We start from the raw sequence: 215,009 nt of genomic DNA, 5'->3' as shown, positions 1-215,009 counted from the left end.
AGATGTGTTTCACACTAGCTAAGATGAACAAGTGCTCATAGCTCCTAAGGTATGCATTTAGAGCCCATGTTTACTGGACATTTTTTTCTTTCTTTTGGTCCATACTACCACCTCTGAAAGTTGCCTATCCTACAATCTTAACAGCAACAGTACCAGTACATGTATTCCACTGTCAGACGTAGCAGAATGGTTTTTGCTTATGATTTTTTATTTGTTTGTTTCCAGTACTGGCACCGTGACCTCAAACTGATACATTTATCTTTCTCTGTCATCCTAGAAAGTTTCTAACATCATCATGGAATCATCATGTATATACATACATTTTCAGGCACTGGCACCTATAATTTTGATGCTCTGTAGCATCATTAGATGATGTTTCTGGACACAAGCTCCTGTTCAGGATATCATGTACTCACTCTCCTCTACAAGTCTTAGAGGTTTGTACTAGGAATTTCAGAACACCCATTATAATGGGAAATAGTTCAAAACCCAAGTATAAATTCTAACTAAAGATCCTAATCAGCCACAGCAAACTACACATGCTACTACATAGTTAACAAGTGCATATGCACAAGTCAATTAAGTACACTGAAATTTGCTGCTACCCCCATATGCTAAAAGTCTACAATAATAATCCGAGTGTACACTTCGTCCATTCAGGTGGTATTTTACACAAAGCATCATCTACAAAACACACAAAAAACTCATCACATCATATTGGTTTAGAGGTGCAAGTGTACCACTACTACCACTGAACAAATATTGATAATGAACTGAACTAGTATGCACAGATGTACTGGGTACTGTCTGCTGTAGTGGTGTCTCATCAGGTGTTTCTGAATCAAAGTCCCTGTCACTAGCCTCAACATCCAGATTGTGAAACCTTTCAGAACTGTCACTGAAATTATTGTCACTTTCTAAAACCTGCTGCTCTATCTCCAAATATTTGATAACTTCTTTTCACCACTGCAAAAAAAAAAAAAAAAAAAAACCCTCGCTAATACTGTGGTAAACACAGATGAAAAGGTGTGCTTTTTTGTGGTTGTTTCACTGGACACACACTGTCGATGTGCACTCTAGTGGAAAATGTTATAAATAACACAGAATATGCTGTGTTGCCTGAATAGAGCTGCCATCTAGTGGACGAAGCTCAACTAATACCACAGTTTCAATGGCATGCAGATAACATCATTCCCACTAGCTACTAACCACAGAACGCGGCAGCCAGATGTATCCATCCAACCCATTGTGAATTAGCATAGCAGGGACGGATATATCTGCCATGCCTACTTAAAGGGTTAAGCACATTTAAGATATTTGTATGATTGTCATAGTCACATGAGGATAGGCGAGTAGACACATGTAAATCATTTGTCACTTCTCTCTCCTTTATTTAAAAAAGTGTATGGTTATGTGTTAAACTATTATGAAAGACTGACAGCAACTGGAATAAGTTGTGAAGCTCGTAAATATGCAGCTATAATTTCACAAGCAGTAAGTTATAAATTCCTGAAGTGTACTTAGCAGTCTACATGAATGGAAGCATATTTACAGCATGTGTAACTCTTATTATTGCTCCTGTTTTGTAAGCTGAATTATTACTGTGTAATTCCAGATGTTTAAGATTGTATTTAATATAAATGAATCACAGTAATTATTGTATTTTTAAAGGAGGTCACTTTATTTATATGCAACTACAAAGAAATTAACAGTTACTGAGATATGAAATGTCTGAAGCAATGTAGTGAAGCAATGTAGTCATTCTTGGGAGTGGTATGTTCAGGATTGATTATTTGGATACATGAGTGAGGAAAAGTAACAGTAGTAGTCTTCAGACACTATTATGAATTAGGTGCCAATATATAATTTGTGTTTCTGTTAATGGAGCCATAATAAAGAGATGTTTATTGTGTATTCTACCAGCAGCCTCTTAATGTAACTTGTTATCTCTCTCAACTGAATAGCTACATTTTACCAAAAATATCATTTTTGTCACTATTCTCTTTAGGTGTTTTAAAATGATGTTCTGTTGTGTGAAGGACTTGATCATATATATTTGATAGACTTTCTTTAGGTGGCCATACATTTGGTGGTGATCTTGAAGCTGATAAATGAGTGACATTTTCTTCAGCAGGTACTCGTGTTTCAGTATCTTGTTGCACCAATAGCAAAATTTGGTATGAAATAGTAGACTGCTTTTATGTGGCCCTAATGCTGTAGAAATTTGAGTAGCTTCCTGATTTGAGTTCCTAAAATGAAAAACAGGCTTTTAAGGATATGTTTGCTATACCAGTTTCTGCAGACAGAACATTACTGGAAGTCTGTTGCAGGTGACCTTGAGTAGAGATAGAATTTTTACAGTTATAAACATACACAACATGTTTCTACATGTTATTTCAGATACAAAATACCAATTTATTGAGTTTGATTTTGGTACAACTGATAGAGTATCTAATTTTGGAGGTATAGGGGCTCTATAAAATATGGTATTTTATTTTTTTAAATTATGCAAATACCCTCATTAAGAATTCATAAAGGTACTGAAGCTATAAACACTCTATGAAATCTTCTATAATTGTTTACAACATATGATACTTTTCCCCTAAGTACTAATGTGCTGAAACCATACAGATAGTGTGGTTTAAATAACATGGAAGAAAAGTAAAACTACCGTCACAATGATTCTGTAGTAAAATCAATTTTTTCACTGCATAACTATTTAGTGTCCACACTAGATCAAACTTACCCTCCATATGAGTCTGTTGAGTCCCAAAATGGAAGCTGGATTTGTCAGTATTGGTACAATGATGGATTAATCAAATATGGTGCCTCTGGAGAGTTTTTGTTTCGGTGATATGGCATTAAAGTTGAAACAAGTGTGAGGTAAATTTACAAAGTATTTTGTAAATGCCCTAGCAGTATAATTTTTCACACTGAAGTATTTAAAGAAATTAATTAAATGAAACACTAATAGTATTTATGTCTGTTTCATTTAGATTAGAAGGTGTGCTCTGTAGAATATTCTGACCAGTTAAAGAATCAAAAAGTTTATTTTACCATAGGCTTGGTACATATACTTAATCTGCACAAGAGCTTGAGCTTTAAATTTCAGTATTTTTTGTCTGTGACATTAGTTTTCAGGCTATTAACCTTCTTCTCTACTGACTCACGAAGTGCAGTCAGTTCATTTTCTGGCAATATTTCAAGTAATCACTTGTCATGACATTCAGTTGTTAACATGTACCCTCACATTCAGTAATCATTAGTACTTGTTGGTGATTGTGACAAGTTTGTAGAATTCTCTGCTACCCATGTTCATTGTTTCCATGTGCAGGTGCAGCATGCACAAGTGTAGAGAAGGAAATTTGTTCATGTCTCAAATAAATAAGAACATGTTAAATATTTGCACAGTTTTAACCTTATACAGAATTGTACATAGGTGCACAAATGACTTGCGTGTTTATACTTGTCAAGTACACTGTGACAGGTGTAGCCGTCCTAAGGTAATACTGCAAAAGAATTGTATCACAGCCTTTTTAGACATAAGAAGCATTGTGAAGGAAATTATTGTGAATAATTATGATTTCAACCTCCGGTGATATTTCTCACATAGGCCTGTGACAAATGAATTTATGTGTGAAAATCATTTCCTAATGTAGCACACAGACTAATTCCTGAAAAAAAGATTTGGCTAAGAGCATACCTGTCAGTTAATTAATTCTGAAGATAATACTCAAATGTGACTTGAGGTACAAAAGCCCATTGGTGCTTGTGAGGATTATATTGATATTCTTTGTTACGGTCATTTATAAATTCGTTTATGAAAACTGATCTAAATATCTATCAAATTGGTAGCAATAATTTGATCATATTAAATAATTTTGTTGTTCAAGAGATGTAATGAAAAGAGGCTGAAGTACAGATATGAATGAAAATAAATAAGACTAATATAAAATGGTAAATAACAGAGGAAAATTTACTAGTGTAGGTTGGTGCTGAAACTGTGAGGTTTTGAGGGGAAATAACAAAACAGCTGAAATCTTTGTACATACAAGTATAGTTAACCTCATGGAGCACACAGACAGACTATAAATCAGTATGCCTCATCATTTTTGTCGGTTCTATGTTTGAGGCATCAAGATGACTAAAAGTTTAATGTTACTAGAGGTGAACAGAATAGTCACTGATTGAAGGCAGTTCTAGACTTGAATGTATGGAAGTTGGAACACAGTTGTTAAAAATAGTAACAAGTGGTATCAGGTTTGTGTTTAGTGTATGGTATTGAATGTGAGTTAGACCCATGAAGGTACATTGTGTATGTGGAAGCTGCTAAATCCCACAATTTCTTTAACTTTGTTCAACCATCACCTCCCCCCCCCCCCCCCCCCCCCACACACCCCCTTCTATCTCTTTCCCCCCCACTTTCAACCCCAGCCTTAGAACTGAAGTGAATTTTTTTAATGTAGAGGAAAACCGCCTGTAGTGAGGCACAAAAATGCAAAATGATAACAGGAAATTTAGCAAAACACTAACGCAGTGTCAGTTGTGTTGTCAGGAAAGATTGTTTCTTTTCTTTTGTATTTCAGTAATTATTTTTTTCTGTTCTACCCTGAGAAGGTGAAGCATATCTTCTTATATATTGTGTGAATACATTTTTCGGGATGATCCTAGCATTTGTCTTAAATGTTATTGATAACTTTCAGCTGCTTTGCTGTTGTCTCAAAGTGTTGAGATCCTGAGCTGTGTGTATCCATTTAAAGTTTGAAAGCAATGTCCGTAGCAAAAATATGTCCTGAATTGTGGCTACTACTGAAGCCATTCTTGAGTTTTCTTAGTCTATTTTAATATCCTTCATTATATTTGGAAAAAAAGCAGTATTAGTAATGCCAAAGAGTAATGAATTATATTTATCAAGTTCCTGGAACTATTTTTGTGGCTATGAATAGCAGAAAAGGAATGAAGATACATGGTCTCTGTGTATGTGTGTGTGTGTGTGTGTGTGTGTGAGAGAGAGAGAGAGAGAGAGAGAGAGAGAGAGAGAGAGAGAGAGAGGGAGGATGTCAGTTGCTGAACTTGTCAAAGGTTTAGCTACATTATTTAATGTAGTTCGGAGTATTCTTTTTCGGGCAGTGTTAAATAACTAACACACAGTAGTAACGCCAGTTTCCAGTTGTTTTAATATAATTAAGTTTATGTCATCGGACTGATGTAAAATGCAATGCTTTTATTTCAGTACAGGTGGCAAATTTCTAATGACTTTCTATTGAATATGCTGTAATAAAAGTTATGAAACTGTCTTCAATTCTTGTATGTATGTTCAGAATACATTTAAAATTAATTTTATTACAGAATTATTATGTGATATCAGAAAATGTTTTCTAGTGGATGTTGTTAAATGTTGAAAATGTGTCAAAAATAAAAATTAAATTACTCCTGAATCAAACAGAGTAACTTCAGTCTTAGTTCTTCCCCTTTGCTATTTCTACAGTGTTCTCAGTCAGCTAATAAACTTTTTTGAGTTATGTAAACTGAAGCATGGATTTCTTTGTGTAGAATTTAAGGACTTCACGCATGGATGTACACAGCGGGGAAACAGCTGCCCCTGTTGTGTCCCGACTGCCCCTTGTTTTTCCTTCCTAAAGAAAATTATCTTCAAATATAAAATTAACATCCTGCCCCCACCACAGAGACAGCTGTATCTGTTTGATGAAAGATGGAGCATGTAATGGATACTGACTAGTAGCAAGTGCAATCAGAACCATGTGTTGTTAAAATGCAAAGAAAGAAATTTATCAACACACAAAACAGACTGTACAGAAGAGTTAGATAACAGTATAAAATCTGATGTCAGAAGTGTAAATTAGATCGATAAATTGCAGTTTCTCAGACTACACAGAATCATTGCCTGTAGCAGGGAAATTAGATCTAATGTTAAGTGTGATAAAATCTATTAAAATCAGAAATCTGTTAAATAATTCATTTTTAATTATGCATTTGGGACATAAACTTAAAAATGGGGCAAAACTTTAAATTGGTTAAATACCACTTCTTCTTTCTTCAAGAGAGAGTGTGGAAACATACTTCAAACAAAGATAGAAAGCTGACTATAATAACAGGCCCATATCATGTACAATTATGTAAATAAAGAGCATTCTGTTAGTAAAAGGGTGAATGGCCTTTCAGATCATGATGCACAAATTTTAACACTAGAAGGCTTTTGTACTCAAACAAACATCACGTACAGTTACAAACTATGTAGGGAAGTTAATCCAACAGCAACAGAGAGTTTTTTTAAACTTTGACAAGGAACAAAAGTGACAAGATGTTTATAGTGCTGATAACATAGATGACAAATATAATGCTTTCCTTTACACATTTCTCATGCTCTTTGAGAGTTGCCTTCGATTAGAACATTCTAAACGGGGTACTAGCAGTAAAAGGCAGCCTGGTTGGCTGACAAGTGGGATAAGGATATCGTGCAGAACAAAGTAGGAATTATATCAAAATATCAGAAGTAGTCATAATCAAGCTATAGTAGCCCATACAAACAGTATTGTAAGGTGCTTAAAATGTTATTAGGAAGGGAAAGAATATGTGGTACACAAACAGAAAAGCTAATTCACAGGATAAAATTAAAACCATATGGTCAATTGTGAAGGAAGTGTCTGGTCAGCAGCACAAGGTCGACGATATGAAGTCAGTTCATAGTAAAAATATTTCTGTTACTGATAAATCGGATATATGTGCAGTATTTAACACTCAATTTCTGAGCATTGCTGGTGAATTAAATAAAAATTTAGTTTCCACAGGGGATCCTATAACACTCTTAGCAAATGCCTGAAATACTCCTCTGTGATACAGACAAGGGGCAGATTGAGTCAATAATTAAATCACTGAAGACTAAGGACTCTGGATGTGATGGAGTGCCTAGCAGAATATTAAAGTACTGTTCATAAACATTTTATTTTTATCTATTATTACTTTTATGTTGTAATCTCAAGTACTGACGCATTCCATGACCTTGGAGATTTGTTCCTCAATTTGGTCCTACAGATCACGGCGTGTAAATAAAATAAGTAAAATAAAACCAACAGAAATTCCTACAATATTTTTGAGGGTTTATTTGTCATTCGTTTTTAGCAGTTATGAAACAGGCAGCTGAATTCAAACTTGCCCATTCTTATCTTGAAAATGATGCATATAAAGGTTGTTACAAAAATGCAATTTCATCTGAAAATTTATAGAAAGTGCACAGTGTAACATTGTATGATTGGTTATTAACAGTACTAGGTTTAGAAGTATAAAACTGGAACTACCCCATAGATGGCACTAGCCATCAGTGTAGGACCCATTAGACCATGTCTGCAGCACCATCTGCTTCCTCTAGCAGCTGACAGCGAATGTCAACACACAGTAATCTAAGTTCCATACACTGGTATCTGTTTCAAACCTGTAAACATGTCGGGTTTTGTGCCTATGAACTACGATTTGTGGACAGTGTTGGTTTTCTGTTATCATTTGAAAAAAACTGCTGCAGAATTGCATTGAATGCTTGTCAAAGTTTTTGGTGAACATGCTCTTGGGGAAATGCAGTGTTTCGAATGGTTCAAAAAATTCAAAAGTGGTGACTCTGACATGAGAAATGACGAGTGCGAGAAACCACCAAAAGAGTTCAAAGACAGTGAATTGGATGAAGATGATGCTCAAGCTCAACAGGACTTGCAAAACAATTGAATGTGATGCAGAAAGCCATTTCTCTTCAGTTGAAACCTACAGGAAAGGTGCAGAAAGTGGGAAAATGGATTCCACATGAACAGAATGAAACACAGCAAGCAATTTGAAAGACCACTTGTGAAATGCTGCTCACCAGATGCAAAAGAAAGTCATTTCTCCAACAAATAATGACAGATGATGAAAAATGAATATATTTTCAGAACCCTAAGCATTGTAAATCATAGGTGAATCCAGGCAAATCATCGACATCCACTGCAAGACCAAATCGCTTTGGAAAGAAGACAATGCAACAAGTTTGGTGGGATGAAGAGGGTGTCATCTATTAAGAGCTGCTAAAACCTGGTGGAACCGTTAACACTTATTGGTAACAACAGATGATCAATTTAAATCAAGGATTACATGAAAAATGACTGGGATATGGAAAAAGCAACACAAAGTCATATTGCTCCATGATAACACCCCATCACATACAGCAAAATGGGTCAGGGAAATGATTGAGGCGTTCATTTGGGAAATACTAGGACATGCAGCTTATTCTCCAGACTTGGCTCCATTCAATTATCATCTATTTGTATCACTGGGACACGCTCTCGCTGAACAATCCTTCGATTCATATGGAAATATACGAAAATGGCTTGCTGACTAATTCACTTCAAAAGAGGAATTGTTATTGTCTTGTGGCAATCATAGCCTGCCAGAGAGGTGAGAGAAATGGATAAATAGCAATGGAGATTATTTTGAATAAAATATTGTTTATCAGTTTCAAACAACAGACTTGTAATTATTGCAACCAAATTTCAGTTTCATACTTCTACACATGATATATACAATCACTTAAAGAGTAGGCATATCAGTAGAAAAAAATACAGTACATGAAGAATTAACTGTGAGAAAGTTTTTTGCAAAATTCATACAGCATTTCTTAAATGCTGACAAAAATAAAGTGTGTAAATTTATTTCAAAGTAATGTTTGAACCATTCTAAAAAGAATGCAACAGATGATGTGCACAAATTTTTTGAGCCTTGAGTCCACCACTTCATGTCATAAACAAAATGACAGTCAAAGCATTGAATGTAAACTTGTGACTTTGCCCAACATCAAGAGAAATTGATTACAGTGGCTAGAAAGGTTATGGCCACTATTTTTTGTATGCAATTTCTTATTCAGTGCCCCACATAGGACAAAACAATAACTGCTGAAAAAAATATGAGACGAGAAGACTGGATTGCAAAAGAAAATTACATGTAAACAGGACAATGCATCTGTCCACAGAGATGATTTGGCAGTGGCACAACTGAGGAATTTGGAATACATGTTAGTTAATATCCATCATATTCACTAGATTGGCACCCTGTGACTTCTTTATATAAGAAATGTGTTATGGTAAGTGTTTTAAATTGAATAAACAGGTTGTGGCAGCTGTAAATGGGTGTTTTGCAGCCCTTTCAAAAGTCTTGCTTTTGTATAATATGAGGTTGTCATGGAGCTCTGCTTTAAAATATACCACAGAAAATAATTTTTATACACTGTTGAATAATATCCCCCTGTAAATCTTGCAATTTGGCATTCTTAATACTTTGACACTGTCAAACATATTACAGAATCATAAAGTGATTAACCATCTCAATATGTATGTTTTTTGTGGGACAGATTTAGTCATTCCGTATTGTGTGCTCCATTTATTTTCTTTCTGGTATACAATTTAAAAAACTACCGTTTATTTCATAACACATGTATTAAGTTAAATAATTAATAAACTAAAGCATAGAAGAAAAACCATATAAATAACTACAATTTTAAGTTAACTAATGACAATTTTCATATGACGGAAAATACATACTTATTTCAACACATCCTATATGCTTACTCATTGACAGACCACTACGATGCATGGCTCAACCATGCAGAAGACTTAGCTCTACAAGAAAAAGGTACTGTAGCTATAGTGTTGCTTAAATGGTTGAGTATGACAAGGAATGTGAAGAGAATGTGTGGGTCAACTTTAGAAAATAACTGGTTGGGCTTCCAGTAATTCCTTCACAGTAGATATGAATCAAACTACAGATCTGCTAATAAGCCTGTAATACTGCTCAATTATTGTGAGACAGCAAACTGGTGGAGCTTGGGATACGTGATCGTTTGTTGTATGCCTGTGTGAGCTGTTGTTTGTCTAGTTTTATCTGTACGTCTATGAAGCATATATGTAGAGGACTGAACAATAGTTTTAGTTTCTGACCTGAAAGATTGTTCTTGAAGCTTTGTAGAATCTTCTCACAAGATGTGATGTCTTTGAATTCTTGTAAATGTATTGGGAATGGCAGCATTCACAATGAACTAGTAATAAAATATTATGTAGAACAGTCTTGATCGAATAAAAACACTTTGATTCATATGTGGTGACTGGTTTCGACCTGATGATCATCATCTTCGGACCTTACTCCAGTGATGATGTCTGGAGATGCTGGCACAGAGAAGCTACTGTGGGCATCACCCACTCCCATCAGTCAGTGGAATTGTCTCCACATCTCATCACTGAAGTATGATAGTGTTTTTATGTGGTCAATACTGTACTTTATTATATTTTTTACTTGATTGAGCGTCTACCAGTTACAATGTTTCAACATTCTTGTTACATTCTGTCTCCAGTCATCATACAAGCCTATCATTTTAACCGTCTTTCTTGTATAAGCTTGATACCCTCCTTTTGCCCAACCTTCTAAGGGTTTCTTAAATTTGAGCAGTAGTAATAAAATATTATATAGAACAGTCTTGATCAACACTTTTATTTGTATGTGATGACAGTACACTACTAGAACAAGTGAAACATCCCTAAGAACAAGGCCATTTCATTGATAAGTGATGTAAGAGATAGTTCATCATTGCTGGAATATATGAGAACACATTCAGGTCACAGTAAAGGGAGTGCAGACAGTCACATAAATACACAGTGTTAACTCCCTCTGTGGTGCCAATGCAGGCATGTTTTTCATATGCAAATGATCATAAAGATGTGAAATGGCACCCTGCGATAGATTGTCCTAAGAGTCTTGTGTCTTTTGTTGCACTTTGACAATGATTAGGAAGGCTCTGGAGAAAGATTAAGTTCCCGTACATATTCAACTGCGAGAGATCTGGTGATATTGTTGGTGAGGGCAGTTGTTTTACATCATGAAGGACACGTTGCATCATGGCAGCCGTATGTGGGCATACACTGCCCTGCTGAAAAAGCACAGCACCTTCCTGTCAAAGAAATGGTTGTGGCACAGGGATAACAGTCTGTGCAGTGCATTGTAGTGTAGTGGGCACCTGTTACTTTACACTTCAGAAATGTTGTACATAACCGTAAGTTGTAACTGATGGCTCTCTATACTATGAAGCCCCCCTGAACTCAGTTACTGCCTGCATAGTCGAAACAGGGTGTCCACACAGGCCTCCTCAGTGCCATCTGATAGCCTATGACCATGACAGATGAAGCACTACACAACTACTCCCAAAGTGTTGATTACCACAAGTCACACATCTTAACAGTGGTATAGCTATTAAATGATGATAATATTCCAGGATTTACCTTTGTAAAGGAACATTTGAAGATGGAGTTCAACAGTTTTGGCTTTGTTTTGCTATTTGATAGCTTGGTTCTTGTCTCAACCAGAACTGTATGGGCACCAATTTTTGTACCAATAGTCCTGTATCATTGATATATGACCAAAATTCCTGGGGGTTTTGAGATAGATTTTGTACTAATTTTCTGCTATGTATTTACACATGCCCTGCTATAGCTGAGCTCATTTTAATTAATATATTTCTGTCTGCTGCATTTATGGTTATGCATGGCTAAGTTTAATGCCATATGGCTTGAAGCTTTGCTTTTTGACCTTCACTATTTTTAGCTTCTAAGCATTTTATGTAATTACAGTGGGTAGAAGATGGCATTAGTGTAATGAAAACAAGATCCTTTATAAATTTATCTTCTCCCCCCAAAAAGTGTGCCTCTTGTGGTCTCGTGCTAGCATTCTCACTTCCTGAGCATGCGGTACCCGGGTTCTTTTTCTGGCGATGTCAGGGATTTTCACCTGCCCCGATATGACTGGATGTTGTTGCGTCGTCTTCATAGTCTTCATTCATTCACATTACGGTCAGAGGAAGGCAATGGCAAACCACTTCCATTAGGACCTTGCCTAGTATGGCGATGCAGGTCTCCCACATCGTTCAGCTAAGCTCTGTCAAGAAGCATGGGACTTCATTTCCATCCATCCCTCCCACCCCTCACCCCCCACCCCCACCCCCCCAAAAAACGGGTTTGAGTGTCCCTTCAGTCCTCTCTCAATTTATCATGTGTAGTGATACTGATAAAAACAGTTTTTTTCCCTTATTGAGGGGATAAAGAAAAAGACACTCTACATTGGGAGCACCTTGAATGAGATCTAGAGTCTACATTAAAAGTACAGTTTTCACAAAATATGGTATACCCCCTGCAGGTCTGGGCGTTAGCATAGGACCGAGGTATTCCTGCCTGTATTAAGAGGCAGCTAAAAGAAGTCTCACACGTTTCGGCCTTTATGGGATGGTCCCCAGTACGGTTTGAACTCCATTCTTCAAACTTTTCCCAAAGAGGGAGCCAATTGGGTAAGGGCGCCTTACATGGTGCATCGTGTCCATCGTGCGCTGAGACTTATTGCATCATTCATCAATGTGGATCTGTGCTTCTGCTCATTCTCCAACTATGAGGTGAGGTTACCCTCCTGGGTGAGTATTTTTCCGTCAACTGTGCAGTATTGTTTTTTACACCGATGATGATAATGGACTTGTTTGCTTGGTTGCACCTGATACCCAGCATAGTGGGTCAGTCTGTTGTGGTGAGGCCGCCATGTACCCTGTTGGTTGTAGCCCCCTGCCCACACAATGATCGAGTTGCCGATGCCTGCGCTGTTAACTCCCCACGTATGCCGAGGAGTTGATGTCCGTCACCCTGTGGCATCGGGACTCCCGGCAATGGCCATCCTGCCAGGTGGCCTTTGCTGCAGCTGGGTCTTGCTTGTTGGGAGGGCCCCTGCTGGAGTGGGTGTCATCAGGGCGGATGACATGCGATGAAGCATAGTACATCTTGCAACGACGACTCGTCAGTTGCAACTCACTCTCTGACGTTTGGATGAATGGGCACAGAAGAGTGGTTTTAAGTTTTAAAATGATAAGTCGGTGTGTGTTCTTTTTAACCGTTCTCGTTCCAGTTTTGACTTGCCTGTGTTGAGGATGAGGGACACTGTTCTGAATTTTAAAGACACGGTGAAGTTTCTGGGCTTCACTTTTGATTCTAAGCTTACGTGACTGCCACACATTAAGGAACTGAAAAAACGGTCTCTTAAGGCGCTGTCTATTTTAAAATGTCTTAGTCACCTCACATGGGGAGCAGACAGGACTTGTCTGCTCCGGTTTTACAGAGTCTTCGTGCGGTCCCGGCTTGATTGTGGATGCACGGTGTATGGGTCTGCAAGACCCACTTATTTGAAGCTGTTGGATGTGGTGCACCATGAGGGGATTCGGCTGGCCACTGGGGCATTCAGAACGAGCCCCATACCGAGCCTGGTGTGCAGATGCAGGTGAACCGCCACTTCACCTGCGGCGGCGTCTACTAATGGTGCGCCAGGCCTATCAAACATTATCCACACCATACACGCCTGCATACCACACTGTTGCTCAGCCTCCACTAGAAAGGCTTTTTCGCAACCGGCAACGAGCAACAAGGCCCTATGGGATTCGTGCAGAGGATTGCATTTTAGAGGTGGGTGTGGCCGGTTTTAATGTTTCATGTCGAGGTTGGAGCAGATACCCACTTTGGCTCCTCCAGAGGCCCAGACTGATTTTAGATTTGGCAAATTTTAAGAAAGACAGTACATCAGATTTTACTTTCAAATCTTTATTTTGGATAGGCATCATGATTTTACAGTAGTATACACTGATGGATCCCAACAGGGGGATTTTCTTGGCTGCTCAGTAGTATTCCCCGAACGTGTCATCAGGATTCGCCTTCCCCAGGAATACACTGTTTTTTCCGCAGAACTTCACACGATCCTGAAGGCATTGGAGCAGATACGGTGTACTCAGGGCAAAAACTTTCTAATTTGCTCTGACTCAATGAGCGCATTACAGTCACTGCAGAACCTGTACCCAGCGTAGAAGTTGGAACAGCTGATTTACAACCAACTGTACATCCTCCAATGACAGGGCAAGCAAGTGTCCTTTTGCTGGGTGCCAGGGCATGTGGGCATACGGGGAAATGAACAAGCTGATAGAGCTGCCAAGGACGCCTGCAGATTACCAGAGGTGATGCAATGTTCTGTTCCTTTGCAAGGTGTTGTTTCTGTGCTGCGCCGGAAGTATATGCTATTGTGGGAGGAGGAATGGCTGGCGGTGAGGGACAATAAGCTGCGGTTGGTGCAACCCACCATCCAGCCATGGTGTTCCTCGTGGCGGTCACCTAGGCATGACGAAGTGACCCTTACACGTCTTCGCATAGGGCACTGTCCTCATATGCATGCCTTCTTACTACGGCGAGAGGAACCACTGCTGTGTGATGCCTGTGACGTACGAATCACTGTACGCCACATTTTAGTTGAGTGTGATTTATATTGTTCTGTCAGGGCGGAAGTTAATATTAGTGGGGATCTGCCCTTGATTCTAGCCGATGACGAGGCGAGTGTCAAGAAAGTTTTAAGGTACTGTGATGTTTCTGGGCTTCAGCCTAAAATTTTTTGGTTGGAATTTTTAGTGTGTTGCCGAGTGGCTTACCACTCCTTTTTATACTTGTAATATTCCAGTTCCAAACATGTGCTACGTGTTTCATTTTAACTCTTTCACCTACGTTCTCTTGCAGTTATCCTCTTTATGTGCTGCATTCCAGTTTCAACTGTTGACATGCAAACTGCCTATGTAGCATTTCACCTTTAATTTTAGTCCTATTTTAGCACTTGCTGCATTTTAGTGACACTCGTCCATTGTTGTTTCTGTTCGGGCACTAAAGACTACACTGTTGAGCGCCCATATCCACAATATCCATCCATTCATAGTACATCATCTCTTGCTGGGTCAAACACCAGCAGTCTCTAAGCATTCACAGGCTCAATTCAATCCACAGAAGTATGACCCCAAATCATTCCCCTCCCTGGCCACACCATGGGAGGAACACCAGGCCAAGAATGGCAGTGACACTTACTCACCTCGTTACCTTGTACATTCAAGAGCTTATGGGGAATCTTTCATGACGTTGAAGCCCGAGTTTTTTGTTGAGCATTTAGAGGACATGTTTGGGGAGGTGGTGGGCTTGTCCAAAATTAGATCTGGGTCAGTGTTGATCAAAGCTGCATCCTCTGCCCAGTCACGTACGTTACTCGCTTGAGACAAGCTGGGGTATGTCTCTGTAACCATCATGCCCCATAAGAGCTTAAATATGTTCCATGGTATCATATTTCACAGGGACCCTCTTTTGCAGTCTGCCGATGAGTTGCGCCCCAGTTTAGAGCGGCGAGATGTACATTTTGTTCGGCGTGTCCATTGGGGTCCAAGGGATAATCAGCTTGTCACCGGTGCTTTCATCTTCACCTTCAAGGGTGATACATTACCTGAGAAACTCAAGGTGATGGTCATCTGCTGTGATGTAAAGCCCTATATCCCTCCCCCAATGTCATGCTTTAAATGATGGAAGTTTGGCCATGTGTCTTCCTGCAGTACTTCCACCATCAAATGTCGAGATTGTGGATGCCCTTAACATTCCAATACTCAATGTGCCTCACTTCCCAGATGTGTCAACTGCAGAGAGCACCATACACCTTGCTCTCCTGACTGCAGGATTCTCCAGAAAGAAAGGAAAATCATGGAGTACGAGACCCTGGACCAACTGACCTACACTGAGGCTAAGAGGAAATTTGAACACCTACATCATGTATGTATGACATCATCTTACACCGCCACTACAACAGTTCTAGCCTGATCAGCTCCGCTAACCTCAGTCACCTCTCAGAGCCAGAAGACTACACCTCCCCCCTTGGTGGTGGGGGGCATTTCCCTACCTGTTGCTCCTGCATCACCACCTTTGGGAGCAACACCTCCCCCCCCCCTCCCCCTCCCCCCCCCCCCCCCCCCCCCCGATCATCGAGGATATCAGTCCCTACTTCTGAGCTGGAAAAGTGTAAGTCTTCTTTGGCTCCTCTTGCTATAGCTGAAGAGCCCAATAGCAACTGGTTGTAGGGATTCACGCTCATCCTCAGTCCTGGAGACTGAATCAGTGAAGTCCTCCCAGCCAGGGAAACCCAAGGAGCAGCGAAATAAATCCAAAAAGATGGTCCCCAAGACCAAGGGAATTGCGGTGGCACCCACACCACCGCTACCTACAAGTTCTGCATCTGCAGATGTGGTGGAGATTCTGGCGTCCACTGAGGACCTAAATCTCGCCGGACCCTCAGACACAATGGATATAGACTGCTCAGGCAATATGTCGGTGGCAGCAAGTGATCCTGAGGCCTAAACTGTCTCATTGAATGTTCCATGCCTTCTCAGTCCCACGATGATGTCATCCTCCAGTTGAATTGTGGTGGCTTTTTCCACTGCCTAAGCTTGGCAAATGTTAAGCTTTACACCTGCTTCCTTCATTGCCCTCCAGGAAACCTGGGTCCAGGCAATGCGGACCCTGCCCTACGCGGCCATAAGGGATACTACATGAACTGTAGTGACTGTATTTGAGTGTCAGGTGGAGTGTGCGTTTATGTCCTAAACTCAGTCTGTAGTGAACCTGTGCCCCTTCAAACCCCTCTTGAAGGTGTGGCTGTCAGCACACAGGAAATAACTGTCTGCAATGTGTATCTTCTTCCAGATGGTGCAGTATCCCTGCATGTATTAACTGCACTGATTGATCAACTCCCTAAACCTTTCCTAGTTTTGGAAGATTTTAACGCCCACTATCCCTTGTGGGATGGCACCATGCTTACTGGCTGTGTCAGAGATGTCGAAACTTTACTGTCTCAGTTTGACCTCTGCCTCTTACATACTGAGGCCACCACACATTTCAATGTGGCTCATGGTGGTTGCTCAGCCATTGATTTATCAATCTGCAGCCCAGGACTTCTCCTATCTGTCCACTGGAGAGCATATGATGACTTGTGTGGTAGTGACCACTTCCCCATCTTCCTGTCATTCCCCAGCATCAAGTCCATGTACACCTGTCCAGATGGGCTTTAAATAAGGTGTACAGGGAGTCTTTCAACCTCTGCTTACACCGTTGAATCTCCCCCACACAGGAAAATCAATGTGGTGGTTGCGCAGGTGACTACAACAACTGTTTCTGTGGCAGAAAGCATGATCCCTCGCTCTTTAGGGTACCCCAGCGAAAGGCAGTCTCTCGGCGGTCCCTGAAAGTCGCTGAAGCAATTAAGGAGTGTCAGCAAGCTCTACAGAGGCACCCTCCCTGGAGCACCTCATAGCCTTGAAACGGCCCCGTGCCTGCATTCAGCAACTTGTCAAACGATGGAAGCAGGAGTGTTGGGAGAGATACATCTCGACTATTGTGTACCGTATGTCACCATCCCAAGTCTGGGCAAGGATCAAATGTGTTTTCGGGTATCAGAGCCCAACAGATGTCCCTGGTATTAACACAAATGGCGTGTTATCTACTGATGCAATAGCGATTGCCGAGCACTTTTCTGAGCACTATGCTTGATCTTCCACGTCAGAGAATTCCCCCAGCCTTTCGCACTTTCCAATGGCGGCTGGAAGGGAAAGTCCTCTCATTCACTACACGCCACAGTGAATCCTATAACGTCACATTTACAGAGTGAGAGCTCCTCATTGTCCTTGCACATTGCCCTGACACAGCTCCTGGGCCAGATCGGATTAACAGGCAGATGATTAAACATCTCTCACCTGACTACAAGCGATATCTTCTTGTCATCTTCAACCAGATCTGGTGCGATGGCGTCTTCCCATCGCAATGGCGGAAGAGAACCATTATTCCGGTGCTCAAACCCTGTAAAAACCCACTTGATGTGGATAGCTATTGGCTCATCAGGCTCACCAATGTTCTTTGTAAGCTGCTGGAATGTATGGTGTGTCAGCGGTTGGGTTGGGTCGGGTCGGGTAGAGTCCTGCAGTCATGTGGCCTACTGGCTCCATGTCACGTCGGCTTCTGCCAGGGTCGCTCTACCACTGATAATCTTGTGTCCCTCGAGTCTGCCATCCGAACAGCCTTTTCAGGTGCCAACATCTGGTTGCCGTCTTTTTTACTTTACGAAAAGCATACGACATGACCTGTCGACATCATATCTTTGCTACATTATACGAGTAGGGTCTCCAAGGTTCACTCCCGATTTTTATCCAAAATTTCCTGTCATTTCATACTTTCCGTGTCCAAGTTGGTGCCACCCACAGGTCACCCCGTATCCAGGAGAATGGGTTCCCGCAGGGCTCTGTATTGAGTGTCTCTCTCTATTTTTAGTGGCCATTAGTGGTTTAGCAGCAGCTGAAGGGCCGTCCGCCTCACCTTCTCTGTATGCAGATGACTTCTGCATTTCATACCGCTCCACCAGTACTGCAGTACTGGTGTTGCTGAGCAGCGCTAACAGAGAGCCATCCACAAGGTGCAGTCACTGGCTCTAGCCTACGGTTTCCAGTTTTCGGCCAAAAAGTTGTGTGTTATGCACTTCTGTTGGCGTCGTACCGTTCATCCAGAACCAGAACCAGAACTTTACCTTAATGACGATCCACTCACTGTAGTGGAGATTTTCAACCCGATTGACTTGGCTACCTCACCTTTCTTTGTCTGTTTAAGCGGAAGTGCTGGCAGCACCTCAATGCCCTCCACTGCCTGAGCAACACCAACGGGTGCAAATTGCTCTATGCTGCTGCAGCTCTACATAGCCCTTGTTCAATCCTGCCTTGACTATGGGAGTCCGGTTTATGGTTCGGCAGCGCCCTCACCATTGCATTTACTCGATTCAGTGCACCACTGTGGCATTTGCCTAGCAACAGGAGCTGTTGGGACGAGTCTGGTGATCAGCATCCTTGTGGAGGTCGGAGTCTCTCCATTGCAGGTTGGGCGTGCACAAACGCTGGCCAGTTACACTGCACACGTTTCTAGTTCTGTGCATCCGAATCACTGTCCCCTTTTCCCACCCACGGTGGTTCATCTCCCGCATTGGCGGCCCAGGTCAGGGCTTCCAATTGCAGTTCGTGTCCAATCCATTCTTTCTGAGCTGGAGTTCTTGCCTTTATCACCTATACTTGAACTCCATTCATGTACACCTCCATGGTGTACAACTAAGCCAAGGCTTTGCCTGGACCTTTCACATGGCCGTAAGGACTCAGTTAACCCTGCGGCTATCCACTGCCACTTCCTCTCGATTCTTGCCCAGTAATGAAGCCACGAAGTGGCTTACACCGGCGGCCTGGTGGCTGATGGGCATGTCGGCATTGTGTATCTCCATGGAGGACATATTGAACAGAATTCCTTGTCCGATGGCTGCAGTGTTTTCAATACAGAGCTGGTGACTATATCTCGTGCTCTTGAGCACATTGTTTCATGCCCTGGGGAGGCGTTTCTTCTGTGTACTGACTCCTTGAGCAGCCTACAAGCTATTGACTAGTGCTACCCTCCTCAACCATCCTTTGGTAGCGACCATCCAGGAGTCCATATATGCCCTGGAACAGTCTGGTCATTCAGTGGTGTTCGTCTGAATCTCAGGTCATGTCCGAATCCCAGTCAAAAAACTTGCCAAGAGGCTGGCCAAACAGGCTACGCGGAAACCACTTATGGAGATCGGCTTCTCTGCAAATGACCTGCATTCAGTACTATGCCTCAAGGGTTTGTGCCTTTGGAAGATGAAATGGCACAACCTCTCCACACCCAACAAACTGTGTGCAATTATGGAGACTACAAATGTGTGGCAGTCCTCAATGCAGGCCTCTCACAGGGACTCCGTAGTTCTCTGCCAGCTCTGCATTGGCGACACTTGGGTGGTGCATGGCTACCACCTGTGCCGTAATGACCCACCTCAGTGTCAGTGTGCTGCCCGGCTGACAGTGGCCTGTATCTTGGTGAACTGTCCTTCTTTGGCTGCCCTGTGACAGACTCTTCAGTTACCAGACTCGTTGCCATTAATTCTAGCTGAAAACACCTCATCAGCTAACTTAGTAGTATATTTTATAGGTGTTGGTGGGTTTATCAATCTATATAAGTTTTAGTGCATGCCCTTTGTGTTCTCCACTCTAATGTTTTTTTGGTGGATATTTTAATGTGTCACAGAGTGGCTGGCTTTTCCTTTTTATTCTCATGGTCGGCCACTCACGGTCATCTACTGTCTTGTTTTTACCTCTTCTACCAGTTTCTTGCTTCTCTCTGTGGTTTTCTTTTCCTGTTTTGTCCATAGTAGTGTTGGTTGTCCTCCTGTTATTTTTCCTTTCTCCTGTTATTGTGCTGTACGTTCCCTACTTTTCCTCTTTCCTCTTTCTCTTTTGTAATTATTTTACCGGGAACAACTAACCAATGACCTCGAAGTTTGGTCCCCCCCCCCCCCCCCCCACACATACCCTTTTAAACCAACCAACCAACCAAATGTGGTATATGAATTCCATGGTTTTCCATTTGAATGAGAATCCTGCCCATGGAATTTTGAATATATGATGTATTAGCTAGTTACGTTCATGTTCCATGGATCACTTATATTCAGGGTGTACAAGCAGACAAGGAAAAAATATTCCCGGATGTTTCCCGGGTCTCCCAGTTAAAAATACATTTTCTCCCGTGTGAAAATACACTTTTTCCGTGTTAAGTGACAGTATACTTTCCGTCTTAACTGTAAAACTTGTCAGTCCTTTAAATGGATATGGTTTTATACAGCAGTGTAGAATTTCTCGGCACTTTAGAGAGTGAAACTCAGGGGGAAAAAAAACACGTTTTGGAAAGATCTTTGATGTGCAGCAACATGTACGCTGCATATTTTCGTATTACAAAAGTATAAATTCGAATTACACCAACAGAAAAAGATAATGGTTTAAGTTAATATACATAGCGTCGCTACAGGAAAATCAAAGTTTCGCATATTATATTTGTCTGGAAGATTAATAAGCTACAAGAGAAGCTAAGCTTTCACATATAATGTTGGTCTGTTTAGTGCATGTTACACTTTAAGATACATCACACAAATACGCATATAAAATTTTTAATACCGACATAAATCTCTTGCTTTATGGGCTCTAAATTCTTCTAAGTGGCTCGTCATTAAAGAGTTGATTTTTAAACGAGAGCAAACGCTCTGTGATGTAAGACACTCTTGCACATATTTCATCTTGCATAAAAGGAAATTTACTTTGAAAATAACTCTTTTCGAACCACAATTCGAAATATTTTCCTGCGACCTGTTAGAATTAGATTTATTTCAGCAGTTGCCAGAGTGTGCCAGATAAGAGGCGTCACTGCGCTTGCGCAGCTATGGTGACGTAGGAAGCCCGTATGTTAGTACGTGTAAAACATTAAAAGATCTTACTTACATTATGTCATAAAAGATATAACACGGCAGAGGATACTCCAAGAGCGATGGAATTTCGTGAAATATACTAAAATGCATAGTTCGCCTTAAAGCGCACATTCGTATGCCTCAACCTGATATTAAGCTTTTCGGTGTGGTTTTCAGGACGTGCCTCGTGATGACTGAGTGTTGTGTGATGTCCTTAGGTTAGTTAGGTTTAAGTAGTTCTAAGTTCTAGGGGACTGATGACCATAGATATTAAGTCCCATAGTGCTCTGAGCCATATGAACCATTTTTCAGGTCGAAAATTTTCTTGGAGTTCCAGTACTCATGTTTGGTTCTTTATTATGGCATAATGCCATACATGCTAGAAGATGAAAACATGCACTTTACATGCAGCAAACAGTCGAAACTAGCCAATAGTGTGGAATTAAACACTTCATTCAAATAAATTTACTGCCTCAGCAGGGAAACTTAATAAATGCAGAATTTCTCTAGCAAACCGACAAAAATAACTTTATTGCTCTGCAAGTCAATTAATGCTTGACTGTGAGAAAGGTGGAAATAAAATTAAATCTGAAACTGGCAACATATTTTAACCTTCTATAATTATGAGAATGTATTTTAAATCACTTCATAGCTCCCATCCACAGAAATCTGTCTTGTTTTCATTTGATGTGAGAGCAGTAAACGAAGAGGAAACAGAAAAAATCACCAACACACGGGTCACATGGAGCCAAGGCTACCCCCCCCCCCCCCCTTTGCTCCCCCCTCCCCCCACTATAACTCAGACTGCACTGCACATCAGAATATCGAAAAAATTTACAAAAAACAACTTTTCAAAAATAAGTTCATTTTGTAGCACACATCTTCTTGAAGAGTCTGAGACATAGAACATATATCTTCGAGGAGATGCAAGACATGTTATTTGGTCTTAAGTGTGCTGAACTGCAGTGACAAACCTCTTCAAACAACAGTCTTATACCGCTCATCACTGTATTTTGCTCTGTAGAATGAAAAAATAAATAAAAAAAATTGCAATTAAAACTGGATGGGTTTATTTGTAACCGGGAGAACAAGAACTCTTCAGAAAATCTTGACTCCTAATTGCCTATTAGATAATAACTTGCTCTTCTGTGTGACATAAAATTAAATATAGGGTACCTAAAACTAGTAAAGACAAGATACAGGCAAGACAGTACACATTTCATCAATCCTTAGGTCCTACCGATTTTTTTCTCTAATCTTGCTACAGCGTTACAAGGCGTGCTTTCCTTCCTGCGAAAGAACTATTACCTCATCAAAGTTCGTCAAACGTTTTGCTACATGAAAAATGGAAATGTCTTTGTCCAATACTGAAAAAGCTGTTAATAAAAATAGCACCGAAGACTGGCATGGTTTCTCGATCCAATTATGTCTATTTTGTCACTGTGTGCTGGATACAACAAAATAAGATTTTCTAATATTGCAGCAATAGTAGGCTAGCACACACCAAATAAGCGACACTGTTTTGGCAATAATTATCATTTTTATAGTACGACAATATAATTCACGAAGTACAAATACAAAATACCTATTTGGCCTACTACAATAAAAAAAGCTTTATGTTAGGAAATAGTTTCACATTTCATTCATACGCTTCAATTTCTCATGCACAAGACTGAAAAGTAGTAGAACGAAATTTTTGTATAAATTTGGAATCGTCATATTCTCCCAGAATTTGTGAGATGTCCCAGTTTCTTCTCCTTCCTCATTCTAATAAACAATCTTGTCATCACTAATTCTGTAACTATTCCTACCACTGTCAAAACTCATTCTCCAGTTAGGCGTTACTGCATGTTTGTACAATGCATTTTCCGCGCTGCTCCCAGAATGGAACTTAAACTGCTGCTAGCTGGGGACTACAACTGGCCCTGTTTAAGTGTAGCAGTCTGGCCAAAAATTTTCTGTCAGATTTCACTTTCCTGGATACACTGAGAAGATAATACATAATCTTTCTTACCTGTTATTGCTGTTGGTCTTTTATTTACACTCTGGTAGTCTGAATCTATGGATTTTGCTAGTAATTGTAACAGTGCTCGACATTTGCAAACCGAATCAACAACATAAACAAGCAGCAGTTGGCATTCACAGGTTCGGCTTCATTCCGCTCATCTCATATAGCCCCGTCCCATTTTGTCTGCAGGAAAGTTCATTTCTAGATGCCACGAGATTCCCCTGGCAGACACACCACGTACACTATGCACTCATTCAAAAATCAACTTATAATTCATTCAGAAATCAACTTAAATTGTGTTCAAAAAACCGGCAGTGGTGCGTTTCAAAATCATATGAATAATTGATAGACCGACACGCGTTGGATGCTAGGTGCTTTGTGAAACAATGTTTTTTTCCTCAAGAATATGAATTTTCCCCCTCTCCCCAAAATTGCTGCCCGGTTCAGATACCACGGTTTGACGCCCCCTCTCCCACCCCTCCACCCCACGCTAGCTCCAGGCCTGCTGCGCACGCTTGGATCTGGCAGTCTGGGCACGCCAGTAAAATTTGTCCGGGTACCCCATGTGGCTGGTTGCTGCTACTGCTGCTTACACAGCGAGTAGCCACATTTCTGTAGCCAGAAGCAGGAGACGGTATTACTCATACACGACTCAACTGCGCATGTGCATGAGCCCGCTCGTAACTGCTAAAATGAATCTAATGTAAACAGTTGTGATGTCATCCTCATCAGAGGCGATTTGTTGTTATGAAGCATTACATAGTCTTCCTAAAGCCTTTAACACATTTTGCTGTTGGCAGACGCTTGTATGTGCACCGTGTTATTTTATATGGCACATTTCCTTTGCAGTTTAAGTTTTATTTCCATTTTTTTCTCTTGTTCATGTTTTAATGCTGCAGTATTATTTTGAAGTACCAGATACAGTAATATCCTTTGTTAGAGTATCGGTTCTTACCAGTCAAAATTACAAAAATTTAAATGAAAAGTAAAACAACAAAAAACTCCCAGGATTTTCCCCGGTATTCTCCCGGATGAAAAAATTCCCAGGTTTTTCCCAGATCTCCCGGTTGTCCCAGGTCATATACACCCTGTTTATTGTTACTTGTAATAATGTGGAACAAGTCACTATACATTTACATTACATTACACACAGTTATTCTACTGGGTAGATGGAGTTGTCAAAGAGAAACTTTTTCAGTTTGTCTTTTAATTTAACATTTCTGTCTGTCACACATTTTATATCATTGAATAAGTGACCAAAAGTTTTCGTGGTGCCACTGTGTACCCCTTTTTGCGTTAAAAACAATTTTAATGTGGAGTAACACATGCCATTTTTTTCTTCTGGTATTGTAATCATGTACATAAAGGTCTCTTTTGAGCTGCAGTTTGTTTACAACAAACTCCATGAGAGTATAAATGTACTGTGAGGCAGTAGCTAAAATGCTTAACTCCTTAAACAGATGTCTATAAGATGATTGTGAGATAGTATCACATTATTGAATGAAATTATATCATACGCAAAATATGTCAACTTACTGATATGTCTCTTCCTAAGGCTTGCAATGGTTCGAACTGCAAATGTGGCTGAACTAAATAGTTTTAGGGGTCCAAAATCCTTTTTTCCAGTTCAGATTCTCATCATCACAGACACCTAAAATTTATGACACTCTTAATTATTATTTCCGCATGTGTCACACTTATTAGTGTAGTACTTTTAGATGTGCAAAACTGAATATGTTCTCCTTTTTGAAATTGAGACACACCATTTGCAGAAAAGCACTGAGTAATACTTTTAAGAACATTATTTCCCATTTCTTCTGTTTATGTATGTGACAACCACAAAAAGAATTAATTCTGTTTTTTGTATATTAAATGGAAAGTTGTTTAGACCAAAGATTGAGCCTTGTGAAGCTCCATAAGTGTTTTCTCCCCAGTCACAAGAGTCTCTCCTGCTTACATTACTTGAATTGTTCGTTAGTGCAATGTTCTGCATTCTTTTGGTTAGATGTGACATTATCCTTTGATTGAAATTACAATGAAATTCAGACCATTAGCTGCTTACAGGTGTTTACATGGCATATGCTCTATCAGACTGAATCATCGATGACACAGTGGATAGTGCGACTACAGGGACTTATCTCTGGCACACTCTCCACGAGACCCATATTTCCAACTTACTGTCCACGCACAACATTTGTTGCGCCCTTGCTCACTATACTAATTACTCACGGCAGTCAGTCTACTGATTCCTGTAAGAGTTTGAGCAATGTGAATGTATCCACACTGAAGATGATCACTTCTCTGTAAGCCTTATCTATATGAAGATGGTATCTGTTCTTTCAGATATGTCGGACTGTCACTGAGTGCTGTACTGTGGTAGACATAAAATTCGTAGATCTATCTAGACATTTATGTGACACCAGAGAATACACCCATGTTTCACTGGCTTCATTGGATTGCAATTCTTTAGGGAAAACCATCCAGAGCATGTAACATCACTCTCATTGATACTTGAAATCAGATCTGAAAGCTCCACTTAGTGGAAATTTTTATTCAAAGCCATAATTAGGGGACATAGTTTATAGCATTTTTATTGTTTGTTTGCACCCCTTTCTTGCCATTGCTTCAGTCATGAGTGGATTATTCAGATCACTGTCACAGCACTAATAATGATAACTGAAGAAAGATTAGGGAGAAAGAATCCTGTTAAGCTCTTCTTTAGCTATGAGCTATATCCTTTTACCGCTTCTGCATTATGTACACGCTGCTCTTAAAAACAATATTTTTGATGACACTGACATCACACAGTCAAAAAGATATCTATTACACAGTGCTATTAGGTAATGTGTTGCTCACTCTTTCGTTTTTTCAATGTATTTTTCTCTAGCGGCTTGTTTTGTGTTTTTTGCCATTGTTGTACTATCAGACCAGTTTAGACATTACTGTTTCATAAATTGGGTTTCATCTCCTTGAGAATAAGTGGAAGTATTCTGTTGTTGACTGCTAGATGGCTTAGTGTCAATTTTTTTTTTGGCCTGTAAATTGGAGGTTTAAAATTCTAAAAGAACCTATTCTCCACGAGAATCACTCCTTTATTCAATTGATGCATCAGTGTCGAACAGCAAATTGTCCCTGAATACCTCAAATATCTCATTATCTTTCCAGTTTCTTAGCACTGCCTGTTGTGCAAAAACACAAAGGGCTCAAATGGCAGAGAATGTATGTAGCAGGTGTCTCAAGTCCGACTAGATCATATATGTTTACGTGGATCTATATCACATCCAGAGAAGACAAAAACAAGAAATGTTAAAAGAAACCTCATCCTCAGCCCCTGAACTTTCGCACATGTAGATTCCCAATCAACTACCAGTGAAACATCGTATGTTATTTAAAGAACTGTCTGTCTATTTCTGGTAATTCCAGTTCATATTTGAAACCAAAATAATGGGAAAGAGAGGAAGTGAAGTTGATATGGCTACAGTATGTGTAGTCCTCAAATGAGCCATTTCAGAATACATAATGTTTATTTACCACAGAAATCTGCATGTGGTTCATTTCATTTACAAGTACACTGTAAAAAAATGCTTTTAGTAATGTAAATACAGAATATTCTTTGCAGTAATTGTAGTTGCTAACATTTATGTTTCTGAAATTTCGGATTGTTACTTAATTCACAGACTAGTATCAAAACATGAGTATTTAACAATAATAAATGCAACACATAAGAAAACACAAACTATATTTTTATGCTATATGAATTACTTGTTTTCCAGCAGAGTGGTGACACTTTTCAGTAGTAAAAGAAGTTGCAAATGTAAAAAAAATTAATTCTATAACCATTCTTTTAGTTTTGTTCACAAGGAATATATTGCTCTGTATTAGTTAGAATTACATAACTATAAACACTGATAAATGTTAAGTACATCTGGTATTTTTATAAATACATTACTCATTGTCATGTTCAAAATGATAATGTTTCCAATAGAGGATAAAGCAATAATACTGTTAGAAATCTCATTATTTGTGGAAATGACAGCTTTTGTTTTATTGCATGTATACCAAAAAAGACAATGTCTAAACTCCTTTTAATTAAGACGAGCAACACTATAGATATTATGTACAAAAAATCTTTATACTGAAGGTACAGCATAACATATACAATGAAATTTTCAAACTAGCTTCTAACAAAGAATGACCAGAAAAGTACACAATTTATGCAAGTTGACTTCAAGGCTTCCAAGACTTCGACTCTGTTTGTTAATTTACAGATGTAAATAACATACATCACTATAACAAAGGGGTGTATACTCATTTCAAGACAGAGTACTGGATATTATGAACAGATTATACTAACATTTCATAATTAACACATACAAACTTCTTGTATGCTGTATTACAAATTGTATGTAAATAAACTAGATTTTTCATTCTCAAAAATTTTAATATCACATATTACTACAGCCACAAAAAATTACCTGAAAAACAAAAGGCAACAGCAATAAAATAAATCCCTATTTAAAAAAAGGCATCTTTAACAGTGTTCTACACCCAATCAAAAGTTATCTTTCATTCAGAGAAAAATAAACAAATTTGTGTCCATTACATATAAGCTTTATATTGTTTATCACAGTTGCAGCTTTGCAAAAAAAAAAAAAAAAAAAAAAAAAAAAAAAAAAAAAAAAAATCAGATCTAAAATTATAGTTAACACAAATTTTATTCTGAAAAGTAAGTACAAGGGAAAGATACATTCTTCTGGACCACTATCTGCACATGAGAAGTTCATAATTTAGGCCCCGACATGCAATTAAATTGCAAATGACAACAGTTGGATCTACAAAACAAAACTGAATGTCTAATAAGAAATGAATTTCATTTATGGACAGGAATGTCATGACACTTAGTGGAATGGTTGGTACAACTTACAATAAAATTGCACAAAAACTGACAATGTGAAATGGATGACACTGGAAGAACAAACTGTTCCTTCTCCAACTACGACATTAAATTTCTTGTACCCTTTCAGTTTTTCCAATACCTGTAACTTTTTGTATAATTTCATGTCTTTTGTGTTGTACTACTCTTTGTTTTCCTCATCATTTATCATGTTATGTTTTGGTTTGATAAGGACTATTGGCCAATATTCAAAACTCTACATCTAACAAGGCCAGTGCATAATCCATATGTCACTTAATATCCAGGCATTAGTTAGCTTTGTTTCTTAAGGCCCTCTAATATGCAACCTCCAACATTTCTAACATTCAATTTTTAGAATCCAGAATCTGCTCTTTTGTTCATAGTATTCATCTCTCTACATAGCTGCACATAATCTGCAGAAGATTCAAGATTTTACTTAGATAATCCAAACACTGTAATTCACTAATAATAACATACTCACTACTCTTACTCTAGAAATTAAGATAACTATAAGCTGCCTAAAGTCTTTAAAGTACTTCTTCAATTCTTTCACAATAACACAGTGTAAATAAAACGTTATAGTGTCAGCCATTTGTTGTTACACTTACATCCGAAAACAAATGACTGACTCATATTTGTTTAAGTCAGCTGTTTTGCGTAGCTCAAAGTTATTAAAATTACAAATGAACATATGAAGATATAATTGGGAACAATACAATAACTCATAAATACTCCCAGAAATAAATCAGCAGATAAACACATACAGCCCATGGCAACTGCTCATGCTGCAACTATAAACAGTAGCACCAGCACAGGATAATTTTCAAGTAATTATAAATGCAATATGTGAATATGACTATTGTCAAAAGAATAAAATGCTTTGTTCGAATATAATTCAAAATCTAGAGAGCACAAGATAGAACAAAATCTAATTAATCATTCTCTACTCTAAACAGGTTTTGTATAAATAGGAGTGCCCTAAGGCACAGATGGCAGTTATTAAGAAACATGAACCAATGCAGTATTACAGAGACTTACAAACAAACAAACAATGTTAAATAAAATACTCAAATAGCAAATCTCATTATCAGTCAATTCACTCTCTGACCAAAATAATTTTGATTTTAATGTGAAATGTTTCAAATGTCTTTACAGTATGAAACACACGTAGTCTTACCCCTCCCCCCTCCCCCCCCCCCCTCTCTCTCTCTCTCTCTCTCTCTCTCTCTCTCTCTCTCTCTTTCCCCTCTCCCCTCCTCCAACCTCTGTTTCTTCTTCCAAAAATTCATTTCAATTTTCCATTTTCTTTCTCTTGCTCATAGAAACCAAATTGTAATTTCATAGTATTGTTTCGACTGAAGTTACTAATAGAAATGTAACTTAATCTAAAGTTTACAAAAGAAGAATTCTCTTTAGCATATTGCTTCATCCATATTCTGTGTAGGTATTACATAAAAGTAAACCTAACACCATGTACATATAAAGAACACTACAATTACTTAGCAATAACAGCATTATCCAGAACCACTGGAATAGCTTACACTGTCACAGCCTACATCTTATTATGAATGGCAGTTAGCATATAATATTAAGCTATGCTAGACAGGTAACTAACACACATCTGCACTGATACCTGCTTGGCTAAGGAGTATTCTTGTCCCTTACTGTATTGTAAATTAATCAAGAGAGACAACAAGCACTGCAATAACAAATGATAAATACTATACAATGCAGACATTAGCAACGGGAAGGCACTTAGATATCTAGATCAGCAACTAAGCTTTTGAACTGGCATTATTCTTCAGAGAGCAAAGTTGTGCACCTAAACGCATGTGCTTTGCACGACAGACTGCACACACGCTTCCCCCCCCCCCCCCCCCTCCCCCTTCTCCTCCATACACACACACCTTCTGATGAACATAATTCAGTTACACAAGTGAGTATTTTTCTGTTCTTGTTTACATATCCATCCACCCTTCCACAGTAGTGGTCATCTTCACTGATTCCACTGCTGTATTAACAGAGGCAAGATTTACATGTATACTGAACACACACATCAAGACGGATATTTTTTTGCAACAATCTTGTTAATATGGTAAATCATTACCCAAAAAGAAACTATGTATAAGATCATTAAATATTCTGTCATTGTTTATACAGTTTAAACTTAACAAGCAATAGATCTGCAACAACTTCGTTCTGTTTATTATTTCATTATTTTTATTATTACTATTTCTATTATTTTAAGTAAACTGCAAGTACAAATAGAGCTGAATTTTATTGTCCTCTCTCAAAATCAAACATTGGCTATCCATTATTCAAATTAAATACTAAATAAATAATAGTTACATGCTCATTAATTTTCTTTTTGAATGCAGAAATACCACAGTAAATGTTTTAACAGGTGTTTTTATTTGTTGTTTGAAATGATCAATGGTGGGACAATACACCTGACCTTCGATAAAGAAAATGAAAAAGCTTAGATGAGAAATTATAGCCATGTTCCAATCATCAGTTTGAAAATAAAAAGGCATTTGTATGAGTGGAAAACAAATGCAAATAAAATTTTGACAGTCTACAGCATAACAAGTCAATGTTCTAGCACACCTGCATCATTAACCGATGAGTAACTGTCATGTTTTATTCAGTGGTTACACGAAACACTTAACCAAATTTCAATGAGGAGTGCCATTCAAAATGAAACACTGAAGCTCAATTTCATGTGAATGCATTATTGGTATTACATCTCTTCTAATTGGTTTAAAAATCAGCATCATATGATAAAGAAGTCAGAGACTATGGTGTGAATAAAATCATTAAAATTTAGTTAACAGACGAAAATGATGGCAGTAAGAAAATTTATAAATCTAAATTGAAAGTGACTGTATGGAAATAACACAGATTGAATACACATGTGCCTACTTAAGTATCTAATGTGAATAATGGCAGGTAAAACATTTTTTGTCAATATTTTTCTTTATCAATGTTGGCAGCTCTTCTTTTCTGCTAAACTTCTTGTATGCCTTCATTTGGGTTTAGGTGAAGTCATTTCATTATTGTTACTTTCAGTGATCCAACATCGTGTAATCATTATAACTATTACTTTGCTTTGCTATTAAAATTGTCTACATTTATTTTATGTTTTCTTCATGTTTATTTCTTATTCCCTGAGAGCTCTTACAAGACCTTACACATTTCCACTATTTTGCAGTCAGACAGAACCCCTGGGATCTTTTGTTTCAATCAAAGAATCTTTAACATCACAGTTTCCTGATCTTGCTTTCATTTGCTCTCTTGCATATTGGGAGACTCCATCAAATTTAGTTTTTGGGTGCCGCCTTCTTCTCTTCTCTTCTCTTCTCTCCTCTCCACCAATCGTAATTGTAACTTTTCCACTTGATTTTCTTCACTCCACCTCTCCTGCTGTGTAGAGCAGCATATTGATTTTAGAATACCATTAGCACAAACATTATGACAATGATGAAAGCACAGTAAAAGATCTGTACACAACCATTACTGCTGCTCTAACATCACTTTGGTGGGAATTTTGCAGGTAACATAATTGGAATATTTTATATTAGAAAATTGCAACTGCACTGGAATGTTTAATGGCATTGGGTCTGGAAGTAAGCCCATTGCTGACAATAAAAGTATACATCCAACCAGTATACTGCCATCCACTCTACAACAAAACTACCGTGTTACACAAATGTCATCACAATGCTGAAAAATGGTTGCTTCTGATTGTAGTACAGTACATAACCACATTTATTCATTTTTGTCAGGTGTTTCATACTGCAGTACCATTAAATTACTGTAATGACAAGGTCATGGAATGTAATACTAATTGGTAGATGTTAACAAGTGAGGAATAGTCAACAAACTGTGCAAAAGAAAATACAATAAATTTCTTACTAATGAATTTGTGGTTCACAAATTGCAACTTAGCATGGAAAATATTATATCTTTGTACTATAGAAACAGAATGACTTAACAGATAACATAATCCCATTTTTAAAAGAAAATCATTTAATTGGTATATAGAAAAAATAGAAAACTGTACTTTACAAGTATTTTCAGATCACAGTAATTTAGAATGGCTTCTCCGGGACAGGGAACAAGAAAAAAGGAATAAATCTTTCTATGTTAGAATACTCATTCACTATGTTACAAAAATATACATTCATAGCATCATACCTAGCACTCTACATTAAGTGTGGTCTCTTCAAACTGGCATAAGAGACAATGACTAGCAAATGAATCCACAATAGCTCATCCATTTCCTGTATAGCAATGCAGTAACATATAATATCTACTTTTCATTTAATCAGCTGTTTGCATTTCTCAGTCACTCTAAATAATACATTCACAGGAATGAAACTGAAACACCTGAGTAATGAAAGGCCTGCTGGAAGAGATTCATTTTGACATAATATACAACATTCATTCAATTTGCTCTAACTCATTCGCATTTGAGTATTTCTCTACACAAACTACAGTCATAACACCAAATACATGCACATGTAACTGAAAAAATGACCATAAATGTTACCTGTGGGACAACAGACACAGATGAAACACAAGCTCATTGTGAAAATCATAATCACAAATGTGTTTCTTTTTAACAACTTGCATCAAACAGGCTATCACGGCTGTAAGAATCTCTTGGGAATGGAGGTGCTGAATCACGTCTTTTGGGACTTGTTCCTGATACTTCACTTTTACTGTTTCCCTCTTTAGGATATATCTTAATGTTTACATCTTTAAGATCCTTTTTTGCCACTTCCTTTATTGAGCTTAATGTCTTTTGGAACCATGGTGGCCATGTTGTTTTATTCATTTGTGCTTCTGTAATAGCTGTATGTAATTTGTGTAGAAGGTCCTGGAAAGAAATTACATTAATATTAAGAAATAAACATCTATGCTATAGTATGTAAAATGTACTTTTAATTTTTCATTTCTTGCTCTACACTAACACTTTCCTTCTATTTAAGAGAGTACAAACAACAATCACATTTCTCAATTTTATTCACTAGCCTGAAATGGTGATAGGCACAGATACTTGAATATTGTACATTTTTATGAATTTTTAATTTATAAATGGAATGAGAAGGTGCTAAACTACAAATGAAATTAGTATTAATATTAAAATATTTCTCTCATGTAAATAAAATTAAGATATAAATAAGCCTTACTGAAGAATGCAAGACACAACTATATAAAATCTGATCCAAACTATAGTCAAAGAACTCAGCAGCACAGGAGAAAGAGTAAAGTTAAGCAATTAAAAGCAAAGTCATGGAACATTCACAAACTGATGAGCTTTATCTGTGGAATTATATTTTTCACGTTTCTTGCACCAAAGATAGTTTCTTAGGCTGAAAGTAAGAATTGAGGAAAATTTGATAATTTTTTATTTTGTTCATCTCAGTTACATGAATATACAATTAATTGCTGCAATGGTTAACAGTTTTGGGCTGACTTGCCCATTCTCAAACCAAACACCTTGTTATTAACCAGAACTAGTTACACAACATGGTGCTAGAATGTATGAAGTGCTTTATTCAAGGAAGTAAAATTGTGAGTAACAAATATGCTCACTGTTATTACAGCCTATGTGCCTACTGTTTCACCTAAATGACACATTCAAACTTGAATGTGTATTTCAAGCTGATAGAACAGATTGCGGGCACACTAATGAGGACACATTTTAGAAGTTTGGCTGAAGTACTCCTTGAAATACACTGTACCTCAAGCTGACGGAATGTATTGTGAGCACACAAATAAAGATATCTTTCTGAAATTTGGCTGAAGTATGCATGTATGCAAAGTGTAACGGGCTAATTTTTTATTTTAATTTATTAATTACTTATTGCAAATAAACATGACCAAAGCTACATGACAAAACTACATCTTTGTTTCAAAAAACTGTGTGATTACACCATGTACAATATCCTCTGGATTTAGAAATTGTTTGTTTTTTGATTTCAGATAAGATCTGCAGACTGCAGGACTTCTTATCATGAACACACCTCATTCTGGACAGAGGAACTTTACCTTCTTGGATGGGAGGCTTAATGATGACTGAATTTCTTTACAAAAATCAGAAAATGTTGTCCAAAAATCAATAAATAATGTGAAAAAAAAGATTATACTGATTGTTTCATTAATTTTTACGAAAAAAAGTAAAAATTGCTTACTTTAAATGCTGGCGTATGAGAACAGACTCTTATTAAAATCAGACAGTTCAATAAAATGTATGAGATTAAATAAATCACTTAAATAAAACAGTTAACTAGGTAATAATTTGTGAGGTTTCGTTACATTGTCATTTACCTTATGTTCACAACTTAAACAATACAACTGACACTTCCATGAACTAATAAATTTTTTTCCATCAGAAGCACTGTTATACTTCAATGGAAATTCCTAACACCATGTCTTATCATTTACATACCTCACTCGAGTTGAAATGTAGCAAGGTAAGGGAGGAATGATTGGGGGATGACTCCAATTGCTACAATTATAACCCTTAAATACTTTTTTTCGTTTCATTTTGTATGTAATTCATATCATTCAGTCATGTAAAATGAGTCATTTCTTATTCCATATGTTACTCATAAAACATTACAGTTCACCGACACGATATTTCACTGGGAAAGGAACAGTTTACATAAACAGAATTTATTTGAAGAATTATTTAACATATTACATTCCTGCAAAACACACGAAGTTAAGATTGCCAGTGAGTAAATAGCTAATGGTTTGTAATGTGATGTACCTCCATCAAAAGCCCTTCAGTTACTCTTTTTAGTAAGCTTTTCATGATTTCCAAAAATTTACAATTTAAAAAGATATTTGTAATTAGAATTTTTACTTTCCGTAAGATACTTTTGCTATTTTGGCCTTTAAGATTGTGTAAGACATGGTGTAATAATTTTATTGTCTTAAATTGATAGAATTGAAAAACATATTTGGTTAACAGGATAATGTTTAAATTTAAAAATTAAGAAAATTATGAACCTAAGAGCATCGCACGAATATCAGTAAATCGTAGCAGATAAGTACAAGGGGTTCATTAAATATGCCAATTAAGTTTATTATTTTTACAATAATCCATGATAGAGATAAATCAAATTATAACTTCTTTCATTGTAATGTCATGGTAACTACTTTCAATGCTGTTCTTATTTAAAAAAATGTACTAACAAAAGTGTAATAATTAAGCCTACATACATTTATAAATAATTACGATAGCTCATTATTCAGTTAGTCGGCATCCCGTAATTCATGTGTCAACATCTAAGACAGAGTCTGCAGTCTGCCACCAATATGTTAACATCTATGTGTATGCGCAAATATTTGTATAATGTTGTGATTCACTTTGTCTATACAGTGTAGTCACTTTCTTGTATTTGTGTGAATAAAGTCAGAACTCACTTTTGACTGAACGCTATAAAATATTACCACTGTCAAAATAGATCACAACTGACTAAGTGGATATGCTTGACTGTGATTATTATTCAATATGGGACATTGTAACCAAGCTGTTCATCATTATGAGGGACAATAAATGTGATGTATTATGCTATCTGATGTTATGCTGTATACATCATTTCAATAATTGGTAGAAAATTAGACTACAGCCACCAACTCAACAATGCATAGTCAACGACAAGTTGACAAGCCGAGGGCCATCAATAAATAACAGAAGAGTTACATTACAAATGTTGCCTCTAACACTTTGGGGAAAGGAAACCGTGGAAAACAACTAATTAAACATTGAAAAAACAGTGAAAGAACTTGTGAAAATAGCTGTGGAAACAGACAATTTAAGTGAATAGGCCTTAAGACTATGCAAGTATTGAACACTGCACTGAATAGTAACAGAAGAAATGAGCTAAATTTGTTTAAAGTAGATTCATAGAGAGAACAACATATGTTCATACAAGGATGGCATCAAATAGAAATTCAGCTAATGAGGATCAAAGAAGATTGCAGCTGTGCAGGATGTGGTTAGCCAATGGAAGAGCGAGAATATAGCAGCCATTTTCAGGTTGAGATCAGCCCATGAAGGACCAAATTGTTGGGCCAGAATGGAAATTATTGATGGCAGTAGTGACCCTCTGAGATGAAAAATTTAAAGGTAACATTTTTGTATATTATTAAGTGTTTATTAGAGATTGACAAAAGGAGTGATAACAAAGTTCAAGATTGTGTGTCAGATGTAAATGAAAAGAGTATAAAAACATTTACAAGGTAACCTTGTAATGACAGCAGATTTAAAAAGGATGCAGATTCAACTTTTTATAATGAAATGAGTGAGAGTCAGATCATTAATGGAATGTAAAGAGCTTCACCTACTGAATACTGTGATATTCAGGGTGAAAAAAGCTATTCTGAATTAATGGAGGAGTTTAATATTAAACCTGAACTGCATGAAGGAGATCAAGAGGTACCAAAAAAATTTAAAACTAGAGACCTTGAGTCATTCTTAATGACAGTCATGAAACAACAGGAAGAATGTAATTTTGAACTATCCCCACATTCTCTGTTATCAGCTCTGAACTGAAGCTGTCACAGTGCTTGATATCATGCTCCCTCTGATGCCCTCTTCTTTATATTTGTGTCGGGTCATCCTCACAATGGGCAGGTAGGTTGCATGTTCCCCTCAACCTGGAGTGTGTGAGATTCAAGGCCCCCCCCCCCCCCCCCCCACACACACACACGTACAAACTACCACAACTGACTAATCTTTCATTTCTTAAGAAGGAACATATAAGATCCACAAGCTAGGATCAGTATTGGTACTTTAAATGTTGCTATCAGCTAAGTTGGAAATTTTAGCCCCTGAAGCTAAATACTCGCCAGTCGTTCTGTCTTCTTGTAATTTTAACAGTTTAATTGGCCATTTGATAATATTACAAGCAAAGAATTTGAAATAAGTCTATCATACCCATGTAGCTGTTTCACACAGATGTTCATGTTATGCACAATTTTTTGAAGACTATTTTTTTTTTTTTTAGAAAGTTACGTTTCTACAAAGTAGGCATTAAAGATGATGATAATATTTATCTACCAGTTTAGCTGAGTGTGAAGCTTCCTGGCAGTGCTGAGTGTGTCAGTAAAATTAAAATTCTGAGTAAATCACAAACTGAATTCCAGAAGGACCACTCCATACAACATGTTGTCGTTCACCAACTGCATTATAAAATATTTAAATGACAAAATAGAAGTCCCTGCAACCTCTATAGAGTATTTTAAGTGTAAATGGCAACAGGATTTTGATGGTACTAGTGTATCTCATGTTGAAATAAACAGCTCCTTCTGTTTGCATCAGTTACCACAGAACAAATCACTACCACATCCCAAAGCAATTGCTATCAGGTGTACTGCTATTCTTGTCATACGTAACTCCTTTAAATCTATTTCATATTGTTAAGAGAAGGAATAAACTATAAACATGTCTACTGAAGGAAGAGATGACAAAATTTGTACAAAATTTGCTGGAGGTGCTTTGCAGCAACTTGAGTATTATGTAGTATTTGCACCAAACACAGAGGTCTGAATGAGTTGTGGTGAAACTTAGTCCACAACAAGAGTACATACAGTGAGTGAAACATTTAAAATCAAGTGTTAAACATTTTTCAGTGTGCATACTGATACTTGATATGGACACTACATAAACTGCTCTGAAAATTTTTACACCACCTTCATGACTCGCATAATGTGTGGCATTTTTGTCAAAAACCTCCCCTTCAATATTGTTTAGTTCATAGAAACCCACTACATGGAGCCACCTTTGTAACTGATGTAAAAGTAACCTTGCATTCTCAGTGCATTTCTGTAGAGCACACTGTGGGCCCCATCTTGAACAGGACAATGCACCTCATTACAGCGTTCAGTCTTGTCAACATCCCTTCAAGGGCCATGTACGTTGCCACTATATGGCAAGATACAGAAAGTTGCCTGCCAAATTGCTCTACAGCACAGAAATGTCATTTAAACATTCAACTGCTAATGAACATTCAAAATTTGCCTCATAATGATTGTGAGTGGTCAAAGACAACAGCTGAAGGTAGCTACCTGCAAACTATGTGTTGTACGTTACCTAAGGAAAAGGCTGCAAAAATTGTGCACTGCACTTTGGAGAAAGATGGGAGTGCTATGTCGAACCAAACGGTAGATAACCATCTCCAGATGATGAAATTTCTCTCTCAGCAAACCTTACAAACTACAAACAAACTCCCAGTACTGTGATACGTGAAGAAGGTGGGCAAGAAAATGACCAGAATGGAACCTGAATCAGTGGCCTCCAGTTCTCTTCACTTAAGAATGCAGGATTTCTCTGATGCTTGGTGGTCATCTTACAAGACTGTGGAGATGGCAAGGAACCAATGAACAACTCATGTCCCACACATTAGGTCCCACAGCAGAGTAGGCAGGTAAGTCAGTAATGTTTTGGTCTGCTACAATATACAATCATTAGAATGGTACTGAATGTCAACTGGCAGCATATTTAGATTTAATGGAAGTGCAAAGGGATGCACTTTCAAACAGTCTGCCTTTATTACAGTTAGCAAAATAAATTGACAGTGTACATTTTAATAAGAAATGCCAGGAACAGAAAGCCCACTTGCTTCTACAGTATTAACCAAGTATTCAACATGTATTGTAATCGTGGACACATGGTTTATACCACTCTGAGCTATGAAGTCTGCCAATGATGACTAGTTGCAACAAAATGAAATTTTATTTTAACAGCAGTTTTTGGCAGTATGCATACAAAATGTCTTACTGAAGCTGTGAGGTACAAATTAATAAATATTTATGCTGGTTTTCCTTCCCTCATAAAACATACTCTGTCACTCTTTGCTACGACTAAATCTTAGCACACATACATTCACAATTATGTATGCAGGAGATTCAAAACTTTTTTTTTACAATTTCATATAGATATGATGTTCTAAAACTTCAGGAACTTAATATACTTATAACTGCTGAGCTGTTCCAATAATTTTTTTTTTTTTTTTTGTTAATGTCATGTGAGATAATAGTCTGTGAAATTTCTGCATAAAGAATTTCTTGTCAAAACCATATGCATTATTGATAATAAGTTTGTGTAATGTGCATAACAGGACTGCTGGCCAGTATAGGAAGGTACAAGAAAATTTTACTCCAAGATCTGTATTGTCATCAAATGGATTAGTCTCCAAACAACAGGTCTCAACAGATTCAGGAATGATTTACCATGCTTCATGATAGGTGTGAATGGAAATTAATTACTGATAATTCTTTGGCGTAGCTTTTATTTGACAGTGAATGGTTAAGAAGAGAAAAAAAAGGAAGAGAACTAATTCAGTTTGCAGCAGAAAACCACAGATATTCCCATAAATGTAGTAATTGCTGTCTGCCCACTGCAGTCACAGTTTTCAGCAGCGTCTGTGACTCGTTAGGCAAATCTTAGGCATGATCCATCTTTCACTGTTAAAACTAAATTACTAATTTGTTTCCAATTACCTCAATGTCAAAAACATGAGGTCTGACCAAAATGAAATAATACTGTTTGCATTACTAATGAACTATGAGGCTTGCCCAGAAAGTAATGCACTTCATTTTTTGCTCAGCTGAAAACAATGCTACGAATGTAAGACATTGCGTGTGTATTATTTGAAGTCTCCTGAGTGAATGCACCAAGTTTCCATCACTTCTGACAGATAGCATAGCTGCAGGCAAGTTTCAAAATGGTGTCTGGAAATGATGTATGTTACAAGCAAAGTGCTGTCATTGAATTTCTCACTGCAGAGAAAGAAACCATCAGGAATATTCGCAAACACTTGGGCAAAGTTTATGGAGCATCTGCTGTTGACAGAAGTACTGTTAGTCACTGGCATGGAGAGTGAGATCATCAGAAGGCAGTTCGGTGGAGCGCCACGATTTGCATCGGTCGGGGAGACCATCCACGGCTGTCACACCTGAAATGTTGCAGTGAGCTGATGTTTGGGCCATTAAAGGATGTCATTTGTGGAAGACATTTTGAGGATCATGAAGATGTGATCCACACTGTGAAGCAATGGCTCCACCACCAGGACAAGAACTGGTACCGACAGGGCATACACGCCCTTGTTTTGCACTGGAAGAAGGCCATAGAACGGGATGGAGATTACATGGAAAAAAATAGGATGTGAAGGTAAAACACCATTCTTTTGTGTGTGTAATTCTCATTATACTCAATAAAGAATTGTTGAAGAAAAAAGTGTGGTGCATTACTTTCTGGGCAACCTTCATATTTATTACATGACAGCATGATGTTACCTTTGACTACAGTGTTTATTTATTTATTTTTTTTTTTTTTACAGTTGTAATATTGGTTGCTCATTTGTCAAGTGCACTATATTGCCACATCACTGTGCAAATAATTTTTGTAAATACTACATTATACATAGAGAAGAGCCCAAAAAGCTGAAATTGCAATTATGGATAAATAAAATAGTAAACAAAATGCAAGAACAAGGTGTGATTTGAAAATTCAGCATCACTGTGTACCTGAATCCAGTTATTCACCAAGGATCGTGGCATACTGGTGCCCAACTGAAATTGAGTAATCCAGACATTACTCACAACCAACCTTCACAGTTTCACATTCTGCCTGTAGCTCTCTCCTACTTTACAAGCTGTGAGGGTAGATCTTTACTTGTGCTTGGATTGCAAGTGTACTGTCCATGACAGGCAAGGTTTTGGGTTCAACTCTCAGTCTGTTACGGCATTTCAAAACAGTGCAGCTGTTTTTGAGCTAGAACTTATGATGTGAACAGATTAATGAGAATTTATCAACTCAGTGGCACTGCATGAATAGTTTATTGTAGACCTGTTCTTGTGCTCCACTAGAAGAGAAGACTGATGGAGCTCCTGCATGGCCTCATGCGAAACAACAAGTAGAAATGTTATTAACAGTGGAATTGATGAATGAATACAGACAATTGGACTCAAACTAGTCCTACATTAAGTGTGACCACTTTTAACAAGAACATATATTATTAGTAAATAAATTTAAAGTCTCAGTCTCATTTATTTTAAGTCAGTCCTTGTTTCCCTTTTTGCAGCAAAGTGCAAGAGTTTGTAAGTACTAAACTTTTCATCCACTGCCATCAAATTGATTTCAGTTAAACTTGTCACAGCATACAGTTGCAAAAACATTGTGCACTTATATGACATGACAAATATTTCATTACCAATAAGACAAATCTTGTTTCTGTTTTGTTTGACCTTGTATGTCTCAACTCTTTCACTATTTTCACATCTTTGGTTAAATGCAAATGGTCTGTTGGTCAATATCATGTGTTTAAAATGTTGTTACTGGAGTTCCATATCAACATCAATCCAATTTATTTTTCTACACAATTCAATCTGTAATGCAAAAATCTGAACATTTTATTTCTTTATTGTGTTCTAGAAGTACATACTATTCTCAAAATTTGTTGAAAGTAACAGATACTATAATGACTCAAAAGTAGCTGTGTTTTTCATAATCTGTTACTTACCTGATTAAGACACTCTGCTTGTACTCGAGCAAGTTTGGTCTGTGCTAGCTCTAGCTCTAGCTCCCTAATCCTTTCCTGCGCCCTTTGAAGTTGTGGATCAAGAGTAGCAGCTGGCGTTCCTGTGTTTGCTGTCACTTCTTCCTCAGTGCCACAGACCAGTTTCCGACACTGATTGCATAACTTAACTTGTGCCTAGAAGAGCATATTTACTATCACAGAGATTGCCAAAATTTGATCATACAATTTAAAAGAATAAATTTTGCAAAATATTATTTTTAAATGGAAGCTTTAATAAAAATTATTTAGATTTTGACAAAACTGATGGTCTAAAAATGCATTTTCATCTATAATCAGTTTTTTAATATTTTACAATGTTATACATGTGAAAAATTTTCTTTTCAAAAAGATTTTTTGAAACTAAAGTTTTTCTGAGTGTATAGTGATGGGATATTACAGAGTAACCCATGCTACTAAACAGCTTTTGACAGATAAATATGAATAACATTTAAGGCATACCCTTAGTTCCTGTAGTGCCAATTTAGCTGCAATCTTTTCCGCATCCAGTCTCTGGCAAATCTATAATACACCAAAGACATATATTAGGGATTCATTTAATATAAAGATTTGAAATGAAATGTATCTACATGACTACTCTGCAATTCATACTCCAGTGCCCAGCAGAGGGTAAATATACACCCCCAAGAACATGGCTAATATAGTGTAATGATACAGTATATACGAGGAATAATCTAATGGATAATGAACATCATGTTAACTGGTAAATTTGCCCATAATTTACTCATGTACCTGAGTAAATACATCTCACACATGCAAACTACTTTGTGTGTGTGTGTGTGTGTGTGTGTGTGTGTGTGTGTGTGTGTGTGTGTGTGTGTGTGTGTGTGTGTGTGTGTGTGTTTGGAGGGGGAGAGGGAATGGAAGGGAGGAGGGGGAGGGGGGAGAGGGACTGGAAGGGAGGAGAGGGAGAGGAGGGAAGAAGGGAGGGAGATATGGAGGGCAGGGGATACTTTGGAAGAATACATACCTCCTCCACAGGGCAACAGTCTGAAATGCCCTGTAAATGCACAACTGGATTCAGATCACAGCTGTGAGCATATCACTTCGTAGAAGGAACACAATTCATGTAAAATCTCTCCCCTGCAAACCATGCAGTATGATTGATTAGTCTTTAAATTCAAGATGACAAGTAACTCACCAGGACAACCCTGCTGTTAAACTGCCAAGAGCAGTAAGTGCCCAACATTTGTTGATAAGAAACGAGCCTCACCATTAATCTCCATCTATCAATTTGTCTACAGACATAAGATAGGCTAGTCAATACCATTAACAAAGAACTTCTTGAAGTCCACAACAGTCCTACTGGAACACTACATACTGTAGATATTGGTCAAATAATATTTCAATTCTGCCACAGTACTTAAGGATCACTCCATACACAAAAAGTTGCGCTCTTTGTAATTGCCAGGAAATGGGTTGATTGCGAGCAGCTGATTGGCAAGAGAAACCCAGTCATTACCTCTCATGTAATAAACATGTTGCTATAAAAAAAATACTTATGTAGTGTGAAGTGCTTTCCTAAGCGATGCTCTGGAAGATCACTGATTTGTCAAAATCAGTGTTAAAGTGTTTGAAGGCCTCTGGTAAGCAAAACATATTATGAGCCTAGTCTCATTTCAATTGCAGACAGTTACTAACATGCTCATCATGAAATCAGAAACATCTGACTGGGGCACATGTAGGGTACATAAAACCAAATGTACCACCTTTTCACTGCTTAATCAGTTGGTAGGCCATAAGCTCCACAGAATATCTCAGGGCCCTGCATAGTGTCAATATTTGTTCTCTTCCCAGTGCCTCATGTCGTGTTTCTGCTTTTGTATCTGGGCACTTTAAAGCTAAGTTTAGTGCCAATGTGCCAGATACTAGACATGTGTCAAATTTTACTTTATCTCAGATTAAATATGAGATGCAAAGAGTTTCATTTTATTACTTCACTTATTTCTGTTTATTCTTAACATATAGGGTGGGCAAATTAAAACTCACGGAGGCTTTCAGACAGTCGTTCTTCCCGCGAACCATACATGACTGGAACAGGAAAGGGAGGTAATGACAATGGCACGTAAAGTGGCCTCCGCCACACACCATTGGGTGGCTTGCGGAGTATAAATGTTGATGTAGATGTAGATCATTAACAACAGTCAATTCCACATCAACCTCACAAATATTTTCTGAGCCAGTTTTATTTTAACCACTTTAGTGAGCACACAACAAGATGTAACAGGGTGTATACAAGGAAATGGAAAAAAAATTCCCCGATTTTTCCCGGATATCCTGGTTAAAAACACACTCTCTCCCGGGTGAAAATACACGTTTTCTGTGTGAAGTGACAGTATACTATTCCTCGGAACTGTAAAACTCATCAATCCTTTGAATGGTTATGGTTTTATACACTGGTGTAGAATTTCTGAGCCCTTTTGAAAACGAAACTCAGAAAAAAAGACCATTTACACTGTATATTTTTGTATTACGAAAGTATAAATTCGAATTCCACCAAGCACCTCATGTTACTTTCCGAAGCATTGAATTCAAGTTTGTGATGTGAATTTGTAAGCCAGTCATAGCTTGTGTCACATGATTTTGCCAGCCAATACGGCGGGTATTCAGAGCTTAGGACACGTGATGTAGTCAGCCAATAGCATTATCACTGTTAAGTAGTGCGTGCCACAAATAGGAAAAGTTAATTGTGTACATTAATATGCATAGTGTTGCTACAAGAAAAGTAGAGCTTTCACATATAATATTGGTCTCTACGATTAATAAGCTGCAAGAGAACCTAAACTTTCACACATACTGTTGATCTTTTTTTGCGAGATACATCACACAAATGTGACAGGAAAAGTTTTATGTCTGATCTTCTGGGCTCGAAATTTTTTCTATATGGTCGTCCTCAAATACTTGATTTTTAAATGAGAGTCAAATGCTCTGTGAGTTTAAGAAATTAATCGTACTTTCTCGCACTTTGTCCATCTTGCGTAAAAGGAAATTTACTTTGAAAGTGACGCTTTTCAATCAATCATTCGCAATATTTTCCCGGGACCTGTTAGAAAGAGGTTCGTTTCAGCAGTTGCCAGAGAGCACCGATAACAGCCATCACCACGCTTGCGCAGCTACAATGACGCAGTAAGCCCATATTTTCATACGTGTAGAGCATTAAAAGACTTTACGTTGTCATAAAAGAAACAAGGCATCAGAGGAATTCCGTGAACCATACTAAAACGCGTAATTCAGCTTAAAGAGCACATTCGTATGTCCAGATTTGGTTCTAAATTTTCTTGGAGTACCAGTACTGTATTGTCTCATTTTTGTTTTTTTTAATTATTATGGCATAATGCCATATGTGCTCTAAGTTGAAAACATGCTCTTTTAAAATATAGTAAACAGTTGAAACTAGCCAATAATGTGGAATTAAACACTTCGTTTCAAATAAATTGACTGCCTCAGCGGAAATGAGTAATAAAGCCATATTTCTTTAGCAAACTGACAAAAATAACTTCACTGTTCTGCAAGGCGATTAATGCTAGACTGAAATTGCCTCCCAAGGCAGATACCCTGGTTTGCTCTCAGTGAATAGGGTAGCTTGTGAGCCAGTAAAATTTTTCCAAGTAGCATCTTGCTGCTTGCTTATACAGCTAACAGCCACACTTTTGTAGCCAGAAGCTGGAGAAGGTACATGCGCAACTCAACTGCGCATGCGCATGGGTTTGCTAGCAACTGCTCACATGAATCTAATGTAAACAGATTTGACATCATGCTCATTGGAGGCAATTCGTTGTTATGAAGCATTGCATAGTCTTCCTAAAGCCTTTGATACATTTTTCTATTGGTAGACGCTTGTATGGGCACTGTGTTATGTTGTGTACATGGCACATTTCCTTTGCAACTTAAGTTTTATTCCTCTCCCCCCCCCCCCCCCCCCCCCCATTCATGTTTTATTCTGCAGTAGTGGGATGCAGAATATCCTTTGTTAGAGTATTATTTCTTACCACTCAAAATTACAAACAATTAACTGAAAACTGAAACAAAACAGAAACATCCCGGAATTCTAAAAAAAATTCCTGGGTTTTCTTCCGGATGAAAAAATTCCCGGGTTTTTCCCGGATCTCCCATTTGTCCCGGGTCGTATACATCCTGTGTAAAAAGTGCTCAGAGATGCAAAAGATAACAGGGTAGTGGAGACAGAAAAATACACTGTCCAGTCACATTAATCTCAAAAGCCTGAATACCCACCTTCTGCAGAATGAGACATGCAGGAAGAGTGTCAAAGGGGGTTCTGGAAGCTACCATAAGGGATGTGGAGCCATGTCACCTCTAGCACCATGGCCAGCTGCAATAGAATTCTCAGTTGAGGATCCATGTGGCAAACAGCCTGAGTGGGGTGGTACCACAGATTCTTGATTGGGTTTAAATCCGGGGAGTTTAGTGGAGAAAGGGGTACAATAAACTCATCCTAGTGCTCTTCAAACCATGCGCATACACTTTGATTTGTGTGACACATTGCATTGTCCTGCTGGTAGAGGCCACTGTGCTGAGCAAAATCAAACTGCATATAATGGTGGACATGGTCCCCAAGGATGATTCAAACTTGGGTTGATATTGTGCCTTCTAGAATGACGAGATAACTCAGGGAATGTGACAAAAACAGTCCTCTGATCATAACACTTCCCCCCTACCCTGGAGTCTTCCAAAGATTGTTGCAGAGTGTCTTCTTTTAGTCCGATGGAGCACAAAACATGATTGATCTAAAAAGGCCACCTGTCATCACTCAGTGTACGTCCAGTTGAGGTACTGGTGTGCAAAATCCAGCCTTTGGCACCATTGAACAGCAGTCAGCATGGGTGCATGAACCAGGTGCCTGCTGTAGAGATGGCCATACGCAGCAGAGTCCTTGAGGAGATACTGTTGGTAGTCTGCTGGTACATCTGGGCAGTCAGTTGCTTAACAGTTGCACATCTATTCACTGACCCACATCACCATAACCGTTGTTCACGCCTTTCTTCTATGGCCTGTGATACTCTACAGTTGCCTCGATGCCAGTTTTGGATAGTGCCATTTTGCCAGCCACAGTATACTTTAACCATGGCTGCACATGAACAGTTTACAAAATTAGCTGTTTCAGAAATGCTGCCACTCATGGGCCAAAAGACAATTATCTTGCCCATTTGAACATCAGATTAATCACTGTGTTTCCGCAATATGACACGGCAGTACTGTTTTCCATGTCCCCCTGATAAATTTTCCCTATGCTACTAGTACTGCCAGCTGCAGTCTGTGAGAGGTTATTGCATGTTGACATCGAACATAGGCAGCGGTCACATTTTTGTGACTGCAACATGTCGAATGAGAATGTGAAACAATACTTGTAAAAGTTATATAGTTGCCCAAACGAAAATAGGCCAGTTGATAATGAGAATGTAGTGCAAGAAGATGACAAGGAAGATTCAATCCTTACCTCAGTGTTTCAAAAAATTTTGCATGAACTTGGAAGGAAAATAAAGTTCAGGTAATAATGAAATACTAATGGAATTCTAACAGGATCAGGCCAAAGAGTGGACAGGAGAAAGAACTATACAAGCTCATGAATAAAACTTATGAAACCAGAGACAGTCAATCAGATTTTGAAAAGCATGTAATTCTAATTGTTCTGAAGAAAGCAAGAGAATGTGAAACAATACTTGTAAAACTTATATAGTTGCCCAAACGAAAGTAGGCCAGTTGACAATGAGAATGTGAAAATTACTACACAATAAGTCTAGAATCACACATGTCAAAAATACTCATAACAGTATTTTATCGAAGAATGGAAGGGAAAATTGAAACTAGAAAAAATGGCTAATAAAGAACTCAATATAGTGAAAAGATGAAATTTCTGAACACAGGTTATGACATGTGATATTGCTGAAATCTGTTCAAGGCATGATAGAAGAATACAAACACAGAACAAGACCTAGATACGAGTACATAAGGCAGATTGCTGGTGATGTAGTATGCACCTGTTATGCTGAAATGAAGATAATTGCTGGCAAGTGACATGAAGGGAGAACTGTGAGAGATCAACTTTAAGATTGATGACTGAAACATAGGCATGAGTTTCTATCTTTTAAAAGTCAGAATCCTTAATTTCTTTAACTATTCCCTTTCCTGACACCTCAGCACCAAATTTGTGACAAGGGAAACTCCCCATCTTTTCAGTGGTAAAATGGCCCACTGGATAACCCATTAAAGACTCAACATAGATCAAACAGGAAGAGGGTGTAAAGCACTGCAAAAAAGAAGCAAAATACAAACAATAAATGGTCCCAGCTCAAGATGTGCAACATCGAGCACTGTGCAAGAACCACACAATCGCAGTTATGTGATCATGGTTTTGTACTGAAAACTGGGAGATCCGTGTCCAAAATTCCGCTGTGCCCCCCCCCCCCCCCTTTCCTTTTTTTCCCCACAAAATTATTAACTTTCCATCTGGTCACTGACGTGTTTGTTCTCCTTTTGTAGTCTTGGAAATTGCGATACTATGCATTGGTTATAGAATATGACTCATTTGGTAAGAACATATTAACATCGCAATTAAACATTATGCATATTGACAGCAGGTGACATGCCACATAGACCTTGCACAGAAATGAAAACAACATACAATTGTGTGTAAAATATGTTACAACAAAGGAATTAAATAGGCAAAACATCCAAAAGGGAATGCAAGAGTAATAATGGGTGGTATTTTGTACATCTGGAGGTCCCTTCCTTACACCTCACAGTTGCAAACAGATGTTACACCACAACACAGACACAAATTTGAATATGACGAAAAGATACGTCAATGACCAGATGGACAGTTCACCTTCTGTTTTCAAAGTTCAGAAAACCTGCTTCCTGTTTTCATCCTTGATCTGTGTTCAGTTTTTGATATTCTACCCACTAGGTCACCTTACCACTAAATGGGGTGAAGGGAAGTTTCCCTTGTGAGTGCAAAGTTGTTAAAAAAAACATCAGGAATGAAAATTCACCTCCAACAGACTAGTAAGTAATGACGGACATCCAAGAAGGCAACCACTGGCTAGACTATAACTTGGAAATGCACAGCAACTTCTCATTTTTACAGAGTTTATGCATATTATATAACAAATGACAACTGCAAGGTGATTAGTGTATTGCATGTACCTGTAAGTGTGGCACAACACATGGCACTAGAACAGCCCACTTATTTCTAATAATCTTTTTATGCCATGAGTCATTAATAATAACGTCAATGATTTGGGTGAATGTCGCTGTATGGAAAACACTTTTCTTGAGATGTACCTGAACACTTTTGATGACATAATGTGTAATTAAGTTTTTGGAGATTACATGCCCTTTTGATATGTGATTGTGCCTAATATGCAAATTATTGTTTTGTATATGGATTCTGACAATTAGATTTGCCACACTGAGTGGTAGTCATGTTACTACGCACATCCATAATCACTCCAAGTTACTAATTTTTCGAGGGGAAAATGATGGATGGAGCAGTCTTTTTTTTCTTGTGAACACTAAATGAAATGGAATTATTGTATGGCATAGTTTTGTACTACATTCCTCACTGGCAAATCTCACGTGGCATGTCATTCACAAAAAAGCATGGCTATATTTTGTTAAGGGGACTCACATTTAATAGTTTGGTATTTTACTGGCTTTCTCTTGTAGATTATATAGACACATACAGGAAAATTTCGTGTAAATGATAAAGCAAACAATAAAACGAGATCTGCTATTTTTAGCAACATAAAGTGTCTCCACAGATGATAGAGAGATTGACGGGCTTTATGATGAGATAAAAGAAATTATTAGGATTGTTACAGAAGAGAAAATTTAATTTATGGGTAACTGGAATTCAATAGTATAAAAAGGAAGAGAACAAAAAATAGTAGGAGAATATGGAGCGGCTAGAATTTTGTACAGAGCATAATTTAATCATAACTAACATTTGGTTTATGAATTGTGATGAAGGTTGTAATGTGGAAGAGAATGGAGAAACTGGAAGGTTTCAGATTGATTATGTAACAGCAAGATGGAGACTTGGAAACCATATTTTAAACTCTGAGACATTTCCAGGGACCCATGTGGAATCTGACCATGATTTACTGCTTATGCACTGTAGATTTAAACTGAAGAAATTGCAAAATTGTAGGAAATTAAGGAGGTGGCATATGAATATTTTGAAACATCCAGAAGTCATTGAGAGTTTCAAAGGGAGCATTAGGCAATGACTGACTGAAACAGGAAAGGAAGATGGTAGAAGATGAATGGGTAGCTTTGAGAGATGAAATAGCAAACACAGCAGAGGATCAAAGAGATACAAAATGGTTAAGCAGGAATGGCTGAAGAACAAATGCAAGGCTCTAGAAAATTGTATAACTAGGGAACAGTTGAAGGAGTACATAGAGGGTTATACAATGGAAATAGGGGACTGATGACCCTGTCGTTTAGTCCGCTTATGCCCAAAAATACGAACAACAAGGGAAATGAATCTGAGGGCAATATTATAGAAACACAATACAAAGCAGATGATAATGAATGATATGATACTGCAAGAACTTGACAGAGCACTGAAAGACATCAGTCTAAACTAGACACCTGGAGTAGATGAAATTTCCATGGAATTTCTCAGATCTTTGGGAGAGCCAGCTATGACAAAACTATTCCACCTGATGTGCATGATGAAGAAGAAGGTTAAATACCCTCAGACTTCAAGAAGAATGTAATAATTCCTATTCCAAAGATGTCATGGGAAGACAAGTGTTAATTTTACCAAAATTTCAGTTTAGTAAGTCATGGCTGCAAAGTACTGACACCAATTATTTATGCAAGGATGGAAAAACTGGTAGAAGCCTACCTTGGAGAAGATGAGTTTGTGTTCCAGAGAATGTAAGAACATGTGAGGCTATACTGATCCAACGACTTATCTTAGAAGGTAGGTTAAAGAAGGGCAAACCTACATTTATGGAGTTTTTACACAGAGAAACAGCTTTTAATAATGTTGACTGAAATACACTCTTCAAAATTCAGAAGGTAGAAGGGGTAAAATAAAGAGAGCAAAAGGTTATTTACATTTTGTACAGAAACCAGACAACAGCTATAACAGTCAAAGGGCATGAAACAGAAGGGAGTGAGACAAAGTTGTAGACTTGGAAACCATATTTTAAACTCCGAGACATTTATAGGGACCTATGTGGAGTCTGACCATGATTTACTGCTTATGCACTGTAGATTTAAACTGAAGAAACTGCAAAACAGTAGAAAATTAAGGAGGTGGCACATGAATAGCCCTGAAGTTATTCAATTTGTACACTGAGCATCAGTAAAGATACCAAAGAAAAATCTGGAGAAGGAACTTAAGTTCAAGGAGAAATTTTTTTTCTGAAGACACTGATTCTATCACAGACAGTAAAGGACATGGAAGAGCAGGTGAATGGTATGAACAGTGTCTTGAAAGGAGGATATAAAATGAATATCAAAAAAGGAAAACAAGGCTAATGGAATGCAGTCGTATTAAATCAGACAATGCTGGGGGATTTAGATTAGGAAATGAGACACTAAAAGTAGTAGATGAGTTTTGCCATTTGGGCAGCAAAATAACTTATGATGGCTAAAGTAGGTAAGATAAAAAATTCAGACTGGTAATAGCAAGAAAAGCATTCCCGAAAAAGGCGAATTTATTAACATCTATGAAGGGCATTCAATAGCAACACATTTCTTTCTGGAAGCACATTGGCTTTATTCAGGATTCCAATACACCATTTATTTCTCACTCTCTTGGCTACAAAACCCCATTTTTCAATATGATCTCCATTCAATGCAATGGCCTTACACCACCATACTGGGAGGGCTTGTATGCCCATATGGTGCGACTCTACTGGTCAACATTGGAGCCAACATCTTACTGCATCAATAACGTCTCTCCCCATCATCCATGTACTGCTTCCAGCAGAGCACATCTTTCATTGGGCCAAACAGATGGAAGTCAGAAGGTGCAAGGTCTGGGCTATAGGGCTGATGAGGAAGGACAGTCCAATGAAGCTTTGTGAGCTGCTCTCAGGTTTGCAAACTTGTGCGAGGCCTTGTGTTGTCATGGAGAAGAAGTTCATTTTCATTTTTTGTGGTGTCGAACATGGTGAAGTCTTTTCTTCAATTTCCTGAGGGTAGCACAATATACTTCAGAGTTGATCATTGCACCATGAGGGCAGACTCAAACAGAGTAACCCTTTCTGAGTCCCAGAAGACCACCAACATGACTTTACCAGCTGAGGGTGCGGCTTTGAACTTTTTCGTCGTAGGATAGATGGTATTGTGCCGCTCCGTGTATTGGTATTTTGTTTCCAGTTCAAAGTGATGAACCCATGTTTCACTGCCTGTGACGATGTTTGACAAAAAATTTACACTATTAGCCTTGCAATGTGCAAACAATCCTGCACAGATGGTCCTTTGTTGCTCTTTATGGTCTTCTGTTAGGTGATAAGGAACCCGGCGGGCATAGATCTTCAAGTATCACAGTTGGCGAATGAGTGTGTCAACACTACCAACAGAGATGTCCAATTTTGCAATGAGGTGTTTGTTTGTGATCCATGGAACACCTTGAATGAGTGTGTAAACTCATTCCAACACTGCAGGAGTCACAACTGTGTGTGGCTAGTCAGCTCAAGGAATATCGGACAGGTTTGTGCAACCCTGTTGCGATAAAGACACACGAGTTACCCCAGGTCTCACTGTGCTTCTGTTCACTGCCAGATCTCCACAGGCATTCTTAAAGTGCCTATGAATATTTGCGATGCTCTCATTTTCCACTAAATAAATTCAAATAAATCTCTCTGCTAGGAATGCATGTCTGTTACAGGTGCCATTTTGAAGGTGACATATGGAGCCACAACCTATCAAAACTTCATGAAATTGCAGGGGCTGAAGCGGGAATATTCCATGGTGTACCACAGAAAATTCTGCACTGTTCCAACAGAAATGGGCTGAGAAAACAATGTGTCGAACTACTTATTGAATACCCCTCATAATAAAAATTTAAGCGTTAAGAAATCTTTTCTAAAGATATTTGCCTGGAGTGGAGCAGTTCAGCAAAGAAAAGAATAGAAGCTTTTGAAATGTGGTGCTACAGAAGAAAGCTGAAGATTAGATGGGTAGCTGGCATAACTAATTAGGAGGTACTGAACAGAATTTGGGAGAAAAGAAATCTGTGGCACAGCTTGACTAAAAGAAGGGATCAATTGATAGGACACATATTGAGACATTAAGGAATTATTAATTTGGTACTGACTTGTAGAGGGAGACCAAGAGACGAATACAGTAAGTCGATTCAAATGAATGTAGGTTGCAGTAGTTTTTTGTAAATAAAGAGGCTTGCACAGGATAGACCAGCACTGAGAGCTGCAGGAGACCAGGCTGCAGACTGAAGACGATGACAATGACAAAAAATGTTAAATTGATGGCTTTTACGAGATGTCACAGAATTTGGCGTTTTTTCCTGTTCTCTTGTAAAAATGTTATATATCTCTGGGCAGCATTTTACCAATATTGGTAACCGATAGTCATTTAATGTCGAAATTGGATTTTACCTTTTTTTCTCAATGCTGAGAATTGTATACAATCTTAAAATACCAGTTGACTTGCTGCATAAAAACTACGGCTCTTGATGTGACACCCAACAAAAACACCCTACTTCCAACGATCACCATTCTGGTAACAGTTTTTTTGTTGACTTGACATTTCTTGACACTTTTTCAAAAGCTATTGAGGGTAAAAAAAAAAAAAAAAAAGAAAAATTAAGAGAGCTTTAACATGGTGCATTGGTCATAGCACAAATACATGTGTATGAAAAATATCAACTATGGCACTTTAGTTGTGTAAACATGTAACTCATGGCATCTGATCACCTTTCAACCTAAACTAAGCCCCAATCTACATAACAGATCACACTGTACCACACATATCAATTACAAAATAATAAAAATAATACTGAATAAATATTTATTGAAATGAACATTCTCACTGTTCTGTTTATTCTCAAAAACCAGTTTGCATCACGTCATGCGTCCTGGCTCTGATTGGCTGACAAAAGCAAACCGAGCAGGTGCCATGTTGATTTATGTGTTTGTGCTGCATTTGGTGATTTTCATGTTTGTACTTGTGTACTCCAAAAATATGCAATCCCCAGATAGATGTTTTGTTGCGGAAAAATATCAAGAAATCTGATGACACACACTTAAACACTGCCTGCATTCCAAGTTGAAAGTAAATATTGTTTCATTATTACTTCTAATCAAATTATGTGACTAGGGAGTATCATCACAGTCATGTGACTGGATTTGTGATTTCCTGTCAGAAAGATCCCAGTTTGTAATAACTGTTAGAAAGTCACTGAGTAAAACACAAGTAATATCTGGCACCTGCAAGGAAGTGTTCAGTCCCTCTGCTGTTCCTGATCCACATAAATGATTTAGGAGACCATCTGAGCAGCCCTCTTAGTTTGTTTGCAGATGATGCTATCATTTACAATCTTGTGAAGTCATCAGGTGGTCCAAATCAATTGCAAAATGATTTAGACAAGATGCCTGTATGGTGTGGAATGAGTCAATTGATTATAAATAATGAAAAGTGTGAAGTCATTCACACGAATACTAAAAGAAATCTGCAAAATTTCAGTCCCACGATGAATCACACAAATATAAAGGCTATGAATTCAACTAAATACTTAGGGATTACAATTATGAATAAATTGAGCTGGAATGATCACATAAATAATATTGTGGGGAAACTGAACCAAGGACTGTTACTACACTTAGGAGGTACAACAGGTCTACAAAAGAAACTGCCTACACTATGCTTGTCTGTCCTCTTCCAGAATACAGTTGCACAGTGTGGGATCCACATCGGATAGGATTGACAGGGAACATCGTAAAAGTTCAAAGAAGGTGAGCTCATTTTGTATTATCATGAAATAGGGGGAGAGTGCCACTGATATGATACTGAATTGGGGTGGCTATCATTAAAACAAAAGCGTTTTTCACTTCTCATGAAATTTCAATCACAAACATTATTCTCCAAATGCACAAATATTTTGTTGGGCCCACCTACATAAGGAAAAATGATTCATAATAAGAGAAATCAGAGCTCGCACAGTAAGATTAAATGTTCATTCTTATTGTATATTGTTTGAGAGTGGAACAGTACAATTATGAATTGCATACTAATCATGTAGATGTACAAGACATATCCAGAAACTAAGTATGGCTTTGGAAAAAAAAAACAAAAACTCAAAAACACGTTTTCAAACCAAAATTTAGTTTTAAAAGAAGGAGCATTTCGTAAAGAATTTTTCTAGGTAGTTGCCACCACTGTTTTGCCATAGTGGGATACAAAACTTTCTGTGCCACTTCATAGAAGGATGCCACCACTGAAGACAGCCGCTGCTGAACATTGTTTTTTCAGTCTTTTCTACTTGTTGAGTTCCTTCCCAGGTGTGAAACCATCAATGCATTACAATAATGTGAAACACTTACAAAACTAGGGTTGAAATGCTCAGTCAATGCATTGCACTGCTTCATGACAACACATCCCCATTCTGCTGTTGTCACTCAAAACCTTATTCAACAATTCAGTTGGGAACAGTTTAGTCACCCACCACACAGCCCTGATTCCATACCTTCTAACTAGCATTTATTCTTGAACTTTAAGTGTGATTTTGGGGGAAGGTGCTTTGACAGTGATGACGATGCACAAAAAAATGATGTTGAGCAGTGGCTGTCTTCACTGGCGAAATCTTTCTACGAAGAAGGTATAGAAAAGTTGGTTTCCTGCTATGACCTGTGTCTGAACAATGGTGGCAACTATGTGCAAAAATAGTTTAAGAAAAGGTCTCTCTTGTAAAAATTAATTTTGGTTGAAAAAATCTCATAGATGTAGACTATGCTAAAATCAGAGGTATTAGTTCATGACAACTGAAAACAACACGACTGTAAAGAATAAGAAAATTCTGTTATCAGTCATAATGTTGATGAATAAAGATTTTATTTATTTATACTTATGCTTAAGGGAATCTTCAGATAATGGCATACATTTAATGTGCTTTGTATACTGATGCAACAATATGAAGCAGAGAAGAACTGTGTTAATTTGTATGGTAAATCATACAATGAAAATTTTTAATTACAGTGGGTCAAAATCTCTAAGAAAAGGACATAAAGTATAATCAGGTAACTAAAACAAACATTAAAAACAACTGAATCTCCAAATTACAAGTCAATAAAATTTAGAGTGAAGCACATGAGGCACGTGTTTTGCAAATATTATAGTGAGTATCTTCTAAAGTTAATAATGTATACACTACTGAAAAAGAACAAAATGTAACAGTAGTTTCATTCATTATGCTGTGCATTACCTGTTTATATTCCGTAATGATTGTATTATTTCTGCAGCTTTCATTTTCAGCTCTTTGTACTTCACGTTGCAGCATTTCTTTAATCTAGAGAAAAAATGAAAAGTAGAATGAAGAGCAATAAAAGCAGTAAAACAATATAATGATTTCTTTGGTAAATACAACACAATTTCTTCTCTGATGATAAAAACTGGTTTCTAAAAATCTGTATTGAGCTGGCAAGCCAGGTACTTGACATTACAATGAATTCAGCATTTACATTTAGAGTTGTGATAATGATGCATTTCTTGCTACTGTGTCAACTTTATTGTTTGTGTACAGTGACATGATGGCCAAATTGCCACACACCTCATGTTTGATGAAGCAGTTTGTTACAGTATTGTTCTTTTCCAATCCGATGCAGCTATTTCTCTTGATGGAAAATAGCTGGGGAACATGGAATGTAATATGACCATGCACTCTGTCCACTACATCTATAAACTGCTGTCCCATGATTTCATTTATAATACAATAACTGACAATCTGTAACTTCAAAATTGTACTACTACCTAACTCATCATTTTTAGATACGCGTAAATAGTTACTAATAACAAATGACACATTATGACATAATATGATCTATAAAAATGTCATACTTGCTGTTATTTTGAAGATTTGGCTCTGTTATTTTCCCTGTATATATCCACATCTCCACTATCAAAAAATATGTTAGCTCTCTCAATCCCAACACGTTCCGCCAGCTTCCTATATTTGGTTTTGACAGCCCAATTTATCTTCAGCTTTCACATATAGAATGCTTTTACGACTAATTAAATATGAGAAAAGTGAAACAGATACAGGAAACAAATGAGCTGTACACACCTGCAATGTTTCTTCTTCGAGGCTTCTCTTTTCTTCCTCAGAACGTTGCAGGGAAGCCTGCAGAAATTCAAGTCGACTTGCATAACTCTTTTCAGCTTCTTGGGCTTCTGTTGAACACAAAATTTGAAACATAATTAATTAATGAGGCTATAAGACACTAACAAAAGGTCACAGTTGAATTATAATGTACACAGAAGTATGAAACTGCTGGAAGATTAAACTACCCCCCCCCCCCCCCCCCTCTCTCTCTCTCTCTCTCTCTCTCTCTCTCTCTCTCTCTGTCTGTGTGTGTGTGTGTTTGACTCAGCAAGTAACATACCTCATTTTCGACAATAACTCTGTAAAACAGACAATATGGCTTAGCATTTTTTCATGTCAACAAGGCATTGCCAGGACTGAAAAAAGTGATAACTCACAGAAAAAATATCTTATGACCAACATAGAATTGAGCTTTGGTCTCAGGATTTGTAGACTTCTCCTTACCCACTCAGTCACCAAGTCACATATTTAATCTAATTGAATGATACATATCTCATAGCCAAATTTGTAAACCAATTCAATTACAGCAACTATTTCATAGGTTTAAGAGCCCATATAAATACAAAAATAAAACACATACACAAAATAAAATGCAAATAATAGAGAAAACATTTAAGCCAAATCTTTCACTCCAGCAAACACAATGAAAGTCATACATGCAAAATTATGAGGATCACTCTGATAGTTGAGAAAAGAAGCTACTTCCACTCTTTCAACATGTAGCCCTTCAAACCACATATTCAAGAATCAATATCAAGTGTATTTGGAAATGTTGTTCAGGATCTCTTTATAGGTGGAAACATTTACTTTCTATGAATCAATATAATTCCCACATATGGTATATCTCTTCTTTCTCATACAGAAAAGTAACACAGGTCCTGATCTGACTGGTAGGCTTGATGCAAAATTGTATGGTTTCAGAAACCTTTCCATTGTTTTCATTGCCCCAAGAACAAGCAAATTGTGATGATGGAGCAGCATTCAATGTAGACTCATCTTTATCCACCCCTACTAGAAACATGACATTCTTGAAACTTTCACTGTGATCAATGTTTCACAGAATATGGGGGTAAGGCAATTAATTAAATGAGGGATAAGACAAAAGTTTCTAAAATTTGTTAAATTGCTTTATCATGGTATAAGGAAAATACTTTGCAAACACATCAGGAGAAGAAAACAACTATTCAGAGAACTGGGAAACACACTGCAGAGGGACTTTTAGTGTAAGTCTTGGAATATGTAAAATATACTGGTGATGATTTTGGCCATTTACCACTACCTCCATTTTTTGAAATTATTTATGTAAAAAATTCCAAATTGTGTTTACAGCAACTTTTGGGTTATCAATTTACTTATTACTTATTAAGAAAGGAAATGAAAGATCAGTGTACCAGAATAAGGCAAAGGAAATTAAACTACTTAAATAGGTTTTCCATACATAATCTACATAAGGTTATAATTCATCTGCAAACAAACACACATATTAATTCTTATTGTTAGTCATGAAAAACAATGCCAGAAAGAAAAACAAGCAACCTTGTGTAGCTTTACACATTATTTGCCAGTCATGGTTTATTGGAACTGTTACTACCAAAAAATTATTATCTCTTAGAAACAACAAGCCATACTGCCAAAGTTTAAAATCACAGCATCTGTATCCTTTTCACACACAACAGACCATGAACAGAAGAAGTAAGAAAAAATACTGTACAGCTTTGGCTGCAACAACATCAAAACAAATGCCTTAAAATACATATATACTGCAGGAACAATTATGGAGAATAGCAACTAGCTGCAATTAGAAACTCTATATTATGAACAATATGAAATGATGCACTGTCACTTACCTTTTTCAGATATGAATTCCTGTTCATACTTTTTTAGCTTTTTTACTTTCAGACTTGTAGCTAGTTTCATTATATTTTTGGCAACTTCTTCAGAACGACATTTCTTTGGGAGGGAAACTCTGAAATACTTAAGTGTCGTCTCAAAATCAAGCGTGAGTAATTCCTTCTTACAAACCTATTAAGGAAGAATGTAACTAGTAATGACACTTTGAAACTAATTTTAATGTCAGATATAATATTGCATATTTGCTAAATAACAAGATAATACACACTAATGGTGAGATTTATAATTAGCAAATTGAAATCATTTCTGCTTGAGAATTTCTACTCCATAAATTAATTTCTAGGTAGACAAAATATCTGAACAAGTGCCAATAGGAATTATTAATACGCATTAAAGATTCATGTAAATTGCCTGTATGCAGCCACATTTTCACTGTGTTCATTATATTTGTGAGCCTGTTGACACATTCACACCAAAGATATAAACTACAAAATATGCAAATATAACTAGAGTAAACTAAACCAAGATTTTTTTTAAAGTGTCAAAATCTGAATGATACACCAACATCAATTGTTATATTACTTTGAAATTCATTATACACTAATTGCCAGATGCGACTGAACAGTAGTTTATGTTCTACTAATACCAAAACACGTTTTTAAATGTTGATTCAATGCGTATGATCTAACAAATAACTCCCATTATGTATCATAGGATTAATTTCCATCACAAAATATAATAGTAATTTGTGAAAGTATGTTGGATGAATGACTAGTGATTCAATACGGTCACACATTTTTCCTGGTTCTCAGATGATAAAGTTATTCTCTGCTGCATACAGGACAGTAACAAAAAACAAAATTTATGTGCTCTTAATATTAGCAAAATAATGGGCAGAGAGAACCAAAAATGTCAATATATGCAGTAAACATGCAACAAATTTCTGTCAAATATCAATTTGATTCTATTATGATTTTCATTCCTCTTTGCAGTTACAGGTAAAATTTTACATACAAAGAAATTATGAAATGTATATATCGATAACAGGTTATTTTAAATTAGACAAAATTTCATGAAACAGACATAGGCCAAAAAATGTGCCTTGATCTGCAATAGCATTGAATTATACAGTTTTTGAATGTGTCTTAGAATAACAACACTTCAGATATATTTTGTCCAAGACTATAGTCCCGATTTACTAGATACTGAATGAGTGCTATGGATGTGCCTCTGATCAATAAAATTTGAGACATGTTCAACAGCCAACATATTAGGAGAATGTACAAGCCAGTGAAGTAGCAGCAACTCCTGAGCAGAACATTACCTGCAATGTGTTGAAAAGTATTTTGTGGTATGACACTGAATAATGAAGTGTGGGACATGGCAATCACCTCTTTCTCATCTCAGATATACTTCAGCACCAGTTAGCTCTAAACTGAAGTAAGATTCAAAGGATTTAATGGCAGTTGGTATGGTACAATCTATAATGACAACTAGATATTAGTGGGGGCACTACTGGTTGTGTGTCAGTGGCATCATGTACAAGGAATTAATATCACAAAGTCCACAGTGCAGCATACACTGAAATCCACAAGAGGCACATAATAAAAATGCTGTTGCAGTGCTGCATTATTGTGTGTACCAAGAGGAAGTTCAATGGTCCGGTACTGTCAGACAAGTAAAGTACTTGTCCAAACGACGGAGTGAAGTTTGATGTGCTACTGAGAGTAAAATAATATTAAAATTTTGCACTCGTTTATTATTATAAGCAGTTTTTTACTGTAAATGTTCAAAGATGTTGCAGTGTTTGAAGTAAAGAGGAGAATAGCAAACAAAACCACTGGAACTCACAACTTGTGTAGTCAATCATGTCAAATTTTCTCAGTTTTGCACCTCATCATAAATTACAACTATATAGTACCAAGACCCGGATTTGATGAAAAATGCAATGTACCCCAAGGAAGTGTTACAGGATCACTACTTTTTGCAATATATATTGCAATATACATAAATAACATAGCAGAGAATTTCGGAAGTTCCACGAGGCTTTTCACGGATGATGCTATGGTATACATGTAAGTCGCAATGCTAGAAAATTGTAGCAAAATGCAAGAAGACATGCAAAGGATTGAGAATTGGTGTAGTTGACTCTCAAAATAAACAAACGTAATGCGCTGCACACACATAGGCAGAAAGACCAATTATTGTGTGACTGCACAATTGTATATCACTGGGAGCAGCCACATGCATTGAATATCTAAGAGTATGTGCACAGAGTGATTTAAAAAACAAAGATCAGATAAAACTAATTGTAGGTAAGGCAGATGTCATACCTGAGAGTCACTGGAATAATCCTCAGGAAGTGTAGCACGGCAACAAAGGAGGCAGCTTACAAAACACTGGTTCTACAAATAACTGAATATTGCTCAGCAGTCTGGGATCCCTCCCATATAGAACTGACAGAGCAAACAGAGAAGATCCAAAGAAGACCAGCGCATGTCATTACAGGTTCATTTAGTAAGTTTGAAAGCATCACAGAGATGCTCAGCCAACTCAAGTGGCAAATACTGAAAGAGAGGCGTTCTGCATCACAGTGTGGTTTACTGTTAAATGTCTAAGAGTGTACTTTCCTAGAAGATTCAACCTACATATTGCTTCCTCCTATGTATACCTCACAAAAAGACCAAGAACGTTAAATTAGAGAGATTCAATCTCACACACAGTCACACCGCAACTGTTCTTCCCATGGACCATACACAACTGGAACAGATGGGGGAAATGACAGTAGTATACACAAAGTACCCTCTGTTACAAACCGTATGGTGGTTCACAGAGTATAGCTGTAGATATACAAATAACAAAGTTTAGTAAATATAGTGTGGATAAGAATTTAGTTATACAATATAATCAAGGTACATGCATTATGCATAGTATAGAAAACAGAAAAAAATTCAGGGGTGGAATTGTAACAAATGAAGCCATTCCACCTTGCTACGTTTCAGTCACACTAATAATCACATATAATTCACGAGAACACAGAACACTCTGAGGGTTAATGGGCATTAACAAGCATCAGCAATTCTGCTGTGGTCTGTGACAAGTTGTGTGGAGTCATATTACTCACTATCCAAATTATATTTCTGGTATGCAGAGTTGGGGCCTCAAGAGTTTGCTACTACTGTCCATCACAATAACAAAATTTGGCGGAGGCATGGCAACATTTGGCAGTGGTTATACTGAGAACTATTAGACATTGATGTCTTAAATAAAAGTTTACTCTTTTGAATTAAAGGCCATGTCTGATGATCCAGTGTGAATAACATTATAGTGACCTTTATCTATATGAAATTTCAGACTGCCAAACTCATTACTCATTAGGTATCACACTGACCTGGTGTGGTTCTAGTTTACATACTTTTGACAATATAACAAATGTGAAATGTTCACTGTCTCATATCTATTGTATTCTCCTTTGCAGCCATAATACTGTTCCACCCCATAAATAATTTCCTCTCATTACCTGAAGCCTATTCTGTTTAACATTCATACCTTTGTCCACTGACTGCACAAAACTAAATTTGCTGCAGTCGGCTATTTGACTTCACAATAAATATTGAATATTTTGTGATAAAAAATGATTTTAGGAGCACTGTCTAGGTTGCCTGCCCCCTTCTCATGATCACATCACTTCCCTGGTGATTTAAAATATACTTATCTACTAGCTTCAACAGAGGTGTTCACTTGGCTGAATAACTGCTGCACGGTTCTCAGTCATACACTACACACCTCAGCTGCTCTCAAATGGCAAATGGCAAATGGCAACAACAGGACAGAAACCATGCGCTGATGCTTCATTCACTTCCAACCCTCTTTTGAAAAAGATATACATACAGTAAACCACAGCTCTTGCTTGTTTGGATAACACTTGGCACTTTTCCTCATGTCACTAGTAACAAATACCATGAAAACAACACAGCTATCAAATCACAAGCACTACAGTGAAAATAACCTCTGAAAGTTCAACGCATGCTCATGGAACACCACAAATGATGGAATTTTGGCTGCAGCTTTATGTGGTATACTTTGTCTTGCTACTGTGCATTTTCGCTCCACCCGCCTCCTTCGCTGTTCTGGACTGCAGCACATCAGCCATCAAGGTAAATATAGCCTGCTGACTTGAGAATCCATTTTAGTTTTCAAAATACTTGACAGAAGCATGTTTAAGCCAGTGCAGGAAAGTACCATTATGAAAAGATTCATTATTAAGTTCAGCTAACAAAAATTTTATTATTTTACTGCTGATTTGTGTTTAAATGTAAAATATTTACATAGGCCCAGTACTAAATAAGTGTTCAAACATTAAATATAAACAACTGGCAGAAAAAAGCTCAACTGACTGCAGTCTTGAGGACATCTTTGAACAGTTTATTATCTACCTTCAAACAAATATCTCAACATTTTACGCAGTTTTCCTGTCTTGTGTTTTCTACAGTTATCCAAATAGTTGTTATCTAGTTGCTTGAATGACTTGTTTCTTCCTGAAAGTGAATCTAGTAATGTGATTTAACCCTCTCATTGTCAATTAGTTACTTAGTATCATGTTCCATGGATCATTTGTATAATTAATTGTAATTATATGGAAGTAATAATTTTACATTCGTACCATTGTGAGTTAATAATTCATATCCATCACCTTTTACGCATTATAAAATTAGAAGTTCTTCTGCAGAATAGAAGGGGTTGTCAAGGAGAAACTTTTTCAGCTTATTTTCCAATTTGTGTCAGACATTTTACATCATTGGGCAAGTGATCAAAAATTTTGGTGGTGTAATTGCATACAGTTTGTTGTGCTAAAGACAACCTTAATGCAGAGTAATGAATGTCATTTTTTCTCCTGGTATTGTAATTACATACACAATTTTTCTTTTGAACTGCAATGGATGATTTACAATAAAAAAATACTTCATAAGGGAATAAATATACTGATCATTGGTGAGCAGCACATATTATTCTTACAGTACACTTTTGAGCAATGAACATCTTCTTTCCTAAAGTTGAATTACCCCACAATGTTATTCCATATAACATTATTGAATGAAAATATGCTAAATATATATATATTTACCGATTTGTCTCTCAAATTCTTTGATATATCTTCTTCGAAAGTACAAATTCTCAGAACAGTCAAAAACATGTATAACCTTGTTCAAACAAATTTCAGGCTTGCAGCCGGTCATCGTTCAATACTTCGCGTGATATTTCAACTGGGCACTTGCCAGTCATCTTCAGGTGAGCCGTCGCAGACTGGCAAAAACGGCCTCCATTCCGCAATATATAGCATACTGTAACTATTCTGCGCATGCATCAAAAACTTGATAGATGAACCACAGTGCCCGCTGGCAGCGCCCTCGCTGGTGGAGTAGCGGAACTCAGTCGCCCTCTGCATTGCTGTTTTCCACGGCCATCAATGCACTCTGTCGTCTTCGATTTGAGCAAATCGTGGAGATGATGGGATTCCATGCACTGTCCAGCTGGTAGCCGCTCTCACGGTTTAACAGATTTTCCGCCAGCCATGTTTCTACGGATTCTTTAATAATGGAGTCCCAGAAAGACGTTGCTGTGAACAAAATCATTGTTTTCTCATACTCCATTGAATGTCCAGTAGAAATACAACGTTCTGCAATAGCGGACTTGCTTGGCTGCAGAAGGTGGGTGTAACATTGATGTTCAGTCCAGCGTTCTTTCACGGTGCGTGTGTTTTGACCTATGTAAGCCATACCACATTGGCACAGTATCTTGTAAATTCCGGCCTTTCGTAGTAACAGATTGTCCTTAACTGATCCCAAAAGGTCCACAATCTTCGATGGTGGGCAGAAAACCGATTTTACCTGAAATTTTCGGAGGATTCTTTCTTTTTTTTTTTTTTTTTTTTAAATGAAGTGTTGCCAACAACGGATGGAATACCAATTTTCACTGAATACTGTCTTTAGATGGGCGAGTTCTGGAGGTAAGCTATCTAGATCTGAGACAGTATGAGCTATATGAACAAGTGTTTTAAGCAAAACTCATGGTTTGCGATGGGCTATGGCAAGGCCATACATCTTATCTACCTAAGTGACTCTACCTATAGGATGATTGTGCAACGGAAAACTTCAGCACTATTAAATTCCTCCTCCTTACTGCAAGAGACCATCAAGAGTTTAAGACCACATGGTTGTGTACCTCCAAGACTGTATGGCCTTCCAAATGTTCATAAAGAGGGTCTTCCTCTGCGTCCAATATTGAGCAACATTGGAGTTCCTACATATGATTTAGCTAAACATCTCGCTTCCTTACTGAGACCTATTGTAGGCCAGTGCTCACATCACATACGAAACTTAGTTGATTTTATCAATAGACTGGGGGCTCTTTGTCTTAGCAGTGTGGACCTTCTAGCAAGTTTTGATGTTGTCTCACTTCTTACAAAAGTTCCTCTTGCAGATTCTTTGACACTGATTGGTAACGTGTTTCCTGTTGATATCACTGCTTTGTTCAGGCACGCCCTTTTCTCAACTTATTTTATGTTTAATCAAGAATATTATGAACAGACTGATGGTGTTGCCATGAGTAGCCCCGTCTCCTTTGGTGGCCAACCTTTTTATGGAGGATTTTGAAGAGAGAGCACTTGGATCAGCTGCCCTGAAACCAACAGTTTTTTGGCGGTATGTGGACGACACTTTCATAGTGTGGCCTCATGGAGAACATAAATTAATGGAGTTTCTATATCACCTCAACCCCATTCATAGCAACATCTGGTTCACCATGGAAATAAAGAAAGATGGTTGTTTGCCTTCCTTGGATGTCCTGGTTCGAAGGAAGAAACCCACTCATACTGATTTGTACCTGCAAGCATCAAGTTGCCATCACCCATCGCAAACCATGAGTTTGCTTAAAACACTTGTTCATAGAGCTCATACTGTCTCAGATCTAGATAGCTTACCTCAAGAACTCACCAATCTAAAGACAGTATTCAGCGAAAATTGGTATTCCATTCGGCAGATTAACAGGGCACTAACAGTTAAAACTAAGAAGCAGGAAGTGAATAAAGTGGAGAACATGCTGCAACAATCTTTAGCTTTTCTTCCTTTCTTTAAAATAGCAAGAATCCTCCAAAAATTTTGGGTATAGTGGTTTTCTGCCCACCATCGAAGATTGTGGACCTTTTGGGATCAGTTAAGAATAATCTGTTACTACGAAAGGCCGGAATTTACAAGATACTGTGCCAATGTGGTATGGCTTACATAGGTCAAACCACACGCACCGTGAAAGAACGCTGGACTGAACATCAATGTTACACCCACCTTCTGCAGCCAAGCAAGTCCGCTATTGCAGAACGTTATATTTCTACTGGACATTCAATGGAGTATGAGAAAACAATGATTTTGTCCACAGCAACGTATTTCTGGGACTCCATTATTAAAGAATCTGTAGAAACATGGCTGGCGGAAAATCTGTTAAACCGTGAGAGCGGCTACCAGCTGGACAGTGCATGGAATCCCATAATCTCCACGATTTGCTCAAATCGAAAGCGACAGAGTGCGTTGATGGCTGTGGCAAACAGCAACGCAGGGGGCGGCAGAGCTCCGCTATTCCTCCAGCGAGGGCGCTGCCAGCGGGCAGTGTGGTTCATCTATCAAGTTTTCGACGCATGCGCAGAATAGTAACAGTACGCTATATATTGCAGAACGGAGGACATTTTCGCCAGTCTGCGACGGCTCACCTGAAGATGACTGGCAAGTGCCCAGTTGAAATATCACGCGAAGTATTGGACGACGACCGGCTGCAAGCCCGAAAATTGTTTGAACAGTCAATTCGCCAGGAAAATTTTAAAATTCACGTGTATAACATTGTTGACTGTCAACATTAAACTAAATATTCAAAACAGCTGAAAATGCATAGATATATCAAGTACACATGTACCAACAAAATGAAAAAAAAAATTGAAAATCAGTTGTAAATCAGCTGTGAAATTAAGAAATTCCATTTCCTTTTTTATCACATCTTGTATAGTTGGTGGCATTCTGGTTGGTATCCCATTGCTTTCTGAGGCATCTCCAGACACCTGGAATCTCATTAACATGAGTAAAACTGTCCTCGGTGATGAGCCCCACTTTGAACTGAGCCCTGATGATTAGCAAAGACATGTCTGCAGATGCCCAAGATAGCAGTGGGATAGCAAACTGACTGTCACCCGCCATACGGCCTAACAACCTAGAGTTACGGCCTCAGGTGCAATTTCTTTTCATAGCAGGACCCCTTTGGTTGTCATCTGTGGTACCTTTACAGCACAGTGGTACACTGACGATATTCTACACCTGTTTTGTTGCCCTTCATGACAAATTATCCTAGATTTACATTTCAGCAAGCATATCACTGCCCGCACACAGCGAGAGTTTCTACCGCTTGTCTTCATGTTTGCCAATCAATACCTAGGCCAGCAGTGTTGCCAGATCTCTCCCCAATTGAGAAAATTTGGAGCATTATGGGCAGGACCACACCATTTCAACAGAAATTGGCACGATATTCCTCAGGAAGACATCCAATAACACTATTAATCAAGGCCAAGCCAAATAACTGCTTGCATTAGGTCCAGAGGTGGATAAATGTGTTATTGACTTTATTGAACAAAATCTTGCAAGGCTCGCAGAAGAGTTTCTGTGAAGTTTGGGAGGTAGGAGATGAGGTACTGGCAGAATTAAAGCTGTGAGGACGGATCATGAGTCATGATTGGGTAGCTCAGTTGGTAGAGCACTTGCCTGCAAAAGGCAAAGGCCCCGAGTTCGAGTCTCGGTCCGGCACACAATTTTAATCTGCCAGGAAGTTTGATATGTATGATGTTTCTGGACAATGAAAGCAAACACAATGACATGCTTGTCGTAAGTCCTGACTGCAGCTGATGACCACTGGACAGTGGGTGCTAACAAGATCCACATCTGCTGCAGCGCTCCAAGATAGAGCCAATACTGTGGACAAAACATTATTGTTCATTCTGGCCAATCAAATAACATGGTGGTTAGTCCATGCTCTCATGACAAATTTCAGTACAACTGTTATATAAATCCATAACTGTCATAGTAGTATGCCTTGTGTAACCTGAAATGTCTTGGCATGGCTAACCAACTTCCATGAGACTGCTCATTCTGCTCTGTTTGAATTCACTCACAAGATTATGTTGTGTTCTTTGATTCGGAGGATGAGTACTGGCATTAGTTTTCATGAGTCCACTTTGATGACTGATCAGTGAATGAATTCAGTGTAATGCTCAACTTCCTGGCTGCACAACAGAGAGCTGGTAGTGAGATGTAGGCATCTGGAAACTACTTCATCTGCTATGTTTTCAGTTCCCACGAATAATTTTTTTTTCACTTTTTCATTATATATCTAATGTAGTTACACACACAATACGTAATTTGCTCAGGAAAATATGAAATAATCGTTATTTATTTGAAATTTCATTTAAAGTTACGGTTCAACTGTTTATATTTATGTTCCTTATTATAATAATGCAATTACTTTTACTAGAAGTCTGAGTTATTGAAAGTTATGGCTAATTAAAGCTATGATAATGTCATATAATTGGAAAACATTTTGAGCTAATGGGCAGTGTTGAAGATATTGTTAACACTCATTCAAAAGCAGCTGTTCCAAACATTTCATTAAATTATCAGAAACTAATTAACTTATGAAATAATTGACATTAATAGTTCGAATTCTCATAAGTTTGACTGCCTATTTTGATTTAATGCCTACAAGATTCTGAACATTGACAACATTTTCTGAACCAGGCAAAACCTCTCACTAATTAATTCAGTCCATAACAAAGATTTTGAATAATTTAGGTTCATAAAAGATTGATTTTAAGATGGATGTAATACTCTTGAGTAGGGGATTTCAGACTATGAAAGCATAACAACATTCCATATATTTTTATGATTTACTAAGCTGAAACGTGTTTCATAAACCAGATAATAGTAAAGTCTTAAGAGTCAATGTGAAACAGTAAAATCCAACCTCGTCAATTTTCAAAATGTCACATCACATTCTGCCTCCTGTCTTGAAGTAACCACCCCTTCCCTGAAATGGGCAGTCTGTGACTGGTGAAAAATGGGCAACATCTCTAGGTCTACATGTCATAAGACTGTGGCTCGTAATCATGAGGGAGATCTAAGCACAGAAAGTCACATCCAGCTAGCATGATGCTCACATCTCTGTGTCGATTAAAGTGAAAGTCGACAAAAAGCAATGAATAACATCTCTATGTCGCATAATGTCAGAGTCTCAATTGGGAAAGTGAACATGCAACATGTATGTTGGTTGCAGGGAAAGTTTGCAAATGGCTAGCACTCGGATGACAGAACTATGTTGGTTAGAGACCCAGGCTAAATGTGCTTTGACATCATCCATGTGACATCTATGTACCTTATCTGTAACCTTGAGACTTCAAGATACGAGGGCATTTCAAAAAGTAAAGATACAATGGCTCGCAGTCCTTAAATAGAACATTTATTTAGAAAACATCAGTTACATTTTATTAACTGGATTATTTGTTATTTTTTGACATAATCACCCCTGTTATCCAAACATTTGTTAAGTTGGCGCACAAGCTTTTGTATCCCACAGTCATAGAAGGTTGCCGCCTGTTGTTGGAACCAAATTTCAACTTCATCTTTGATCTCTTCATCGCCGTGGAATGATTTTCCACCAAGATGTGACTTCAGGTAATGGAAGACATGAAAGTCGGTGGGCACAAGGTCCAGGCTGTATGGCGGATGGTCCAATACGTCCCATTTGAATTGTTTGAGTAGTGCTTTGGTTGGCTTTTGTGAATTCCAATGGCACCATTGCATTGATTGTTGCTTGGATTCAGGTGTATGGTGATAAACCCACATTTCATCACCTGTCACAATGTGATCAAGGAACTCATCACCTGCTTTAGCATAGCGTGTGAGGAAGTCAAGTGCAAAGCCCATCCTTTTCCTTTTGTATTCTTCTGTTAACAGTTTTGGAACCCAGCGTGCACACAATTTCCTGTACCCTAACTTGACAGTCACGTCATAAAGAGTTGTCATTGACACGTCCGGTGTGATCTGATGCAATTCTTTCAATGTGAGACGTATATTCGCACGAATTGCTACCTCCGTTCTCCGAAGAAGGGCATCAAACATCACAGATGACCGACCTGTTCTTTGTTCGTCATGAACATCGGTACTACCTTCAGAGAAATGACGACACCATTTCGTTACATTTTGTCGATTCATAATGTTCCCATAAACATAAACAATTTCTTTGTGAATATTTGCTGGTCGCTGACCTTTTGCATGAAGAAAATGTATGACAGAGCGCACTTTGCATTTGGCGGGATTCTGAAATGGTGCAGCCATTTTAAACATGACCCACCCAAACTGCGGAACGATCGTAAGGAGAAAGCTAACGGTTCAAGGTTAACACCAGTGCTGCCAACTTGCTCGCCAAAACTCTTCTGTTCCTCTGGCGTACGGTGTATCTTTGCTTTCCAAAATACCCTTGTACATGGAAGTGAGTGCATCAACATGTACGGGGTACTTCACACAGGGGTTGTGGGTGTAGGTGTGTGTCAGCGTTCTGCATTCTTAAATCACTTATTGCTGGTACACTATTCTATAAATAACCTGAGTTTGGATTCATTTGGGGCATTCTTTTTCGGTGTTAACTCTTTCACATACATTAGCAAAACAAAAGTTTACAGCAGCATAAGAAACAGATTAATGCAAGGAATAAGGCAAAGAAAGTACTTAAATTGAAAACATGTTTAAAGAAAAGTAATTGGTTCACACTGGACAAATACCTTAAAACTAATTTATAAATAAATATTACAAATATTGAAAGTACATACATACCATCAGCAGAGCCAATGCAACTTGAAACAGAGTTTCTACTCCTTGTAATAGGAAAACATCTAAAATATGGAAAACAAAATACAGTGGAAACCTAGCTGTAAAAACAGTTAGGAACCACTGAGAGGCAAACATGTGTGACTCTACACCTTTCTCAGTAAAATGCTGCCACAATTTGGGTAACTGCTCCTGAAAACGTTTGAAAACATGTTTTAGTGGAGTTTGAAAGCATGAATCAAGATTTATTGTAAAAACAAGTGTCTGCTACACACAATATCAGAGGTTGACTTACGTATTTACAACTACGGCAAATGAACATCCAATTCGGTAGTTTTCAAAATTAAATGTATAGAATTCTAACTTTCTGAAGAATGCCACAGAGACTAGTTTAAAACCAAAAGCTTTGCAACATTTTCTGTCCATCTGCTAACTACAGATGTGCAAGGATTTTATTGCTCTACTTCACACAAATGAAGATTGTTGTGACTCGTCGATCTTTCAAAGTGCCGCCACGCAGTTATGCGCATCCTCTACATGCGGCGCTGTCTGCCAGCCATGCAGTAGCAGTGCCACCTAAGCAGCCAGCCAGCCAGCCAGCGGCCGCTAGACTCGGAGTCAGTTATGATTTGACTGTTAAAGTGTGCATAAGTCTTACTTTGTTTAGGCGGTCTGTGACTTTCATGTATTGCATCTTCCATGAAATACATTTGTTCAACTTGAAGTTATAACAATCGGTGACAAGGTAGTGAATTTTCCTTTTCATTGTTGACCCGCAAGTTTCCATGGCTACTTTAGAGCAACTCTTGCACAGCTCATAGAACAGCAAACGCTACTCACAACTGTGATTCGTGAATTCATAGCGGCATTCAATGCGAGGTCTCTCTCGTCATTGTCTCTACCTCCTTTTCCTCCTTACAACGAGACGGTGGAAGACTGGTCTGATTATGAAAAACATCTTCGACAGCACTTCTTGGCATTTCATGTCACAGACAACCAAACATGTAAGTCTCTGTTCCTTTCATGGATTTCACCTCAAATGTATTGGTTGATGTCGCATTTGACTCCTTTGAAAGATCTTGTGTCTTTGTCTTTTGCTGAAATACGCTCACTTCTGTCTGTCATTTTCAAAAGCATACACATGTGGTAGCCTCTTGTGTTGCCTTTCATCATTGTCAAAAACAACCAAATCAATCATATCGCGCTTGGGCTGCTGAACTTTACGGCCTCAGTCGAAAGTGTCAAATGTTACTGAAGTTCACAAAGAATCCTAAGCCAATTCCATGGTATGGGATGCTATTATCCGGTCGGCGCCCAACAAAGAAGTTAGGCAACATGCCCTCATCGACTCTAGATGAAGTCCTATCCATCGCTCAGTCTTTTGAAATTTCTCGTGCCGCAGGAGCGCAAATAGAGGCATGGGGTGACTTCGGGGAAGTACAACCTCTGTGCGCTGTTGACAAAGCGTGCGGCATGCCCCCGCCAGCCGACGTGGTCACAGTACGCTCCCAAGCGTAGCCTCGGCCTAACCGTAAACACACCTCTAAGAAACTGTAGCAAACCCCACCGCGACTTCCTTCCTGTCCGTGGTGTTTTACGAAACACTCACAAGAAGATTGTACACAACATTGGGCCGTGTGTCACAGATGCAAAAAGTGTGTCATCTGTTTGCAAGTCCGACCACATACCTGATGTTCATGAACATGACGCTGATTCTGCTTCTGTGTTGCACTTCTTCCCTTTCAGGGCAGTTATTCCTCACTGTCCAAATACTTGGTTGGGATGTTCGCATGCAGGTGGATACTGGTTCTGCTGCCACTATCATTAATTCTCAGACATATCTTCAGTTGGGTTCTCCAATCCTGTCACCTGTCACTAGGTAATTACGGACTTACAATAAACAGAAGATTTCTCTTGGGACAATTTGATGCTGAGGTATCTTACAAATCTGTCATTCGCACTGTTCCCATATTTGTGGTCGACCATAGTAACGCGGAGAATCTTTTTGGCTTCGATGCCTTTCGCGTTTTTGGGTTCTCCATAGATGACTCTGTCAATATCGTCTCTGATGCTATTTCTTATGCTCAATTAGATTCCTTGTCGATGACATTTTTGACCCTTTTTTCTCCTGGGTTAGGCCGTGCAAATGGCTTTGAAGCTCATATCACGCCCAAACCCAGTGCTCGGCCTAAGTTTTTTCGGGCTTGGCCCATTCCTGTGGCCCTTCGTGATAGGGTCAAACGGGAACTAGATCATCTCACTGTTTCAGGGGTCTTGCTTCCTGTCACTTCCCGTGAGTGGTCCTCTCTTGTCATTGTCGTGGCTAAGCCAAATGGTGATATTCATCTCTGTGGCAATTTCAAATCCACTGTAAATGCTCAATGCCTCATCGACACTTATCCTATACCTCGACCTGAAGAATTTTTCACTAAACTTGCTGGAGGCCAGTATTTTTCTAAACTTGACCAGTCAGAAGCTTATCATCAACTTCCTCTCGACGCCGCTTCCCGGAAGTTTCTAGTCCTTAACACGCCTTTCGTCCTCTACCCATACCAACGATTGCCATTTGGGGTTGCCAGCACCCCTGCTCTCTTTCAGTGATTCTTGGAACAATTATTGCTCACTGTCCCTGGGTGTATAAATTACATGGACGACATTGTCGTCACGGGCTCCGCCACTGAAGAAAATCTTCAGAATCTCCACACACTTTTTGATGCCATAAATCAAAATTTTTTCAGTCATCTATCACATACTTGGGGTTTCCAACTCTCTCGGAATGCTATTCGTCTGCTTCAGCAAACTGCCGCTGTGATTGATGCCCCTCCTCGCCCTACATCTGTTATGGAACTGCAGGCCTTCTTGGGGAAAATAGCATACTATCGCAGGTTTTTGCCATCTGCTGCTTCAGTGGCTCAGCCGTTGCATCGCCTGTTGCATAAAAACATGCCTTTACACTGGTCCGCGTCACGCGATGCGGCTTTCCAGAAACTGAAGACTATGCTGAAACCGGCCCCGTGCCTGGCTACTTATTGTCCAGGCCAACATCTTGTTCTTGCCATGGACGCCTCTCAATATGGGGTTGGTGCAGTCCTTGTGCATTGTTTATCTGACGGTTCTGAACAATCCATTACTTATGCCTCCAAAATGCTCAACAAAAGTATTCTCAAATTGAAAAAGAAGCTTTGGCCATTATTTATGTTCTTCATAAGTTTGGTGTTTTGCTCTATGTATCCAAATTTCATCTTGTTACGGATCACAAACAACTTGTTTCCTTGTTTCATCCATCAACGTCACTTCCCAAGGCCGCACACTGCCTCCAGCGTTGGGCTCTTTACTTGTCTCGTTTCAATTATGAGACTCATATCCGGCTGATGGCTCAACATGCAAATGCTGATGCACTGTCTCACCTTCCCATGGGTCCCGATGTGGCATTCAATAGGGACGAACTTTTGTGTTTCCACCTGGATGTTGCCGGGCAGTGGGTTGTGGACAGGTTCCCCATCACCGGGGACCGGCTGGCGGCTGCTACGGGTTCTGACCCTACCTTCTCCCGGGTTTTACGCTGTATTCAGAAGGGTTGGCCAGATCGTCCGTCCGCTAAGACTTCTGATCTGTTGCAGAACTACTACATGTTGCGTTACCGCCTCACGGCTAGGGATGGTGTTATCCTCCTTTCCACCGAAAATGCTTTGCCGCGTGTTGTGGTACCTGCGTCTTTGCGTGCTTCGGTCTTGCGCCTCCTTCACCAAGGGCACTGGGGTGTCTCTCGCACAAAATTTCTGGCACGCCGTCATGTGTACTGGCCCGACATCGACTCTGAAATCGCACACATGGTCGCTGCCTGCAGCCCTTGTGCGTCACAGGCCACCTCCCCGAAGTAATGTTTGTCACTGTGGCCTTTGCCTGATAAGCCCTGGGAGCGTATTCATGCTGACTTTGCGGGACCTTTTTAGGTACTTATTGGCTTCTTGTTATTGACGCCTACTCTAACTTTCCTTTCACTGCCCGTTGCACATTGCCTACCACCGCTGCAACCACCAATGCTCTGGTGCACGGGGCCCCAGCAGATTCGACCCCCACGTCTCCTGTCATCTCGACCCGTTATCATCGGGGACACTGCTGTCCGTACAGGAAGCCTCCTCCTCGAGGCTTTACGGCCAGTCAAATGACACCTATGGACGTTAGCAATCTACAGGCCACCTCCATCAAGACCTGTGCAAAAACTTCAAAGGGGGGAAAAGTGTTGTGACTCACCGATCTTTCAAAGTGCCGCCGCGCAGTTACGTGCATCCTCTACATGCGGTGCTGTCTGATAGCCATGCAGCATCAGTGCCACCTAAGCGGCCAGCCAGCCAGCAACAGCTAGAATCGGACTCAGTTATGATTTGACTTTTAAAGTGTGCACACGTCTTACTTTGTTTACTCGATCTGTGACTTTCATGTATAGCATCCTCCTTTAATTATATTTGTTCAACTTGAAGCTATAACAAAGATGACCATCATTTTGAACAGGTTTTGTGCTGTAGTATCTGCTCACCCCAGGTATGAAAAAAGATTTATCCAAAACCCTTGTTTATTTGCCTTTTGACAAACTCAGTGCTTCTACTATTCAGTGAATTGTTACTTTTAACCCTTAAATAATTAACCTACAAAATGAGTATAACAATGTGAAAGGTCAGATAACTGTCAAACTGATGAAATCCTTAATGTGTAGCAGAGCTACAGCCACAAAACATTTCATAAGGAGAAATAAAGTTTCAGTGTTTTTTGGAGCTTACAAATTCAGCATCCACAGACATTTAACATATACACAAAAAGAACAGGAAAGTGGACTCTAAGACATCCTATTCTTTCGAGAGATTGCATACGCATTCCTGCACTTAAAAAAGCAAGTTGAAAAGTTTAGCAGTCATGGACTTCAAACCTGTATGATTCAGATCTGGAGGCATTGCCCTAAGTAATGCTTATAGTAGAAGGAATGTAACATTGAAATCTTTCCAGGGAAATAAGCAGTACTTCAATGCTATCGCCATTTGATATATAAAAATATCACTTGCCCCTTATATCATGGTTCCTGTTGTCAGTGACAATGTGATGCTGCGAGCAGCTTATTAATAGCCCTGCATGGACATCACCTCTTTATTGTTACCATGCTGGGGCCCAGGCAACACACTACAATTAGTACTCAGTTACATAATCAATTGTAGGGCTCTGTATGATGAATGAGGATGATTTCATTAACAATTTTTGAAGAAGGAACTGTCTTTGGCATTGTGAGTAACATCTAAACATCTAACTGCTGTGGCTCAACTCAGTTACATCACTACTTCAGGAATGCTTCCCACCTCTCTCAGAAGTCAAATTTTATACACTGGAGGGAAAAATTCAAATGAGATAACAAACTCTGGATAATCCAGGATGGAATAATGGCATATTATGAAAAGAATTGATTGCTACTCACCATATAGAGCAGACACTGAGCCGCAGACAGGTGCAACAGATGACTGCTACACATTTGACTATTTGGCCAAAAAGGTCTTCTTCTACAGTACAAAAGACATACACATTTTGTTTTCATTGTATTTTCTACTTCAGAAGAAGATCTTTTGGCCAAAAGCTCAAATGTATGGAAGTCTTTTTATTGTGCCTGTCTGCCACTCAGTGTTCTCTATATGGTTAGTAACAATCTATCCTTTTCATAACAAAATGACATAATCAGTCTTATTATGGTAATGATAATCCTTCTGGGGCTTAGAATGTACAAAGCTGTGTCAACTTTCAAGATTCAAATGGCTCATATTATTGACTCCTTAACTCACTCTAACTTTTTAGAGCATTGTCCAGATCAAATGCCAGTATAGCATCCAATACAACTATTGTTTCACATCTGTGCAAGAAGAACAACAATAAAATCATCTGATACCTTGTAATTTCAAACAGTTTCAGGATGACAATCATTAACATAAAGTTCTTGGTTTGTAACTCAAGCTTTCTTTAGCATTTGTAACCACAGTTTGTTTATTTTTTGTTGTTTGGTCCCACACATCTTTTCGATGTACAAAATAAACGAGGTATAGGACAGTACTGTGTAAACACAGTATGCAGAATATATTAAAGAAAATAAACACACAAAAATGTTTTGCCCTCCCTCATACAATTTGTGAGCACAGTAAAACAGAGAAAGAGATTTTACCAGCTAGTCAAATGTTCAAAGTTTTAATGATGTACATAAATGAAAGCACCTGGTTGTAAAATACTATTACACATCATTTACACTATTAAGTACTTTGATGCTAAAAATAATAAAATAAAACAATTTCATTCACATAAATTTATTAAATGAATACCAACAGATAACAAAAATATGAAGTATTCATTTGTCTAGATGGATACAAACTACTACTACTCCCCATCCCCCTTTTTATTGTTATTACAGTGAAGGTAATGTCATTGACAAGTGCAGATCCACTTCATGTAATCATTCTACTCTCTTGACAATAAAATCTTTTTGATAACCAGTTTGGCTTCATAGATTTCTTTACACTCATGGATGGTCTTATTACAATTAGCATGTGTTCTACATTAGGCAACAAAAATTATTTTCACAAGGTGTTTAAACAGTGACCAATCAGCAATGACCAGCTGTGGCAATGCATCACTCAGGAGCACTAATCACTACAGTTATGTGGGAACACGGGTGCCACCAGCACCACTTAAGCGTGTTATGTTGCTTTCTCTGCTGCTGCCGCTGCTGCTGCTGATGATAATCGTAGCTACTACATTTATTGAAAGTTTCAGGACACATATGGGTCTGTGTTGCCCCTTTGACTACTGAACCCTAGTAGTGGAGGTGTGTATCACAGGATTTAGTGTTGGTAAGACCAAATGATATTTATGGCCTGTAAAGTCTGTTAGAGACTATGTGGGAACATACAAGAAGTATTGTAGAACTTGGGTATGCTAAATTTCAGAACACCAAAGAGCCATCTCCTTTGCAACTGGTTGTAGGTCTTGTTGCAGACTACATTGCTAACTATTTCACATTCTCAATACTTTCTTCTTATTATTATTCTTCTTCTTCACTGTATTCGAGGTGTACATAAACTTTGTCATCCTGTGGTCTTTATTCTGCCAGTTATAAAGGCCATCACGAAGAGCTGAACAAACAAGAAATCTGAATTTTGGTATTTGCCTTGAAGCATATTTCTTTAAAAAAAAACAGAGTCCTAATTTAAGCTTGCATTACTGTATGTAATGGTAATGTAGAACCCTTTATCAGTCCTGAATAACCTTCTTTGCATGCCACATAACAATAATCTAGCCTACTACAAGTTAGTAACAATTCCTGTAATGGTATGCATTCACAAAAAAGGTTTAATATGAAAACAAAACAAGAAAGTTTCTCACACTTCACATACATCTATCACCAGGAAAACTAGTTATGGCTCACACTTCATATGTATCTGGATGTAAAAACATGTCTCACAAAAGATAACATGGAAACAAAATATGTTTCCAAAAATACATTTTTTCCAGTTTACATTTAATTCCCATGTGCTATAATGGTCTGAAAGAATATATTGCAAATCTGATCAGAGAAGTGGTTGAGAACAGAGACAGCGTGAAGTAAGTTATACGGAGTAGACACCAAATTTCTTCAGTTCAGATGGCATATGGCATAACAACTAGAAACAGAAAGAAAACTGTACAAACATTCTAACATTTCTTGAAATTTTTTATAGTTCAAGAGCTGGAACAGAAACATAGTTCATAATAAAAATAATGACATTCTGAAAGTAGTGCCACATGAAGTGTATAAAGGTATTTAAAGACTGGAAACATTTTCCATACTCTATGACTAGTACTCGGAGTAAACTTGCATCAACATATGCTAAAGGACACCATTTGTGCGAGGCTCTGACCAACAGACTTTACGTGTCAGAATTTAAAACTGCAAATATTCCCCGTCAATATAGATTTTGAGCAGGAGATCAGACCATGCAGCTAATGTGATATTATAAATGGTGAATGGACGAAACACAAACAGGTATTTCACCTGATCCACACAATGTATTTAGTCTGTGGATCCAATAAATAAACTTTTGACTAGATACATCAAAGAAAGTAACTAACAGCTCAGCCATCATGCCATGGTCATTTAACCATTTAATGTGGCTAGGCACTTGAGAATGTTCTATTGATTAATACCATTATGCGATTATGTATCCATACACAACTTTAAAACTGATGTACTAATACATGATGCTACTACAACAGATACTAGCATTTTAAAAGTACTGAATACCTCCATCAACCTGTCCAGTTGATACAATCTCAAGTAGAGGACATCAAAGCCATCCTTGTACAAATCTCGTAGGCCATAATTGTACATTAGTTTAATAAGGACACAGAAGGCTTGTTCTTCTGGCATCTGTAATAAAATCATAAGCATATATTCTTAGATAGTAAACACACAATGAAATGGTGAAGTATGCAACACAGTTTTCATGAAAAGCTTCCAAAACATTATCTACAAATATGTTTACACCCAGAGAAACCTTTAAAAACTTCTCTTTAGATCGCTAGTTCAACAGTTTTTACATGCAAAATATGAATTAGGACATCACATCATCTTATGAAAGTAACATGCACTGTAGCATCTAATGAAAAAGCAGTAGATAAAAGAAAAGCCTAAGGTTCTCTTAAAAAGAAAAAAAAAAAAGGAGCAATGCAATTTCAGTAACAGCATTAATACTGTATTTTGAACGAGTAACGGCATCACTGGCATCACTGTTTCTACTTGAATGTATGTGCCTTCATGGCTATGGCGATCTACTGTGGCAGTAGTCTGAATACAAGGCAAATAAAAGAACTCCATCCAAACAGGCCTTGGAAGAGTACCAACCAACTACCATGTTGTCCTCAGGCCAAAATTCAGATACATTGGGGCATGGGGTCAGCACACTGCTCTCCTGGCCAATGTCTGTTCTTGTGATCTGGAGCCACTACTTCTCAATCAAGTAGCTCCTTAATTGGCCTCACAAGGGCTGAGTGCACCCCATCTGCAAACAGCACACAGCAGACCCTGATGGGTCCCCATCCAAGTGCCAGCCACACCCGACACTGCTTAATTTCAGTGATCTGATGGGAACTAGTGTATCCACCATGGCAAAGCAGTTTGCAAAGGGCAAATAATGCAAAAACTTCAAAAACGAATCTGGGGCACTTCTATTACATCAGAAGGTACATTTAACAGCAAAAAAATTGGACCACTGTAGACAAAATGGCACATCATCTGGTAAAAGTAGCATACAAACTGGACCACGATGTGACATCAGGTAGAGGGAATTAATCATCGATTCAGAAAATGTGAGATATTCGAAGTTCACTCTGTATTCGCCCTTGCCCCATGTGCTAAGGACTGCTCACATTACGACACAGATTATGGACCTGACTAAATGTTCAAGTCGCAGTGACAGCACCTGAATACCAACAAATACAAGACACCGTCCCTACAAAGCTTTTAAGAGTGGGCTTAAATGGCTCACTATGATTTGGAGTTAACTTCGAATGATAGACTAATTTTACCAATCAGATATTTTTCTGAAATCATTTATTTTCATTTTTTGCAACTTTAAATGATTACTTCGCACTTTTTGGAATGAAGACTGAAGCCTCAAAATTACCTTCCACAAGCTTATGGACCCATATGGTCAAGGAAACAACAATTATGTCTGTTTCTTGTGACACAAAGCTATATATTTCCACTCTCTCTCTCTCTCTCTCTCTCTCTCTCTCTCTCTCTCTCTCTCTCTCTCTCTGCCCCCCCCCCCTCCCTCCCTCCTCCCTTGTTTGTATGTATTCACTAGAAAGAAAGCAATATTTTGAACAATGTTTACCCAAATTATGAAATAGAATGTGGGGTAACAACACAGCTGGCTTTCCTTCATGTAGCTACAGATCCAAAAGGTATAGTGTTTTATGTCAGCGAAAATATCTTATCACAAAAGCAATTTTTGGAATGCTATTTGTAAAAGATAGAACCGAACATGAAATCATTACCTGTTTACCATAAGAAATGTAAAAATTCCATACAGCTACACCTAATAGTTATAACCCTTACGTGTTTAGAAGCAGGGACTACATTTTCTTGGTAAGTTAATAACAGAATATTATGACCCACAGCAAATGAGTAAGGGTGCAACCAGTACTTCTTTGCCTAGAAACAGCCTGAAAGACAGTATTACCAAACTCGCAAAACAATATTACTGGATCACCTGTTAGAAAATATTAACTGTAAAACACAAAGTCTATTACGGACCTCTAAAAATAATTATGACTACAATTCAAAGCTATACAGAGGAGTCTGAAGTCATATTTGCATTTAAAGTAATGAGGTAAATGCAATTAATGGGTTTTTTGATTGGTATAGTTTTTAAATACAAACAAAACATCATGGCAAAGGGATAAAAACAGTTAAAACTCTATTTTTGTGGCAATGATCTAGTTAACCAAATTGATGCATTGCAGTGGGCTAAAACCATCTCATGTGCCAAACTATTATTCACTTTCCATTCCCATGACTAAAATGCTTGCATAGGATCCAGTGCAATGTTCACACTGTGACACGTTGCTCCACAAACCTGTCTATGGCAAAAGAGTTTTCAGTTTACTTCACGAGGTTTATAATATAATTCAGGTTTCCTTTCTACACTTTTACTGAGGTTGGAGAGTTTCAGGGAAAATACAGAAAGGGCTTCAGTCTAAAAAGGTGCAGGATGAACACAGAAGAGGGTAGACATAGCAACAATCACTACTGTAGCTGTAAATTATGGTATCTATGGCAAAAGGCAATGGAAACCATCATACTGAGCATGGCAGGGGCTACCTTATAACACTACTAGTCATTTCCTGTCATGTTCCACTCACAAATAAAGTGACGGAAAAAACGACTGTCTATAAACCTCCATACAAACCCTATTTCATGGTCCTTATGCAAACTGTATGTTGGCAGCAGTAGAATCAGCCTGCGATTAGCTTACAATGCCGGTTCTCTAAATTTTCGCAATAATGACTCATGAAAAGAGCATTGTCTTCCCCCCAAGGACTCCAATTTCACTTCCTGAGGCATCTCTGTAATACTTGCATGCTGATTGAATCTATCAGCAATAAATCAGCAGCACACTTCTGAATTACTTTGATCTCTTCCTTTAATCTGACCTGGTGGGGATCCCAAACACTCGAACAGTACTCAAGAATGGGTTGTACAAATGTTCTACACTGCCCAGTCACATTAATGTGGCCACAAGTAAAAAGCTGAATAGCCACCTTCAGCAGTGCGGATCGCTACCAGATGTGCAGGAAGACTGTCAATGAGGTTATGGGTGGTATGTACAGGGATGTGGGGGCATGCTAGCTCCAGTGTCATGGCCAGCTGCAATATGTTTCTTCGATGAGGAGTGATTGTGCGAACAGCCATGGAGGAGTTTCCAAGGGTTCTTGATTGGGTTTGAATCTGGGGAGTTTGGTGGCCAGGGGAGTACAGCAAACTCATTTTGGTGTTCTTCAAACCATGCACATACATGCGTACATTGCAAGCTGTGTGACACGTCACAGTTTCCTGCTGGTGGATACCATCGTACCAAGGAAAAACAAATTGCAAGTAGGGGTAGACATGTTCCACAAGGACAGATGTATACTGCCAGTCCACTGCACCTTATAGGGAATACCACGAAAACATTCCCCAGGCAATAAGGCTTCCTTCTCCAACCTAGTCCCTTCCAACAATGTTGCAGGTTGTTTGGTTTAATACATTTCACACTGTACAGGCATAAAACACTGTTCACTTGAAAAGGCCACCCATTGCCACTCAGTGGACATCTAGCTGTGGTATTAGCCTGTAAATTCCAGCCTTCATTGCCGATAAACAGCAGTCAGTGTGGGTGTACAAACCACCCACCTGCTGCGGAGGTCCATACACAGCAACATTTGCCGAATGGTCTTTGAGGAGACACTGTTGATAGCCTGCTCATTCCTCATGGAGGACAGTTGCAAAAGTTGAATGTTTAGTCTACATCTACATAAAGACTCTGCAAAGCCACCAAATGGTACATGGCAGCAGGTACCCTGTACCACTACCAGCCATTTCCTTTCTTGTTCCACTCACAAATAGAGCAAGGGAAAAACATCTATCTAAATGCCTCTGTATGAACTCTAATTACTTGTATCTTATCTTCATGGTTATTACGTGCAATGTATGTTTGTGGCATTAGCATCGTTCGGCAGTCAGCATCAAATTCTGGTTCTTTAAGTTTTCTCAAAAGTGTTTCTCAAAAAGAATGTCGACTTACTTCCAGGGATTCCCATTTGAGTTCCTGCAGAATCACCGTAACACTTACATGTTGTTCGAACTTACCAGTAACAAATCTAGCAGCCCGCCTCTGAAATGCTTCAATGTCTTTCTCCAATCTGACCTGGTACAGATCCCTAAGACCCGAGCAGTACTCAATAATAGGTTGCACCAGTGTCCTATATGCAGTCACCTTTCTTCCTAAAATTCTCCCAATAAACTCAAGTCGGCCATTCGCCTTCCCTACCACAGTTCTCACATGTTCATTCCATGTCATATCGCTTTGCAATGTTACCTCCAGATATTTAAATGACTTGGCTCTGTAAAGCAGGCCATTAGTAACACTGTATCCAAATATTACAACAAACAATACTGTCAGAGAAACATTCCCAACTGACCATTTTACCACAGCTTGAAAATACCGCTCGAGTTGTAAGGTTCTTTTATTTAACACATGACCAGTTTCGGGTTCTTATACACCCATCTTCAGGTGTCATATTGAAAATAGCAAAAGATGGGACATAATTTTTACATGCAGCAATAAACATAAAAACAAAAAAAACAAAAACCATAAAAATTTTAAAAACATTTAAAAAACCACTGGTTGGGCTAGGTGCTGTGAAACCTAAGTCAATGCCAAAGTCACACCAGACAGTACTATGGACAACTGCCTGAGTAAAGAAATATGCAAAGAATACCTGGACACTTACACTTGGTGCTGTGACCCCGAGAACCGCAGTGAACGTGTACAAGACGCAGTGTGCTACCAACGAGTGCAGAGCACAGAGTCGCCGACACGGAGGAGGAAGCAAACTGGTAAACCAGAGTGACAAAAGTACTGCCATCTGTTGACAGGAAGAAGGAATGTGGGGCCACTACCTCCAACAATTAACTTGGTGTCACCGACACCCATTATACGCAACCATTTAACTTCACCGTCACACTCAACTTCAATATTTTTGTCAAATGTAATGAACATTTCCCCCTCTTGTGGTCTCTAATCTATCTTTCGATTTAAGTTCCATGACTTGCTAAATATTTCAGATCTTTTCACTTCAGCTTTCAGCCACCTCTCAGTCTCAAGAATAACTTGACCACGAGCTCTTTCCTCGAGGGAAGTAAATTCGGGAACTTTATTACAAATATTTTGACTGTTTATGGTAGTTGAAGTGTCTTTATTTTGATGCCGTTTGACTTCCCTTGGTGTATATCGACTGGTGAGTGTTCATCAGAGCACCTCAAACTATTGCCTGGCCTGGCCTAAAAAACCCTCATGTGCATTTCACAAGTACTCCAATACCTGAGTAGCTACTTCCCTTGCATAGTGCACCCCTGACTTATAAGGCGAGTCCCCACGTGATAACCCAGGTCTAGAAATCTGAAGCCAAGACCATCACAGAGTTGACGAAGCGTTTGGTTGAGACCCTCCACTTCGTTCCAAACCAAAGGAACCTGATCAACTCTAGGAACAATGATGCAAATTGTGGGCTCTGCTTGTACTCCATGCAGCCAGCAGTCTTAACCACCTCCACCAACTGCCTTTACAAACTGAGGATTGCCTCAGAATGCAAGCAACAGGTGTCAGTGCCAATGTGAGCCAACTGCACCCTGCACACTCGATAGGTGCATGCAAGACCGCATCCACATCCTGGATGAGGCCTCCTGACAGACATACAGACTGCACACTGGGTTTCTTTCCAACTCTGAATGCTATCTACCTAAGGGGCTCCATAACGCGCCTAACACTGGAGTCCCAACAATTTGTAACTCCCTCCCTCCCGTGTGCCTGCTCAGAGCCTGCTGAAGGAGCGGCCACCTCTCCACTCACAGGGTGAATGGGCAAGACCAGGGGCCAGGCAGCCTGTCTCCACAATGGGCCTCCGCCTTGAGCAACGTGAATGCATTGCTACCTGCCATTCACTCTCTTGTGAGGGCGCATCCACCATGTTGGGTGCACTACGAGGTGCGTCAGAAGCAGAGCCTGTGGGCAAAACAAGCAACACCTGAAGTGTCCCATGCGACACGCCACATTCTCCGCCACCGCTATATCCAAGGCAGCAGCCAGAAGGTGACTGACCATAGCCAAAAGAGCATTCAGCTGTTAGCGAACTGTGGCCAGTTCCTCCTGCGTCTGCACACAGCATGTACACATCCTAGCAAGCCTAACTGAAAATGCAAATTATAAAAGCAGATAGAATTCTAGAAATGCTACTTGATACCCTCCTGATTGTCACCAATGGAAGCCAATGTGTAAATGAGCTATGTAGCTGGCTGTTCAGTGAGCAACTACTGCGGCTTATAATCAAGTTGCGTGTGTACGGAGTTTGTCTCAGTTGTATGACTAGATTCACTATTTCTTGTCAGAAAGGTCACAGTCCATAGCAACTGATGGAAAGTCATCAAGTAAAACAGAAGTAATGTGTGGCATTCCCCAAGGAAGAGTGATAAGCCATCTGTTGTTTATGATTTATATAAATGATTTAGGAGACAATTTGAGCAGCCCTCTTAGACTGTTTGCAGATAATGCTATCATTTTCCATCTAGTAAAGTCAGATGATCAAAACCAAATGCAAAATGACTTGGACACTACATCTGTAAGGTGTAAGAAGTGGCAGTTGTCTCTGAATAAGAAAAAATTGTGAAGTCATTCACATGAGTACAAAAAGAAATCCATTAAATTTCAGTTACATGATAAATCACACGAATTTGAAGGTTAACAATTCAACTAAATACCAAGGAATTACAATTACAAACAACACAAATTGGAACAGTCACATAGCTAAAGTTGGTGGGAAGGCAAACCAAAGACTGCATTTTATTGCCAGAACACTATGAAGATGCACCAGGTCTGTTAAAGGGGTTGCTTACACTTTGTTTATCCATTCTCTGCTAGAGTACTACCATGCAGTATGGGAACTTTACCAGATAGGATTGATAGAGGACATCGAACAAGTCCAAAGAAGGGCAGCACAATTTGTATTATCGTGAAGTAGGGGAAAGAATGTTACAAACATGATAAGTGAATTGGGGTGGCAATCATGAAAAATAAAGGCATTTTTTGTTGCGGTGAGGTCTTTTCATGAAATTTCAATCACCAACTTTCTCCTCTGAATGTGAAAACATTTTACTGTCACCAACCAACAGAGGGAGAAATGATCATCATAATAAAATAGGATTAATAACAGCCCGTACAGAGAGATTTATTTTTCCCATGCACTGTTAAGAGAGTGAAATGGTAGAGAAATAGTCTGAAGGTAGTTCAAATAACCCTCTGCGAGACACTTAAGTGTAAGTTACAGAGTAGTATTAGTTACATGTTCCATGGATCATTTGCACAATACATCATAACGAGTGGTGGAGCAACTCATTTTACATTCACATCGCAAATTAATTTGTACATACAGGTACATTATGAACATTTCTAAGTAGTAGTTCTTTTTTAAAGAAGGAAAAAAACTGGTGTGAGTTAGTAATTCCTGCCCACCACCTTTTAGCCATTACAGTAACAGAAATTCTTCTATGGAATATAAGGAGTTTTCAAGGATAAACTTTTTCAGTTCGTTAACAAATTTTTCTTTGCTGTATGTCAGACATTTTTACATCACTGGGTAACTGACCAAAATTTTTTGTTCTAGCACTGTGCACCCCTTTGTGTGCTAAAGACAACCTTAATGTGGAGTAATGTCATTTCTCTTTCTGTATAGTAATTATGTATCTCAAAACTGGACACGATTGTCTCAATGGGAATTCTGTGATCATTCATTAAATACAATATGGCGTTTCAGTCTTCGATCACTATACTTTATTTTCAATTACCAGTTTCGGTAATGACAGCGAACCGAGTGTTCTGTATGGACAAGTTACTCTGTAACTACAATATATGATCTGAAGATGGGCAGCTAGCCCGAAACCGGTAACTGAAAATAAAGTATAGCGATCGAAGACTGAAATGCCATATTTTATTATGTATCTCGTTGTTCATTTTGAACTGTAGTGGATTATTTACAACAAACTATATGAGGGAAAAAATATACTGTGAAGCAGTAGTCTGAATGCTCAACTCCTTAAACAGATGTCTTCAAGTGATCATGGGTGAGTACCACATATTATTCTTACAGCATGTTTTGTGCAATGAAGACAGACTTTCTTAAAGACAAGTTACCCCAGAACATTATTCTATATGACATTATTCAACAAAATATGTAAAATATGTCTCATTACTGATTTGTCTCTCACCAAGATTTGCAATGATTCTAAGCACAAATGCAGCGGAACTAAGTTCTTTTAGGAGTTCCAAAAATGTGTTTTTTTTCCAATTTAAAAAATCAATGTGGGCCCCTAACAATTTTGAAGTTTCCACACTATTTATTATTTCCTCATCATATGTTACACTTACCATTGGTGCAGTACCTCTAGCTGTGCAGAACTGAATACGTTGTGTCTTTTTAAAACTAAGGATGAGACTATTCACAGAAAACCAGTCAATGACACTGTTAAGAAATTTGTTTACCATTTCTTCCGTTTCTGTATGTATGCTTGGATCAATTACAATACCAGTGTCATCTGCAATAAGAACTAACTCTGCTTGCTGTATACTAAACAGAAGATTGTTTACATATATGAGGAAGAGCAGTGGACCTAAGATTGAACCTTGGGAAACTCCATACGTGACCTCATCCCATTCAGAATTATCTCACTGGACTACATTGCTTGAATTACTAAGTGCAACTTTCTGCATTACTTTGGTTAAATATGACATTAGCCATTGGTTGGCTATACCATCAATCCCATTAAATATCAATTTATCTATGAGAATACCATGATTCACAAAGTCAAATGCCTTACACAGGCCACGGAAAATAGCTCAACCAGCAATATTTTATTATTTAATGCTAGTAAAACTTAATGAGTGGACATGTAAATGGTGTTCTTAGTAGCGTTACCCTTCTGAAACAGAGACTGTGATTTGCTAAGGATACTGTTGTTGGTAAGGTGAGATACTATTCTAGAATACATCATGTTGTCAAAAATTTTGGAGAATGATGTCAGCATAAGATATAGATGTAGGTGTACATGTCTTAGATTCAAATTCTGGGACACAGCAAATATCTTTGGATACGCCTGCAACTATTTACAAACAAACTGGTAACAGACAAACCATCCCAACAAGGAAAAGCCATGAGGAAACAAGGAAGAAGATGGCAAGAATCATGGTGAATCATCATGGTAACAATGGAATGTGACAAAGTGCACTGGAAGCAATCGTGAGATGTCAGGACACTAATTGCTAGTAACAACGATAGCAAATAAACAGATACAAACAAACAAACACACCACTGGATGTCACTACTCACGTCCTGGGATAACTGTAACTGAGGTGTCATCAAAGAGGTTTACAAGTTACGTCAGACACAGCATAATGATTTCAACCACATGATGATCTTTGCATTTAATTTAAAACCACATCTAAATCTGCATCAATCAACAAATGAGCTTTGGAAGAACAAACCTCTGGAGGAGCGCAATTAACACGTCAGTAAGCTTACAATCACAGCTAACCTCCAACATACAATTACTGGTTTCACGTGATCCCAGGTGACATCATGCACACAGCAACACAAACAAATTTGCTTCTGTGTACAACTTACAACACACACTCCCCCATCCCCTTTATTTTACACCTTCCTTACTTATCTTCCGTTTTCAATGTGAACAATGTTCACAATCTGAATTATAGCCAGAGCAGAAAGTGAGTATTTTGACCTTTTTTTCCCCCAGCACTTGGAGAAGATGGTTGCATTTTTGGTACACATGGAAGTGCTTGTACACTGTACTGTAGCACACCACTAGACGAGTCAAAATATTTGAAAGGGAACAATGCTGAGTCTGTTGAAGTGAACAGCAGAGATCAGAAACAGAGGTAGTACGAGTCCAGTGTTTAAGGTTGTATATCTTAGAAATCTAGGGGCCACTGTTACATCAGCACTATACTGGCCTCTCTCCTTCTCGCTAGAGTCCCGAGTACGACATGTCTGATAACGGTGGCACTGTGGTCTCTTCCTACTCACTGACTCGTTCTCTTACTAAAGTGTGCAGGAGTGTGCGATCAGTGGCAAGCTTTGAGCAACATCTACACTTCTCTCATTACCATGTTGAAATTTGCACCTTTTGCCAAAAATCTCCAAGTTTACAAAGATTCATTTCACTATAACAAGATAATACAATTGTAATGGCGATGGAATCCTGAAACAGTATTTTAGTAAACAAACAACAAAGAACATGACAGGTGTCAGTAGCTTATTTAAAGGCTCATTGTCTGCATAAAAATAAATTTCTTATTTCACTTATATTGTTGCAAACCCACACTAATTTCCATTTCATCATAAATAACCCATAAAAAATTACAATATTTCCTTGAAAAAATCTGTATTTACTTGGATGTTCCGGCAGATAATAAAATATGCATATTAAAAGCATGCTATTTGTGATTCAGTGGCACTCGTGTTGTGGAGGTCTTAGACCATTCAGTGTGGTTCATGGCTCATGTTTCAAAAAAGTTGTCCATTGGTTGGTTGGTTGGTCGGTCGGTTGGTTGGTTGGATAGTTTAAAAGTGGGAGGGGGGGGGGGGGGGGGGGAAGGTCCCTTGTTCAGAATAAAGCAATGCCACAAGGGTGAGAATAAAACAAGTGCTACTGACAACACAAAATGGAGAGAAAGGAAAAATGACAACAACGATGGTAGAGCAACAAAGGCTTAAAGGGACAAAAGGGGACAAGAAAACCACAGCAATGTAAGAAACAGGTAGAAGAGATTAAAACCACGACGCTACAAGCACTAGGGTGGAGGACACAGAGAGACAAAGGACATGCACTAGAACTTAGATCAAATGATAAAATCCACCCTCATGAATAAAATGTAAAACTAAAGCAGCCAATGTGGTGTTGTCAGACAAAATTAGCAAAAACGAGACCAGTAACCGAAGATTTCATCGCACGGCAGTCAAAGTGGGGCAGTGCACGACAATATGGGCCACTGTCGACAGGGCGCTGCACCCACACTGGAGTGGGTCTTCACGGTGCAGGAGGTAGGCACGGGTCGCCCAAGTGTGGCCAATGCGGAGCCAGCAGAGAACCGCAGAGTCCCTGCGAGGAGGACAGCCACACATTCGTAGTCTCCTTAATGGCACGCAGTTTGTTGTGCATACTGAGACCGTGCCATTCCGTCTCCCAAAGCCAAAAAATCTGACGGCGTAAAAACAAATGCAGGTCAGTTATCGGAATGCCGATTTCCATAAGCATTTTCCGTGTAGCCTGTTTGGCCAGTCTGTCAGCAAGTTCGCTGCCTGGGATTCCGACATGTCCTGGGGTCCACACAAACACCACTGAACGACTGGACTGTTCCGTGGCATAGATGGACTGCCTGATGGTCACTACCAGACGGTGACGAGGGTAGCACTGGTCGATAGCTTGTAGGCTGCTCACAGAGGCAGCGCACGGAAGAAACGACTCCCCAGGGCACGAATGGATGTGCTCAAGAGCACAAGATATAGCCACCAGCTCTGCAATGAAAACACTGCAGCCATCGGACAAGGAATGCTGTTAAATATGCCCTCCAGAGACATACGTGAAGCTGACATGACCATCAGCCATCAAGCTGTCAGTGTAAACCACTTCGTGGCCTCGGTACATGTGAAGAATCGAGAGGAAGTGACAGTGGAGAGCCACGGGGTAAACTGACTCCTTTGGGCCGTGTGAGAGGTCCAGGCAAGGCTGCGGCCTAGGTGTATACTGTGGAAGTGTACGCAAATGGACCTCAAGTATAGGTGGTAAAGGCAAGGACTTCAGTTCAGATAGAAGGGATCGGATGTGAACTGCAATTGTAAGCCCTGACCTGGGCCACCGATGCGGGAGATGGCAATTTGGTTGCACGGGAGAACTATGAATGTGAGAAACGTAACTGGCAAGCAAGTGCGCATGCCTGACCTGCAATGGAGGGACTCCAGCCTCTGGCAGGACGCTGGTCACCGGACTCGTCCTAAAAGCTCCCATCGCTAGTCGAACACCACAGCAGTGCACTGGGTCGATTAAACACAATGCTGAGGGTGCCACCAAGCCAAAAACCAGACTCCTATAGTAAATGCAGGATTCAACAAGGGCTCTGTAAGGCAACAAAAACCAGTCCTAAGAATCGATATGTCTCCAGTACAGTCAGGAGATCAGTAACGTAAATTTCTGGTCTGGATGAATGGTACGACGCCAAAAGAAGGGCATGACACATGACTTTGTGGCCAAAAACTAGAAGCTGTGGGCTACAGCCCATGACAGCACCCTATAGATGGCTCCCTGTAGGTGCTGCTCTGCAACACCAGTACTGGTGGAGCAATACGAAATGCAGAAGTCGACTGCATACAGAGAGGGTGAGACAGACGGCCATACAGCTGCTGCTGGACTGTTAATGGCGACTAAAAATAGAGACACTCAATACAGAGCTGTGTGGGACCCTGTTCTCCTAGATATGGGGGGAACTACAGGAGGCACCAACTTGGACATGGAAAGTATGAAGCGACAGGAAATTCTGGATAAAAATCAGAAGCGGGCCTCGGAACTGCCACTCGTATAATGTGGCAAGGATGATGATGTCACCAGGTGGTGTCATACGCTTTTCGTAAATCCAAAAAGATGGCAACAAGGCGTTGGCGTCTGGAAAAGGCTGTTCGGATGGAAGTCTCGAGGGACATAAGATAATCAGTGGTAGAGCAACCCTGGCGGAAACCACTCTGGTGCGGAGACAGTAAGCCACGTGACTCCAGGACCCAACCCAACTGCCAACACACCATACATTCCAGTAGATTACAAAGAATGTTGGTGAGGCTGATGGGCCGATAGCTATCCACATTAAGCGGATTTTTGCCAGGTTTGAGCACTGGTATGATAGTGTTCTCCTGCCAGTGCGATGGAAAGACACCATCACACTAGATCTGTTTGAAGATCACGTGGAGGTGTCTCTTGCAATTAGACAAGAGATGTTTAATCATCTGACTGTGGATACGATCTGGCCCAGGAGCTGTGTCGGGGTAATGCAGCACTGAGGAGCTCTCACTCTTTAAATGGGGTGTTATAGGATTCACTGTGGTGTGTAGTAAACGAGGAGGCTTTACCTTCATTTGAGAGTGCGAAAGGGTGGGGACTAATTCTCCGAGAGGTGCACGCATAGTGCTCAGCAAAGTGTTCGGCATTCGCATTTGCATCGGTAGATATCACTCCATTTATGTTAACACCGGAAACACCTGTTGTGGTCTGGTACCAAAGAACTTGTTTGATCTTTGCCCAGACTTGGGAAGGTGATGTATGGCACCCAATGGTCAAGACTTATCTCTCCCAACACTCCTGTTTCTGTCTTTTTATAAGCTGGCGAATGCGAGCATGGAGCTATTTAAAGACAATGAGATGCTTATGCTGCTGTACAGCTCACTGGTGCTCCTTAATTACTTCAGCAACTTCTGGCAACCACCAAGGGACTGTGATCCGCCAGAGGCATCCTACAGAATGAGGGATCGTGTTTTCACCGCAGAAATGATCATTGTAGTTACCTGCTCAACCACCACATCGATGTTACCATGTGGAGGAGATTCAACAGTGACAGCAGAGGTGAAAGTTTGAAGCCCATCTAGGTAGGCATCCATGGGCCTGACGCCGGGGCAAGGACAGGAAGATGAGGAAGTGATCACTACCACAAAGGTCATCATGTGCTCTCCAGTGGATAGAGGGTAGAAGTCCACAGGACTGTAAACCGGCCATGTGCCACACTGAAATGTGTGGGGGCACCTGTATTTAAGAGGCAGAGGTCGCATAGAGACAGTCTAGTTTTGACATCTATGCCTCATCCCGTAAGCACAATGCCACCCCACAAGGCCTTATGGGCATTAAAATCTCCCAAAAGTAAGAAAGTTTTAGGGAGTTGATCAATCAGTGCAACCAATGTGTTCAGGGGTACTGCACCATCTGGAGGAAGATATACGTTGCAGACAGTTATTTCCTGTGTCGTCCTTATTCTGACAGCCACAGCTTCAAGGGGGGTTTGAAGGGGCACAGGTTCACTGCATACAGAGTTCAGGACATAGGTACGAACTCCACCAGACACTATAGCTGCAGAGGGCAGGGGTCCACATTGCTGGGAACCAGGTTTCCTGGAGGGCAGTGCAGAAAGCAAGTGTGAAGTTTAAGAGGTGCCGTAGCTCAGTCAGGTGGTGGAAAAGCCACCGCAATTCCACTGGAGGATGACGTTATGGTGAGGCTGGGAAGGCAAGAAACGTTCAAGGAGGCAGGATATGCCTCAGTATCACCTGCTGCCACAGACTATTTGTAGCCATTTCTGTGGAGGATGCGGCATCAGTGAGATCCAGGTCTGCAGGGGACACTAAGATCTCCACTGCATCCTAAGATGCATAATTGGTAGTGAGTGGTAGTGTTGGGACCATGGGAGGGTCCTTTTTCTTAGCAGACTTCTTTGTTTTCTTGCCCTCCCCCTTATCTTTAGGGGCTCTGAGGAAGACCATAAAGCTCTTCATCCAACAACTTTTGGCTCCTTGAGCCACTGGTGAGTGTCCACCATGACATTAGTGGAGACCTTGGGAGAGAGGGCCCCGAGGGACCCGTCACGCATGTGATGAGATGGAGGAGGCTCTTGCTTCTCCGGCAGGGGGGAGGGGACCAAAGTCCCCTGCGTTTGGGGGTGCCTTGATCCCAAAGTAGGTGCTTTGGGAGCAACGGAGGAAGATTTTCCCCCTACCACCAAGGGAGTAGATGTAGTCTGGTGGCCAGAGGGCCCACTGTTCGTGGCACAGAGTGAAGAACCGCTGGCGCTTGGGACGGCGATGGTGATGTACCTGCAGCATACATCGACGTCAACTGAATGGGGTGTAATCTTTCAAATTTATGTTTAGCCTCTTGTTAGTTAACTGGTCCAGGGTCTTGTACTCCACAATTTTCCGCTCCTTTTGGAGTACTGGGCAGTCTGGGGAGTGGTGCTCTCAACAGATGATGCAAGTGGGAGGAAGCGCACATGGAGTATCTGGGTGCTGTGGATGTCTGCAGTCTCGACATGTGGCGCTGGAAGTGCAGCCCGAACTTCTAGCACTTAAGGCACCGCATAGAGGGAGGGTCATATAGTTTAACCTCACAGCAGTAAACCAACACCTTCACCTGTTCAGGCAATGAATCACCCTCAAAGGCCAAGATGAAGGCACCGGTAGCAACCCTGTTGTCCTTGAGTCCCCTGTAAATGCGTTGTATGAAATGAACACCCTCGTCGTCAGATTGCAAGAGGAGATCGCGATGGAAAATGGTCCCCTGGACCATGTTGAGGCTTTTATGGGGAGTGACAGAACAGGAATATCACCCAGCTCTTCACAGGCTAATAACACTCGGGATTGGGCTGGGGATGCTGTCTGAATCAAGACTGCACCGTTTCACATCTTGGACAGCGCTGTCACTTCTCCAAACGTATCCTCAAAGTGTTGAATGAAAAATTGATGCTTTGTAAGTAGAAAGAAGTCCCCATCTATTCTGCTACAGACTAAAAACTGAGGCGAATATGGCTCTCTCCATTCTGTAGCCATATGTTCCTCCCATGGTGAAGCGAGTGATGGAAAAAATTTAGGGTCATACCTGTCGGCATTGTATTTGATCTTGCCCTTCTTAGAGACTACTGGTGCCGTATGGTCACCAGCAAGAGATGTCTTAGTCCGCTTCATTGCAGGTCATCCGCCCTGATGCCACCCATTCCGATCAAGGGCTCAACCCATGGGCGCCACCCAGCCACAGCAAAGACCAACTGGCATAATGGCCATTGCTAGGAGTCCTGATGCCCCAGGAAGACAGGCATCTTCTCCTTGGCAAATTGGGGAGTTCACAGCTCAGGCATCAGCAGTGCAATCCCTGTGTAGTCAGGGGAATACTACCAAATGGGTACATGAAGGCTCCACCGCAACGGATTGGCTACTGTGCTGAATATTGAGCGCAGAGAAATCAAATATTGTCATGGGAGCGGTGGTGGTTGTTGGGATGTTTAAGGGGGACTAAACAGCTAAGGTCATCAGTCCCCCATTCCATAAACAGGCGAGACGAAAATTTACAGAGCAGGTAAAACCCCAAGGGGGGAGGAGACGCCCCTCCCCCCAGTCACTGAAAGAACACCAATGTGGCAGCAAACGCTAGAGACAAGAAGAGTACAGACGAACACCGAACAGAAAGAAACGGAAGAAAAGAAGAGGGCCGGAGACTGGTTGACTGACCATGAGAACAAAAAAATGGAAAGAGTCAACCATCCGAATACACCCTAAAATCTGCAACCAATGAGAGACTCGAGGACATAGAAAGGGAAAGGGGCAGGACCCCCCTAAATGGAACCATAAAAAGGACTACCACGGATAAAATTTAAAACGTTGTCAGCCATGGAGGCATCGTCGCTTAAAACCAAAGGCAACGTGCCCGGGAGATTAAAAGACTGCCGGAGGGTGTGCAGTCGGGGACACTCCAACAAAATGTGGGCGACCGTCAACCGGGACCCGCACTGAGACAGGGGGGGATCCTCCTGACGCAAAAGATGTCCGTGCGTCAGGTAGGTATGGCCAATGCGGAGCCGACACAGGATGACAGACTCCCTGCGAGAAGCCCGCAGGGAGGACCGCCACACATCGGTCGTCTCCTTAACAGCCCGCAGTTTATTCGGCGAAGTCAGGCTACGCCACTCGTCATGCCGCATCCCAAGCAACTTACGGCACAATGCCAGCTGCAGATCATGAGCCGGGAGGCCGATCTCCAAAGTGGGGGCGTCGATCGCCCCTTTGGCCAGCCTGTCGACACGTTCGTTCCCCGGGATGCCAACATGACCTGGCGTCCAAACAAAGACCATCGAACGACCAGAGTGGGTAATGGCAAAAACAGACTCCTGAATAAAGGATAATAGAGGAGAAGAGGTATAGCAGCGGTCGATAGCCTGGAGGCTGCTCAGGGAGTCACTGCAGATGACGATGGACGTACCTGAGCAGGAATGCGTATGCTCAAGAGCGCGCAATATGGCCACCAGCTCTGCAGTAAAAATACTGCAGCCAGCCGGCAAGGAGCACTGTTCAACATGGGCAGCATGAGCAAAAGCGTAGGCAGTACGACCATCCTCCAGGGAACCATCAGTGTAGACAGGCTCACAGCCTGAAAATGAGGCGAGGAGCGCAAGAAAACGGCGACGGAAGGCCACAGGCGGAACCGAGTCCTTGGGTTCCCGAGCCAAGTCCAGGCGGACGGACAGCCGGGGCATACACCAGGGAGGTGTGGGGGCACGGACCCGGAAGGGTGGCAGAAGAGGGAACGACCCCAGTTCCGACAGCAGGGACAGGACGCGGACAGCAATGGAAAGCCCAGACCTAGGTCACCGGTCGGGCAGAGGGAGGACCCTGGCAGGGAAAAGCAGGCGATGATTGGAATGGCCCGGTGAGCAATGCACGTGGACAGCATAGTCGGCGAGCAGTCGGTGGTGGCGAATCCACAGCGGGGGAAACCCGGCCTCCACAGGGCTCGTACGGAAAGCGCCAGTTGCAAGCCGAACCCCACAGTGGTGTATGGGGTCCAACAACGTCAACACTGAGGGTGATGCAGACCCATAGGCCAGGCTCCCATAATCAAGCCTGGACAGCACAAGGGCTCTGTACAATCACAACAGCGTGCAGTGATCTGCACCCCAAGATGCGTGGCTCAGGCAGCGGAGGGCGTTGAGGTGCCGCCAGCACTTTTGCTTCAGCTGAGTAATATGAGGAACCCATGTGAGCCGGGCATCAAAGATGAGTCCTAAAAAGCGGCTAGTGTCCACCACTTCCAGTAGGTGAGCGTCGAGGTAAAGTTCCGGATGAGGGTGGACCGTCTGATGCCTGCAGAAGTGCATAACTTGAGTCTTGGCTGCAGAGAACTGAAATCCGTGACTCAGAGCCCATGAAGCTGCCTTGGGAACGGCTGCTTACAGCCTGCGTTTGGCGACTCCCGTAGTCATTGAGCTAAATGAGATGCAGAAGTCGTCGGCATACAAAGAAGGAGACACCGACGAACCCACGGCTGCAGCCAGACCATTAATGGCCACTAGAAGTGAGGAAACACTCAACACCGAGCCCTGCGGGACCCCATTTTCCTGTATAAGATGAACTAGAGGCGGCACCGACTTGCACCCGGAAAGAGTGGCACAATAAAAAGTTTTGAAGAAAAGCTGGGAGCTGACCACGAAGACCCCACTCACGCAACGTAGCAAGGATGTGATGCCTCCATGTTGTGTCATATGCCTTCCGCAGATCAAAAAATACAGCAACGAGATGCTGATGGCGGGCAAAGGCCGTACGGATAGCAGATTCCAGCCGCACAAAATTGTCCGGAGCAGACTGGCCCTGACGGAAGCCACCCTGGGATGGAGCGAGGAGACCGCGCGACTCAAGGACCCAACACAAACGCTGCCCCACCATACGTTCGAGCAATTTGCACAAAACGTTGGTGAGGGTAATGGGACGATAGCTGTCCACCGCCAGAGGGTCTGCACCGGGCTTCAAGATGGGGACAATAACACCCTATCGCCATTGCGACGGGAACACGCCCTCGCTCCAAATGCGGTTAAAGATGGTGAGGATGTGTCTCTGGCAGTCCCTGGAGAGATGCTTCAGCATCTGTGCGTGGATGCAGTCCGGTCCTGGTGCCGTATCAGGGCAATCGGCGAGGACTGCGAGGAATTCCCTCTCGCTGAAAGGAGCATGGTATTTTTCAGAACGACGTGTGTGGAATGATAACTGCGTCCGCTCGGCGCGCTTCTTTAGAGAGCGAAAGGTGGGAGGGTAAGTTGCAGTCGCAGAGCTCGTAGCAAAGTGCGCGGCAAGGTGGTCAGCAATGGCGGCAGCGTCAGTGCAGACAGCGCCATCCAGGGAGATTCCAGGGACACCCATAGGGGTCTGGTATTCATAAATCCGCCGGATGCGGGACCACACGAGCGACGGGGAGACACGGGAGCCCAAGGATGAAACATACCTCTCCCAGCACTCCTGCTTACGTCGTGCAATAAGACGACGGGCCAAGGCACGGTGCTTCTTAAAGGCGATGAGGATCTCCAGAGACAGGTGCCGCCTATGATGCTGGAGAGCCCACCTACAGTCGCGAATAGCCTCAGCAATCTCCGGCGACCACCAGGGGACAGCCTTCCTCCGAGGGAGTCCAGAAGAGCGGGGGATGGCAGCCTCGGCTGCAGAAATAATTGACGTGGTCAAGACACGGACCACCTCGTCAATGTCACCCTGTGGGGGAGAAGCAATGGTGGCAGCGGAAGTAAAAGCCGGCCAGTCAGCCCTGTTGAGAGCCCAGCGGGGCAGGAGCCCAGAAGAATGACACTGGGGCAGTGACAAATAGATGGGAAAATGGTCACTACCACACAGGTCGGGATGCACTCTCCAGTGGAGGGATGGGGCAAGTCCAGGGCTGCAAAGAGAGAGATCGATGGCCGAGAACAGGCCATGAGCCACACTGAAATGCGTGGGAGCACCGGTGTTCAAGAGGCTAAGGTCGAGCTGAGCCATCACATGCTCCACGGCACGACCACGGTCGTCAGAGACAGTCCCACCCCATAGAGGGTTGTGGGCATTGAAATCGTCCAGAAGCAGTAATGGGGGTGGGAGTTGAGCCAGCAGCGCAGCCAAGACATGTCGGGGGAGCTGCCCATCCGGAGGAACGTAAACAGAGCAAATAGTAATAGCCAGCGAGAGCTCAATCCTGACAGCGACTACCTCTAAAGGCGTCAGAAGCGGTACTGGCGAGCTACAGACAGAGTGGTGAACAAAGAGGCAAACTCCACCTGAAGCTCGTTGACAGGCAGCGCATTTCTTATAGTATCCCCGATAACCGCGAAGGGCAGGGGTCCGCATTGCTGGAAACCACGTTTCCTGAAGAGCAATGCAGAGAACAGGGGCAACACTCAGAAGCATCCGGAGCTCAGGCAGGTGGCGGAAATAACCGCCGCAATTCCACTGGAGAATGGAAGCAGGAAGGGACTGGGAGGGCGTGAAGGCGACTAAGAGGCAGATGGCGCCTCAGAGCCAACGGCCGCCACCGGGCGAGAGTCAGCTGCGTCCATAGGAGAGGCCCCCGAGGGTTCCGTGAGGGCGAGATCGGCAGCAGAGGCGAGGATCTCCACCTCATCCCCAGAGCCAGAACTATGTACAGCAGGCGGTACTGAAACCGCCGCAACGTCCTTCTTCTTGGACATGTTCCGTTCCTTCTTCTCGCGTGTGTCCTTTGGGTTAGAGGGCTGGGAGAGTTTCTCGGAAGGAGCGTCGGAGGCTGACGACGACGCAGAAGCCCTACGACCAGCAGGTGGCGGAACCTTCAGCCACTGGCTGACATCCGACTGCATAGGAGAAGAAAGGGAAGAAGGGAGGGCCCCGAGGGCCCCCTTCCGCGAGAGAGGAACTGGCAGAGGCAACGCCGGCGGAGAAGGAGGGGGAGGGGGAAGGATTGAGCCCCCCGGTTTTTGAGCAGATGTCACTCCCGAAGCATGTGTGGGGGGAGTGACAGGAGAGGGTTTGCCCCCAACTACTAAGGGGGCAACAGAGGAAGGCTTGCCCCCAGACACGACGGGGGCAGACAGAGATGTACGGCCCCGAGGGCCACTGAAGGCAGCACAGATGAGGCGACAACTGCCGCCCACGAGGGCGACGATAACGTGGCTGCAGCATAGGATGTTCGAAGTGGGACAGGATACAACCTTTCGAATTTCAGTTTTGCCTCGCGATAAGTAAGCTGGTCCAGGGTCTTAAATTCCATTATCTTCCGCTCCTTATGAAGAACGGGGCAGTCCAGCGAGCATGGAGAGTGGTGTTCCCCACAGTTGACACAGACAGGCGGAGGCGCACATGGAGAATCGGGATGAGAGGGGCGTCCGCAATCTCGACATGTGGTGCTGGATGGGCAACGGGAGGACATATGCTCAAACTTCCAGCACTGGAAGCACCGCATCGGGGGTAGGACGTATGGTTTGACATCACAACGGTAAACCATTACCTTGACCTTCTCAGGCAATACAGCACCCTCAAAGGCCAAGATAAAGGCACCGGTGGCCACCCTGTTAGTCTTGGGTCCTCTATGTACACAACGGACAAAATGCACACCATGTCGTTCCAAGTCGGCTCTCAGCTCGTCGTCGGATTGTAACAAGAGGTCACAATGGTAAATAATCCCCTGGACCATATTTAAGCTACTGTGGGGAGTGGCGGTAACAGGGACATCTCAAAGCTTATCACACAAGAGCAACGCCCGTGACTGGGCTGGGGAGGACGTCTTGAGGAGGATGGACCCATTCCTCATTTTAGACAACCTCGCCACTTCCTAAAACTTATCCTCCAGGTGTTCCACAAAAAACAGAGGCTTTGTCGTAAGAAAAGAGTCACCATCAGTCCTGCTGCAGACAAGGTATTGTGGTACATAAGGCTCCGGCTTGGCACTAGGTCCTCGTCCCTCCCACGGCGCAGCCAACGAGGGGAACGACTGAGGGTCATATTGTGCAGTATCAAATTCAATTCTGCCTCGCTTAGAGATGCTGGTGGCAGTGCGACCACCAGCTTGGTGAGGTTTATTGCGCTTCATTGCGCCACATCTGCCCAGATGCCACCTACTCCGAACGAGGGCTCTCCCCAAGGGCACCGCCCAGCCAAAGCAACGGGTACCTGGCCGATATCCCATTGCCCGGAGTCCCCGTGCCCCAGACAAGATGGGCACATACTCCTTGGCATGCATGGGGAGGAAACAGCTCTGGCATCTGTAGTGCGATCCCTGCGTGGTCAGGGGGCTACCACCAAGAGGGTACATGACGACCCCACCACAACAGACTGGCTGCCGTGCTGGATTTTAGGTGTTGAAAGGGTCCACAGTTTTCGTGGGCGCTAAGAAGGAGATTGCGCACAAGACAAGGAGGAGGCAGCCCAGAAGACATGGGGTGTAAATCCTGCCACACGACAATAGATAGCATGCAAGATGGTAGTGCACAATGGACCAATAGAAAAACACCACGTAAGGCGTCCTTCCCCATATGGCCCACACTTCTGTAGAATTTTGAAAGTGGCAGGTCAGACCATAGAATCAGACCTGAAATCTTAGGACTGAAAAGTGTGGGACTCCTCTTAGCCGCCTCTTATGACAGGCAGGAGCACCTCAGGCCTATTTAGCCCCCGGACCCGCAGAGGAGAAAAAAGTTGTCTAAATGCATGTGTCTGTAGGGGCTGAAGTGGTTTCTAAAGTTGATGTGGAGGCTATACCACCAAATCTGACTACAGTTAAGAAGTGAATAAAATCCATTGCAGACACCCTTAAAAAGGTGCTGGGTCCATGAGTTAGTGTTGCTATCACTGATAAAAGAGCTTTTTCCCAAACTGATATGTGGGCGGTTGATGCATGTAAAATAACCTACACTACAGTGACTGTACCCACTATTAGTGAAAGGTAACATATAGAGAATGGAGTACTGTTTACCACCCCATTTCCTGGTACAGAGCTTGTTCACCCTAACGCGTCCTTGCAAAATTCTGAGGATTTAATGAAGTCAGCACCTTTTTTTAATAGATCACGGTTCTAATACAGTGGCAGCTCTGAAAAACTTCACTACGCTTACTTGCAACTGTCTTTGTATTGGCACTTTGCTCAAGCACTGAAGCTTCGTATCCGTAACTACTTCATGTAGGAGGGACAATAAAGTTCCGAAAAGCATTAGTAGCACATTGTAAGGGTGTCTGTCTTTCGAAGAGACTCACAAAGTCACTCAAACTAGAAGTCAAAGTCCGATGGAACATTTTGTTAGAAAGAAGCTATTAATAACCTAGAACGAGACAACTATCCAAAATTCCATTTGGTACTTCTCTGGCAGTGTAAACTTCTGGATGGTCACTTGAGTCCTAATGAATTAGGCAGTGATGGGTAGTGATGCCATGGCAATACTTAAACTAAGATGCAGAAATTACATGGGCCAAAAGGCTAATAAGATTAACTGCTCTTGTACCACTTCAACATTTTTGTGTTCTCCATGTCGTGACCTTTAGATGCTCAGTGCTGAAGACAGAGACAGTGTTTTCAAAGAAGTTGGTACTAGGTTTGTAAACATTTCAGGTAAGTGAACAATTATACAAAGGGAGTTCAAAAAGTTTTGCACAGTTGTCCCTAATTTTTTTTTAATTATTTGTAGGAGGAGAATGAATATTTTTGTAAACATACTTGGAACATATAGCTATAAGTTGGTATATAAAAGTATTTTCTTTTACTTACAGGTGAGCCATAACGAACCGTGAAGTAGATGTCAGGTTGTGACAACGGTCAGAGATGGAGTTCCTCTTCAAGACTGGTGATGACTCTGCCACATCGATTCACAGGAAGTTGCTCCATGTTTATGGGGAGGACACAGTGGGTTGCAGCAGCATCCAGTGGTGGTTGCAGAGGTTTAAAGAATGTGATTTCTCTCTACTGGACAATCCACAACGCAGTAGACCATCGACAGCAGTGAGTGATGTGAATAAGGAGACCATTGATCAAATCATCCAAACTGACAGATGTGTGATGACATGACAGCTTGCTGAAATGACTCGTTTGTCATTGGGTAGTGTGGTATCAATGGTACAGTCACTAGGGTACAGAAAAATTTGTGTACATTAGGTGCCTAGATTATTGATAAGAGAAATGAAAACAATGAGGAAAAATGTGTGCGAGGGTCTCATGAAGACCTTTACTGAAGAGTGAAAACAGTGTTTTGACAGCAACATTACCCAGGATGAAACATGGTTGTTTTTGTCTGAATCTGAGAGCAAAACCCAATCCATTTGGTGGCGTCATCCAGGTTCCCCTCGGAAGAAGAAACCATGACTTTCACAAACAGCAGGCCGAAAGGTGATGGCCTCTTTCTTCTGGGATCAGTGTGGTGTCATTTTCATTGACGTTTTGGTACCTGGATCCACAATTAACTGAGCCCATTACTGTTTGTCATTGGACAAGATGTGACATGCCATCAAGACTCACAGACCACAGCTTCAGAGTCAGCTCATCAGACTACACCATGACAATGCCAAACCCCATGCAGCCCTTATGAAGCAGGAGAAAATCAGGAAAATGGGTTAGAAAATTGTTCCTCATCCTCCTTACAGTCCAGATTTGGCTCCAGCTGATTTTTACCATTTTTGTCATCTGAAGGCCCACCTGCACGTTAAAACATTTGATAGTGAGAAATAACTTTATTTCCTGCGTCAAGCGATGGTGTAAAAGTCAATCCCCAGGATTTTATCAAAGTGCATTTGCATCATGGAAAGAACGTTGGGTCAGATAAGTCACAGCTCAATGTATAGCTAAATGTTCCAAGTATATTCACAAAAAAACTCCTCCTGCAAAAAATTAAAAAATTATAGACTACTATGCAAAACTTTTTGAATGCCCTTTGTATATACCTGTTATTCTAAAACACACACACACACACACACACACACACACACACACACACAAACTGCTAACTGGATGACGTACCTGGCTTAGCAGCTACAAATACACAAATCTTCCTTATGAATCGGTTTATATATTAGTGAAAACCCTATCAAAATCCCTACAGTAGTTTCTGAAATCCTCCCTCGCATATGGAAAGAAATTTGCAATGGGGAATTTAATTCATGATAGTTCAGACATATTTATAGATTACATACAAAAAGCTTCCTTGTGAATCAATCTGTATATTACTGAAAACAGTATCAAAATCCCTCAAGTAGCTCCTGCGATTAGCCTTCACATACAGACAGAAAAATGTGGCAGGGCAATTGAATTTATAAAATTTATTCATAACTGTCATGCCCAACCACTGCATGTGTAGTGACAATGCTGCAAGTCCTCAATTATGCTACGAGTCCTCAGTTATACTCATGCTGAGTTTATGCTTATAAACAGGCCGCACAGATGCTGCCAAGTCGAGCCTCCGAGCATGTAGAGACAGTGAGTTTGGAGATGAAGTCATACAGCCCATGGGTGAGTTTAAAATAGTGTTTACATAGCTCATTTCTGATCTTTACAACAACAATGCACCATAATATATCACAGGGGTTAGATGGAACAAATGCTTTCAGCGCAGTTAAACAAGTCTGAATGATGATGAAACAAGTCGCAGACCACCTATCTGTGAAGGACCAGGAATGGCACGTAAAGTGGAGACCTTGGTGCTCTAAGATCGGAATACCACAATCAAGGTGGTAGTGGAAAGACAAAGTCATTCATGAATCATTTTTCAAAATCTTGCACACTCACACCAATTTAAAAAGCTCACCAAACTGAGGCAGCACAGGGAATGTTATACCTTCTTCCAGTCATCTTTCTTGTATGCCTTATCATCATAGAAATGTGCTGGATATATCTCCATGATCTCGAGACAAAGGAACAAAGCAAGGAGTGCAAACATGGAGTCACCACCATTGAAAATAGTAAAGACCCAACCATCATCAGACAAGGTGATGCCGAGTCATTTTTCGGGCTGCCACAGTGCAGTGCTATCAGATTATGATCATGGCTGCAAACCATCGCAGGAGCATACAACCAAAATCTCCTCACGATGCTATAGGAAGCTGTAAAAATGAAATGATTGCACAGCATTGTTGGCTGGGAGGTCCCATTTGGGTTCGGCCGCCAAGTGCATGTCTTATTTCAGTCGGTGCAACACTGGGCAACTTGTGGTCGATGATGAGGATGAAATGATGATGAGCACAACACAACACCCAGTCCCCGAGTGGAGAAAATCGCCAACCTGGCCGGGAATCGAACCCAGACCCAGTGCATGGGATACAAACACATTACCACCCAGCTAAGCAGGCAGACATAGGAAGCTGTTAAGACAAATCATTGGGGGGAAACTGTCCAAGGGAGTGTCTTTACTTCATGAGAATGTCCCAGCCCGTTCTCCACAGGATGCAGTCACACATGCTACCCCTTGGGCTATCAAATTTTATGTCATTGCCCATATTTTCCTGACATGAGACCTGGTCACTTCTACCTCTTCCCATAGATGAAGAAACCATTGCGTGTCAGGCATTTCCAGAATAATGACAAGGTGATTTTCAAGGAAGAACATTTTCTGAACAGCCAAAATGTAAACTTCCACAACTGAGATCTCTGCCAAGTTATACCTTGTTGAGAAAGATGTGCTGCATTGAAGGGCAAATATTTAGCTACTTTCAGATTCATAACTTCAGTTTTTTTGGGTGATAACTAACATTTTACGATTATCACTTCTAATCCCATAATACCTATGGAACACGACATTTACAATGAGTATTGTCTAAAAAATTCACTCTCATAAAGCCGTTTATTACAATATATGTCTCACCAAAACCCTGATTTGACCATCAATTGTGAGTACACCCATAAAGCAACAAGATATACAATTTGGAACATATGACTTCTATAATAATGGCCTTGGTAATAAAAGGTACAATTATTGTTTCTGTAGGGCCTCATTTGTTGGTGTGATTTAAAGGAATATTTGGCATTACCTTCTAATAAGGGCCATGTTAATTAACTGTACTTCTAATTCTGAAAAAATGAATGAGATATATCATCACCTGCTTTTTATCCTGATCCATAGGTTAAGTACCCATTATACACTAAAAAATCTGTAAATCACTCAAAGAAAAACTGGTACCACTAAAAGAACACTTACATGAAGAAGCAAAGTTGCTGCTAAAAAGCTTAAGCCTTGGCAGTATCCAACTTCCGTATCATAAACAGCATACGCTTTAGAGATACGATAGAGGGAGTCCTGCCCCAATCCACCAGCCTCTTTGAAAAAGTCATGTGCTGGAAATGTCCGATTAATGTCTCTCTGTATCACCGTCTCACATGGACTGTCCTGAAAGAAAAAAGAAAAAAATTGTACACATTATGAACACCATATAATGAAGTTAGTTAGAAATCAAGTTTACACTACTGAGCTTTTCTTCTTCTCCTTCATGGAACATTTCCAGTCTTCTAAGCTGAGTTTTTTTATGACAGTGTTTTTAAGCCATTCCACATGCCTTCTGTCTTCAGTGTCCACCTCTCTCAACTAGTTACAACAAGAAAAACTCTATGATTAGAAAAGATCCAGGATTTAACCTTAATTTATGAATCTAATTACTAAGACTCCAAAAAGGAGGATAATGTCCAGGTGGAAAAAACAGTGGTGTGAAGCAGGTTCTGTAACCAATGACAAGCATAAAGGACAGATCAAAGGCCAGAAAATATCTGACGAGTTCATGCAGTTCCTCAATGAAGGCCACAGCGATATGCCCTTACCAATCCAGAACATCACAAATCCCTTACATGTCTTCGCAGAGGGTTGTGAAACAGGATTTAAAGTTTCATCTTTAAATAAGCTGTAAGTGGTTCAACAGTTATGACTGGGAAATAAAATGAGTAGACCCACTTTCTGCACAAAATCACTGGACGTAATTGACCAGGATGATGCATTCCCAACAAATCTTGTGATAACTGATGAGGCAAACTTTCATCTGCATGGATTTCTCAATCAATAAATCTTCTGATATTAGTCAGACACAAAAGTGCAGCTCATTCATGATAACGTTCAGGATACTGCATAGATCATTGCCTGGTGTGCTGTTGAAAGTTATATTTGAGTCACTGGGCCACATTTTTTTTACGTCTACATCTACATGACTACTCTGCAATTCACATTTAAGTGCTAGGCAGAGGGTTCATCGAACCACAATCATACTATCTCTCTACCATCCCACTCCCTAACAGCGCGCGGGAAAAACGAACACCTAAACCTTTCTGTTCGAGCTCTGATTTCTTGTATTTTATTTTGATGATCATTCCTACCTATGTAGGTTGGGCTCAACAAAATATTTTCGCATTCGAAAGAGAAAGTTGGTGACTGAAATTTCGTAAAAAGATCTCGCCGCGACTAAAAACGTCTTTGCTGTAATGACTTCCATCCCAATTCGCGTATCATATCTGCCACACTATCTCCCCTATTACGTGATAATACAAAACGAGTTGCCATTTTTTGCACCCTTTCGATGTCCTCCGTCAATCCCACCTGGTAAGGATCCCACACCGCACAGCAATATTCTAACAGAGGACGAATGAGTGTAGTGTAAGCTGTCTCTTTAGTGGACTTGTTGCATCTTCTAAGTGTCCTACCAATGAAATGCAACCTTTGGCTCGCCTTCCCCGCAATATTATCTATGTGATCTTTCCAGCTGAAGTTGTTCGTAATTTTAACACACAGGTACTTAGTTGAATTGACAGCCTTGAGAACTGTACTATTTATCGAGTAATCGAATTCCAACGGATTTCTTTTGGAACTCATGTGGATCACCTCACACTTTTCGTTATTTAGCGTCAACTGCCACCTGCCACACCATACAGCAATCTTTTCTAAATCGCTTTGCAACTGATACTGGTCTTCGGATGACCTTACTAGACGGTAAATTACAGCATCATCAGCAAACAACCTAAGAGAACTGCTCAGATTGTCACCCAGGTCATTTATATAGAACAGGAACAGCAAAGGTCCCAGGACGCTTCCCTGGGGAACACCTGATATCACTTCAGTTTTACTCGATGATTTGCCATCTATTACTACGAACTGCGACCTTCCCGACAGGAAATCACGAATCCAGTCGCACAACTGAGACGATACCCCATAGGCCCGCAGCTTGATTAGAAGTCGCTTGTGAGGAACGGTGTCAAAAGCTTTCCGGAAATCTAGAAATACGGAATCAACTTGAGATCCCCTGTCAATAGTGGCCATTACTTCATGTGAATAAAGAGCTACCTGCATTGCACAAGAGCGATGTTTTTTGAAACCATGCTGATTACGTATCAATAGATCGTTTCCTTCGAGGTGATTCATAATGTTTGAATACAGTATATGCTCCAAAACCCTACTGCAAACCGACATCAATGATATAGGTCTGTAGTTAGATAGATTACTCCTACTATCCTTCTTAAACACTGGTGCGACCTGTGCAATTTTACAATCTGTAGGTACAGATCTATCGGTGAGCGAGCGGTTGTATATGAGTGCTAAGTAAGGAGCTATTGTATCAGCGTAATCTGAAAGGAACCTAATTGGTATACAATCTGGACCTGAAGACTTGCCCGTATCATGCGATTTGAGTTGCTTCGCAACCCCTAAGGTATCTACTTCTAAGAAACTCATGCTAGCAGCTGTCTGTGTGTCAAGTTCTGGAATATTCCATTTGTCTTCCTTGGTGAAGGAATTTCAGAAAACTGCGTTCAATAACTCCGCTTTAGAGGCACAGTCGTAGATAACAGTACCATCGGCACTGTGCAGCGAAGGTATTGACTGCGTCTTGCCGCTTGTATTTTTTAAAGACAATGACGGCCAGCCAGTGATTGTCAATTTTGTACAGTACACAGTCGTGATTACAATTTCTTCATTTCACAGCTGCAGGAACATTGTCGTCTATACAGTATATGGTTTCAGGAAGACAGGCCTACAGCCATAGGGCAATGATTACACTGAGGCATCACTTTCTGCATCTGTTACTTGTGATTCACTCATATCCCATGTCCAACAAGATGACCTGATCTTTCATTCCCTTACTTTTTTCTGCAAGATCGTCTAATGAACAAAGTTTTTATCCAGCAGCTCAACAATACTGATGAGTTGAAAGAGACACTCTGGGAAGAGCTAGAGGTTATTTCTCAGTAAGTCATTGAGAATATTACAAGGAGAGTCCACGAATGTCTTCAGCAATGTATTGCCAATGATGGAAGCCATTTGTATGACACACTTTTGAAGAAATAAAGTTATGTTTCAATTTGCAATAATGGCGGTGTTAGTAGAACAGACATCCATGAGTTAAATACATATAAATATACATTACATCTCATAATAACGAAATGAAAATGTGCTACTTATGTGAGTCATCCTGTATTTATCTGCTACTCAATGACTTTTCTACTTGGTACTGACCTATTGTTGTAAGTATGATTAATGCAAAATATGATGACTAAGAAATATCACAGCTTCCAGTGATAGTAGTGTGGCAGATGAGTTACAGAGATTGAATAGCTCCATTTTGACTGAAGGTGACAATGTGATAAGATATGGTGTAGAAACTCAACAGCGATGTCAGAAGGAAAGAAATACTTTTTTTCCATTGATAATACATTTTCCCCTGCATCCTCTGAACTCAAGGAGTGCCAGTCTTTCAAAGTATCCAGAACAATGTCTGTGGAGTTTGTAATGGTAGGAGACAAGTACTATCAGATTCGTGACTAAGTTGGGTTGCAAGATGTGTTCACATGATTGAGATGGTAAGTGCATTACCTACAAAAGGCTAATGTCTAGGTCTCAGTGAAAGTCTGTCACAGAGTTTATAGTTGTTGCAGAGTTTGAGCACACCATAAACTGCATGCAAAGTAAGGCCAAAGAACAAGAGCCTTAATAGTGCATAAAAAAGTTATATTACATATTTATGAAATAATGAGCCAGAAAAATACAATGCAATGGGTGAAACAAGAATAACAATTATTGGCCAATAAAATTTTCAGCCCATGTTCAACTTTTCTAATGTACTTAAGATGATAACATACAATGTATGAAGGAGATATGGTGGAAAAGTCTATAATGCTGCAGCACAAATTACAAGAACTACTGAAAATTTTCAAGAAGTTCAGAAATGGTGGGAAATGGACAAAATTACCATGGTTAATGCAATAAATGGCAAGTGTAGAAGCAGTGGTGTGATCATTACTGCTTGAAAAAATTGGTTGTGGCATGAAATATTACTTACAACTTGATGTAACATATTTGTAATGACACACTGTCTAAGCATTTTGATATCTATATTCACCTATATAATCTCTTACAAGCCATTATGTTATGCGACAGTTCAGTGATACCGATTTTCAACAGCATTAAGTCTTTTACATCTCTCAAAAGGTAAAAAATTTCAAATCCACTACAAGACTGAAGTAAGAATGAACAGAAAATTCAAGACAGAAGAGTCTTTGACATAATGTATGTACAGACAGACACTTACAGGAAAAAGGAAAAACAAGTGCAACTTGCAAAAGAGTGCCATAAGGTATCTGTGCAATCCCCAAAACATTTCAGTTCTAACACTGATAACACATTCAAATGGAACAATTCAGTAACTGCTGTTGTTGAGGTCTTCAGTCAGAAGGCTGGTTTGATACCACTCTCCACACTAGTCTATCCCATGAAAGTCTCACCTTCTCTGCCTAAATAGTCCAACTTACATCCATTTGAACCTGCTTACTGTAGTCAAATCTTGGTCTCCCATTATAATTCGCCCCCCCCCCCCCCCCCCCTTGCCAAACTAACAATTCGTAGATGCCTCAGGATCTATCCTCTCAATTGGTTTCTTTATTAATCAAGTTGTGCTATAAATTTCTTTTCTCCTCAGTTTGATTCAGTATCTCTTAACTCGTAATCAGATCTAATCATATAATGTTTGCTAGTCTTCTCTGGCATCACATTTCAGAAACTTCTTTTCTCTTCTTGTGTTAACTGATTATAGTACAAATCTGACACACTTACAAGGTTATACTCCATATAAATACCTCCAGAAAAGACTTAATAATATTTACGTTTTTATTTGATATTACCAAATTTTTCTTCTTCATAAATGTTTTCCTTTTTATTGCCAGTTGACACTTTATGCACTCTCTAGTTTTGCCATCATCAGTTATTTTGCTGCTCGAATAGCAAAACTCATCTACCAATTTTAAAGTCTTGGTTCCCAATGTAATTCCCTCAGCATCACCTGATTTCATTCAACTACATTTCATTACCCTTGCTTTACTTTTGCTGTTATTAATATTATTAACTCTTTTCAAGACACCATCCACTCCATTCAATCGATTTGCCATGTCCTCTGTAGTCTCAGACAGAGGTCTTGTATCCTTACCATATCTTACAATTTTTATTTCTCTCCCCCCCTTCAAACTCCCTCTGCTCAAGTTACAGACTGAATAATATTGGGGACAGCATATAATCTTGTCTCACTCCCTTCTCGCATACTGCTTCCCTTTCATGTCCTTCGACTCTTACAACTGCAACATTGTCAAAAGCTTTCTCTAAATCTACAGATGCTATAAAAATTGTTTGACTTTCTTCAGTCTGTCTTCCAACATAAGTGGTAATGTCAATACTGCCTCATGTCTCCTACTAATCTTCCCCAAGCTCAGCTTCTACCAGTTCTACCATTCTTCTCTAAATAATTTGTGTCTCTGTTTTGTAACCATACTTACTGAACTGGTGGTTCAGTAATATTCACACCTGTCAGCATGTGCCTTCTTTGGAATTGGAATTATTACAGTCTTTTTTAAGTATGCTGATATTTCACCTGTCTAGTGTATATTACATACCACATGGAATAGCTTTGTCGTGGCACATTCTCTCCAGGATCTCAGTAGTTCTGAGGGAAAATTCATCTCAGGTCTTTCAGTGCTCTTTCAAATTCTTCTCGGAGTATCATGTATCTCATCGCAACTTCATCTATTCCCTCTTACTGTTCTATAATGTTGGCTTGAAGTCTATTCCTCTTATACAGCTCCTCTACATATTCCTTCCACCCTTCCTTTATTTTCTTAGTACTGGCTTGCCATCTGAGTTCTTAATATTTATACAGTTGCTTCATTTTTCTCCAAAGGTCTCCCTCATTTTCTTATAGGTGACATCTATCTTTCCTAAAGCCACACATGCTTCTATAGCTTTTTATTTCTCCTCCAGGCATTTTGCACTTTTTTAAAGAGGGGGGGAGACGGGTGATTGCAACTCTGAAACCCATTGAAATATCCAACATATATGATTTTTCTTTCACTACCCCTTGTATTTTCATCAAAGTCGAGAAGCTGCAGCAGTGGAAGATTTACTTGTTCCCTCATGTAGACATCAACTTCTTTTGGTAGAATGGTCATCTGATCTGTCAGGCACTATACTGACATTCAAACATAGGTTGCATGATTTGAAACTATCTCACCTAGTACTTTTCGATGCCTGAGTCACCAGCCACTGCAGGCTGGGATCTTTGAGCTGTTCAAAAATTAGCATCACCCACAGCACAGTTACAGCTTATGGAACATCATCATGAGCATGACATGTAACATCCTACAAGGATTGTGAACAAATATTCAAGGAATGAATGCATACAGAAAGTATTAATTCAAACAAAAATAAAAACAGAATAATATGAATGATCCTCAATTAGGTTTCCATTTACACAAACATGCAATTAGATTGTCAATATTTCATGTCGTATAAATTTGTAACCACTGAAATAAAAATAAAAAGACTGAAAAATACAAGCACAATTCTACTATGTCTCACTTTGACAAACTTAACAGATGTAGGGCATTTATGGCTACCACATGTAAGCACCAACTGAATTGTTTTTGGTTGGATTTCATTAAACTACAATATCATATTAATTATATTACATTAATTTACAAATTGAGAAAATGGAAACACTATATACTACAACTGACAAGAGAATGGTCCAATATGACATGTCAAATACTACACTGAAATTTTTACACAGGAGGAAGACAACGAAAGAAATGCACTGCAAAATTTTAGCTGCTAAGAGGCACTATATATGAGTGTGTGTGTGTGTGTGTGTGTGTGTGTGCGCGCGCGCGAGTATATACCTATCCTTTTTTCCCCCTAAGGTAAGTCTTTCCGCTCCCGGGATTGGAATGACTCCTTACCCTCTCCCTTAAAACCCACATCCTTTCATCTTTCCTTTTCCTTCCCTCCTTCCTGACGAAGCAGCTGCCGGTTGCAAAAGCTCGAAATTCTGTGTGTGTGTTTGTGTGTTTTATTCATTGTGCCTATCTACCGGTGCTTTCCCGCTTTGTAAGTCTTGGTATCTTTGTTTTTAATATAGAAAGAAACTTCCACATGGGAAAAATATCTTAAAAACAAAGATTCCAAGACTTACCAAGCGGGAAAGCGCTGGTAGATACGCACAATGAATAAAGAAACACACAAACACACACACAGAATTTGAGCTTTCGCAACCGGCGGCTGCTTCGTCAGGAAAGAAGGAAGGAAAAGGAAAGATGAAAGGATGTGGGTTTTAAGGGAGAGGGTAAGGAGTCATTCCAATCCCGGGAGCGGAAAGACTTACCTTAGGGGGAAAAAAGGATAGGTATATACTTGCGCGCGCGCGCGCACACACAAACACAGACACACACACACACACACACACACACACACACACACACACACACACACACACACACACACACACACACACACACATATCCATCCATACATACACAGACACAAGCAGACATATTTAAAGGCAAAGAGTATGGGCAGAGATATAAGTCAAGGCGGAAGTGTGGAGGCAAAGATGATGCTGAATGACAGGTGAGGTATGAGTGGCAGCAACTTGAAATTAGCGGAGATTGAGGCCTGGTGGATAACGAGAAGAGAGGATATATTGAAGAGCAAGTTCCCATCTCCAGAGTTCGGATAGGTTGGTGTTGGTGGGAAGTATCCAGATAACTCGGACGGTGTAACACTGTGCCAAGATGTGTTGGCTGTGCACCAAGGCATGTTTAGTCACAGGGTGATCCTCATTACCAACAAACACTGTCTGCCTGTGTCCATTCATGCGAATGGACAGTTTGTTGCTGGTCAGTCCCACATAGAAAGCGTCACAGTGTAGGCAGGTCAGTTGGTAAATCATGTGGGTGCTTTCACACGTGGCTCTGCCTTTGATCGTGGATACCTTCCGGGTTACAGGACTGGAGTAGATGGTGGTGGGAGGGTGCATAGGACAGGTTTTACACCGGGAGCGGTTGCAAGGGTAGGAGCCAGAGGGTAGGGTAGGTGCTTTGGGGATTTCATAGTGATGAACCAAGATGTTACGAAGGTTAGGTGGATGGCTGAAAGACACTCTTGGTGGAGTGGGGAGGATTTCATGAAGGATGGATCTCATTTTGGGACAGGCTTTTAGGAAGTCGTATCCCTGCTGGAGAGCCACATTCAGAGTCTGATCCAGTCCCGGGAAGTATCCTGTCACAAGTGGGGAACTTTTGGGGTACTTCTGTGAGAGGTTCTGGGTTTGAGGGGTTGAGGAAGTGGCTCTGGTTATCTGCTTCTGTACCAGGTCGGGAGGGTAGTTGCGGGATGCGAAAGCTGTTTTCAGGTTGTTGGTGTAATGGTCCAGGGATTCAGGACTGGAGCAGATTCATTTGCCACGAAGGCCTAGGCTGTAGGGAAGGGACCGTTTGATATGGAATGGGTGGCAGCTGTCATAATGGAGGTACTGTTGCTTGTTGGTGGGTTTGATGTGGACGGATGTGTGAAGCTGGCCATTGGACAGATGGAGGTCAACGTCAAGGAAAGTGGCATGGGATTTGGAGTAATATATATATATATCTCAGCTGAAAATTTACAAATTTGTAGCACGCCAGGCAGCGGTAGAAATGTACATCCCTACTGGGGCTGTAGCAAATGCGCATGCGCAACTAGGCACACACACAGCCGAGAGCCAAGGTCGGCAGTACATTTGTAAACAAGAAACACGACACAACCTGACCGTAATTTGTACAGGATATTTCAGGTTACCGTTCGTTGATACAAGACTACATGGTTACTATTCTTTCAAATCAGTCACTCAAGTAACATCTATTACATATTGTCAGTTGCTTTTTGCAGTATTGGTAAGTACTGACACTACATATAAAGCTGAATTAATATTTACTGTGCTTTTGTAAAGCATGGCTGTTAATAGTAATGTGGAATCCAATTAAGATTCTCAATTTAGCAATGATGAAATATGAACATGGTTTCCAGCTGAAATCACCTACTTCTCCTCAGGACAAACATGTGTCACTTGTTACTAGACTTCCTTGACATTCATTTGAATGATACCGACATTTCATTTGAAATTGTGGATACGTTAGAAGAAATAGGAAATAACTGTGATGATTCTATGAACTGTGGTTCAGACAACATCAATTGTGCCAGTAACAGAAGAATACCTTAAAAAAATGTACTGCAATAGCTTTCAGTGACAAAGAAAAGGCAAAGAAATATTGGTTAAAAGGAGGAGGGAAAAAATGCTTGAAGTCACGTAGTGTGCAAAGGTGTTTCCATTTCATAAAATCGGAGTGTGAACTGTGCAAATGGAAGAATGAATAACATGAAGTAAGAAATGTGCACTAAACAGAAACCAAAAACTATCTGAATGAAAAACTGTTTAAAAGACTCAGAACTGCTCATGAGAGGCTATGCACCGTTACCAATGGAGATCTACGAGACTGGGTCCTCAGAGTTGCATCTGAATGAACACTGCTAATTTCGAGGCTGGTTATGCAGGTTCAAAAAATTGTACAGAATAAGAAGTCACAAAATTACCCAGTTTGCATCATATAAATGTGTAGAGCAGCTGCCAGTGATAGACAATGCTTTACAGAAATTCATAGCTGATGTAATGACGAAACTTGCTGTTATCCCTGCAACTGCTGTTTATCATGCTGATCATTCAGATTTTGTAAAAAACTGCTTGCACGCCGCACTTTATCATTTCAGGGCAAAAAAAAAAAAAAAGGTCAGTTCATTGCCCAATCAATGAATACAATGACACATTCATATACGATAATGTCAGTGATAAGTATGAGTGGTTTACTGTTTCTGCAGCTGTCTTCAAGAACCATAAGGCAAAATAGGACCAAAAATAAAAAAAGGACTGTTTAGTTGCAAAAAATCTTGTAATAGACGCATCAATAACTAAAAAACTGGGAAAGAATAATTTTCAACATTTCGTTCGAAACGTATTCCTACCAGTTGCAGAAACTAGTGCATTGCTTTTGTTGGGTTCATGGTCTGGACATAATGACACCTTTGTATTTGCAGAGGATGACGAAAAATCTGTAGATGTTATGTGGATTCCACCTGGAACTACTAGACAGATTCAACCTCTCGATAAAGAATTTTTTTCAACAGTGTAAAGCATTTTTGAGGAAATCATCAGACAACATAATTTCTGACACCTCTCTCGCATTTCAGGTTTATCAACAGAACAGTATTCTTAATCTCCATTCATTTGTGCATTACCAGTTTTCTTTGCCATGCTTTACGAATCTGATCAAGTATGCCTGGTACGCAACACAATATGCAGACAACAACTGGGACCATTTCCGACTCCATCCGAGTTCTGTCTACACGAAACTAGTGGTTACTGAGAAGTGTCTGACTGCATCACTTTTTCCTTTGACCAATGTGCCTGGTCATTCAATACACTTTGCATTTTTGTGACGACTACAGGGAATAAGCAAAGAACTGTCTCACCAATAGTCAAATGTACAACATTCAAACATTATTATAAGGAATGGCCTAAAGGAATTGTTATAAAATATAGTACTGCAAGACACATTTCATTTCAACAAATTCCCAAGTCCTCACTGATGATTTTATTTTCTCTGATAGCCACTTTTATCAGATTACATGTGCCAGAACTGAACTGTTGATATGAAGTTATTCAAAAAATGTTTGTATAGCTTAAGCCAGGTTTTCACTGGAGCGAACAAGCATGAGCACAAGAGAATTCTGTCTGGTGTACCTAGTAGGCCTCTTCAGGTCTTTCAACTGCAGCTACTCACATGTCCCTAACCTTCCCAACTTACCTAATCAGAAAATGGATATCTGCAGTTTAACAGGGAATCCAAACCACATATCTTTCGTGGCCACTCCAACATCAGTGAGACGTGAATGCTTGGTTACAAATCATGATGAAAAAGTTATGGTCTGAACAGGATTTGATCCCTCACTCTCTGGATCATGAAGCATGCAGTTTGCCACTAGACCATTTTTGTTCTGGGGGGGGGGGGGGGGGGGCGGAAGGGGGGAGGGGGGGAATATGATCATTAGACCTTACACGCATAGTGGAAACGATAGCTGTGTGCTCAATGTCGGTAATTAGTGTTCTGTCTATAAATTTCCCCTCAATGCTAATGAGAAGCCAGAGAAAAATCACAGCCGAAATTCAAGGAAAATTTTGGACCGGTGCTAAGTACAGATGGAGATGCAATTCTGTGTAACACGTCACACTTCCATACAAATTGGGACGCTTAAATTCTTCCTTCCTTGTGCCATTTTGCATACTCTGTCAAGAACAGCGCACTCGCTATGCAAAATAATCCTCACTTAATAACAAAGCTTCGCATTGTGGCTCTAACAAGATAGAGTTGTATCTTGTATGCTGAATATTAGCTCCAAAAACTAACAATGCACTGTTCATAGGCAATGTTCGCTACCTCGTGTTCTCTTCCGCTCACTCTAGTATAAATGATTCTACCCATATGCAAATGAATGGTAGTGAATTTTCTGCAAATGCTCCTTCACAGGTGTTTGCTACCATTCTCTCCATTGTAAACCAGGCTTTAGGTGCTTAAAATTGGTGTCTGTGAATTCTGGATGATTCCGATATGCAACACAGTGTGAGTGATTTGCAAAGTCGCACACTAGGTGGGCAGGGCTGTACAAACTGCTGTTATAAGCTGTTCTTCGCATGGTAAAAATGTGTATAGTCAACATTTTTTGCGACATACTTGCAGTGCCTCTTAGCAGCTAAAATTTTGGCAGTGTATTTCTTTTTTTGTCTTCTTCCTGTGTAAAAAATTTCAGGGTATGTTTTGACATGTCTTATTGCACCATGCCCTTGTGAGAGCTAGGGAGGATGTTGGCAAACCAATGTTAGTAACAAAATGAAAAAAGGAACGAAACATGGGATGCTGGAACTACATTAAAGTTAAACCAACTGCTAGGGAGAGAAAGGCTGCATTTTGTCTATAATGTAATAGATCAAATCAAAATTAAATATCAAAGATGACAGTATGAACGAGCTAAAATAATTCAGTCAGCAAAAGAGAAAGAAAATATAAAATACAAGCAATGTTGCTCTATAATCTAGCTTCAGAATTAAAGTTTATGACTTTGAACTTTAACAGTTTCATGTACACTTTTATTAGGCTGTTTATAATCTAAGTACTTCACATTTACTAGCTGTTACAAAAAAATATACAGTAATTTATCATTAATTTAAACAGCTATTATCAAGTTATATCACTGTAAAATAATTATTCAGTGCCTTGAAGTGTGATGATTGTTACCTTTGTAATAAGAATACGGTAAGTATCCATTGTAGCAGTGTCAGTGTCACAGCAAGCTAAGCGTTGCCACACCTCTCCCCTAAGAGCTTCTGGTATTCCAGCACGTACTAAAGCTGCTAACTGACGTGGACGCTGATTTGTACTGCTCCACCGTAGAAGCACTTCTGCCCACGATTCCAGTTCAACCTCTGAACAGTCTTTAGACACTGAACCAGTGCCACTTAGCAATGGCTCATCACCATCTGCAAATTTTACGAAGTACTGCGTTATTTAATTGTAATGAAAATACATTATACACCATTTAAACGACTATATAAAAGTTATTACTGTAATTTTATAGCAACATACATTTCTATTGTAAAGATGAAATAATATCATCTACAACCAAGGACACGTATTTTTCCCTTTTTTCTCAGCTGTCTTTTTTCCAACAGTGAGAGCATTAAACAAGTAAATTTCAAATTTGTTCAAAAATAAATATATGCGTATCATTTACAGCTGTACATGAATATTCAAGAAATGCAACAAAGCAGACACCAACAGAAAAATTATTCTTCTTGATCATGTGTTAAAAGCCACTACAAAGATATAACCAGGGAGAGGAATCTGCAATACCAATAACAGAAAGGCTATTGTATGAGAGCTGAAATTAAAAGATGCCCATATAACAGATACACACACTCACAACACACAGGGCATATGAAAAAGTATAAAAACTAACTTTTACTCCAATAGGAGCACAAAAATATCTTAATAACTTGGAAAACAGGTAGTAGTGGACAGCATGAAAGTTTAGATGAGGAGTAATTCACAACAAAATATGACAGCAGAATACAAGTTCCAGAGTTAAAGAATGATAAATACACAATGAAGTTTCCATCTAGAACATGAAAGTCCAAGAGCAATTCCATATATCAAAATTATCATTTAGTATTTACAAAACTGTTTTTAAGGAACAACAAATGATCCAGGAAAAGGTATTCCAAGGAGAAGATAGGTATAGGCTATAGTATGAGAAAAGTATTGGTTGCGAATAATGGTCAAACTGAAATGGACATGAAGAAATGCATAAAACTGAATTACAAAATGGAGTAAATTGTGAAAACAAAATTGTGGTAAAGTATAAACCAAACACAGTAGTTAGGAGGTAAGCTGCTTCCCCAATTTTGAGTTTCCTATTACCACCCTGATAGTTTTTCTGAGATGAAAGATTCCAAAGAAAACCAGTAACTACAATGATAGGTTTTACCCTAGCAAAAGGAATGCCAGAATGTTTTCTATTTATTACCTCACAACACTAAAGTATTTAGCTGAGTGCATTTTCAGTAAGATTTCTCTCTTCAAAGGCAAAAAAGCAGCTTATAAGCTGGAAACAACTCAGCAAATTTGATACAATGGTAAAAAAAAGCTTTCTTTTCTCATATTGCTTCTGTTTGTCAAGTAATCTAAACAATGCAGGTAAACTGATGTGATGGGGGGAAAATACACAACACCTTATAATCCACTAAAACAACTATACGAACAGACAGGTAGAGAAATCAACATGTTTTCATTAACTCACTAGCATTATAAGACCAGGACAGCAGAACTGTAGAAGGCAAGTAGAGGACACAATTTATATCAAATTATGTGTTAATAGCACTCATTCAAAACATGAAAACTTATGTGGCTGATGGAACACACCATGTGTAGCATACATGGTGCGAAGAATGGAATGCGATGAGATGAGATCGGATGCAAATCAAAGAAATGTACAGGTATTCTGTTCATCAATGAGCTGTATGCTTTTCATAGTGAAAAAATGATTATTTTTCCAGGTTAAAACAACAACTGTTAGAAGAAAAGTGCTAATTAATAACTTAAGAATTTGTTTGCTGTAATTTTCATCACAAATTTAGAAAGGCAAATGTCATCATCAAGATTTGTGTCATACTTTAGCAGGCAGAAGAGGTGGAAAAAGTTACACACATGTTAAACAGTGTTATGAGAACAATACATGTATGAAATGTATTGCAAGGACTCTATTAAAACACACAACAGAAGCAGTGAAGAAGAGAATAAAAATGAAAATGGTCTACATAAACAGCAGCTGAATGCAAAACAAAACTTGAGACTTTTATCACCATGCATGGAAATAGAGAAACAGACTGAAAATAATGTGAAAGACTGACAGAAAAAAACTGACAAAAAAATCTGGGTTAATATAAATGACAACCTTAAAAATCATGCTTTTATATAGCATTCTCAGGAGTTTTCAACTTCTTTTCTCAAGTTATTTGTCTAGTGCAGCTTCCTTCCTTAATAGATTTTGATGAATAATGACACGACTGAGTTAAAACATAATTTGAAATACTACGGAGAAGTATCTTTTCTTTAAGATTGAGTCCATCACTTGTGCACATCTGCTATTGGCAAATGAGATATTATTTAAAAAAAAAAAAAAAACTGTGGATTGACTTGTGTAGATATTAAAGTGTCTGACTGATTTGTAACAAATCCTAGAACTGATATAAAAATGAAATGGTTAAGAAAGTAATGAAATATCTAATATAAACCTGTGTGCATTTAATACCTGACAATTCTTCATTGCTTGGAGTCAAATTATCTAAGTCTGGAATGGCTGGAGAACTCGTTAGATAAGCAAGAGTTAAAGCTGGAATCCTTCGTGTCTCATCAAAATTTCCACTACTCTCAATTTTCATGACTTCATAGAGTGTTTCAGATAAATCATTGCTTGGTATCTGCAAATAAAAACGAATAAGTACTGTAAAATTATGCTTAAAATCTACTAAATGCAGATACGAAATCATAAAGGGGTAAATGTTACACACATACATTGATGTTGGAACACACAATTTCTTTCAGCTTGCTTGTCTTTGTATTCAGTATAAAATAAGTAGCATAGGCTTATAACACAGCACCAAATAAAGCAGTGAGATGGTTTAAGTAGTTGCCCAGACATGATATGGAGTCCTTGGATAAAAAGATTTCAGTAAACTTGCTGCATTTGATAAAATCCCAAGCTTTCGATGATTGCCATCTGATTCACATGTTTTGAAGAAGAGAGAAGATCATTCACTAGTTGTAACCACATGCAAAGATTCATTTAACTGCCATGTGGGCTTTGAGATCAGAACATTTGTATTAGAGCATGTAACACAATTCTGTGGCATGACAGAGTGAGGTATAGTTCAAGGGAGCTACAGCGAGATGCATGTAATATTATCCAATGTCAGGGAACAATGTCCACTGGATGTGATCCAATTGCAGCATGCTCCCTCAACACATCAACACCTGCAACCAAAGTATGGCCTGTTTACTGAAACTGAGCTCCTCAATTGTCCAGTAAGGATATGACTTAAATGTTACCGAGAAGCTATGGACTGATGTGAAGCAGTTCAGGAGATTCAATCAGACGTGATTTCTCACAAACACATTTTTTTAAATTTTGTACTACATGCCTGAGTAGTATAAAATAGTGTCTATTTCACTAAACTGGTGGCATCAAAGCTGTACCAGTTGTGCACTGTATCACACACTGGTGGTGCCTAAATCAAATAATACCTTACAATCCAAACCAGCCCTATTAAGACCTAAGGATATTGACTAAAACAAGAAGAGAGACACAAAAAATCATTCTTAGCATTAATATTATGGAATGAGTCAAGTTTGCATGTTTAAGGTGGAATAAATATAACTGAAATTAAACCTTAGTCCTTATAATCATTATCTCAATGTCCTACTTATAGTAATAGCACGATACAGATATACGCATATAAATAAGCTAGTGCAGAGCAACAATATACCAGTTTCTCATATGTATTATCACATTTGCCATACCTAAAGATTATCTTCCAGTAGAGCAATTGACTATTAATTGAAAATGATTACAATGATGATACACCAGTTACATTGCTCTTTATATGAGTTTTATTGCATAAATTACAATGAGCTCATTTCAGCATATCGCCATCATCAGGTGTTCTGTAAATACATTAATAGGTGAGAGTCTTGACATTGTAAATTGTAACTATGATTACAGAGGTAGTGTACATTTGACTGGTGTTTTTACAATATGAGAAATATCGATGCTGCCATATGCTGTCTTGGCTGGAATTTGTATTTAGACATTGCTGGGACGTTCATTGTAGAGGTGCCATTATATCTGATGTTTAGATATAGATTTGTTCATTTTTGTTCATTATTTTCCCTCTTGGCAGTTTGGGTGACTGTGGATTAACAATATTACATTTCTGCACATTACCTACTTCTAAGTGGTAACTATGTAAACATGTAATATCACTGCTCCACTGACATTCACACTGTCAAGAGGGAAACTAACGCACAAAAACTGGCTAATGTATATCTAAAAATTAGATATAACAGTATGTCTACAATGAACACCCAAACAATGTCTAAGCACAAATTCCTACACAGACAGCATATGGCAACCCTGATATTACTATACAAGGCAGAAAACCACTACATGAAAGGAAGAAACACCAGTTGAATGTATAATACTTTTATTATCATAGTTAAAGTTTACAGTATCAAGACTATCTCCTGTTAATGTATTTACAGAACACTGTACGATGGCACTACGCCAAAATGAACTCGTTGTGATTTATACAATAAAACTCATATAAACAGCATTGTAGTTCATATATCATTACTGTAATCATGTCACTACAAGACAAACTTTGCACTGCAGGTCCCAAGGAACAAAAAATGACTACACATGAGCCGTCACTGCCCCAAAAAGTAGAGGCAAATGTCTACATGAGATTTACTACACTTAAATGTGTATGCGATGTCCTGAAAATAAGTAAATATAACAAAATAATTTTCAATAAAGTGGGAACTCTGAACAATGTTGGCCTTTAAGGAAGCTGTACAATTCTTGGCAAAATAGTTTACAACATTTAGTGGCACTTAGACGTGCAAACTTCTGACAAACAATAGTGAATGTATTAATAGTGAAAAACCATATAGGAAAGACATATCCTCCATCTCCCCTCTTCAGAGAGGTGGTAATGTTGTACAGGAATTGAAATAAATGTTTCAGGCACAAATCAGTGCAAGTTTGTATTCTATGGCATAGGAACGAGCTTCCATAATATGAATAGCCAGGCTATTATGGCATTAGCTCTAATTGATTTTTAGAAATCATGGAAAATTTTAATGTGGGGAGCCTTAGATGATGTTCAACCCAAGAATTTTTCATTTAAAGCTAGTGTCTTTATCACTCCAAAACATCTCACAAATAGAAATCACTTATAACATAAATAAAGTAAATTTTTAGAAAATTGTTTTACATTTTCACACTTGTACTATTATTATGGTATGGTTTGAATAAGTTATATAATTAAGAAATACATTTCTTGGTATCATACTCAGAGTTGATGATTGCACTGTTCATTGAAATTTGATCCAGTGTCACCTAAAATTTGTGCCCATGATTCTCTGTGTTATAATTTTCTTCTAGTTATTTTGTTGACCCAGTTAGTGACAAACAGCATAGCGGACTCAGAAATCCCTTCAGCCAGTCATAGGGAAATATAAAGTGCACTATTAACAGAGTTTGTGCTTGAGTCTACTGATATCCACATCCGCAGTGCTTCACACGAACAACACATTCATATAATCTGAGGACCACAGAAACCACCTCTCAAGACCTAATTTCACCCTGTAGATGAGCATACATGTGGATCTACACCTATATCTACATCTACAGACATGATAGGTGCGTGGTGGAGGCTACCTGTACTACTACTCGTCATTCCCTTTCCTGTTCAACTTGCAAATGAAGCAAGCAAAATACAACTGTCTATATTCCTTCATATGATCTCTAATTTCTCATCCCTTATCTTCATGGTCCTTCTGCGAAATGTATGTTGGCAGCAGTATAATTGCCCTGCAGTCAGCTTCAAATGCCAGTTCTCTAAATTTTGTCAATAGTGTTCCTCAGAAAGATCCTCGCCTCACCTCCAGGGATTCCCATTTGATTTCCCCAAGCATTTTGGTAAGACTTGCATGTTGTTCAAACCCACTGGTAACCAGGCAATATCTGAATTGCTTCAATGTCTTCCTTCAATTCAGCCATTTGCAGATTCCATCACTCAAGTAGTACTCAAGAACAGGTCGAACCAGCATCTTGTATGTGGTTCCACTTAAAAATGAACTGCATTTTCCTAAAATTCGCCTAAGAGACGAAAGTTAATCATTCACCTTCCCTACCACAATCCTCACATGCTTATTCCATTTCATATCGCTCTGCAACACTACGTCCAGATAGTTAGACGACATGACTGCATGAAGCACGACACTACTAATGATGTACCTGAACATTTCTTATTCATCTGCATTAATTTACATTTCTCTACATTTGGAACTAGCTGCTATTCATCACCATCACACCAACTAGAAATTTTGTCCAAGACACCTTTATCCTCCTACTATCACTCGACTTCGACATCTTCCCGCACATCACAGCATCATCAGCACACAACTTCAGATTGTTGCCCATCCTGTTTGTTTGTTTTAAAAGGGGGGGGGGGGGGGAGGGGAGGGGGAAGGGACCAAACTGCAAGGGGCCAAACTGCGGTCCCTTGTTCCTGGTAAAAAAAAAATTACACAAGGGAAAGAAGAATAGAAAGGCGATGTACAGCACAATAACAAAAGAAAACCACAGAGAGAAGCAAGAAACAGGTTGAAGAGGTAAAAACGAGAGAGCAGATGACCGCGGCTAGACGACCATGAGAATAAAAAGGAAAAGCCAGCCACTCTGTGACACATTGAAACATCCACTCTACAAGCATTAGAGTGCAGAACACAAAGGGACAAAGGACATGCACTGAAACTTATACAGAATGATAAAAATAACCCTCGTGTATAAAACACAGAACTAAATTAGCCGATGAGGTGTTTTCAACTAGAATTAATGGCAATGAGTCCAGTAACTGAAGAGTCCATCGCAGGGCAGGCAAAGAAGGACAACTCAGCAAGATATGGGCCATTGTCAGCCAGGTGCCACACTGCCATTGAGGTGGGTCATCATAGCACAGGAGGTAGCCATGTGTCACCCAAGCATGGCCAATGCAGAGCCGGCTGGCCCGCATGAGGACTGCTGCACATTTGTAGTTTCCTTAATGGTACGCAGTTTGTTGTGCGTGCCAAGGTTATGCCATTTCTTCTCCTAAAGCCGCAAAAAACTGAATGCAGGTCAGTTGCAGAAAAGCGATCTCCATAAACAGTTTCCGCGTGGCCTGTTTGGTCAGCCTGTCGCCAAGTTTGTTGCCTGGGATTCCGACATGACCTGAGTTCCAGACAAACACCACTGAACGACTGGACCGTTCCAGGACATAGATGGACTCCTGGATGGTCGCTACCAAAGGATGATGAGGGTAGCACTGGTCAATAGCTTTCAGGCTGCTCAAAGGGTCAGTACACAGAAGAAACAACTCCCCAGAGCATGAACAGAAGTGCTCAAGAGCCCAAGATATAGTCACCACAGCTCGGCCGTAAAAACACTGCACCCATCAGGGAAGGAATGCTGTTCAATATGCCCTCCATGGACATACACAAAGCCAACATGAGCATCAGCCATCGAGCCGTCGGTGTAAATCACTTCATGGCCTCGGTACATGTCAAGAATCGAGAGAAAGTGGCAGCGGAGAGCTGCGGGGTTAACTGAGTCCTTAGGGCCATGTAAAAGGTCCAGGCAAAGTCGCAGCCTTGGTGTACACCATGGAGGTGTATGTGAATGGACCTCAAGTACACATGGTAAAGACATGGACTCCAATTCGGAAAGAAGGGATCGGACACGAGTTGCAATTGGAAACCTTGACCTGGACCACCAATGCGGGAGATGAACCTCTGTGGGTGGACCGTATTTAAGCCCTTATGGAGTGTGATGGTAACAGAAACATCCTACAACTTGTTACAAGCAAGTAAAATCCGTGATTGACCCAAAGAGCATTTTGGTCAAACCCTCCACTTCCCCAAACATGCCCTCCAAATGCTCCACAAAAAATTGAGGCTTCATGTACATGTGAGATTCCCCATCAACTCTCGTACATACAAGGTACTGGGGCGAATAAGCTTCACTGCCATCCTTGGCCTGGTGTTCCTCCCATGGTGTGGCCAGGCAGGGGAACGATTTGGGGTCATATTTCTTAGCACTGAAGGTAGACTTTGCCGCTTAGAGGCTGCTGGCGGCAGACCACCAGCAAGAGATGACGTACTACGCTTCATGGCATGTCAGTAGAAGAGGAGCGGAAGGAAATACAAAAATCGTCAACATATAAGAAAGGGGATCCTGAGGATCCCACTGCTGCTGCAAAGACCATTAATGGCAATTTTAAAAAGTGGAATGCTCAGTACAGAGCCTCCTGGAAACCCATTCTCTTGGATGTGGGGCAAACTCTGTGAAGCACCGACATGAACTCTGGAAATGTGGAGCGATAAAAAGTTCCCAGAGGAAATTAGGAGCAGGCTCCAGAGACCCCACTCATGCAGAGTAGTGAGGATGTGGTGCTGCCAAGTGCTATCATAGGCTTTCGTCAGGTCAAAAAAGATGGCAATAAGGTGTTGATGCCAAGAAAAGGCCGTTTGGATGGCAGACACCGAGTAGACCAAGTTGTCAATGGTAGAGTGATCTTGGCGAATATTGCCCTGGGATGGAGCCAGAAGCCCAGAGACTCAAAGAGTCAACACAACTACTGCCTCACCATCCGTGCAAAGAGCTTGCGCATAACGATAGGACGATAGCTATCTACGTCTAGTGGATTCTTACTAGATTTTAGCACTGAAACGATGATACTTTCTCACCACTGCAATGAGAATTCACCGTCGCTCCAGATATGGTTGAAGACAGCTAGGAGGTGGTGCTGGTAGTCCACTGAGAGATGTTTAATCATTTGGGAATGGATGTGGTCTGGTCTAAGGGACCTGTCACGACAATTGGCAAGGACACAGAGAAATTCCCACTCACTAAAAGAATCATTATATGGATCAGAGTGGCGCAGAGCAAAACATAAGTGTTGTTGTTCCACCTGCTGTTTTAGGAGATGAAAGGCAGGCAGTAATTCTCAGACGCAGAGGTGCGAGCATAATGTTTGGCAAGACACTCTCTCTTTACGTCTGGATCAGCATCTACAACTCCATGTGTGGAAATTCCAGGTATACCTGCATGGGTCTGATATCTGTAAAGGCATCTGAGTTTGGTCCAAAAGTGGGAAGGAGAGGTTCATATTGTAATGGCATAGATGTATCATCCAAAACGTTCCTGCTTATGTCATTTGAAGGCAATGAAGTGCTCCAGGGACAAGTGGCTCTTATGACATTGGAGAGCCCGCCTATGGTCTAATGGCTGCAGTGATTTCCAGCTATCACCAAGGCACTGACTTCCACCAAGGGCAACTTGAGGAACAAGGGATTGCCGATTCAGCAACAGCAACAACAGTAGTAGTGATGGTGTTGATCCCATCATTGATGTTGCCATGCAACAGAGATTCAACAGTGGTAGCGGAGGTGAAAGCATCCCAGTCAGCCTTGTTAAGAGCCAATCTGAGCAAGCGTCTAGGTGAGTGATGCTGAGGGAGGGGCAGAAAGAGTGGAAAGTGATCACTACCACAAAAGTCTTCATGATCTCTCTGATGGATGGATGGGAGAGGGCCAGGACTGCAAATGGATAGCTCAATGGCTGAGTATGTGCTATGTGCCACACTGTGGGCACCTGTACTGAGGAGGCAAAGGTTGAGTTGCCATGAAGGGTGGGGGGTCTGCATTGTGGGAAACCAGGTTTCCTGAAGTGCAGTGCAAAAAGCAGGTGTAATGTTTAAGAGCTGTTGAAACTTAGCCAGGTGGGAGAAAAAGCCACCACAATTCCACTAGATGATGGCACTTTTTGCTGTCTGGGAAGGCATGAAGGGACCAAAGAGGCAGATTACGCCTCAGGGTCAACTGTCACCACCAGCTGAGTGCTCGTATCCAGTACCATTGCTTCTGAGGCGTCGGTGAGCTCTAGGTCCTCAGGGGATGACAGAATCTCCACTTCTTCCATGGACGTGGAACTGTTAGGGAGTGGTGGTATGGGAGCCACTGGAGTCTCCCATTTCTGAACAGGCTTCTTTGTGTGTTTGCCCTCTCAACACTCTTTAGTGACTTGCTGAGAGAGCTTCTCTGAAGTAGCTTCAGGAATAGAGGAAGACCGTGAAGCTCTTCGACCAGCAGCTAGTGGCTCCCTCAGCCACTGGCTGGTGTCCACTTTACCACAGGGGGAGACTGTGTAAGGTAGAGCCCAATGGATCCCTTCCAGGCAAGAGGAGCCAGAGGAGGCTGCTGCTTCTTCAGTTGAGGGGGGGGGGGGGGGGGGGGGCAATTTCCGTGGTATTTGGGGGTGGCAGTGCTCCAAGAGTAGAAGCTTTGGGAGCAAAGAGAAGAAGATGTGGCCCCAGCTCCCAAGAAAGGGGACTAAGATGGGCGTCCCTGAGGGTCTATGAGAGAAAGCTTAGACGAGGAGCGTAAGGGCATCAATGAGGGTGACATCATCATAAGGACAGTACAAGACAACAACATTCGAACAGGATTCAACCTTTCATATTTCAGTTTAACCTCATGGTAAGACAGCTTGTCCAGGATCTTGTACACTATAATCTTTTGCTCCTTTTGGAGTACCGTGCAGTCTGCCGAGCATGGGGAGTGGTGTTCTCCACAGCTGACACAGGTGGGAGGAGGACCACATGGAGTATTCAGATGAATTGGACGACCACAGTTTTGACATGTGGTGCTGGAATTGCGCTGGGAAGACACAGCACTTAAAGCACTGCATAGGGTGAGGGCCGTATGGTTTGGCATCACAGTTGTATACCATCACCATGACTTTTTCAGGTAACGAATCACACTCAAAGGCCAAGATGAGGGCACCAGTGACAACCCTATTATCTTAGGGCCCTTGTAGGCATGCTGGACGAAGTGAACACCCCATCGTTCTAAACTGGTGCAGAGCTCGTCATCGGACTGCAACAGAACGTCACAAAGAAAAGTAATTAACTTGTCACATGTGAGTAACGTCTGGCACTGGGCTAGGGATGCCATTTGAATCAGGACTGACCCATTGCACAATTTGGGCAGTGCTGTCACTTCCCAAACTTATCTGCCATGTGTTCAACAAAACACAGAGGCTCTGTATCCAGAAAGGAGTCCCCATTGGTTCTGCTACACACTAAATAACGATGTGAATATAGCTCTCTTCTTTCCATAGTCCTACGTTCCTCCCATGGCGTAGCTAGGGAGGAGAATGATTTAGGGTCATATTTCGTGGCACTGAATTCAACCTTCCCTTTCTTAGAGACTGCTGAGGCCATTCAGTCTGCAGGAAAAGATGACTTGGTCCACTTCATTGTGGGTCATCTGCCCTGATGCCACCCACTACAATCACGGTATCTCACTAAGGAACAGCAAAAGGACACCTGGTGCAATGGCCATTGCTGGGAGTCCAGATGCCCCACTACAATGGGTGTCCACTCTTTGGAATATGTGTGGATGCTGCAGCTCAGGCATCAGTAGTGCCATCCCTGGGTAGTTAGGGGCTACGACCACGAAGGTACATGACAACCCCTGCACGATGGACTGGCGACCATGCTCGATATTGGGTGCATAGAAATCCAGTATTGTCATGCAGCAAAAGAGGACAGCGGACAATGGATGGAGATTATGCATCACGTAAAATGTCCTCGCAAAAACAGCTGGAATATTGGTGGAGTTGCAGCTCCGTGATAATAATGGGTACAGAAGATGTAAACGCACAAAGGATGTAAGATGCACCACGTAAGGGGGGAATGGTCATGCACACAATAAAACATTGTGGATTAAGCAATTGTTGTGTGGTTTCTTCTCTTAGAAGATACATTAAGGAAAAGTAAACCTATGTTTATAGCATTTGTAGACTTAGAGAAAACTTTTGATAATGTCGACTGGAGTATGTGCTTTGAAATTATAAAGGTAGCAGGGATAAAATGCAGGAAGAGAAAGATTATTCACAACTTGTACAGGAAACAGATAGCAATTATAAGAGTCAAAGGACAGTAAATGAAAGCTGTAGTTGGGATGGGACTGAGACATGGTTGTAGCCTATCCAAAATGTAATTCAATCTGTGTACTGAGCAGGCAGTAAAGGACACCAAAGAAAAATTTCAAGGCAGAGTTAAAGTTCAGTGAGAAGAAATACAAACTTGAAGGTTTGCCAATGACATTATAAATCAATCAGATATAGCAATGGGCTTGGAAGAGCAGTTGAACGGAATAGATAGTATCTTGATATGAGGATGTAAGATGAACATCAACAAAAGCAAAACAAGAGTAATGGAATGGAATCGAATTCAATCAGGTAATGCTGAGTGAATTAGATTAGGAAACAAGACACTTATAGTGGTAGATGAGGTTTGCTATTTGGCAGTAAAATAAATTATGATGGATGAAGCAGAGGGGACATAAAACATAGACTGGCAATGGCAAGAAAAGCGTTTCTAATAAAGAGAAATTGGTTAACGTCGAATATAGATTTAAGTGTTAGGAAGTCATTTCTGAGAGTATTTGTACGGAGTGTAGCCATGTACAGAAGTGAAACATGGATGACCGACAGTTTAGACAAGATGGGAATAGAAGCTTTTGAAATGAGGTGGTACAGAAGATTACTGAAGATTAGGTGGGTCAATCACATTACTAATGAGGAGATACTAAATAGGGTTGAGAAGAAAAGAAATTTCTGACACAACCTGATGAGAAGAAGGGGTTGGCTGATAGGGCACATTCCAAGACATCAAATAATCACCAATTTAGTACTGGCGGGAAGTGTGTGGGGTAAAAATTGTAGAGGGAGACCAAGGGATGAATACAGTAAGCAGATTCAGAAGGATATGAGTTGCAGTAGTTATCAGGAGATGAAGAGGCTTGCCCAAGATAGAGTAGCATCAAGAACTGCGTCAAACATGTCTTTGGACTGAAGACCACAATAACAACATAATTCATACAACAAAGTACTATCCATGTTAATCACTTCAGCACTGGGAACATCAGCAACTGAAGCAGAAATTCAAAAATCTCAGGAACACAAAGCAGTGTAACTCCTACCACCCAAGAAAGGAGAAAGCTCAACATTAAGGTGGAAGAGCTGCCAGTTGGCAGACCACCACAAACTAGGAGACACAATAAGATCCCCCCCCCCCATCCCCCACCCCCACCACACACACACACACACACACACACACACACACACACACACACACACACACAGATAGATAGATAGATAGATAGAGAGAGAGAGAGAGAGAGAGAGAGAGAGCTTGTGCATGTATTTGAGCATATCTACATATCTACAGTTGGTGGAGCTTTTACTAACCAACAAGTTCAGGTGATACAATATCACAGCTGCCTGACCTGAGGTCCAAATATTATCAATCTGATCAACGAATAAACAGATGCACTGACATTCCTGGGCAGTTTGTGGCCTACTAGAAATTCATCATAATGGCCTAAATCAACATTCACAATCATGCTGGATGAACTTTAAAAGTGTTCTGATGAGTTGCACTACATGTTATATGACTAGAGAGATTAATGTCAGATGAAATATACTATCAGTGCCTTCATTAGGCTTCATTACTCCATGTATTTCTTAAATTTAACAAAATGTGAATTGTGGTAACTCGAAAGACTTCACAGTGAACTTCTTGAAATATGAATCTAGCAGTTCAGTGTTGTTCCTAACACAAAGTTAAAATACATTTGCCACCTAAAAAATGTTAAATAAAATTCAGTGCCTGGAATCCATGGTTTATTAACTCCAGAGACAAACCCCACAGAAATTATTTTTCACTATAATAATGTTAACTTACTAGTAACTCTCCAATGAAGCCACAAGAGAAAATATTTAGCTGCCTTTTCTAAGATGGCGCTAATCCACATGGGGCTACAAATGTTCAAAAAAATTAGATTGGCACAAATGTTAGTAACAGTACTTCAGATAGAATCAAACAACAGAAACTCAGGTAGGTATATCAACAATGTAGGAAAAGACAGAGAGCTGCTTAATGTAAAGATAACACACTAAGTTGCTGGAGTTGAGTGCATGAGGTGTGCTTGCTTGTGTGAATGAACAGTGTTTTTACTCTTTTTCCAATGAAGACTGAGGTCAACAGCATATGTCTAAGCATCTTTCAATTATACCTGTCTGCAACTTAGGGTGTTATCTTTATGGTAAGCAGCTATTTATCTTTTCCTACACTGTTAATAAATACTTCTGGAAGAATACACAACAATCCCCTTCAAGAATTTACTACAAACCATCTCCAACATTAGTAGCCAGTAATAGGGCAGGGAAGAATGACAAGCACCTGTGAATGTCACCTAGGGAACTGGTGTTGGAAAATGATCATAATTATTCTAATTGTTATGAGATCATTTCTCCTGTAAAGCATTTGTATATTATTTACAAATTCTGTCCCTTCACGCTCAAAGGAAAGTATGGAGACCAGATCAAGGAAATACCACATAAAACCAATGTTCAGACAGGAAAGTGTTGAAGTTGTAAAATTTCAAAGGCTTTTCTGTTTGGTAATAGTTAAGTTATTCATCAATTTAAAAAAAAATGTTTATGTATCTGTATTATTTATTAACAAGATGAAATTGAAAAACATTTGTGTGCATTCCACACAGAAATCTCAATGTAGACAAGTGTAATGTGCTGTGAATACATAGAAAGATAGATCCCTTATCATTTAGCTACTAAATAGCAGGTCAGCAACTGGAAGCAGTTAATTCCATAAATTATCTGGGAGTACGCATTAGGAGTGATTTAAAATGGAATGATCATATAAAGTTGATCATTGGTAAAGCAGATGCCAGACTGAGATTAATTGGAAGAATCCTAAGGAAATGCAATCTGAAAACAAAGGAAGTAGGTTACAGTACGCTTGTTCGCCCACTGCTTGAATACTGTTCGGCAGTGTGGGATCCGTACCAGATAGGGTTGATAGAAGAGAGAGAGAGAAGATCCAACAAAGAGCAGCACGCTTTGTTACAGGATCATTTAGTAATCGCGAAAGCATTACGGAGATGACAGATAAACTCCAGTGGAAGACTCTGCAGGAGAGACGCTCAGTAGCTCGGTATGGGCTTTTGTTAAAGTTTCGAGAACATAGCTTCACCGAAGAGTCAAGCAGTATATTGCTCCCTCCTACGTATATCTCACGAAGGGACCATGAGGATAAGATCAGAGAGATTAGAGCCCACACAGAAGCATACGACAATCTTTATTTCCACGAACAATACGAGACTGGAATAGAAGGGAAAACCGATAGAGGTACTCAAGGTACCCTCCGCCACACACTGTCAGGTGGCTTGCGGAGTATGGATGTAGATGTAGAAATGATACTAACCAACAGTCATCTTCTTAAATGCTACCCAATTCTGAATTACTGTTATGCTAGACACCTAACATTTTCAGCTGTAATGATTTGTTACAACCACAAGTCTTGGACTGTAACATCTATGTTATCTACACTCAGTGAAATATTACATTAAACTGTTTCCAAATCAAAGTCAACTATTGTAACAGTGAAACAGGACTAATGGGCAAAATAAAAATAAACAATAACAGTACCTCTTTCAAATGAAGATTAAATTGTTGTGTCAATGGCCTCCTACTGTGATACCAAAAACGTTCATTTTTTGAAAATATTCGCACTTGTGTCTCAATTATAAATCTCACTGGTTCTTGGATTCCTTTTATCACAAGATCTACAGCAACTGTCAAATAATCTTGAAGTGTTGGGTTATTCAGCGACTCGAAAGCTGGTTCTGTAGGATCCCAGTGACCATATATAAGATATGAACCAAGCTTATCACCAGAATCTGAGCATGGATGAGCCTCCTGAAACAAAAGGATAAATAAATTAGAATTATCAGTGGCAGATTTGGAATCTTACATCCACAAAACATTTCATGAAGTGAATATGTAAGTAGCCCAATTTACATCATTTCTCATATTGGAACAACATCCTCTCTCGTGGTCATCTCATTACTGTGTTATATCATGAATAGTGTTAAATAACTCCAATATTAATCATTTTGGTGATTTTATTGGTTTACTTCAGTACAGCGATGTGGACCACATTTCATGCAAATGATTAGATGGTTATGCAGTTCCCCTTTACTTATGCATTGCCCTTACAATAAATGAACTCTAAATTTGAATAGATATAAACCTGGCAGATTATAACTGTTTTCTGGACTGGATACCAGCTAAGCTGTCCAGGCACAACTCACAAGTACTTCACATCGGTCACTGATTATTAGTGGAGTCAAATACAATTTGGAAAAAACCTACAATGTTACACTGCCCTGCCACCTCACACAGATTTTGCCAGATTTGATAAGTACTCGTACATCTGTTTCCTTTGCCAGGTTCAGAGTCTGCTATTAAAATAACACAGCAGTAACTACAAACAGTGAACCAATTCGCCCTTTCTCTTCCAAAACTAACAACAGAATCATTCAATCTGACATGCCGAAACATGTCCTGAAATTTTTTATACAGGAAGAATACACTGAAAGAAAGACCCCATAAAAAAGAGCTTAAAATTATTAAATTCACAGCTCACCAGGCAGTTGGAGAACTGTACATGCCTACCCGAGCTATAGAAGACTGTGCGTACTCAACACGGTAGCCACGATTCCTCGGTTGATGGCACGTCTGTAAATAGATAACATACTGTACGATCATAATTTGTAAGCCGAATTTCAGTGTTTGGTGACAGTTTCCCTAAAAAAAATTGTCTGCAGTTACTGTTCATTCACACTGGCAACACATTTAATATCCACAATAATTACCAGTTGCACAAGTTGCAACATGATCGCAGATTAAACAGTAATCCACAAAGTGTAGAATGAATGTCTTATTTCTGCCAATGATCACAAAACTTTTGGTCCTTAGACTACTGGTATCAGTCAGCAATGAGAATCTTCAGATCTGCAGCAAAACATGGGAAATGAAATACAAATAGTGAACAGATTACATCTTAGAACAGACGTTACCTATTGTACTCTTCATTTACTGCATACTGTACAATTTTATAATTGATGAACATGTATAGACTTACAGTAGGATCATCTAACAAGCTTATGGCACAAACATACATTGTGGCTACTGTACTGCAGTTTGTTATGAACAGTAGCAATGAAGACAGTGTGACTCTGCCAGAACTGTGGCCTAGTTTATACCGCATTTTAAATATGTATGACAATGCTAAGCTGGTTCTGTGTATATTCTGTGATGGTGCCAATACAGCTTTATTAAATTAGGTTTTTTTATAAAACAAGTATGCCTCAGAAATGCATGTTTTCACATCCATGAAAGTAGTTCAAAAAATTGCTCTGAGTACTATGTGACTTAACTTCTCAAGGTCATCAGTCGCCTAGAACTTAGAACTAATTAAACCTAACTAACCTAAGGACATCACACACATCCATGCCCGAGGCAGGATTCGAACCTGCGACCGTAGTGGTCGCTCGACTCCAGACTGTAGTGCCTAGAACCGCATGGCCACTCCGGCCGGCATGAAAGTAGTAATTTTTTCATTATAGCATATCTTATTGTTACAAGATGTTATGTGTTCACTAGTTGCATTTGTTTCCCACATTTTGCTGCAAACCTGAAGATGGTCATTGCTGACCAAAACGAGTAGTCTAAGGGCCAAAAGTTTTGTGATCATTGGCAGAAATAAAAGAATTTCATTCTAATTTCTATTTGCTTTTGCACTGGCATAAGTGTTAACAATGGAGATAAAACTGAATCCATATTCACTTTGTTTAACCCTTAATGTTATGCAATGAGTAAACCCAGTTTTGCTTCATAAAAAAAAATATGACCATGAACTGTATAGATGGAAGAAAGACTTAAACAAAGTAATAAATATCTACTAAAATAAAACTGTGAAATAAAAATTATCCAAAGGATTTATCATACAGAGTGACTACAAAGTCCCATTACCCCCATTAATAACAGAGAGAAACCCCTAAACCTGAATAAATAACATGAACAACAGTTCTTTAGAGTAGTTTTCTTGAGATACTAGCCATGTACAGGTGCGCAAGAGGCAATGCACTGTTACTGATAGACATCTACGAGACTAGACCCTCCAAATTGCAGCTGAGCTGAACAATGCTGACTTCAAGCCTTCTTTGACCTGGTTAAGCAGAGTCTAGAAATCATACAGCATAGGAAGTCACAAAACAATGAAGTTTACTTCAAGTAAAAGTGTAGAGGAGATGGCATTAATTCGTAGCTGATACGAAGATGAAGCTCTGTGTTACCCCCACATCACCTGTGTGTAATGCCAATCAGTCAGGTTTCGTGATATAACTGCAAAAAAATCACACTTTATCATTTCAAGGTGAAAAAAGACAGTCTGTTGTGCAATCGAGTATCACTGTGACATATTCATATACAAGAACTACAGTGTTAAGTATGAGTGGATTACTATTGCTGCAGTTTTATACCTGTCTTTATATCAAGACATATTAGAAACAAAAATTAAAAAAGGGGCTCTTTAGTGGAAAACATCTTATAATCAACCTATCAAAATCTGGAAAAATAACAAAGAATAATTTTTAACATTTCATTCGAAACAGTTTCTTGTCATTTCCAAAAATTAATTCATTGCTTTTGTTGGTGCGTGGCCTGGGCATCATTATACCTCTGTCTTTAGGAGAACAATGGAAAGACTGTTGATATACTTCAGATTATACCCAGAACAACCACTGTGGCACTTGATAAAGAAGTTATTCGACTGTGGAAAGTATTTTTTAAGGAATCTGTCACACAATATAATTTCCAATAGCCTTATGTCATTTGATGTTTATCAAAACAACAGAATTCTTAAGTTTCAGTCATTCGTGCGCTATCAGTTTGCACTGGCACATTTTATGAATTTGTTTCAGTATGCTTGGTACAAAGTACAATAAGCAGAACAATGGCCATGACAATTTCTTATTTCCCACAATTATGTCTGTATAAAACTCGTAATTACTGTGAGATGCCTGAAAGCACAAATTTTTCCATCAGGTGTGTCTGGTGTAAGGAAAATGTTTGTTTTCATCATTCAAATGACACTTCCCTTTGTTGTGATAACTATGGTGAATAAACAAGGAACTGCTTCATTCTTATTAAAATATGCATTATTGAGAAATTATGATGATAACTGTCTTGCATGAACTGTTATAAAACGATGTCTGTGCAACCCCACACTTACACACTTTTCAAGGGTCTTAAAAAAAAAAGGTATAAAAATTGTGACAACGTAAAATGTGGGAAATGATGTTTTAAGCTGTAAGTTATGTATAGGATACCGCCTTAACATTTTCACAATTTATGTATGATATATGTACATAATAGGCCTCAAAATACTTGTCAGGAACTTGTTTATTATCTAATTACTGCTGATGTAAGTGGACACAATAACTGTATGGGAAGCAGAAATGTTTGACTCAATTTCATATGACATAATCGACATTTTTGGAAAGCCTGCAGCTGTCATTCATTATTTAAATAACGAAACACTGCACTAGTTACCAGTTGTATAGAAAACACCACCCACCCACCCACCCACCCACCCACCCACACACACACACACACACACACAAAATCACTCACATTGACTGTTTGTGTAACATGTAAGCAAGTACTGTACTTGACAACAAGAATAAATTCTCAAAACATGTTTTGCTCAGGATGAAAAAAAATACGTAATTAGCGATGTGTTTTTTGGTTTAGACATTTGAGCATTGCAAAGTGAGTGAAGATGTCCACTAGCACAAGTGGCCAAACGACAAAACATACTGAATATGGTTCAACAAAGGTGTCACAACAATCATGAAACTGCACATGCTCAGTAGAGCACCAAGTAGAGCTCGGCAGCAGCAAGAGATGAGCACCCTGTTGTCAAGAAATTTAACCACGTAATGTTTGTAAACACTACTTGTCTGCCAACATCACATGCCAGCGTCATTTTACGTCACTTTTTTCTCCATGAGCATTTTTTCATAATTGTGGGAAAATTATAAATATGTTGACGCAAAATTGGTCCAAATTAACATCTCTTGTTCCTCATCTTAGTGTTTATCTGTGTATACATCTTTTAACCATTTTAATATTATTATCTTTTATGTGCTCTAACTTATTACATTATTTTGCTTCCCTTTTGCACTCTGACCGCTTTGTCACTGGCAGTTCAATTTTAATCAATCTCCTGTTTAGCATACCTATTTTCCTGCTTTTCTTTCAAGCCTTTGGTTTATACACTTACCGTTGTTTGATCTCAAAATTCTCTCTCTTTTCGATGAAAGGCTTCAGAACTTAAAACCCCTTCAAAGAGTTTTCAAGTTATTTTCTTATCAATACACTTCCTTCATTTTCACTTCACCAACTCCTTGTAATTAGGCCTCTCCATATTACTAATTGTAAAATTTTAATATGCTTTGTAACAAACGCTCTGTTGAAATCCTGAAGTGTACTTAATTTCCGTAACTTCTCACTAGATGCAATGTCACTTTCAAATTTATTCACGGCCTAAAATCTTTAATATCTCTAGTTCCTATTTTTGCTTATTCTTTGAAACTGGCAGCTATAACTAGCATACTCAGTTTACTGCAAATCAGTGATGGTTGATCGAAATATGTGTTGTCAAGAACTGACATTTCCAAAAGTGAACTCTTTGTTACAATTTATCGAAGACCTTTCAACATAAACCTGTGTGTGTGTGTGTGTGTGTGTGTGTGTGCACTCACCATTTCCAGAAGTTGCAGATCAGAGTGCTTGCGGTAACGGCCTGGGCTGATAAGAACACCAAAGCAGCGTTCTACTTCCAGTTCCTTTCCATGTTCTGATGCTTGCTGTACAGTAAGACATATTTTCTTCTCCATATTAACTCGTAGTTTGAAATGACTTCTATCTCTTGCAACAGGTGAGAAATTTCCCTGAAAGTTCATATTGCATTTTAGCAAATATTTAACATACACTTCAGTATCACTATGTAATCATTATCCAGTAACTGAAAATTATTTTTCGATCTTTTAATTATTTTTTTAATGTACTGCAAGCAGTTAGAAATTAAAGCCGATTCATGCGCTAACAGTTTGTTCACTTAGTGCAATCACAATATATTTATACAGAAAACTTTTAAGGAGAACTTGTCTGAATGTCAAGTGGAAATTTTAACTATTCTCTGTTATTCAACATAGTTTAAGATTTCCATTACTTATAACAATGACAACAAGACACATAGCACTATAAAAAAATTCAGTGACTGATAGCTTTAAATCTGACAGAGGATCCAGGCTGGAGGCAGAGCAAGGGGTGAGAGTGGAAAAACAGATTGGGCGAGTCAGGGGTTGGTACGGGCTGGAGGCACAGCTGAGAGAGCAGCAAGGAGCAAGACATGGCAAAGGGACTGGGGGCAGAGCAGGCAGCAGGGCAAGAGGTCAGAGGGGGTGGTAATGCAAGGAGGCAGAGCGGACAGCAGGACAAGGGTGCGGAGCAGACGGCAGAGCAAGGAGGTAGAAGGTGGCAGAGTGGGAAAAGAGGGTGAGGGAGGGGGTGGTGGATGGTGTTGGTACCAAGTCAAGAGGACATAAAGAGGTGGTAGTAGGCCAAGGGCTCATTAGGGTATGAGTGAAGCTGTGGAATGGGGCAGCCAGTACTGGAGTGGGGAGGGGAGACACCGCAGAGAGGGAGGGTCGGCACCAATGTGGAGTGAGTTGGGGCGGCACTTTGGAGTGGAGGGGCGGCACCAGGGTGGGGAGGGGGGGCACCAGGGTGGGGAGGGGCGGCATTGGGGTGGGGAGGAGTAGCACTGGGGCAGGGAGGGGTGGCACCAGGGCGAGGAGGAGAGGTACCAGGGTAGGAGGGCCGTTCTAAGAACTGGGGAATGGATCAAGGGATGAGTGGCAATCCAGGAGAAAGAGAAGGGGGTACAGGGTGCAGTAGATTGAGAGAGAGTCCCAGAAAGGATAAGGGGCCATGGCGGAGGGGCGGGGGGGAGGGGTGAGAGGAAGGAGATGGCGCCCAAGGTAGAGGGGGGGGGGGGGGCACAAGGAGAAGAGAGAGCCTAGGTTGCAGAGTGTCCAGGGAGGCAGCACGAGGAGGTGGAGGGGAGGGAGCGTGAGGAGGTGGGGGGGCGGGAGCGCGAGGAGGTGGTGGGGGCAGCGCGAGGAGGCGGGGGGGGGGGCAGCGCAAGGAGGCGGGGGGGCCTGCGGGAGGAGGCGGTGGGGGCCTGCGGGAGGAGGCGGCGGGGGCCTGCGGGAGGAGGCGGCGGGGGCCTGCGGGAGGAGGCGGCGGGGGCCTGCGGGAGGAGGCGGCGGGGGCCTGCGGGAGGAGGCGGCGGGGGCCTGCGGGAGGAGGCGGCGGGGGCCTGCGGGAGGTGGGCGGCGGGGGCCTGCGGGAGGTGGGCGGCGGGGGCCTGCGGGAGGTGGGCGGCGGGGGCCTGCGGGAGGTGGGCGGCGGGGGCCTGCGGGAGGTGGGCGGCGGGGGCCTGCGGGAGGTGGGCGGCGGGGGCCTGCGGGAGGAGGCGGTGGGGGCCTGCGGGAGGAGGCGGTGGGGGCCTGCGGGAGGAGGCGGTGGGGGCCTGCGGGAGGTGGGCGGGCCTGCGGGAGGTGGGCGGGCCTGCGGGAGGTGGGCGGGCCTGCGGGAGGTGGGCGGGCCTGCGGGAGGTGGGCGGACCTGCGGGAGGTGGGCGGGCCTGCGGGAGGTGGGGGGAGGGGGGGTGCAGGGGGAGGGGGGGTGCAGCGGGAGGTGGGGGCCAGTATTAGAATCAGAGTTTAACAGCTCTGGAACACTTGTGATCAAATATGGAAGGAGATTAAAGTTAAACATCCCATCAACAGTGCAGTTATTACAGAGACAGACAAAGCCAGATTATGAAAAGAGGGGGAAGGAGGGGGAAGGAAATCAGCCACGTCTTTTTCAAAGAAACTATCCCAGCCTCTGCCTGGAGTGATTTAGGGAAACAATGGAAAATCTAAGTCTGGATGAACAAACAGGGATTTGAACCATCCTCGTCCTGAATGTGAGTCCATTGTGCTAAGCACTGTGCCACATGGTTTGGTCGATAAAATACAGCTGAGGGCATACATAACATTCCTTCAGAATTCCTGAAAATGCTGCAAGATGTTCTAAATTCTCAGGAAAATGGATGTGAGTTGTAGGGAAATATGCGTAATATATAATATGTGCAAGAACCATGAGGGAAAAATAAGATTGGAGACCAAGAACGAAGTGCTCAGATTAAAAATAATATAAGACAAGGATGCAGTCTTATCATCCCTACTGTTCAAGCCATACATCAGAGAAGTAATGGTGTCAATAAAAAAGGTCCAGGGGTGGGATTAAAATTCAAGCTAGGTTATCAACAAGGAACTGTTGAATAGAATGAAAAGTCTACTGAGTACACATTATGGATCAAGAGTAAACCAAAGAAAGACAAAAGTAATGAGGAGTAGCAGAAATGAGATTAGCAATAAGCTAAACATCAAAATTGGGTACCATAAAGGAGGTGAAGTGAAGGAATTTTGCTATCTTGGAAGCAAAATTATGCTTGATGGATGTAACAGACTAGCACAGGCAAAGAGGACATTCATTGGAAAAAAAAGTCTACTAGTATACAACATAGGACTTAATTTGGGGAAATAAATTCTAAGAACTTACATGTGGAGCACAGACATGTACGGAAGTGAATCACGGATTGTGGGAAAAATGTGAAAGGCGAGAATCAGTGTGTTTTACATGTGGTGCTCCACAAGAATGTTGAGAATACAGTGGACTGATAAGATAAGAAATGAGGAGGTCTGTGCAGAATCAGTAATGAGAGGAACAAGCTGAAAACATTGACAAGAACAAGGGGCAGGTTGATCAGACATGTGTTAAGATATCAAGGAACATCTCCCACTGTACTAAAGGGGGGGTCACAAATGATAAAAACTGTAATATCCTGCAAATAATTTGAGGACAGTGGGTGCAGGTGCTATTTTGAGGTGAAGTGGCTGGCATCGGAGAGGAATTTGTGGTGGCCTACATCAAATCAGTCAAAAGATTATTGATAAAAGAACCTGAATAATTTGAAGTAAATGACATCACTTACACACCAAAGACAGTGGTTCAAAGAGAGGCACCCATGAGTAGATATAAAAAGTCACATCAAAGAACTCATTAACTGACACTCACATGACCATCATCTTCTTTGATTGCCATTGTAACTTGAAAAATGAACACTTCATCTGACTGTGCTGGACTGGAAAGACTTGTCACTGAATTCATAAGACTCTTTGGTACACGCTGGAATGCCTTGGAGAAACATCCAGAAACTTGGCCCACCTGAAAAAATCTTTGGTTAGGAATTGCTAGGTAAACCCTAAAAAACACAGGTTATGTAAATTAAATTAAATAGTTTCCAGTCACCAATTATTCCAGTTAACTTACAAGGTAGATATTTTTTCAGAATTATTTGAAACAGCATTTCATCATCTTCATGGGGTTCCACAAAGAGTACACGGTAATAATAAAAGAGCTTATGTGAATGCAGCTGGGTGACACATTCAACAATAGCCTATATTTTGATAGGTGAACAAATTGCACAAATTCAAGGAGACAGCACTGTGCAAGGGAATTTAAGTCCTTATCAGCCAAGGTTAACTGACTATCAACCAGATGGCATAAACAGAGAAAGAATGCACACACCATAAACAACTAGCACCACCACACAACCAAAGATGACCAACCTCAGAAGTTACTGATTGTGAGTATTTATTATCAACAAGTGAGCAAGTAGCCTTAACTCTATGCCTCTGTTTTTTGAGCAGGTCAGAGCAGAATTCCAAGCAGAGTTCAACCAAAAACCCCACCTCTAATTATAATCTCAATTGGTATTTTAATCTCAACCATACCGACAGATGGAAGTGCACACCAGAATCTCTGTTTTGTTATATTCCACAGGATGACAGGTATCAAGACAATGTTCTGGAATAGCAGATTTCCTCAGCTGTAGTAAGTGTGTGTGATGCTTATGCTCTATACACTGGTCCTCCATAGTCCTGACGATCTGACCAATGTATGACATGTCACAACTGCAATGGTAAAAACCAACATTATACAAACCAAGATCGACCTTTACAGACCCTAAAATCACCATCATAGATGGTGGAAAAAAACTTAAAAGAAGATTTCTACAGAATATGACCAATCCTGTTGGAGATGCTACCTGCACAAGGTAAAAAGGCATCAACTTAGGCGCCACCTCGTTACTTTCATCACTACTTGATTTGTCATTTGTTGTCAGCATACCACATGTGTGATCAGTCTCTGACTAGAACCATTCTGACAGAGAGTAACTCTGATTTGGGTTAACTAAGCTGAAAAACTGTCACCGTGTGAGATGATAGGGGCTCTATGAACCAAGGTATAAAGTAATCCTTCATGCTGAGCCAGATGGCAACAATTATCAGCCTGAAGATATAGATCAGTGAGAGCTGGCTCCCAATAAATGGCATGTCCCAGTATACCATCTATCTGAAACTCCTGAATAACACATAATGGAACAGAAGGCAGCCATTCTTTTCCATTTCTAGAGTCGAGTGATTATTTGGATGGACTAAATTCAGATTTGCTAAAAAGCTGTACAAATTATCATTGCCATGAGTCACCCGGGTGCATTCTCGTAAGTTGTTTGAAAATTTCATATGCAAGAAGAAACTTGAATTTTACAGTACAGGCGATACTTTGATGTGCTAAACAAAAACATCTATCACAACCCTACAAGTAAAATGAATATGATAAGTACTAGATTGGTCATACAAAAGCTGCTGATTTCTCAAGTCCCCAATGCCTGTCAGGTTTATTTTGAAGAAATTATCAGTAAATTTTATGATGTAGTATCATAAGGATGTCAGTAACCTTCTATAGATGTTGAGATGGTACGAATCTTGCAGATGGTTACATTAATACCATGCATGATGTTCCACATATACAGGGTGTTTCAAAATGAATATACGGGTTTTAAGGCTTTGTAACACATTTTACATTGACCTGGCAGTTATAAATAATATGCCAAATGAAAGAGAAACACAAACACTTTTTCTTACAAATATTCAGTGTGAACACTCGTCACACATCGAGTGGATAGGCGAGTTGTTCCAAAACCTTGATCAATGTGTCAGGAGTAACTGTTGCAATGATACTGTTTCTAAAGTCAGATGGATCAGATGTTATCGGAGGCAAATACACATGATCACATGGTGGTCATGCACAAAATTCTGTGTGAACTGGCCCCTTGTGCCCAATCCACCAGTCAGACACGTCGTCGTTTAACCAGTCATGAACTGAGTTATGCCACTGAGCCAGCGCACCATCTTGCTCCCAAATAAAGACGTGTTAGTTAGCTTCTTCCCATTGAGGCATGGGCCATAGCTGCAGCACATCAAGATAAGAAACATCAGTTACAGTTGATTCACCAAACAGAAAGGCCCATAAATTTTCCGTGGGGATATTTCTTGGGGCTAAGCATGAAAGACACACTCGTTCAACACGTTTTTCAGTCACTCTTTGTCATTCCATACTCTTCCCATTGCATGCAGGTATACAAACAAAACTGTTTGACTTGCTCTTTCATTTGGTGTATTATTTACAACTGTAAGTTGAGCGTAATATATGCTACAACGTCTTAAAACCGGTATGTTCATTTTGAAACACCATGTATAGTTCTAGAGCGAACTGGAGTGTAGGCGGGAGAAGATTATGCATAATCTGGAAGACATTCGATGAAAATATATGATTGGAGGTGAAACATGGAAATACCATAATATCTTAGATAAATAAATAAATTCAAAACACTTTGAAAGACAAATGTGAAAGTGCAGAAACAAAGAAAAAGGTGAAAATTGTTTAGTGTGTGAAGAAAGTAATGCCAGCTGTTTAGTTTTGGAGCTCACATGCTACAATAATGATTGACTGTTTACAAGACAACGAGTAGCTCTTATTACACAACCATTTCCATTGTGAACAGAAGCAGATGATAGGTTCACAAAAAGTGATCTTATATCACAAGATAATGGATCACACATAAGGCATGACAAGTGTAAACGTGCACAAGCAAAAAATTTTAAATAAGACTTCACCCACCTGAACTGAAAGATTCAGCTCCATGTGCCTTTTTCAGTTTTCTAATATAAAAAAGCATCTTGAAGCGAATAAATTCTTTTTGAATGAAGTTTTTAACTGTGCGGGGAATTAGTGTTATGTAGAATTGGAAGCAGATTTCTTTTGTAAAGAAACAAAAAGAATTTGAATCTTATTGGATCAAATATGCTGTACCGAATGGAAAATAAGTTTAGAAACACTTTTTTGTTGTGTTAACAGTGTATTTTATCCCCATAGCAAAATGTTGCTCGAGTGTGTTATACAGTTATTTGGTTAGTAAACATGGGGTGGCATAGTGATCACAGGTTTCTTAGACTCATGCAAGCTTAGCACGGAAGAGTTGAAACACCAGAAGTGGAAGAAATTTTTGGTGAACAATGGTACTTTAATCACAGAAAACTATTTGCAAAAGATAAAAAAAAATGGTACCCACTGAGGAATCTAGGAAAATCCTACAGTACCAACACATTGCTTCCACAAGCATAATGAATATAAAATAAGATTAATTGCAATAAGTTGGCACTCTCTCCATGTTCCACCCATGAACAGAAATGGAATGACAATATAGAGGTCAGCAGAAAATGTTTCTCACATGAAAAAAATTTCTGCACACAGGTGTGGAAAATGAGAACAATGAAATTGTGCCTTCATATAGTTCACAAAAGACTCTGCAAAATTAGCATACTTCATGTATTACTTTCATTGTATCATTTATCTATTATAAATACTTCAAGTTTTTTACAAACTTACATTGGATACAGGTTTCGTAATGCTATGTCTACAAGTACACTATGTAACCAAATGACTCCTTGAAATGCAAATTATGTGTTCTGTGTGCTGTCAGGCAGTGCATTCCAGGGTACATAAAACCAGGTGCAATATGCTAACATAAAAGAGCATTTTTCTGTCAGAAATAATGGAGGAGCTCATCAAACAGTCCGTAATGGTAGGGACTCGCAAGTTTGGTCATTCCTCTAGAAAGAGTCTGAAGGAGTTCCTTGTGCCCGTGTCCACTGTTGGCCATATCATAAAGGGGAAAGATCAGAGAATCACTACAGTCAATCATTGCTCTGACAACCCTAAGTAAGTAACTGATACTGATCAGTAAACATATAACTTTCCACATGAATCAATACAGGTCATTCCAGTCAATTACTGCAGAAGACTTTCATCATGCCAAGATGACAATGACCTGCTGAAAGGTGACATGACTTACTCCAAACAAGTAGTGCAGAAGACATTGATAAGAAATAATGTGCAACATTGCCTAAAATAATGCAAATAATGTTGTCATAGGTCTCTGGATTGATGAAAGTCGCATTGCATGGACATGGTACTCAGGTGTGTGTGTGTGTGTGTGTGTGTGTGTGTGTGTGTGTGTGAACATGATAAAGATAATGTGCATAAATCAAAAACCACTGCATTGTGTTTCAAAGAAATTGTGATGATTTGTTAAACTGCTCTATGCAGTGACCCACACCAAAGCCTAGCAAACACTTTTGTGATGAACTGGTGTAGATTCTATGGGTATTAAATCACTAAAAAATTCAGCAACACATGCTAAATCTATGGGAAGAACAAAAACAAATTCTACTTCCAGAAAATCAGAACTATAAGGAATGTGTTCCATGAAGCTTGAACACTTGTAATAGAAGCAAAAAGAGCTACCATCATTTAGTTAGAAGACTGGCATCTGCAGCAAACAGCAGTAGAAGTCTCGAGGAGATATTTGGCCACATAGTGCACTTTTGCTATGACAGATTTTCTGTTTATAAATGTGTTTTCAAAGCTGATTTATACAATATAAAAATAAATAAGGTGAACTCAGAATATGTGGTTTATAATAGATTCTTACAGCTTCTGGAATATCACATCTAAATACATGGCACTGAAATATGGCTGATTCGTGGGATTCTCCATGAGACCATGTAAATGCAAAACATGGCGCCTCCTTAGTTCCTACTGTTCCTCTGCTGTAGTACAAGATCCGGTGGATTTCATACTGTGCCATCACAGCATTTGTAGCTGCATCATACAACCTGAAGATAGAAAAGAAACAAATCATCATGTTCTATTGTAGAAAAGAAGTCTAGTTTGCCTCATTTTGCAATTTTGTAGATTCTTTGACTTGTATAAGGGGTAAGGTGACAACAGCTGGGTAATATCCTCAACAGCTGCCCATGTGTCAGTTATGTCATCCAGACTAATGTAAGATTAAAGAAAGGAGTGTAACATTCAAAACAATAGCTCACTCTAGCCTAGTGGCACTTGTTATGGGTATTATGGAAAAGATGACCACAAAAATATGTGGTTTATAATAGATTCTTACAGCTTCTGGAATATCACATCTAAATACATGGCACTGAAATATGGCTGATTCGTGGGATTCTCCATGAGACCATGTCTTAGAGCTCATCTTTGAACCTCAACATAGATAGAAGTCGTGTGTGAAGTTTTAACAGGTATCTATTAGTGATCAGTTCTGTATCTTTTAATGCGTTATCATTTATCTTCAGTTCCTTAAAACAGGTAATTTAGCCAGTAAACTAAGATAGGTATAAAACAAGTGCTTTATGTGTGACTGTGCTGCACAATCACATCACTCGTGTAACAAACACACATCCAAAACTATTCTGCCCTATGACATTATTACAACCACAAGCTCGTCTCTAGAATGAGCAGAATTTTCAGCATCTGTATCAGCTAAATAAACTGGAAGTGCCTCAATTAAATGTTCATTTTATGACATGTCAATGCAACAAAATCTTCTTGTGTTACCAGTTACATGGTGTCTTGTGACATTTCAGGAGGCATATTATTTCTCCCTATATTCTAGCAGGTTGTATAATCAACCACAGTAAAATCTTCTCCAACCATTTTAATCTACAAGGTGATTGTGATATTTTGGAAGGAACATTTTCTCCTACCATTTTGTGGAAATGGCACAAAAAGATGAATGGACAATCTGTGGATGGACATGTCTAAGCATCTGACAAGATTTTATAGCAATGTTATACAGTTTATGCAAGGAATGACTGTGGTAACACAAATATTGAATACTGTTAATATCTATGGAATTTGGAGAGTGAAGCAAATAATTAGACAATGTGCTGCCTCCTCTCTACTACTGCCATTGCATTTCCTTCCATGAATGGCAGCAGAATGTTAGCTCTTTGGCATTAAAATCTTTATATCAAAGCACTATTTTCATGGATGTAGGAACCATTCTGGCTCATAGCCCAAACACAATAGGCCTTACTAAACTTCAGTGGTAACCATTATTCAAGTTACTCCTTTGTTTACTTGGACTGCATACTGTTGTACTCCAGCATGCCAGTGAGTCCTCATGCACCATTTCCCTTCGGCACACATTACAAATGAGGCTCTCCAGTTCCCCAATGGTTAATTACAAAGATCCCACGAGTTCACTCATATTAAATATTCAACACAGAGGGCCTGTAATTCTGTTACAGATTAGTCTCTTCACAAGTTATTTTATTTCAAAGTATATGTAATGATCTGAGAAATATCAATGAAATAAACTTCTTTTGCACACTTCTTGTGTACATCCTATGGCACCTTCATCACATAAAATGATGAATGTCATACCTTTTTTTTTTTTTTTTTACCATGTGGTAATCTAATCACTGTATCTGTTGGAGGAACCTGTTATGATACACCTGTCCTAAAGGTGACACAAAAATACTATGTGAAAGTATATCTTTTGGCAGTACCAAAGCAATGAATAAAATATTCAGGAGTGTTGTCAGGAAAAGCTTTCCATTACTGAGGGTCATCTGAAGACAAAATGACAATGAACTTTAGTGAGCTACTGTTAACAGCAGAAGCCTGCAAAGGGGGGGGGGGGGGGGGGGCGGATGTGTACGATTTCAGAAACATCACTTACAGATGACAGCAATCAGGGGAAATTGCCCATTTTATTTCAGCTGAAAATTGGAGTAACAATGAAACTATGTGGCAGCCTGGCAGTTAATCTCAACAGCAATAAAAAGTGGTGTGAACTATCACATCAACTGAAAGAAGAAACTTTTAATCTAGATGGGTTGGTTGAGTACAGGACACTGAGTATTGAATTTATTAACAGCCAAAAAAAAAAAAAAAAAAAAAAAAATTATTTTTGGACAGGTGAGCTAGAAATTTATAAAATATTTTCTTTCAATATGTTGAAACAACATACTATAACAAAACTACAGGCTTTAAGACTGCATTGCAAATAAGTGTAGCTTGCTGACCAGTAGCATAAAAACAGAAATTAGCCACTCACTCAAGACAATAACAAAACCTTAGACACACACAAAACAAGATACTTCCCAATAATGAACAGTATGATAAGAAAATGATTTTTCTGATATATGAAGCTAGTTAATTATAAGCATAAAATATGGGAAGAAGACAGTTACGCTGATCACTGTTAAAATCTATGCCCAGTCAATATTTTAAAACCTGCACTACAGTCATCCAATCACCTCCTAAAATAGAGGGCAAGTACACAGCTAATTTTAGGATTGCCCTGTTGTCACCAAACAAAATACAATGAACTAAAACATGAATCAGTAAGTGTGGTATGTCACAAGTATCACTACTGATGGGTCTTATCACTAGAGAGATGAACTATGAGTCAAAGTGGAGTAGCCTATATGAAATCTGGTGAGATTAGCTTCATCGTGTCTATCTGGCTGCAGAGAGATGTACCACGCCTGCATTTTTGATTTCATGGAATGCAGGTTATTAACATTCCATTCCAACGACATAGTTTCCCACTGATGTAAGACACTGAATGTGTAGGGGTATGATACACAGAATTATACACCTTTTAAAAAATGCCACCAAATCTGTATTACCTGACAGTTAATTTTCTCCAACTCCCACAAGGTTTCATACCTGCCTGAGTATCACAACATCACCCATCTTAGCAATAAGAATGAGGCAGTGTGAATCCTTTGGACTAATATGGCTACTGGGTAGAGCTGCTGACTAACAAGGAATCCACAATGATTGAACAGGTTTGTCACCGATGATGAGAACTGATTTTCCTGTATTACCTAAGCAAAAATATTGCTCAACTAGAGCAATAATTGTTTAGTTTCATAACAGGAACTGTGGATGTACATGTAACTTACATAACTCTACATTTTGTGCATTAAATTTACACCACACAACCACACAAAACATGAACAGCAAATTTTGTATGACCTCAGAAAAACATTTCTTCTATAAAACACATGCACATTAGGAAACTGTAATTTGAATTGTAGCTACAAGATGTCCTGTTGTATATAAATTAGGTAATAGGAAGACATGCTATGTACTTTCCAAAGTTGTGTGATCCCACTGCTACAATGATCTGCCTCATTTAATTTTATTTGTTACTGTAATTCGATTTTTATTTCTTTTAAACATCGCCGTGAAGCTACTTATGTGCTTATTACCAAGCACTTTATGTAGACTGAGATTCTTTATTCTTTTATGTGAAAAGATTGAGTTATGGTTTTTGTTATTTGCTTTTAAGTTGAAACACTATAAGAAATATGTTAGTAATCAATTATATTACCTTGACTGGAGTATTATACAACCATCATTTTAGTACCATTTAGTGTGAATGACAAATTTTTAAATCCTATGAACAAGCTTCTGTGATTTTTTAATTAACAATTTGTAATTATGACTGAATCCTTTTCCTTTATCTCTTACAATGCTTCAATTGTGCTACCATTACTTTTCTATGCATACAACTATACAAAATATTATTCTACCATGTATCTCATTAGTGTCACCTTATAGCCATTTCCCTTTTCTATTTCACTCAATTCCATGTGGGCAGTTGTCAATTCATATTGTTAGATGAAAGTTCAGATATTTGATACGCTGGTAGTAGAGACTGCACTTTACTTTGGGTTTGCAACATTTTCTTTTTTTTATTCCTTTTGATCTTTATTGCAGTATCTGAAAATATCTGTGCCAAATCATGCAATAAATAATACTCTCTTTAGTGATTTGAACAGAAAAAAATGACTGAAAAACAATCTGAACACACATTCATTGACAGAATTTATTTCCTTTATTAAAAGATTAGTCAGTGGGGTATAAATAGCCAGACACAATGGGGCATCTATATCTGGACTAATGATCTTGGCAAATGTGGAAAGCTAGAATGTTTGCAATGTTGGAAAATAAAAGGTATAAAATATCAGTGGCAGCAACCTATCACTGATAAGATCATTAGAGATGGTCCACACGCAATTACTGGGCAAGAATGGGGATTCAGCTTCCCCCCCTCCCTGCAAAGAAATTATTCTGACATTCATCCTAACTGGTCCATGAAATCTATAGAAAATCTAAATCTGAACAGCAAGATGAAGATTAGGACCCCAATAATCCCAAGTCTGAGTCCAGTATCTCAACCACTGCACCACATTGTTTAGTGAGAGTGCTTCAAGGAAAACAGATTAAGGAAACATTTTCTGGGAAGACTTTAGTGATTTGACAAGGGATTAGAGGTCATGCTGGGCATCTGGGATGGGATAACTACAGCGAGGATTTTAGGTGGATGCATCTGATAGATAATCTTTGTTGTCTGCAATGACAGTGGCAGAGCCTCTACAACCAGTAAACATGACCAGATCATTCTGTTAGGAGTTAGTAGATGGCAGTATGTTCTGCAGCTACAAGGTTGGTCTCAATGGGAGGAGGAATCCAGGGTATAAGGATGAGGCTAAGTTGGAAGTTAAGAATACCTAGAACATTATCAGGGGACGGACAGGTGAGAGTGTAGTTAAATAATGGTCACACAGAGAAACAAGTGAAGTAAGGCAGGATTCACAGTCAGCTTCGGAATGGTTCTGGTCTGCTGGGTGGGTCACCAAAAATAGTTTCTACTTACGACTCCTCACAAATGACAGGGTGGCTGAAGTTAAGGTATTTAGAGGCAACTGAAACTGCTGTAGGACTGTAGTTATTTGTGGACACGTTGAAAACTATGTTTTGGTTCTGTTGTGGGGAGGAGGGGGGAGGGCAGCCAGTTCATTGGTTTGACAGTTACAGCAAGTTGGCAACACTTAGTTTGGTGGCTACAAGGGATTGTTGAGGAAGCTTTATGCCAGCTGTTGTGATCATGATGGCTATTAGTATTCCAATGCAGGAATGTAAGATTCATAGGTAAGACAGTTCATGTTGGTCAAGTTTTAGAAGGGCAAGAGTTTTCATTTGCGAGATGAGATGCATGTCTTCAGGACCGGTGAGCTGGAATATATTTCAGATAGAAAAGAGCAAGTTCATGAATGCTGCCATTTGCATTACATGGTTCGTCAGAACTATCTTGAAAAAAGGTAGGAAATTAAGGAGATGGTAACTGGATAATTTGAAAGTGCCAGAGGCTGTTGACAATTTCAGACAAGGCATTAGGCTACGAGATGAAGTAGTGAAGGCATCAGAGGATCAAATAGGTAAAGCGAGCAGGCCTGATAGAAATCCTTGGACATCACAGGAGATATTTGCTATGGCCGCCCACTTCATACATTGTAGAGCCTACTGCATCGGCATCCCACTTCAAGTCCAACCAACAAAGAATGCCTGCATCACAGGGTGTATATTCACCAGAAAAACCTTTGTCTCCTGTGTTGTCAACAAATATTTACCAGCAGCCACAACACAACACAATACAACAACAAGTCTCCACCAACAGCAGCCAGGGACAGCTACCAATTTGTGGAACCTGCAGAACAGGGGTCGCAGCTAGCACAGGAACTACTTTGATATGCCAGGCACATGATCGCAAATAGTTCTGAGAGACACATCTGCCAAACGGGCTTAATAAGGTGGTGCACTGCCGGCAAAAGAGAGTTCGATGCACCACTTGCACATATGCAGACCTGCCACCCCAGTAGCCACGGCCAGATGCCTCTCTTAGCTGGCTGATCTCTTGCCGGTGGACTTGGTATACTTGACGAACATCTTGACATTGTATAATTGTTGATTGGGATCTCTTACCATGGAGAGTCAGGTCTTTTCTTTGTTATTGTATACTGGTGATGATCCGCAGTTGGGATCAGGTCTGTTGTTCTTTTCAAAATTGTATTATTGTTTCATTCTAATGAGTCCAATAAATTGTTTTCAGACTTGTGTTTTCTGCATTTATATTCTGCTAGTGCATATACTTCAATATTGAATTTAATTGATGAATGGATAAAATATAGTGCAGCAAATGAAGCAGGTGAAAAGGAATATAAATATCTAAGAAATGAGGCTGACAGGAAGCGCAAAATGACTAGCAGGAGTGGCTAGAGAACAAATGTAGGGATTTAGAAGCATATTTCACTAGGGTAAAGATATACGCTGCCTACAGGAAATTAAAGACACTTTTGGAGAAAAGAAAAGCAGCTTTATGAATATCAAGAGCTTAGATGGAAAACCAGTCTTAAGGAAAGGTGAGAAAAGCAGAAAGGTCAAATGACTGTATAGAGGGGCTATACAATGGTGATGAACTTGGAGTCACTATTAGAGAAATGGAAGAGGCTGTAGATGAAGACGAAGATGAGATGGAATACATGACACTGCAAGAAGACTTTAACGAAAAAACTATTCCACCAGGTGTGCAAGATGTATGAGAGAGGCAAAATACCTTCACGCTTCAAGAACAATGTAGTAATTCCTATTCCAAGGAAAGCAGCCAATGACAAGTTCCTTAGAGGTTAAAGAAAGGCAAATCTATATTTATAGCACTTGCAGACTTAGAGAAAGCTTTTGATGATGTTAACTGGAATAAACTCTTTGAAATTGTACGGTAGTAAGGCTGAAATACAGGAAGTGAAAGATTATTCAAACTTGTACAGTAAACAGACTACAGTTATAAGAGTCGAAGAACATTAAATGAAAACCATAGTTGAGAAGGAAGTGAGAGAGGGTTGTAACCTATTCACAATGTTATTCAATAAGTATACTGAGCAAGTAGTAAAGAAAACCAAAGAAAAATTTGGAGACAGAATTAACATACAGGGAGAAGAAATACAAACTTGGAGATTTGCTAATGACATTGTAAATCAGAGATAGCAAAGGACTTGGATGAGCAATTGAACAAAATGGATAATGTCTTGAATATCAGCAACAAAAAAACAAGAGTAATGGAACATATGTAAATTAAATCAGACAGTGCTGAAGGAATTACATTAGGAAATGAAGCCAAAAGTAGTATATAAATTTTGCTATTTGGACAGCAAAATAAAAGATGACAGCTGAAGTAAGCAGGAAATAAAATGCAGACTGGCAATGACAAGTTAAGTGTTTCTGAAGAAGAGAATCTTGTTAATATCAAACATAAATTTAAGTACAGTTATAGCAGTGTCTGTATTTTACAGTGTATGTGTAGTTTGATGCAAACATTCTTCAGACATGTGAAAACAGACACTGCTGACTGTCTACAGTTGTATGAAATATGCATTCACAAATTGCAAATACATGAGCTGCAGATCATCAGCAATGTATGTTCCTTCAGACATATATGCATGTCTAAATGACATTTACATCAAACTACACAGGCACTGAAAATACAGACACTGCAATAGCTGTATTTCATGCCAAAACAAAGACAAAATGACATGCAAAACACTGTTTTTATCTGTGCAGAAATCACATAATGTGTGAGCAGTATGGGACAAGACACTAGGATATATGGAAGTTTGGGCTGGTCACGGAGGAATCCTCAGATAGACTAAATCGTTATGGCAACTGCTCATGCTAAGCCAGAAATCCGGATTCAAGTCTCAGTTGCAAAAATTTATGTATGTTACCAGTACATGGTACAGCTGATGTGTAATCATATTTGTAAATTGCATATACATTTCCTGTACATAAATTTAAGTGTTGGGAAGTCTTTTCTGAAGCCATTTCTCAGGAGTGTAGTCTCGTATGAAAGTGTAATGGGGACGACAAGCAGTTCACACAGGAAGAGAATACGAGCTTCTGAAATGTGGTGCTACAGAAGAAGGCTGAAGATCAGATCAGTTGATGGCGTAACAAATGAGAATACAGTGAGTAGGATTGGAGAGTAACACAACTGTGGCACAAAAGGACTAAAAGAGAGCATAGGTTGATAGGAGACATTTCGAGTTATCAAGGAATCATCAACTTAGTACTGGAGGGAAGTCTTGTGAGGTGGACGGGAGGGGGGAGTTAAAATTGCAGATGAAGACCAAGACATGCATACAGTAACCAGGTCCACATGGATTTAGGTTGCATTAGTTAAGCAGAGATGATGAGAACCACGCAGGATACAGTATCATGCAGAGCTGCATCCAACTACTCTTCAGACTGACACTGACGACGACGACGACATCTCGGTAGGGGATATGGATTGACAGATCTTAAACTAGTGGTCAGAGTTTTTATCCCAACTCACTCCCACCACTGTCCTGACTCCTATGTTCTACATACTATGAAAGATCAGTACACTGAGGTGACAAAAGTCATGGGATACCTCCTAATATCATGCCAGGCTTCCTTTTGCCCAGAGTAGTGCAGCAACTTGATGTGGCATGGACTCAACAAGTTGATGGAAGTACCCTGCAGAAATACTGAGCCATGGTGCCTCTATAGTCATTCATAATTGTGAAAGAGTTGCCAGTGCAGGATTTTGTGCATGAACTGACCTCTCAGTTATGTCCCATAAATGTTCGATAGGACTTATGTTGTGCAATGTAAGTGGCCAAATCATTCGCTCAAATTATTCAGAATGTTCTTCAAACCAGTCATGAACAATTGTGGCCTGGTGACAACTAAATCATTGTTTGGGAATATGAAGTCCATAAATGGCAGCAAATGGTCTCCAAGTAGCTGAACATAACCATTTCCTGTCAATGATCGGTTCAGTTGGACCAGAGGACCCAGTCTATCCCATGTAAACACTGCTTACACCATTATGGAGCCACCACCAGCTTGGACAGTGCCTTGTCGACAACTTGGGTCCATGGCTTCATATGGTCTGTGCCACACTCGAACTCTCCCAACTCTTACCAACTGAAATTGGGACTCATCTAACCAGGCCACGTTTTCCAGTTGTCTAGGGTCCACCCGATACGGTTACGAGCCCTGCAGAGGTGCTGCAGGCAATGTCATGCTATTAGCATAGGCACTCATGTCAGTCGTCTGATGTCACAGTCCATTAACACCGAATTACGCTTCACTGTCCTGACAGATACATTTGTCGTACATTCCACATTGATTTTGTAGGTTATTTCATGCAGTGTTGCTTGTCTGTTAGCACTGACAACTCTATGCAAATGCTGCTGCTCTCAGCTATTAAGTGAAGGCCATTGGTCACTGTGTTGTCCGCAGTAATGGGTGCAATTTGGTATTCTGGATACACTCTCGAGACTGTGGACCTCTCAATATTGAAATCCCTAATGAGTTCCAAAATGGAATGTCCCATGTCTAGTGGCAACTACCATTCCATGTTCAAAGTCTGTTAAATCCCATTGTGAAGCCATAATCATGTTGGAAACCTTCTCACATGAATCACCACAAATGTCAGTTCAGCCAATGCATTGCCCTTTTATATCATGTGTATGGGATACTACTGCCACTTTTATATGTGCATATCACTGTATCATGACTTTTGTCATCTCAGTGTAAATCCAAGCACATGAGACACATCATCATTGCCAGATACTGCACCCCACCGTCTTTGTGGGGCAACAAATTTAAACATATTATCTGTAGTCAACTTTCGTACATAAAAAAAACCTAATACTGTGTCATTGTTGATGCCATCTCCATAGTAAATAAATGAACTGCACTGACTATGGTCTCACTGCCATACAACACTACATCTCTCAATATCAAACCGACTCCTAACCCACAATCTCCTTCCTTTTAACCATGACAAATTATATTTTCTGCCACAATGGATACTTTTTTGGCTGTGTCACAAACAAACAAACAAACCTACGGAACTGTCACATGCACTCTAATGGTACTGCACTAGGCAGACCAGGTCACGTTTTGAGGAATCCTTTCTGGTCAGCTATAATCTCACACTATCACCTGGTTCAGGCTCACTGGTGACATAAATATGATTTGTACAACATACTCAGAAGTTTAAAGGCAGTTCCTGCTCAAAAGGTGGAGCTCCCAAACATCAGAAAAATTATTTGAGGGTCACATGTATTTAGAAGGGCTCTTTCAGATTTTTATTTGTTGGTTGGTGCTTTATTTGAAGTAACATATTATCTCCCACTCACTTAATCCATTCTTCCTTGCTCATGGAGCTACTTTGTTCAATCAATCTCTATCTCACTGAAGATTCCACCAAAACCACTGTTTACATCACAAGCAGCAATTACCAACAGCACCTCTACTTCAACAGCTCCATTACAAACTGGGGCAGAGGTTGAGGGGGGCAGGGACAGGGGTGGGAGAGGGATATTAGGGTTTTAATGCCCCATCAGTGATAAGGTCTTTCGAGACAGTGCATAATCACAGATTTGACACGGATGGGAAAGGGAGTCGGCAACACCCTTTTCCAAATGGAATGGTTTGTCATTTGCCTCAAAAAATTTAAGGAAACCACACAAAGCACATCTGGATAGCCATCCTCAGAACTGAATCACAGCCCTCCTGAATGTGAATCCAGTGTATCATCACCATGCCATCCTTACGCTGTAGAGATAAGAAACACATCTCCTGTACTTCCACATACATCCTATATTCCTTGCAGTGGGTATTAACCAGGCACCATATGCCCCGTCATGACATGGACTAACTATAATTATAAGAGGAAGATTGCATTGCCAAGTGCAATGTCCCTTGGTAGAGGGACAAGAAGTATACAGAGCCACTGGATGAAGTGGTTGGTGGCTTTGATATAGCAGTACAGACTGGTGGCAGTAGGTTGAAGGTGCTATTCAAGAAAAATGGAAGGATATGAGTCCCTTCACGAAAGAGCAGAAGTTTGGCTAGGCTAAGGATTAGGAAAGTAATGGTCATGAACTATCAAAGGAAACATCTCAGCATTCATATTAATAGATTTGGTGAAAGCAGAGAAAACTTACATCTGTATGGCTGCATAAGTGTTTGAACCTCAGTCCTCCTAAATGCTAGTCTAGAAAGCTCAATCAGTGACTCATATCAATCAGTTTGTTCCAGAAAGGAAGAGTTTATTTCAGTGAGGGAGCAGTAGTCAGCCATAATGGGAATCTTGGGCAGATGACGGGAGTGGTAGCACAGAAAAGGAAAAAATGGTCAGTATTTGACACAGTAAGTGAGAAGATTATTAGAGATGGAGCAGAAACTCAGATGGTGAGGCAAATTGCCCATAGTCTTTCTGAAGAAACCATCCCAATAAAACCACAGAAATCCTAATATGGATGGTGGCACAGGGATACTTTCCTACTCTTCTCTAGTTCAGGTACAATGCCTTAAACATATTTGCTGCAGTTGAAGCTTATAAGCATTTCTGTGTGTGTTGACAGGTATATTATTCTGTGTTATTCTGACTTGTTTTGCAGCTGTGTACACATTTATACAAGCAATGTAGTCACAGGGAACATTTTTGTGCCTATAGTAATTTTTTCTTGTGTTTGTGATGTACACAGTTTGGAATGGTGGCCAATCTACCAGCATTTGGGACCTTCCAATCTGAAAAACAGTAACAAGAATGAATGAACTTTCTGTCAATCAGTTACTGAATGTAGACAAGATTATGATGATGAGTTCAAAATAAAAAGAGGAGGATAGCAAGAATCTTGAGAACGCAGAAACTTGGTATAGTGATGATAGTATGGAAGCCGAACTTTCAAGCAGAAGCAGAAAATACAGACAACAATTATGATGAAATTGATTATGATCGAGAATTTACACTGTCAGAAGCAAACAAACCAGGAGAGACTTTACAATTTCATCTTTTTAAAAAACAAAATCATTTACATATTCATCCAATTGGTAATAAACCAATAGATTTTTTTAGGCTTGTAGCTAGAGATGACACACTTCACTTTATAGTTGATGAAACAAACAGCAGCAATCTGAATATATTTCTGAGCAAAAACAGAAAGGGCAAGTCTAAGGTTTGTAACTGGAAATCAGTCTATATAGAATAAATACTTGTCTTTGTGGTATTTGATTATGTATGGGTAACATTGAATCTGTCTAATTAAAAGAATAAAGGAAGAAATATATGCTGTTTGAAAACAATGGAATAATGGTGAGTACAAGGAGAGAAAGATGTGTGATCATGTTACAGTCATTCCATTTTGCTCAAAATCCAGTCAGAATATGCAAAACCCCATGAACATCTATATAAAGTATGAGCTATATATATTACTTCAGTGACAGAATGTGTCTGATGTATTGGCAAGGAAACACTTATCTTTACATGTATCAATGATTCTTTCGAAGTGGAGATTGCAATTTCGGAAGTAAAAAAAAAAAAAAAAAAAAAAAAAAAAAAAAAAAAAAAAAAAAAAAAAAAAGACACAGTGAGAATGGGAGGAGGAAGCAAACTGAAACTTCATGGGCTGGAACAGTATGTGATGTTATTCCAATGATTGCAACACTGATTCAAATTTATGAAAAGCTATGCACTATGAACCCACTTATCAGTATACTGCTACACCCCCTTGGTCTAGATGCATGCACTGATTCAGCTGGGAAGGGTTTCGTAAAGGTGTTGTACCCTCTCCCAAGACAAGTTGGCCCACAACTGTTTAACTGCTCCTTGATATCCTACAACAGGCATTGGTATGGAGTTGACTTCCAAGCTAGTCCCACCTACGTTCTATTGGGGGGGGGGGGGGGGGGGATCTGGGGATCTTGCTGGCCATGAGAGTGCCTCAACATTAAGCAGACAGTTCTCAGAGACAAGTGCCATGTGTCAACGAGCACAGTCCTGCTGGAATATGGCACCACAATACTGTCACACAAGAGGTAATGCAGGAGGCCCCATGATGTCTTTGACATGCTGTTGTGCACCAGAGTTCCCTGAATCACTGTTAGCCATGATCTGAGATTGTACCTGGAAGCTCCCTAAAGCATGACAAAAAGAGAAACACTGTTGTGCCTCTCCAAAACGTTAGAAGAGTAAGATCTCTACCCAGATCACCACCACACTCCCCAATGTTGGTCATCCAGGTCAGTGCAGAACAGTGATTCATTGCTGAGCATGACACGTTCATCAGCAGTCAATGCTTCCAAATCAAAACAACACTCCAAATGCAGCCATTTGTGTTGTGCCTACACGTGTGATCATAATTCCCCAGTAACGTTGATGCTGGTCTCTGATCAATGGTGTGGGATGACACACAGAATGTTGCAGGTAGTCCATTACTTTTTTTTCTTTTATTTTTTTTATGGCAGGCACAGATTTGAAGGTGTTACAATGTGCTGAGTGCACAATATGGCGATCCTACCTTCTGGTAGTTATACATTGGCAACCAGAACCTTGATGAGAATCAATGCCCTCATATTCCTATACAGTCCAACATTGGGCAATTGTTACATTTGAATAACCCATAATTCAGGATACTGTACAATCCCAGCAGCCAGCCGAAAGGAGACCCACAATGATATCCCTTTTCAGACTCTTGTCGGGTGCTGATAAAGCTGTCTCTCACGAATATGCACCACCTCTGTGTCCTTCACAGTGATCACTTATCATCTGACAATGTTCACACCTCTTACACACCTTATCAGGCCTGGTAACAACACTAAACATTAACAGTATGGTATTGAGACATGGGGTGGGGCACCAGCTGTCTATACAGAAAGGCTCTTCAGACTACAAAAAAAAGGCAGTAAGATTGGTAGCTAAAGTAAATACTAGAGAACCTTGTAGAGAAATCTTCAGAAATAATACAATACTAATTACCTACTCTATGTTCACCCTGCAGGCAATAATGTTTGTGGAACAAAATCCAGAATGCAATGTAACAAACAGTAATGCATACAGGTAAAATAAATGGGGACGGGAAAATGTTCACAGAATTGCCATTAAAAAAAGCTACAGACAGCAGTCCATACACAATAGGAACAATATTTTATGACAGACTATCTTCTGACCACAAGACATCTAATTTAAACACCTTAAAGAATAAACTTAAGTTTTTGTTAATAGAGACAAGCTGTTATTCAGTAGAAGATTTCAAGTTGTACTATCACTTTCCAAAACAGTGTATACAGCATACAGCATAATATATACTTTCACTAATGAAATATTAAATGCTCTGAGTAACCGGAAGTCACCCGTTGGGATTTTTTGTGATCTCTCAAAGGCTTTTGATTGTGTAAAACATGGAATACTTCTAGATAAGCTCAAGCACTATGGTATGAATGGACAGCACTCAGATGGTTTAAATCATACCTAACTGGAAGACTGCAGAAAGCTGAAATAAGCAGTGCACATAATATGCAAAAAAAAAGCTGGTGATTTCTCAAACTGGGGAACAAGCAAGGATGGGGTGCCGCAAGGTTCGGTCTTGGATCCTCTGCTGTTCTTAATATATATTAATGACTTGCCATTCTATATTCGCAAAGATGCAAAGCTGGTACTTTTTGCCGATGATACAAGTATAGTTATCACACACAACAGACAAGAATTAACTGATGAAATTGTAAACGATGTTTTTCAGAAAATCATTAAGAGGTTCTCTGCAAATGGGCTCTCATTAAACTTTGACAAAACACAGTATATACAATTCCACACAGTAAATGGAATGACACCATTAACAAATATAGACTTCGATCAGAAATCGGTAGCTAAGGTAGAATATTCAAAATTTCTAGGTGTATGCATTGATGAGGGGTTGAACTGGAAAAAAACACACTGAAGATCTGCTGAAACGTTTGAGTTCAGATACTTATGCTATTAGGGTCATTGCAAATTTTGGTGATATACATCTCAGTAAATTAGCTTACCACGCCTATTTTCAGTCTCTGCTTTCGTATGGCATCATATTCTGGGGTAACTAACTCATCATTGAGTAAAAGTGTGTAAGTGTGTTCATTGCACAAAAGCGTGTAATCAGAATAATTGCTGGAGCTCATCCAAGATCATCCTGCAGACACTTATTTAAAGAGTTAGGGATCTTCACTGTAGCCTCATAATATATGTATTCACTTCTGAAATTTGTTATTAACAATCGGAACGAATTCAGAAGTAATAGCAGTGTACATGGCTACAACACTAGGAGAAAGCATTATCTTCACTACTCAAGGTTAAATCTAACTTTGGCTCAGAAGGGGGTAAATTATGCTGCCACAAAAGTCTTTCGTCATTTGCCTAATAGCATCAGAAGTCTGACAGGTAGCCATATAGCATTTAAAAGGAAATTAGAAGAATTTCTGAATGGCAACTCCTCATTAGATAAATTTTTGGATATACACTACTGGCCATTCAAATTGCTACACCAAGGAGAAATGCAGATGATAAACAGGTATTCATTGGAGAAATATATTATACTATAACTGACATGTGATTACATTTTCATGCAGTTTGGGTGCATAGATCCTGAGAAGTCAGTATCCACAACAACCACCTCTGCCCGTAATAACGGCGTTGATACGCCTGGGCATTGAATCAAACAGAGCTTGGATGGCGTGTACAGGTACAGCTGCCCATGCAGCTTCAACACGATACCACAGTTCATCAAGAGCAGTGACTGGCGTATTGTGTTGATCCAGTTGCTCAGCCACCATTGACCAGACATTTTCAATTGGTGAGAGACCATGAGAATGTGCTGGCCAGGGTAGCAGTCAAACATTTTCTGTATCCAGTAAGGCCCGCACAGGACCCGCAACATGCGATCGTGCATTATCCTGCTGAAATGTAGGGTGTTGCAGGGATTGAATGAAGGGTAGAGCCACGGGTCGTAACACATCTGAAATGTAATGTCCACTGTTCAAAGTGCCGTCAATGCGAACAAGAGGTGACCAAGAAGTGTAACCAATGGCACCCCATGTCATCACGCCGTGTGATACACCAGTATTATGACGACGAATACACGCTTCCAATGTGCGATCACCGCGATGTCGCCAAACACAGATATGACCATTATGATGCTGTAAACAGAACCTGGATTCATCCAAAAGAATGGCGTTTTGCCATTCGAGCAACACGTTTGTCGTTGAGTACACCATCACAGGCGCTCCTGTCTGTAATGCAGCGTCAAGGGTAAACGCAGCCATGGTCTTCGAGCTGATGGTACATGCTGCTGCAAACATCATCTAACTGTTCGTGCAGATGGTTGTTGTCTTGCAAACGTCCCCATCTGTTGACTCAGGGATCGAGACGTGGCTGCACGATCCATTACAGCCATACGGATAAGATGCCTGTCATCTCGAATGCTAGTGATACGAGGCCGTTGGGATCCAGCACGGTGTTCTGTATTACCCTCCTGAACCCACCGATTCCATATTCTGCTAACAGTCATTGGGTCTCGACCAACGCAAGCAACAATGTTCGCGATACGATAAACCGCAATTGCGATAGGCTTCAATCCGACCTTTATCAAAGTCGGAAACGTGATGGTACGCATTTCTCCTCCTTACACGAGGCATCACAACAACGTTTCACCAGGCAATGCTGGTCAACTGCTGTTTGTGTATGAGAAATCGGTTGGAAACTTTCCTCACGTCAGCACATTGTAGGTGTCGCCACCAGCACCAACCTTCTGTGAATGCTCTGAAAAGCTAATCATTTGCATACCACAGCATCTTCTTCCCGTCGGTTAAATTTCGCGTCTGTAGCAAGTCATCTTCGTGGTGTAGCAATTTTAATGGCCAGTAGTGTAGTAAGTGGGTAATTTCCCCACCCTCCACCCAAAGAAGGCAAAAAAAATTTAAAATATTAAGTGTCATGTAATATTTTGTGTAATGTAATATCTTGTATAGACCCCTTTTATTAACCTGATATGTTCCACATCATTATGAAGTATCGTAGTCAAGATCTATGGAACAAATACTAATCTAATCTTTGTTTTTTCAACAACAACAAAATATCTGATCTTCACACACTATGTCAATATACACATTTATATTTCGAGCTGTAATGCCTCTCTGTAAAACAGTGTATACAGGGTGTTACAAAAAAGTACGGCCAAACTTTCAAGAAACATTCCTCACACACAAAGAAAGAAAATGTGTTATGTGGACACGTGTCTGGAAATGCTTACTTTCCATGTTAGAGCTCATTTTATTACTTCTCTTCAAATCACATTAATCATGGAATGGAAACACACAGCAACAGAACGTACCAGCGTGACTTCAAACACTTTGTTACAGGCAATGTTCAAAATGTCCTCCGTTAGCGAGGATACATGCATCCACCCTCCGTCGCATGGAATCCCTGATGCGCTGATGCAGCCATGGAGAATGGCGTATTGTATCACAGCCATCCACAATACAAGCACAAAGAGTCTCTACATTTGGTTCCGGGCTTGTGTAGACAAGAGCTTTCAAATGCCCCCATAAATGAAAGTCAAGAGGGTTGAGGTCACGAGAGCGTGGAGGCCATGGAATTGGTCCGCCTCTACCAATCCATCGATCACCAAATATGTTGTTGAGAAGCGTACAAACACTTCAACTGAAATGTACAGGAGCTCCATCGTGCACGAGCCACATGTTGTGTCGTACTTGTAAAGGCACATGTTCTAGCAGCACAGGTAGGGTATCCCATATGAAATCATGATAACGTGCTCCATTGAGCGTAGGTGAAAGAACATGGGGCCCAATCAAGACATCACCAACAATGCCTACCCAAACGTTCACAGAAAATCTGTGTAGATGATGTGATTGCACAATTGCGTGCGGATTCTCGTCAGCCCACGCATGTTGATTGCGAAAATTTACAATTTGATCATGTTGGAATGAAGCCTCATCCGTAAAGAGAACATTTGCACTGAAATGAGGATTGACACATTGTTGGATGAACCATTCACAGAAGGGTACCCATGGAGGCTAATCAGCTGCTGATAGTGCATGCACACGCTGTACATAGTACGGAAACAACTCGTTCTCCCGTAGCACTCTCCATACAGTGACGTGGTCAATGTTACCTTCTACAGCAGCAACTTCTCTGACCCTGACATTAGAGTTATCGTCAACTGCACGAAGAATTGCCTCGTCCATTGCAGGTATCCTCGTCGTTCTAGGTCTTCCCCAGTCGCGAGTCATAGGCTGGAATTTTCCGTGCTCCCTAAGGCGCCAATCAATTGTTTCAAACGTCTTCCTGTTGGGACACCTTCGTTCTGGAAATCTGTCTCGATACAAACGTACCGCGCCATGGCTATTGCCCCGTTCTAATCCATACATCAAATGGGGATCTGCCAACTCCGCATTTGTAAACATTGCACTGACTGCAAAACCGCGTTCGTGATTAACACCAACCTGTTGATGCTACGTACTGATATGCTTGATGCTAGTACTGTAGAGCAAAGAGTCGCATGTCAACACAAGCACCAAAGTCAACATTACCTTCCTTCAATTGGGCCCTGGTGGTGAATTGAGGAAGTACAGTACATACTGACGAAACTATAATGAGCCCTAACATGGAAATTAAGCGTTTCCGGACACACGTCCACAGAACATCTTTTCTTTATTTGTGTGTGAGGAATGTTTCCTGAAAGTTTGGCCATACCTTTTTTTAACACCCTGTATAGCATAAGTTTGTTTCTGCAACAACAAAAATTTATGACTTTCATTATTTATATCAGCAAGTGCACTTATGAATGTTAGCTAAACCTTTGTATATGTGAACTAAAGTCTATAACAATGTCCAAAAACTCATTGTCCATGGACAGCGGAAAAAAAAGAAAAAAAAAGCACTTTGACGACTGTTCTATCCATCACAGAAAATTGCAGCTCGAATCAATTGCAAACCCACCAATGGTGTGAAGGTGTATGACATTACACTGACATCTGACCATGTCTTCCAGTGATTCACTTTTTCTTTATTTTTTTCTCAGACAGTGTATATCCAAAACAAAAGGCACAAATATACCATTTAGATAAATATACTGAATAGCCCAGGTGGTTTTATAAATGAGTGTGTTATATACAGAAGGATGCTTGATAATAAAGGGGAAAATGTGATGCCGAAATGGTCATTTTAAGTTTGTTGGAGGAGAATCTGCATGTTGGCCATCATATTTTGATGGATAATTAATACCATAGCCTTGTTTAACTATTTTAAAAATGAAAACACACTACACTAGCTGCAGTGCAACACTATGTTTCATATTATTAGTTATCCGGTACAAATTGTGTGTGGTTAAAAGAACATTGTACAAGAGGGACCAACTGAATGGGTCAGTGCAGTTGTTGAGACACTGATCTCATATTTAGCAGGATGGAGTTCGCTCTGTCTGGCCATCCTGATTTAGGTTTCACAGAGTTTTCCTAAATAATCTCAGGCAAATGCCAGGATGATTACTTCTGGTAGTCCATGGCCACCTAGCTGTAATATCCTTGTAAAACCAAACCTATATATATTCTATGAGTATGCTTATATGAGCTATGGAGTTTCACGGTGATAAATTGACAAATCCTACGTCATTGTGAGATGATCCCTGCATAAATAAATAAGAGAAACACCCATTAAGAAACTGTATCTGCGAAACTGGTGAACAGTAATAAAAATTACCATATTGACTATGCATGATAAGAAAACAGAACAATAGATGAGATGCTAACCACACTTCCACAGAATTTCTGTATACTATGGAACTGTTACTGAATATACATAAGCAAAGAACCTCAAATTGCTGTGAGTTGTCAACTACAATGCAATTTTTTCTGAGAGTTAGAGGCACAACCAGGTGTTGATTTATTCGTGTGAATGAAAGACCATTAGCTGATCTAAGAAACTTTTTTTCACTCAAGCTGGCATTCTATTTTTTCACTTGTAATTACCAGTATAACAAATACTCTGAGAGGAAGACTGTGATTTATGAATAAAGAATAAAAATAATAAAGTGACTACCTATACAAAGTGAAATCCTAAAATTTATGAAAAAGGCACCTCATAACAAAAAACACACTCAGCAAAACCAGAAACAAACTAATGGGAAAAATGGCAATAGATCATAAGTGTTGGCAGAATTTTTTTTAAATAATGCTTCGAATATTTATAACTCTCAGACAGTGTTTAGGATTTATCATGCAAGCCTAGTGCAGCTGACAATTGTATGTGTTTTTGCATCTAGCAACCCCACTGTGCGCAAATTATATTAGCTGTCCCTCTCATACAATACTTGAACTTAACAATTCTGCACAAGTATTATTTCAGCTTGCAGCTCATGCATGATTACAAACACAGGACTCATGGGTGAGTGACTTCCACTGATGCCTCCAGTGGCTTTATGAACACATTTTGTTCAAGGTTCAATTCTTCCAGACTAAAGTAAGTTCAAGTGAGAAACATGAAGAAAGGAAAATGAAGGTTATACACTCCATAAACGACAAGGCATTGGAGATGAAGCTAAAATGAGGGGACTTAATTGGCCATGTCCTTTCATGGGAACTATCCTGGCGTTTGCTTTGAAAATCGCTTAACATCTAAATCTGGATGGCAAGATGGGAATTTGAATCATTGCCCTCAAGTCCAGTGTCTTACCACCTCAATTGGTAAATGATCAAAATGAGAAACCAATGCCTAGAAAACTTTTTTTCCTTGACAGAATAATTGAAGCAAATCGGTGATGCCACTACTGGTAGATTCAATAAATTTTTGGGATCCAACTAGTGGCGATAACTAAAATTTGTATACTTCACAATTCTGTATACTTACCAATTGAGGTGGTAAGAACTGGACTTGAGGGCAGTGATTCAAATTCTCATCTTGCCATCCAGATTTAGATGTTCAGGGATTTTCAAGGCAAATGCCGGGATAGTTCCCATGAAAGGACATGGCCAATTAAGTTCCCTCATCTGAGCTCCATCTCTCCAATGCCTTGTTTATGGAGTGCATAACCTTAATCTTCCTTTCTACACCGTACTACCTAATCCAGGTACAGATGGCTCAGAGTTTTGACAATAATCCATAGGTATTGCTAATTATAACTGTGCCAAAATGGAAATGAACATTTCAGCTCATAATAAAACAAGGTTAAACCAACTTGACTTAAATATATGCATGATACTACTTGCCCATTATGTTATTTTAATGGCCTACTAAAAATGTCAAAAGTTTGAAGTAACTTTGTGATCCCAACACCATGGCCTCCCCTTGTTAGTATTTATTGAGCAACGTTTCTATGGTGGCAGGAAGAAGCTCTTTCCATTAGCTGAGGTTTCATAAGGGGAAAATACCAAGTATTTCAAGAAAATCCTTTTTTGGATTTATCACATTTGCATGAAAAATGATCTGAGTACAGATTACTGATTCCTCCTATATCCATTAGAGTATATATGTATAATTGAAAGTACTAAAACTGTCTTATTATTATTATTATTATTATTATTGTTATTATTATTATTATTATTATTATTATTATTATACATATGAAACTAATGTCATACTATTTTGGAAACCAAATAGAGGGGAATGCACAGCCCTACCCCATTCTCAGGCAAAAAATGTTGTGGGATATAGCATTTGTTTTTTCTCAAGGTACCAATGCATATTAGCCGCTTTTTTAACAAGGAGGTGCCTAAGGAATTGGTGATGTACCTGTTATCCATTATAACATTTCTTCCAGAGCCTTCAATGTGAGTAACAGGCCTACCTACAACGTCAAAGGGGGAGAAACATTGTTTGGTCTTGTAGGTTGTTTCCCACAATACACTTCAATATGCTAAAACAAAAAAATCTTTATCCCGTACTTCACCAGTTCGTGCAGGATACACTGAACAAAAGAACAACATTCCCGGAAGCTTGCAACTTCTCATCTATAAAACATATGCCTACCCTGTAAGTGATCTTTCAGTTCACCAAAAAGTCATTTAATATTTGCCTTATTTTAACAAGTTTATCAGTTACTCTTCTTTCTTGTCTTGTGCCCTTGTCATCAAAACGCATACAACACAAAAGGAACAAAAATCTTCTGCAGCTCATCACAGATCTTGTAATCTCAATCCTGTGTCATCTGGTGTCCACAGTTCAATGACAGTGTGGTTTGTTTCTTTTGTCTTGATGAGGTACAGCAATCCAAACAATGCCATTATTTCCACTTTGTAGTTTCTTTAGTATCCCTTTCTCTGAAACTGTACACACACTTTCTTTCTTAGACTGAGGTGCCATACTTGGTGAAAATATGTTTATTGGTGGTGACAATGAAACATTAAGATGGAGAAATAATTTTAACAGTGACTATTGGTTTCACAGTACTGCCGCATGTACTTGGGGTGAAATACTGATTACTTTTAGTGTTTTGCTGCACACTCAATAAATGTACTCTTAATGAGTATTGCCACAGCATAATTTATGTTACGATAATGACTCGGCATTGACAATATTTGATTGTCCTGTTTGTAATGAGGAAACAGAGATGTTTTGTTGAAAATGAGTAGAGCGTTAAATACAGAGCAAGCTGTCTTCCTTAGGGCTGACTGATTACAATAAGCACAGTGTCATAAGCACGGTTGTAGTTTAGTTGGTGGTTTAGTTCACACTGACTTTATTTGTTATGATCCTTTAGTAATATCACTTGTTAATTCTTTCATGTATGCAGGCCTACACAGATCACTTTTTTTCACTTCCTTTCCTTCAGCACAAATGAAATAAAATCAGAGCATGAGAAAGTAATATATCTGTTGCATTACACTCACAAACAAAACCAAACAAACTTCAAAGAAACAGAACACACATATTTTCATAATAAAATAGTTGCAAGAATATGCAGCAAATGAAGCTTCCTCATACAAAGAAGATTAAAAGTAAAATACAACACACCTTAGGTGCAGGATGAATTTGTCTCAATCATTATGAAGAGATGCAATAATTAAAAATTTACTGCACTATACTACCTTTTACAGCCATTCTCAAATTAAGTATGTCTTTGTATAATGTCAACAATGGCTACAACACAACAGATAAATTTGGCATTTTGTTGAATGTTTGGGAAACATGGAATGTAATGAACTAAAGCACATAATTAATTAAACATACTGTTAGAAACTATGTAAAGACAGATTTGATCTGGTTACAAAGTTAGGGCAGATGCAGTGCATGCCTGGAAGTAAAATGGAATAAAAGATTCATCTGTCACAATATTAACACTCACACAACTGTTCCATCTGAAGAGCTTGGAACGGACACAGAAATTTTAATTCCACTTTCTATAGACTGTTCATTTAATATTGCCATATTCCTCTGAATCTCTGCTTCACTTTTAGGAGCATTTATGGCAGCTGAACCAAGATATGTTACTCCATTAAAAATAGTACACTCCTGTTGCACATCTGGAACTGAAAAATTGCTGTTTAAATGAGTAGATCTTTTGTAGCTGCATTACTACACTAGCACAAACAAGGAAACAATCTCTTAAATATACATCTATTTCATATTCAATGCAAAAGTGGTGGAGGAATCAATTATACACAGACACATTATATAACAGAGCCAAAAAAGAGTTTTTCTTCATGAAAAGAAAATGTTAAAGCTATTGCAGCTAATTGTACAAACATCATTGCAACTGGAAAAACTTTTAAATCTTCCTTCATACATCAATATTTCAGTCACAGTTTATTTGTTACATTTATTCACTTTTTTATCTCGTTGTTGTTGTTGTTGTTGTGGTCTTCAGTCCTGAGACTGGTTTGATGCAGCTCTCCATGCTACTCCATCTTGTGAAAGCTTCTTCATCTCCCAGTACCTACTGCAACCTACATCCTTCTGAATCTGCTTAGTGTATTCATTTCTTGGTCTCCCTCTACGATTTTTACCCTCCATGCTGCCCTCCAATACTAAATTGGTGATCCCTTGATGCCTCAGAACATGTCCAACCAACCGATCCCTTCTTCTGGTCAAGTTGCGCTACAAACTTCTCTTCTCCCCAATCCTATTCAATACTTCCTCATTAGTTATGTGATCTACCCACCTAATCTTCAGCATTTTTCTGTAGCACCACATTTCGAAAGCTTCTATTCTCTTCTTGTCCAAACAATTTATCGTCCATGTTTCACTTCCATACATGGCTACACTCCATACAAATACTTTCAGAAATGACTTCCTGACACTTAAATCTATACATTTTATATCCTCTGCACTTCGACCATCATCAGTTATTTTGCTCCCCAAATAGCAAAACTCCTTTACTACTTTAAGTGTCTCACTTCCTAATCTAATTTCCTCAGCATCACCCAACTTAATTCAACTACATTCCATTATCCTCGTTTTGCTTTTGTTGATGTTCATCTTATATCCTCCTTTCAATATACTATCCATTCCATTCAACTGCTCTTCCAAGTCCTTTGCTGTCTCTGACAGAATTACGATGTCATCGGCGAACCTCAAAGTTTTTATTTCTTCTCCATAGATTTTAATACCGATCCCAAAATTTTCTTTTGTTTCCTTTACTGCTTGCTCATTATACAGATTGAATAACATCGGGGAGAGGCTACAACCCTGCCTTACTCACTTCCCAACCACTGCTTCCCTTTCATGCCCATCGACTGTTATAACTGCCATCTGGTTTATGTACAAATTGTAAATAGCCTTTCGCTCCCTGTATTTTACCCCCGCCACCTTTAGAATTTGAAAGAGAGTATTCCAGTCAACATTGTCAAAAGCTTTCTCTAAGTCTACAAATGCTAGAAACGTAGGTTTGCCTTTCCTTAATCTTTCTTGTAAAATAAGTCGTGAGGTCAGTATTTCCTCACGTGTTCCAGTATTTCTACGGAATCCAAACTGATCTTCCCCGAGGTTAGCTTCTACTAGTTTTTCCATTCGTCTGTAAAGAAAAACGCGCATTAGTATTTTGCAGCTGTGACTTATTAAACTGATTGTTCGGTAATTTTCACATCTGTCAACACCTGCTTTCTTTGGGATTGGAATTATTATATTCTTCTTGAAGTCTGAGGGTATTTCACCTGTCTCATACATCTTGCTCACCAGATGGTAGAGTTTTGTCAGGACTGGCTCTCCGAAGGCTGTCAGTAGTTCTAATGGAATGTTGTCTACTCCGGGGGCCTTGTTTCGACTCAGGTCTTTCAGTATTCTGTCAAACTCTTCGCGCAGTATCTTACCTCCCATTTCGTCTTCATCTACATCATCTTCCATTTTCATAATATTGTCCTCAAGTACATCGCCCTTGTATAGACCCTCTATATATTCCTTCCACCTTTCTGCTTTCCTTTCTTTGCTTAGAACTGGGTTTCCATCTGAGCTCTTGATGTTCATACAAGTAGTTCTCTTATCTCCAAAGGTCTCTTTAATTTTCCTGTAGGCAGTATCTATCTTACCCCTAGTGAGATAAGCCTCTACATCCCTACATTTAGCCATTTTGCACTTCCTGTCGATCTCATTTCTACGACGTTTGTATTCCTTTTTGCCTAATTCATTTACTGCATTTTTGTATTTTCACCTTTCATAAATTAAATTCAGTATCTCTTCTGTTACCCAATGATATCTACTAGCCCTCGTCTTTTTACCTACTTGATCCTCAAAGCTACCCATTCTTCTTCTACTGTATTTCTTTCCCCCATTCCTGTCAACTGTTCCCTTATGCTCTCCTCGAAACTCTGTACAACCTCTGGTTTAATCAGTTTATCCAGGTCCCATCTCCTTAATTTCCCACCTTTTTGCAGTTTCTTCAGTTTTAATCTACAGGTCATAACCAATAGATTGTGGTCAGAGTCCACATCTGCCCCTGGAAATGTCTTACAATTAAAAACCTGGTTCCTAAATCTCTGTCTTACCATTATATAATCTATCTGATACCTTTTAGTATCTCCAGGGTTCTTCCATGTGTACAACCTTCTTTCATGATTCTTAAACCAAGTGTTAGCTATGATTAAGTTGTGCTCTGTGCAAAATTCTACCAGGCGGCTTCCTCTTTCATTTCTTAGCCCCAATCCATATTCACCTACTACGTTTCCTTCTTTCCCTTTTCCTACTACCGAATTCCAGGCACCCATGACTATTAAATTTTCGTCACCCTTCACTATCTGAATAATTTCTTTTATTTCATCATACATTTCTTCAATTTCTTCGTCATCTGCAGAGCTAGTTGGCATATAAACTTGTACTACTGTAGTAGGTGTGGGCTTCGTATCTATCTTGGCCACAATAATGTGTTCACTATGCTGTTTGTAGTAGCTTACCCGCATTCCTATTCATTATTAAACCTACTCCTGCATTACCCCTACCTGATTTTGTGTTTATAACCCTGTAGTCACCTGACCAGAAGTCCTGTTCCTCCTGCCACCGAACTTCACTAATTCCCACTATATCTAACTTTAACCTATCCATTTCCCTTTTTAAATTTTCTAACCTACCTGCCCGATTTTCTCCTGATAACGACATCCTCTTGAGTAGTCTCCACCTGGAGATCCGAATGGGGGACTATTTTACCTCCGGAATATTTTACCCAAGACAACGCCATCATCATTTAATCATACAGTAAAGCTGCATGCCCTCGGGAAAAATTACGGCCGCAGTTTCCCCTTGCTTTCAGCCGTTCGCAGTACCAGCACAGCAAGGCCATTTTGGTTATTGTTACAAGGCCAGATCAATCAATCATCCAGACTGTTGCCCTTGCTACTACTGAAAAGGCTGCTGCCCCTCTTCAGGAACCATGCGTTTGTCTGGCCTCTCAACAGATACCCCTCCGTTGTGGTTGCACCTACGGTACGGCTATCTGAATCGCTGAGGCACGCAAGCCTCCCCACCAACGGCAAGGTCCATGGTTCATGGGGGGAGGTTTATCTCATTAGTGCCTGCTATCCACTCACCTCTGTGTTCCAAAAGCCAGCTACAATTGAATATTCCCCCTTTGACAAGTTTCATTGGCAATACAAGAAATGAGCCTTTTCATAAAATATAATTTTTGCATGTTTATTGGTTTCACAACAGTGGGCAATGGATAGTTTGAAAAATGTGTGTCTCCATTATTTTTCTTCGATGAGAAGAACCAAGAGAAATTACTATTTGTCACTAACAGTGACTTAACTTTTACACACATTCAAAAACATTATTAGACGTTTCTAGCATAGTAAAAGATGCACTGCATAATGACTATGATACTTTTTCATTAAGCAGTGGAGCGAAGGTTTCAGAAAATCTAAGGTAGATGCGCATAAATAAGGACCAGTATCAATTTTTAACTATTTAGATGCATTAAAGACACACACACACACACACACACACACACACACACACACACACACACACACACACACAGAGAGAGAGATTTTTTTTTTTGGGGGGGGGGGGGGATGAAAATACTGCCACAGTGATTATAAGGAATCACCATAAAACTTTAATTATTACATTGAAAGTAAGTCAGTAAATAAATAAAACAAAGTTTTATAATTAATTTATTGTTTGTTTGCGGGTCCATGTCTGCAGTAATAATTCAATATGCTTTTCTCATGGCACAATACTGTAGCATGCAACTACAAAAGCCAAAACAAAATGGCACAGTCTGTTGATGAAGTAGACTGTCATTCAGTAATTGATCTTTTGCAGACGTGGACATGTTATAGCTGTGTCAGGCCAACCTAGACAGATAAAGAAGTCATCTGGATTGGCATGCTACAGCTGCAACATTTCCACTGCTGTCGAAAATGAATTACTGCAAGAAACTAAACTTTACCAAAGGTGTGTCATTTTGTTTGAGCTCCCCTGGCAGTGTGCTATGGTACTGTGGTGCGGGGATTTCAAAGTGTATTACACCTGTATACATATACTGTCAATCATCATCATCATTTAAGACTGATTATGCCTTTCAGTGTTCAGTCTGGAGCATAGCCCCCTTATAAAATTCCTCCATGATCCCCTATTCAGTGCTAACATTGGTGCCTCTTCTGATGTTAAACCTATTACTTCAAAATCATTCTTAACTGAATCCAGGTACCTTCTCCTTGGTCTGCCCCGACTCCTCCTACCCTCTACTGCTGAACCCATGAGTCTCTTGGGTAACCTTGCTTCTCCCATGCATGTAACGTGACCCCACCATCTATGCCTGTTAGCCCTGACTGCTACACCTATAGAGTTCATTCCCAGTTTTTCTTCAATTTCTTCATTGTGGAAACCCTCCTGTCATTGTTCCCATCTACTAGTACCTGCAATCATCCTAGCTACTTTCATATCCGTAACCTCAACCTTGTTGATAAGGTAACCTGAATCCACCCAGCTTTCACTCCCATCCAACAAAGTTGGTCAAAAGATTGAACGGTGCACAGATAACTTAGTCTTGGTACTGACTTCCTTCTTGCAGAAGAGAGTAGATCATAGCTGAGCGCTCACTGCATTAGATTTGCTACACCTTGCTTCCAGTTCTTTCACTATACTGCCAAACAAAAACAAAATTAGTTCTGGTCCATAAATTTATATTTTCATTGTGATGGTTAAAACTTTTTAACTACCTTTTGTAAACAGCAGACTTGAATAAAAAACTGTGCTTTGAGGTGCTTCGAACTATTTGAAAGCTTACATCCCTTTACTGAATGTATTTTTGAACAGCATTGAAACACATTCCTTTTGTATGTAGGCTCTCTCTGTACTCCTCCCTCTTTCCCACTTTCTTTCCACTATATAAACACAGTATGTAAATGCGACTCGAAGGACAATCACTAGGAGTGTATGTGTGCTGATAGATCAGTGACTAATAGCAACTGCAGTTTGCCAATTTAATATAGAGGAGACAACATACACACTGTTAGCTAGGCTTGTGTTTATTTAAGAAAGCATTTGACAAATATATGAGGGCCATAACGAAAGCAAAGAGCATAATCTTTAATCTTTGTTTTTTAGACAAACAAAGTACATCATATTAATCTATATATTTTGTGCCAGTTTTCAACATAGTCTCCATTTGTTTGCATACATCATTCCTATCATTATACAAATACAAAAATACACCTGCAGTAAAACTCTGTGCCAGTTTCCCGAAGACACTGATGCTCTGCTTGTTGAACATCCTCCACTGTCTCATAGCAATGGCCTCACACCTGACAGAACCGAAAAGTAGGTAGTCAGAGGGTGTCAAGTAGGGATTGTAGGAAGGATGTGCAGGATTTTCCCACCCAAATGTCCTGCTCTTCTGTACAGTGACATGAGCAGTGTGAGGACACCCATCATACTGTTGCAGGTTGATTTTCCCATGGTGTTTATTGCACAGTGCACAACAGAACCTCGGAGGTGTTTGGATATAGTGAGCAGCATTTATAGCTAGTCAAAGTTCAAGAAAATCAATCAATCTATCCTTGTTGCATTCCATGAAGACAGTTCGAGGGCAACTGCTATTAGGCTCATCTTGGATACCAGTGTTACCATCTTTGAATTTTTTCACCCAACACCTAACACTAGTGATGTGGGCTGGGCAAATGCCCAGTGAGCAGGACATTTATACAAGGGTAGGAACTGTAGTAGTGGCATCTATTTATTTACAGTTCATACAAAATAGATACGTGTTTCAAAGTTTTACTGACCTTCAAAGTAGTCACCAGCATTGTGTATAACCTGTTGCCAGCAATGTGGAAGTCGTAGGATATTATTGGCAATGTCAATGGTGTTGACAGTTCGAGCGGCGTGGTCTGTGATCATCACCCCGTCTCGAAGCTGGTCATAGGTTGTGTTCCAAAAATGAACAGCATAGAGACAGAAGTGTGACACTTTCTGCAGGACCTGACCATCATCTTGCAGGACAATACTCAAGCATGTACAGTGCAAGCTGTTACTGATTTGTTTGACTGATGGGGCTGCTAAGTGCTATACCACCTACTGCACTGCCCTGACTTAAGTCCTCGTGAGTTCAACTCGATTCCTAAACTGAAGGAAACACTTCATGGCATTTGCTTCAGAACTGCTACAAATCTGTCGGTTAATACACTGCGCCACTCGAACTGTCAACATCACTGGCACTGCTAAGAGTAGCCTATGACTTCCACATCGCTGGCGAAGGGTTATACACAAAGCTGGTGTCTACTTTGAAGGTCAGTAAAACTTTGAAACATATCTATTTTGCACAAGCTGTAAATAAATAGTTGCCACTATTAAAGTTCCAACCCTTGTAAATGGGCATTTGCCCAAAGCAGTTTTCAATTCCCAGAATCTGGGCATTTATTTAAAAAAAGCACTTTTTAAAGTTTCTCATAATTTACCAATTAAAATAAGGGATGGAACAATAGTGCTGATATTAAAAGTTAATAAATGTTTACACTTAGACATATGTATGTTATTCATTGCCTCTATTATTAAGAATGAAAGGAAAGAAGAGAGAATCTTTTTATTACAAGCATTCCAACTTGCAGTACCAAGGATGGGTGCATGTTGCTGACAGCAGCTTATCATGTATGATGTCCTTTCTCTTTTTACATGTTCTACTCCTCACACACACATACCACACTGTGTAGAACAGCTGTGTAGTGGTAAGCCGGTATGAAAAAAACATTATCCTTGGGTCATCGCTTTGTAACATAACACACTTTATAATCCATCTTAGATTTCTGAATAATATTGAAGAATGATTATTAATAACAAAATTATTACTGAATGTATTAAACAGCTGGCATATGCTTCTTGGTGATAAATGCTTTCTTAAATGTTAAATTGTTTTCAGTGAAAAAAATGCTTTGGTGTCAGATGTAGTGACATTTGAGACAGACTGTTCTTAGTGTTCTATTCTGCTGATTTCTTTATATACTTTCAAATGATTGCACTGCTGTGAAGATAAAATGAGAACACACACACAAAAAAGATTTAATAACAAAGAAATGATTAACAAGATGCTGGAATTGTTCGATTCCAATACTTGTCAATTCCTAGAGAATCGGTGATTCTTGGAATTGTGGAATTGGAACATGGCACTTTTCTAATTAAAATCATTATGGATAAACTTTTGTCCTCTTAATTTTTTGCAGCAATATAGTATAAGCAAGAAAAACTACATAAGGGCTGGCTGCTTAATATAAACTACATTTTATTTCAAAAATTACCTTTAAACTTGCATATTGCTTTCTTTTTTTATCATACACTACTACAAGAATTGACATTATTAAAGATGTAAAAAGTTATTTTTACAGACCAATTTAATTCCTCATATAACCCTCCCCTAACTCTCAAGCAACTTTTTTTTTCTTTTTAACTCTGTTACCCAACCACTTCAAAAGCAGTGTTGCAAAACAACTTCTCCAATACAAAATATCAGCTTAATTTTATTATAAGCACTGCTTATCAATTAATCTTTAAAATGCATAAATGCCTGGGCATTTGCCTCAATTTATCAATGCCCAGGCATTTTGTACCACTATCTGGCGCCCATGCAGACTCTCCATAGTCACGTTCAAGTCTGCAAATGTTATTGGAGGGGGGGGGGGGGGGGGGGGCACTACCGCCCACTCACCACAAAACTTTAGTCTTCCTGCTGCAAGATAATAAGTAAAGAGACATGCGCTGTCTTTACAGTCACGCTGATGTGGTCCATACATATTCCAGTTATGGTATAAAAGTCCTCATGTGCTCAATATTTTTACTTAACTTAGAATATCTTCAGTCACCCACCATGGTAAAAATGGCAATCATTTACATAGGCCTACACAAGTACTGCACAAGTGCAAAATCAGTGTACTAGCCAACAATTATACTTATCTCACTCCAGGATCATCCAAACAACACTCCCGAATTCCTACTTTTATGTGGTGATGGCTTCGTAATTCATAAGTGTGAAAAAACGCTAATTATACACGAATTATCCAATTTACATTTGCACAGCACACTTTCTTAACATTTATTCTGCAGAAAAAAAAAGGTTGGCGCAAAGGTAAATTTATTTCAATACAAGGGATGTTTACTACTACAAAATAAGAGTAATTGTAGAGGGGGTTGGGTTGTTTTGGGGAAGGAGACCAGACACCGAGGTCATCGGTCTCATCGGATTAGGGAAGGATGGGGAAGGAAGTCGGCCGTGCCCTTTCATCCCGGCATTTGCCTGGAGCGATTTAGGGAAATCACGAAAAACCTAAATAAGGATGGCCGGACGCGGGATTGAAGTAATTGTAGATTCCAGCTAGTGAAATTACATTTATAAATGTATCAACATTCATTTCACTTCTTAACAATAACGAACTCTGCTCACCATTTGTTAATTCTTCATTCTTCATGGTGTCTTCCTTCTCTACTTCATTTGATGGTGAGTTTGAAATGTCTGAGTCCTCATTATAAAATATGCTTTTGCCGACAATTTTAATAGCTTCTGCATCTGAAGACTGGGTAACAGCTGCATTATTTATACTATTTTCCATTTTCGGACTCTGACAGTCTTCTGACAGCACTTCTCTCAAATTTTTTCTTAAGTCATCAATGCTACCGTCATCTGCAATATGGAGCTGGGGTCTATTGATGGTATTCCCAGCTAAAATCTCATATTCTTCACTAGTAGTACCTGATTCGTACGACCTTACACTCAGGCTATCTTCCATACCTATATAAAACGAATTACCAGTGATGCAGCATGCATAAACGACTACTATCGCGATAAACAATTAACTCTAACAATAAAGTTTTAATTTATTAGGTGTACTTAAATCACTTTAAATCCAAAGTGACAGAATGAACGGGAGGGGCGTGTTTCTGTATACATATACAAAAGCGCTGCCATTGCAAATTATTCGTTGCCATGTTCTGGGAATTACTTTAACATTCTAACCCTGGTATGGATTATTACTAAACACAACACTCAACGCTGAATCCATCATCTGTTAATCACATCTTAAACAATTGACATCTTCTGTCTCCCCACCTGTCAACAAACCACCCACATCAACTTAAGTCTATAATCTTTGCAACTGCACAGAATCATGCGTCTAGCCGCAGCAGCAACGGAGACAGTGGACCACTGAGGATAGATGAGAATAGATGTCGCTGCGACGGTCAGACAGTAATCACATTACGTAAATATTTGCTGTCTGCTCACGGTGCTGTAATTCTTCGCAGTGGTAATATTAAAAAAATCGAATTCATGGTTAAACGTGAGAAGTGATGACAGAGTTTCGCAAGTTTCAAAGCACACACATTGTCTGTTAAATGGTCCCACGAAAACTCTGGTTGTAATTAATTTCATTTGAACCAGCATATATCTTCGAAGCGTAAGAATGCTAACGCCTGTGAAAGAATTAAACTTTTCCCAATTTGTGGACACGTATACGATAAGAAAAACACTCCATAACATTTGCAGCAACAGTTGATTTCTATAGAATGGAGAATTTGAGATAAGACAGTTTAACATTCGAAAAATAAAAGACTCGATTAGTAAAAGAAACTAATTCTATATTTGTAAAGCTACGTGCTCCAAAAATTAAAGATGGCATCTATAAAGGAAACGTAACTAAACACTCATGCATGCCATTTTAAAGTACTGCTCAAGGGTATGGAACCCACACCAGATATTACTAATGGGGGTATTGAACGTGTTGGTACAAAAAAAAAAAGCGCATGGGTAAAGGATTGTTTGACTAGTGGAAGAGGGTCAGCAAAATGTTGAGACCCCTGATTATTGGCTGACGCGTGAAGAGAGACGCCAGTATCTTGTGAAAACCTACTTACAAAAATTCGAGAATGAATATTAAGTGAATAATCTAGAGATATTTTGCCAGTCGTCAACATAACGTCCCAGTAGTGACCACAAAGACAAGATTAAACTAACTGCCGCACGCACAAGGGCATTTAAACAGTCATTCTTCTCATGCTCCATACCTGGATCAGTGGGAGAGAAACCTTGTACGTGGTATCTTCTGCCATCTGCATCATACTGGTTTGCAAAGTGTCGCTGCAATTTTTCGACTTATTTTTTTAGCCATAGCAAGTTGGTATGTGTTAAAGTATGTCTATACAATGCCCATCTCATAGCGCACAATCGCTGATGGTAAGGAACAACAGCTCATAGCGCATGCACAAAAAGTAGTGGAAGGAATGGCTATATGGAAGCGCATTCTCGTGTCCACAGGTTACCTCATAATATTTTTATTATTTGTTTACTGGCTTTTTGTAGCAAACAATATAGCTATTACAGTTGTTTAGGTTGTCACTTCAGTTAAATTCTAGGTATATATATATATATATATATATATATATATATATATATATATATATATATATATATATATATATATATATATAAGCTACAAGAGGGGGAGATACAGCTCTGACATAAAACTAATTAGTTGTTGCAATTTTGTAATTTTATATATACACTCCTGGAAATGGAAAAAAGAACACATTGACACCGGTGCGTCAGACCCACCATACTTGCTCTGGACACTGCGAGAGGGCTGTACAAGCAATGATCACACGCACGGCACAGCGGACACACCAGGAACCGCGCTGTTGGCCGTCGAATGGCGCTAGCTGCGCAGCATTTGTGCACCGCCGCCGTCAGTGTCAGCCAGTTTGCCGTGGCATACGGAGCTCCATCGCAGTCTTTAACACTGGTAGCATGCCGCGACAGCGTGGACGTGAACCGTATGTGCAGTTGACGGACTATGAGCGAGGGCGTATAGTGGGCATGCGGGAGGCCGGGTGGACGTACCGCCGAATTGCTCAACACGTGGGGCGTGAGGTCTCCACAGTACATCGATGTTGTCGCAAGTGGTCGGCTGAAGGTGCACGTGCCCGTCGACCTGGGACCGGACCGCAGCTCAGCGACGCACAGATGCACGCCAAGACCGTAGGATCCTACGCAGTGCCGTAGGGGACCGCACCGCCACTTCCCAGCAAATTAGGGACACTGTTGCTCCTGGGGTATCGGCGAGGACCATTCGCAACCGTCTCCATGAAGCTGGGCTACGGTCCCGCACACCGTTAGGCCGTCTTCCGCTCACGCCCCAACATCGTGCATCCCGCCTCCAGTGGTGTCGCGACAGGGGTGAATGGAGGGACGAATGGAGACGTGTCGTCTTCAGCGATGAGAGTCGCTTCTGCCTTGGTGCCAATGATGGTCGTATGCGTGTTTGGCGCCGTGCAGGTGAGCGCCACAATTAGGACTGCATACGACCGAGGCACACAGGGCCAACACCCGGCTTCATGGCCGTACACCCCTGGTGATCGTTTGAGGGGACACTGAATAGTGCATGGTACATCCAAACCGTCATCGAACCCATCGTTCTACCATTCCAAGATCGGCAAGGGAACTTGCTGTTCCAACAGGACAATGCATGTCCGCAAGTATCCCGTGCCACCCAATGTGCTCTAGAAGGTGTAAGTCAACTACCCTGGCCAGCAAGATCTCCAGATCTGTCCCCCATTGAGCATGTTTGGGACTGGATGAAGCGTGTTCTCACGCGGTCTGCACGTCCAGCACGAACGCTGGTCCAACTGAGGCGCCAGGTGGAAATGGCATGGCAAGCCGTTCCACAGGACTACATCCAGCATCTCTACGATCGTCTCCATGGGAGAATAGCAGCCTGCATTGCTGCGAAAGGTGGATATACACTGTACTAGTGCCGACATTGTGCATGCTCTGTTGCCTGTGTCTATGTGCCTGTGGTTCTGTCAGTGTGATCATGTGATGTATCTGACCCCAGGAATGTGTCAATAAAGTTTCCTCTTCCTGGGACAATGAATTCATGGTGTTCTTATTTCAATTTCCAGGAGTGTATATAACTACAAAACTGCAACAACCAATTCATTTTTTATGTCAGAGCTTTATCTCCACCTCTTGTAGCTAAGATACTATTAAACTATTGATTATATTTGATTATATTATATTATATATAATATATAGATTATTCTCACTCATTAACGTTTTAATCTTTGTTGGTAAGGGAATCATCATTTTTGCATGGTTATTGCATAGGTTATTTTGATGTGAAACATATTTGGAACATCCCAGTGTCAAAATCCCATTGCCTTCTGGATGTTCATTGCATGTGGGAGAGCCCATCACTCCAATCCTGTAGAGGCATGTAGGGGCACATGCATGCCCCAATCTTATGCTAATAATTGATGTTACATACCTCCTTCGCAGATTTTACTGACTATATTGTTTTTCTGTGTGTAGTCCACTGGAGTGAAGCAGACGAAAAGCCCTTTTTTCTGCTGTAATGTTTGCCACTGCTGTTCCCATTGATTGCATGACTCCTTTTTTTTTTCTTTTTGTAACATGGCAAAAGCCAGAATATAGAAGCTGATTGAATATTGGGTCCCCTTCTTTGATGCTTTCTTTTGCAAGACCATCTGCTACTTCATTATACTGCATACCTAAGCGTCCTTTAACCCACCTTAGATATACTGATTTATTTTCCTGCAGCCATCTGCTATAGATCCGCTTCTTCAAACCGCCCTTGTGATCAAAACCTGACAGCAGAAGCTTGAATATAATTCAAGTTGATGGGCCACAAGAAAATGCTATCACAAGAAGTAGTTATTAAAGCACTGGCTATAGTAAACATTCACATTGCCCTTCACAAAATGATACTGCAGTCTGGTCGCTTTTCATAGACATATCATGCTGATCAACAGCGTATGATGACGAAGTACATAGATATTGTCATGTCATAATCATTCTCAAGTATGGATACCAAAGCAGAGTTGTTAATATAGCACAGCATTTAGAAATGAAAACATATTTGTTACAAATAACAACATAGAGACAGCTGAAGAGCAGAGCTATTTATACAATGATGAAGTTTTCCAGAATGCTAATATTTATACAAACAGTAGAAATTCCAGATTGCTGATATTTACACATCTGAAGATTCCAGGATAAATAAACATTAAAATACAAGATACTTCAAGAAACTACCAGAAAACATAAATAATAAATAACTAATAATTGTTGGTGGTCAGGTTTCAAGTGCCTACTTACACCATGGCAGTTAGAGACGCAAACCTTTATGCTATGTACAACAGCTGATCACGTAGCTCGCTCTCCTGCAGCAACATTGAGCCACTGTTTTAGAAGTTCTCACTAGAACCAATAACAGCACCAAGGAGTTAGAACATGTCAATTTTCTTCTCTATGGCAACACTGGTGGATCATTGTATTCTGGTCACATTGTTACATATTCCAGAGTCTAATGGGTCTTCAGTTTCCTTGAACCTACCATCATCAATCTGCAGAAGAGATAAAATAAGGCCAACAGCACACTTTATGGGTCTGGATCCAATTAATCACTATTCAGTTAATTTAAATTGAGAAAACTCTTTTAAATAAAAGAGTGCTAATATGAATCTACATTATTCTTTCAATTTAACTGAATTACATCAAAATGATATTAATTAATACCATTAATTTTAATCAAATATAAAACCAATGAAAAACCCAAATAAGAAAAAAATTTAATTTTGGAGATTATATATTAAATTTATAAACACGTTTTGTAATCAGTTTTTAATTTTTTAATACTTAATATTTTCCTTTTAAATTTTTTAAATTATAATTTTGCAGCTTTAAAAACCTAATAATTCTTTCCAACTATCGTTTTTCAAAATCGAAAGAATATTTTATTCTTAAAAATCTAATAAACTTCTTGTTTTTCATATTAAAAAATGAACATTTATTATATTCATGATTTCCATTAAAAATAAATCAGTTATAATGTTCTTTGATTATTAAGCTGTATTTCCAATCACCTTAATCTTCTCTAAAACTAATAACATTATCTATATCTGAGAAAAAGGTAATTTAACATAATATAAATATAAAATCTACATGTTATATTAAAATTTTTATATTTTTTATGAAATAACACGTCTCATGTTGCTTTTAAAATATATTTCATATTACAATTTTCTAATACTGCTAAACTTTAAAATATACATTTATATAGATATATTTTTATTTTTGATATATTTTAGACTACATTTCTCACATTTATTTGAATAATTCTCTTTGGAGTCTTATAAAAACAATTTAGATCTTCAATTGATTGATAGTTCACACTTTTTTAGAATTTATGTACCCTCATCATTATTTGGTTGCAGTATTTTCAAACAATACTAATATATTCGCCTGTTCATCACTCGGAATTCGTTTTAAAAGTTCTTTGTAATAACATTTAATTCATTTTTTTATAAATCGTGTTCATAAAAATTTCCTTTCATTACTTCCCCAAATGAAGCTTTTAATTTGTACATGACTGAAATAGAATGAATATGTTTACCTGTTTGGAAAATTGCTGTTGACCAATTAGCTGCCTAGCGTTTTTCAAAAATCCCTTGATTTAATTATTCTTACTTTAGCACTTATTTAATATTTCCCCTTGCTACCTTCAAAATTTGTTAATTAAACAGATTGCAATAAAATGATTTAGTTTTTTTAACTCGTTTAGTTTAATTTTTATTATTGAATGTTCTGAATTAGTATATTAATCAATTAATTTGGAAACAAAATCGATCTATTTCTTCTTTCGCTTTAAGTCATATTATTTCACATTTTTTTCCTTTACTGTTCTAGTAAATCTTTCAGCAACAGAAATTTTTAATCCATAGAAATTGAATATGATTAATTTTATATTTTTTCATAAGTTCTTAAAATTTTTATTATAAAATTCTTTTCCATTATATGTTTGTAAAATTCTTTAAATTTTTTCCAAAGAATAAGTCATATTTTTAGCTGTCTTACCCTTAAATGGAGTAGCCAAGGCATATTTTGAAAAAAAAAGATTATACAGGGTGTTACAAAAAGGTATGGCCAAACTTTCAGGAAACATTCCTCACACACAAAAGAAGAAAAGATGTCATGTGCACATGTGTCCAGAAACGCTTAATTTCCATGTTATAGCACATTTTAGTTTCGTCAGTATGTACTGTACTTCCTCCGATTCACCACCAGTTGGCCCAGTTGAAGGAAGGTAATGTTGACTTCGGTGCTTGTGTTGACATGCGACTCATTGCTCTACAGTACTAACATCAAGCACATCAGTACGTAGCATCAACAGGTTAGTGGTCATCGCGAATGTGGTTTTGCAGTCACCACAATGTTTACAACTGCAGAGTTGGCAGATGCCCATTTGATGTATGGATTAGAATGGGGCAATAGTCGTGGCGCGGTACGTTTGTATCGAGACAGATTTCCAGAACGAAGGTGTCCCAACAGGAAGGCGTTCAAAGGAATTGATCGACGTCTTAGGGAGGACGGAACATTCCAGCCTATGACTCGTGACTGGGGACGACCTAGAACGACGAGGACACCTGCAATGGGCGAGGCAATTCTTCGTGCAGTTGACGATAACCCTACTATCAGCGTCAGAGAAGTTGCTGCTGTAGAAGGTAACGTTGACAACGTCACTGTATGGAGAATGCTACGGGAGAACCAGTTGTTTCCGTACTATGTACAGCGTGTGCAGGTACTATTAGCAGCTGATTGGCCTCCACGGGTACCCTTCTGTGAATGGTTCATCCAACAATGTGTCAATCCTCATTTCAGTGCAAATGTTCTCTTTATGGAAGAGGCTTCATTCCAACGTGATCAAATTGTAAATTTTCATTGTCAACATGTGTGGGCTGACGAGAATCCGCACGCAATTGTGTAATCATTTCATAAACATAGATTTTCTGTGAACGTTTGAGCAGGCATTGTTGGTGATGTCTTGATTGGGCCCCACGTTCTTCCACCTACGCTCAATGGAGCACGTTATCATGATTTCATACGGGATACTCTACCTGTGCTGCTAACACATGTGCCTTTACAAGTACAACACGACATGTGGTTCATGCACGATGGAGCTCCTGCACATGTCAGTCAAAGTGTTAGTATGCTTCTCAACAACAGATTCGGTGACGGATGGATTGGTAGAGGCGGACCAATTCCATGGCCTCTACACTCTCCTGATCTCAACCCTCTTGACTTTCATTTATGGGTGCATTTGAAAGCTGTTGTATATGCAATCCCGGTACCAAATGTAGAATCTTTGTGCTCGTATTGTGGATGGCTGTGATACAATACGTCATTCTACTGGGCTGCATGATTGCATCAGGGATTCCTTGCGACGGAGGGTGGATGCATGTATCCTCACTAACGAAGGACATTTTGAACATTTCCTGTAACAAAGTGTTTGAAGCCACGCTGGTATGTTCTGTTTTGTGTGTTTCCATTCCATGATTAATGTGATTTGAAGAGAAGTAATAAAATGAGCTCTAATATGGAAAATAAGCATTTCCAGACACATGTCCACATAACATATTTTCTTTCTTTGTGTGTGAGGAATGTTTCCTGAAAGTTTGGCGTACCTTTTTGTAACACCCAGTAGTAATTTATATCTTTTATTTACTTCTGAAATTCCTTTAAATTACCTAAATAGATTTCTACTAAATCTGTTTGCCGTAATTCATCTATACTACAAAAAATTTTCACATCAGTTTATGTAATTCATTAATTAATTCTTCTAGAACATGTAAAGTATCACCTAAAAACTTTTTTTAAAAAATTACTTTTTTTAGTTTTACATACTAAGCAAATACCTCAAATTCTGTGTTTTCCATATTTGGTAATACTCGATTTGGATGATGTGTAAGAGTAAACATTTTAAAGACTACCTGAAAGGTTCTAATAAAACCCCATGTCATTCCAAGCATGTGTGTCAATTTGTACCTCTCTATCTACATTATTCCATTATTTATTCATCTTTAAAATTTATACTGACTTTTTAATCACCCAGTATTTATATATACACACATTTAAGTAAATAATGAGCAAATGTTAATGTATCTATGAGTACTTTAAGATTTTTAATGACCATGACTGAATGATCTTCGTCGTTGTTTTCAACATATTTAAGTAAATCTTCTAAATATTTTTTATTCATAACGACACATTTCGTTACAGCCTATGAGTCCTACTCTTCTTAATAACCAACTATATAACCATAAATTTTCGATCATTATCAGCAAAATTCTTTTTTTTATTTTTCGTTTCCATTCATCTCTCATTTCCCTTAATACTTATTTATTAACGTGAGAAACATTACAAATAGTAATTTCTGTAGCTACTTGGATCAAATTTAATTGTCAATTTCTACATATATTCAAAATACCTCAAATATTATATTATACCTGTAGATATAAATACCTATATCTTGATAGCAAAGTTCAACATTTTCTCCATCTTTTGGTTTCATAACAATGCAGTGAAATTCATACACAATTTCTTTCGATAAATTAATCATTGATATTCCAATTTAAAATAATTCATTAAGCAAAACTATGGGTTTATTGTTCTAGTCTTAAATTTATGTTAGCTATTAATTTATCGCATTTTTAACTGTCTGAAACTATTTTACTATCTACCCCCATTCAAATATTTTCCATCGTTTTTTCAAATACTGAATTACGAAACAATTTACAAAAATCTTTTCAAACTCATAATCACTTTCTTTCCCATGTGTGTAACTAAATTTATAATTATTTTTAACTAATCAGACTGTTCAGATTTTAAATCTCCATATGTTTTTGTAATGATAATTATTATTTAAAATTTCTTTAATGAACCACATAACAATATTTATTAGCTAAAACACATAATAATGATTTTAATAGACTTTGGTGTCTTTTTGTTGTTGATGCTAATCGTAAATCTATATGTAAATCATGTCATTCTTTCAGATATTAAAAATCAAATTCGAAAATAGAACCTATTTCAGTACTATTGGAAATTAAAATATGTTTTTAGACTCAAATTTGTTATATTCTTCCCATTTAATTCCGTCATGTGGTAAATATTGACTCACAGAATTACCAATGAAATAATTTATGTATAAATATATAAAATAATTTTATATGTTTTAAACATAATTTTTCGTATATTTATAATAGCTTTATAATATCGATTACAACATTGTGATATTCCACCCCTCAGCCTTTTTCAAAACTTAAAAACATATCATAACGATATAATTGTATGTAAATTATTTGTCTTTATACATATTTGTCTAAAATAAAACATAATGTAATAATGAAAATTCTGCTTTGCAACATTAACCATGACATTTACCTAGATTTTGTATATTAAATTTTTGCATATAATAGTTTAGCACCATTATCATCCTCATGAATTATTTCCTACCCCTAGAGTTTTTAGTGAATTCTTCTTTGCTAATGGATCAATTTCTTGAAACTTTTCCCAAATATTCACATAATTGTAATGATAAAGTCGTTTTTGTTACTTAACTTTTAGTTCTATGTCAAGGGGAATTCGATTTTAGGTGGTTTTTTTAATTCAAAGTAAGTTTATAGAGATTTAAAGGGATAATTTTTATGTATTTATATAGCATATTTTTAAATTTTCCGATAGTTGACTAAAACTAATATATCTCATTTTATTATATGGTATTCAAACTATTTTTATACATCCAAAGCGCGTTTACAAGTAAATGAAAATCTTATTAAGATAAAAAAATATTTATGTAACACTGCAACGCAAGGTTGAGTTAATTGTAAGTTGCATTTATTATATTATGGATTTATATATTTTCACATTAAATCGTAATAGTGAAGACCTTTTATATTTTCTCTATATAATACATGTCACATAAGGAAGTTGTTTTAGATTTATAATGTCTAGATAGCTCTTCAGTTGATAGAGTTTCTATTTCTAGGAATTTAGATAAATTTTTTCAATTTTGCAACTTGGTTTTTAACAGATTTTTCAGTTATTATGAAATTAGGTGCTTTATATACGTTAACAGCCTATGTAGTCCATTTACATATTTACTATAAACAGTTTGGATCACGTTTTTCCTATTTCATATTAGATGTTCTCTTTGAAATTGGTTTATAATTATCCGTATTTTACAATAAACCTTCAAAATCTGCATAAATAACATTAGAAACTTTTTTGTGAATTAAAAATTATTATTTTTTTTATTTTCATCTATTTTTGGTAGTTGTATTTTTAATGTATTACTAATTAACCAAAGTTTTTGAATGACCATTAAATGTTTCTTTTTTATTAAAATGTAAGAAACACATACAAGAAATATATATTGTATTTCTATATATTAAAAAAAAATTTTGGTAACAAATAAACTAAACTTTTTATTTCCATTGTTAAAATATAATGAATTAATATGTTATGAAATTTCCAATAGTATACTTGAATTTTTTTGGGAGCAAGAAACCCTATAGATACATTACCTTTAGTCCCTATTCTTTGTATGTAAACCATCAGAATCAGTAATTCGCAATCTACAAGTTTATCATTAACACCAAACCTACATATTTAAGTTCATATTTCTTTGAGTATTTTTATATTCAAAATGAAATAATTCTGGTTTTACAGACCACAGAAAATATTTTGAATCATTATTTTTCACTCTAATACAAGCCCATTATTTCCGGTTGCAGAATATAAGCATCAAGCGACATTATAACTGAGTGAAAAGCATATTTTCATAATTCGTTTTACGAACAACAAAACCCCGAATGTTGCATCAAGCGACATTATAACTGATTGAAAAGCATATTTTGATAATTCGTTTTACGAACAACAAAACCCCGAATGTTGAATATGAGAGTTTATTAATAAAATGTTTCATTTCCCACTTTTAAACTTCATCGTTATTTTCTTTTATGCATTAATTATTTCATTTTTAAATTGCTGACCAAATCCATTAAATTCATTAATTATCGACATTTTAGAGTTGCTAAATAAATTAAACTTAATTTTCAAACGATTACATAATTTTAAATTTTCTTTTACTATTTTCTTTATTTTTTGGTTTTGAGGTATCCTATCATTGATTAGGATCAAATAAATTTATAATATTTTCGAAATTTACAGTTTTTAATCTTTTTTAAAAGCTTTTTGGACAAATAATAATTAACTCTTTTTATGTTCTCTTTTTCCACGAAAATGAACCCTTTCTTGTAAGGGTTTAGATGAGTTGACCTGAAAAATTTTCAACATTATTTTCAGTTCAAAAATACGGTGATCATGTCCAGTTTTCTCATTCTTTTTTTGTTTCTCACCGTTTCATTCATTATAAATATAAGTAATTCTTGTTTTTTCATCTATAATACCTTCTTGAATTTGCTGATTTTCACTACTCATGAGGCTCATTTACAGTGAAATTATCATGAGATTTAATCACATTGAACATAATAGTGATTTATACAGGGAAAACTTTTCTATTATATTTTAATTTACCATCCCCTTCTATAAATTGAAAACTAATGAATATTATTTTCACTAAATTATTGTTCCATATAGGAAAATTAATTTAAAGTTAATTATTTAGCTGTAATGAAATTAATTAAATAAATATTTTTCCAAAACAGGTTTCTTAACTTTGTGAAACTGTTAATATTAAAATTTTCTTCGTTTACATTATAGTTTAATATAACCTTCATCAAAAAGTCGAGAATGAAATCTGTTGATTAATTTAGTGTACTAGTTTGGTAAAATAATGTTCAATTCATAATTCGACTCCACACTACTTTTACCATATCATGTAATTGAATATTCCAACCAATTATTATATTATATAAAAATTTAAGTATTATATAATTTTAATTTATATGCATTTTGAGATTTTTAAGAGTTGAACTAATTGACATCGAAAAGACAGTAATTATTGTTCTAATCTTGAATTTAATTTAATCTAAAATCTGTTCGCCAACTAAAAATTATTTAATACTTAATGGAAATGATTTAACTTTTTTAGTGATACAACCAGAAAACTTATTTTATGAAAGCTTTTATTGATTGATTAGTAGTAGGTATTTTGTAATTATTATCTAAAATACAGAACGAAATACCACAATGATTTAAAGGTAAATATTTGAATAATAAATGTTTATTTGTACTTCTACTAACAACAACTACTTTCTAAAAATTTAATTGTACTTTATGAACTGATCAATTTTTGTTCAATTTCAGTCATAGATGTTGATTCAATTATTTGTACATCTGTCATTGAAAAATAATCTGCAAAAGAATTTTAGTTTCATTCTTGTACACCATTTACGTTACAGTTGTTTAGTAACAGTATTATTGTATTGTGATAAAGTGTTTGAATGTTAAACCATTGCTAAAACATCATTAATTTTCAATATACTGTTAGGAAATAGCATCATAGAAACTAATATGAACACACTTATTCTCCTAATCTTCTATTTTTAAAATTAAAGTAATATCAGTATCACTGTAAATTTTTTAGTTCAGTTTCATCCATTTTTATTTAATTTTTCATTTTGTTTCTTCTAATAAACTTTTAATAATTTGTGTATTAATTTTTAATGGCAATTATAATTCATTTTTAAATATTATTTTATATTTCATTTTTGTTTTTTCAATGTAGTATTATAATTTTTTCTAATCTTAGTAGATTAATAATTAAATTTATTTTTTGTTTATATTGTCTAGTTAAGTTTTGTAATAATATCTGATTCCAAATTTTTTCTAATTCGTTAATAGTTTTTATTGTAATTCTAATTCATATAATTCCTGTATCACAGTTAACTTTTTCTCATTTATTTTATTAATTTTTGTACTTCTTTTTGATTCTAATTGGTTACTGATATTTGATTCAAATGTCTGAAATTTTTTATTATAATTTTTATTTATTTTAATTTAATTTTCTATCACAATTTTTATTTTTTTCTTATTGTGAATTTTATTTTAATGTATATCAAAATTTGAGTCCATTAATTGATGATTTATTAATTTTTCTAAAATAACGATGTAAATTCATGATGCATTACTGTTATTTTTTGCCAAAAATGTCCCATTATTACTCAGACAGTAGTGCTATGATTTAGCACACTGGACTTGCATTTGGGAGGATGACTGTATAATCCTGTGTCTGGCCATCCTGATTTACATTCTCTGTGATTTCCCTAAATCTCTTGTGGCATATGCAAGGATGGTGCTTTCAAAAGCTCACCACCACTTACCTTCTCCATCCTATCCTAATCCGATATTGTGCGCCATGTCTAAAAACCTCCATGCTGATCCGACATTAAACAGTAATTACATCCTCTACCAATTATTATAATAAATCAATTGCACAGTTTATTATTTTCTGATAATATTTTTGATATGAATGACCATCAAAACTTTATCAAAATTTTGTATTCTTTGTTGATTGAAACATAAATCATTTTCCCATATAATTAATTAAGCCTTTTGGTGTGTTGCCTCCCAAAGGATGAAAACAGGTTTTAGAATACTTTTTCATGGTTACAAATCCAGTGAGTATAAACAGTATCAAAATTCCTAAATTATCCATACACATTCAAATTTCTCTAGTTCATTAGGTAACTTATCATTCCTAGAAACACTTGTAAAATATTTAATAATTTTTTAGGTAGAGTTTCTAAATAAGAATTTGATAAAGGTCTCTAATTTTTAATTTTTTTTATTTCTGTTCTTTTCTTAACAAGCTGTACCTAATGCTTATACTAATATTGGAAAAAAACGCACCTACAACTTTTGTTAATCCGACATATCTTTTTTCTTCTTTTACCAAATTTGATGGACACACTATGTCGCCAAAGTGGTGTCATCTTGAAAGGCTTTCACCAGGTGAATGGTCTACCGTATGGGAGGTCCTAGTCACATGGTATTTCCATTTACCAATTTTGTATCTTTCTTTCTTTTTTGAGCATTAGTTAAGAATTACTATTCTATTCAATCGTACAAAATTTAGTTTAATTTTTATTACTTCAGGTTTATATTTACCACATGGTATTTTTATTAAATATTAAGTAGCTATTTTATTGAAATTTTTTTTGTTCTCTCCTAAAACAACTGTTATATTAGTGTCACTGACACCAATTAAGTTATTAAGAAAGGAACAAATGCGTCAATGGTTTAAAAGACGCAAAAATCCTGTTTTTCAGTAGGAATATTCATTAGGTTTTACAAACATTTCATCATATTAATTTAAATTACTGTTATATAGTTAAGAAGTAAATAAGTTAGAAAACATTTTAACTACATTATTTCGAATAGGTGCATTAGTTTGTGTATTAAGTCACATACATTCTCCAATATTATATTTCGTATCAGTATGTAATTTTACACCATAAGTATATGTAAAATTTTGTTTTATTTAATACATATATTTGATTTGTTAGTGGGACTAAATATTTCTAAATTTTTTGAATTATAATGACTATCTCAAATTTTTGTGTTTCTTCATCAAATACAATTTACACGTTTTTGAAGTAATATTTGGATTTAAAAATAGTGTAAAAGCAAGCCAAAGTGCTTTTTTACAATTCTCTGCTATATGTAAACTTAATTTTTTTTGAAAATCGATGCCTTATAACTTAATTGAAGTAGACAATTCCTTCAAAATTTGTAAAGTATTGTTGGGATAAACGAATCTAAAAGTAGATAGGGATCAAAAAATGATGACTCGTGAGAAAAAAATTAAAATTGAATATGCTAAGATTTTACCTAATTATATTCGCTGTGTAGTAACTTGAACAATCAGATCTGGGAAAACAACAATACGTTTTATAATTACATTTTGGCTACAGGTTTGTTAACCTGGGATACAGTGAATGATTTATACATTTATTCTAACCAAAATACTCTGAATCCATAAACAAATACGAAAAAATTCAAAATAAAAATTTTGAAATTACTGCTACTTTTATTCAAAATAGTGATGAAATTATCATATTAAATTCATCTGAAGGTAATTCAGTTGTTGTATTTGATAATTTTACTCTCGAAAATCCAGATATAGCTACACAATAATTTACTAGATGGAGATATGTGGGAAAATATTGATTTTTTTAGTTCAAACATATTCAGAAGTACCATACCAATTTATAAGAGTCAGTATCAGTTTTTAAAATGTTTTTAGAAAGGTCATACAATTTGATGAATTTGAGGAAATTTTGTAGTAAATGTTAGAATGATGATAAAAATAAACATTGGAAATTATAGGAAATAAATTCAAGGTTCTTAGAAATGTTAAACATGTTACAAGCAAGAAATTAAAAATATTTTAAATCATAAAAATTAAAATGTTAAACATAAACACTAAATATTTAAAATTAAACATTATATCTAAAAATAAATCATTAATGTTTTTTATTTGTAACAAATGTTGGCAAAATATAACCCAGAGGTTGAAACAAAAGTTGAACGAAATAGAGAAATGAAGGAAAATCGAAACAACAATATAAAGAAAATGATTAAACTACCTCAAACCAAATATGAAAAATATAAGAAGAACCATTATTATCATAATCAAAGATGCTGAACAGTTTGTTCCTTAAAATCATCAAAAACAACATTATTTAGAAATATTTAATGAAATACCAACAATCAGACATACTAGATTTCTTTAATAAATATCAAGAAGAGGTAATGAAAGAAGAAATTTAAAAATGGAGAACAACATTAGATCTTAAATAAATAAATGTAAACGAAAGACTGCGGGAATATATCAACCATAATGAAGATAAAAATTTTCGATTAAGACCTTTTGGCTCATTTAAATATATTGGAATGCTGGCAGTAAAATTTGATGGTGATAATTAAGATTTGGGAATAAGAAGTATAAAGGAACAGACAGATAAATAACAAACAAATAACTATGGAAGATATGAAAAATATTTTGATGCTGTTGAATTGTAAATTTTACAGAGATAGTTCAGAAGCAATATGTAGTGAAAATAGTCCAAATAACATAAAATCAAGTAAAGGTAATAAATATACATGTAAGATACAAGAAATATTTGATGTTCATTTTTCAAAAAAATTACTGATAAGTTTAGATTCGAGTGAAGATGAAAAACGGTGTAGGCTTTATAAATATATATCTATAAAAATCTGTTGAGTATATTTGGAAAGATGATTGATTAGCAGTAATCTGCAGAGAAGAATAAGTTGGAAAAAATTATTATAATGAAAATTTTGGAATAACAAAAATGTTAACAAATAAATTGACGGATTTTTATTAATAATTCCAACTCTAACTTATTTTGTAACATTTTTAAATAATTTACCTGACATGTTTTGTAAATAGTAAAAATAGAGAAAAGGATTAGATGATACTTTATTTAATAAATTACCTTACACAATTCACTCACCTGTTTGTAATTTTTTGGACCAGGAATAAAGATAGGAGAAAGATTAACTAGAGGTGGTAAAGAAATAAGTTTATTAATTGTAGCTTGTAAAAATCTCTACATTATATATATAGATATTAAACATTTGGAAAAAAGACATGAAGCAGGTAAAGAACTTCAGTAAATGGCAAAACAAAGAATGAAGCAGATGCTTCATTTGGTAATAAAATGTGGAACAGCAGTAAGAGGAATGATGTGTAGAACATGAAAATTAGGTACAGACCTTGATGATAATAGTTGGAGATTATGAATTTTTAATTATATTCTATAATATGTTTCCTTAAATGTTTATAAGGTTTTAATCTTTATAAACGAACAAAGTTGAAATCTATGAGTTCAATTCTTTTACTGTTATTGAAAAGGAAATATAATTTGAAAATTCTAATAAAGAGATACAAATTAATATAAGTAATTGAAATGGTTGGGTTCATCTAAATCATCTCAATTACATATTAATTTTAAAGTCATTCAGTCTGATGGATCAGATTGTCATACATATGACAGAAAATGTATAAAAAATTAATTGTTAATTATCTTGCAAAAGAATTTGATTTTGTGTCATTAAGATATGAAATAATATTTCATCAAGAATAGAATACCCACTCATTTACTCATCAATTTTATCACATTTATTTTCGACTTTTTCTGAGAAACTTCATATGGAAAGTAAAGAAGATGAAGTACTTTATCTGTTAGAAATGTTTTGTGGTTATTTAAAGCTTATAAAGAAATTATATGGGAATATGATCTCTGTTATGAAATACACTGAAGAGCAGAAGAAACTGATACACCTGCCTAATATTGTATAGGACCCCATCCAGCATACAGAAGTGCTGCAATGTGGCATGGACCCAACTAAGGTATGAAGTAGAGCTGGAGGGAATTGACACCATGAATCCTTGTAGGGCAGTCCATAAATCCGTAGGAGTACAATGGTGTGGAGATCTCATCTGAACAGCACATTGCAAGGCAGCCCAAATATGCACACTAATGTTCATATCCGGGGAGGCTGGTGCCCAGCAGAAATGTTTAAATTCAGAAGAGTGTTCCTGGAACCACTCTGTAGCAATTCTGGACATAAGAGTTGTCGCATTGTCTTACTGGAAGTGCCCAAGCTCGTCTTAATGGACAATGGACATGAATAGATGCACATGATCAGACAGGATGCTTACATACGTGTCACCTATCAGAGTCATATCTAGATGTATCAGAGGTCCCCTATCACTCAACATGTCCCACACCACTGCACAGCGTCCACCAGCTTGAATAGTCCCCTGCTGATGTGCAGGGTCCATGGATTCATGAGGTACACGTCCATCTGCTCAATACAATTTGAAATGAGACTCGTCAGACCAGGCAACATGTTTTCAGTCATCAAAAGTCCAATATCGGTGTTGATGGGCCTGGGCTAGGCATAAAGCTTCATGTCAGGCCTTCTGCTCCGAAAGAGCATACCAATGATGTTTTGTTGAATTGGTCACGTGCTAACACTTGCTGATGGTCCAACATTGAAATCTGTAGTAATTTGCGGAACGGTTGCACTTCTTCCACTTTGAGCGATTTTTTTCAGTCGTCACTGGTTCAGTTCTTGCAGGATCTTTTTCTGGCCGCAGTGATGTCAGAGATTTCATGTGAATGATGTGACAGCATGTTTCCCCAATTTCAGTATCATAGCTGAACTACCCCTACTACACTCTGCGAGTATCTATATGGATAGATGACTGTGCAGTATGTCCATTCTGAGTCCTCACCCATCTCGAGATGCACCCATGTCGAAGAGCTTAGAACTCCTTATTGACGTACAGTAACAGATTCCAAAGAGCCATGATGTAATAGCAGACAGTTAAGAAGAACAAAAAACGAATGATTTTTATGCATGATGGTACCCCAGATGGATGGAGAGCAACGCATTTTTACATAAATCAACCACGCTATCAGCTCTAACTATTTGTTCTAGAGTCTATGATCGGTACCTGGAAGGTATTGGCAAGCAGGAACATAAATACATGCACTCCTAAGGCTACAACGTTCTGCACTTAAACTGGGCTATAATATTGTATCACCTGCATTTCCGACCTATGAGTCGTATGGAATGTAGCGTTGTTAATATTTCATTGTGAGAAATATATTTGAAGTGCAGGACATACATCCTTCTTCCCGTTTTCTCTACGATGAACTATGATATCGAACCTTAAAATGAAAAAAAGAAAACTTCTTCCATATACACTTGCTCTGCGTGATACAAGCACAATATAGGTTTCTGGAGACAGTTCAGAAACAATACAGTGCCTGAATCAGGCCTATATAAAATGATTGTTAGTAGTGGGGGATACATCCTACAAGGAAACAGATAAACGCATAGCAGCAGCGTCCAACATGTGAAAATTACAAGTCATTCCGTCAACAAATCTGTAAACAGCACATCTGTTGGGCATATGTGTACGCAGGGATTGCAGAGCCTCACAAGCACCTATCACTAACTTAGTTATGAAGCTGAAGTCTCGATTTTACACTCAAGATGCGACAGGGGAGATGGAGTACATCGCGTAAATCAAAGTTAGTTTAGAGGAATGTGTCAAGTTTCATCACACACGAGATGGAAGTCCTCTGATGACCGACAGGTTTACCGTTAACGATCACAAGTAGACAATGCTTTAAACCACATACAGAACATGTGGCTGTATACAACTACAATGCAGGCTACTGTATGTCACGCGACTGATGGATCCCAACAGAACACTGGAAAAATTGAGCTGCAGCAACTTCTCCTTCTGCGAGGCATGCAAATACACAGACATATAGAAAACAGAGTAAACGCTCCCCGCATGTGAGGGTGACTGGATACAGTCGAATACAGAGTTATGTTATGCCTCCTGATCAGTGCACTTGAGCTAGGTGTTGACAGCTGTGCTACATTTACAGGCAATTTTAGAACACTGAACGAGAGGTTATTTCATGATCGCATGGATTGATCTGACATAAAATCGATAGAATTGCGGGAAATGAAGAGTGAATAGGTATGAATTGACCAAATATACACTGAAATGCGGGGAAATTGAGGAAGTACTTGCGTATCTTCTGGTTCGCGCCAAACAGTTTGTACAGGGGAACAAGAATGTGGCGACAAGAGGAATCCGAGAAAACGTCGACAAAAAAACGAAGGCAATCAGGGAGGCAGTCAATTTTTTTTTCGCCAGGACAGCATTATACTGTATATCTATTGAGTTATCAGTGATACACGGGAGTTGACTACTGTATTTGATTCTTTTTAGGAGGAAAGAGAATCATTCACCTCTAAACTTACTTGCATCTGCCTTAAAGGATAACAGAGAGTGGACAAAGTGATTGATTAAGATGGATCTGTAACGAGCTACAATTTAATGGTTGACTGATGCATTCTAGAGAAGGAGAAGTTGCTGCAGATCAAATTTTCAAGTGTTCTGTCCGGATGCGTCAGTCACGTGACATACAGTAGCCTGCGTTCTAGTTGTGTACACCCATGCGTTCTGTATGTGGTTTAGAGCACTGTCTACCTGCGATCGTTAACGATAAACCTGTCAGTCATCAGTTGACTTCCATCTCATGTGTGATGAAACTAGAGGCATTCCTCTAAACGAACTTTGATTTATGGAATGTACTCCATCCCACCTGTCACATCTTGGGTGTCAAATCGATTCTTCAGCGTCATAACTAAGTTAGCGATAAGTGCTTGTGAGGCACTACAATCCCTGTGTACATATTTTCCCAACAGATGTGCTGTTTACAGTGCTAGTGACGGAATGACTTGTAATTTTCGCATGTCGGACGCTGCTGCTATGTGTTCATCTATTTGCTTGTAGAAGATATCCCCCACTACTAACGATCATTTTATATAGGCCTGATGCAGGCATTGTATAATTTCTGAACTGTCTTCAGAAAGCTATATTATGCTTGTATCACGCAGAGCAAGTGTTTTGCAGAAGTAGTTTTTTTAATTTTAGGATTCGATAGCATAATTTATCATAGAGAAACCAGGAAGAGGGATGTTTATCATGCGCTTGACATACTTTTCTCACAATCAAATAATAACAGCGCTACATTCCATATGACTGATAGGTCAGAAAAGCAGGTGATATAACAACATAGCCCGTTTTAAGTGCAGAACGTTGTAGTCTTAGGAGTGCATGTGTTTATGTTCTCTCTTGCCATTATCGTCCAGGTACCGATCCTAGACTCTAGAACAATATTTTAGAGTTGATAGCTTGGTTGATATACGTAAAAATGCGTCGAACTCCATCTAGAGATCCATTGTGCATAAAAATCAGAATAAGATTTTCACTCTACAGCGGAGTGTGCGCTGATATGAAACTTCGTGGCACATTAAAACTGTGTGCCTGACCGAGACTCGAACTTGGGAACTTTGCCTTTCATGGGCAAGTGCTCTACCAACTGAGCAACCCAAGTACGAATCACACCCTGTCCTCACAGCCTTAATTCTTCCAGTACCTCGTCTCCTACCTTCCAAACTTAACAGAACATCTCCTGCGAACCTTGCAGAAATAGCACTCCTGAAAGAAAGGATATTGTAGAGACATGGCTTAGCCACAACCTGAGGGGTGTTTCCAGAATGAGAAAGTCTCCGCAATATCCTTTCTTTCAGGAGTGCTAGTTCTGCAAGGTTCGCAGGAGAGCTTCTGTTAAGTTTGGAAGGTAGGAGACGAAGTAATGGCAGAATTAAGGTTGTGAGGACGGGGCGTAAGTCGTGCTGGGAGGCTCAGTTGGTAGAGCACTTGCCCGCGAAAGGCAAAGGTACCGAGTTCGAGTCTTGGTCTACCACATAGTTTTAATCTGCCAGGAAGCTGGACATAAATCATTCGTTTCTTGTTCTTCTTAACTGTCTGCTATTACATCACAACACTTTGAAATCTATTACTGTATGTCGATAAGGAGTGCTAAGCTCCTCGACATGGGTGCATCTCGAGATGGGTGAGGACTCGGGATGGACGTACTGCACAGTTATCTATCCATGTTCGCAATCATACTAGCAGAGTGGAGTAGGGGTGGTTTAGCTATGATACTGAAATTGCGGAAATATGCTGTCACATCATTGGCCTGAGTTGAAGTTAGTGTAAAATTGCTAAAATTATTGGCACTATCAACTGTGATACTTATTATTAGAGTACATTGATGGTGTCTTTTCCATCCCATCCATGCATTGACACGCTGCTCGTTATCACATAATGTCTGACTGGCATCGCTTGTTTGACTTGAGGAAAGAGTTTTGCTGGATAGACAGCACCTTCTGGGGAGAATAGCACCGAAACACTGATCACGCACATGAGTGCAATATGACGAATCAGTCGAAAGGGAACGCAGAGCAATCAGCTATTCCATCAGTGTGGGAGACGAGTCTAAAACAGCCACATGCTATAACTTGGTGGATGGAAATAAATTCATTTTATTTCATTTTTTATTTGGCCTATATGATTCATTTGCAACGGCCTTGCCACAGTGGCTACACCGGTTCCCGTGAGATCACCGAAGTTAAGCGCTGTTGGGTGTGGTCGGCACTTGGATGGGTGACCATCCAGGCTGCCAAGCGCTGTTACCATTTTTTGGGGTGCACTCAGCCTCGTGATGCCAATTGAGGAGCTACTCGAACGAACAGTAAGTAGTGGCTTCAGTCAAGAATACCATCATAACGACCGGGAGAGGGGTCTGCTGAGCCCACGCCCCTCCTATCTGCATTCTCCACTGAGGATGACACGGCGGTTGGATGGTCCCGGAAGCCACTCGTGGCCTGAAGATGGAATGCTCTATATGATTCTTTACATACTTAACACACATGAAGGGACACACACACACACACACACACACATACTCACACACACACACACACACACACACACACACACACACACACACACAGAGAGAGAGAGAGAGAGAGAGAGAGAGAGAGAGAGAGAGAGAGAGAGAGAGAGAGAGAGAGAGAGAGAGAGAGAGAGAGAGAGAGATAGAGAGAGAGAGAGAGAGAGAGAGAGAGAGAGAGAGAGAGAACTAGACAACAATCAGTATACAAATAGTCATAAATTACAAGTAACAAAAACAACACAATTTCAATTTAGCCATAATTACACACTCAGTTTACAAGGCTGCTTTTTGTAATTTAAAAAATGCTTTTACCAAGTAAAAACACTGTTCCATTAGATATGACATAAGGTTATATTTAAACATATTTTCATGTCACTGCAGTTTTAGCTACATAGCTGAGCTGTTGAATAATTTGAATGTTATCTGTGAAGCACATTCCTGATACAGTACTGTGCTATACTGGATATTACTGACGTTTCTTGTGTTGTGTCTATATGCTTATTTTGTCATAGTTATCCAGTACTGTTTCAAAGATATTCATTTCCAAACAGGATGCACTCATACATGCAAAAGATTTGCAGCCTATTTATTTTAAGCTGTTTGAAATGTTGCCCACATTTTTCAAGTTTCCTTAGGTTGTAGATAGCCCTGACAGTTCCTTTCTTCATCCTAAAGATTTTTATGCTGGTAGCTGAGTTCCCCCAGAATATTAGCCCACATTGGAGTAATGAATGGAAGCATATGTAATATGTATGCCTCAATGACTGTTGATCTGCTTGGAGTTTGGCTTAACACTAACAAGCCCATGAAAGCTTTTTTCCAAGTTCTTTCACATTTCAAATTGTCTTGTATCCACATCCCTAAAACTTTTAGTTTCCATAATGTGCTCTCAAGATATGGTATTGTATCAGATACTTGTCCAAGTGGGGAAGAGTAGAAATTCATAAAGACAGCTTTTTCTTTATTTATTATACCTTAATTTTTGAGACTGGCTGGTAACAAGGGTCACTGAAGTATCTATTGCTACTTTCATAGAAATTTTGTCAGAAACTGTTATTAAATTTCTGGTGTTATAAGCAAATATCTTTTTTGTTATAATAAACTCATTTAAATCTTCAGTATAAAGGAGGAACAATTGAGATCCGAGGATAGAGCCTTGTGACACTCCATACTTTATTAGTGATTTACTGCACGGATGTCTTGTTGTTGTAATGATATTTCTTTAATGTTACCATGCCTTGAAATCACCATTTGCTGCCTGTATTTTAGGTAAAATCTTGTCTACTGATTCGGGATCGCGCTGACATGTTTTTGAGGTAATTTGTGAATATGAAAATCATGGTCAATTATGTCAAATGCTTTTGAGAGATCTAGGAAAATACCAGTAGCACTTTCTTTGTCATCCAGTTCTTTACAATGAGCTTCTAAATACTCATACATAGCTGTTAATGTACATTTGGATTTGCTGAATCCATGCTGATTTGCTGAAAGTATTAATTTTTTTGCGATGTAGCTATCAAGCCTGTTGTTGGAAACTCTTTCATTGGAGAAAAACTGAGTTGGGATGTTGGAGGATAGTTATTTACATTTTCAGTGTCCCCCTTTTTGAGTAGAGGAGTTACTTTACCCATTTTTAAGCTACTGGGAAAGGCTCCAGTCGATAAAGATGTGATGACTACATACGTTAGTGGTTCCATTACACAATCTGAGAACTTTTTAAATACATAACCTGGCCATCATCCTCCCCACATGAATATATGTTTTTGAATGACCTTATTATTTGCATCATCTCTGTCTTTGTGATCACTTACAGGAACATAGTCTTAAGACTAGCATTTAAATAACTTAGTAGGCACATAGGCCTGTCTTCATACTCTTTTAGATTAACTGATTTGCTGTATTAGTAAAATACACATTAAATATGTCAGCTTCTTCTTTTGGATTTGAGAGTCTGTTGTTTACAGTATGCAGAGAGATGTTCTTTGATGATGACTGTTCTGCTCTAATACCTTCCAGACATCTTCCATTTTATTTTTTACATTTGAAATGTAGTATCATTATTTGTCATTTGGCTTCTTTTATAACTTTGTTGAATATTTGGTTATATTTTTTCAGATAATTTCTACATTCTGGAGTAGTGTTACTGTGTTTGATGAAAGAGTGGAGAAATTTTATCTTTCTATTGGAAGCTATAATAGCTTCCCTTATTCTTAACCCTTAACCATCTTAATCCTCTTCTTTTTCATTGGAAATGATATATGAAAATAATACAGATACACATTGTTGAAATTTTAGAATATGCTATTTACTTCAGTTTTACTGAAGATATCTTCCCACTATTCCCTTAACAGCATAAAATTAAACACTATAATAATGTCATCACTGAACTCTCACTGTTCAGTTATTTCCATTTTTGGTCCCCATTGACTGTTGGTGTTCAGTTCAGTAGATAGGAGGCATGTTTCATGATCACTGTAACCCATATTTGTAATGTTGGTGTTGTAGTTAAGGTCATATAGTCTTATAAAAATTTGGTCAGCAGCAATTTCACTTCAGCAGTAATTCTAGTTGGAGGGTAGCCTCTTTGTATAAAACCAAAACTACTGACTATACTCAATGTCTCACTTCTATGATTTGAGTCTTCTTAATAGACTACATTTAAATCTCCACAGATAAGCACTATCTTTCTATCACATTTTATATTATTTAGCAACCTTTCGAAACATTTAATGAACATTTTCCAGTCCCCAGATCTATAGACTGTTACAACTAAGATATTAACTTTACAGTTTAGGAAAAGATGGATTGCAACTTACTGTAAAGAAGACACGTCAAGTTGCAGATAGGCACAATTAAAAGACACTCACCTATAGCCTTTGGCCACGGCCTTTGTCAGTAAAACACACACACACACACACAAGCAAGAAACCTCATGCATATATGACTGCCAACTCAAGCATCTCAGGCCGGAACACAACATCACATGGGATGCAAGCAGTAATCTGGAGGGATAGTAGTTTATAGGTGGGGAGAGAGATGAACACTGTCCAGGGGAGTGTGCAGGGAATACACTGCCAAAAGGCACGGTTTAGGAGGTTGTCAGGCAGGGAGGTGGGGAGAAAAGAACAAAAAAAGAGAGAGGAGTGGGGAAAGAGGGGCAGATGCATTGGCAGAGGGCTGTAAATAAACAGGTTGGGAAATGAGAAAGCGGAGGAGATGACAGAACAGAGGAGGTAAACACTGTTATGTGGAGAGTGTGGGGACAGTATGCTACTGTAGGTTGAGGCGAAGGACAATTATGGGAGTAGAGAACGTGTTGTAAAGAAAACTCCCAGCTGCACAGTTCAGAAAAGATGGTGGTGGAGGGAAGGATGCAGATGGTTCGGGTAGTGGAGCAACCATTGAAATCAAGTGTGTCATGTTCAGATGCATGTTGTGCCACAGGTTGGTCTACTTTGCTCTTGGTCACCGTTTTTCACTGGCGTTCATCCTGGTGGACAGCTGGTTAGTAGTCATCTCAATATAAAAATCTGTGCAATGATTGCAGCAGAACTGGTAAGTGACATAGCTACATGTGGCCCGCCCCTGATGGGGCAGGATAAACCTGTGACAGGACTGGTATAGGAAGCACTGGTTTGGTGGATTGGGCACGTTTTGCACCTGGGTCTTCCACAGGGATATGATCCTTGTGGCAAGGGATTGGGATTAGGAGTGCCGGCCGGCGTGGCCATGCGGTTCTAGGCGCTTCAGTCTGGAACCACATGACCGCTATGGTCGCAGGTTTGAATCCTGCCTCAGGCATGGATGTGTGTGATATCCTTAGGTTAGTTAGGTTTAAGTAGTTCCAAGTTCTAGGGGACTGATGACCACAGATGTTAAGTCCCATAGTGCTCAGAGCCATTTTATTGGGGTTAGGAGTGGTATAGGAATGGACTAGGATGTTGAGGAAGTCGGTTGGGTGACAGAACATCACCTTAGGAGGGTTGGGAAGTATCTCGAATAGGATGTCCCGCACTTCAGAGCATGATGATAAGTAATCAAAGCCCTGGCGAAGGATGTAGTTCAGTTGTTCCAGTCCAGGGTGGTATTGGGCGATGAAGGTAACCCTCCTTTGTGGCTGATTTTTGGGGTGGTGGGAGGGACATCCTGCTCAAGATACTTCCCAACTCTTCTAAAGTGGTGTTCCATCGCCCAACCAACTTCCACAACACCCTAGTCCATCCTTACGCCACTCCAAATCCTGACCCCTTCCCACAACAATCATACCCTGTGGAAGACCTAGGTGCAAAATCTGCCCAATCCACCCAGCCAGCACTTCCTATTCCAGTTCTATCACAGGGCCATCAGGGGCTGGGCCACCTGTGAAAGCAGCCATGTCACTTACCAGCTCTGCAGAGATTTTTATATTGGTCTGACTACCAACCAGCTGTCCACCTGGATGAACGCCCACTGCCAGACTGTTCAATAGCTGCTTCACTACTGGGTTCTTCCCTCCACTGCCAGCTTTTCTGAACTGTCCAGGTGAGAGACATCCTTACAATACATTGTACACTGCTGTAATTATCCCGCCTCGACCTACTGTAACATACTGTCAACACACCCACCATCCAACAGTTTTCACCTCCTTTGTCCTACCATCTCCTCCCCTTTTTCATCTCCCGCCCTGTTTATTTGCAGCCCTCTGTCAATGCATCTGCCCATCTTTCCCCACTCCTCTCTTTTTTTGTTCTTTTTCTCCCCACGTGCCTGCCCCACAGTCTCCTGACGCTGTGCCTTTTGGCAGTGTAGTCCCTGCACACTCCACCAGACAGCATTCGTCTCTCTCCTCACCTTTACACTGGTATCCCTTCCCCTTCCCTTTCATCACCCCTCCAGACTGCTGCTTGCATCCCACGAGATGCTGCATTGCAGCCTGAGATGCTGGAGTTGGCCATCTCGTGTGTGTGTGTGTGTGTGTGTGTGTGTGTGTGTGTGTGTGTGTGTGTGGGCGGGTGGGTGCGCGTGCTCGCGTGTGTGGGTGTGTGTCTTTCACAGACGAATGCTGTGGCTGAAAGCTGCATGTGAGTGTCTTTTAATTGTGCCTTCTGCAAAGTGACGTGTTTTCTTTACGGTAAGAAGCAATCTGTCTTTTCCTACACCGTTGGTATTCCTACTTGGAGTCTCCATTATTAGATATTAACATCTGTCAATTCAAATATACACAGTTCAAAGCCTTTGTCCCTTGCCAAATTTTGATACTTTTCTACTGCTGTAAAGTTTAAATAATCTTTAACAAAAATAGCTGTTCCATCACATATATTATTGCTTCTATGATAAGAACTGGCAACTCTGTATCTGGGAATCACAGTTGGTATAATATGGTGTTTGTCTAATCAGTGTTCAGTTACACATATAACATCAATATTTAGAACATGTTTCACTAATTCGACTTAAAAATTATTTTCCAGGGATAGAAGATCACTGTGTAACAGTCCGCCCCCGGTAGTTTAGTGGTCAGTGCGACAGAATAGCAATCCTAAATGCCTGGGTTCGATTCCCAGCTGGGTCGGAGATTTTCTTCGCTCAGGGATTGGGTGTTGTGTTGTCCTAAACATCATCATTTCATCTCCACCGACGGCCAAGTCGCCGAAGTGGCGTCGAATCGAAAGACTTTCACCCGGCGAACGGTCTACCCGACGGGAGGCCCTAGTCACACGACATTTATTTTTTATGGTGTAATAGTTTTAATACTTATTTGAACATGTAATGTTACCATTAATTCTACTTTTTCTGCTGGTACCCTTGCCCTAATAAAGTACTCTTACATTTATTTTGATCAAAGCTCACCAAAGGATTTGGTATAAGATAACACAGCATTTTCGTCACTTCTCCTGCATTTGACACATAACGATTGCATGTCATTTGTTCGACTACTTTTTGTGTTACTAATTTATTCGCAAGACCATTAAAATGAAGGCCATATGAGGTATGAATCCCTCTACCACTACTCATATCCAGGATATTAAAGTTTGAAAACTGAATGCATATATTTGAGATCTGTTCATATGCAATTCTAATCTCTCAGGTCACATACGACCCTGACGATAAGTCGTACTGGTGTGGAATGTTCACGTATATAACATTTGGGTGTCCCAGGCAACGCAAGCACTTCATTAGTTCTTGGCAAGCTTCTCATCTTTCATTCTGGTACACGTGTTTGCCCCAGCAAACAGAACAATGAAATCCTCCGTCGACAACATACCGATTTCCTCCGAATGAACATGCTTTCTTATTTTATATAGGGATGCATCCGGGTTGACGAAACTTATTGCCCTCACAGTTTCTGCTGCTTCATTTACATGAGAAGCGATGTCATACCCGTGACTATCAGCATGACGGTTTGCAAAGACCATTATTCGTTACATCTTTCACAACACCATAGTTTCAGTCTTGGCTTTACATTTGCTCATGTAAAATGATACACTGTATTACAATACATGCACATCATGCCCTTTACAGCTCGCGTCTTGCAGTAGCTAAGTTCTCGCGATTTACACAGCAATGTACCTGCTCCACGTGTGAAACATTTACACTATTTTGTGTCTGCCTATTTCTTCCCCTAAAAATATTTTTTGACAGTAAAATTAGTCATACACGTATCATCAAGACATACATGAAAGTTTCTACACATTAAGCATTATCATTTCTGTTGCATTTATTCCGTGAACTAACAAACTCGCAATTTACACTCGGAGCCATCAACAGGTACAGTGAGTAGGAGATTTCGTTACGTATACAGAGTGAACATTAATAAAACCGACAAACTGCGGCGACAAATTCCTGATAGGAAATGGGGGAAGAAAGGTACTATGAATATGTGTACAGGAATGCATCATTACCACGGTAGATGGCTGTCGAATGAAAGTTCCTCTGACCACGTGCCCTGTATTCCTTGTGTGTTGCAGACTGCGTACTGTAAGCAGTAGAATGGTCTGGTATTGATGCTAGGAGCGAGCTGAGATGGTGTTGTGTATGGCCAAGCAGATGGAAACGGTCGAGAGGCACCACAGCTGTACCAAAACAAGTAGCCTCAGAGACAGCAACCACATCACACACCAGTTCAAGCTCATTTTGGGTGTTTGTGTGATCGTGGTTCCTACCAGACAGACGAACGTGCAAGGAGGCGTCTTGAAATGTTGTGTAATGTTGTTGGTGTCTGTCAGATTACGGTATTTGTCTTGATGTAGCTGTGCTGCATCTTGACTATTTCTATCTGCTTGGCCATACACAAACGCCATATCAGCTTGTTCCTGACATAAATACTGGAACATTCTGCTGCTTACAGTAGGGCAGACCTGCCCTTGACACGCCGGACATACAGGACGCCGTCTGCGTCCCGCACCCGCTTCAGGCACCAGAAGAAGAGCTTGCGACGTCGCTGATGACCGACGCAGATATTCAGGAGGGGCTGCAAGAGCAATTAATTGCCCTCCATGACGCCGCAGAGGCGGGGGACCAGCAGGTCGACAGTGTTCGGCTGCAGGCCCTCCTCTATCCCAACATGACTGCCGCGGCCGACGACAGCGATGACGGGAGCGTGATGGAGTTTGATGACGACCATCGGCGCCCGGTCGCTGAGCGTCGGAAGCGGCAGTTAGCCTCCTCCTCCGACTCTGAAGCCACCCAGCCTGCTGAACGCGGGCAGTCTAAAAAGAAGAAAGCCATTGTTGACGCGGAAGGCTTCCAGGTGCCGCGTAAAACGGCACCCCACCGTCAACTAGCCGCGACTGTGACGGACGTGCCCGTTCATAAGGCATTTGCGGCCATTGATGGTGCCGCAGACACCGAACAACCAAGTCCCCCTCCCCCCCCCCCCACCCTCCGCCACCCTCCCTGCCCCCCACCCATCACCATAACATACACGGGCCCTTCAAAGAACTCGAAGATACTCTCATTGTTAACACCGAATTCCCCTTCAGCTTCAAATCGACAGGCGAAGATAATTACAAACTGTATGTCCAGTCACCCACCGACCTCGCTAAGACCCTCATCATTAGCTTCACTGAACATCACCCCCACCGTGGTATCCAGAATCATTTCCGCTCGAACCCGTCGCCCCACCCCACTCTTCTTCGTCTCCGCCCCTGACACGCCAGAGAACCGCCGCCTCCCAACCCTCACGCTCCTCAATCACGTTAGCGTGACGATGGAGAAACCACACTCCAGGAGGATGATCCTGGTATGCTATCTTAGCCAGGGACTGGCGCACTTTGTGGGTGTCTGCACCCGTGAGGTGCGTTGCGTGAGGTGTGCCGGTGGTTACGCCTCCTCAGAGTGCTCCAAACCCCGAGACGCCCCCCCCCCCCCCCCACCAGTGCCCGCTGTGGCGGGAATCACACGGGCAGCTACATGGGCTGCCCAAAAATCAAGTCGTTTAGGGCAAATCAGAAACGATTTGTTGGGCCATCGGCGGTGACCCGCCCGGGCACCAGTTACTCTGGTGCCCTGGTGGGATCGGCGCCACGGGCTTACCCCCATCCCACGTCTCACTCCAATCCCGCCCCTCTGGGCTCCTACCCACAACCCCTTCCTCTCCATCCCCATCCCAACCCCCCCCCCCAAAAAGCTTTCCCTCACCTCTCCACCCAGCAAGCGTCAAGCGCTGCTTCCCCCTCCCCACAGCGGGTGTCACGCTCCACTGTTCCTTCCCCACCCCATCAGCAGGCGTTAAGCACTGCTGCCCCCTTTCCCACCCCGGTACAATCTCAGCAGCACCATCTCCCCACCCCATCCTCTGTTCCCACCCCCTTTGGTGAACTCATCACCAATGTTGTCGAGGCATTGACCTTGGCAATCTCCACCACATTCAACTCCCTCCTCCAAACCATTCTACTTCAACTTGCCTCTGCCCTCTCCCAATCCATGTCCCCCCCACCACCACCACTCCCGTTCCAACCAGTCATGGCTGTTAGATGTCACGGACTGACAACCATGATCTGGTACGCCAATGGTCTCTACAAACAGCAGGGTGAGTTCTGACAGTTCCTCCTTGATGAGGAGGTTGATATCTGCCTTGTTGCTGAGACGCACCTCAAACCTGGTGTTTTTGTCCGTGTAGCAAACTACTCCTGCTACAGGACAGATAAGCCCATCACCTATGGTGGCACAGCGGTGTACGTGCGTAATTCCCTGCGCCACCACCCCATCCTCCTCCCCCAACTTAACACTGTGGAAGCCACTGGCGTTGTCGTCCACACGGTGAGGGGTCCCATCACGTTAGTGGCTCTTTATAGACCACCACGAGGCCTTCTTGAAACACCAGACTATGAGGCATTGCTGTCGCTCGGCAACAACGTCTTCGTTGGTGGTGACTTCAATGCCAAACATGCTGCCTGGAACAGTAGATTAACAAACACATCTGGTCGTCAACTCCTCCAGGTCGCTGAGTGGCATCATGCCCGCACCATCGGCCCGCACGACCCCACCATATACCCTACTGGAGGACGTCCCCCAGATGTCTTAGATATTGCAGTGGTGAAAGGTCTACCCCACCCCATCACTGCAACCACCCGAATCGCTCTAGCTTCTAACCACCGGCCGGTCATCTGTTCCATCGATCTCGTTGGAACCACGACCGCACTGAGTGAAGGCCTGAACATCCGCGGTATTGACTGGCAGTCCTACCAGCGTCGGGTCGAAGTAGCCCTACCCACTATCCCTGCTGCAGAACAAACACACGCAGATCACACCCTCATACACCTCACCACCATTGCCCTAGATGCTGCAGCGGCAGCAATCCCTCACCGTCCACATCAACCCCCAGACCATCTGCGTCCAATCCCCCCCCCCCATCCTCGTTCTCATCACAGAGAAAAACCGGACCATCCGAGAATGACAGTTCACTCAGAACCCGGCAACCAAGCGCTTCATCAATAGACTACAGCTCCAAATCAAGGCTGCGGTGCAAGACCACCGCAGTCAGGCATGGGAGAAAAAAATCTCTGCCGTTGACATGAGTGACCCGTCTGCTTGGCGGCTCACAAAAAGCCTTCTGAGACGAGAGCAACAGATGCCCCCCTTCAGGTCGGCAATGACTTTGGGTCAGAACCAGATGCCAAGACTAATGCCTTGTCTGATGTCTTCGCGCACTTCACCCCAGTCGATGACCCCATTGACCCCGACCATATCCGCTGGTAACTGCACGCCTCCCCCCACTCCTTGCCGTCCAGGGCCCTGAATATGACATCACCCCCATCAATGAAGAAGAGGTTGAACTGCAATTGCAGTAACACAAATCCAAGAAAGCTGGTGGCCCCGATAAGCTGACGAACGCCCTCCTCAAGCAGCTACCCCCAGCTTCGATTCCCATCCAGACAGCCACCTTCAACAACATCCTCACAACCAGGCAATATCCCACTGCCTGGAAACATGCTGAAGTGGTCGCCATCCCCAAGGCTGGTAAGGATCTTCATGCCCCTGCCAACTACTGTCCCATCAGCCTCTTCCCGCCATCTCCAAGGTGTTCGAGAGGCTGTACCTTAAACGACTGCTCATCCACATTGCCCGAGAACGAGTCCTCCCTGATGAGCAGTTTGGCTTCAGGCAGGGACACGCAACCACTCACCAACTCCTGCGCCTTGTAGAAGAGGCACTGGACGCCATTGAACGTAGGGAGTACTTTGGGGCCATACTCCTCGACTTGTCCAGGGCGTTTGACTTGGTCTGGTACAAAGGGCTGCTATACAAATTATTTTCACTCGGCTTCCCAGTGTCCCATGTACGGCTAATAGCCACATACCTGGAAGGTCGCACCTTCCACGTTAGGATCCCTGACGGGAAATCTACACGATGACGCATCAGGGCAGGAGCCACAAGGCAGCGTACTTGGATCGCTACTCTACTCCCTCTTTACAGCCGATCTGCCCTCTGCGCCGAGGGTACATTTAGCTCTCTACGCAGATGATACTGCACTCTTCTCTCGTTCTCGGAGTGCAGCAGGTCTTCAACAGCAGCTCCAGGGGTCTACAGATTCCCTAATCGATTGGGCTAGGACCTGGCGTCTGGCATTTAATCCCTCCAAACCCCAAGCCCTTATCATCTGCCGACCCCATATTCCCATTCGGCTCCCTCAGGTGATGGTCCTTGGTACCCCAGTCCCCTGGACTCGTACTGCGAAGTACTTGGGTGTTACCCTGGATCAGCTCTTCACCTGGCTCCCCCACATCGATGACGTGCGTCGTAAGGCAATGGGGCAGCTATGCCTGCTCTACCCTCTCATCAGTCCAACCTCTTCACTCCCTACACACCTTGCTGTTAGATTGTACACCTCCCTTGTTCGCCCCATCCTTGAATACGTGGTGGTGGTGTGGGGCAATGCTGCCCCCACCCACCTCCACCGACTCCAAACCGTCCAGAGCCGGGCTCTCCGGCGTGCCCGCCACCTCCCCTTCTACAACCCTACCCAAGAGCTCCACATCCTGGCCGAGGTGCCGCTCCTTCGTACCCGCATCCTTTCTGCAGCCACTTCTTATTACCAAAAAAACCAGTCACACTCCTAATCCTTTAATCCTTTCCCTGGGTACCCGTGTCCATTGCCTAGCCACCAATCGATGGCCTGACCTTCTCTTCCGCCCCCCATGACTTCACATACACTAGCCACATCATCTCATGACAACTACTCTCTCTCACATCATCGATCATCTCCCCACCATGTCATGCCATTCACCCCCGCCCCCCCCCCCAGCACGCCACCCCCTTCTCACCCACACCGTCCCCAATGCCGACCTAACCATGACAGGCCCTTCCTTTTTCCACTCCTTCACCTGTCACTCTCTGACTTCTTTCTCTTCCCCCCTCCCACTCCACCACCTCAAGATTGTTTGCAACCACCATCAAGACACCGCCAAGAAGAAGAAGCCAGGATAATGGCTTCTCGCTTTCACTTAACTCTTACTGTTCCTCCTCCTCTCCTTTAATCTGTCATTTAACTGTAATTCCCGGCTAGCCAATGGACCGTTCGTTTTCCTCACACTTCTACTGTCCCTTCCACTGTCCTGTCTTCTTTCATTTAAAAATCACGCTGGCCAGTCAATTGGGCCGTTCATTTTCCCATTTCTTCTACTATCGCCCTGACTATCCTTTCAACCTTTAATATATATATATATAAACCAGAACAAAAGTCAAGAAATGACCACAACCATCATGTTATCCCATATCGACACACCATATAAGAAGGCGAAGTGCCTCAGTAGCGCTAGAACTTCGTCCCCCGCAGAGGGTACAACCCTCAGTCACGTGCGTCTGCGTCTGCTTACAGTAGGCTGTGTCAATCACATAGCCCACAACA

The 215,009-nt window shown here is 39.6% G+C and overlaps 2 protein-coding genes across 3 annotated transcripts; both read right to left on the bottom strand.

Moving 5' to 3' along the window:
- Window positions 1-26,961: 26,961 nt before the first annotated feature.
- On the bottom strand, window positions 26,962-180,644 carry LOC126297736 (rab GTPase-activating protein 1-like). 2 transcript variants are annotated; one of them, XM_049988884.1, is made up of 18 exons: window positions 180,549-180,644; window positions 179,886-180,230; window positions 170,871-171,054; window positions 147,503-147,686; window positions 142,681-142,830; window positions 139,251-139,439; window positions 134,068-134,337; window positions 120,979-121,147; window positions 118,407-118,648; window positions 105,937-106,125; window positions 79,155-79,280; window positions 70,856-71,041; window positions 58,937-59,111; window positions 57,051-57,157; window positions 56,193-56,276; window positions 42,212-42,271; window positions 41,696-41,887; window positions 26,962-33,036 (listed from the first exon to the last, which is right to left on the bottom strand). In XM_049988884.1, exons 2-18 carry the CDS (start codon window positions 180,226-180,228, stop codon window positions 32,776-32,778), a joined length of 3,111 nt encoding a protein of 1,036 aa, XP_049844841.1. In that variant the 5' UTR covers window positions 180,229-180,230; window positions 180,549-180,644; the 3' UTR covers window positions 26,962-32,775. The 2 variants fall into 2 exon arrangements, with proteins under 2 accessions (XP_049844841.1, XP_049844840.1); XM_049988883.1 differs by having other exon boundaries at window positions 180,330-180,592.
- A 23,001-nt stretch (window positions 180,645-203,645) lies between these two features.
- LOC126298277 (uncharacterized) lies at window positions 203,646-204,381 on the bottom strand. The gene is made up of 3 exons (XM_049989577.1): window positions 204,307-204,381; window positions 203,970-204,238; window positions 203,646-203,904 (listed from the first exon to the last, which is right to left on the bottom strand). Exons 1-3 carry the CDS (start codon window positions 204,379-204,381, stop codon window positions 203,646-203,648), a joined length of 603 nt encoding a protein of 200 aa, XP_049845534.1.
- Between the last annotated feature and the right edge of the window lie 10,628 nt (window positions 204,382-215,009).

This window comes from Schistocerca gregaria, chromosome X (genome assembly GCF_023897955.1).
Source record: "Schistocerca gregaria isolate iqSchGreg1 chromosome X, iqSchGreg1.2, whole genome shotgun sequence".
In the NCBI taxonomy this organism is placed as follows: Eukaryota; Metazoa; Arthropoda; class Insecta; order Orthoptera; family Acrididae; genus Schistocerca; species Schistocerca gregaria.
This window is presented reverse-complemented; position numbering and strand designations above follow the sequence as displayed.

What these genes read in the sequence shown, in the direction of transcription:
- LOC126297736 (XM_049988884.1), bottom strand. Translation starts at nt 180,228, where the DNA reads ATGGAAGATAGCCTGAGTGTAAGGTCGTACGAATCAGGTACTACTAGT. An exon ending in ATCTGCAACTTCTGGAAATG is followed by an intron (nt 134,338 to 139,250) that starts GTGAGTGCACAC and finishes CTTTTGTTTCAG; the next exon opens with GAGGCTCATCCATGCTCAGA. An exon ending in AACTGGACAGGTTGATGGAG is followed by an intron (nt 71,042 to 79,154) that starts GTATTCAGTACT and finishes AAACGTTTTCAG; the next exon opens with GAGCAGTTACCCAAATTGTG.
- LOC126298277 (XM_049989577.1), bottom strand. Translation starts at nt 204,381, where the DNA reads ATGGAACCACTAACGTATGTAGTCATCACATCTTTATCGACTGGAGCC. An exon ending in GTAGCTTAAAAATGGGTAAA is followed by an intron (nt 204,239 to 204,306) that starts GTAACTCCTCTA and finishes ATCCCAACTCAG; the next exon opens with TTTTTCTCCAATGAAAGAGT. An exon ending in GTCAGCGCGATCCCGAATCA is followed by an intron (nt 203,905 to 203,969) that starts GTAGACAAGATT and finishes GTAACATTAAAG; the next exon opens with AAATATCATTACAACAACAA.